This window comes from Myodes glareolus, chromosome 6 (assembly GCF_982192425.1).
Source record: "Myodes glareolus chromosome 6, mMyoGla1.1, whole genome shotgun sequence".
Classification (NCBI taxonomy): domain Eukaryota; kingdom Metazoa; phylum Chordata; class Mammalia; order Rodentia; family Cricetidae; genus Myodes; species Myodes glareolus.
In genome coordinates, this window is record NC_142031.1 from 55,769,846 (window position 1) to 56,027,183 (window position 257,338).

At 49.1% G+C, this 257,338-nt stretch overlaps 1 protein-coding gene and 5 long non-coding RNA genes across 13 annotated transcripts; 2 read left to right on the plus strand and 4 right to left on the minus strand.

Moving 5' to 3' along the window:
* Nucleotides 1-40,691: 40,691 nt before the first annotated feature.
* Nucleotides 40,692-77,091, minus strand: LOC125404084 (uncharacterized). 2 transcript variants are annotated; one of them, XR_007233176.3, is made up of 2 exons: nucleotides 76,899-77,091; nucleotides 40,692-41,844 (listed from the first exon to the last, which is right to left on the minus strand). It is a non-coding gene; the product is annotated as an uncharacterized LOC125404084 (long non-coding RNA). The 2 variants fall into 2 exon arrangements; XR_015737992.1 differs by lacking the exon at nucleotides 76,899-77,091 and adding an exon at nucleotides 56,234-56,358.
* Nucleotides 77,092-87,189: 10,098 nt separating this feature from the next.
* Nucleotides 87,190-94,981, minus strand: LOC148121830 (uncharacterized). Of its 2 annotated transcripts, none has more exons than XR_015738115.1 (4): nucleotides 91,254-94,981; nucleotides 90,720-90,851; nucleotides 89,535-89,602; nucleotides 87,190-87,754 (listed from the first exon to the last, which is right to left on the minus strand). It is a non-coding gene; the product is annotated as an uncharacterized LOC148121830 (long non-coding RNA). The 2 variants fall into 2 exon arrangements; XR_015738116.1 differs by having other exon boundaries at nucleotides 91,900-94,980.
* A 1,284-nt stretch (nucleotides 94,982-96,265) lies between these two features.
* LOC125404083 (uncharacterized) lies at nucleotides 96,266-233,846 on the minus strand. 2 transcript variants are annotated; one of them, XR_015738114.1, is made up of 5 exons: nucleotides 233,655-233,846; nucleotides 213,923-214,024; nucleotides 139,079-139,168; nucleotides 101,660-101,782; nucleotides 96,266-97,329 (listed from the first exon to the last, which is right to left on the minus strand). It is a non-coding gene; the product is annotated as an uncharacterized LOC125404083 (long non-coding RNA). The 2 variants fall into 2 exon arrangements; XR_015738113.1 differs by lacking the exon at nucleotides 96,266-97,329 and having other exon boundaries at nucleotides 101,128-101,782.
* Nucleotides 197,200-200,328, plus strand: LOC125403964 (uncharacterized). 3 transcript variants are annotated; one of them, XR_007233137.3, is made up of 3 exons: nucleotides 197,200-197,491; nucleotides 199,551-199,713; nucleotides 199,988-200,328. It is a non-coding gene; the product is annotated as an uncharacterized LOC125403964 (long non-coding RNA). The 3 variants fall into 3 exon arrangements; XR_007233138.3 differs by having other exon boundaries at nucleotides 199,663-199,713; XR_015002317.2 differs by having other exon boundaries at nucleotides 197,200-199,713.
* Nucleotides 233,847-235,375: 1,529 nt separating the features above from the next.
* On the minus strand, nucleotides 235,376-237,098 carry LOC146894260 (uncharacterized). The gene is made up of 2 exons (XR_015002319.2): nucleotides 236,405-237,098; nucleotides 235,376-235,551 (listed from the first exon to the last, which is right to left on the minus strand). It is a non-coding gene; the product is annotated as an uncharacterized LOC146894260 (long non-coding RNA).
* A 209-nt stretch (nucleotides 237,099-237,307) lies between these two features.
* Nucleotides 237,308-239,673, plus strand: Id2 (inhibitor of DNA binding 2). Of its 3 annotated transcripts, none has more exons than XM_048439806.3 (3): nucleotides 237,309-237,750; nucleotides 238,079-238,143; nucleotides 238,880-239,673. In XM_048439806.3, the coding sequence occupies exons 1-2, from the start codon at nucleotides 237,403-237,405 to the stop codon at nucleotides 238,133-238,135; spliced, it is 405 nt and encodes a 134-aa protein (XP_048295763.1). In that variant the 5' UTR covers nucleotides 237,309-237,402; the 3' UTR covers nucleotides 238,136-238,143; nucleotides 238,880-239,673. The 3 variants fall into 3 exon arrangements, with proteins under 3 accessions (XP_085546957.1, XP_048295763.1, XP_048295762.1); XM_048439805.3 differs by having other exon boundaries at nucleotides 239,000-239,673; XM_085690831.2 differs by lacking the exon at nucleotides 238,079-238,143 and having other exon boundaries at nucleotides 237,308-237,750; nucleotides 239,000-239,673.
* The last annotated feature ends 17,665 nt before the right edge of the window (nucleotides 239,674-257,338 follow it).

Consider the following 257,338-nt stretch of genomic DNA (forward strand, 5'->3'; position numbering starts at 1 on the left):
ACCGCTGAACCATCTCTCCAGCCCCTGAGGTACTTATCTAAAATCTCAGACATCCTCATATACACTGAATATAAACCAATTTCTTAAAAATGTCATAGGAAAACTCATACGTGTAAGTCTGAATGTGGTCCCAGAAAGGGTGACTGTAATTATGCCTACCTCTGAAGGGAAACCGTTCTTTCTCACGATAAACTCTATTTCCCCATGTCCGTACGTGCCCTGGCTTTCCTTCCACTGCCAAGAACCCCACAGCTGGATGAGATGGGAAAGCCATGATGACAATTATCACCCTCATTTTTATTTTACTACCTACTTCCTTCTTTATTCCCAGAAGCTTCTCTTTCTGTCTCGTCTTTACTAGAGTTAGCAACAGCGATTGTTGGGGCTGGCTTGTTGTTTTTCTACTTGTGTGTATCTCACCTACCTGGCTACCTGTTAGTGGTCAGGTTCATTACGGTTAACGACTATGTAATGAATTGCAATGTTCCAAATAGAATTTCTTTTTGCCTGAGCATGTGTTGAGGGGGGGGGGAGTAATGAATGTATTCCTCATAGAGAGTGGTGTAGAAAGACCTCCTTTAAACCCTGATGGTCACCCTGCCCTCTGGTTAAAGTCCTGTAGCTACCGAGTAGCTGCATCCACCCAAAGGAAGAAGGCAGAAGCAGCATTGAGAGAGGACACAATCTCCTTTGTATGAGGAAAATATATTTTTTGTAAAAGAAAAAAAGTGGGGGGAGTGGATATAGGGAAAGAGGAAAACCTTGATTGAGAGAAAACACTTACATAACAGATAAAAATGGCACACATCCCTGAGCTAACTCTTGGATTCAGTGACAACTCATCCACCCAGTGTTCGAGCCTCTCTCCCACCCATGCTACAGATCAGTTGTAAATAGGCCCTTCCCTGAGAATCTCGTGCCTGGATACTCAGAGTGGACATCTCTTGCCGCTGTCCTTTGCTAGGGTGGGGAAGCCATTAGCTTCAGCTGCCCTGCTCCTCCCTGGGAGAGCAAGCTGTTCTTCAGGCAAGATCAGAGAGGAACTTAAAACACTATTCCCAGGATTCCTGTCACTGGCACCTCACACACACCGCTTTTTACAGGTCAGGGGACTGGGAGGAGGAGTTCATGGGCTCCCAACACCCAGCCAAGGCTCTCCCTGCTGGGTCCACCTCCTCAGCTCACCTGTTCAGAACCTGAGGTGACAGAGGGCTGTTTTTCAGAGTAACTCCATGAAGATGTTGCCACGATCTTCGGGGAGTCTCCTGGCTCCCCCATCTCTCCCTTCACCCTAAATTTGTGGGGTGTGAAGAATCTATATGTTACCAACCTGTCAAAACCACCACAGCCGAGCCCGAGTTCTGCTCCTGAGAAGTTGGCCGCACTAATGAAGCTGTCTTCTTCGGCTGTGTTCCAAGGAAGACATCTCTTGCTCCTTCACCAAGAGAAAACAGAGATGTGGGGAACTCTGTGCTCACCTCGCCCTCTGTCTTAAAGAAAGCTTGCAATTTCTTGGCAAAACTGACAACTAAATGCTCCATTTTAAACTCCAAAAAAGATGAAAATGGGGAAGGAGCAGAGATGAGTTACCCCGGGTCCTCTTCTGCCTTAGACAGAGCAGCCTTGGGCTTGACTCACATTGCAGGAGGAGTCTTGGTGCGAGCCCTGGGACTTAGTCAAGCCTAATGGTGCAGACGGCTACAGGCTGAGGCCCAAGCATCACAAGTTCAAGGTTTACATGGGCTGCAGACTGAGCTCGGAGCCAACCTGAATAAACTTAACACAACACTGTCCCAAAATAAAATAAAGGTGTGGGAGCAGAGGAGATGGCTCAGAAGGTAAGGTACTCCTCACAAGGCAAGCTTGATGACTTGGGCTCAGATCCCCAGCTTCTGCGGAAAGTCCAGGTGGATGAGGTACCCCACCTGCAACTCTAACACTTGGGAGGCAGAGATGGGATCTGAAGAGCTGACTAGCTAGCCAGACAAGCCCAAGCTGTCGATTCAAGCGAGAGACACCCTAGCGTCCAGGGTAAGCTGGAGGGTCTGAGCATGGCTCAGTCCTCCCATGTACTCTCACACACAAGCAAATGTGCACACACACATACACACCATACAGTCGCAGACACGAGCAAAACACACCACTTTTTTTTTTAATGTAAAAGTCGATTAAGGGGCTAGGGTTCCAACAGTGGTAGAATGTTTATGTGGTGTGCACAAGGTCCTGGGTACAATCCTAAATAAAACAACTAAAAACTGAACAAGACGACTTGACTTCCAGGAATCACAGAATACATGCTTCCACTTGCACCACTGTGGACACATAGCATGTTCTCTCTCTGCTGGATGCCAACTCCTCCTCCTTCCTGTCTCTGCCAATTAGAAAAAGAATGCCTCACGAACTGCCTGGCCTACCTGCTCCCAAGCCAGTCACATGGAATTACCATGTCTTCTCGGGCATAAATATACATCAGATGCCTGCTATACCATTATTAGCATAATGAATATTCTAACATTAAAGCTGGCGGCAAACATTAATCCTTGGGGAATACTAATTGCCAAGAATATGATTATCAATCTGTAAGGGGCAGAAGGGATTGAACTTATGAAACCAAAGAACCACAGTACTTTTCAAGACACCCAGTCTGTCACAACATGGCATCTAGCCGTGTGTGTGTGTGTGTGTGTGTGTGTGTACCCACCCACTGTCCCTTCCCTAGCTGAATCCTTACTAACCCTCTTTACGTCTATTTTTATCATGTTACTGTAGTAATAGAATTTAAATATAATTTAATCATGTCACTGAGGGAGGATTTCGAAGAGTCAGGAGCAGTCTGAGAGCTTCCTTCTCTACTAATTTAAGTGTGTGTGTGTGTGTGTGTGTGTGTGTGTGTGTGTGTGTGTGTTCATCACATCTGGGACATATAGGAAGGTTAAGCTGAGTAATTGTAACTAAAATAAGATCTAAGTTCCAAGTCTTTTTTATTGTGGTGCTGTGTGAGGGATGAGCCTGTAGCTCACTATGTACTTAGACCAGCCTTAAACTTATGGCAATCCTCCTGTCTCAATCTCCTGAGAGCTGTGATCACACTATGCCCAACTAAGAACTAACTTTTGAGTGTTTTTTTTTCCCACCTACTATGTTATGAGGGTGATTTGCATGGATACAGTTATCACTGCCTAGTTAGACACGTGAATGTGAACACTTAGTGGAGTCATGGAGCTAATCGCTGAGGTGAGCCAAGAGCTGTGTGGAGCTTATCTGCAAAGATAAGCAAGATATAAAGTAGAGAGGACCCATGCAGGGCTCCAGAAGAGAGTCACCCCTGGCCTTTTGGGAGAAAGCCTTGGAAACTAACTCAATGCAGATGTAGGTGATTAGAAGTCGCAGGTCCTCCTCCTGCCCCTCCCCAAAGCAACCAGTGCCAGGCAGCTTCAGAGGCCAGCGCGGTCCAGGTCTCCAATGCTTTGCAGGAACAAATACAGAAGGCTTCGAGATCAAAACCATCCTAGCGGCCCTTTGTCAGCTACCCCCTCCTCTGCAATGACTTTCTAAAGAGGCTCAGAAGGAAGCTCAGGGTATGGAGAGAAGCTAGAAGCAGGTCCTGGGTGAAAACCCAGGAAAGATGTCACCCTGACAGGTTTGGGGTTTAGTGGACTCTTACGGGCTCGAGCGTGGAAAATGGATGGGAGGCAAGAAAACAGAAGACAGAAAAGACAAAGTAGGCAATTTGGCTAGGAAACCCAAGCAAGAGGCAATTCAAGAGACCCGAAGGATGTGAAATTGATTAGACTTGCTGATGGATTAGGACTTGAAGGAAAGACAGCCATGAGGGAAATTCCCAGGTATTGGCTTGGCAGCTGAGTAATAGAAAAATTCTATAGAGATCAATCTGAGACGCTGACGCGTGATTACGAGAGTCCTCTTACACAAACTTCTTAGCCTGTGTGCTTGATGTCAAGATGATAAATTGGTGACTCAGACCTTAATTCAATACTCCATGGTGACATGTGTGAAACAGGGGCTTGCCACTCAAGATCCAGAGAGAAGAAAGGAAAGCGGAGGCGGGAGCTGGAGAGGAGGGTGTGTGTGCACATGGCCAGTTCCTCAAACAGGTTATTGCCATGAGTCTTTGTCCCAAATAATGACAAGACTTATTATTAATTATGAAAGCTTGACCTTAGCTTTAGGCTTGTCCCACTAGTTCTTATAACTTAAACTAATCCATTTATATTAATCTACATTTTGACTCTTGACTTTTTACCCCGCTTTCATTCTGTATGTCTGAGTCCCTCCATATCTTATTGGCATCTCCTCCCATGCCTAGATTCCTCTCTCTGCCCGGAAGTCACACCTATCTCTGCTGCCTAGCTATTGGCCATTGGCTCTTTATTAAACCAATCACAACAATATATCTTCACATAGAGTACAAACACCCCACAACAGGTCATAGCACACATCTGCGGTCAGCCAGAGGAGGCTGCCTGTCACATGGACATATCCTACCCAGCTTGGTGGAAATGGTAGCCAGGATGGGACAGGTCACACCCCTTGTAATATAATGTCTTCTATTCTGAGCCAGAAGAGAAGTGCATATAATGGTAAGGGTGCCATTGAAGGGTGAGAGCCACAGTGCCACCAGGGATGAAGAGAACCATCAGCCAGAGTCTGGGAACCAAGCCCTTGAAGCAACACAACTGAATCAACACAGCTTTAATGTCCTGTGTGCTGCACCCCCAACTGCTCGATGTTAACACATGGTGATTTACATCTGAACCATCTCATAGGGACTCTGGTCAGGCTTTTTCCCACCTCCAAGGTTAATAGCTCTGCCTCTTGATATCCCCAATCATCCTCTGCAGTACACCTGAGCCCACTCCTGGCCTGAGACATGCAAGAAAAAGAGAGATCCAGAAGCTTAAGCTATAGTGGATGCTGCACTGGCCTAGGTAAATAATTAACACACAGGGCCAAGTCTGGGATTCACTGCCAGATGGTAAGTGTGTCAGCACAGGAGGCCATGTGGGCAGTGTATCCGTGGACTGATGTTTTGCCTTCCCTGGATGTCAAACGAGAGGATTTTAGATCCACAGAAGCCAAAAGTGTATTCGTCTCCCCAGGTCTTACCTGCCTCAAAATCCAAATTGGTCCTTGTAGCCACCCACTGGTCCCTCATTTATTCACACTTCAATCATTCTCTCAGTGTGCATCCTTAACCCCATGCCCAGGATGGGTCCGTAACCCAGATCGACAAAGAGCCTGGTGGTCCGTGAGGGGTGAGGCGAGCTAGACACAAGCAGAAGTGTCTGTGGTCATTCAAAGGAGCCATCTGGAAAGAGACCCTTGCTTCCCACCATAGCCAAGAGGATGCAAGCCCAGAGTTGCCGTGGTGACAGGGAGTTGCCCAAGAATGATGGATAATCTGGGAGAGCAGAGGCGCTGAGAAGAGTAAGCTGAGAAAAGATTCTATTGCTGAGATGAGACAATTTGGATAAGAATGGCCCCTGTAATAAACCAAGCTCATGAGTTTGGTTGCTTGCTCATCAGGAAATGAAACTAGCTGAGAAGGATTAGGAGGTGTGGCCTTGTTGGAGTAGATATGTATGACCTTGTTGTGTGTCCCTGGGGGTGGGTTTGGGATTTCTAGAGACCAAGCTAGACCCAGCGTATCTCTCTCTCTCTCTCTCTCTCTCTCTCTCTCTCTCTCTCTCTCTCTCTCCTCCCCCCCCTCCGGTAGATATGGATGCAACGCTCTCAGCTGCTTTTCCAGTATCATGTCTGCCTGCAGGCTGCCACGCTTCCTGACAAGATGATAATGGACTGACCCGACTGAAGCTCTGAAACCGTAAGCCAGCCCCAATTAAACGTTTTCCTTTATAAAAGTTGCTGTGGTCATGGTGTCTCTTCACAACACTAGATCACAGACTGAGACAATGTCTAAGGAGCACTAATAAAAGAAAATATTTAACAGAGGACTTTCTTATTCTGTGAGATGGTTAGTTCACGACCGTCATGACGGGAAGCAGACAGGAACAGTGCTGGAGCAGTTACTGAGAGCTTAACATCATGATCTGAAGGCAGCAGGTAAAGAAAGTGAGACTGGGACCAGCCTGGGCTTTTAAAACCTCAATTCTCATCCCTAGTAACCCACGTCCCACAAGGCAACACCTCCTAATCATTCCCAAACACTTTCAGTACTTAGGGACAAAGCATTCAAACATATGAGCCTATGGTGGCCATTCTCATTGACACCACCGTACCAGGTCTCAGTGACACCGTGCCAACACTGCCTTCCTGCCAAAGCACCCTGGTGACTTCCAGTAAGCGGCTAGCGCACAGCTCCTCTCCCTTCCTCTCTTCATCCTAAACCTGCTTGGACTGGGCCACTTGTCAGGGTTTCCAGAAAAATCTTCCCTGTTAATTCAACTTCCAAGTCACAGTTCATGACCCTGGAAAACCCCTTGCCATGGTTCGGATGTTTCCACCAGCAGCCCCGAGCCACTGGCCTTACTATACAACCTTGCAATGACATGAATCAGCCAATTCCCTGCTTTCAGTTAAGCCATCAGAAAAATATCTCTGCCATGTATAATCAAAGACCTGCATGAAGCATATGCAAAATTCACTCAACTCTGGGTTGACACACATGGGTGAAAAGCCATGAATCTTTCCCTGTGTCCTATAGTGGCCAACTCTCAGTGCTCCTGGAGGGACAAACTCAATGAGGATGAAGCCCTCAGAGTGTGGCTGTGGGGTAACCCACACGGGTTTCTAAGTCCTCCCTCAGAGGGTTCTCCATGGCAATGAGCAATGCCATGGACCTGGTCCTCAGCCTGGAGGCGTCTCCCAGGTGAGAGCAGGCTCCCCGAAACTAAAAGGATCAGATGAAACTCCCAGCGGGGAGGATTGAAGCAGATGGCAATGTGCTAATAACCGCACCAGCTGCCAGTCTTTGGAGAGTTACCACGACGCTGGCTCCAAGTAACACGGTAAAACATCTTATTTCTGTTGCCCTGTTTGAAGCTTGGGAAAGAATCCCTACAGCCCTTATAGCTTGTCTGTCAAGGGGGTGGTCGCGAAAGCCATGGGTTACCTTGTGAGAAATTGCCATTAGTGTATACAGATTAATCAGCAAGGACCCCCAGTTAGAAGGTTCCTTCTGCGGTCCTGCCTGTGCAGGACCTTATTTAGTGTCCTTCTCCCCAGTGATAGTTATAATGATGGGGGCGGGGGAGTCTTCAGCCTGCAGTACTGGCTCTACATGGCCTATCCCTGCATCATTCTGCCCTGATTGAGCATCCAGACCCTGTCACTGACCTTAAGTGAAGACTATGACCAAGTAACCATTTTGGATGAGCTGTGGATTTGGGGCAATCATGGTTCAATCTAAATGATAAGCCTCCAGCAGCAATGGGTAGGGTTGGAGATGTTCAGTTGACCTGCTGAGGACCACACGTAAAGAGATCCACAAGCCTCCATGTTCCACAGTCATTGCTGGGGACCAGATCTGACCACACTGGAGGCGGCAGGGGCAGGCTGCACAGGTGCCACCCTAGGGAAGGGGGGCTGTAGCTGAAAGTCCTTCGCGAAATACCACCAATGCCTGGTGAAGCTCCATCCGCTTGGCCAGAAGAGAAAGCTAATTGCTACTACAGCGCTCACAAGAAAATAACGTTGTAAAACTATGTCATGAAGAGGCAATCTCAGGGGCTGGGGAGATGACTCTGCAGGTAAAGAGCTTTCTGCGCAAGCACAAGGACCAGAGTTCAGATCCCTGGTACCCATGTAAATGCTGCATGGGTTAAGTCCCAGGATGTGAGAGGCAGAGAGGCAGAAATGGGGGAGCTCCAGGGCAAGCTGACTAGCCAGGCTGAGTGAATCTGAGAGCTTTGGTGTTGGTAAGAGATCATCTCAGTATATAAGATAGACAGCATGAAGGAAAACACCTAATATCAACCTCAGGCCTATGCACGCAGATTCATGTACCCACACACATGAACACACACACACACACACACACACACACACACACTGGAATATACTTCTGTGTTGGTGAGTAAACACCCCCTGATAGATAAACCAGTCCTGAGGACAATGACCCTCTTCCAATCTGGACCCACTTCTGGGCTTCTGGTGACAGCACTGGCTCTGTGGTTGGGATGGCTAGTTTTAATTGCCAACCTGACACAATGTGGAGCCTCAAGGAGAGACTGACTAGGTCAGGTCAGCCTGTGGGCATGTTAGGAGGGAGCGCGTGGTTGCCTTAATTCGTATGAAAGTGGGTGGCACCGCCCCCAGGTCTGGATATAAAAGAGTAGTGAAAGCTAACCCTGTACCAAGCAAGCGTTCCCTCCCTGCCCTTGACTCTGGGTGTTATGTGACTGGATGCTTCAAGCTCCTCCCGCTGTGACTTGCCCGCAGTGACAGTCTATCCTCTGAAACTGTAAACTGAAATAAACGCTTTCTCCCTTAGGTTGCTTTTTTTCTCGAGATGCTTTCCCACAGGAACGCCAATGAAGGACAATGGACTCCCACCGAAAGGACAAGGAGAGGGAACCTTTCTAAGCAGCTCCTTGTCCATCTCTAGTCCAGCCAGGGTGTCACTTTCTGGTTTCTGCCGAGAGTCAACTGGTGTGTCCTTCTACTACCCCAGTCTAACCCTGCCCATTCTCCACACTCACATTTCCACCACCATCCCTGCGGCCTTCAAGTCCAGACCCTCTGGCCCTGTCCAGGTCCCCTGGGCCACCCCCACTCTGGGGCAGGAACATTAGAGGTCAGTGTTCTGCCTGTCAGTCCCTCTCTAACTTGCCTGAGGAACCCTTACCCCACATTCCTCCAGTCTCATCCTGGCTTTCCTCTGTAGCCAAGCTGAGCCCCGATCCTTCTCCTTGATTCTTGGTCTGGGTTTCTTCTCAGACCACACAGAATCTGAACCTCACTCAGTCACTCCATCGCTTGCTTCAGAAGCAATTCCCAAAACACTGATGCAAAAGAAAGCCCAAAACTCAGTCTAACTAGTACTGAGTTTGTTGGTGTCAGTCTAACTAGTACCAGGTTGGTTGATGAGCCATCTGAGAGAAAGGTAACCACATACCGTGGGAGGACCCCCACCCCCGCCAGCTATTGACCTGTTGTAAAATTCTACAGCACAGAGGAACAGAACCATTTGTGCAAGGGGCAAGCAGTTGCCCAGGGTGTGGTTCAAAAGATGCCAGGAAGTCACTGTGCTACCTTTCCCCTAAGGGTGATGCAGCACACTGGAGCAAGCAAAAAACTCCATTGCTGAATCACAGAGTCGGGATAGACTCAGAGTCCCCATCTCTGGGCTTCCCTGGAGCAGGCATGCACCAAACCCAAATACCATTAGAGGTGTCATCGTGTCACACATCATAGAGAGGAGTGCTGGGTCTCAGTGGACCTTGGTCCTTCCCCTGCTCCCCCTTTCCTCCCCTCCCCATGCCCAGGAATCATTCCACACAGCACTGAAGGCAGCCTATACCCTTCCTCTGCTTCCACCGACAGTGGTTCATTGAGGGTCAGGGTACGGTGATGTGCCAGGTTTCTCAGAAGGCTAGTGAGCTGGAGAGGGAGGGAGACCTGCTTGTCCAGGCCTAGAGGATGGAGACACGAGAGTTACCAGCAACCAGAGGCAGGGGTGGCTCAGGGTGTGGGAATTAGAAGAGGAGAAAGGAATGGTTTGTAAGCCATTCTGTATGAAGGGCAGGACTGAGCGTCATGGTTCACACCTAAGCTTTTCCCAACAACTCCTGCAGGACTCAGTCTAACACTTTATTACGACTTCCAACATTCACCATGTGAACTTGTGACCCCACCACAAGGACTGCTAAACCACAAGGTTATGGAAGCCTTTTAACAAATGAATAGACACCGATTTAAAAGGAGATAATGAAAACTCAGCAAGTGTTTGCAGCCAGCTATACTGTCATTTTGGAGTACGCTAAATGAGTGTTTACAGGAGAAAAATCCTCTCCAGAAATATGCTATTGAATAAATGTGAACACTCCTTGGGGATTTACAAATCAAGAGTGTGTGCCCTCTCGTCCCCTCCCCCTACTAAAGAAATTTAATAATTATGTTGCCGCTAAAATCAAACTCTTTGGTGGACCGTCTGGCCACTGAAATTCAATCAAGACCCACGCAGAGTCACCTGCTCCCCTTCGGAAGGTCTATTACATTTCTCCCTCTGTAATGAGCAGAAGTGTAAATGCAAGAGGAAAAAAAATTGTCGTTATGCGAAGCTCCTCATCTGGCATCCTCAGGTAAGCAGATTAAAGGGACCGCCTTTCGTTCAAGGGTCGAGATTAATGAGATGAGCCCGACTTGAACCGGAAACGGAGACATCGGAGATGCTCACAAGAGGGAGACAAAGAAAGCCACCCCACCCTTCCCAACGTGCAAGAGAGCGCTATGATGCTGAAGGCAGGCTCTATGCATCTGTGTGATGCAGAACCTGAATCTCCTGCACAGCCCTGTACAGTTCTGCAGGCTCACTCTGCCTATGGTAGTCTTCTTCTTCTGCTGGCGTTTCACAGAGCTCTACAGTGTGTATAGTTACAAGAGACTCTTATTACTTTCCAATGATGCTATTTTAAGATTTGGGGTTTAATTTTTTAACTATGTGTATGCGCATAGGCCCATGCATGTCCGTGCAGGCGCCAGCAGAGGCCAGAGGTGAGGGACCCTCCCAGAGCTGGAATCACAGGCAGTTGTGAGTTACTTGACACGGGTACCAGGAACAGAACTAGGGTCCTCTGCAAGAGTAGTATGTGTTCTGAACGCCTGGGCTATCTCTCCAGCCCATAATGCTATTTTTAATTCTTGTTAATTAATCATCTCAACCACATCAAAGTTCCTAATTCCACTATGTATAACAGGGAGAGCATTCTTGAAATTTTTATCATAAAAAATGACGGCATACTTAGCACCACCTCATGGTACAGTGAGAGATGAGAATGAGCCCCGATATTTGAATCCTAGAAAAGAAACAACAGAATTTTTTTTAATCACTGTAATTGTGTACAGAAAAAGTCATACTGGGAATTTCAGAGAGAACCATTGATTTTTTTATCCCTGAAATTTTCAAACAGATTTTCATGTAAATCAACCAAAACTACTTAGATAGAAAATAAAACCTAATTACCTGAGTTTAAGAACTCAGAGATTACGGCCCTGCAAGATGGCTCGATGGATACAGACAGATGGCTCAGGAGGTAAAGGTGCTTGCTGCCAAGCTGGAGGACCTCAGTTCCATCCTGTGCGGTAGAAGGGAACAGTCAGCTCCTGCAAGCTGGCCTTTGACCCACACATACATGCAATAAGTAAATAAATTAAAAAACATAAAATTGTTAGGAAATTCACAAGTCACATATTTTCTTTATAACAAAATGCCTTCTTTGACTTGATAACCTAAGGAACAAATAACTGATAAGCCATATGTGATTTATATAATTAACAAAAATCTTGAATTGTGAAGTAACATATGCCAAGAGAATATGTAAACACTACACATACTCTTTGGTGCCAGAATTCTTCCCTAAACTTGAACTTTTCTATATTTGAAATGCGTGCATTGTAGAGGACGATGAGAATTCGGGATACAGTTCAGCAACAGAGCACTTTGCCTGGTGTATGAAGCGCAAGAAAAACAAAGTCCCTAAAAATAAAATAAAGATAAAAGACATAGTGAACAGTTTAAGTTTGAACACGGAAAAGTGAAGGAGAGATACCAGTCACCTCATAAAGCCACCTTAAAGTTTCAGGGATCCTCAGAGGCGAGGCACTGACAGCCTCACAGGACAGCGAGCCTAGCACAGTGCTATTGAAGGAGGAGACGGCTGTGGCCGAGGACCTCGAGCAGGTGAAAAGGCCAAGAGCCCACAGGGGCTGATATCCTGAGGGCCAGCCGGATTCCCTCGCTGGGGCACAGGTAAAGAGCGGACGGAAAGGCCCAGCTTGTACCAGCCGAGGCGTACAAAAGGAGGCAGAAAAGCCGCGAGAGGCATACGCCATAAGCAGACCGTGATGAGACAGGAGCAGGGGGGAGACCTTAGGCTTTGGGCTAGAGCAACATCTGAGCATCTCAACAGACTTTTGAAGTCAGGGATGGACGGAACATTCCCAGTAAAGGCCTGTAGCACAGGAAGAAATCCTGCTGGCTCATTCACAGCCTTCCCACTATTGGGTCACTTTACACCAAACTAGAGCAGAAAAATTCACCTTGGTCACAAATCAAGGTAGCTGTCATATGAGTCAATAAACTACACTGCAGAATAAAGAGCTTAAGCTTGAGAAAAAATTTAAAAATTGCTATCACAGAAAAAAACACAATATCAGAGCTGGAGAGATGGCTCAGCAGTTGGGAGCACTGACTGCTCTTCCAGAGGACCCAGGTTCAATTTCTAACCCATATGGCAGCTTACAACCATCTGTAACTCTGATTCCAGGGGAACCCTCACACAGACACACATTCAAGTCAAACAACCAAAGAACACAGAATAATAAATCTTTTTTTAAGAAAAAGAAAAGGAAAAAGTCATGAAATTGTCTTTAAGACAACATTGTGTGGTTGCAAGAATTCAGATATTGATATGACAGGATCTCAAAGCGGAACGGGCTCAGGAAGCAGTGGCCCAGCAACCATAGTTGGCAGACAAGCGTGGCAGTTAGAAAAGACATGAAGAGGAAAGCAGGACCATCCAAAGAGGAGGACCACAGAGACCAGGTCTCAGGATACAGATGGCCTGCAGGATGTGGCAGAGGACATAGTGATGGGGAGTGAGAAGCACAAAGAAAATGACGTATGCAGTGGGTCATGGAGGCATACAGAGAAGTCAGAGAGACTGACACGCGAGTCAGCCTGGGCCCTGCTGGTGTGCCCATGTTGATTGATACTCAGAGCACAGAGATGGATAAAAACAGTGAGACACACAGGGAGAGGTGGAGAGACAGACAGAGAGGCAGAGAGATAGACAGAGAGGCAGTGGGAGACACACACACAGCAGAAGATGGAAAGAGAGGGCTAAGGAGAGAGAGACAAGGAGTCAGAGATAGGGAGATGAACACAGAAGTACAGAGACAAGGAGATGCAGAGTAACAGAGAGACAGAGAAAGATGGAGACAGAATGATAGATGAAGACTAAGACCCACAGAAACAGACATAGAACGTCAGGAAAACTTTTAGAAATGAAAGGATTTAATTTACAGAAGCAAAATATAAGCCCCGGGGTAATTTGACAGAATAGGATTAGAAATTGATAAGGAAGGTAAAAGACAATGACGATTACTAAAATCCTACCCAGGCGAAACTTAAAGGCTCTTCCTCAATTCATAGCCAGATGAGAAATCCAAGCTGGAATTGTATTGCAAATAGGAAATATCAATAACTAAAAGGTTCCGTGGTGGAACTAATTGATTGTTCATATTTATAGCTTAGATCAGAGAAGAAGTGAATAGCCAATAAGCATATGCATTAATAACTGGAAAATATGTGAATAGCTCATCAAAAGATGACATAAGATGGATGGAATAAGACAAAGAGTGATTGAATTGGCTCAAATCAACATGAAATATGAAATTAATCATTTAGAAATTTAGAAAATTGGAAAGAATCACCACGATAAATCAAAAAGCTATGAATAAATAGATGTATAAATATAGAGAACAAATATTATCTAATTTTTAGAAATACAAAACCACCCATAAACACCGTAAGGAACGTGGAGAGGGACATTTGGTGAATCATGAGGCCACATTCCTGAGCTTCCTGCAGTGGTGAGAATCTAAGCAGAGGGGACTGGTTCCTGACAAACAGGAATCATCAAAACTCCCATAAGAATGGGAGTTCAGTGCTGATCAATTGCTGTTCAAGAAAGAGAGGACACTGTTAAAATGTGAACGAAAAGCAACACCTCCCCCGGAATCAGTGTGTTTCCCTGATTTGATAGAATACTACCAAATCTTCACAAAGTCCGTGTCTCCTGTGTTCCTGCAAGCCACTGTAGCTTGTGAGAAGGCTCTCGATTGTCAGAGCATGAAAAAGGAAACACTATGCATGGTAAGAGTGCAAAGCTCTTAATGAAATAATGAAGAGAACACTACATCATCAGTTCTACTATCACAGACCTACAACCCCAGCTACTCATGGGACTGAGGCCAGAGGACACAAGTTCAAGGCCAGCCTGGGCTACAAGGTGAGTTCAGTGCAAGACCACAGATTTAATAAGACTTTGTTTTAAAAATTCTTAAATTGTATGTTGATTACTATAATACATTATACTATGTTATAGTATTACAATATATAATACATTACATATATTATAGTAATCTCAAAATACAAGCAAGGTTAAATATCATTAAACCTATTGACATAGAGCATTATACAGATATGTTATCATTAGAAATTAAATGATAATTTCCATATATGATGCAGCCATTTTACATATCAGTAACAATTTTAATTTTAAAAATCCCTAATATGGGCATAGATAGATGATTTAGAAGTATAACATGCACAAAACTGGAGCAAGCTATGGCCTGACTAAGTCCCAGCATGGAGCAGGGAAGGTGGGCACACAGTCCCGCCGCTCTGAGGACCTATTGGCATTTGTTAGCCATTGGGAGAGAAAAGATCAGTTTTCTTTAATTATGTGTGCCTGGTAGGCTGACCACATACTACGGCGGACTCGTCTACTCTCGAGATTAGCTAGGTATCTGAAACAGACAAGGAAGGAAAGAAGCAAAGAGGAGGAGGAGCAAAAGGAGGAGGAAGAAGAAGAGGAGAAGGAGAGGGAGGAAAGGGAAAGGAAAAGAAGGGAGAGTGGGAGGAAGAGTTGTTGGGAAGGGATAGTGGCTTGCGTCTATGGCGTACAGGCAGGACGGGGCAATGGTTAGAACACAACCCTTGTCGGCAGTGACCAGACTCCCAGGAGGCCATGCTCAGCTGACACCGACTACCAAATGCATTAACCTCCTCCTGTTGTCTGGTCCTCACTCGGAACAGCAGGCCATCGTCACCCACGATGAGTCTGTGGGGAGGAGGAATGAGCAGAGCCATTCTTACAGAACACCGGGAGACACTCCCAGATAAGTGAGGAAAAGTAGAACTGCCAATATTCTTCTAGTGTAGAAGGTCTCACTGCGTCAAAAGGGGGGAAATCAAATTATAATCTTTATATATCATGGCAAGGTACTTCATATGTCAATATTCATTTTTTAATACTGTCTGAGACAGGCAGGCTTTGATTAGCTATATAGCCAAGGATGACCTTAGACTCCTGATCTTCCTGCCTCCCTTGCCCAATGCTGGGATTTCAAGCCCATTTCACAGTTTCTGTGGTGTGGGACATTCAATCCAGGGCTCCATGCATCCGAGGCAATCAACACTCTATCGACTGAGTTTTGAGACCAATCCCACATCTTCTTGGACACGGGACCAGCTGTGTGATCCCTCAGTGCAGCCTGAAATATAAGCTCTATTTGCGTGAGCTAAGCATGTGTGCCCGTGTTCACCATGCACTTCATCTTAGCTGGGTACACTGCCTCTGCCTGACTGTGGCCACCCTGAGTCCCCACAAAGTAAGAGAAGAGAAAGGCAAAACACCGGTGTCTATGTCCGAGCGTAGCGCAATGGAATCCTCGCAGCTTCGGGCTCGTATCCAAGGTCCTCACTCGATACAGGAACTGCAGCTGCTTTCCCTTGAGTCCGCAGAGCAGCGGCCATCACTTGATAAAAAGCAGTCGCAGCGGAAGGAATCCCAGGGGCCTGTGCACACAATGCAGACAGCGAACGTTCTTGGTGGCACCGTTGGCGTTGTTGGATAGTTACACAAATCTGTACAATGAAACTTGGTCACTTTGGCCTCTGTTCCTCTCTTATCCCCCTTCCCTTGTCCAAGTTCAGTCATCCAATTACAAACCTGTCACATTCCCTTCTAATCTTATCCACGGCTCGCTGTTCAGAGGGTTGACCCCTCTGAAGAAAAGCCTGGGGTCCGAGGATTCTTCCCCAAACACAAAGTTAGCTTCCTCTCTGTGCCAGGTGATGGTGCTCACGATGAAGTAACACAGAAAAGGGGGTCAGAGCTCACTCCTCCACACAACTCACAGCCCAGAGCCTCCCCTAGGGTGCCACTAATTGACTTTTGAAGTCAGTAAATCAAACAGGTTAATTTGCATCCTATTTACATTTTAAAAAGTGCGCCTCACTCAGACATCTTCTTTAGAATCGATCTACGCAGGGCTAACGTGTACCCTGCTTCCCTGACTAAAGGACAAGTCAGTCTAAAGCAGGCCATGCTCTTTCCTCAGAGCCTCCCCACGCTGTTCCCTGATGAGCCAGCACAGGGCCCAGCCCTGGAGGGTCCTCTCCACCGCCGAACACAGTCTGGAGAGGTTCTCTGCCATGAGGGTACCCCCGGCCACTGAGGGTGCCGCTGCATGGCCCTGTCACAACCGGCACTTCTAAGAGCCCAGTGAAGACGTGTTTGAGCAGCTCCAGAAGTTTCTGTCGTTCCCTGGATGCAGCGCAGGCTCTGTCTCCTCTGGGAGGTATAGTGTTCAGCATCCCCAACAGCACCTGGCGTCATCTGTGGTCTAGTAGTCTAGGTTCTGTCAGCAGAAGCCTGAAGACCTAGCATGTGTTACCAATTGGCAGGTATCCGAGGTCCCAGGTTGCTCCATGATTCTACTAGAATCAGAGCATCTGCATTCATCTGAAGGACCACTGGGGGAAAGAGGTGGAAATTTCCCCAAACACCCAAATCTACAGCAATGAATGCAGATGGCTTCCCTAGTCAGCTTGCCCTTTGGAATCCCCTTCTGTCCTTTCTAGGGTGGACTCTTAAACTTAACATGAAACCCTGATGTGTGCGGCTGAGAAGCGACGTATGCAAATGGCAGAGGTGAGCCCTCACCCTGGGTAAACCCCAGAAGAAGCTGCTGTGGTTGGTTGAAGCTGCAGGGCGATTGGTAAAGAAAAGTCCCCAGACTATCTTGATACAAAATATACAGCTTTAATAAACAGAAGTAAGACTTACAACAGCTTACACCAGAATCCAACCGATCCGTCCAGATGCAGGAGCCAGGCAAAAAGAGAGCTAGCGGAGCACGCTTGCTAGGTTTATAGGCAGGCTTTTGCCTGAGGGCGGCATGCCCCGAAAACAGAATATGATTGGCTGAACTCCCCTATCAGTTGGTAGACTCTGAGCCTGCTTTCAGGAGAAGGAGGCATCTGTCCAGGCATGATCCTAGAATGCCACCCTTGGCCCCTGGCTTGAAGCCCTTTGTCCCTTCCTTCTGCCCTGTGCTAAGCACACTCCCACAGTCCTCACCCTTTCAGTGCTGGAGGCAAGAAATCTCAGCACTAGCTTTCTACTCTTTTATTCTAGCGGTATTTTTAATAAAAGTTTTGAGGGAAAAGAAAGAATTGGCTGACATTCCCCATCGGTGTGATTAAGATGCCTACCAAAGCAACTGAAAATGAAGCAAGGGCTTGTTTGACCTCACAGTTCCAGGGTACATCCCTCCCAGAAGGGAAGTCATGGTGTCAGAAGCTTGAGGCATCCACAGGCAGGAAGCAGAGAGGCGCTGCTGCTCAACTCACTTTTCCTTTATATTTAGTCCAGGATTCCAGCCCGTGGAATATATCTCAGTTAGGGTTGCTATTGCTGAGAAGAGACACGATGACCACAGCAACTCTGGAGAAGGAAGACATTTCACTGGGTGGCTTACGGTTTCAGAGGGGAAGGAGGAGGATGAGAGAGGGGAGGAAGGAAGAGGAGGAGAATGGGGATAAGAAGAGGGGGAAGGGAAGAAGGAGGGAAGGAAGGAAGGAAGGAAGGAAGGGAGGGAGGGAGGGAGGGAGGGAAGCGAGAGGAGTCACAGTGTTAGATTGTTACAGTGACACCAACCAACAGTGGTGTTTAGTTTCATTAAACTAATGGTTTGGTCCATTCTCTTCATGGTGGGACATGGTGGCATGCAGGCAGACAGGGTGCTGGAGAAGGAGCAGAGAGTTGATACATCTTGATCCACAGGCAACCAGAAGTGAACTGACTCGCTGAGTGTAGCCTGAGCATAGGAGACCTCAAAGCCACCCCGCCAGTGTCACACTTCCTCCAACAAGGCCACACCTCTTAATAGTGTCACTCCCTTTGAGAACCATGCTCTTTCAAACCACCACAGGATGGTACCACCTACCTTTAGAGTGGGTCTCCCCACCTCAGCGAACTTAGTCTAGATGACTAGGGGTTTGCTTTCCACCAAGCCTAAAGCCCATCAAGTTGACAAGATGAATAACCACACAACTAAACTCAATCACTGAGAAAAGGGCTTTGGGGAAACCCATTGTTTTGCGTATCCCTTCCACGGATCCCCCTGTTCCCTGGTACACAATGACAAGCACATTCTGAGACTCTGTTTGTTACCAAACAAAGTGCCAGGAGTCAAGAAGAAAAACAAGAGATTTCAACTCTGTGCATAGAAGGTCGTCAACCTCTTGACCTACACAGGTTGACATGCATGAAATGACTGGGAGTGACTGAGACAGACATCATCAAGTGAGCAACGACAGCAAATGCTAGAAACTCCAGTATCCTCAGTGTATCTGAGTCAGAATTTCTCTCACACCCAGCCTCTTGCCTTCCTTCCATATGTGTTAACACTGAGGGCCCAACACTCCAAAGACCAAATATGGTAAAAACAACAATAACCAACAAAGATTTTTTTGCTCAGCTCTGGGCATCTAGTCACAATGGCATTGTTAATTCCTTGATTCCCAGCTATGAAGCCCTTCATCCGGGGTCTTTCAGTCGGCCTTCTCGTTGACCTCAAGATCTAGCCACCCACTTTTGTTTCTGCCTCCCACAAAGGGCTCCACACAAGGGCCCTCAGCATGCAGTAGTGTGCAAACTGCCAGTAAAAACCCTTTGTTCAAATGTGAAATCTAATTCTGTGATATTGCGTGCATTACGATACACTGCAATTTTTCCTAATTTCAGTTGCATGTAAATTAATCTACTGCATGGAAACTACTCCTTAAGACAAAGGAGACTGATTTCCAGCCAGACTCGTCACTATCAATTATCCTGCTGCATGGCACTACAGCTTCGTGGCCTGTGGCAGCACTCACCTTTCACAAATGACCTAAGGTGACCCCCTGCCATACAGAAGGTAGCAAAGTCATCCTCCACAATTCTTTCTGGCCATTCCTGTGGGGACTTCCTTGCAAGCATGGCAGTTGTGTGTCTGGCTTGTTTTTATTTTGTAAATTAAGAAAGTGTCAAAATTTAAGTCTTGAGCTCCTCTCCCTATCAGACTTTGCTCCCTCTGGGAATATAGATGTGTCTGTTACCTGTGACCATCCCTTACACCAGTAAGTAACCTACCCGAGTCATGCGTGAAATCAGAAGGGCCTGAGGCACAGAATAGCAGCAGACTCTGCACTGTCTCGGAGAGGCTGGCTAATAGCCAAGGTTCTTCCTGGGAAGTGCTCAGTAGGGAATTCTGGGAGAGAAGCTCAAGGTCACTCATTTCCCACGTTATCTGCGTAGGCCATCAGAAAACAGGCAGAGGGTATCTAGAAGTAACAGCCTGTGTCCACGAGGGCCAAGATGCAGGTCAACCCCCAAAGGCCACATCCTTTCCTAAGGGAAGAGGCCTTCAAAAGAAAGGACAATGCCATGTACTCGAAGCCTAAGTTAGTGGCAGCGTGTCCCTGAACGCAGGCTTGAAGATTCATCCTCTTTCCAAAGGGCCAACGGTTTGTGATGCAGCCTACCATTCACCTTACACACCACAAAGGAGAGCTTTTACCTCCTAACGTGTACCAGCAGCACACAACACCTGTCGTTAATGGTGAATGTTATCTTGGGAGCGGTTTTAGTAAAATCTGCTCACAAGTTCAATTTAAGAGCTAAACTCAATAAAAATAAGAGTTAGGAATCAGGCCACACGTAGAACAAGAACAATAGATAAGACACTCAGCTCAGTGACTTAGGCAAGCCGTATCTAGAGGCTGGAAACCTGCACAGGAAAGAGAGGGTGATTTGGAGGGGGCTTGATTGGCCCAAGCTCTGGACTGACCTTAGTGTAAAGCATTATCCCAAGGGTTGACTACCGTGATTGACAGAAGCCCAGCTGTTGTGATTGGATGAGATCTGGCTACATTCTTCAAAAGTGCACTGGGGGCATACTTCCTGCCAGTTTAGTTTTGATGCTGTTCATTGCATAGAAGCTCAAAGTCAAGCCAAGTGGATGGTGTAGGCAAGTCATCTAAAAGGACTTGCCTAACTTACAATGCTCAAGACTCTGAAAGTAAGACAAAAAGGGAGGGGAAAAAGGAAGGAGAAGGAAGGAGGGAGGGAGAGAGGGAGGGAGGGAGGGAGGGAGGAAGGGAGGGAGGGAGGGAGGGAGGGAGGGAGGGAGAGAAGGAAGAAGGGAAGAAGAGGTCTATATCCCTATAGAGTTGTGCCCTCTGAGACAAGGCACCCTGAGTCTTTAAGAAGTGCCTTATGTGGGACTGGAAAGGTGGCTCAGTGGTTAAGAACACTGACTGCTCTTCCAGAGAACTGGGTTCAATTCCCAGCACCCACAAGGCACCTCACAGCTGTCTGTTCCAAGGGATCCAACACCCATGGCAAAACACCAAGGAACACAATATAAAAAATAAGTAAATTTTTAAAAAGAAGTACTTTCCAGCTCTAGGACAAAGGGGCCATGGTTTACTTCCCTTCTAGCCCTGCAAATAGGTTCTTCTGAGAGTTACGTAGTCTGATGCTGGTATCCATTAGGGAACGCCTTTCTCCATAAAGCCACTTCCCTCTTTTGAGTCAGACATGGCGGGTGGGGGTTGTCTGCTAGGTAAGACTGGAACTCTCAGAGCTTTTGCAAGATTTCTTGTTTGAATATTTTTAAGGTTTGAGCTTACAAAGATTCAGTGTGCTCCGAGTAAGCAAATGACACCGATGTAAATTAAACAAACATGAGCAATCCGCCATTCCCTGCACCCTAGGTCCGCACGAGGTAGCCGACCTGAATCTGGTGATTCTGCATCCTCCCGCCCTTCAGTGCACTGTGGTCCTTTAGGGATGGGGCTGGGAAGGGAAGTTTGTTTTCCACAAATGGTTTAATTATAACATCCTCATTCACAGAGCATCCCACAGGCCCTCCTCTTGTGGGAATGCGCTTCTGGCTGACACTCTCAGGGAAATCTGGAAGCGAGGTAGAAGATGGCTTGAGGTAGAACTGGATTATTTTACCAACTCGGCAAGAAATCCACACAGAGCCTGTTGAGCCACCAGGTCACATGATCTACTCCCTTTGAATAACATTTGGAAGAATTTATAAATCGCCTTCATGCCATAAAACAGACCCTACCCAAAAGAAGTACTCCGAACAGGCACCAGAAGCTGGTCCTGTCAAGAGCCGCTCTCCACCTGGGCATCCTCAGGGTATCCATGCAACAGGGATGGAAGATGGAACAACTCAAAAGCATGCCTGCCATTCACAAAAAGGCTGGCATAGGATATCACTTCCGTCTTTATAATCCTAACTGGAGAAGCCCCTGGTTACTGGTAGGCTCCAGTTAATTGTCTAATGAATAAGTGCAGCATTTGCTAAGAAAATGAGAAAACAGAAAGTAATATAAGACCATCACATGCATCTGCCACCAGTCAGACCCTCTGCCTTCCACCTCATTTGTGCCAAGCATGCCTTGTGCGTTATCTAATATAATCCATGTGAAAGCCCACTCCACATTCTTTGGGATTATCGCCTTTGGCTGAGGCTTCCAAACTGCATGAGCAAGACTACAAAACCTTGGCTCTGTGGACTTTGATTGACAGGCAGGTGGCCCCTTACTACCCGGTCACTGTCTCTACACTTCTCTCCTGCAAATTTAAGACTGGTCCTGTGGATCTGAGAGGGACCGGGGAACACAGGAGTGACCAGATGCAGAGAGCACACCCCTGAGGGCCAATCCAGACTGGAGGGTAACTATGTGATCTTTGGCCTAAATCATGGCCAATGGTTTGGGCTTCAGCAGGTTCTCAAATGGCACAGCTGTTGTGATTTTACCTCCCCACCCCCACCCGCCCTCCACCTCCGGTGTATTCTTAAGAGGAAATCCATCTGCTACAGAAACCATCTTGGCCTCTCTCATTGTTTGAGGACTCAGTCCACACCAGTGAAGAAGCTATATCAGGAATCTGAAGCTGGCCACTGCCTATCCACAGAGACGGAAGCCCAGCAGGACAGGAAGTGAGCTCAGCTATGAACCTCAAGACCCACCTCTCAGAGAGCCACTTCCTCCGACTAGGCTCCACTTCCCACAGGCTCCATAACCAGCCCAAACAGTCGCTGCTGGGAATCAAGCTAAACACTGGAACCCATGGGGGACAATTCACAGCTAAAGCATGACGCCCCGCAGTGGAAACTAAGCCCGGAGCTTGTGTCATTCGGGTAGGGGTGACTTTCCCATCCACCTTCCTTAATCGCCCATTTTCCTTTTCTGTCACCTGGATCCAGGGCACTGTTCATGGTGAGAACGGAACATTTTAAGCACAAAGTTCTCCCAAAGACAAACTAGTCCGTGAACTTTTTAATGACTTCTATATTTAGCCCACCTGGTTTTCCTAATCACTTAATGATTCTAAAATTAATATGGATCACGACGGGCTGTTTTATCTTCCTAGGGGAGAAGATAAAAAGCTATAGAAGAAAACATGTCAGCGTGGATACGAACAAAGGGAAGTAGGCCACATGGAAGAACTCTTGAACTACATTACAGCTCGTTCCTAGAGACACAGCTATCCTGTTTCTCTAACTGCAGAGGAGATCAGCAGTTGGGTTTCTTGATTTAAGGGTGAAAACAGAGTTTGTATCTAGTGCACTAAAAGGGTTTCTGCACCCTTGTCCTTCTCCTGGGAACCATGGGCTTGTGGATGCATGCAGCCAGAGCTGTGAGCATATTGACATAGGTTCCCCTTGGCTGGACGTCTGTGTCTTTATAGAGATAAATAGATCTATAAATAAGTTTGCCCCTTGCCTTTGGAATCAAGGGTGGGCATATACGATCATCTCAGTAAAAGGCGCGAGCAGTGGGCAGGCCCAGATGGATGGATGTGTGGTGTGGTCTGCTAACCTAGAAGGAAAGAAAACAGGAAAAGCAGCTATGAGACCATGGGCAGAGAAGAGAAAGGGCTAAGGTGTGGGAAATAAACAAAAGAGACGCTTTGGAGATGGTGACATAAAGCGTGGTTTAAAAGGTCGAAGGCCGTGACATAAAGGAGGATAAACTCCTACAGAGGTCAAGGCAGGCCTCTGAAAAGGTGACCTTTGACTTGAACTGTGACTCTCCAGAAAGAACACTCTGACTGGGGGTACAAGCCCAGTGTCTCCACAGTAGGCGTGAGCATGGTCTCTTCAGAAACAGACAAGCCAAAGGGGTTGGGGTGGCACAGCGGGCAGCAAGCTGGCGGGTACAGAGTTAGGGAAGCCGCTCACACACATCACACAGCCATTTCAGGGCACAGGGAGATACTGAGATTTTTATTATTGCAATGCAAACTCACTGAAGATTTTGAGTCAAAGGATAGTATACTCTGACATGCATTTTTTTCCCCCAAAGGTCACTGGAGATTTCTGAAGAAAGTTTGGAGGCCAAGACTGGATCCCGGAAGATGGACTGAACACAGGAGACACAGGGAGCAAAGTCAAGGAAGAGCTGCGGCGGTGTGGCCCAGGGTAGTGACACTGGAAACTCTGCGGATGCTGAGCGGGGCAGCCATGCTGGACGTGAAGCTGTGGTTATAGCTGGTGTGGAGGATAAGGGCAATCCTGAGGCTTGGGCCTCTGGGTGAAGGCTCCAGATAGATGGTGGAGCCAGGATATGCCTGAGTGCGGTGGAGCGAGCATTTCAGAGGAACAGGATCGGGTCCTGGTAACTCTGAAGTGGAAGACGGAATTTGCAGACCCGGAGCCTCCTGGCAATCAGGAGCGATTTCCTTTAACCCATGCTGCAGAGACTTGCTGCCGGCCATAACAGGCGGCCTGCATTTTCAGGGAGAGCTGAAGTTGACACGGGAGGCGCTCTGCAAAAGCTTCCTAAGTCAGTCGCACACTGAGAACTCAGCCTGTTCTTAGATCGGGGCTCTTTCTGCCACTCTGTACCAAAAATGAGGAACAGAGCACACATAAGACGCTCCTAAGAATGACAAATGTCTCTGATTCTCTGCGTGTGTGTCTATGTGTGTGTTGGATTCTTTTTTGAATTGGTTGCCACCTCTTACTGGTTCTTTGATTAACCAGCTGAACTAAGACTTCGCTTTTATTTATAGGCATTCTTTTGTATTTATATGGATCATGACTTTATAATCTTTTCAAAAACTGTCCTTTAACCTAAATATGTCAGCCTTTAATTATTAAATTTCAAATATAATTTTAAAATATTCCTTCAAGTTTTGGATCATTTTGGAAAGGAATGACTTCACCCCCAGAGACCAACTTTGGAGTTTTAGAGATGTAAGTCAACTTGCCAGCAAATGAAGACTGAGCAGCTTTGGCCTTGAATGGCATGCAGAAAGAGCAAGACCAATGTGGCATGCAAATCTCAATCTATCGGGCGCTGAATTTCCCAGAACTGAATGCCTAACAGTGTTTGCCACCTATCCCCCTATCTGCAGGCACAGCCATACACTTTGTCAGGGCAGAGGCACCCCATCCTGTCAAACACCCCTTCTTTGTTAGGGGAAGAGTCCCTAGAGGGTCCTCCCAGACCCAAGGAACATTTTGCATTGAACGTAAGCAAACTGCCTCTCCCCGTGGTGAGAAAGTGGTCATTGAAAGAGAGCGTCATACATCATAAGAGAAGCTGGGGGAAGATGGATGCAGACATGGAGAATGAGGGTCCGTCAGAAGGGCTAGAGCCCAGTTAGCAAGTCACCAGGCGCTCACTGAGGGTCATGTGTTGACTCTGATTCAATCCAAAGCCTGATTCTGACCGAGGCAGCACCCACACATTCCTGGGTTGGACTGCTACAGGCATAGTTTACCCAGGTACCTCCTTTGAGAGGAAGTCCATCTGTGGGATCTGAGAGAACCATATCTTTGAGTAGTCACCATGGGCATCTGTCTCTGCAGGGACAGAGAACATGAGACCTCAACCGCTAGTGCCCGGGCCACCATGGAGTTCTGCAGGACAGTCTGTCTCTAAGAGTGACACTCGGAAGGAGCAAAGTACAACCGTAACAGAGGGGCACTGAGCTACTTCCATGTTATGGCTGAATCTTAAAAATGGCTGGACCTTTGTGCTGAGTGACCAACGCCCCTGCCCGAGTGTGCATTCACATTATAGAAGACCTTCAAGAGGGTGCTCTTGTAAGGGCAGACGTGAGGGGAATGCATTTATTAGAAACATAAAAGTAATATTACCACATTTTTATCTCAAGTGGCTGAACCGGTTACACTAGTTTTCCTCTAATCAAATTTTGTATTACATTCTCACTGTACCTCAGGCAAGAAAAGTCAGAAAGCCAGAAATAGAAGCCACATTAAATATTCCAATCACCTTCCAGCTGCTTTAGCTGTAGCTTTGCCCTTCCTGAAGGACAGAGGAGACAAAAGGGGGCAGTAATTAATTACCAGGGAACACTGAGAAGGAGGGAAGATTTGGTCCAGGAGCGGATCCTATCAGGTCAGAACTCCTAGTCTCTGCAACTCTCAGGAGCCCGAGACTCAGGCCACACCCAGGCAGTAAGTCAGGACTCAGTGACATTCCAACTGCAACCCTAAGACAGGAAGCAGCATATGAGTTCAGGATAGCAATGCTCAGTTGTCCAGGTTCCCAGTGTCCCCAGAGCTTCTGGGTCCAAATGGCAAGAAATGTGAAGAAACCTTTGCCAATTTCTATAAAGGTAGAAAGGAAACCGCATCAAGCCAGCTCTTCAGATAGGTGAGAGAGGAACTCAGGCGGAACCCCCAAAATAGACGTGGGTGGCACCCAGGGCAGCTTTCACTTCCACTAGACCTGGAGTTGCAGTTCCAGGTGGGCCCGGTGGTTATTGGAAGGGGCCACCGTGGTGGCCTGAAGCTCAAGCTTCTCGGTCCATTCTGGGACCACCTGTGACCGCAGTCAGGTTCGTAGAGGAAGTTCCAGAGCAGCCAGCAGCCAGAGTGAAACTGGCTGAAAGCAACGGGTTCTTCCCCACGCGGTCACCTGGTTCACGCAGACTCCGGGGCTGAGTTCCTTCTGTTTTCTCAGGAGCCTACCCAAGGGCTAGCTGGCCTCCAGCTCTCTACAACAGAAGAGAGTCAAGGACTCACCGGTTCAATCAGGAGGCTCACATCTTCTTTACTTTCAAAGAATTTAGGGGCAGGTGAGATGGCTTTGTGAGAAAAGGTGATTGCGGCCAAACCTGACGGACCTGAGTTCCATCCCCCAAGAATCACATAGTGGAAGAAAAGTAAAAATTTCTGCAAACTATCTTCTCATGTCCATACATGCACTGTGGCACATGTGTGCCAACACACACACACACACACACACACACACACATACATGTAAATAAATGTAATTTGTTTAAAAGAACTTTGGCTTATTGGCATATGCCTATAATTCCAGCAGTCAGATGGGAAGCTAAAACAGGAGGATCATGAGCTCAAATCCAGTCTGGACTATTCTGGGAGACCCTGTCTCATAAACAAGAGGACCCGAGTTTTTTGAGGTCCGTAGAAAGAAAAGAAAGAGTCACGCAGCAATGACAACACCTCTAAATACGCTAAAATTTAAATTTTTCCCTTAAGTCCTTGTCTAGAGTAAAGATTTTTAGGTCTTTATCTGTCCAAAATCTATCCAAACAGATGTTCTGTGAAGATGTCCTTATAATTGCTTGCCAGCGAGAAAAACCCTTCACAGAATTATCAGTAGAGATGGACAGGAGATAAAAGAGAAAAAAGGTCTCGGGGAGACAGCAGGGCAGCAGAAGGAAGGAACTGCTTCCCCTAGGTGGATGGAGACATTAGTGATGTTCCACCCTCATCTAGGGAAGGAGAGGCACCACTGTGTTATAGACAGAAGTGGGGTGTTCCAAAGACATGTAACTTGATCCCTTGCTACCCTCACAGCTGCCCAAGGATCAACAGCCTAACCTTTTCAAAGTCTCAGGAAAAAGGAGGATCTGAGATACAATCCTCTACGTAAACTTACATTTTCCCTTGTACAACTGCTAAGATGAGAAGACATAGGACTTTGGGAGGGGGGGGGGGGCTGTTCCAAAGGGGCAAAAATTGATGAGGAAGGAAGGACATCATTGCAACTTGACCCCTTTACCTGACTCAATTGGTCCACTGTCCTAGAATGGGGCAATGAGGTTGGGCATGAGGGAGTCTCAAGTAGGCAGAGGCCCCAGATTCTGTTCAGACTCCAGGATGGTAGAGCCCCAGGTGCATCCCTGTCCTTAGCCCCACGGCCACAAAAGAGTGACTGTCATGAGTTCTGCTTGTGCCCCAGTAGCTGATGCTTGGATCCCTGCTGCCGAGCTTAGCTTTTCTAGTCCCCACCCCTTTCACAGGTGAGAAGGCCAAGGCCAGCGGCAGACCTCAGAGCGATTCCAGATTTAGAGCCACGCCTCGGGAGACAGCAATTCTAAGGAGTGGGGAGGGTGGGTGCAGCCTGGAGGCGGGGTCATTTAAAGCCCTGCCTATTGGTTCCTCTCCCCTTCCCTTGTCTTGGAGGATGTGCTTTCATGGCCCAGGGCATAATCGACTCTGGAGCTGGGACATTAAAGTAGGCTATAAGGTATCTTTGGGGAAGACAACAGTTGAAATTTTTAGGTAGAGAAAACAGCACTCTGCTGATTTGAAGGAGAAAATATAGAAGAGAAAAAGTTCTCCACGAAGTAGGTCTGGGATTGGGAGTCCCCGTTGTTGCTATACATCTTGACATTGACTTTGCAGCCAATAATAGAATGGAGTATGTTAGACCCCGAAGAGGTCCGGTGACACATGACTGGTGTGTACGGAGGGCTCTCTTGGAGTGTGCCCTCTCCCAGGGTGACCCTACACAGAAAAGGGCTGCAAGGCAGACATGGCTCAAAGCACAAGGCTGGGACTTGTCACGGGTAAGCAAGGCATCGTGCTGTGCCCAGGGCCTCAGTTTCCTCACTGATCCAAATCGCATTTTGTGGGGCTGTGAACATGATGTAAATTACAGCGTCTACGGGTCTCACATGACATGGGTATTATTCCAAACTGGCACACATTAACTCTCTTAATCCACACACAGCATGGGTAAACCCTACCATAGACCCCATTTAACGGATCTAAGGTTCCCGTTACCTCCTGGGAGGAAGAATCTTGTGCACTGACTTTCACAGGGGTTGCTGCTTAGATTTTCTTCTAAAGTAGAAATTCATGACAATAAGACTACATCTCACCTACAGTTGATCGGCAGCCTGTAGTAGATGCCCAAAAAGGATTTGTTGAATTAGTATAGCAATTTGAAATCCTGAAGAACCGAGAAGGAACCCAACAAGTTGATCATTTCTCTATAAGAAATCTATACTCACCAAACAGAATCATTGAGTTGGCTCATAACCAAAACGAGAAAATTTGGAAATGCCAAGTAAATGCTTCCGTTGCAAAAGCCTTGTATGTGCTGTAGTGACAGCCTCAAGGCCATGGTGAGCTTGTGTGATGGTCTTGCTGTTCTGGGTGACACAACCCTCAAGAGCGCCTTTCCTCTGAAGGACCAGCAGATATCTCAGGAGTCTCTCAGAAGCTGAAGACAGGAAGCCACCTTCAGAAGCAATGGTGCCTCAGAATCTACAAGTGCCTCAAACTACCAAGCAAAGGCTTGTAAACACCAGCCCTCTCCCTCCACCCCTTCCTCCATACCCCTCCTTTCTCCCTCCTTCCATGCCTCCTCCCCCAGTCTGCAGAATCCTATAGCACATTCTCCAAGACCCCAATATAAAAAGAAGCCACCCCACTGGTCACATGTTGAGACCAAAACCACCAAACTGAGCCGGGAGACACTACTAGTTCATGTACCCAAGGGACAGACTTCTTCACGCTGCTCTGGAAAAGGGAGACGAGAAGGCAGCCTCGGCAGCAACTCGGAATCTCAGGAGCCCAATGTCCCAGCTGCCAAAACCCAAATGCTCCAGTTCCATCTCAGTGTGAACAGCTTCCCCAAGAAAGGAACCCAACTTTGCAATCTTGGACCACACACTCCCATTTCCAAAACAGCCCATCAGCTCCCTTCCATCGGCACGACTCTTGTTAGAGTTCTTTCAGGGTAAGAATGGCCCATTAAACACATGTCCCTCCACAGCTTTGCAATAGGACAGGAAATTGAAATGACCCGTGCTCTAGCTCAGAGGAGCACTGAGCCAAAGGAGCCCCCAATTTTAAGCTCCCCTCATCCCCAACTGCTACTTAGGCTGGCGTTACTGCGTTAATGTTCAGCGGGATGTGTGCGGTGCTAGCCTCCACAGGATTTTTATTGTCTGTCTTCCTAATTCTGTCCCGCTATCGCAAAACGGAGTGCGGCATCCCTGCGAAACCATTTAGTTTTAAGCTGTGAAATTTGTTTGCTGAAGTCAGCACCACAGCATCAAGAATTCCAATAGTGCAGGGTGTCCGAGATAAACAGTGCCGCCAGCCTGTAGCATTGGATAAGATTTATTTTGCAAACTCTGCCAACCCCCAAACAGAGATTATGCCTGGGTAGCTGCAGCTCCACTCTGTTAACGATGCCCATTTAGATTTTTTTTCTGACACTGAAGGGGCCTTACATCTTCTTCATAAATATTAACAAAAGGTTGTTGAGGAGCATAAACCCCAAAGCAGGAGGCAGCCGATGGACTGAGCCCAGCAGAAGAGCAGACTGTGATGCCCAGAGAGAGAGGCTCCTCTCTCCTTGCTGTATACTTTGTATCCATTTGCTAGAACATTTCAAGTTAGCTCTCCCGGAACCAGAGTTTTGTTTTTAATAGTAACTATTTGGTGGCAGCTGATGCCTTTCAGACCCTAAATCAGTGATGTTCCTGCTGACTGGAGATCATGGTTACAGAATACTACACAGGCCTTTACAGAAGTTTATTTAAAAACAACGAGAAATGTGATCACACATCTGTAATCATCACAGGCCTATGTTCCCTTCAGGACACTTGGATCCCATTAGCTAATATCTCCCACTAAGGCCCGCCTTTTAGAGGTCCCACCTCCTATTTATCTATCCCACTAAACCTGCCTTTTAATGGTTCCACCACCTCCCCACAGCACCAAGCCTTTGTCATGTGAGTCCTTGGAGGGAATTCTGCAGATCCAAGCTACAGCAGGCTCTGGGGTGTTAGCATGGGCTTGTCCTGCTAGATCTTATTAAAATGGGATAAGAGAAAGTCACCTAAAAACAAAACAAAACAAAAAAGAAGTCTTCTGATGTGGGATTCCCCTTTGTATGCTGTGAATATGATTTATTACCATTGGCTAGTGAATAAAGCTATTTTGGCCCATGGCAGGGCAGAATAGAGCAAGGCGGGAATTCCAAGCAGAGACAGAGGAGAGAGTAGGGGGAGTCAAAGAGATGCCATGTAACTGCCGAAGGAGACAGACACCCTGGAACCTTGCTCACAAATCACAAGTCTCGTAGTAAAACACAGACTAAAAAAATGGGTTAATTTAAGATGTAAGAGCTAGCTGGAAATATGATTAAGCTAATGATCAAGCAGTGCTTTAATTAATATAATTTCTGTGTGATTATTTCGGGTTTGGGAGCCCAGGAAACAAACACGCAGTTGCCGTCTACAGTCTACAACACGTAAGCTGATTTCACATTGAGCAGTGCTTTCTCCTTTTGAAGAAAATGAGATGATTGAAAATGAGCCCAGAGAGAGAATCAGTATCAAGGCAGACTGAAGACAAAACACTTTAAAGACACAGTCATGAGAAAGTGAGGTCGTTCTGACTCAACTGTTTGCCAGTTTCAGCTCCATGGAAGTCCCCTAGCCAAGTCACAGTCCATGTGACCTCCTCTCCTATGAACCAGCCAGCCACACCCCCGCCCTGCAGTGGCCAGCGTCACTCAGGTGAGGCCACCATGCAGAGCAGAAAGTGTAACCTTCTGAGTTTGATGATGTACATCACCGTGACCTCGGGTGAGTTGGAGATGCCACCACACAGAGCCTTCTGATCTCAGTGATGTGCCTTGCTGCAACCTCACTAGAGTAACCGGAAGTCATCGCAGAAAGGAGGAAAAGGAACAGCGCTTGGCTCTTAGCAAATGTTAGGCGACAGGTGCCATGACTTCAGTAACAATGACATGGGGGATGCGTGAGTTTTCTTTTCTACCTTTTCTTTCTGCTCTGAAAACCCAAACACTAACCTGAGAAGGGATCAGAAAGTAAGACTCATAGTGACCAGGATGTGAAACTTACTTCACAGGCAGCTCGCCTGCTGCCTTGACGTTAAATGAAAGGACAAAAAGCCCAACAACTTAAAAATTCTTCAAGGTTTCTCGCACAGTCTCCGAGGTCCTGGGATTGCAGTGCACAGATGCTGTGGCAGTGACAGGAAGCACAGTCTGTACCTGCAGCTTGGTGATCTCTGATGCAGTAGGGGCTCTTTGGAGAGCGTTAGAATTTCCACAGCAGCTGGAGTCTCCAGTCCTGGTGGCACAGGGGGAAACACTTGTCAAAGCCATATCTGGAGCCAAAATTGCCCGTGTGCAAACAATTTTTTCCCTCTATTGTTAAGTGAAAATTCCATAAGAGAAAAAAAAATTTCTTGCATTGTGTCCAGGAGAAATGCATCTTTCCACTGAAAATATTGCCCTCGTGAGCTTGCTGGTCATATTTACACTGAAAATGAGTAACAAAAACATGCGGTCTCCCCCATCCCCCAGTTCTCATTTTACAGACTCATCTTCCACCTTTTATTAAGAATGGGAATACGCTGGAGGGCTATCAGCGGTAGCAGATGCCACTTTGCCTCTATGGATGACGGGGAGCCCATCAGAGAGCACCCCACATCTGAGCCACCACAGCCTTCTCCTCCATGACATGGCACTCGTTAATGCATGGCTAAGAAGGCTCTGCCGCCGAACGGTGGCACGGGCTTCTGGCTCCACACATTTGCAGGATCTGGCCCAAATAGCTGAAAGAAGGTTGCTAATTTATCCTCTGGTTCAGGTCTCAGCTGCAGCTCCCGGCTTTGATCATAGCCAAAGCCCATATCGTCCTAAACGTCATGTGTGATCCTGAGGGTCTGGATCAGGGGAGGCTGGGAGGACCAAGAGGGGACAAGGAGGACGGTGGGGCCACCTGCTCCCCTCATTAGCAGGAGATGAAATGGCACAGCTGATTGGCCCAGGGAGAAATGGGGGTGTGGTGGGGACAGGGAAAGGAGGCTAGAGGTGTTCCCAAGGGGGCTCAAACTGCACCCCACCTGCTGCCTCTCATTAGCCTTGACTATGTACCAGGCACTGTACTCTCTTCACTTCACTCTCAGAGGTGAAGCCCAGCACCCAAGGACTTGGGGTCCAGTGGGAGGCACAGACACGGGGAGCTAGCTATTTCACATCATGTCCGGCAGACAGATGTGACGGTGAGATTGAGGAGGAGAGAAAGAACCACAGGAGCGCAGAGACAGGCTGCAGAGAGCCTGGCTCCCTTGGAAATGAACCTCTGAAGGGAAGATTGGAAGACAAAGGTATCGACAACCTTATTTTCCTTATTTGGATCCAAGTAGATTCATGTAATTTGCCCCGTCTAGAACTCCGAGGTACAGGGGAAAATGTATATCTATGCATCCCACAATAGGAGATGTTTCAAGGTGAGCAAGGACTTCAACGTCCCAAGATAGGAGGGGGCTCCTGACAGAAGCCTTGGGAGCTGGACAAGGCAGCCCAGGCAGGTGCCAGGCTTTCTGCCTTTGGCAGCGAGCCTGAAGGAGGGGGGGGGGCTTGCAGCTTGCGGGCAGCACATCTGGGGCAGCATTTAGGGCTCCCTTAGGACAGATGGGTCACCTTGAGATGCAGTGCCCTCGCTCTGCAGGTGTAGCCACTTGGCAGGAAGGAAGCTCCTCATGGAGAAATACATGTGCCTTTTGCCATCAGACTACTGAAATCTTCATCCCCGCCAGAAACTGGATTTCCTTAGAAGTTTCACACTGGGGAAGGAAAGGAGTCTATGCTCAGTCCCAGCCAGAGGAGGAGCCTGTCTCTGAGAAAGAGATTCCATTCCATCCTGACAGCTCGTCACACCGCCCTGTAAGAGAGACTGAAGCGGAGGCGCTGATGGTAGGTGGAAACACGCCAAGACCAGGACTGCTCGGTGACATACACCTAACTCTTGTTCCATTTAAGCAGGAACCTCATTTGAGGACCCCAGAGATGGACCAAAGTCCGGGGGGAGTCAACTGGACTTCTTTGCTCTTCTTTTCAAAGCAGCCACATTAAATAAATCCCATCTCTGCTTCTCACTGTGACTTGACTGAGGGGAGCATTTCTTGCCGTTCTTCCTGTGAACGCCAGGGTCCGCTGAGGCCAGCGATGGCTTCCTACTTGTCCCAGAGACTCCCGCTGATGTCAGTATCTGTTAACCATGAATTAACCTGTGAAAGGATGGGCTAAGTGCCAATCGTGAAGTATAAACAATGCCCACAGCAATGGGACATCACACTGTCTCCTTCTTCCCTTTTGTTTCCACAGGGCTTCCCAGCACATGCCACCTGCTGGCTTATAAGGAGTAACTAGGCCTTGCTTTCTGGTTTCCCCTCATTTTTCCACTGGACTAACTTCGTTCTCAGGCTCATGAAGAGGCCTTTGGAAGGTTCCCTTTCATTTCAATTTCTCCTGGTGATTCAGGACCATAATTGCCACCGAACAGTCTGGTTTAGCACAGAGAAAGGCAACCAATATTCTACTAAGAGTATTTCAGTGCTGGCAGGGAGAATAGCCAAAGTAAGTTCATTTAGCGCTGAGAAGTGAAAAGAACAGGGGACACAGACACTGAACACCCCGGGCACTACCAGAGTGGTATGGAATGAGACCTTCCTGTCGGGGTCTGGGGAAATCACATCATCAAACTGCAGCAGACAACAATCTAAAGCAGCAAGCCCACAGTCACTTCACAGTGGTACAGGCACGTGACCATGAGGGTCAGTCATGTTCCAGGGCCCCTGAGAGATTGGTGGACTTGGCCTTTGCCCATCCCTCCAAAGGTCACTACATCCCAATGCCCGCATCAGAGCCGGTGACGCGTGGGAGACCCTGGGACAACTGTAGTGAAGTCCCCGGCTTCAGGAGGTCCAGGGATAATCCCTGTGCGGGAGATTTTCCCACATGGTAGACAGGCCTGGTCCATCTCAAAGGCACAGAGGGGTGCCCATGGTGCCTGAGGAGGTCTTGGGAGCCCAGAAACCAAGGAGAGAGCTGGTTAGACCAGGCATGAGGGCAAGCTAACAGGCCTTTGGAATACATCCTAACCCAGAGCGCTGCTAAACCACTCGACCCACGCTTTAGAAAAACCATGTTTAGACACTAGCACTAGCATTTTACCTTTTATCCCAGCACCTAAGAGGCAAAGACAGGCACATTTCTGCATTCAAGGCCAGTTCAAGCTACACAGTGAGACCATATTTTAAAATGAAACATACAAAAATGAAACAAAACATTTTTGGGGGGACAAACTATGAAGTTGAGAAAGTATACTTCCTACTCTAAGTTTGCAACCAAAAATCGAGAGGAAACAGAAAACGTATGAGTGTGCATACTCACGTGTATACATACATGTATAATCATGAATACACGCACACGCACACACACACACACACACACACACACATTAGGGGTCTCTATTGGAACAAAACTGGTAGTATGAATAGACATACTTTACATGGAGGTTGCAGATTGACTTACACGATGTGGTCTTGGCTGTAACAGTAGCTGTCTGCATACTGGACAAGAAGCTGAGAACTCAGTAGCCGCTCGGCCCACAAACTGGATGACTCGGTTGTCCCAACCTGTGCTGAAGGCCTGGGAGATTCCTGGAGAGCCCTGGTTTTCAGCGCACATGAGAATGCAATAGATTTAGTTCTGACATCAGTGAAGAGATGTCACTGCTGCCACAGCAGTGGCAACAGTGGCAGCGATGGGGTAGATGAACTCACCAGCAAGATAGTATGGCAATGAGGCCAAAACCAGAACGTTTTCCAGAGGAACTCTCTTTCTCTAGGCTGGCAATGAGAGGCCGCCCATACTTAGGGTGGGCCATCCTCTTCAAAGAGCATGATCAGAAAAGTCCTTGCAGGCTGTCTAGCAGTGTGTCTCTTAGCTGACTACCATGGCTACACATGCGTACGTATATGTGTGTATATATGTGTGTGTACATCTACGTGTATGCATATATTGTGTACATGTATATATGTAAAAGTGTATACATAAATGTGTATGTAAATATGTATTGTGCATGTATGTGCATGTAAATGTGTATTACACATCTCTGCATATGTATGTGTGCAAATATACAACTATGAGTATGTACATAAATGTGTATATGTACATCCATGTGTATATATGTGTGCACATCTATGTGCCTGTATATGTGTATATGTACATGTATGTGCATACAAATGTTTATTCATATGTATATGTGTGCATGTGTACATGTATATGCATGTGATTGTGTATGTGTGTATACATATGCATATGTGCATTTGCATGTATAAATATGCATGTGTATGTGTGTGTGTGTGTGTGTGTGTGTGTGTACATTTATGAGCCATGGGTTAAAGCCTTGGTTGCTCTACCACAAATGACTTTGGAGTTAATAGGATGCTTCCTCTCCCAGGGCCAGCAGTAACAAGCAACCACTGTGTACAGAGCGTGGGAGAAAGCTCCAGCTTTTCAGAACAACTCTGAGCAAAGGCATCAGCGGTGGGCCCTATGTAGATGACCACATAAGGTCTGGTCCAATCCAGCCATATGGTTAGAAACAAGTTGTTATTAATAATATCTGGACAGCTCAGTGCAGATCACACTGTCAGGCTCTAGGTAAGGGAGGCACCTTGTGGGGAAAAGCAGATTATGTGGGAAGAGTCTAGAAGTTATAAATACCAAGACTTTATCAGACATCGCCCTCCCCACATTAGTTCTTAGACTTTTCCCAGTCCTAGTCACGGAGACTCCCTTGTTTGCTGGCTTGTTAGCTTGATATAGGGTCTCATGTGGTCCTGACTGGCCTCAAGCTGTAGCTGGGGCTGGCCTTGAACTCCCAACGGTCAGGTTACAAGCACGCACCACCACACCCAGTTCCTCATGCGGGTGTTTGTTATCAGTCAGAGCAGGCGATGGCCAGGGGAAGAGACCGTCAGAGGAGTGGGCCAGAGCACTTGTGAAACTCTTTCAACACACCAGCATGCTCTGCAAACAGGAAACTTTCAGCGAGCAGCATGCTCGCTGCCTGTGGGTGCAGCTAGGCTACTCAAAAGCACCTCCCACATCAGACTTGCTGTGCCCCATTTTCCACCCTTGAAACAGGGGCCAGGAAAGTGAAGCCCAGAGGTTACTGTGTGACAAAAGTCATATAGGTCCTGCTGGGGTGGTTTCTGAAGGAGCGACCAGAAAGAGAACAAAATGCATCCACTCTGCTGAGAAATGCAACAGGGTCTACAGAACTTCTCTGGTGTGGTGGCCACCTCAAGGGCAGGCCACCGAGAGGGGCTGCTTCGGACAAAACCTCCCTGAGGAATCAGAAGTCAGTGTGGCCAACATTTAAAAACAAACAGATTCAATAAATAGCACCAGAGAAAAACAAACTAAGAGGTTTCTTGGAACAACTTCTCTTCTGGGACCAAATTTTCCCTCCTCCTGTATCCTTCATCCAAAGGGAATATACATACATACATGCATACATATATACATACATACATAAATGTATGTATGTAAAAGAGGAAGATGATGAAGTCAGGCAGATGGCTCTGTGGGTAAAGGTTTGTCATACAAGCGTGGGGTTCTGAATTCAATCCCCAATACCCACACAAAACTAGGCACGCCTATAGTCCCAGCACTGGGGAAGTAGAGACAAGGAAATCCCTGGTCCAGCTGAATCAATGGACTTAGACAGAGACACCAAGCAAAGAGCAGGTTGCTGGAAGCAGCCAGGCCCGTCCACTTTCAAAATGTGCGCCTAGATGTATGGCCAGCAAAGAAGACAGGAGTTCCCTAATTCCATTTCCACTCACTGTCCCCAAGAAGTCCGTTAGTCCCTAAAAGATTTCCTTCCCCATACACAGTTCACATTTGACAGAGAGACCCTGTTAGAGGGAAGGATCGCAACATTGTATCAATCTTGAAAAACACTGCTTTGGAATATTTCACACTAGGCTGACTTTTACCCAGCAAACCTTCCCCTGATGCAGCAATTGAAACTGACCACAGACAGCATCAGTGGGAGTCCCAGTTCAGTCTCGGTTGTGATAGGCAATTGTGGCCAAACAAAGCTTAGGAAGGAAAGGGTTTATTTCAGTTTACAGTTTCTAATTCGTCGTTAAGAGAAGTCGAGGCAGGAGCCTAGGAGCCAGAACTGTAGCAGGGACCTGCTTGCTGGCTTGCTCACTATGGCTCCCTCATCCACCTTTCTTATATAAGCCAGAATCACCTGCCCAGGCATGGCATCGCCCATGGTAGGCTAAGCCTTTCTGTATTAATACTTAATTAAGGAAATGCCCCCAGGGCATGTCCAAAGACCCACCTGATGGAGGCAATTTCCAGATGCTAGATTGTATCAAGTAGACAAAATCAGCCAGGATAGTGGGGGAGCATTCAGGCACATCCGACATCACTTGGACACAACCCTGGCACTCACTCCCAGATTATTACAGGAAATAGCCATTGTTGACTACGTAGTAACTATAGCTCCCTATAGACACCATTTCTCACATGCTTGTGTCCCTCGTGGCTCAATTATGGTCTAATATTCACTTAGGAGATGAGTGGTTCCCTGGGTTATCGCAAATGAAAGTCACCTCGTTCTATCTGCAGCTGGCAAAGCCCCCTGTTTAGTAAACATTAATAACTGAATTTTAAGCTGTTTTCTGTGAACCCTCAAGAAGGAGGGCGGCTGGAACTACTTCAGGAACTAAACGGCTTCCAGTCATGTTTCCTCCATGTCCCATTCATGCTCTACGGCGTGGAGGAGCTTCAAGAGGGAGGAAGGGAGGCAAGGACCACCACACAGAATGACTGTTTCCTAACTCCAGAGTCTGCTGTGCTCTGTGTGTGCCCCTAGGGCTCATGTGTTAGTGACCTAACCTTCAATGTCACGGGCCGGTTGGATGTGAGAGGTCGGTTGGGATCTCCAAAAAAATGATTAGGTGAAAGGTCTCTGTCCCAGTAAGCAACAGAATGCAAGTAAACCAGTTTGTTAGTGTGTGAGTAGGACCCTAACAGAACAGCAATGTGGACTCCCTCCTGTCCCCCCACCATCTGCCCAGGCACGAGCAAACCTCAGCAGATGTGGTCCCTCTCTTGGACTTCACAGCCTCCAGAATGGCAATTCAAATACACTGCTGTGTGTGAGAAGTGTCCCGTTCTCCAGGCTACTTTTAGAGCAGCATAGAATCCAAGTGAACAAAAGCTCGGAGGCAAGAAAAGCCCAGTAGAACCTGAGCTCCGCAGATTGCTGCAGACCCAGCCCCCTCCCAGGACTCTGAGGACGTGGTTTCACTGGACCAGATGGCCCTGCCTGCCTCCCTCCCTCAGCTTCCTGCGGCCTCCTCAGTCGCTTTTTCATATTCCAACATAGCATCAGCACCCCTGCCCACCTACCTGTTCATGGTTCCCCTGTGCCATGACACAGGACTCTTTGCACAATGCTAATGCTCCTAAACTGTACACATCTTGAGGGCAGATGCCCAGCCTATACTTCTGGAAGCTGCCAGCAGCTTGCAAGGAACCAGGCACAAAATAAGCTCTCGACAGAGCTATGAGGAATGAATGGATGTGTGAATGAATGAATGAATGAATGAATGAATGAATGAGGGAGCAAATGGACAGACAGAGTCCCGTATTCATTCCGATATTAATTCCTTCCTCTTTATGAAGCCTGCCCAGCTTTCAAATAACCAGTCAATTCTATCTCTGAGTGTGTAACCTCGGTGAGTGTGGGCATCACTGCCAGATACCAGCATCACCCAGAGGCTCCCAAGTGCTTCCGTTTTCCCAAAGCGGCAGGTTCGTCCCTGAATGAATGAGAAAGCATTTGGTTCTGGGATGCCATGGACAAGCTCTCTGTCACAGAGTAGCACACAGAAGTGCATCCTGTGTTCTCAACCAGCACCTTGTCTTTCAGCCATCTACCTGGACTCTCTATGGCTGTGTTTCCTATGGGATCTACTGGTTTGTGACACTACATTTGTCTTCTGAAAGGAAAATTCTTAATTTTGTCAATAACAAGGGCAGAAGAGATCACTGGTGTTGCTGTTGTTCTTGGGGTGAGCATCCATCACAACCCTTCGAGATACTGCATGAATTTTTAGCCACTCCAAATGAGTGAGGCAGGAACATCCAAGGAAGCACTCTCTTCTTCTTCTTCTTCTTCTTCTTCTTCTTCTTCTTCTTCTTCTTCTTCTTCTTCTTCTTCTTCTTCTTCTTCTTCTTCTTCTTCTTCTTCCTCCTCCCTCTCCCTCCTCCTCCTCCTCCTCCTCCTCCTTCTTCTTCTTCTTCTTCTTCTTCTCTCTCTCTCTCTCTCTCTCTCTCTCTCTCTCTCTCTCTCTCCCCCCCCCCTCTGTTTTCCCTTGTCTGACCCACTTCATTGGCTGGACCTCCTTCTTCTCTGACATTAGTTTCTTTATTGTTACTCTCACTGATCCATCTGTACACCAATTTGAAAATCTTAGTTTATTGATGAATGAGTCGACTTTTAACCTCTACAGCTTCCTGTGCCATTTCATTTCCAAGGTTTGGTCCGCTTCTTAATCTTGGATAAATCCTAACTTCCCATATTCTGACTCAAGTTGGTTCTGATCTATGTGACAAGAAAACATGTTCTTGAAAACTCACCAGCATGCACTCTGGATTTGATGAGCAGGAAGTGGGACCAGGCTCTGTCCATGATATGTGGTGCTGCTGCCACCAAGAGATGACCGGTCTCACTCTCCCACCACCTGCGCCCCTCCCCAGAGCCCCAAAAACAAAAAAGACCTGAATGCCAACTGAAACGAAGAGGCTCTGATGGCCACCAAGTGTCCGTGGTGACCACTGTCTCTCTAACAGGCCCTTGATCAAATCCAAATCCTGGACTCACTTTAGAAATGAGAAAGCTGAGCAGGGAAATGGGGAAAGACAAGGTACCTGTGTCTGGGAAGAGGCACTGGGTTCATGACATCAAACGTGACTTTGAATTCTGGATTTCCTAACTGCTGGTCATGGGACTTGGGAGAGGGAGTGCCAACCAACAACAGTCTCGGTTATTCAGATGTAAAAAAGCAATAATAACAATAACAACAGCAAACATCTACCCCACAGGAATGTGTGTATGCGAAGATGAAGATCTCACGAAGAGTCTCCAGGGCCTAGCACACAACACACTATGTAGATAAGCTATATTATCTCTTCTTATCTAGCTATATCTTTAACCAATTATCAGTTCTGGGAAGTAGATACCACTCCTAAATCATTACCCATCCGAGAGAGGATTTATTGAGTGCTGGCGAATCCCTGTTGTTAAATTCATACTTGGATCCAACTTGCTGTCATCTCAAAGGGATTCTGATGAATGCAAGACATTGATGGGCAAAGATATGAACTTTTCATTTTCTTTTCGTACCAAGAATTCTGGGGTTGTTTTGAAACCTCCATACAGCTGCTTACTTCTTACAAAAACAATTGCAGTCAAACGCAGGAAGGGGTTTGGAGACCAGATTGGAGGATTGTCGTAATGCATGTGTGACAGGGTGTACAAGAAAGCTATGGGACCAGAGACAGGCAAGGGCAGTGGGTTGCCAAGGTAACCATTGGCTGACAGTCAGGGTCTCTCCTAGGGCTTCACACTTAAACACCACACTATACCCGGCAAGACTGGTAACCTGTTGCCTGGGCAGCGTAGAGGTAGAGTGTGGCTACATACGCACACAGGTTCAAAACCCAGTTCTGCTTTAAAACAGGAGGCAGTTAGAGTCCAAGTGAAATCTTTCATTTGGAAAGGCTGGGAAATCCAAGTGCTCCCCTACATCCGTGTGGGAAAGTATTGCTGAAGCATCTAATGGAGAAGACATAGCAAGGCCACCCTCTTCCGACGGTCCCAACAATAAACTAAGATGCAATTGCACCAGTTTATTCTGGGGAACCAATGATATTATTAGGCTACTTATAGAGCAATGGACGAGGGGCTACAGGCAGGAGAAAAGATGGCCTTAAAGCAACCATACTGTAAAGTGTGACTATATAAAGTTATGACTATATAGGTGATTATGACTTTATACATTAAGACTGGATAGATGAAGCCCCATCCCCTACTCCTTTCCAAACTATGTACTATATACTCTATATACAGACTATATACTCTAGATCTTCCCAGAGACCAAGTGAAATCAGGGCAGAATTTCACACAATTAGTAGAGAGCGGTAGCTGGATACTGAGGTAAAGGTCCCATGGCCCTCGCTAGCCCCTCCTTCCAGGACGGAATGCTAACAAGGCCAGCTATGGTGATCATCTGCAGCAACTCCAACTGAACTCCAGAAGGGCGTGTCTTGGAGGATAGTCTTCTTCAACACAAAGAAACACAATGCAGGCGTCTTCCACATCAAAGGCATTTTCTGCAAAGTACCTGAGTGTGGGAGAAGGCATATAAAGTGTCACACAAAAAATACAGGTGTCGAGACAGCCATGTCTTACTCGGCAGAGGAGAGGCATCAATGCCAGACGGGTATGAAGTGAGCCAGGCATGAGCCAGGCAAGCTATGATAGACGCTTCTACAGTGTGGGCAGAAATCAGAGAGAGATGGCAAATTAAAGTCTGTTGACGAGCCCTACAAATGGGGCGGGAGCAATGAAGGGCTCTACCTAGCTACTGTGCTTATGAGAATCACAACAAGGACCAGCATGGTCCGATAATCCTAAAGGGAACCAGAGTAGCAAACAAACTTAGGCAGTAACCAACAGTTCTCTAATTAGGGCCACTCATGGAGAAGGAAATCTTGCCTGGTACTAGACATGTAGACAACCATCTGGGGCTAGCAAAGCATTGGATCCTGGAGAAGATCCTACAGTAGCCGCTTTACTAACCCAGCATAATCTCTGACTGCATCCTAATTATTTATTCTTGTGCCTGTTAAGTTGGAAGTGTAGCCCCCAGGCCTGGGAGTTGTATTGGTCTGGACTCCAAATCCCAGCATGCCAAGTCCTGACCACTCCCACGGGGTATCCCAAAGGAGAAACATGTGGTCTCGTCCCCCCACCCCCCACCCTCCACCCCCATCACACCCCCACCACACCCCCATGGTCGTGTTAGTGGCCTCCCAGTTCTCCCTCAGGGCCACCCTAGAGGGCAGTAATCCCATTAAACCTGGATATTTTTTAATTTGGCTTGTGATTTGACTTGATTGGGATTTTTACATCGGCAGAGAGCTCGCGCGTTAGGAAAAATTCCTAACAGTGCCCATCTCATCAAGAAATCTTCTCTTTGCAACAGACAGAAAACATCACGGAAAACTACAACCTATCAAAATTGTAAAGCAGTGGAGCCCAGTCTCACTGATACATCTACGAAACAACTTCCACACCTCAGGCTGAGGGACCATAGCGGGAGAGGGCTCAGAGTCAGAGAAACGGGGAGTTTACTGTAAAAATTATGTCTCCTAGAAAGGTCAGAAACCATACCCATGAAGTCTCACCAAAATGGCTGCCTAAACACAACCCAAACATGTTTGACACCAATAGGCGTGCTGGCACGGAAAGGAAAAACCTCAGGAGACCTCCAACTCGACACAAAGAACTACGGGCAGCTAAGGAAGGCTGAGAGTAAGAGGAGCAGTTTCCCCAGGGAAGAGCGCACCAGTTGGTTATCTGATAACAAATGATCAGCCCTGAAATCAGGCACGGAATGAGTAACATTAAACGGACTGAGCAGACCGTGTGTGTGTGCATATGCATGTAACAGCAATTAAAGCAAAAGTGGCTGTGAATTTGAAAAGGAGTAAAGGGGGGTACATGTGATGATTTGGAGAAAGGAAGTGGAAAATGATGTGATTATATTGTACCTCAAAAATACTTTTAAAATACTTGAAAATTTTAAAAAGGAAGAGATCAAATAAAACTTCAAACTTGGGAAAGCAAAATGAGATGGCTCACCCCGTGAAAGCATTCACCTGGCCACCTGAGTTTGACTCCCGGAATCCCATGGAGGTGGCAGGAGAGAACTGACCCCACAAAGTTGTCCTCTGACCGCCACGCATGCACCATGGTACATATGCCCACACCCCACAACATTCCTGCACACTCACAGGTCACTAACACTAACCTTCTTACATTCAAGTTTATTCAAAATCACACTTGGCAAATGTTGGTTCTTCAAATTTGGGAACATTGAATAGGGGAAATGTTTATGAAAACCAGGTTTTCCCTCCCGAGAAGAGGAAAACTGCCAAAGGGTAGGTTCCCCGTGTGACCGTGACTCCCTGCACACACCGCTTCGGTCACCTTTGTGACCCCTTCTAAATACACCTTGTTGGCACCCGCTGCTGAGAAAACAGAGACTACGGAATTTGAAATTTTGATTGAAGAATACCAAGCCTGAAAAATGAAACAGCCCAATTACAACCTACACACGGGCTAGGGAGACAACTAAGGGGTAAGCCCTAGCTGAGCAAGCATGAAGAAGGGAGTTTGGCTATCCAGCACTCACATAAATGTTGAGTGTGTGATGACCCACCTGTCATTCCGGTCTCAGAAGGAGATCACCAGAGCAAGCTCACTAAGACTAGCCAGCAGGTAAGCTGGGTTTGATTGGGTGACCTTGCCTAAGGGAAAAGGTGGGGGAAATATGAAAGATGGGTTCCAACATCAACCTTGGGCTTCCACATGTATGTGCACACATGCACATACACACAACACACACACACACGTACTGACACACGCACATGCCAACACACATAAAGAGACACACACAAGTGAAAATAGGAGAAAACCATATACTTTCTGACACCAGAGTCCCCACCCATCTTCGGCTTGGCATCTTCTCGAATAAGTTCACTTCTAACTGCACAATTATTTCTGTTATTCACAATGCCCCACCTATGTCTGAGAAAACCTGAAACAGCCACACACACAAACACGCAGACACCAGCTGCCCAGAGAGAGCTTCCAGAGACAGTGAGGGTGCTGTGATTCTTACCAAGTCCAAGAAAGACACAAAGACCCAACCCCTATAGCAGGACCGTCTCCACCCACCAGACAGCTCAGGACTAGGAATGGTGATGCCAGCAAGATAAACTTAAGGAGGAACCCACACTATCAGTAATCAAGAAAAATGACGTTTTAAAAATAAAACATAATGCAAAAAAATCCAGGGGGAAGAAGCTATCGATTTCCATAGAGACTAACACAGACTGCTGTTGACTTCTTTGGTAACCCAGAGTTATGACCCAGGGTTTCAGTCAGTGTGGTTCCCATGGCCCTGTGGCCTTGGTGTGCATTCTAGATGTCTTTGCAGCCGGGACAGTGATGACAGTGGACAGTGCTGGACTTCATAGCTACTTTATTACAGAATTTCTGTTCTTTTTCTCCATTTTGAGCCAAACTATGAGGAGCATTTCAACAAGCACACATGAAGTATGTGGTTCTTCCTTTGATCTTGGACCCCAGCATGCAGCTCCAACCTCTACCTGGTATCACTTTGCTATTGTAGAAAGGAGACCTGAAGCTGAACTCGGAGAACATTAGAGGGCATTAGCAAATTCACTGCTTCCTGTGGGTTAACCCCTTCCACACTTCCTCGGCAAGTTGCTCTTAGCTACAGCACACTTTGCAAACGGGAGACACTGTGAGTTTTAAATGACCTTAACAATGTCGAAATGACCTTGTGACCCGCATGTAGCAGTGAACTGCCCAGACGTGAAAGTGAAACTTGTTCTTTATTAACGGGGACACTGATAATTACTTTGACAACAGTAGCGAGAGGCTGGAAGGCTAGAGGCCCAGTACAGGAGGATGTAACCAGACTAGAGTCATTTGCATTTAAAAGGTTGCAAGAGCAATTAGCACCTCATTAATATGACATGAATGCAAATTTACAGAGCTCCCTTACAGTGACCTCTGACTCTTTCTGCCCAGCCAAGGAATGCAGTCTATTAGGAAACACCACTAGGAGATGCCCATGCAGCCAGAGAGGGAGCAGTTCCCCTGCCCAGCCTGTTTGAAGAGGTCCAGATAAGAGACTTCACTCAGGGCTTGAGTGGCCACTTAACAGAGACCCGGGCCGCCCTGTCAGATGAAAGAGGCTGTGGGAACTCTACAGCCACTGTAGGCTGTGTTCAGTGAGGAGCTTGGCTGTCTGCTGTGCGTGACAGGAAGGTGACAGAATGCAGCCGCACCGAGGTGGCCCTCAGAAGAGCTGCTTCCATGCTGAGAAGGCAGAGGCGGGCAGGGGACTGCACAGTTGAGGGTTTTTTTTTTTCCATCAAAACCCCACAGCTGATGATCAAAGCAATCACCTTAAATAATTGATTTCCTTACATCAATACTGAAAAAGGGGGAGAAAGGAAGAAAGAAACCCCTTCTGAGGGTTATGAATAGTGGGAGATATAATCACACCACCAGACATGAGAGGTGCTTTGGAGAGATGAGGTCTGAATGCCCGAGGGTGTGATTAGGGCATCTTACATCAAAGGACTGTGTCCTAAAATAACTCGCCCTGAAATACATTGTAAATAGCACCACAGATTAGACTATCCCCCAACCCTAAGAACATCTTTCTTCCCCTCACATTTATCACTAGCCTGACAAGTCAGGAGGGGAAGAGAAGAAAATATCAGAAGGAAAAGGGGATAATTGGAGACAATTACTTCCTGTAGGTACAATGTCCACTGCTACTGCAACCTCTGAAACCAACACACACACACACACACACACACACACACAAATACACTCACAAACATAAGCTAACACACACACAATACATGCACAAACACATATACAAACACACAAATATGTTTGCAAACCAACACACAAATACTTTCATGCATATTTAAGAATCTACCAAATATAATAAAAATCACACAAGCATGCAGAGAACTACATACAAAATATGCTCACATGTATACAAGTTCACAAACACATACTCTCACATGCAAACACATACCAACATACAAACACACAGAACCTGTGCCAGGATATGCCTCCACCCACAGTGATGGGTATTCCCTATCATGTCGGTGTGGTTACGGTTTTATGGCAGTCAGTCCAGAGACATGGAGGCAACAGCCCCTGAGCCCAGATCCTATGTGGTATCTCTCCAATTGCATGGTGACCCATGATGGAAATCAAACAGTTTTGAAGGGAATGTTGGGCTGTGTGTGTTCAAACAGTGCCAGGCACCATGGGTGGTTGTGAACAAGCATCCTCTAGGAGAGATGCTACATGGGGAATGAGACAGACAGCTCCCAGCAGGCTTTCACAGCCGTCGCCAGATAGAAAGAACTAAGCGGAGCGCTGGTGCCTCCAAAGGGTGAGCACATTTCAGCAGCACCAAGGGGAACAAGAGGCAGCCTACCCTGGAAGGAGAAACCAGTGTGAACAGGAACACAAAGCTGCAGCCAGAACACAGTTCAGAGGCCACGGTGAGAGGTGTCCGTATGGAGCAAAGTGACAAAGGAAGTGGAACATGGCCAGGAGCACGAGTCACAGCTGGAGCTTGGTGGTCACTAAGATGGGCCCCAGGATGTCTCCAATGGAGGTGAGTCTGAGAACCCCACGATCACTTGCTTCCTCTGTGAGGACCCTGTTACTCATGTCCTAAAGACCTGGCCACTTTCACCACTCTGTCCTGCGGTGGGATAACCCTTTTGTTTGCTGTGAATGTGTTTTATTACCATTGGTTAATAAAGAAACTGCTTTGATAGCAAGGCAGGATAGAGTCAGGTGGGAAATCCAGGCAGAGAAACAGGGAGAAGGGCGGAGCCAGGAGAGATGCCAGAGAGCCACCTGGAGCCGTAAGATATGGTAGAAAACGGGTAACGTCATGAAGTAATGTGGCAAAATATAGATTAATAGAAATGGGTCAACTTAAATTGAAAAAGCTAGTTAGTAATAAGCCTGAACAACAGGCCAAACAGTTTGTAATTAATATTAAGCCTCTGAGTTATTATTTTAAAAGTGGCTGTGGCACCGGGTGGGACAAAAAAAAAAACTTCCTTTTACACTGTCCCCTGTGTCTGCCTCACTGGGTCCGCATAGTTCTGTCTTCATAGGCACTGAACTGGAAAAGAACCAGGGTAATGCCATGTATTGGTGAGCCAGAAGAATGGCCAGGTATATCACAGAATACCCCATGACTGAAGAAGAGCTCCATAAAACCTCAACAGAGAGAAGATCCTGCTGGAGAGCAGAGTCACCCAACTCACGAGAGCCAAATTCCTCAAGGAACATCACAAAATGTGTGGTTTTCAGTCTGCTGAGTACTTTATTAGGAAAAAGTTTGCTTTTCCCTAAATATATATATACTCAGAACTACATGAATAAAAAGGTAAATTCCCTAATGTGTGTTTGTGTGAACAGGATTTTCATACATCACCTGGCCTGAGTGTCTTGGATGTGGATATTCGATAGGAGAGAGTGCGCTCAGGCACCTGAGAAGAGGTCACATTAGAACTCGTGAAACACACAGTCAAGGTTAACAAGGTGACCAGGGCAACCAACCTCTGTTTAACCACAGTGGCTTCCAACAGCATTCCTCATACCACTCTCCCCATTCAAGTAGCTAGATGTCGAGGCCAACAAGTCTCCCAGCAGGACTAGCACTTCAGGCAGGCAGAGAGGAAGAAAGGAGCAAGATTTTGTGTTCTTTACGTGAAAATGCACTTTGGTATCTTGTGGAACGGAGGATAGTTTAAACGCAAAAGTATGCGGGGATAGACAAAGACTTCACAGACTCCATAAGTAAAAAGAAACTGGGAAGGGAGACAAGAGAATCAGGAGAACTTCGAGCTGGAGAACCCTAAGGACCTTCGTGGAGAGAGTCCCAACAGTTAGAGAAGCTCAGAGGACTGATAGGAAGCTCCCAGAAGGATGGATACTAAAACAACCTGAGGAAAATGTTGACGCAAAGCTAAGAGTTCCCAGAATGGGACTAGCCTTCAATCCTTCCAACTTTCTGAAGCCCCGGAAGTGTTAAAGAAGACAGAACAGCTAGCATAACCCATGGTCCAAAGATGTGGAAAGCAGTTAGAGAGAGAGAGAGAGAGAGAGAGAGAGAGAGAGAGAGAGAGACCCCCAGAGACAGGCTGCATGCAAGACCAGCCATCAACAGATGGCAGTGGGGCAGACAACCTTCCGATTTCTATCTGTCACCCAAGCCCAGGTCTGCAGCAGTGGATTTCACCAGTGCTTCTCTTCCCACAGACACAGCAAGGAGGATCCCTGCCCACGACCCTGATTTAGGGTCAATATCTACCAGAAGAAAAGCATTAACTCTAATAAGGACCATAAACACCTCATCACTCTTGATTGGCAGCCAAGACCAACAGGACAAGTAATTTTCAGTAGTGGGAATAATGCCCCACCCCCAAAATGAATCTACATCCAATTCCCAGACCCTACAAGTATCACCGTCGATGGGACCTGGCAGGAGTGACTAAGGATCCTGACAATAGGCAGTCATTCTGGGTTATCCGTCGAGGCCCTAAATGCTTCCTTGGGTGTCCATCTGAAAGGGCGTAGGGGAGACCAAGGAGAAATAGTGTGGTTGTAGGGGAAGCCACAAGCTAAGGAATGACAGCGGCCACCAGAAGGCAGTAGAGTCTGGGAAGGCGTCCCATCAAGAGTTCCCTGAGAGAATGAAGCTCTAGATACCCTGACTTCAGGTCTCCTGGTCCTTGCTCCAGACCTTTGATGTTTAGAACTGAGACAGAATAACCATTGGACACCAAGATGGGTGGTTTATCAAGACAGCAATGGGAACTTAACAAGTCTTTAGACGGGGTCTCATGTAACCAACCCAGGCTGGCCTCAAAGTCTCTAAGTAGTGGAGGATGAGTTCGTGGGCATCCTCCAGCCTCTCTCCTTCCCGGTTGCTGCCATCACCATAATGTACCACTACACCCAGTTTTGGGGGTGCTTAACTTTGACTCTAGGACAGTGGTTCTCAACCTGTGGGCAACGACCCCTTTGGGAGTAAAAGGGCCCTTTCGCAGGGGTCACCTAAGACCACTGGAAAACACAGACATTTACAGTATGATTCATAACAGTTATGAAGTAAATGAAAATAACTTTATGGCTGGGGGTCACCGCAGCATGAGGAACAGTATTAAAGGTTCGCAGCGTTAGGAAGGCTGAGAACCGCCTCTCTAGGACTTTCTGCGTGTTAGGGAACCGTTCTACTGACCAAGCTACATGCCATCTTTAACAAACTATCGGTAAGTGTCAGCTCCCATGACCAACTGGGCCGATGGCATTGACACCAAAGCAGACTGCGTCCTCAGACAAGGAAAGACTGTAGTGTCCTTATGAGGGAATCAGTCAGATCTGTATAAAATCCCAGCCCAAAGGATGAGAGTTAGAAAAAGATTCCCATCGTGCCTCAGTGCTGGAGCGGGAGAAGTCAAGTACACCTGTTTTCACTCATCCTCTCTTTTCATTGCCTGTCCTTTTTGTTTGGGCTGTTTGTTGCTGTTGTCGCTGCTGCTGTTGCTGTTGTTTTGAGTTTGCAACAGAGAGCCCCAAAAGTGCACTGGCCATCAGACACTAAGGTGTAAACCTACCACCCCTTCCATGACTCACACACTATGGGTAGACTTGGCTTGGCTTGGGGCATCACTTTCCCAAGGACGGAAATCAAGCTTGTCTGTTTCTCAGAGTGGGCAAATGTAATTAAATGAATATGCTCCAAGGGAAATCTGCAGGAGACACACGGGAGAGAAGAAAGCTTCAGACATTGCCCCGCCTCATTGCAAGCCATAGGGCCAGATAGCTACTCCCAGGGGAGGCCCTTTCGCTGCCGCTTCTGTTGCTGCTGTTTGTCGTTGTCATTTTAAAAATCTGGCCCTAAAGGGCTGTTTACATGTGTCAATCCTGACCTTCGGCATCCTGAAGGACCTGTGGTGACCCTGGAGTGTCTAGATACAGGACTGAGGTGAAGGGAAGGCAAAGACTGAGACCCAGGCCCCACCACGGTGAGGCCGAAATGGGTGGAAACACGGATTCCACTTCCAGGGAGCACTTTTCAAAGAAGGGGCCAGCCAGACTGCCTCCCAAACTTGCATGTGAGCTGTCTAACTCACTATGGTGGCGCTACCACTCAGTGACGAAAGATCGGGAGTGTGGATGTGAAAATTAAACACCGGGAATGCGCAAGTTTCCGGCAAACAAAAGATTAATTACTATATGCATTGACTTCTGCATAGAAACAGATCTCAGGCCTGCCTGCTTCTCTGTGATTTCCCGTCAAAGGGCTAAAGCTAAAAGCATGAGTTTTCCATGGTGAAGTTTTTTGTTTTTTTTTTAATGTGAAGAAACACATGCAGTTGGCAACATTTCCTATCCATGATGCCTCAGTGGGCAGCATGCTGGAAACCACCTCTATACAGGACTCTGTATCAGAATCTAAATTCCTAACTGGATCATTTACACTCTACTTGTTCAACAGCACACTTAAAATACTAACGAGTGTTCTTAAAAATTGATGTAAATGGGTGTGTCATGCATGACACAAGGGCATCTTAATGATAGATCACACTCCCCCAAGGTGGGCCCATGAGAGTAGACCATTTATGACCTCAGAGGGCAGTGGTTCTCAACCTTCCTAATGCTGAGACCCTTTAATACAGTTCCTTATGTGACCCCCAAACATAAAATTATTCTCATTAGTACTTCATAACTGTAATTTTGCTACTTGAATTAATCCTAATGAACCCCTGCAAAAAGGTCATTCAAACCCCCAAAGAGGTCATGACCCACTGGTTGAGAACCATGGTCATGGGGTCTTAGTTTACAAGCGTGTACTCTGTGATGCTTTCAATGTAACAAAAGATGGTCAGGCTCTGGTTCTGAGATGTGCGTCTTCCACACCTGCAGGCAGACCCTGAAGAAACCTGGAGGTACAGAGAGACTGAGTCACAGGGCACACCTGGAAATCCCAGCCTCCGCAAGGCAACCCCACACTGAAGAGATTAAACAGAACCTTCCCATTTGTGCTTCCCAAACTAAAGCCTGCTGTGGGGGTAGGGATGAACAAATACTGAAGAAAAGAAGAGAAAAAGAGAAGGAGGGAGGGAGGGAGGAGAGAAGGAAGAAGGGAGGAAGGAAGGAAAAGAAAAGTTGGGAAGGAAAGAAGAGGAGAAAGTGAGAGGGTAAGGGAAGAAGAAAGGGAGGGGGGAAGGGAGGAATGGGTAAAATGACTGATACAGGGTGAGGCAGAGCATAGCTTATTCTGTTAGAATATGAAGACATTGCCGTACAGCCCAGCGGTTAGAAACATGGCTTTATTTATTCCTTAATTTGTTGGTGAGAAATAAAGGATTGTATAATTTCTAAAAATCTCGTCGGGAAGAAACGTCAGCGTCTATGAAACAAGGATGCTACATCACTTAGCAGATTCTTCCGATTGCGTCTTCATCTCCACTCAACTGCTTAGCCGCTTTCGTCCTTTCAAATGGTGAGTTTGAATCTTAGGAACCCAGCTCCCAGGAAGACCCTTTCTCCTGGCCCCCTACTCTCCAAGCCTCTTCTCTCCACAGCTGCTGCAACCCAGGCCAGTCCCCGCTTCAGCAGGACAAGCAAGTGACATCCCCGCCCCTCCACAGACACATGCGGGGTTCACAGCGGTGTTGGAGAGCAAAATGCCCACGTGCCGTGCACTCCTCATCAGAACAGGTATGAGCAGGGATCTCTTTTCCACCACCCTAAGATATCCATCCCTGCTGTCTCAGGTGGAGTTTCTATTGCTGTGAGGAGACACCATGACCATGGCAACTCTCATAAAGGAAAACATTTAACTGAGGTGGCTCGCTTACAGCTTACAGTTCAGAGGTTCAATCCATTATCATCATGGCGGGAAGCATGGTGGTGTGCAGGCAGACATGGTACTGGGGAAGTAGCTGAGAGTCCAACATCTTTCTTCAGGCAACAGGAAGTGAAGTGAGACACTGGGTAGTATCCTGAGCATATATGAGACCTCAAACTCGACCTCTAGAATAACACACCTACTCCAACAAGGCCACACCTCCTAATAGTGTCACTTCCTATGAGCTTGTTGTAGGGGGAGCAATTACATTCAAACTATCATACCTGCTCCTTAGAGGACAACCAGAAATTGCCATTTTGGTGGCGTTGCATGTAGGGCAAGGCCAGAAGAGGACCCAGAACTGGAATAGGTGCTATGCCGGAAGCCCTCATCAGATTACAGAGGGCAGCTGCTAGCTCTCCCTATGGTGGAACAAGCAGAGCTCAGAGACAGAAACACACACACTGTTGAGAACCAGACCCTGGGACACCGGTGAGTGCTAGGAAGAGGTCCTTCTAAAGACAAGGGAATTAAAAGGTTGCTGAGTGGGCCATCTCCTAGGAAAAGATAAAGAAAGACCAAGAGTTCCTCACCACCAAATTGGGCTGAACACATGTCGACTCTGTTTCTCTGAGAGAGAGAAACAGAGCAAGCTAAGAAAGACCAAGAGTTCCTAACCACCAAATTAGGGTGAACACATGTCGACTCTGGACCCCCTGCAAGGAGAGAGAGAGACACAGAGCAAGCTTCAAGGCCCAAGAAGACGAGCAGCATACAGAACAGATCAGGTCTCTGAAGACATCGGTTCAAGACGGGACAATTACAGCGCTGAAACAGAGAGATTCATTAACGCACACCTCCTCTCCATGACACTGGGCGTTTAATTCTGACAGAGAACTGGAGCTGTGCTGAAGGCAATGATGCCCAGTGCGCAAGGTGGAAAACCAGGATGTCATCCAGACAGTGAAGAGGCGGGAAACTCCTGGGCTCACCATACTCCAGAGCAGACGGTCATGTTAGGTGGAAACTGTGGGTCAACTGCAGGTCAGGAGACCAAGTGTGTTCTTTGTGTATGGGGATAGGGTGCCTACATGTGTGTGTTTGGAGGGGTATGGACACATGTGTGGAAGCCAGAGTTTGACCTCAGATGTCTTCCTTGATCACTCTCCACCTTATTTTTTGAGTTCAGGTTTCTCACTGAACCTGGAGCTCAATGACTTGGTTACACCAGCCGGCCATCAAATTCCAAGGATTCCCCCCCCCCCTTCCTGTCTTAGCTTATCAGCATGAGAATCACAGACAAATGCTACTTACCCAGCACTGACATATTGCATATCACATTCCGGTCCATTTTCCCAGACATCAAGAGCATCCTTCAATATTAGCCCCAAACCACTTCACTTGTGAAGTTGATGAAGAAGCCATTGTTCAAAGGAACACAGCTGAATGGACCAGTGGTGGCCATACTGAATTATAGAACAGGACTCCCTAATGGAAGCCAGTGTCATTTTTACTTAGAAGTGAGGTAGGTACCATAACAATGAGCAGGGAGCCTGGGGTGGTAGCCAGAAAACCCTCCAAGGAAGGACTCTACAGCAAACACACCCAGGAATGTGATCTGGGAAGCCCGAGAAGGCAAAGCTACATACCCCCAAAATACTTTTTTTTTCCCCAAGGGGGAAAAATGATCAAGAAGCTGAAAGAATCTTCCCAATAAAATGTCAGCTCTGGAGCTGCTGTCTAAGCCAGGCAGTTTTCGAAGCAAGAATCCGCTGACTAGGGAGGAGTGACCAGAGGACTGGTCCCATAGACTACAGTCAGGGTACTATCAATGGTTTCCATAGTTCTTCCATAGAGACCCACAGTCCTGACGTCAGGAGATGGCTTACTGAAGAATGTGATGGTGTAGACACTCTGAGACGACACAGAGAGCTGGAGATCTGAGGCACTGAGGGACGTCACTGGTGACTGAGTCCTCTGGTAAGGGGGCCAGTGTGTGGAGAATGGTTTAATGAAAGTAGCTAAGTCTGGGTCAGAGTGACTCCCCTTGGTCTACAGACCCGCAGCGGACATTCCCTCAGCCCCAAATGTATGACTCAACGGGACTTGGGGATGTGTCAGAATGGAAGCACTGAAGCCCTGGAGCAAGTGATCAGAAGGGGCCAAGTGGAAAAGATCAAGCCTCTGAAAAGCTCCACCCAACCCGCACAGCCCCATGGCTCCACCCCCACTGGCCTCTAATACCCCATAGCTCTGCCCCTATGGCTCTCTCAACGCCCCTCCCACCCCAATGGCTTCACCCCCACCGCCCCCATGGCTCTGCCCCATGGCTCCCTCAACACCCCTCCCACACCCCAATAGTTCCACCCCCACTGGCCCCTAATACCCCCTTACCAACCCCATGGCTCCACGATGAATCTAGGATCACCTTGTCTCTGAGGGAGCTTCTAACTTGGATTAATTGAGGTGGGAGAAGCCACCTTAAATGTGAGATCTCAGACTGAGTATAAAGGAGGAAGTGAGCGAGCACCGGCATCCATCCCTCCCTGCTTCCCGTCTTGCATGCCATATGCCCAGCTGCCTCATGCTCCTGTTGCCACGCCCTCCCCACCAGGAAGGACTGTCTCTCAAAGTAAACCCAAGCCCAAGTCATTTCAGAAGGGTATTTTTGTCACAGCAATGAGACAAACGTGCATCAAGATAGGAAATCAAAACACCAGCATATCCCAGAAGAGAATATCAGACACCTAGAGCCTTGATGGACATTGAATCTAACAGAATCGGTGAGCTCCAGGTTCAGGGAGAGAACAGCCTCTTTCTAAGGTTGCTCTCACTGTGAGCTGAGCATGAGGCTGATCATAGAGATCTGAGGCCGCCGGCTTTGCAGAGAGTCAAAGCTGAGGGCTGCCGAAAAATGTCTCCAAGACAGAAACATGTACTGTATGACTGAGAGCCTGGAAAGTCTAGAACAGCAGCTTTCCAACAACACTTTCACAGGGGTCACCTAAGACCATCAGAAAACACAGATTTACAGTACAATTCATAACAGTAGCAAAATTACAGTTAGTAAATGGCAATGGAAACAATTTTATGGTTGGGCGTCACCACAACATGAGGAACTGTATTAAAGGGGTCACGGCCTTAGGAAGGCTGAGAATCACTGACCTAAAACTAAAAATGCATTATCTCTTCTATAAATGGTGTGTCAGTCAGGGTTTCTATTGCTGTGGTGAAACACCATAACCAAACGCAACTTGGGGAGAAGAATGTTTAATTGACTCACAGCAGATTTTAAATCACTTGATCAAAAAAAAAATTACTTAAATACGTAAGGCTACAAATGAATTTTTAAAATCTATGATCAGCAATAATCACCACATGCGAAAGGGGGAATAAGACAGGTAGACACTTATGTTTTGTTCCTCAGGACAGGGTTTCTCTGTGCAGTCCTGACTACCCTGGAACTCTCTCTGTCGACCATGCTGGCCTGGGACGCAGAGATCCGCCTGCCAATGCCTCTCCCATGCTAGGATTAAAGGTGTGCGCCACGACGCCCACATCAGATGCTAGATTCTTCACTTTTCCCAAAGAAGAATTCAAACACAGCAAGACTGCAAACCAAGAATAATTTTAGGTGAAGTGATGATGTCCCCTGGGAGACTCTAAAGCTAAGGTGCTTATCTCTGTGGACACTGAGGACGGGATGCCCGCTTGCTTTTATTTGGTACCCTTCTCTTTTTAAAGCATATTATTTTAAAGAAAAAATTTTAAATCAGCGTCAATTTTCCTGTTAGGAAAGAAACAACTGAAGGATGGTGTGTGTGGAAAATGTTCTAGAAGCTTATTAATAGACGTCAGTAACAAAGCGTGGCGCTGGAAACAATGAACATTTTAAATTCTGAAAAGCCTCGAAGTTTCCTCAATTTGCAAACCTCCCTTGAAAGTGTTCCTCCAAGTCCGACTTCTCAGACGCACTACTAACTTCAAATTATAAAAATCTTACCTGTAATTGGAGCCAGCTGCAACCTTTTTGACAAGGACTAATTGCCGATAATGATTTAAGTGCCGTGAATTCGCCTGCCACAATTGTTTTAAATAGGGAACCCTCTTCACGGCTTTCTCCGAACAGAAGCGCTAATCTTTGCTGCTGACTTATCAAATCCTCCAGTCAGCTGTTTGCCATCATTTTTCACGAGCTGATAACGAGTTTATTAGAGTCATAATGTGCAGGTGGGAGAATAAAGGTCTCGTTTGATGGCACTGGAATTTCATCGAACATTTCTACATGGGAAAAGTTGGCACGAGCCTTAGCCCGGGCTAAGTAGAGGAAGACAACAGAGGTATTTTTTTTTTTTGAGTGTTCTCTCCGTCTCCTCCGCCCCCCCCCCCACCTCCAGGGTAATGGAAGGTAAGCATTTGTCTAACGAGACTAACTCTGAGTTTTACAGCACAGCCAACCCAGAGCCTATGAGGTTGTCCTTTCTGCCTGCTACATACATATCGGAACCTCACGGCCTGGGGACCTGCTCAGGACTGGCTGGCACTTCAGGAATGGAGTCATTCTTCATGACCTGGCTTCTGATACCTACCCAACTCCCCACCCATACCGCTCCCAACATATCCATCTGATTCTCTTCTTCTATGTGACTTCACTTCTGTTTAACTACACCGACACTCCTGTCCTGGCCTCTGGTTGCCAGAAGAGTGGTTTGGCAGCGTAGATACCAAAGTTAGTGGGGTCCTTGACATTATGATTCTGCCTCTAAGGATTTAATCCTGCAAAAGCAAGAACGGAGCTTGTGCAAACTTTTAGTGCGGATTCTAAACTGAGACCGTTCTGGAGTGGGGACCGTCACAGGTCGCAGTGGGATCCCTGGACATCTGGGTTCACTGCAGGGACAATGGCATTCAAGAGTGTACTCTCCAGCCGTTCATCTAAGTGTTTTCAGCTTCTGACTTCACGTTTGAACACGGGAATCCCAGGACCTACCTCATCTGTTCTGCCAGGATTTAAAGAGCTCCACTCGAAACTACCTGGCCCAGCGCCCAGCAATTTGTAAATACTTGATAAATGATACGTGGCAATAATAGTAATAACAATAATGACCACGGTCATTACTCTAAACCATAAAATTCAGGCTGAAGAGGAAGATGGACTTTTTGGAAAAACTACATAATCTACGGGAATTAGATGAGAAACAAAACAGAAGCTATCCCTGCTCTGTCTGGGGACTGCAAGCACAAGAGAAATTTAATTACCGAAGTTCAACATTAATGATGATTACTCCAAACGGTAGAACGATGATGCTTTCCTTTCCCTTCTTTTTATAAAGATTTCTAAAATACAAAGGGTATTTCTGAAAGCCAGCTTGCTGTTTTAGATTAGCCCAATTCCTACAACTCTCAAAACGTGAAATATCACCTACCCCAGCATTGCCACTCCACCAATAAAGAGCAAATAACAGACCCCCAAAAAGGAGAGCTGACCCCCTAACCCTAAAGCCTTCTCCCCATACTCTTGCCCTCCCCCATGGCTTGCGGAAAATGAGCATCAGAAACCTGGTTTCCTGAGACTCATGGTGCAATGGTACCTGGGCATCCCATAGAATGAGATCTGCCTTGGCTCTCATCTATTCCAGATGCATGGCACTGTGCCTAGAACATGGTAAGAACTTGAATAGTCGTCGATTGAATGCATGTAAGCATATCAGGCCTCTACACACCAGAGCGATTGCCATCTGCTCCCACAAGAGCCAGGAGAGCCGCCATGATGGTCGAGTCCTAGAGAAGTGACCCACAGAACTGAATATGACTTGGGAGAGAGGCTGGGTCATTTTTTGGCAAAGTCAAGAGTCTAAATGATATGACAGGAGAATTGAGGAAGAAGTAAACCACAAAGATACCCACTCTTCCACTGACGTGCAGGTCAGTGCAGGAGACCAGCTATGGGGACACGGTTTAAGATAAATGGTTGAGAGCTGCCCATGGCTTAATGGGTCTCTCTTTTTGGGTGACATTTGCATTTCTGTCCCTGGGGCCTCCACCTGTGCCCCTCAGTTCTAGGGGAGCAGCAGGCAATCCAGGTTGGTCATCAGGCGGGGTTCTGGGTCAGGGAGTGCCTCTAGGGCCACCATAAATCACCTCCCCTGACAGCACACTTCCTGACGACCCACATTTCACGTTTAGCCAGGGAGACTGTAAAAGCCAACCTGCACTTCACCCCCCAACTATGCGAGCCCCAGCCTCACCCTCCAGCCCACAGCTGATGGGCTCTGAGGAACATTTTTACAATAGATTTTTTTAAAAAAAAATCAATCACATCCTTTTCATCTGTTCGTCTGTACCTCTCACACCTTAAGAGAAGCTCGAAGGGAAAAAAATACTGTCACTGATTTCCCAAGACTCAATTCTTCACCACCAGTCTTGATCGTAAGCGCTTAAGACGTGACACTTTGTACCGTGGGAGCCCATTATGTCCCTGGGAGATTCGATGTCTGTTTTGATAGGAGCCATTTATCACCCCGGTGAAATCATACTGCCGTTCTGAAGGCTGGGCCAGGATTTATGAATCCCTGTTCACACAGAATGAATTTAATTCCCAGGAGTGGAAATGGTATTAAAAGATTTGGCCTGCCACACCTGTGGCATCTGACATGGTTTCGGAGTGAGTGGTACACCCACCTCCACAGCGCCTGCTGTAAAATTCATTGCCCTCCGGAGCACAGAAGCAGCTCCAGCAGGGCGTGAAATCCAGCGGAGTAGGGTACAAAACACTGGGTTTCCTTAGCAATGGGCAACAATAAGCTGGTCCTGAAGAACTTTCTCTCCTGCCCCACCCCCAGATGTGTGTGTCTGAGTGTGTGTGCGTGTGTGTCTCTGTGTGTGTATGTGTGTCTGAGTGTGTGTGCGTGTGTGTCTGTGTGGGGGAGAGAGTACGTGTAAGAGAGGATGTGTGTGAATAAATGTATAAAGAGTGTGTGTGTTGAATGTGTATGTATTAGTGTGTGTAAGCACTATGTGTGGGTCAGAATGTGTATGAGTGTGTATGAATGCATGTGTGTGAGAAAGAATGTATGTGTAAGAGAGAGAGCCTGTGTGAGAGAGAGAATGTATGTGTGTGTAAGAGAGAGAGCCTGTATGTGAGAGAATGTATGTGAATGAGTGTGTGGGGTTGTGTGTTGAATGTGTGTGTTAGTGTGTGTATGAGTGCTGTGTGTGAATCAGAATGTGTGGGGGGGGGGGTAGACATGAGGTCAGAGACCCACCTCAGATGTTGTTTCTCAGACACCATCCACCTGACTTTGTAAGATTCTCTCTCTCTCTCTCTCTCTCTCTCTCTCTCTCTCTCTCTCTCTCTCTCTCTCTCTCTGACTAGGACTCCTCAATTCGTGGTTTTAATCCAGCCTGTGGGTCATGACCACTTGAAGACTATCAGAAAACACAGATATTTACATTATGGTTCATAAGAGTAGCAAATTTACAGGTACAAAGTAGCAACGGCGTAATTGTATGGTCGGGGTCAGCAGAGCCTGAGGAACTGTATGGCAGGAGCACAGCATTCAGGAGGCTGAGAACCACTGGATTACACACGTAAACCACCATGGCCTGCTTTTCAATTCTTTTAATGTGGGTGCCAGGGATCAGACCCAGGTCCTCACCCTTGCCCAACAAACGGTTTGCCGAGTGACCCGCCTCCCTGGCTCACATTCTTCCCTCTATTCTTCATGTAAATGAGTTTTAAAATTATGATTGATGGCTTTTTAAAAAATATCTTTTTATAAAGTGCTGAGCTAAGTTCTTGTTACATAGGGGTTGGGGTAGAGTGAAGTGGGGGTCAATTCCTTCTTGTGGCTTAGTACCAGTTCTCATGTTTCCAAGCAAGGCAAGATGCCACCGATAAATGCTGGCGTCTCCTGTGGCCTCACTGGAACCAATGAGAGGGGGTTTCTTCCCTGAGGGAGATGCTATTTGAAGCTCAGTCCGAGCAACGGGAAGGTTTTAAGTCTCCCAGATGATTCTAGCATATAGCCATGCTTGGGAACCTCTGCTCTACAATATTAGACACCTTTCTTACAACCTAGCCTCTGTTTTCAGTGAACCAAACCCGACATCACTGGTTATACCACTGACCTCTTTTTGTGGATAGAAACCGCCCTCCACTTTCACAGATAATGTGGGCCCCCATTATGAATTCCATTTATGGTCTTCAGCTTGTGTGCAAGTCAATAATTCTACACACTGGCAGTCCTTCCTCATTTTTAAGATTACTGGTGTATGTGTTCGTGTGGATGTGTGTGTGCACACGGGTACATTCTTGTGTGTGCACCTGTGCATGTGCATGTATGTGTGTATCCAGGGGCACATGTGCAATGGTTAACATGTGGACTGCGGAGGCCAGCTTTCTGGAGTTGGTTCTTTCCTTCCACATTCTCGTTGGCTCCAAGGACAGAAGTTAGGACACCAGGCTCGCTTGGTGAGCTCATTCCCTGTAAAGCCATACTGCCTGCCCCTCTTACCAGTTCTTTTGCTCCACAAATGGCTTCCAGCTACTCCCTGAGCATCTTCCTTGCATCACTGATAATGCCTGTTGTGGCATGCTAGTTCCCTGAGTCAGAAAGTGGCCTCTCGTTTTCTGCTGTGCGACTCCATGGCTGCCACGTAGACACCAAAAGTCAGGATGGCTTCCTTGACACCGGGGAGGTTTCAGTAGGAACCCTCCTTGACTCTCCAAACAAGGGTACCGTGTGAAGACAGAGCCCCGGACACCCTCAGACCTCTCTCTGATTCTCTGGGTTTGTTTAATCCCAATGTAACCTTGAGCGCAGCCCACTTCAGACCCAACTACTCTCCAGGCCTAAAGCCGAGCCTCTGCATTGCTGTGTTTATTACACTTCCCCACCCCATCCTCAACCTCACAGCCATAAAATGGGACAGGGCAAGCATAATTCAATCTTACCAAGATCAAGAAAATCCCTCTGTGAGCCTGTACCTGTCTTCCTTTACTGTGGTATGTTCCATGATCACCCTCAGCCCCAGACTAACTCAAATGCAAATTTCACAGGGACATCACGGCAAGCAAGGGACATGGAGGAATTAGAGGATTACCCATCATGCATAGAACACCAGCCACAAATGTCTGACCTGATGGAGCAGGCCTATAATTCCAGAACTTGGGAGTTAGAGACAGAAGAATCAGGATTTCGAGGTCATCCTTAAACAACCTATAGAGTGCCAGGCCAGCCTGTGATCAACTGAGTCTGGGTTTCAAAAACGGAATAGTAACAAGAACAAGAGCGAAACAGCCCGAGTCATAGGTCAGTATTTGCCTCCACTCTTGACCTGCAGCGCAATGACCTTCTCCCCTCTCTTCGTGGGTTTTTCTCTACATGGGGCAGCATAGCAGGTGTTCTAACAGGTTGCTATGATGTTGGCAGATAAGACGAGGAAACCCTTCCAGGGAACCCGGTCTAATTGTCATGACACAAATGGTGACCACCCTTTGAACCTGCCCCCTTTGTCTCACTGTCAAATGCCCCTGAAGAATTGCTAGGCGCCACTGACCTTCCGAGGTTGCCAGCTCTCATGCTTTCAGTGTCAGAGGGAGACTTGAGTCAAGGCGGTGATGGCCACATGGGTTTGGTGGAGAACGAAGGGCTAAGAAAGGCTTGTTGGGGACAATTATTTTAAGGTGTGTGACTTTTGTTTATGCTGCATCTGTTTAACTCTGTGAAGCTGCGATTCTTTGCCTGTCTAAAACACCTGATGGTCCCAATGAAGAGCTGAATGGCCAATAGCAAGGCAGGAGCAAGGGTAGGCGGGGCTGGCAGGCAGAGAGGATAAAGAGGAGGAGGAACTCTGGGGACTGAAGGAGGGGGGAGCAAGATAGAACAAGGAGAGAAGGACAGAAGAATCTAGCTACACAGCAAGCCACGAGAAAGAAGAAAGGTCTACAGAAAAAGAGAAAGATAAAAACCTAGAGGCAAAAGATAGATGGGATAATTTGAGATAAGAAAAGTTGGCTATAAACAAGGAAAGGAAAGGCCAGGCATTCATAAGAAAGAATAAGCCCCCGTGTGTGATTTATTTGGGAGCTGGGTGGCAGGGCCCCCCAAAGAGAAAGAGCAAAGAGCAAAAAACCAAAACACGGCAAAGCCTGGCCCTTATAAAAGTGTCTAGGAACTACAAATGGCTGCTAACCAAAGCCACCTGGTAAGAGTTTGAGAAACACCCAGACCACGTCACCTCACCTGGACCTGCCTGGAGCCCAGTTGTGAGTTGTAGCTGGAGACAGAAGCTCCAGAGACCAGAACTTTGTACAGCCCCCTCCAGTCACTACACAGAGCCAGAACACAGTCCCAAGCCCACTCCCTAGAATCCTCCATTCAAAAGAGTAATCAGGGGGCTTCAGGGGGTGGGAAGATGAGGAATTCCAGATAGACTCTGACCTGAAATGCCTTCAACCGCAGGAGGCGGTCCAAGGGTGAGCAGGTGCAGCCTCGCGGGGCTGCTCGCGTATTTCCTGCTGGCTGCATCCCAGGCTGACTTGCCAGCCAGCACCCATGTTGGTCAGAGCCTTCCACAAACCTGTGTGCAGCCCTGGCTTAGCTCTCTATCCCAGAGGTTTCCCTTTGAGTCGGGCCACTTTCAGATACTCAGACTGAGCAGACAAACAGACCTAACTCTTGTTTTATTATTTTTCAATATTCCTGTGTGCTCAGGGGGTAGTTCGTCCGAATCTGAAAGTGCATTTTATATAAAACTGAAGCAAGACGTGGTGACTAAGCTCCATCCCATGCCCTCCGTGGGGCTCATGCCAGGGTAAAACTTGACAACAGTCCCGTGCCAATCCAGTTGCCTCCAGACTTCAGTCTCACCACGCCACACTGTCTGAAAGCAGCTGGTCACTCCAGCGTGGATCTAGCTAAGGACCTGGGAACCCTGGAGCCCATATTAGCCAATGACCTCCCTTTGGTTTAGCAGTGAGGTAGATTCATTATATTTTCCTCTCCACCGCCTCTCTCCACTGTCCCTCTCCCTCTCTTTCTCCCTCTTCCCATCTCTGTAAAAGAAAGAAAACTCTTATAGTCACATTCATTGCTAGATTAGGACCAGGGGATCAACCAAACACTGCAAGCGTATGAGCAGCCAGGAGCCCCACTTCCACCCCGAATGCTTCCAGGCTCTATGCTGAAGAGATTGGCTGATTCATATCTTTTCTCACACTGATTCTATGTAGCTGCTACTCTTCTTCACCCTACTTTGCAAAGGAGGGAAACTGAGGCACAAGAAGATTGAAATCACACAGAACTGCAGTCCTTGAAGTTTGTGACCTGGTCTTTCCTCCATTCAATACGGCACTGTGTCGGGGACATGCAGTGAGCGACATGGGGTTCACTCTGGAGATGCCCCAAGATTGAAATATGTCTTCATTCAGAGCTGCTGGGGCTACAGTGCACTTCCTTTATGGAAACCACAGGAGTTAATGGCTCTTATGTCCCCGAGGGACATTCCCAATGAAGGGTCCCCTAGATCCCAGTGTCCTTTTGTAAGAATTCCAGGATGAAGCCTGCTGAGCCCAACATCCTGTGGGTAGCAGAGGTGCATCTCCAGGCCAGTACCTAAAGGCAACTGGCTAAAGTCTGGGCATGCCTTGCTGTGAGCCATTACCAGCGAGAGAGAAGCATGTCCCTCCCATCCAGTGCCTCATTCCTACCAACCTGGACAAACTAGACATCCCCAGCCACCACCTCCTGTCTGAAAACACACAAAGAGGGGTTACCAAGACAGAAAAGGGGTTGTTTTTGGAAGATTTGTCCACTAAGAGCAGTCAAGGAGATTTCAGAAGGTTGATGGGAAAACCCACCCTACTCTCCCACCATCCCAGCCACCAGTTTAACCCAAATGCAGGATGGATTGCCACAGTAGTCCTCCCAACAGGGACTACCAGGGCAAGTGCTCAGCTCTAGCAATCCCTGCTAGGGACAGCACTTGGGCTGGTGCCTGTGTGCTGGGGACAGCTGGGGCTTGGCTTCCTGGCTCCTGAACAATACAGACATCCAAGTCAAAAACACAGTGACGTCAGAGGCCATTCTGGACTTGAGTCTCTCTCTCCATCCCCCATCACTGGATCTCCTTGGGGGAGCATACCGATCTTCTGTGGTTTGGGTCAGAGTAACCCGAGGGCGTCTAAAAGCGCGCCTTCCTAGAGCTCCGTGCACCTGCTGCCGGGACAAAGAACCGTGATTCAAAGATTTCTGAGCAGGAAATGTCGAAGAATGAGGTATCTTGATAAAGGCAACCGAGAGAATGAAAGCAAGCGAAGCACGCGCACACAGGGGCTCCAGGCCCACGCTCCTCCAACCGGTTCAGCCCCAAGTCCTTCAAAGGCTTGGCCAAAGGCTTGGCGGAGCCCTATGAAGGCGCCCCAGCAAGTGGATGGCGTCCTCTTGGCTCTGCCTTTCTTTCAGACAATCCATCACCCACCAGACACCCAGAAAAAAGGGAGAGTGTTGCGGGCAGGCAGTTGTGAGATAGAAGCGCCTCCGAGACAGTGGCTGAAGTAGCTAAATTTCAACTTCAAGCTCAAACTCCGGCCCAGTTCCCTTGCTTACTTGAGAGATCTGGCTAGGAGGTGAACATTGCACAAGTTGCCTGCCACAGCCAAAGAGGGCATGAAGGAGCTCAAAAAATCCTACGTGCTAAGATGCCTTGTGGACACTGTCCAGCAGGACTGAAGATGGTGTCCAGCCAAGGACACCTGTTACTCCAGGATGTATTTGCCAGGCGCTGCCTGCAGCAGCGTGGCCCACTGTGTGATTGCGCCATTCAGCATCGCGGGCTTCCCATCTGTCCAGAGCTTAAAGGCCAGCACTAATGAAGCCCTAGAATGTGGGCTCTGAATTGACAAGACTCTTAGAGCTGGTCACCTGTATCAACAGCGCTTGGCGCAGCGCTGGCGTCGTGGGGGAGTGGAAGGGTCCACCCAGCTCTTGTCCAGGCGCAGCCCTGGCACACACTTCAGGAGTGGAAGCCGCTCCTGGGGAGGTGGCTGAGGCTCAGTGACAGAGGGAAGGGAATAGGGACCTGGGGTGAAGGGGCCTCGGTGGGACATGAAAGGCTGTCTTCTGGCTACACCCACGCCTCTGGTGACAGCAGCACCTGCCTTGCAGCTGGGCGCCCTCCCCTCCCCCCCACCCTTCCCTCAGACACCCTGCGTCCTGCCAGCAGCGCCTGGCTCCCGCCTACACCCATCTGTGCAGCGGTGGGACCTAGGACAGGACTGCTCCTGCCGGATGCGGAGGTGGGGACTGGTGGGTTGGGGGATGGGGGGGGGGCAGGGAGAGGCTGAGCACCGAGCACAATCCTATGCAGTCACCAAACATTCTGAAGACAACAAAGAGTACACAGAAATATACCTGCCTTACAGGTGTGCGAGGAAGTCAGACGCTCTTTTATTTTCAGAGTATATTTGTTTGTTTGTTTAATTAGCTAACAAGTATCAGGCTCCCTGACGGTATTTGCAAACATTTTTTTTTTTTTTGCACTTGATTCTCATCCCCCTCCCTCCCATTTCCGTGTCCCTCGCTCCAGTGCCCCCCTACCCTCTGGCCCCCAAGACCGTCATTCCCACCACTTCCTTTAAAGCTCCCTCCCCCAACTTCCATCCCAAGGATCCCTTTCCAGCTTCCTGGCCTTTCTCCACATTTACTCCGGCCCAGATTCACATTTAGCAACGAGAACGGAGGGCCCAGGATGGGCACAAAAGAGAGAGCACAGGTATTTGTGGTTCTGTGCCTGGCTTAGCTCTCTGGAGTTCAGTCCTCTGGGAAAGCAAGACGGTGGGTTGAGAAAGGAGCGAGGTCGCAGGGGTATCTCTCAGTGTCGCAGGGGTATCTCTCAGTGTCACAAGTGACAGAAAAGCTACCCCGTGTGTGCACCCATAGCTCGGGTTTGAGCAGCCTCTAGAGATTACCAGAAAGTAAAATAGAGGTTGCAAAGCTGAGTGAAGGGGCCCCATATAAGTGAGTTCAGAGCCTGCCCACAGAACTGCTGGCTCCCACAGAAATGCGGGCTCCTGGCTGGAGGTGTGTATAAACAGGAACCTGCTATTACATTCTTCGGAGGTTAGCTAAGAGAGAGGCGCAGGTGCAGCCTACCTGGCGCTTATCTTCTTGACTTTTACCCGCTAGGAATATTTCTCCTTCAGTGCCTACTGTATTGCCTACTCTGTGCAGGAGCCTACTGAGTCTCTGGCCCTTTCCGTTGGTTAGGTTAATTTTGTTTGTTTGTTTGTTCTTCCTTATGACCTTCTTGATCTAAGGCAGCATTTGAAAAACCCTTTAAAGACTGTGAACCATCCTGACACCCCCCCCCCAATCCCACATCTGCCCTCTGAACAGGTCAAATCAACTTCCCAGGTGTTAAATAACATGGACTAATAATTGTGTAATCAGCATAAAAGGTAAGCGCTGTGATCCAAGGCAGGGAAAGTGCCTTGGGTCCGCTGCCACCTTCTGTAACGCTTCCTTGAACTCGGAGACCCTGTCCCTCCGCTATAGCCCTTGCCACATCAGGTTTTGGAGTATTTACTTGAGAAATCTCAATTTCCAACTGAGGGCAGGAATGCATTTTAAATGTGCTGTGTGAGCGGTTTGAAGAACCCACAGGGCAAACTTTCTCCGCCTTGCATTTATTTCTCAGGGTAGGGAGGGCAGATGCTCTAATGGGGTCACGTTGCAGGCTAACTGGCCATTTATTTGCCTGTCTGATTCCCTGGTCTCCCAGGTTCTTTTTGTGTGTGCACGGAGTATTTCATACTAAAATAGGGCTGATTGCCTTATTCACGCCATTACAGCACACACCCTGGTGTGGGGGGCAGGACCTGAGTCTGCAGGACTCCTGTGCTTTCGGGTGTCAAGAATAGGGCCCGCAGAAAGCCAGCCCTAGCTTCCCACCTACACCAGCCCTTCTGCTTGGCGACAGGCCTACTTGTAACCAGCTTGGCCTCTGTAAGCTGGCATAACGGAGCCCTGGCTGAAACAGTGTCAAGATTCAAACCCAAGCCTCCAGGCAAGAGCTGCTGGTTACGAAATCCCACCTACCTCAGCCCCAAGCCCAGGTTGCAAACCCCACGGATAGAGCCAGGCAGCACTTTGAGGCACAGACCATAGCCATTCCTACAGATGGACTTCTCAAAGGCCACAGCAAGTCCCAGGCTTTCCTCTGGCTCTCCCAAGGGCATGTGCCCCATCTCTGTTAGAAATGTTGCTGCCTTCTGGGTACAGACACCTTGCCACACCTGCAGGTACACAGGCATCTGGCACACCAAATTCACCGGTGAGTCCCTGCAGCTCTTAGAAATAAGGAGCCATGACTTCGGGCCGCTTCTCAATGTCATTTGGCCCTTGTTTTGGTGAAATAGTGTCTTCCCTTAGTCACTTGGGTTTTGTCTATCCACAGTACACGGCTCATGTTTGGAGTTCAGCCGCCATGCCTCTGACCACAGGTGCAAACAGACTTTACTCCAATTCTCCCTACAGCTCCTCAGTGTGGAGGTCCCAAGCTAGGAAGTTGGCTTGGGTTTCCGGTTCTCTCGTGCCCCACACCTTTGCTTATCCTGGAGAAGTTCCATGTATGAGGACAGGCCTCTGACAGACAGAAAAGCAAATCCCTGAGGACACCAGAGGGCACTGACCCAGAGTCCTCGGACCAGCGCAGGGGCTCTAAGAATAGCTGGGCTCACTCTTCAGGGCCTCAAAATCTGTCCTGGCCCAGACTGAGTAAGAAGCACACGTTCCAGGGCCCAGAAGTATTGTGTGGATGAAGAAGCTAAGTATAAAGCAAAGAATCAACGGGGAGATTGTCAATTGCCCCCTTTCCTGGCTGTACATTTTTTTCCCCTGTGTTCCTAGGCCAGTTATTGGGGGCTTTCAAACTTTGTGGGTTACTTGATTTTTTTTTAAGTCACATAAATTCTACTGTCTTAGGGCTTCTCTTGCTGTGATGAAACACCATAACCAAAACACAAGTTAGGGAGGAAAAGGCTTATTTAACTTACACTCCTGTATAGCTGTTCATCACTGAAGGAAGTCAGAACAGGAACTCAAGCAGGGCAGGAACCTGGAGGCAGGAGCTGATGCAGAGGCCATGGAGAGGTGCTGTTTACTGGCTTGCACCCCATGGCTTCCTCAGTCTGCTTTCTTATAGAACCCAGGACCAGGAATCCAGGGATGGCTCCACCTACTCCTCCCCATCAGTCACTAATTGAGAAAACGCCTTACAGCACGATTTTATGGAGGCGTTCTCTCGCTTGAGGTTCCCTCCTCTCAGATGACTCTAGTTTGTGTGTCAAGTTGACCGAAGACTAGCCAGAACATCTATCTTTAATTTTTAGCAAGGGAAGCTACATTTGAGCATCTGTCATTGTTATCATACCAAAAGATAAGAGGTGCTGCAGGGGCGGGATACATTTGAGGGGAAATACCTGTTTATGACCTTTCTTCTTTCAGAGGGACCCCTGAGAACTCTTTCAAGCATTGATACAAGTGCAGTGCCCACAGGGACAGAGCCCATTGGGTCACGACAGCTGCTGTGGCCTTGCTTCTCGCCCTGTGCTGTTCCCCATGCCTTCCCTGGCTGTCGATTTCTTTGTCAACAATAGCCTTCTCTCTTCTCTCACCCTATCTGGCTCCTCTGCTTGAAGCCCAGGAAAAAAAAAAGCCCCTCATCCAACAACCTAGACTTGCTACCTGCCTGAGGCTTCCTGCCACACAGGCAGAATCAAGAGGACTCCAAGCCCACCCATGTCTGTTTCTCAACAGTGACTCTTCATTCCTTCCCCTCCATAGTCCTGTCCCCAGTAGGAGGCCAACGAGCCATCATGTTATTGACTTGCAGAACCTTTTCCATTAAATACACAACACACACACACACACACACACACACACACACACACACACACGCAGGCAAACGCACATCCACACAAAAAGAAGCAAAAGAAAAACAAAGCCAAACCTTCAACCTAATTGCTAATCCAAAGATTTCTGGTAACCGCTGTTACCAGTTTTGGAGTCTCAGTAAATATCTAGTCCCTTTTTGGCAGCAGAGAAGCTTACCTACCATGCCATCACAGGCCCCAACACCACAGTGTCACAGTGAAGCTCTTGGAAAAGAGGCAGGCACTGTGGGAGTGACATTCCTCTGGCCTACAGTGCCCTGCCTTCCTCTAACTCCTGCCCCTCTTTCAAATTTTCCATCAGGTGCCACCTTCTCCAAAGAGCCTTCATCTCCTCTCCCAGTCTTCTCCAATTTCTTCCACTTTGGATTCCAGCCTCACTTCTAGGCCTTCAAATTAGCCTTTAATTATTAGCCTGTCTTGTCTGTTCCCCCACAGTGCACATGGGTTATTCTGGTCTCCCTAAGTGGATGGTAGTGGGCAGGGCCAATGTCTTCATGTCTTTCCAGGGTCCTGCCCAAGGGGACCAGGTGTAGTGCGAGGCACTCGGAGGAGTGCTAAGTCCTCACCAGTCGGTGGCTTAGCTCTTCCCAACCACGGTCAACCTCTCTGGCATCCCCTTTGTGAGCAGAGAGGGGAAGCTGCAGAAAAGTGAGACACTGTCACTAGCCGACAGAGATTTACCCTGCCCTCCTTTGCAGCAGTGTGGTGAGGAGTACCACTTTCCCACGGGACACTTGTTGGAAAGTTCAAGGAGAGATGAAGTAGGCAAAGCTGTGTCACAGCGTCTTATACCATCTCCCTAAATACATTGGTACAGGGTGTCGGACACAGCGCTGAAAAGAAACCCAGCGCCTAAGGGTGCAGAGGAAAAGAAAATGCTCTCTCAAAGTAGCCCTAGGCAGCATCCCCAGGGGAGGGCTAAAGAATAGACTCAGTTGGGCTGGATGGATAACATGAGTATCCCCAACATCCTCCAACAGCAGAACATTAGCGCTGGTACCCTCCATAACTCAAGGCGCCATATAGGTCATGGGTATCACCAAGGACATTTTACATCATTAGCTGTTCTCAGTAGGTGATGTGAACCCTACCAGAAGCCTGAGGCTGGGATTCCGCATTTTTGATGCTTTCTGTGTTGTTCTCTATGCACTATAGATCAGTGCATGGGGTTCTAGATGGTGCTAGCTCTAGCCCAGCCACCATCGTGCCTTTGATATTTAAAGCCTTCCATTCTCTATTGAGGAATGACCCTTGCCCTTGGGATTCACCCACCAACTGTTCCGTATTGGACCCAAGCTAGCGGTTCATTCATGCCATCTCCTAGACCAGAAGAGCTGGTCTACGGGTGGCCTTAGGACCCAGGTCAGGCCAACTAGGCAAAGCCCAGTAGGTTCAATCACCCTGGAAAGTTGGTTTTGTTTTGTTCATGGTGAAAGTGAAAGAGGATGTTGGGGCGGGGACTGCTGCGTGCCACCCCACACAGAAACCATGACTACTGTATGGCATCTTAGAGAAGATACTGGTGTTATCAGCACTGTGTGCCATCCTACAGAAGATGCCAGAATTACAGTCACTACCAAGTATCAGCTCCCAGGGTGACAGGGTGTGATTCACAGTGAATAAAATACCATGGTTACCTGGTATCTGAAATTGAGCTCAATAAGAACAACAATGGAGATGCCTCTTGCCATGACCTTAAGTCTGGATAGCGGAGTGAGTCTAAGTCTGGATAGTGGAGGGAGCCTAAGTCTGGATAGTGGAGTAAGTCTAAACAAACTATTGCATTACATATGACTAAACTCTCTTCAAATTCTGACACCTTGCTTGGGTGACTTGCCAATTAATTGAGCTCTCGTGACCGTAAGGTTCAATGCTCTGCTCTGAGTCACAGGAGGTGCTGGGTATGGAGAGTGGCTATCACTAAGACCAAGGCTTATGCTATGCCCTGGAGTGATGGCGATGCCCCCCAAAGCTGCCCTTTAAAGTCTGAGAAGACTTCCGGGAGCTCCAGTTTAGTGATGGATGAGGCTGGCCATGCTGACCCATCTTTGACTCATCTGAAAGGAACAGCACCTTGAGGACCATTTTCTCACAGAAAATAAAACTGCAGAGATGAAAACTGAGGGCGGGAAGGCTCTGAGTAGCAGACTAGAGAGAGGCACACACTCACATGACATAATCCTGACATAGCATAACGTAAGTTCAGTCTGTTCTCTCAAGGGAGAAATATCCTTTCCTCTGCCAATGAATCCTAAAAGCTTTGAAAGATGGAGAGCACCCAACCCAAGGGGGTTTAGCACCTGCAAAGGGCCAAACATGGATCAGTCTTGTTCTTCCCTTTATTCTCTGAAGCAAGCCTCTCTACACAAAACATGAGTTCTCTGCTATTGCTTCAAACCCTCTATCACCATGGATTCATCTCTGCATCAATGCACACCTGCTATAGGCAGTCACAGATAGACCTACCCTAACATCAGTGCACACCCTCCATAGGCAGTCACAGATAGACCTACCCTAACATCAGTGCACACTCGCCATAGGCAGTCACAGATAGACCTACCCTAACATCAGTGCACACCCGCCATAGGCAGTCACAGATAGACCTACCCTAACATCAGTGCACACCCGCCATAGGCAGTCACAGATAGACCTACCCTAACATCAGTGCACACCCGCCATAGGCAGTCACAGATAGACCTACCCTAACATCAGTGCACACCCACCATAGGCAGTCACATTAGACCTACCCGTCCATCAGTGCACACCCATCATAGGCGGTAACAGATAGGCCCACCCCTCCATCAGTGCACACTCGCCTCAGGTAGTCACACTAGACACACTCATCCATTTATGTATATCTGAGCCCAGGCAGTCACAGCCAGATCTGCCCCTCTCTCCCTGTAAGTCTACCATGTGCATATGCAAAGGTCAGAGGACACCATCAACATGCCCAACTCTATCACCTGATATGGGAGTCCCCTCTGTATGCTATGAATATGCTTTACTACCAGTGGTTAATAAAAGATGCTGCTTTAGGCCGGGTGGTGGTGGCGCACGCCTTTAATCCCAGCACTCTGGAGGCAGAGGTAGGCTGATCTCTGTGAGTTTGAGGCCAGCCTAGTCTACAAGGACAGGCTCCAAAGCTACAGAGAAACCCTGTCTCAAAAAACCAGAAAATGAAGAAGAAGAAGAAGAAGAAGAAGAAGAAGAAGAAGAAGAAGAAGAAGAAGAAGAAGAAGAAGAAAAAGAAAAAGAAGAAGCTGCTTTCAGCCAATGGTTTAACAGAATATAGTGGCCAGACTGGAATATATATATATATATATATATATATATATATATATATATATATATATATATATATGAGAGAGAGAGAGTAGGTAGAGTCAGGGAAGTCTTGTAGTTGCCTCAGGACACAGACACCGGACAGAACCTTACCAGTAGGCCACAACCACGTGGCGATACACAGATTAATAGAAATGGATTGATTTAAGATATAAAAGCTAGATAGGAATACGCTAGTGACTGGCCAAGCAGTGTTGCAATTAATATAGTTTCTGTGTGATTATTTCAGGTTCGGGCGGCCCGAAGACAAACAAGCAGCCTCTGCCTGCAGTGTCTCTCACCTTTCTCCTTTGAGACAGAGTCTGTCTCCCGCCTGAGCTGTGCTGGAGCTAACAAGCCCCAGCAATCCTCCAGTCTCGGAAGTTCCTCAGCACTGGGGTCACAGGCACATGGTTGGCCATACCCAGCTTTTTATATGAATGTCAGAATTGTAGAGAACTCAGGTTTTCAGGCTTGCCCAGCAAGACTTGAAGACTGAAGTGCAGTCTGCTCAGGGCCCCATTCCTAACACTCCAGACTACGACTTCTGTAGTCTCAATGGTTTTTCAAAGACTCTACAACTGTTATTTTCCCAACAGTCTTTACTTCAGGAGGAATTTTCTAGATACCTATGCTACATGGTTAGTATATATTCTCATTTAAATTCAGAGTGAACATTAGGGATTAGCCAGGATCATAGACATTATGGAGAAGAGGCTCAACTTTCAGTGAACAAAAAAGCAAAAGTTGCTTATGTATCCTTGACATTCCATCTTATTATTCGCTCCCCCATTCTCATTACTCTATAAGTAATATATATTGCATGTAATATGTGCTCAATAAATGTACATGGCCTTCCACTAGCCATAGTTAGTCAGATAAGAAAGCTTATGCAACAAATCCATGTTAACACATTATTCTTCTCTTTCATGCTAAACTCACTATTTTCACACTTCTGCACTGCATTGTATCTGTTCTCCGATGTCACTTGAGGAGCAAGGACACACATCTGCTAAACTGACACCCTCCATCTTCTGTCCACATCTCAACTGCAGAGCTAGACTCACCATTGCCTGCCTCCATAGTGGAATTAGGAGCAAGCGATGGGGCTGAAGGTGGCTGCAGGCTTCAGCCTGGGCCTCCTGGGCTCTCAAGACCAGATATGCCAGGCCATTAGTGGGTCCACTACATCTTACAGCACACGTATAACAAAACTACAACCCACACACACATACTTACATATGTATGTGTACTTATAGAACGTCCTCCAAAAATCGATCCCATCCCTCATTTCCATTAGCAATGGCCTACCCCTTGCCCGCGAGAAAAGTATTTCGTCAGCAAGAGGAAAACAGAATTTTTCTTTCTCTCTAGCACTTGCAGTTAAGGACTGTCATGCGGCTCAGCCTGGCAGGAAATCCACTCTTGTCCACTTCAGTCCGGGTTGCAGGGTTTCTAGGAGAGGGGGGTTGATTGGGGTCATATAGTCTTTCATATGAGTATGGCTTCAGATCCCACAGTTGCCCTAAAGAGGTTGCCAGTCATATGGGGTCAAGAAGCACCTTCCTGGTGAGTAGGTAACCCTGCTAATGTGACCCTGAAGCAGGTTGGTTTACACTGTAGTCTGCACTACTGGACAGAGGCTTTAGGCAGCGGAGTAGCTTTGGATTCCTGCACGCAGAGTGTACTGAGCATTTCAAGGTTTCCCTCCCAACCTCAATCGGTCTTCTGCCTTGTGGCCAGTGCTGCCCATGTTCATGCCATGTCCACATTTTGGAGTGGACACCCTTCATTGTCACCCTTCATCTCTTTCCCAAAATGAAACACTTACCCAGCTAAGCACTAACTTCCCGTTCCTCCTAGCCCCTGCCTGTGAAGGAGCAAGCCTTCTTTACCAGGCACTGGGTTGGAAAGATCTGTCCACATGAACGCGGACCACATGTAGGACGTTTTAACTGCTGCATAGTAACCTACTTAGCAGCATGAGAATTCGTGTATGTCTCAACCTAGCACTGGGCTTTTAGGGGGGGCTTCAAACTTTCCTCTAAAGGGACAGAGGTACAGCCGCAATTCTGGCCGTAATTTCCCCACAGGTGTGAGAAATTCCCTAGGGTATGTCCCTGGAAGGGGGCACTGACACAGAGGTGTGCCGCTCTCCACATGCCAGATGTTGCCAAATTGTCCTCCAAAGACTCTGTAGGGAGTTGTTTCTTCACACATCACCCGTGACATGTGACAGATCTTATTGCTTCACTCCGATCTGCAGGCATTAGGAGACCTGGGTTTTTGCAATCTGATAGGTGTGAGATAGGATCTCATTGTTGCTTGGCTGCGTATCTGTCTCCCTGGGGTGAACATGCTCTCCCATTTGACTGGTCTTTCGGGTTTTCCTCTCCACGAACTGTGCCAGAAGTAGATTCTCGTACGACGTTTCTTCTCGTGACTTCGTGTCCTCATGGAGCAGTGTCTTCAAGGTTCACTCGTGTTGGAGCATGGGGCAGAATGCCCCTGTGCCAGAAGGCTGACTCATGAACCATTGTGTGTCCATGCTCCGTTCTGCCTGCTCGTTCATCTGGGTTGTTTTCACTGTTTGGTTCTCATGAATAACACTGCTGTGAGCTCTGGCATTAAAAAAAAAAAAATCAACCCAAGCTTCTGCTTCCTGTCTTTTAGGTGTGTTCCCAGAGAAATTGTATCATAGACTGAATGTCTAACTTTGGGATTTGTTGGCATTCTGAATGCTTGTCCTTCGATTTCGTATTTGCTATAAATATCCCCCCATAACATATCCGTGTTCGTGTTTATGACACAAGGATTGGAATGCTAGCTCAAGGTCCAGTAGCTTGGTACATCTTGCTTAGGTTACTTCCCTCTCCCAGTGTTGGAAGATACGCTCCTCTGTTTTTCCTTGCTTTATTTCTTCATCTACATTGACTTTGTGTGTGTGCTGTACAGTGGGGATCTGATGTAATCATTTCTTCTGATATGATACACAGACAACTGGAGAACAAATCCCTACATTCCCAGTGGTTCACAATCGCACCCATCCGGGGCCAGCTGCCCTAGCGAGCCGGGGTCTCAGCCCCCATCCCTGTGATTGATCCAGTGGTTCACAATCGCACCCATCCGGGGCCAGCTGCCCTAGCGAGCCGGGGTCTCAGCCCCCATCCCTGTGATTGATCCATTCGCGTTCCTGGCCCAGCGTCACTGTCTTCCCTGCCACGGCTTTTCCATACATTTCATTCCTCGCAGAACAAATCCCATGCCATGCATTTCCTTTCAACGTTTCTGTCTGACCCTTCGCTCCTGCATGCAAACTCAAGTTCCATGAGCTCAGATTAACAGTTTACACTGAAAGCAGTGCTCCCATACCTTCCCTTCCATGACGTCAAGGTCTCCCCACTACCGCCTTCATTTTCTGATTGCACGTGGCATGCCGCTGACCACGACAAATACGAGTTAGTTCCAGGCCTAGAGCCGCCAGGATGGTACCCTTCTACCAGCTTCACAGACCCGAGCCTCACCCTGGTAACTTCTGTTTCCTCCCTTTGAATGGCCAGGTATTCACTCTTTCAGTGGGTATTAACCAAGGCCAGTGGTTCCTTGGTTCTGGTTGTAGCTATATTTCCTTCTTCTAGGACAGAGCGTTGGGGTCTGAAGGCTTGGCTGACGATCACTGGATGCTCTCGCAAAGGATTGGGGTTCAGTTCCCAGCATCCCACCTAACTCCAGTTCCAGGTGATCTGATAACCCTCTTCTTGACAGAGAGCATGCGGGTGAAGGCCTGGCTGACTCCAGCTAAACAGCCCAACAGAGAACAAAGCGCAGAAGCCAGACAGACCGTCAATTTAACCAGTGGCTACCAAGACCAAACACAACAGCCAAGTCCATTTCCAATGGCCAAACAGCCTCTCTGTGAAGGCAAACTGCGGATTAGCCATGAAACTGAGGTATAGTCAGCTTTTGCTGGGTGACCTCAGAGAGCAGAGAGGCTGTTTGAGCTAAATGCGTCCTGATACCAGGTGTCCTTAGATGCTAACAGAGCTTTGTGGACAGCTGGAGGGGACCTATCCCGGGCCAGGAAACCTTCCCTTTCAGGGTTCAAACCATGAGTCCACACCCTGATCGCCTTCCTGCTGCTTGCAAGACAGCCCCTTCTCCTCCCATATCCATTGCAAGGCAGGTTGTAGTGTGACCGAGAAGAGGAGGAGTCAAGAGTTAAGTGGCTGAGTTTGGCATCTAACCACACAGGTCTGTGAGGTGAAGAGCCCTGAAAAGGAGACACCGGCTCCTGCTCCTTGAACGTCCACTGTGCCTGCCTAGTCTGTCATAATGTGCCCGGGGTTGGGGTGAGGGGGTTATTCCACAGGACATGAAGATCCCCGTTTACCTTCTCTGTCAAGTTGCCTCCAGGTCCACGCAGCATCCCTTTCTGGTACTAGAGTTGCTCTCTGCCTCCAGGGCCCCGCTTCCTGCATTCTAGTTCCGCTTTCTTCTGAGACTCCGTCCCCTGCCTGCCCCATGAAGCGCCCATCAGAGTCCAAGGCTGATGCCTCCATTTCCTTCCCTGCTGCCATGATAAAAAAAAAAAAAACGAAACACCCTAACAAAACACCCTAACTAAACAAAACACACTAACAAAAGAGGCTAAAGGGAGATAGGGTTTAGTCCAACTCACAGCTCAGGGGTACAGAGCCACCAAATGGCGGGAGCTTGAAGCAGCTGGCCACATGGCTTCCACAGCCAGAAAGCAGAGACAGAGAGATGAATGTGTGCTGTTTCCCTTCCTCCATTCACAGAGCCCAGCATTCCACGGGGAATGGTGCCACCCACAGTAGGTGAATCTTCTCATTTCTGTTGTCTTAACTAAGATAACCCCCTACAGTCATGCCCAGAGGCCCATCTCCCAAGTTACTCTTGATCCTGTCAAATTGACAACACTGACCATCACAGTGGTTGATGACCCTTTATTTCTGGTCCATCCCCAGAGGCAGATCCACCCAACCTATGGTCTCGAACCAGAGTCCTTTACTTTCACTGGTTAAGTATCCCTTCCTGCCAAGCCTAGTGTCTCTATGCTATCAAAGCCTCCATCCCTGCCCACGAGGAAAAGATGTCCCGCCTTGCAGGGCCTGAGAGCACAGGGGAAAATGTGTGACGTCTACTTAACACTTATTTCTTGAGTCCTCGTGGGGCAGATACGTCCCTGTGAACTGAGTGCTAGAAAAAAAATCAAGACACCAACCCTACCATGCACTGAACAGACAACCTTGAGTCTGTTGGGGTAACTTCACCCTGATCCCATTTCCCTATCTGTAATTAGGGGGTTATATGGCCTCTGGATCCCCTTTCAGCACTGATAGCCTATGGTTCTCTAGACAAGAACATTTTTAAGTACTGTCGGAGCACAGGATAAAATCATTAACAAACTTAGCAGAAACATAGGGAAAATCTTAATCCAATGAGATACAAACTATCTTAAGGTTGCTATGATACTGTGCAGAGGTTCTAAGTAGCTCCATGGAAGTCATCCCTCTGTAGTTGTGAGGCTCTGTTTCCATCACTGCCTTGATTAGAAGCCATTAGGGAGACATATCACAAGTTACATTTCTCCTCGGGAATAGTCTCTGTGCAGATACCCTGAGAGCTGTCTGAGAAACTCCATAGCCAATGGCTAATCTCCAGACTCCAGCACTTTCCACAGGAATCCCTCACTAGAAGGAAGATGGCGGCCGCATTCACCCTAGACCTCCACTCTGCTGCCGCCCTGCCTACCTTTGCCAACAAAGCCACTTCCTTGTCCTCAGAGCCACCTCAAGGTCCCACTTCTTCTCCCTTTTCAACTTTCATTTCTCAGACCTGGTCTTGAGCCGCGTCCTTTATGGCAGAAACAGTTCCCACTTCCTGTGGGCCCAGCATCTTCTGAGTACTTCCCCTACATACAGGGCTAGCTGCAGGTTTGACCCTTGCATCTCGGGGAGCTTTCTGAACACTGCTGTCTACGCTGACTGAAAAACTAGCAAAGTCAGTGGGTTCTCTATAAAACATGCAGTGTACTGGGGACATAGGACCTGTCTTGTGCCCCTCTCTCCCCCCCACCTGGTGCAGTATGAGATGGACTGTACAGACCCTTGGTTCCTACCTCAAGAGAACAGACTCTCAAGTCGGGGAGAGCCCTAAACTAGCACCTGACACTATTTTTCCCATTTTTCTGGGATAAAGGGACACGGGTCACTGTTTGGAACCCAGCTAATTGTCGTCAGCTCTTGACCTCTGTCAGCCTCAATTTCATAGTCAAATGAGAGCCTTCTCTTTTACAAGGTGGGTCATAGATTCTGTGGCCAGACAGGCAAAGTACTTCAGAGACAGAGAGACAGGACTACTTCCTGGGTGAGGAAGGAAACACCAAAGCAGAGCCCACCCAGTTGCCAGGAGCTCAGGGGGCCCTGGGGCGGTAGATGGAATGGGGGTTACAGCAGCCAGAAAGCAGCCGCAGTGATGCCAGTGGGGTTTCTGCTCTGTGGGGATGGTAGGAGGCATCCTGATCTTTATTCCGGGAATATGGGCCTCTCGCTCTCCTCTTGGCAGACATAAAGAATGAGGCCAGGCTCTCAGACCTCAGTAGAGAGGTTACTTTGTGCAGTAGACAGAGGTTAGTGCAGAAACTCAAAAGTAGTCAAACTACAGGGAGTTCCATTTATGGAGTCTCTCTCTGTCTCTGTCTCTCTCTCTCTCTCTCTCTCTCTCTCTCTCTCTCTCTCTCTCACACACACACACACACACACACACACATACAACACTATGGCTCGGGACCTTTGTGGAAGAGGGAGCAGAAATATTCTAAGAGCCAGAGGTCAGAGAGGACCATCTGGCTTCTGGTCATGACGAACTGCTGCAGTCAAGAGCTCACAGCGGCCATGGGTGCCTGCAGGAGACCCGCACAAGACCAAGGCAGCTGCCATTCCAGCATGGGTCACAGGTGTAAGACATTCTGCAGCGCTCAGGAGCCCCCGCCTGTAGCTAAAGAACTATTGGCAGTTGGCGAAAGGGTGTGGCTCCCCGGTAAACCAAACTGAGTCCAGTAGAATACATCCATGAGTACATGGGTAGGAAAAATTCGACACTGTTGTGGGGGGCAGTCATGAAGTTGGGACATGTATAAAATTCTCAAAGACTTCATAAAAGTAATACATTTTCTTTCTTTCCTTCCTTCCCCTTTTCTTTTTCTGCAAGGACTAAGGCTGGGGTGTAAATGCTTCCCATCCCTACTCTGGGAGAGCCAGGGCTGTCTGGCACACTGCCATCCCACAGCCCTCTCCTGACGTGTCCTTTGTGACTCTGGAAGAGAGAGCATGTTTTCTCAGGACTCCTTTGCCAAAGCCCACGGGTATTGCAGAGAGGCCCCGGCTCTGCCTCCTTCTGTCATGTAACAATTCTCAGAAGTACGACTGCCTCTCAACCTGTCAGTGGGCCTTCCCTTCAGGACAAAGGAATCTAAGTTCAGTTGGCAGTGACCATGGCGGCCAGCATCTTATTCCCAGGGCTGTGGATGCTGCTCCCAAATGCGCTGAAATGGCAGCGCCTGCCTCCCCATATTCGAAATCTCCAGCATCCTGAGAAGCAACCCGAGTGCCAGCCTTCTCCATTGTAAGACAGTCTAGAGCCAGGGCCCAGCAGTCCAGGCCAGCTCTTCCCCAAACCCCAGGCTCAGTTGGCTACAGGGCCTCATGGTCCAGGCCAGCTTTTCCCCATCCCCAGGCTCAGTTGGCTAATCACATGGACTTGGCCCTTGGCAGTGCCCAGGTGGCCAACACCTGAGCTTCCTGACCAGGTGTTTCTAGGTGAAACGGGCCTGGCTGGTCCCTTTAAGGAAGTGGAAATGCAGCAAAAGACAAAAGCCACAGAGAACTGGAACAAGGAGTGGACCAGGTCAGCCCCAAGGAACCATGGGAGCTGCTGCAGAAACAAAACCAAATGCCCACCCAGGGGGAAAAGCGAGGGGGGAGGCCCTTGGCACACCTCTGAGCAAGCGCTGTGACAGAGAGGGAAAGATGGCTGATGCTCTGATCTTTGCAAACGCTCTGACCTTAAACTTCTGGTCTCCCTTCTGGAAAAGGAGATTGACAATGCCAGGCTCCTAAAGGTCCCCTAACTCAGGAGACAGTACAGGTGAAGCTTTTCATGATCATACTGGTTCCTTCTCTCAGGGTTGTACCAAACTGCCTGACAGAAGCAGGTTAAAGAAGACCAGGTTTCTTCCGGCTCACGGCTTGAGGCAGAGAAAGCCCCGCAGGAAGGGCATGACCACACGGCATCTGCCGTTGCGAAGAGAAATGCATGCTGGTGTCCAGCTCAGCCTTCTTCAGCCCCAGGACCCCAGCCTATGGGATGGTACCAGCCACATTTGGGGTGTACAGCCTCTCAAATTGATAACCAATATTGATCATCACAGCCATTAACAATGGAGAGCTAGCATGAGCCTCATCATGGCACAGTCCCCTGACCGGAGTGAGCGACTAGAAATTCCGAGGGCAGGATTCTCAGGGCAAGTTGGTAGTTGGGCTCCACAGACTCATATGGCAAGAGGCACCTTCCCCTTCCTGGACACACACAAAAATCACCCTTGGGTTCTGTGGGCCCCGGAAGAATTGCGAGAGAACCCAGAAACCTGAATTCGGTACATTTCCTAAGAGAAGACACAGTGCTTAGCTTCCCTTTTGTTCCCAGAATCCAGTGCCCAAGTAGCCACCAACAAAGACTAGGGACAGCCAGGTTCCGGGCTATGTACACCAGGTGCCAAGACATTGGTAAAAGGCAGATGACTTGTTCCAGGATTTCTCACCTCCCAACCCTCCCAGCAGGTTTCCTCAGATGATTGATAATCTCCATGGCAACCTGGAAGTCCTGATCACCTGAACTCCCCACCACCACCTACCCAGCCAGCTCCTAGGATAGTCCCCACTGCACTGCACTCCATCGGTCGCCAGAGCTCCCTGAGCAAAGGTGATTTTGCAATGGCTTGCAGAGCTGCTAGCAAGAACTTTGTTCCTGAAACCAGGTGCCGAGATGACAAACGCTTACTTCCCCTTAACGGTCGGTCGGGGTTTTATCAAGCAGGGAATCAGGTCTGATGAACTCTAGAATGATCAACCAGATTGAAGCAAGGACATTAACAGGCCAGAATAGCAGGGCATGGGCTGTGGGTAGTTTCCAGAACACTGTGAACCAAAAGGGCCGCTGCTTTCAGCCTTTCTGCAATAGCTCGACCTGAGAACACAGCCGCATCTCATGGAGGCTTAAAAAGAAAAAATAAAAGAACTACAGGCATCACCTGCTAGTTGTTGGGCCACATGAAAAGGTTTTTCCATATGCGCGGTGGTCACTCGAAGTGCATTTAGGCAGGGAAACCAACGGAAGAAGCCATCAACTCGCCCTGGATATGGGGAGTCGGGGTGGGGGAGCACCAGGTTTCCCAACCCTGCCGAACAAAGAACAAAGGCAGAAATTGAAACTTAAGGACAAAGACACAAGCCCTTTTCATTTAGCTTCAAGGGCAAGTTCTTCGGGTTGGCCAGCAATGTCTGCCAACCCCTCACCTAGGCTTCTCCCCAGGGGAAGGGGAGACGTCTCCAGCCTCTCTGAAGAACCCATCAAGCGCCTTTTGAAGTCGAACTGGCTTTTCACAGGTTGAGAAATCTGGCTTCGTCTTCAGGAGGAAGGAGAATGGCAGGCAGGACCCAAGGCTGGAAATGTGATACCAGGACCGACAAACTAAATAAATAGCTTCCCCCAAAGACCCGGTCTGTTCTGCATTTATCCGTGAGGATTTATTAAATAAAATCTCCCTCCTTGGGACTATGGGAACGTCAAGGCATTAACACGTGTGACTCTGGTCTGCATTTTTGGGGAGCAGTTGCAGGGAAAGAGGAACACCAGCAGATAGATGATTATAACTTGGACTAGCTCCCCGGCAGAGGTGGAACAAGGGGAAGGGAGCCCATGGCTACGCTGGGAAGTCAAGACCACGGTCAGGGGATTTCACGATATGGAAAAGGGGAGAAACAGGATTAGGGAAGGAGATGACAGAAATGCAGCAGTGGGAATTCTAGCCACTCGTGTTGCTGGGCCTCACCAGAGTGCCTGCCACTGAAGTCAGAGTGACGGCTCCATGAATAGAGCGCTTACCTGTAACATGTAACATGTAACATGTATGAGGACCTGATTCAGAGACCCCAGGGTCCACTCAATGTGAGCATGGTGGCCTATGCCTATCCCCACATCCTTCTAAGGTGAGAAAAGGGGAGGAAGCTCCCCAGAAGCTCTCGGGCACTCACAGACATCACACACACACATACACACCACATGCATATCACACATACCATGCCACACACATACATACACATTACGCACAAGCACATATCACATACATGTATATATCTCAGACCATACGCACACATCATATATGCATATCACACATACCACACCACACACATTATACACATGCACATATCACATACACCTATATATCTCACACCATACACACACACATACATACATCTCACACCACACATACACACTATACCACACATGTACAACACACACACACACACACACACACACACACACACCAACTCACAGATTAGAATGTCTGTTGTCCAATAATATGGAACCAAAGGTGATGGCCAGGAGAAGGAACACTCATTCATTGTGAGAATTTTTTTGTTTTGTTTTTTGTTTTTGTTTTGTTTTTTGAGACAGGGTTTCTCTGTGGCTTTAGAGCCTGTCCTGCAACAAGCTCTTGTAGACCAGGCTGGCCTCGAACTCACAGAGATCTGCCTGCCTCTGCCTCCCGAGTGCTGGGATTAAAGGCGTGTGCCACCACTGCCCGGCTTTCACTGCGAGAATATTCAAGAAAAATAGCTAAGGCCGTTACTTTTGCAGGGCATTTCATTTTAACTCTCTCCGCTTTTGACCTGAACCAACATGTCTTTATCTAGGGCCGTTTCTGTTGCAGACTAAAATCGATGGCTACTTTGTAAAAACAATAAATAACCAAAGTACCTATTTCCTTCAAGATCTTCAGATTGATTTCCATGTTGTAATCAGTTAAGGAGTATTTACTGAGCTCCTCCCAAGTGTCATATCCTGTTTGATATCTGTAAATAAATCAGTAGAAACTCAGCTAAGGAGGAGATGGTGGTTAGCATTGCTGCCTGTCTTTCCTTCTCCTTTCTGAATTCCTGTCACACTGGAGCCCAGGAAACAAATTCCTCAGGAAAAGATTTAGCCAGCCACAACTTCTCTGGAGTTTTATTTTCTATGCAAAGAGGCTTACTTGTGGGAGAAATTAGGGCAACAGTATTTGACAAGAGCAGCATATGGTTCCAATGGGGTCTAGGTTTTCTCCATCCCTGGCAAGTGGGGCACACTTAGAAACTAGGGTGGTAAATTCCACATAGAAAGTTTCCCCAATCATGAAAGATTTGAGAGGACCGGTTGGTGAATGGAACCAATAAGAACTGGACAATCTGCCCAAAACCACTCAAACTCAGCCACCCAACAGGACATGTCCTGGGGCTCTCTGTTTGGAGTGACTGAGCCTCCTTGGGAGCGAAGACCAGGGACTGTGTTCTGTCTCCCAGCTTTCCCTAGCTCTGTATGTACTCTTCCTTTAAGGGGACAAAAGGGTAAGCATGCCAAGACTACTAGTGCATTGAATGGTTGAGAAATGTTGGCCACTGAAAGCTCTTTCACTTCCTGCCCGATGCCTCAAAGCAGCTCTCTAATTAAGTTAGCCTTTGCTGTTGCTAACGCCACTGTGTGGCTGCCTCATTCTGCCCAATTTTCATTTTCAGAACTGGGTTATGATAAAGGGACACTTGGTTTCTATTGCTTACAATTATACTTCAAGGCAGTCCAGCTAGGGGCAAGAGTCAGCGATGTCCGGAGGAGGACCGAGTGAGTGGGACAGAACGAGAGGGCCAGCCCCTGGGGACAGAGCCAGCAGGCAGCAGCAATCTTTCACCCTGCTCGGCAAAGGCCTGGCTTTCACGGACTGACCTTGGTCTATGGGAAACTGAGTCCTTAGACCTTCCATCGATGGGGCAGTTAGCAGCCGCCCCAAGAACAAGGATCAACTCATTTGACTTGTGTCTTTGCTCACTAGGCCCTAGGGTCAGCAAATGACTTCCCCCAGTGACAGACACCAAAAGAAGCACCCAGGAGAGCTACGTGTTCTCCAAACACTGCCAGAGTCCTGTGACTGGGAGCTGCTAGGGGCTGAATGATCCTGTTCCTACTAAAACCCGAGTCTTCCTGATTGCTCGTAAGGGTCTAGCTTAAAATACAGACAGCTGCTGTATCTTTCAAGGGAGCTTTTTTGCCAGGTACACGATATATGATGTACACCTGCTCCTTTAATCTTCCCATGACATACTGAGAAAAGGTAGACACAAAGTGGCAGGGGACATGACCCGGGTCAGCTGCCAATATGACTCTACCTGAGGGATATGTGAATATAAGCCTGGGTTCCTGGGTCCCAGCATGCCATTCCAGGGCGTTCTGGCTTCCTGCTGCCTTTCTGTTGAAGAAGACCCCTTGCCAGCTGTGTGGATGCATTTGTTCATCAGTGAACAGTTCGTGAAGGGTCTCCCACACTTGGAGAAGAAGAGGTGAATGACATAGAGTCTCCTCCTCCAGATGAGACCAGGTACTGCCGAGATAGCATGCATGATCTGACTTTATTTGTATCAGAAAGGAGTCCAGGTTCGTATCCCCTCTCTTTGAGCCTCCGGGAGAGATTCAAAATCCTACCTGCCTACCTGTTACAAACCACTCCCTCATCCCACACTATTTGCAAACCTGGCATGCATCATTTGTCTACCTGATGACCTCTGCTCCCTTGCTCCTTGCTAGAAGAATCCTCTTTGGACAAGAGCAGCCATGGACCAAGCCACAAGTGCTGGGCACAGCCTCCCTGGAAGCCAGCAGAAGAACATCACCCAACTTCGACCAAGAAACCAAAGATCTGGGGTTGAGTGTATAGAAAACTTCGTTTTCTGGACAAAATGAGATCGAGTGGGTCTCAGAATGTCTCCCCTTGCTCCCCCATGACCTTCATTCTACTTTTGACTGCTAGGGCTGCAATAGCCATGAACAGGCCTTGAGAATGCACAGGCCGACACTGAAGCAGATCCCCAGACAGAGAGGTTCCTGGTAAACGACATGATGTCTCCTTTTCTCACCCCCACCGTAGCCACGCCCCATACCACCTGTTTTCCTACAGCATCCTACATCCTACATGGTTCCCTGAAGTCAGGAGCCACATCACAGCCCCAAGCACACGTGCGCACTTTGAATGACTAGAGGGCTCACAGAACCGAATCAATTCCAAGGGTTCAGAGTGACAATTTCACAAGGGAAGGAGAGCCTGCAGATTGCAGGTTTGATGTGGCTTCGACAAAAAGCAACTCAAAGCAGTTGAGCCAATCAGGCTCGATCTGTGGCCTGCTCTCCTTGACAGTATCTCTTAAAAGCACAGCTTAACGACTCCACGGACAGTTGTGCTTTCATTGGCTACGCAGAGAAAAAGTGCACGAAATAACTCTCTGCTGAAATGGAGAATTCTTTGGCAGCACCTGAACCAAGCTCATTTGTGCATTTTAAAACAATTTGCACTTGGCCTTGTGCGGTGCCGCGCTTGCCCACATTGCCCCAATGGTGCCAGTGCAGGATTACTGTGCAATGGCACATCCACTCCTTGCCAGAACGGGGCCATCACCCATATGCCCTTCTTCCTGGCCAAGTCACCTAACAGCAACGGCAGTGGTCTCTTGAAAGGGGCCCTGCAAGGTGAGGACTTGAGAGCTTCCAAGGACTTTAGAGTGCAAAAGCAAGAGCCATGGTAAAGGGAAGATGTGAACCACACCAAGTTGGAACTTCAAGGGAACCTACTGACTGTCACCTGATCATTATGTTTTGATGGTGGTAATGATGTTTAGTGACACTGGAGATACTGCTGGTGATGCTGGTGATGGCTGTAACGGTGATGTTGGTGGCGTTATTTTCCTCAAGGTCGTGTGTCTCTTACTGGGAGCAGTGAAATTATTTTTGTAATTGTTTACTTCCTTTCTGCTGATCAAATGGACTTAGGCTGAAGTCCATGGAATCTACTGAAAGTAGATTTGGGCCTGAGAAGACGGTTCGGTGGGTAAAGTGTTTGCCAGACAAATATGAGAACCTATGCTTGAATCCCCAGAACCCACAGGAAGCTAGACATGGTAGCATTCATCTATAATCCCATCACGTCTACATTGAGATGAGGGAAGGAAGTAGGGGGATAGTGGAAGCTTCTGGGCCCCTGAGCATGGCATGCAATGCAACAAACAGTAACAGCCCCTGTCTCATGTGAAGTAGCGGGCAAGGAACAATCGACCCTGGGGTTGTCCTCTGCCCTCCACAGGTTGCACTGTGGCAGACAGCCACACATGAGCCAGAGGAGAAAGTGAATTCAGAGAACACTGAAGACTGTCCAGCAGCCTCTTCCATGTCTTCTGTGAAGAGGGAGAGCAGATGCAGTCCTGTCCACACAGAACCAAGGGACTTTATAACCCTCTCCTGGTTCATGGTGAGCAGGTTGTAAAATATAACCCATAGATTCCTCCGAGGCTTTCACAAGTGCATGCCAAAACCCATCTTGGATGCTTTATCAGATGAGAGACCACACAATCCACACAGACATGCAGGAATGCATGCACACACCAATCCAGGCTGGTTGCTATACGGGTGCAGTCCTAAACTCTTACCCCACCTCTCATTTAGGATTCTAGGAATGGAATTAGTCACAAATTTATGGATGGGGCAAAGTCTTCAGAGGTAAAGAGGCTATGTAACGGTGATGGGATGCCAGGCCAGACTCGGCTAGATCCACAGTGTAGTCTTCTCTCTTCCTGATGCCCTCTGGACCTATGACTGGTCCAGGAAAGGAGGCAGAGGCTAAGATGTGGCCACATCTTCATTCTGGTCCCAGGTGTCAGGCAACGGTGGCCTGGAGGCCCACCTCTGCTCTGTGCCAAAGTCAGCATCACCAGGGCGAGGGACCCAGCTCCTGAGGTCTCTGTGAAGGAGATCTGGAACGACACAGGCTTCATTCTCCATGGCTGAGTCATCTCTGTTAGCTGAATCATTTTGAAATAGTTTCTAGGTCAGACATGATCATTACAGAAAATTCAAGGTAAGCAGATAACTCTGGGAAAGGAAAAGGAAATGGTTTGTAATTGTCTCTTGGCTAGGAAGAACCATTCTTCATGTCTTGGTGTATCCTTATACACATATGCCCACAGGTGTGCACACACACATACACACAGACACGCATATGCTGATGATAGAGACTTGTCCTAAGAAATGCACTTTACAGAATTTTGTCTTTGTGTAAACTCCCCCAGACTCTGCAGGCCTTGGCTGCAAGGCACAGCCTGTTTCTCCTAGGTTGTGCACCCATACAGCATCCTGCCCCACTGGATACTGGAAGCAGTTGGAGTGCAATGTCAAGTATTCATACATGCAGCCAAGTGTGTGATGACACATGCATAAATCATGCTAAGCAGTGGGTTGAACTACAGAGAATGCGACCGTGCTACTGGCTGATGGGTATTTTCCAGCTCCATATTAACCCTATTGACCCAGTGGTCACTAGCCAAAAACTTTATAAGAGAGTGTCTCTCTTTCCCTCCCTCCCCATCTCTTCCCTTCATAAATACATATCCATGCCATATCTACACACTTATTTGTTTTTGCAGGTCTCATTAGATTTAATAGTTTAAATCTAACATTATAACATTAACATCTTCCTGTATTATTAGCTACTCTTTAAACTGATTCAGCTTTTTTGTGTGCTTGTGTGCACATGCATAACACACACATGCAGGTATGCAGGTATGTATGGAGGTCAGAGGTCAATATCACACATCTTCCTCTATCAGGGTGCTCACGGTGGATTTCTGTTCACTGATTGGCTAGACTGGCTGTCCATCAAGCTCTAGTGATCCGTCCGTTTCTGACCCTGACTCACACCATGCTAAACTTATACATTTATGCTGGGGAGTTCAAATGCAGGTCTTCAAGCTTGCATTCAAGTCTATATTTACCAGGTGAGTGATGCCCCATGCCCCTAAACGAGTTTTAATGGCCTTAAAATAGTCCATATATGTTTATAGCAGAATTTATTAATGATGCCTCTCTTCTAGATATATAAAATGTTCATTCCCTACATATTTAAGGATGGAAATCAGTGCCACAGACCTGGCCTGCTCTTAACACAAATGTCTGGGAGTGAAAGTTATGGACTAGGAACATTTTTAAGCCTCCATCAACACTGTTGTCTTGCTCTTTGGGAAGACATTATGAAGTCATGTTGTCTTTGTCCCTTGTTAGATGGGACAGAGTTGCTGTAGAGTTCACATAGGGAACAGGGTTTCGGCTGGATCTGAGGTCCAGATGGCCACACCCTTCCCAAGAGAGTCAATATTTGGAACAAAGATGCTGGGGGGGCCTATTTAGTACAGTAGCCAGGAGACAGAGAGGTGACCAGTGGTGTCTTCACTCCTTAGCCTTTGGGGAAGAACAGGCACAGACTTGCTAATTAGAGCAAGGGGCTCTGGGCAGAAGGCCTGCTTCATCACTAGGGTATTATGACAAGGCCATCATCTGCAGGAAGCCAAGCCCCTTCCCGGTAAGGTGGGAAGGTAGCCCATAGGGTGACATCTGTCACAGAAGTTAGGGTGGACAAGGGCAACTTGTTCGTTTGTCATCAACAGTCTTGAACAAGGAAGCACATGACTTGGTATGGGGGTAATCCAGGCTAGAGACAAGTGGCAACCCCAGGGTTGGGCCATACTGTCCCTTAGATGGCAGTTCAGACCCAAGAGTTTTGAGCTATGGACAACAAGATCCATTTTCCTAGGTTTCTCCAAAGCTTTTAAAGATTTCATTGTTTTTGTAGATGGGCCTGACATCCATCCAGCCTTACCTGTAACTGGCAGCCATGTGGACAGTGTTTCCCTTACTCATGGGCCTCAGTGGGGGACAAAGGTGAGGCTGCAAAGATATCAGCTGTCAGATCTCAAACTCCCTCCTCACTCACTGCCCCAGATCCCAAACTCTCCTGCATCTGCAGGTAGGAACTGCAGTGTCCCAAACACTGAGCGGGGAGTGTTAGCTCCGTGAGGTTGAGGAAGGGGCCTCAGTTTACACTTCTTAAACATGTCATTGTTAAAAAAAAGATTTGGCCTTGTTACCTGAAATTAGCAAATGAAAATGTATATTGAGTTTTTAAGTGAAATGGAAATACGTAAATCTACTTTTCCATAAGAGAGACAGCATCTCATCAATACATAGATTTATGATGGTCAGAGAGGAAAACACGGGACTGAAAGAGTGAGTTAGAGTTTGGAGAGATGATTCAGCGGATAAAGCACTTTCAACACAAGCCCAGAGATCTGAGTTCGAAACCCCAGAATGCTCATAAAAGATGTCTGCCACAGCCCATCTGTGACTCCAGCAGTCCCACAGAGACACGAAGCAGAGACAGGAGTGTGTCAACTAGCACGTGCAACAGAAAAAATAACAAAGAGACCCTGTCTCAAACAAGCTGGAAGGTGAGGGACTAAATCCTGACCTTGAGATGGGTCACACGACATGAGAGGGGGCAATCTGATCTTTAAAAGCAGTGAATTTAGAAGTACAAATAACCCCAACTCATGCATCGTCACCTGGCTGAATATTCCTCTTTAAGCTCCTCTCCAGCCACCGATGAGCACACATAGCTACCAGCTATCAAATGCACCATATCCTTGGCACGCTGTTTTAGAATGTGCACGCTCTGTGATGTGGGTAATATTATTTTTCCCATGCAGATGACGTTTTTTAATTGTGGTAAGAACTCTCGATATGAGATTGTCCGTACTAACAGACATGGAAGCGTTCAAGAAATTACTGTTAACTGTAGGTCCAATGTCTGTAGTTTGTCCATCCTGCTTCGGGGAAACGTCTTGCCCTCTCCCTTCTCTCCCCACTTCCTGGTAAGCAGCTACCATCCCACTCTTTGAGTCCATGAATGTGGTTATTTTCCAAACGCTGCAAGTACCTGAAACAATGCAGTTTTTGTTTTCTGTGGCGAGCTCATTTTACTTAGTACAATGTCCCCAAGGCTTACCCATGCTACCATCTGCTGTAGAATTTCCTTCTTCTTGAGGGCCGAATAATATTCCATTGTTTGTAGATGCCACGCCGCCTTTATGCATCATTCTGCCAACGGATGTTTATTTGGGCTGTTTCCACAGCTTTCCTATGTGACCATTATGGTGAAATTCATTTAATGAAAGAGTTGATTGAGGGCCAAAGAAGTCAAGAAACCCTCAAGTTCATATAATCTAGTCAGACCAGGTCTTTACCAGCTCTCCACCTCACCTCCACGCCCTGTGGACCTCAGCATTTGCAGCCACACCTGTGTGAGAAGCTGCCAGAGTCCCCTTTCTCTGCATGCTTCCCATGCAGCCCGCAGACGCTGCCACATTGGCCTGCAGGCAGTAAATGCAGAGGGAGGCGAGCCAGGCTAAGCCATCTCCTCTAATGGCCTGTTTCTATTCTACATTGTCCTCCTCCAACTGACCACTAAAACTCTCAAGGGGTGGGTCTGTCCTAAATTCTGGTTCCTGCAGGGTGGGCTGTAGCCTGACATCTTTTGTACCTATGGGATCAGGATCCACAGGTCCTCTGCCTTCCTTGGGCTGACAGTGCTCAGTAGGTTGCTGACTTCCAGGGATGTCCTCACAAGAGAGAATGGAGTCGGTGAGAGAGAAACCACAGCCAATTATGAAGGGTTTTACGGACAGGGGTCCTAGGAGGGAAATCTGGGTCATCCCTGTGGAGCAGGGCTGGAGTTGCCCTGGGAAAGAGGGACACAGGAGAAGGTGCTCTTGTGGAGTGAAGACGGGACAGGAGAAAGAAAGAAGAAACCAGTGGCTGGGCCGGGCGTCTCTGCATCTCTCTGAGGCTGGGTGAGCTGGAGAGGTGTGAGAGTGGTGCCCACCTCGATGGTCCACCCGCAGTTCCTCCTGCCAGGGATACTGAGATGGTAGGAAGCACTTGCACCGACCCAGATGCCCCAACTAGCTGCTGACCTCATGGGGACCCCGTTCAATGAAACTCAGAGTCTGATTTTCACCGCCACTCTAACACACACAATGAGTACTTGGGTGAGGAACCCTTTGGGATTTTTTTTTTCTTTCTAATTGGGACATACACCCAAGAAGGTTGGGGCGGGGGCTGAATGAAGAATCGCTTAGGTGAATGTGACGAGGCGACCTTTGCTGCCCCCTTCCTTAGGAACTTACCAGATCAGCAGGAAGTCCCCTGCACCCAGACCACTTCCCAGCATCAGAAAGAGCAGAACATCCTGTCCCCACTGCTCTGCAAGGTCAAATCAATCAGTGGCATCTCCGTCCCCTTTTCTCATCAGAGGCCAGCATGGTCTCCCTCATCAGCATTCTGTCGGCTGGGCGTTGAGGCTACAGGAACTGAGAAGTAGGTCACCCCGCAGACTGGGAAGGCTGCTGTGTGGTTTCAGCTAACTAGGTTGCTGGAAAGCCCCCCTGCCCACAGTTATCCCCTGAGTCACCACCCCTCCATGAGGCAGCAGACTGCCTCTGTCGGCAGCTAGCTTTGGTAAAGAAAGCTGTGCTGTGTGGGGTTTAGAGAAGGGGTGGATGTTGCCTCTGACACCAAATCCAGCAGCCTCGCCCCCATTCACTGGAGACCTTCTAGTGCCTTCCAGAAACCAGCCTTGGTGGGTGAGCACCCGGGAGCACGGCTGAGGAGGAATTAGCCCCTGTCCAAGAGTCCTGATGCTCTCACAGAGACAAGCACCAGAGCAACGGGAACAAGAAGCAGAGGTAGCCCAATGGCCTGGTAGGCTACCAGTGGCACGGTGGGGGTGTACAGAGGGGCCAGCCTGGGACCAGATGACATCAGGGTAAGAGTCACCCATATCTAGATCCCCAAGTGGAACTGGGGCAAGGGAAGAGGACAGCACAATACTGACCCTCTTTGGGCCCTTGTGTTTTGTTTAGGAGCTTGCATTTTTACCCCGAAGATGCTGGGAACAGTCTGGGTATTTCCTGATAGAAACATGATCAGAATTTTTTCAGAAAGATGCCTCTGGGGCTGGGGAGTCTGTTCATTCAGGAAAGCACTTGTAAGACCTGAATTTAATCTTCAGAGCCCACGACAAAGAAAAGCCACCTGTTAACTCACGTTCATAATCCCCACTCTGGGTAGACAGAGGCAGGCAGATCCTTGGGGCTTACTGGTCAACCAAGCTAGCCTACTTGGAGAGTTCCAAGGCAGTGAGAAACCCTCCTTCAAGAAGTGGATAGCATCTGAGAGATGGAGTTCAAGTTTTTTCACTGCTGGGAACAAATATCTGTAAGTGCCAACACACACAAACACAGACATACACATACACACCTCTGAACACAAGGATGCGGGGGCAGTGAGACAAGGAGCCAGAGGAGAGGCTTCAGGGTCACACTGGGGACCCGTTAGGCCTGGGGGAGAGCGACTCAGGACAGAGATTGCTTGGAGGGATACAAACTCACCCAGCAGGTGACAGTGTGAAGGAAGAGGAACGGGCAGAACTTCTGATGTGTCCCTGGGTACGTGACCTGCATCATCTTGCCTAATCTCCATGGTTCCCTGATACGGGAACTGGGCTTGTCCACATTTTAAAACAAAAACAAAGCCTGAGATCCAAAAGGCATCAGAGTGCAGAGCTTGGGATTGTTGTTTGAGGGTACCTACCCCCAGAATCTCTTGTTAACCCCAGTCTGCCACACCCAGTTTCAGGTGTGAACTAGAAGATCTGGGTGGGTGGCATAGATAGACACAGGCAAGGAGGATGTCAGAAAAAAAAGTAGACATACCCAGAGAACATTCGTTGCCCTGTAAACTTTTCTGTAATATGTTCTAGAACGTTCCCTCCTTCTGTGCTGTCTAAGATAATATCCAAATACAGTTACTGTTGCCATGGGTGCTTGAACCACTGGGAATTTTCACTTTTATTTTCTTCTCACTATCTTAACCTTGAGCTACTCCATGATGGGGCCGATGGCTAGGATGGTCAAAGGAAGATCAGGCACGAGGCCAACATGAATCGTGCTTGAAGCACAGTAAGCTCTGTCTGGGCTAGAGCCACACGACCAGTGATTTCTACTTAACAGGTCTAAACCTACATGACTAGCTCTTCTCACCATTTCTTGGGATAGCAAAGACTTACAAAAGTGAGGGTAGGACCCACCTTCATGTGCAGAAAACCAGAGCACTGGCCTGGGCAGATGACTCAGTGGGTAAGGTTCTTGCCTCGCAAGCACAAGAATCTGAGTTGGAACCTCGAAACTCACGTAAAAATCTTGCTGGCTCACACTTGTATGCACAGCACTGGGGAGAAACCAAGATGGGAAGAGCCATGGGGCCAGTCAGTCCAGCCAAACCAGAAGCTCTAGATTCGGTGGAAAGCCCTGTCTCCAAAAATCAGGGTGGAGAGCTCCCCAGGGACAGCCTCTGCTCACACCACCACATGGACACGCACACATGCACATGCACATACACACCCAAAGGAAAACGGAGCACAGCACTTGGTTATGAAGCCTGGGTACTTAGCAACCCCCATCTCCCTCCCAAGTCCCCCACAGAGTGGGATGAGCATGCCAGCCTCAGAGTCTGGGACCACGGGTCATAGATGGATTCACAGCCTGTAAGAGATTTCCTTGGGGTGTGTTAGAGTTGGAGGAAAGGGAATCAATGGTTCCTAAAGGTGGATAGATATTTGGGGGACAATGAGAGGATAAAGGGACTCTCGAGAAATTCAAAGGAAAGATCTAGAAAACTAGGAGGAAATTACTTCATTTATTTTTCCCAACCACCACTTCCTTCACGTATTCATTTCAAACCAAAGGAGAAGAAATTCCCTGGTCATCAGGAAGTCCATCAATACTGAGAGCCACCATGGATGACAGTGACCGCCCCAGGCAGTGACCAATCAGGCCCAGACAAGGGCAGAAAGGTGAAGGCATCCCTATGACTCTGGTCCAGGAGAGTCTCAGGGGATGAGAGCAGCTGCTGTCCTGCACACAAGAGAACTCCTCTGGAGTGGACTTCCCCTTTGAGTGACCTCAGTGGGCTCCAAGTGGAGAAAGGTCCCCAGGTTGTTTTGGCAAGTTGGGGGAGTAACCCTGGAAATGCAAACAGGCCTGGGGAGGTAGCTCAGCATGAGAACCTGAATTCAATCCCCAGAATCCATGTATAAAAAGCTAGATGTGGTGGTGCAGGCTCATAACCCCAATATGAGGCTCCCTGGCCAAACAGCCTAGAGCCAAGTTGACACACTCCAAACTGACACTCTCCAAGCCATGAGAGAGATTCTGACTTGAGAAAACAAAAGCAGCAAAGCACCTGCGAGGACTCTTGAGGTTGACCTTTGACTTTCACACAAAACGTATACTCCTGTACATTTATGGGCACGTGTGCATTCATGCACACACACTCAGGTGTGTGCGCGCGCACACACACATACAAAGAAAAGTACACCTAAATGGTTCCCACAAGTTCCTATGGAATCCTAAAAGAGCAAGGTGCCCCATTGTTCTTTCTAATGGAGGATAGCTCAAGATGTGAGCTGGGAGCATGCAGAGGAGTTCCTTCGCCAGCTCCCTTCACCGCCGCCTGCCAGGGGTAAGCACATCTGTAATTACCTTCAGGGTTTATGGCATGCCACGTGTCAGCTGCTAAGCCAAGCCCCTTCTAGTCCAGTCTGCTTCTCAGCTGTGAATTGAGCCTTTTCAGAACAGCCAAAGGAAGTGAAAAAAAAAAAAGTTTCCAAAAAAAAAAAGAAAAGAGAGACTGGGACTCACAGATAAATAGTATCATTGCCCCAAACTCATTGTTTCAAACACAAGATTTTATTTGGAGGGGGAAAAAAGTGTAATTATGTTGGGGTGGATTGTTAAATTCTTTGACTTCAAACTCAATACTTTCTGCAAGATTTCACCTGTGAAATCTGCAGCCTTTAATTACTGCCTTGCGTGTTAAAAAAGAGATGCCTTCTTTCTGAATGGCTAATAACTTTATTAGAAGACGTAATTATAGATCTGACAGTGGTGGTCAAAACCACAGAAGTGCATGGACAGGAACATTCTGGTTTTTGAACCTTGGACGTGGTGCAGTGGGAGACACTTTCTCCTCCAGCATTCATCTGTCTGTCTGTTTGTCTGTGTGAATTTGTTGGGTTTTCTTATCTCCCTCCCACCCCCGCCACAACACCACATCTTTCTAAGGGGTGGAAAGAAAAAACATTTAGAAATCGGTCCATTCCTGGATGGATTTCTTCCCTTCCCAGAAAGTGGTGGGGGGACCACTCTTCTGTAATTGGACAGTTTGATTGGAGGCAGGTGGTGCTGAGCCGAGGCAAGCAGAGCCACAAAGCCAGTTTTGGCTTCAAGCGCTCCTCCCCGGCTCTGAGTTCCAACAGTACAAGACAGAAATTGGCTCCCCCAAACACCAACAATAAATTTAGTCCCCATTTCTCTAACAAGCGCCCTATCAGTGAGGACAGTTCTCAGCAAATTGGACAGCGGGCAGGCACAGAGCTGGCCTGGGATACCCTCACCCCCCACCACCACCCCCTCCCCGTCTTAATTTCCCAAGGCATGTTCTCGCTGCCACGAAACCGGGGCTTATGCATGATGCTGGAAGCAATCACGCGCTATCGTTGGAAAACACAGCGAGATTTCCTTTTTCCGGGTAAACTGGCCTCTGCATTGCTCATGTTGTATTATCTTGAGCTAATGTTTGCTTGCAATGTTTTTAAAAAGCAAGCCAAGTCAGCGTGGCATTGCAGATTACAAACGTCCGTCCCGAGAAGGGGCCAGAAAGAATGGCCGAGGGAGTAAGTAGAAGCTGTATCCTCTTCGTCTCTTGCCTTTAGGTGAAGTCCCTGAGACCTTTATTTCTTTTCTCAAGGGCTAACACATTCACTTTTGCTCAGACCCTACACATTGGTCAACAACAGTATTCCTCTTTTTGTGAAAAAAAAAAAAAGATGGAGCGCCTGAACCCCAAGAGGGTAATTGCTTTGACCAATGTCAAAAAGCTGCAGAGAAGCCACAGACCCAGGCACTGACTCCAGCTGTTTGTCTGTCAGGTTCCTCTTTGCAGCAAAGACGTACTTTGAAACCACCATTTATAGGGATTTTAGAAGTAAAGGACAGTGGGCCTGTAGCTCAGTTCATAGGATGCTTGCCCAATCGACGTGAAGTCTTGGCCTTGAGACCCAGCCTTGCAGGAACGAGGCACATTGCCACAGGCAGCCCCAGCACTCGGGTGGAGGCAGGGGAATCACAGTCTAAGGTTACCCTCAGCCTCAGCAACATAGTGAGCTGCAGGCATGCATGGGGAAGACAGCATTAACAGCTCTGTGGAGTTGTTGACCTTCATCCACTGTGACAACTCAGTCCCTTCATTCATCTCCCCAATGACAGGTACAACTTGCCAGACCCCCTTATAGGAAGAGACGGAAGCCCAAACAGGGATGGGCCAATGGCAGTGGAACAACACCTGGGTAGGACTGCTTAGCTACATTGTCCCTTACCTTCTATTCGAGCTTTATCCTCATTGGAGGATCTGAAAGATGGACTTGGTGAAGCAGAAGCCATTGGTCTCTCTGTCCCTCTTCTCAATTTGGCCACAATGAATAGGTCTTCTTCTACTTTCTAATAATTATAACATATAATATATTATAATAAACATTATTATTATCAATTCATCCCATATTTGACATGCTCTCTTATTCAGTTCATCCATGCTCAGATTTTTCTAAACACACTCTAGATTAGTTTTGAGCTTCTCATTCATTTGCAGCACTTGAAAATAACCTTCTCTGATCTCAAACGGATGCAGGCAGAAACAATCATGTACCTCCCCTCAGTGTGTCTCTTAACAGTTGGATAACTGTATCAAATTATTCTGGGAAAACCAGTTAGAGAGTTTGTTCAGAGCCTCTGAATTGCAACACTCTTGTTTGCCCTTCCCAACCTGTGGCTCACAATCTTGACCTCGCTCGTTGGGGGGGGGGGGGGGGTGGTCTCAGAGACTGAGACTCTGGGGAAGACGCCGGGTAGTGACTGGCCAGGCAATAGTCTTCTCCAAATCTTCAAATCTCACTGGCAGGCAATAGTCCCTGGAGGCTGGCTAACTAGTGTGGGGCATCAAAGACGAGTTTCTCCTGGAAGAACTCCTCTACCCTAAATGAACAACTTCGTGGGGCTGCCACCCCAGTGACTGATGGTGACAGGCAAGCCCCGAGGAGGGGTCTAGCAGGACCAGGGACACTTTCTCACTGACTACACCTGTCTGAAGCAGACTGCATTGGCACAAGGACTGCTGGCTGGGAGATAACTCAGAAATCTTGGCAATACTACAGGACCAATATTTTTACAGAGGTGACACCATTTTAAACAATGTCCCCAGTGTGCAGGCTACAAGCGGCCCTCTATCCACAGCCAGGAAGGGTGACTGTCCTTCCCACCTCTTCTGGGCAAGAAGGCTCAGGGGAGGGGGGCCAGGAAATAGAGGTAGAGAGTGACCATGTTAGAGACACAGAAATGGGAAAGCCATTTCGGGGCTCTCCTGTAATGAAACCACCTCTGTCAACCTGCCCCAAAGCTGGATTCCCAACGCAGAAACAGACGGAAGTGATGCCATCTCAGCGCCAGACAGTCTTCTCTATTTGTTTTTCTGAGCCTGTGTGGAAACAGCCGGGCACAAAGGCCACAGCCCTCTTCAGTTCCTCCTCCTGCGTCCTGCTGTCCCGGCACCTCACAGACAGGTGGACATGGCCCGTAGGACAAGGCCTCCTCCCACTCTGGCCTGAGCTCTTTTTCTGGAGAATCGCCACCTGTCCCTCACTCTGTCAACAGCAACCTCCCGTTTCCTAGAATTATTATTCCTTCCCAAAGCCTGTATCATTTCCCAGCAGAAAAGAAAAGAAAAGAACCCCAGCACCTGCCAAGCCAATCCACAGGGTTGTCTACGCTGGGCGGCCCAGCTGGGGCAAGATGGAAGTGTCCCACACCCTCCTGATATGCAAACCCCAGGTGGGCAGAGAGTTGGAAAGTGGCCCAGGCTGTATCGCAGGGTCCTCGGCTGAAGCTGAAGGCCACGCACGACATGCACGAGACATGCCCAGGGGACAGTGTTATCGGGACATCCATCCACTGAATTTGTTTGCTGAGCCATGAATGGGGTGATCAGCACAACAGACATGAACTCCGATCGTTCTGGAGGCTGGGGTCGGTAATCAAGGTGTGCCGTGAGTTCTCCCTGGAGACATGCTGGGGACCCTCATCCACCTCACCATAAGATTAACCTGACTTTTTTTCTTCTCCAGTGAGGTACTATGAGCCATAGTTTGACAAATTGTCTGACGTACCTTCTCTTTCCACAGGTAGTTAACATATGTTCTAGAATAGATGTTATTCTTCCAGCAGGTCCCAGATCTTCCTTCGCCAGCAGTGTGCCAAGTTGGTTAATACCCTGACGTTGATGATCTCGCCAGTAAGATGGTGTGCTATGTTGGCCAATTCTCCTGAGACTAAGCCAGCGCCTGTTGCGCGGTTAGCACTCGGGGTGCTATAGTTCTTGATAACCTCTGTGCATATACATTTTTGCAAAGCATCAGATGTAGGTCCAAAACCACAGGAGAAGTCAAAACCAACTGTGTCCCCATGACAGAGAGTAGGGATCCCAACCAGGCACTCCCTCTCATTATTCTTGATGGCGGAGTCCTCGGGTGAGATCACACACTTACTTGGGAAAGCAATGTGTCTGTCACATGTGTCAGACACGGTGGGGAAAGGATGCATTTGAGCAGCAAGGCAGCTGCTTTCTAGAGATTAAACCATGCCAACTTTCTCAGCACAACCACCGGAAGCCTGGATGTCCTTGAGGTCTATAAGCTGGAATAGAGGTCGCCCTGAAGCCTCAGACTGGCTTCAGCCTCAAAGAGGGCAGCTTGGTGCTGCAGGACCTGCCCTGGGACCAGGCAGCATCCTGCTTCCCTCGGCCCTCCTCTCCTTCTCTCCTCTTCTTCTCCTCTCCTCCTCTCCTCCTTTCCTCCTAGAACCTGCCTGCCTCCGCACAGTAGCCTCAGGAGCCAGATCCTGTCTCCTCCACTTTCAGCCCTGTGCAAAGGTGCTCCAAAGGACAGCCACACTGCTGCCTTCGCCCCTCAGGTCCCTGGGAGGAAATCTGTGTGTTTCCTACCGCCCGTCAGCTACCGTCCACCCACCACCCAACTGCACTGCCATGGCACCGATGTTAGTGCACCCCTATGCATGGATGCCCTGAGAACTGAGAACACACAGAATATATGTTCTTAGCAAAAAACAGAAGTTGGGGAAATTAACCAAACTATCGAGACAAGAAGGGCAAGGAGGGAAGGAAGCAGGTGAGAATGAAGCTCCCTGGTGATACAGCAGCCCTAACCCTTCGGCCTCTGGATGCCTCACCACCCACACCTAGATCAGCCCTTAGGATTCTTTGTTTTCCCCTGCAAATATCGGTTGGGATGGTTTGGACTGCGGTATGTCTGTTAGAGACTTGGCCTTACTATGGACCGTAAGCTGGCCTCAGCCTCCCAAACGCCAGGAGAAAAGGCCTGGACACCTAGGCCCGGTTCCTGAGTTCTCCTCGGCTCTCTCATTTGGCAATGTGTGGTAGGCCATGAGCACCGAAGCAATGCAGCCTTGTGGTCAGGCTGGAGCACAGGCTTAGGATGGAGTCATTGGAACCGCAGCTCTAGAGGGGCCAAGGCTTCAGTTTTACTGGGTTGAGGAGGTGGGCAGAGCAGCCTGTGGGTGCTGCGTACCTGTGTTCCTGGGTGTCACACACCTATCCCAGGTACCAGACACCTGTGTCCCTGGGCAATGCATGCCTCTGTTCCCAAATCTCACACACCTGTCCCAGAAACCGCACACCTGTGTCCCTTAGTGTTGCACACCTGTATTCCTGAGTCCCACACATCTGCCCCACATGTTTTGTGTGTGTGTGTGTGTGTGTGTGTGTGTGTCCCTGAAGCACTGCAGTACTGTGGGCTTGGCGTTGGCCTGCCAGTCAATCCCTTGATGAGCGAATACAGACACACTCTCTGTGAAGCCCCGTTGCCAACCCCACCAATTCGACTCTTACCAAAATTCTAGACGCTATGGCCATCTTACCCATTTTCATCTGAGGAAAGAGAGGCCCGTGGAAATTAAGTCACTCGCCCAAGATCACTGATGAGGGAGGTGGCAAAGCCAGTTCCAGGCCAGGCCTTGGTTATATAGGCATCACATTCTGCCTGCCGGAGCCACTTACCCTCCTGGCAGAAGAGGTCACCGCATGCCTGGGAGAAATGTCTGTAGTCATGCTGCACCGAAGCATTCGAAGTGACTACATCCTACCCTTGGACAAATTAAGTACCTTCTGGGAAGCCACCCAAGGGAAACAGCCCAGAATAGGAGAAAAGCCACTTTGCGTGAAGATGTCCATTGCTTTATTGTTTATTGAGCATACAGGACATCCTGAAGTCCTGGGAGACCTATAAATCTCCGTACGCAGACAGACAGTTCAGCTCGTAAGGATTTAGCTATGTGCTCACTTGAAGGATGTTAGGCAAAGGGAGTGAGAACGTGGAGCAGAATATGAGGATTCTACAAGGGGACAGGCGCACACAATGCCTGGGTGTTCTGTTTTCTCCTACCCGTCCCCCATGGGGGCAGCTGCATGGGGACTGGACGGGTCATCAGGAAGAAAATGGATAATGAGAACAACCAAGGTTTTGTCTGCTGAGCCCACAATCACCGGATAATTACAACTGCTCAGGAAAACTGATGCATAGGGGAAACAGAACAAAACAGAAGGCATTGGTAAGTACCAGAAGCCAGCTGCCGGAGGAGGTCGAGATAACTCACTGCCTTCCTCCTGGTCTCAAACCTTTTGCATTTTGAGTTTTTCAGTGATGAGCGTTGTAAGGTTGGTTTGGTTTGTTAATAAAACACATACTTCGGTTTCTGGAGACAGCGTTCCTCTCTGGCTTCCCATCAGTTCCATGCATCCATGGTTCTGAAGAACATTCTATGTCAGTCTGTTGGAACCTCTTAAAGTCTCTATCACACAGCCCGGGACCTGCAGGCCATAAAAATACGTAAATATCCCTGTAACAGAGGCACCATGGTTATATAAGATCTCAGATCCAGAAACAGACATGACTGTGGACCCCAGCTCAGCTCCTTTCTGGCTGGGTGACCCTAGGGCACACCAGTCCCTAAGCCCTATACACATGCCACAGACAGTAGATACCCAATCACTGACGGTAATTGTGCAGCTAGATACTGAACCTTTGTTACTTGGAGCAGCTGTGAAGTTTTTTGTCACCTTCTCTACTTCCGTTCAGCAAGTGTCACCAAGTCCGTCCCCCATCCTGTAAGAGCAGCTCTGCACATCTGATGGATGATAGGATGCTGCGGAAGAGCTTATCGAGAGACAACATATCAACCGCTGCGTCTCTCCCAGAGGACGACCCAGGAGAGGGCTTCACCGGCAGGACCCGGAAGGGAAGATGCCGTGATGGGAGAGCCCTGGCTGATGCTCTCAGCTCGGGGAGCCAGTGCCGCGCCTGGCCGGGCTGAACATCCTGGGGAAGACAGGCATGCTCTATCCTGCTTCCAGTTTGCTTTCAAAGAGAAAGCCAGGAGTGAACAACGCAAGTAGGGAGGACGCTATCAAATGGTTGCGGTTACGTGTGCAATTCCCCCTGACCCTCACAATGATTGTCACATGCTAGGTGGTGGCTGCAATTAACTGTCATGAATGGTACCTCAGACAGTGACATCTGAAGCCCCAACTCACAGCTGCCAGAGCAATGGAGGAGATTTTGCCTCATGTTAGATGCATCAGAATGTGAAGAGAGTCTGGTCCTTGTGTATCCCCCAAATGAGACTGACCTCTTGGACAAATAACAAAAAGCTAGGGAACTAGCCCCAGATCCTCCTGGGGCAGGGGCCTTGTGCTTCTCCAGCCTCATGTCCATCTGGCCTAGATGACCCTCACGATCCCACCATCGCGTGTCAGACTGGGGATGACGCTCATTCCCACTCTGTCCTGCCAGCTTTTTCCCTGCCCCTCCAGCACACCTGATAAGCTACAGCACCTTCCATCCTGCCGAGTTTACCTGCCCATCAGACAGAACCTGCCAGAATAGGCAGAAATGAAAAGCCGCCGCCTCCAGAAGGCAGGCGAGAGGAGAGTGTGGTTGTGAGGACAAAAAGGACCAGGGTGTATCTCTCAAGTGGGCAAAAGTCAACTCCAAGATCCAACATCGTCTGTTTGGCTTATAGCCAACTGTGAGCTACGGGGAGACCACAAGACCTCATTGGCCAACAGCAGGGGCTGTGCTCACCAGTGATTCGTGTTGGTAGAATCCCCATGATGGAATTATCTCATCTCTATTAGTCTGCTGGGACTTCCATAATGAAGACCTACGTCAGAGGTTTACGCAACTGGTAAATCCAAAAGCAAGCTTCCTCCCAGAGCCTCTCTCCGTGACTGTCCCCCTTTCCTCGTGAGCTTACACCTTCCCGTGTGCCTCTATCCTAATCTCTTCACAGTGGGACCACAATCAGACCCAGTGAGGGCAACCCCAATGACCTCATTTCAACAGAGTTTCTTTAAGGCCCTAGTAGGTCTTGTACATCTAAACGCAGTCACATTCTAGGGTTAGAACCCCAGCCTGCAGTTTGAAGGGGAGGACACTGCTCAGGTTCCTTAAATGACCAAGGGAAACCAAAGGTCAGGGACCTCTCCTGGGTTTTAGATAGCTTGGTGTCAGAAGCAACAGTAGGGCACTAAGTTGCTGACCCACAGCCTCTGCCTCTCCTATGACCTTGGAAACCGCACATAGTTCTCAGCAACACGTGAGCACTGTTCTTCCTGGGGAAAGCAAGGCTGGCTGCCGTGCAGGAGAGCATTGCATTTAAAGCAAGCAGTTCTAGGCGTGGCACGTTGGCCATCTCTGTGGCTTCTGGCAGCTTGTTTTAAGTTCTCAGAGCCCAACTCTTAGCATCTGTGAAGTAGAAGAGATAATCCCAAACTCACGAAGTGTCACCTTGGATATCCATACTGGGATGTACCAAGGATTAAGGTCGGGACGGCAGGACCCATCACATAAATCAGTAACAAGAACCCAACCGACCTGGACCCCAGATGAACCACACTTGCCGCGAGCTGTGGAAGCTTACTGTATCATGGTACAGCAACTTCCCCTTGTGTGCCCTCATCACTCTCCCGGATGTCAGAGAGGTGATGGCTCACTCTAGTCTGGGTCAGTGAGGTAGAGAAGGAAGAACATGGTCTAGGGGACACTGGGACAGGAGTAGGACCTCTGCATTCTAACCAGTGGCTGGGGACAAGCGCTGTAACTATCCCGATCATGAGCTCCGTGGTTGACAATGGATGATCCTATGGTAACTATCACCACAGTGAAACTGCTGAGTTCAGTACGAGACGGGCATCGAGCTGGCTAGAGCGAGTGTCGACCAAGTGTTAGGTGAAACCTAGGGAGCAGGTCTGTCCAAGCGTGAGCCTGTAGCTCATGTGTGTCTCACAGTGTCCCCTGTCTGTCCTATCAGGTGAGATACCCAGGCCAGGCCTTCTCAGCTTTGGCAGATGCTCCTTCAGTGTACACTTAGGATATGTATCATGGCCACAGCATCCTGGACACGCCCATTGTCCTCTGAGAGGGCACTCAGCATTCTATAGGCGATGAGCAAGTGTGCCTGGTTAGTCCCTTGTCTCGGCCAACACCTCGTCTCGTTTAATACTCGACAGGCAGAAGTGAAGCGAACTGGTTTGATATCTTTGCCCCTTATCTTCTGAGTCCAGATCTGGGTCGCTTTTGATAGCAAGCAGAAACTCTTGCTTTTCCCTTGCGTGATATACGGTGGCCTGCACTACCGGGAGCTGCAATGGCCTTCTAGGCCCTCAGAGAGCTCGCCACTGGCACTGACCTTCAGGTGACGTGGTGACTGCTTGGCTGGCTGGTCTGCCCCGTTTCCTTAGATGCTGACATTCTACCACAGTGCTCACTCCCTGCTCTTACGCTAAGTGAAGGGAGGGGAGAAGAGATGGATGAAGGTGCTGTGCTTTGAAATATGCAGAGAGGTATATAAGACACATCACAGTGTGACTTACGTGATAATGGGGAAATAGGAATAACAGAAAATATTGATACCTTGATATCTTATTCTTTAAAAATTATTACAGGCCAGGCATGGGTGCACACCTTTAATCCCAGCACTCAAGAGGCAAAGACAGGTAGATCCCTATGTGTTCAAGGCCATCCTGGTCCACAGAGTGAGTTCCAGGAGAGCCAGGGCTATGTAGAGAGACCCTGTCTCGAAAACAAAACTTCTTACGTTGACTTATAATGTATGTTGGAGAAAAGTTCATGCACATGGCACAGTGAGAGGAAGACAGGGCAGAGGACAACCTATGGAATCAGCTCTGTCTGTCTACCGACCACACAGCCAGAGTGACTGAACTCAGGTCAAAAGGCTTAGGGGTCTTCTTGTGAGAACCCATTAATTCTTTTATCTACAAACAGCCAAAATAAAATCTAGCTGCCCCCAACGTTTTCATCACCCTTTCCTACTGGGGATGAGGAGTTACCAGGGTAGGATCGTGCCCCGGATGGCGGGAGCTGGCTGCAGGCCTTCCTGGCTGGCATTCTACAGTGTAAGCCAGGCTAGGTGAGCTGTAGTCCTCTCCCGGCCCTGTAACATGCAAGGCACACAATGTATATGTGGCCTTTTCCTCGCTGTGGAAAGTCTTTGACCACATGGATTTGAGCTCAAATGGGTGCTATCCCCTGCTTCATTCGCTTCCTCTTGGGATGCTGGGATCTCAGAGCATCCTACACAATGCCAGCTCTGCCCCAGCCTACGGAAACTCAGCAACTTGGCTCCATCGGGGTGTGCTCCAAAGTTCAACACTTACATTTCAGGGACTAAATTCAGTAATAACACCACAATTTCACCCAAAAGCATTATAGTGATTATTGAGTTATATCAGGAGCTTGTTTAAGATAACATCTTATTTGTACAATGCAGCTCAAATAGCTAGTTAGTACAGCCCGTGCAATTGTTAGACTCCTTCTGTGCATTAGCATAACCGCCGCCCTGGAAGCGCCTTGATGCTTTTTAAACATGCGAGCAGCTAAAACCGAAAGCATAAATACATGTCTTCTAAGGTGGTGGCGGAAAAAGAATGAGAGGGTTTAGGTTTTCATGTAAACAGGAATTTACTTGTCTCTGGCGTAGTACAGTGGGATGTGGAAATCCCTCAAAGTTGGTTCCCTTAAGGAAGTTAGAGCTGCTACCTGAGTCACTAACTTTCTGTTTCTCTGGGAGCTGTGCACCTTCGCCATGCTATGCACCTGACCTACATGTCTCTGTGCGTGAGAGGACCTAGTGGACCCTGAAGAAAGAACTTGTCTGGGGTCGCATGGCTTGTAACAATTCACATTTGCAAAACTCCAAGGTCAGATGTAATCACCAGTGTGGAGGAGGAGATTCCACGGCATTCCAAGCAAGCTTCAAACCAGGAGGGCAATCGGGGTCAGCGCTCCAAGAGAATCGCTCTCTACGGGACAGACGGGAGAGTCTCCTGCCAAGGGACATGCACTGTCCCTTCCTGGGCTTTGTGTCCACACCTCCCTGCCTCCCTCTTCTGGTGACTGACAGGGTTCTCAGCACTAGTGGGACATGGAGGAGTCTCCTAATATCAGCAGTCTTCAACTCACCATCACCCACAAGACTCCTGTTCTGCAAATCCAGGCCGCCCTTCACTGCTAACAGCCATCCTTGCCTCCCGACCCGGCAGCTGGCTTTCTATGGTGGAATTTTCATCCTTGCCAAGCAATGTGGCTCTCTCCATGAGCAAATGCTCAATCCGAGAGACCTGAGCCATTCTGGAGGAGCACCCTATCCAGATCTCAGGGGCGAGCATCCAAACCTTCCAGGCCACACAGCTGGTCACACCAGTGTGAACTATCTCAGTGCCAAGGCTTAGTTGAACCTCCTCCCAATAACAGCTGCTTCCTCCTCATCCCTGGACTTGGGAGATATGCTAACCAGTAGCCAGTGTGACATGGACCCTGACCACCAGGGCTCTAGAATACCATAGCTCTAGAAATTAAGCCAGACACCAGTAGCACATATTCTGTTTCATCCATTCTGGGAATTCATATGATAAAGCACCCTGAAATTCTACCACATAGGACCAGTAAATTGACTCAGGATCCTTCAAATTCTTTCAGTGCACTGAACATTCCATAGCGAAGACACCATGACCTCTTCAGGGATGCTGCCAAGGGGTCACCAACTGACCCCTATGATGCACATGGAGGACATAGCTCTGTGGGCACATACAGGATGAGATGGGCAACAAGCCAGTCAGTACCGCAGCTGGATAGCATAGATGTAGGAGCACACTGTTCCCCAGTGCCTGGGGAAGGGGAAGCCTGGGCTACCTGAGCTGGGGAGATGTCCTTTAGGAGTCCCATTCCTTCTTTGAGGAATCAAACTGAGCCCTTCCCAAAGCTGATACACAGTATCGCACCTCCACTAGCTTCTAGTACGGCCTTATTTGGGAAGAGGAATGATGTCTGATGTCCTTTTTAAAGGGGGAAATGTAGCCAGCACTCGGGAGGCAGAGGCAGGCGGATCTCTGTGAGTTCGCGAGGCCAGCCTGGTCTACAAGAACTAGTTCCAAGACAGGCTCCAAAGCTACAGAGAAACCCTGTCTCGAAAAACCCAAATAAGTAAATAAATAAATAAGGGGGTGGATGTGAGGCTGGGTTGACGGTTCAGACAGCAGAGCACTTGCAGGCATGGGGACATGAGTTCAATGCCCCACCCAGAACCCACTTTTTGAAAGCCAAGTGTGGTGGTGCATGCCTGTTATCTCCTCACTGGGGAAGTAGAGACGGTCAGATCCCCGAGGTTCACGAGTTGGCCAGCTAGCTTATGTGGGGAAATCCAGACAGTTGAGATACCCTATCTCAAAAATATAAGATGATGGCTCCTGAGGAACAGCCAGGACATCTGGCCTCCATGTGCAGATACATATGATGCACACACACACACAAACACAGAAAGAAAAGAGAGAGACATTTAGACTCAGAGAAGGACCCTTAGAGAGAAGATGACACAGAGAGACTGTCGGAGATGCCATGTGAAGGGTGTGTTGAAAGGTCCATTTGCCAAGTTAAGAATAGTCCAAGCTGCCAGCATGGAGGCACTGGAGCCCGTCCTTCCTGAAAGAGCCACCTGCCCACGCCCAGCTTCAGACTCCTAGGGTCCTAGCGGTACCTGCTTCACAGCAGCCCAGACACAAGAGGCCCCAGGCACGCTCACCTCCTCTGAGCATCTCTTCCTCCTGGTATCATCTCCCCAGGGCATTTCACAAAAATCTCTGTGTCTGCTTCTGGGGGAACCCAAACCTAAGCCATATGAAAAAAAATCCAGATATCGGCTCTGTGTGAGCTTAGAGTCGCACTCAGGACTGGGACTTGTCTGCGTAGCTGTCCTCGTAGCTTCAGGTTGAGTGCCAGGCCTCATCCCACACCACGGACTTGGCAGGGTGGCAAATGGTGGAAAATGAGCAAGTGAGTCACAGTCTTTGAGGACAAGAAAGTGACCTTAGCTGGGGACCCTCCTCTGTCACTCCCTGTGGTCCTGAGCCGCAGGAGGACAGAACCCAGTCTTCAAGACAGCCCTGTCTCATGAGCCCCGTTCCCTACAGAGGTTCTTTCTCTAGTGATCTTTCCACCTTTTCCCTCCCTGAGGAAATGAATTCCTAGAAACTCCTCTCTCTTCAACTGACCTTGCATCACAGGGACAGAGGTGACCCTGAACATGCTAGAGATGGAAAAGTTCCCGACAAAGCTGGGTTTCCTACCTGCTCCACTGGGATCCCTGACATCAGGCCAATTTCCCCTTTAACCAAATGGTGAAAAACCAGAAAACCCCAAGCATCCCACCAATTTATTCAGGAAATGACCAAGACCTTGAAAATGCCCACAGATGGAGGATACCTCCACAAAGCAGTTTTTCTTCTCCAGGGCACATTCCCTTGCCAGGGTGTGATTGGTGTGTCAGCCAGGAGAAAGTCTGAATTGCCACAGCCTAGGAAATGGGCATCCAGCAAGAGACAACTGACCACACAGCCTGTTCTGCTCCATGTCCCCTTTTCCTTCCCACAAGCCTCCAAGGCTGAACTCAAAGGCAGTGTGTTGTGGAATATTTAATGATGTAAAGATATGTTACGTTTGTATATGCTGCGGAATATTGCTTGAACTGTGTAAAGGAGTGTTACCTTTGTTTCTGCCACCTATGTTAGCGATAGAAAGAAAGATGTCCTACATTTGTCTTAAGACACCCGATTAGTCTAATAAAAAGCTGAACGGCAGCAGCTAGGCAGAAGAGGGGCAGGTGGGGCTGGAGGGCAGAGAGAATAAACAGGAAGAGGAATCTAGAGAGAAGTGAGAAGAAGAAAGAAGAGAAAGAGAGGGGCATGCCCAGGGCTGGAAGCCAGGCAGCTACCAGCCATCCATGAAGCCAGCAGGAAAGTAAGATATACAAAAAGAAGGGAGGGAGAGAGAGAGAAGAAGGAGGGAGGGAGGGGAGGAAGGGAGGGAGGGAAAGGGGGAGAGAGAGAGAGAGAAAGAGAGAGAAGAAAAAGCCCTGAGACAAGACATCGATAAAGAAAAGCAAGTTAAGTTATAAGAGCTATCAAGAAACAAGCATAAGATAAGGCCAAGCATTCACAACTAATATTAAGTCTCCGTGTTATGATTTGGGAGCTGGTTGGTAGCTAAAATGAAAAAGCCTGGTACAGCAAGGCGGGACTGTAACCTTCCAGCTGTGCCCTCCATCTAGATACCTAATAGCCTTCTCCTTTATATTGGGGAAGGCAAAAACAGGCCCTAAGACTTTACCAAGCATGGGACACTAGCTCCGCTGACTGCTAGGGACCACAGGAGATGCAGGAGGTTTGCCACCAAGGCAGTAGCTGTCATAGAGGCCACAGGGCCCATTGCCTCTCGTTGCTGTCAGAAATGCACATGATCCCCAAGGACAGCAGGAAATTCCAGCTTTCTCCCCAAGCAGGTGCAGCCATAAGAGTCCTCCGGAGAGAAAATGTCAGCAGCAAGTTGGCCCATGTGTCTGCCAGTGGCCCTGTCCCAGAAGGGGGCTGTTTTCAGATGTCTGTCTTGGTGGACTCACTGGGAAGCAACCACAACTGCTGAACACGAAAAGTCGCCTCTGTCCACCTGGGCAGGTTATTGTCAAGAGGGACGGATTCAGGAAGGATCTAGATAACTCGGAGTGACAGGTGACCTTTAGCTCTGTGTACCCAACTCAAATGCAACCTGGAGCCTACTTATCTCCTCATCAACCACTGACCGAGTCGGCCTAGCCCAACACTGCAAACCGGGGTGTCAAATGAGCCACATTTATTGCTTGTTGATTGGAGGCTGATGATATGTGGTGAGAATGTGCGCCCTGACTTAGGGACACCCCCACCTTCTCAGCAAGCCCACAGCGCCTGTGTGTGTCGAGGAGCAAGGAGCAGGAGCACTCAACTCTCTTCTCAGAGAGCCATGGTTTCTGCTGGACTCCGGCAGCCCCTTTACCACCTCTCTATGGTTTAATCACGTCCTTGGGGGTCCAAATACAGTCTCGCTGGGTGTTAGGATTTCAACATGGGAATCCGGGGAGGGGAGGGGATTTTGGGCAAACCTCAGGTGTGGTCTGGATCACGTTGACCTTCGAAAGCAGGTGAAGCACAACCTGAACCTCAAATCAGAGCCTGGGTTCTCACAAAGGCAAAGCGTCCTCTGCCCCCACTTTCCCTGCTTTTATGCCCTGAGGACCCAGTCACCAGTTTGCAAAGCACCAGTTCCAGGTCAGACTGCCAACGGCCCTCAGATGCACCTGCTTGCCTAGTCACAGCGACTCCAGGGGCTGGATGGATGAGTCTCACTTTCTACAGTAAAAAAGGAGGCAGTAAGGGGTGGCAGCAGTGCCTGGCTGCTAAGTGGCAGGATCAGGACTTGATCTGAAGAGATGTCGTTTTCTCATCCCAACAACACACTTCCAGTGTGAAATGTGTGATAGACAGAGGCGAAGTAAAGACAGAATGAGCTCCGCTGGCTAGGGAATCTCAGCTCAGAGAGAGGCTCAAAGAAGGAGGGAAGTGAAGTGGGCAGGGGAGGGGGGAACTGTCATGGGGTTTGGGAAGGAAGCATCCTAGGGGATACATCAGGACTTGAAATAAGCAGGAGTTGGCTGGGCAAAACAGGAGGAGACGGGACAGGGTGTATGCGAATGACAGGGAGGTAAGATCTGGCCCCAGTTTGAGCAGTGACCCATGAAGAGCCCTGCAGTTCTGGAGCCCAAAGCAAAAGTACAGGTTTTTTTTCCAGAGAGGCAGGCAGGGCCTTCTGTGTGTTTTGTCCTGAAAACACCACAGAAGCATCGCCAACAGACGCAGAGCATGGGTGTTAAAGGGCACTGATCAGAACACTTCTGAGATGATCAGGAGAGAAAGGACAAGACCTGGACCAATAAGGGGCAGTGGGCAGATCAAGCTGCAGGATTGAGAAGGGGCCTTGGAAGAGGAGAGATGGCTGAGACTCAAGTTTGCAGGGATGTGGTCACAGAGAGACCAAAGAACTTAGGGTGTTCCCTTGCTGCTGGTATAAGCCCTAGGGGTTTCCCCAGAGCGGGAACAGCAGATGCCAGCGAGGCAGGGCCAACTTCAGGCCACGCGGATTCTGCTCTGACCCTAGGCCTAACTGCAAAGCCTTGGGCAACATTTCAGCCCCATCTCTATGCTAGAGACAGAATTGTGCAGAAGCCCCAAGGAGAGATTGCATAAAGCTGCATGTACAATGTCTGGCACTCAGTGGTGCTGAGGTGACAGACGCCGCTATTTATATCAGACGCATAGACGTGTTTCTTCCTTGGGATGTACCACCTTCTTCAGGGCCCATCCTGAGGGAATGTCCCCACCCTGAGCCCTACCTATAGACATGCCTGATCCTTCTAACTCTGTCACATGTTAGGGGACCTCTTAGCTTTCCATAGCAGACTGCTGGTTCACAGACCATCTCCGAACTTCCCTGGGTGAGTCAGGAGCCCCATCCCCGTCCCCAACTACCGCTCCACTTGGGACCACTCCGCCTTATGCCTCTTCAGGACAGAGGTCCTCCAACCAAGCAGCATGGCCACTCCCTCGCTAGTTGCCTCAGCAGGGCTAGCATGGAGAGCTTGGCAAGTGTGTATTCCCTAAGCACAAGTTGCCAACTTTGCCCGGGGCTGATGACTTAAGTACAAGCTTCAGTCTATTCCTCCAGTAGCCGACCAAAGGTGGATTTTTAAACACACAAACACACCTGTCTTTAGCACCGAAGGGGAATTTGCCCAACTCCCTAGCACTGCTGGTCCTACAACAGTAGGCAGAATGGGCGAGAGAACCGGTATTAACTTCTCCTAGGGAGCAGATTCTGCTCCTGGGGAAGGCACACTGTCCCATTCAGCCCTTCGCCCCAGGAGGTCGGTGATATTAGCCCCATTTTATAGCTGGGCAAACTGACACTCCATAAGTCCATTCTGCCGGAACGCCTATCTTCCTTTGAGCCCAGGAAATCGATGGATGCTTATCCTTAGGAACTGGGAAGATTAGTGTGACAGACACTTAAAAACAGACCTGTGCATGTTTCCTCTCTTAAAACAGGTAGAATGAAGCAGGTACACAACAGGAAGAGGAGGAGGAGGAGGAGGAGGAGAAGGAGGAAGAGGAGGAGGAGGAGGAGGAGGAGGAGGAGGAGAAAACAGCATGGTGTTTCAGTTCCTAGCAAAATGTCGTTTCGCCCCTTCACCCTGACAACACCAGCAAAGCCCACAGAGGGCAAAGACAGACAGAAACAGAGAGAGATAAAGGGAGAGGAGAAGTCTGGAGACAGAGAAGGAGGGGAGACCCTGTACCAGACTGAGTTCCTCCCTGCACGGGCTGCAGCCCTGGTGGATTTGGGGATGCGGAAGGGCCTGCTGTAAAATCGGGGCAAGCTGGGGAGCTGCTTCCTGCTCATATTCTGATAGTATCTCATCCTCTGTATCATGCTGCAGAAGAGGGCCACCAGAGAAGAGCCAAACCTCTGCTGGAGCCCTACCCAGGACTGAGTAAGGCTATTGCCCCCCTCCCACATACACATGTTTCCCCCAGCTCTTCCCCTCACTCTCCTGGGGCCCTTGCCAACGTTTTCCTCCTCCTCTTCAACCCCCTATTCTCTTCTTCCTTCCCTTCCTCCAGGGCACCCCCAAACCCCCGGGAGGTGGGAGTGTCCAGCAAAGCGGGTCTCTGTGAAATGTTATCAAAGGAAACACTTGAGAAGTAGCAGCAAACAGGAGCCACCCCACACCTGCTGCCACCCTGCTTCCTGGACCCCCAACCTCCATCCAGGTGTCCCCATGGGAAGAAAGGACCTATTCAGGACTGCGGCTGGTATTTCTTCCGTCAAGTTCTTCAGATATGGCCAAAAGGAAGGACAGACAGGAGGAGGGAGCAGCGCTCGGCCAGGTGCCTCGGGCATAGAGCAGGCCACCTACTGTCCCTTATGGTGGCCCTCATGAAGCAGGGTGCCCTGCAGCTTATTGGACCACATGAGCCCTGGGTCACTGACACTAGAACTGCCTCCCAGGACTTCCTGAAGACAGCGTGAGCTGTTGCCTTGAGTCACGGGCATAGTGTATGGTTCTGTAGAGCAAGAGAAAGCTCATGAACCCGCTATGCCCGGTAAGTTCTTTCACTCCACTGGTGTTCTGCTGCTGTGGCACCCTCCCCCTCATCACCCCAGCACACACAGAGAGTATTCCAGACGACCCTGATCCAGCAGGCTTCTTCACGTCTCTCTCCCTGGGACATCAGCCGAACACCTGTCCGCCCACACGCAGGCGCCGCACCTGGCCACCTGGCCTGCAGAAAGCCTCTGGGGCCTTTTCCCACGGTGTCTGACCAACTTCTGCCCCCACACTGCCCTGCCTCGTCACGCTTGGCCACCATTCTTTCGTGGTCATCTTCCCCCCAAAAGACTTCAAGTTCTCTCAGGCCCACAGCCTGGTGTTTTGTGCTTGCTACATCGGCGAATTCTTACACCTGAGCAAGAACCCAGGACAAAGTGGGTGCTTGATCAAAGCTTGCCGAGCAAACACCCTAAGATACAGCCCATCCCACTCCTACAGATGGGCGCCAAGGGTAGGAGGGGAAGCCGCCTTCGAGATGGCTAGAGTTTGTATTTGGAATTCCAAGTTCACTTGAGTTCTGACTCCCCACCACAATCTTCTGCCAGGTAGTGAATGCACCTTGGGGACAGCCAGGTCAGCAACTGCTCGAGGGTGCAGTGGACCACAGAGCTCACAAGCAGGAATCTGGAACGGCCTACGGTAAAAGGACCCACCGGTGCTGTGATGTGCTTACCCCCGTGTCCTTCCACCCGCACAGGATTCACGTGGGACACGTGACAGGGAGACAGGCTGGGAAGCACAGCGGAAACCACCATAGAACACTGGAGGAAGCTGGGTGTCCAGAGTCCACTGAGAGCATGCGCTCATCAGCTTCTGAACTCGTCAGGGTCTGTTCCCAGCACACATGGCTGAAAGAAGAGCAGGAGTATAGAGATGGGGTTGGTCACAGTTGTAAGACCCTACACAAGACTCAAGTCCCCGGGACTGCGTGGCAAGCCCTTAGTGACCCCTGGTAACATAGGCATGAAGCCATGTGGACATAATCACCTACCCAGGGGGCAATGACCTGTCTCCACAGTGCAGGCCCCTTGCCCAGGCCCTGGGGCCAGTCAGAGTACAACAGTGGCAGGCTGGAACCCGCCCTCTCTGTACCACTAAGGCCCAGTGTGAGCAGACCTGTCACTCAAGACCCTCAGGAGGAGCTGCGAGCAGCATGGGAGAATATTCTCAGCACAGAAAGGAGAAATGCTGACAAGCTTAGCTCTTTATTTTGGGGGCAGCAGTGGTATCAGTAGTTAACCATTCACCACATTCCATGGCAGCCATGGGTAGCCAGGCAGAACCATCCCAACCTCCACTTGTCCTTCCTCTCCCTTCCCTCCTCTTAGCACCAGGAAGTCCTGGGAGGGACCTGGAGAGCCCCAGGTAGACATGGCCTAGTGACCACTGCAGGGTCACAGCACTGGATCCTGTTTGTCCCTAGGTCTCTGAGCAGCGTTCCTAAACTTGTCACACCTACTGATCTTCTTCTTAGTGTCTGTGTGTGTCCCTGTGTGTGTGAGTGTGTGTATATGTATGTGTGAGCACATGTGTGTATATGTGTGTGTAAGTGTGTGTGTGTATATGTATGAATGTATGTGTATGGGTAAGTGTGAGTGATGTGTGTGGGTGTAGGTGCATGTGTGTCTGTGTGTATGTATGTGTATGAAGGTATGTGTGTATGTGTATCTATGAGTGTGTATGTATATGTTTCTGTGTGTATATAGGTGTTACAGGTGTTTCTGTATGTGTATCTGTGTGTATGTATGTATGTGTATGGGTGTGTATGTATGTGTGTCTGTGTGTGTGAGTGTATATGTACGTGCGAGTATGGTTGTTTGTATATGTGTATGGGCATGTATGTATGCGTGACTGGACTGTATAGGTGTGTATCTATGTATTTCTGTGTACATGCTGTGTACAGATGTGTCTGTGTGTGTCTGTGTAGGCTGGGGGCTTTCCAGACATCTTCCTCCATGGTGTCCACCTTATCTTTCAAGACACAGTCTGTCACCAAACCAGTAGCTCACCAACTGGCCAGAGTGACTACCCACCTGCCCCAAGAATCCTCCTGCCTCTCTGCCTCCCTGATGCTGGAATTACAAAGCCACACTCCTGGTCTTTATGGGAGCTCTGGGGATCTGAACTGTGGTCCTGATGCTTGTTTGACAGACGCTTCACTAACTGAACTATCTTCCCGGCCTCTGTCTATTATCTTGCATTTAAACAAGGGCCCAGTATGGAGAAGGCAGCTCCACAGCTGCTCACTGAGCAAACACCCTCAGCTGCACCTCATCCTGCCACTACAGACAGGACACCAAAGCTGGGAGGGTCCGAAGCCTGGGAGATGTCACACAGCTTTTAAGTGGCAGGTAGCCAGTAGAAGCCGGATGGTATTTCAGTGAATGTCCAGATTCTACTCTCCTAGGTGTCCCTTGAAAGGCAATGGTCATACCTGGGAGTAATCAAGGCAATAGAAAGTCTGGGTCTCAGGGCCCCACATTAATAGAAACAGCTGTCTCAGAGCTTTGGGTTAGGAACGCGGCACACACCAGACACAGCTGTTTGGGCAACACCTCCCCCCCCCTTACCCTTGTACACACCAAGCTTCCCCTGTGTTTTCCTTCCTCCTAACTCCCTTTGATCCTTAGGAGCTCTCAGAGAAATTGCCCAAGTGAAGGGTGCTTGAGGCCTGGCAAATCCAGGAACAAAGAGCTAGTCCTCCAGAGAAGTGCTTCTGAGACCTTCCTGGCTACATCCAAGCATGAAATGTTGCCCCGGAGCCAGAGAGCCCCCTCTGGCTTATCACACATCCTTATCCCACAGTTGGACAACTGGGACTCTTTAAAGACCACTTATCTGAGGGCTACAGGGTTGAGGCTAAAGCTTCCAGTGTCAAATGGAAACTGGAGGCTACAGTCACTTCCCATCGTGGGTCCACCCAAAGGAGGATGCATCCCTGGACCAAACTTCTCTTGAAGAACACCCATCCACTTTAACCTTTGGCCACCTGCTGTCCCATGCTCTGGGTTCCCTGGAAGAGCCCGCTTGCCTTTGTCCTCATTGGATAGAAAGATTGAAAGGCGTTACCCCAAACTTCCTTCTGGAAAAGGTTTGCAATAAAAATTAGCTTTCACAAAATAGATGTCTAAGGAACACAGTGATCAGGTGGGTGCCCTCTATCCAGAATGCCTAACAATGGCTCCCAAACCATCCTCTGGACCTGGATGGCTGTGCCAGTAGCAGTTGGCTGGAGACAGGACTCGATGCAGCTTCTTCCCCCGGCCCTTCCCCAGACACAGCCTTGGGTAATAAGCAGTTCCCCAATGACCAGACTTAGAGCCTCCTTGGTACAGCAGTTCCCAAGGCCTGGGCTAGAGCATGATCCTTCAATCCCTTCATGGATTTTGTAAATAAATTCCCTACAGTGAAGAATTCCCAACAAACATGCCTGGCGGGCTTTCTTTTTTCCCCCACAATGAGCTCTGACTGCTACATCTATTCTTGGGTTATTGGATCTAGACAATTTGCTTCATGGAAAACCTATGTGTCTCTTTATTCAAATTCCTTCCTAGACTCCACAGTCAGCTCAGCTCTGGTGCTCCCTCCTGCATTGGCTTCTCCTCGTGGTTGAGCACCACAAGCCAGGCTGTGCTGGTATGCCTCTTATACACAGTAGATTAACCAAATTCACACTGCGACAGTTTGATCCTCTGTGGAGAACCATCTTAGGGCCAGCTAACTAGCATATATCCCAGGGCCATTCCCCCTCTACAAAATCATGTGATCTAACTTCACAACTGGACAAAGGCCAGAGACTTCTGTCCCTGATCAATAGAGCAAGTCCCTGAGTCTAACTCTGACGTTTCCCTCCTACAAGGTCATTACAAGTCACTTGGCCTAGGAAAGATGTAGAAACGGTGCTGACCAGGGCAAGAAAAGACCCAGGACCTCTTTGAATGACGCTAACCATGTGTGCATGAGTGCACACACCTCCCCACCTTGGCCTACCACACATGCTGAGATCACCCTCAGGGAAAACACACTCCTCACACACACACAATTACACATTCCTCTGCTCTTGTGAGTTCATCCTGTCATCTGACTCAGGGGCTAATTTCAGATCATCTTCCCATTTCTGCCTCATGCTGTGTCGTCAGAGACACATGTCTGGTCAGCCGGCAGAATTAAAAGCGTATGTCACTACATCCGTCTCAGCTGCGGAACACATGGGGTTTTCCTGAAGACCTCATTTCAACACTGCTTTCTAGATGAGGCAGCTGAAAGTGACAGCCGCTCAGGCAGCAAAGGTTTAAGAGATACCTCCCTCCCCTCACAGCAGCACAGCACCGGACTCCCCGGTTTTCGGCTCCACCCATCTCCGCTCCCCAGGATGGCTTCCACAAGCCACATCCACATGCTCAGCCCTGCCACGGACTCTAGGACATACCCAGAGAGCAAGGAAGAGGTCCCCTCAACACCAGTACCAACCCCAGAACTATCCTGGTTTGCAGTCCACGCACCACAAGCTTGGCCACGAGGCCTCCTAAATAACCTTGCTCCCCGGACACACATGGGATGCTGGGGCCTCCCTAGAGACCCCTTCTCCTGAGCCTGTCCAGTATATGCCACACGTCCCTCATCTTGCCATGCTGAAGTCTGTCCGTCTTTAACTTTTCTTTTTCATTGAATCAGATAACTACAGTCACCAAAACATCAGCACACAGAGGTTATGTAATAAAAACACAAGCCACTGTCCCTTCTCAGAGCCCCACATCCAATCAACTGTTACCCAGAGTCCCCAGGTCCCCTCCCAACAAATCCTCTACATATGCAAGCTATGACTGACTGAACCACTTTTTACAAGTAGCTCTCTCTCTCTCTCTCTCTCTCTCTCTCTCTCTCTCTCTCTCTCTGTGTGTGTGTGTGTGTGTGTGTGTGTGTATGTGAGAGAGAGAGAGAGAGAGAGAGAGTGTATGTGTGTGTGCTGTGCGTGTGTATATGTGTATGTGTGGGAGGACTGGCCAGGCTTGTCTCTTTCCTTATACTTGGGTATGATATGTGTGATTTTTGTGACTACAGCAGCCATTTTAGGAGGGGAAAATAAAACAAGGAAAAAAATTTTTTTCGTGGGGGTATGGCAGAAGAGCCCAAATCTTTGAAGAGTGCCCTGACCACCTACCTCCAGACTGGATTGCATGTGGAAGAACTAACCTTCATGCTTCCTGCCCATCCATGTTTATCGGGCTTCTCTTAGCCTGCAGGATGACCTCAGTGCTTGAGGGAGACTGTCTCCCATAGGCTCATGAATTTGAACACTGGGTCCGCAGCTGGTGGTGCTATGCCACTTTGAGGCCACTTTGAGGTCACTTTGAGGTCACTCTCTCTGCTTCCCGCCTCGGCTGCCGTGCCTGCTATGCCCCTGTCGTGATGCATTCTTGTCCCGCTGGAACCTTATGCCCAAGTGAACCCTTCCTTCCCTAAGCTTCCGCGGTCACAGTGCTTTAGCACAGCAATAGAAAAGCAGCTAAGACAGTGAGCCCCCCGCTAAGCGAGACAGTATACAACACAACATACCTGTATGGCTTCCCCATTCTTTATGGTTATCAGGGTGACCTCACAATGCTTTCTACACAAACCGACCCAGCTCAGCCTCCCTACATCATCAGAGTATCCCACTGTGCAGATACCCATCCGAAAGCAAACAGCAAGTCATTGCCACTGGTGGCTTGCAGTATCATCCTCCCACAGGGCAGCAGACTTCCTGGTAGCCCCCCCTCCTTGCTTCTGCACACTGCCTAGAGCAGAGCGAGGCCAGGACCGCATCCTTTTGTCTGTCCATACCCTGGACTTACTGTTGCTGAACATGCTGACCCCTTCCTGACTGTCCTGGGAGGAACATGAGGGCTCTTATCTCTGTCCCCTTTTCCTCTATTCGCGTCCTTGCCTGTCTGACTGAGACAGTCTGCTTCCGCAAGAGCTGTGGGATTTCCTAATCTGGAGTCCAGTTGGGCTGAGTGGCTCTTAACTTCTTTCTCCAGGACACAAATCCAAGCTTGCTCTATCCTGGCCTCTGTGACCCTGCCCCATCTCAGCACCCAGGTATGTCCCCTGCCATGCGCCACCACACCATTTCCAGAACCTGCTCCTTCCTGCTCTGGAGGAATAGACTCCTGTCAGGTTGAGGGGGATCAGGACTATGACAACTCCCACAGGACAGTCTGCACTGCCTGCCACACCCCCTATCAGTCAGGCTCTGGCCTCTGGTTTCGGTACCTGTAACCAAGCTGGAAAATGCACAATAGAAAACCAGCTTCACACCCTAATCAAAATCCCAGTTGCTGACAGAAGCTGACATACATTGCTGCTGGGAGGAGAGGAGCTTGTGAGAGACAGATATCTAATAGCAATGGGGCATTTGCCTGCCCACAAAGGCAAGAGAGTCAGCGTACCATCAGATCAGCCTGGCTTCCCGCCACCGCCGCCACTGGCCTGTGCTCAGTCAGCCTGGTTATGCAAAGAGCCCAAGAACCCAGCAAAGGGCTTTGTCTCCAAAAGGCAGGGTTTCAGGGTATAGTCCTCTCTCCTAGGGAAAATGGACACGTTTTTAACTTGCAGAATTACAAAGCTGATTCTGTCCTGTGGCCCCTCCCCAACCGCCTCTGTTCTTCACCTACTCCTCCCTGCTCCAGGTAACCTGCAGGGAACATCAGGAAAAAGGGACATTTCAAAGCCCATCGGGTACAATCTAGGTCATGAAAGAGCAAAAGGTCACCCGGTCACCTAGGTGGATCCCGAGAGCTCTCTGGGCAGCTGGCCTAGCCCACTGGATGCGTTTCAGACTACGGCAGGCAAACCTGTTTGAAAGATGGCGCCTGAGAAATGACACTGAGGGCTGACCTCTGACCTCCACACACACACAGCAGTGTCTGAGGAACCTGTTCCCAGATGCACAGCTGGAGAGGGACAATAGTAGAGTACAAACTTGGCTACTTGCCTCCCCGCCTCGGGTGTCCCATGAAGCCACTGTTAGGCCAAGAGGGAAGGTTGTGGGTCTGAGAGGAAGAGAGGGGTGTTTGGGGAAGGGATGGGTAATACTGAAAATGCAAATAAAAGGCCCAAGCAGGTGTTCAGCAAAAGTGCCTTTCCCTTGAGCGAGCAAGTGCTCAGAAAGAGAAAGGGACTGTGTCACCAGCAGGACCCGAAGTTGAGACAATTAGAGACTAGATTAGGGTAATGACTGGGTGCTAGCCCCGATATAAAACAAACACCTCTGAACCCCTGCCCACAGGTATAAACTGTTGAGTGAGTAGAGAATGGGGAGCAGAGACTCTCTGAGTGTCCAGAGGAGACAGTCTTCCCTCCAACGGGTAGAGATGGGCCACCCTTTCCCTGGGTTTGGCATTATTTGACTTCTGAAGAACAGGTGGAAGAAAAATCTGCCCTACAAGGGAGTTCTTGACTGTGAAGGAACCCAGTGCACGCACTCTCACAAGGACACAGAGGTCAGCATCCACGGCAACAGGTCACAGTGACACTGTGTACTCTCGGGATCCAGGGTAAACAGCACTTCACTCCTCCCACTCAGACTGTCGGAAAAATGCCCCAACAGTGCTCCCCCAAATGGTCGCAGTCATCCCAGACAAGGAGAGTCTGAGAAACTATCACCAGCCAGAGGACAGGTGATGATCCAGCCCTTCAAGGGGATCCTGGGACAGAAGAAACACTAATGGAGAAATTAGAAAAGTTGAAATCAACTGTAAGATGTAGTTGTGGGTTCCTGGTGCCAAACTCTCTTCAGTGACAGGGCTGGAGGAGAGAGGGTTCTTGCCATTGTCCGTACACTCATTCTGTAACTATGTAGCTATTTTGAGAAAGGTTTGTAGTAAATAAACATTCAGAATAACCATGTCTCACTCTCACCAGGGGGGGCGGTTGTCTAGTTCCTTGGACTGGAGGCCCTGGGCCTGGGGCTGAGTAGGGGCCGCTTCAAGAATCCTGAACAAGTCGGTGTACACCTAGGGTTGAGGCCAGGAGCCTGAGTGAGTACATCTGTGGACTCAAAGGGAATCCAGAAGAACTCTCAAGTCTCAGGAGGAAGCCAGAGAGCTGACCTGAACAGCCACTGACTCGCTGGTCACTATCCTCCTAAGAAGCCTTCATTGTTAGGTCCCGGGGGCAGCTCCATCTACTCACTGATGTAAGCAGGTGGACCAGGGGTTCAAATTTCCTCAGGGTGTAAAAATGCAAAATGACCTGGGTCAGCAGGTGTCCTCTTTCATCCAGCTGGGGTCACTGTCCCCTCCGAGGCCCCAGGCAGGCCCTCCCGGTCTCAGAAAGCCTGTAAACCGCAAGCTCCTAGAGACCTGAATGCATTCCAAGAGGCTGACCCAATAGCCCCAGAGCTCAGCTGAGGGGCTGACAGTCCCAGCGCTACATTGCTGGGCAGAGGACATGAGGCATTTCCGAGGCAGCTTGGCCTCCTGCCAGTGGGTCCCCAGATGCCATGCGCGACACACCTGACCGAGGTAAGAGAATAGGTGTGTGTAAACAGTGCTTGAAAAAGAAAATAGCTGTACAAACACAGCGCCTGTGAACACAGGTGTTTACAGGCGGAATTATTTTTCCCGGGCTGCTATCTCTCCCCAGCCGCTTTGTGTGGCTCGGCACACCTGCAGCGACTTTCTCAGACAGGGAAGGAAGAAACAAGGGGGAAGTGGCTGGTCCGGATCGATTCCTACCTCACAGGAGGTCAGTGATCAGCCTTGGGCCGGCTGAGCTAGTGAGCAGCTTCACTGGCAGAACTTTCTTTTTCTCTGCCACCCCCCTCCCGCCACCCCTCAGCGTGCTGGAACAGGGTCCAGCCTGTTCACCACTTCCTGCTCGGCCAACGCAGCTGCTCTGTCAGCCCCAGGGCAGTGGCAGTAAGAGGCCCATTTCCGGGGAGTGGGGGGGAGCCAGCCACTCTCCAGGCATGATGACAGTCCCAGAGGGGAAAGGAGTGATTTGCATGTTATAGACAGAAACTAAAGACATGCACCCCCAAATCACAGAAACACGAGTAAGTGAAGAATACCGGAAGCACATTGGAGAGAGTTGTGAAGTGGGACTCCCAGAAATGTAGATGCATTTGACGTGAAGCAGGCAGAAGGAAGCACCTTGGGGGAGATGAAGCATTAAAACTATGGAAGAGAAGCATAAAGTCACAGTCCATGTGTTAACAAATGGTTATGATGGCGAGTTTCGTTATGTGTATTTTATCACTATTTTAATTCTCATTCTTTTTAAAAAAAACGCATAGAAGAGAGGCTGGGCGTGCACAGAAGCCAGCTAGGTCCACGTGAGGAGGTCTAGGCTATGCCAGGGCTACGCAGGGAGATCCTGGAGAGAGTGAAGCTGAAACCCCAAACTGAGCGCATGCTAGTCTATATATGGAGGCAACACAGAGCTGATGGTTTCTGCCATAATTAGGTGGTTGTGGTCAACACCCCAGCTGAGGCATCTGAGGCAGTGAAGTCTTCAGGGAGGACTGCGGGGCAGGGCGGGGGCAGCGTCCCGGTTCCCCCTCTGTATGGGGCAGCCTGAAGGTGAAATGCCCCAAACACAGGTTCGCTCTCAATGTGTTAAGTTTCTAATTCAAGTCTATAGGCAAAAAATAAAAAATAAAAATAAGAGAAAGAGAGGAGGAGAGAGAGAGAGAGGGGTGGGCAGGGGAGAAAGCACGCCCCTGACTGCAGCAAGAAATAGCCCCACCCCACCCCCACCCAATCCCAGGGCTCTCCGCGGAGAGCATCAAGGGACCAGGACTGAGGAGCTTCAAGAAGAGGCAGGCTAGCTTGCTCTCACGCCTCAGTAAAGCCACGGAACCCAGCAACTTGAGATGCAAAGGGGATTCTGTCCTACTTGGGGAAAACTAGCCAGAAAGAACAAAGAGAACACAGGCCATGACTGGGAGCCCTCAGAGAAGTCCAAGAGGGCTAGTGTCCTGCAGGAGCCCAGGGCAAGTGAAGAAATACCCTAACTGTTGACAACTTTGAAGTCACTGCACCTACACACCAGGAGAAAAGACCGCTTCCCAATTTGGGCAGAAAGCTGTTTTGTACAAGATGAGGAACAATAAGCCTTCCTGGAAACTTCCTCTGAGAAACTTCGCTCTAGCACAGCCTGACAGACCAGCATGGCACGTTCCAACTCCATATTATGCATGTTGGAAAGACAGATTTCTCTCCCCAGCCTGTGACTGTCACTTAGAGGCCATGCTGAGTTTTAATACGGGCACACTGGCTTCTGGCGTAGCTTTTCCCTCCTCTATGACACTATCAGAAAAAGAAGGGTCACTTTTTTTTCTGAAAGGAAGGGCCTGGCTACCCTCCAAGTTCCTCCTGTCTCTTCCAGGAGGCCTCCACACCTCCACTTCTCCTCTATGAAACAAGGGACTCCAAGACCTACCAGCATGGGACAGAAGTGAGGGAGGGGAGGAGGGAAGAGGAGAGGAACCAAGTGAGAACAAGATCTGAAGGTACACCAGTGAGAAGCTAAAAAGGTTTTGTTAGAACTCTGACAAGTCTCTAAAAGAAGGGACAGGGTCTAATCAGATGCGCTCACACCTGATGTAGGAGGGTCTTCTTTCTATGTGTTGCTTTCATTTGTCAATTAATAAAGAAATGGCTTGGCCTGATAGTTCAGAACATAGGTAGGCGGGATAGACAGAACAGAATGCTGGGAGAAAGAAAGCAGAGTCAGGCAGACACCATGATTCCCCTTCCCGAGACAGACGCTGGCTAGACTCATGCTGGTAAGCCACAACCTCGTGGTAGCATACAGATTATTAGATATGGGTTAATCAAGATATGAAAGTTAGCCAATAAGAGGCTAGAACTAATGGGCCAGGCAGTGCTTAAATGAATACAGTTTCCGTGTAATTATTTCGGGTCCAAACGAGCCGGGAACCGGGATCCCGGTGGGAACACAGCCCTCTGTTGCTCCTTTTGCAACACACACTATTCTAACGAAGATACCCTCACAGCCTAATTGCAGATTCGCACCTTTCCTTGGACTTGATTAGACTCTGCTCTGTGGCTGTTAGTTTGGAAGTTCTAGGCTCCTCGATGACTCCATCCCCTTCCCTGGCCCTCCAGTCCACTGGTCCCCTGAAGTGAGGGTGCCATGCAGAGTTAAGACAGAGCAGGGAGAAACCAGATCCACACGTATCCTTAGCAGGCATCTTTTCCCCAAGTGCTCCATCCCTTTGACTTCCCATGGGATTAAGAGAGCGCCAGTGCTTTGCAGGCTCAATATAAATGCTTACTCCCCAGTTAGGAGCAAATGAGGAAGTGTATAGAAAGCCTTCTGTGAGGTAGGGTCGAGCTGATAGAAGTAGGTCACAGGGTTGAGGGCACAGGTGTTTAAGTCCAGACTCCATGTACCCTATCCATCACCACATGAACTCACCATGCCTTTCCCGCCATGATGGACCATATCCCCTGATATTGTGAGCCAACTTAAAACCCTTTCTCCTTAAGTCATTTCTATCAGGTATTTTGTCAGGGAGGTGGGAAAAAAATAATAAAAGCAACATTGTGCATAATGTCTCCCCTAGATTAATATCCACATGTATACACACACACACATGCATGCATGTGTACACACACACACAGGGCAGTTCAATGACAAGACTCCTGTGTCAAGAGGTTTTTTTTTGGGGGGGGAGGCGAATATGGTGTTACATATATGCATGCATGATAGACATGTACTGGTGTATATGTGCCTGATGTAGAGGACAGAAGTTTGCATCTGGTGCCTTCCTCCCTCGTTCTCCACTGTATTTACTGGGGCAGAGTCTCTTGCTGAACCTGAAGCTTGGCAATTTGACTTAGTCTGTAGCTCTCTTATCCCAGGAACCTCTTGCCTCCACTTCCCATGTTCTGGGACTATAGGCGAACCTCCATGTTTGCATGTGGGTATTGGGGAATCACTGTACCTACATTCACAACCCCTCCTGTGCTCAGTTTTAAATACCCGCACCTACAGAAAATTATTAGGCCTGGGTTTCTCACCCATACTTCTCTCTCCAGTGTAGTGTATCACCTGACAGAGCCTAGATCCATATGTGTGTATATGTGTGTATACATATATGTATATACATATGTAAGTGTGTGTGCATATATATGTGTGTGTGTATCCGTATATATGTATATGTGTGTATGTGTGTATAGACATATATATGTGTGTGTATATATGTATATATGTATGTGTGTGTGTGTGTGTGTGTGTGTGTGTGTGTGTGTATACAACTGTCAAAAACTGAAACACAGGATAGCAGAGTGTGTGACCAAAGAGCCGGCAACCCTCATTCCGATGATGTGACCTTTGCCTGAGTGCTCAGGCTAAATGATCTATGCCTCATCCTCTGTCCTGCAGTTTCACCTGAGTTGGCTGCAAACGCATTGGCTGCAGCTAAGCAGTCGACCCATAGCAAACAGACCCCAACTCTCAGGCACTGCCTGGTGGGGGCCCAGCAGGTCTCCCGCTTGGTGCTGTCTGAATCTCCCAGCTCTGAAGTCTCACTCAGGAACAATATGAGTGACCCACAGATAATCATGAACTAGAGGGAGATGACTGGTATTTAGCTCTGCCGGAGGGAAGCACTGAGGGGAAGCCAGCTTTCAGTCCAGGGACTCGTTAGCTGGAGGCAGGCTGAATTAGCAGTTAGTGACAAGAGCTGAGGAACGGCTTGTCAGTTCCAAAGTTCCTTCCGCCGATCACACAGATGCTGAGCCCTGAAGACCATGCTGAGACCCGAGGACCATGCTGAGCACCAAGGACAATTCTGAGCGCCAAGGACCATGCTCAGCCCCAAGGACCATGCTCAGCCTGCTCAGAGGGACACTGTCACTGCCCGCTCAAGTTTTGGTTGGGCACTCTGAGGACTTGTGTTTGGTCAAGTTCAGAACCAAGAGGTTCCAGGCCCTTCCTGTTTCTCTCTCCTTTCTCTGAATTCAGGGTTACATTAAGACCGTGGTTCTATTAGCTGGATAGGGCCATGTGATCAGTGCTCTAAACGCTCCTACGAAGACACCACCGCACTGGGGTTACAGCCCTGCTCTAGCGATGGGCGCTCACTTCTATACCTTTAGCCCCAGGAAAGTAGAAAGGGTAAAACATTAGAACCCCAAGGTTTTCATTAAAAATCCCTTTGTCCTCACACCCAACCCTCACCTCTAACCTGTGACCTGCTCCCAAGGGGAAGGTCTCAGGGCACACAAGCATCCTACCTAGAAGCCAGACCCCTCCCCATGCTCACCCTCACAGTTAGTCTTCCATCACCCTCATAGTCACCTGCTACCCCCGACACTGATGAACTTCTTCTGGCTTTCTGCCAAGGCCCACCTCCCTGTGCTCTGCCCTCACTACACTTCCCTCCTCTGCCTCCAGATCCAAACGGCTCTCCACAAGCACATCTGACCACATGCTTCGCACAGAAAGCTCCCAGCATCTCGTGGGCAACTACACATTGCCACACGCCCCATTGGCCTTGCCGGACAATGGCCAGGAGCCTTCACACGAAGCCCCTGTGTGCCATCGTTGGCCCAGAACCAGCTCCTTTAGCACGTGCCCACTTGCCACTCAGCACTAGCTTCATACACGTGGGCTGAGAGAGAGGGGGCAAGAGGGAGATCTGTTCTTGCCTTTCTGTCTGCTGCCCATTGCTCTGCTCCGCAAACAGCTGTATCTCTACCCTGCAGCCAGGGAACGGGACTGGCGGCACCACTTCTGAGACAAGCCGCTGCCCGTCCTGGAAGTCTGTTGGCTTCTAGGGGAGCACCTACTGACACACTTTCCAGTACTGAGGCATCCCAGATTGATACCCAAAGGAAAAGGCTTTCTCTAGTGGGAAGGCTCCTGGTTCATCTTTCTTTACCCATAGGGAATCATTGGGCCTATGCCTCTTCCACCACTGGAAATGCAATGTTGTCCTTTCCAAACCACATGGAGCTGTCCCTCTTCTAGGGACCCAGGCACTGGGGAAGAAGAGTAGGAACAGGGAGTGGAAGAGTAAGGAAAGGCCAGGGTCAGAAAGATAGAAGTGGAGGGAGAGAACACAAGAGGAACTGAGTAGCAAAGAAACAGACCGAGACTAAATAATGGGCTAGAGACCTAGATAGACAGACAGAGAGAAAGAGGGATGAATAGAGACCTAGATAGATGGACAGAGAGAAAGAAAGAGGGATGAATAGAAGTAGTGCTGGCTCTTCTCTACTGCATGCATGGAACAAAAGCAATTGCAGGTTAAACCTCACTTACTGAAGAAGTAGGCACTGACACCAAACAGCACTGATGGTCACTCCGTTCCCTTCCCTGGCACAAACACCAGGGTCCCTCACTCCAGTGTCCCACCAGTGGCATGCAGACTGTCCTTAATGAAAGAGAAAAGTATCAATTTCATTCTTGATTACATTTTAATAGTCTGTGTTAGAAAATGGGAAAGGCATCTGGGCCTTTCTGTTATTCTCTGACGTGAGAAGTTACCTGAGAAAAAGCAACCACTTGAGTTACCAGCTAAACTAGCTGTTTTCAATCCCACTCCAGACCATTTTTGCTCAGTATCTTACAACCTATGGCTCTTCAGACTTAGGTATTTGCCAGAAATCCTCTCAAAAATGAACAAGACGAGCTCATGAGTTGAAGGAAAACAACTTGTCAATGGAAAAAAAAAATCTGTAATTTAAGATAAAAAAATCTGAGTTTTGGAAAAGTTCTACCTATCACCATGTGCTTGCCGGAGTGCTTTCTGGGGCTTTTCTGATGAGATTGATGGTGATGTTAATAAACATGGCTCCTGGGTGCTGTACAGTAAAATGTGTCAACATTTGGAAGCGCTGCAGAGCTCGGTAAATTAATATTTGCCAAATGATAATTTAAAATCACGCATAACTAAAAGATCCTCAGAACCAAGAGGCCTTAGATCAAGAGACATCAAGGAGACTTTCTCATTGTGAAGGTTGGATTTCCCTCTGGAAGTAAGAACAGCATGTTTCACCAAAAAAAAAAAAAAAAAAAAAAGTGCCCACAACTGTCCTACAATGCAGAGGAAGTCTGTTAAGATTGCGTAGATAGTGAATACACTGGGGGCCTTTATTTCAACGCACACCCTTGTCCAGACACACTACCCTACATCCTCTCTACCCTGTTTGGATTACTACAGGAGCCCATTTCAGAGTAAGATTTCAATAGCTCATGGCCGACTGTCTAATGATCTTCCCTCACGATTGAGTAAGCCACCAACGTTTAACTCAGCAGCGGTGCCATGTCAAGGACTGACGCACATGCCCAAATACTTACATTACCCGAGTGCCTTTGTGACATTTGAGGAGTCGGGGCCATGTGTGTACCTGACTACAAAGACCCAAGCTGGATTTTCAGACCCACTTTGTTAGTAATTTTAAAATTCTCAATGACTTGTTACTTATTATAGCTGTCATTCTGGACAGAAAATAAGTGTATGAATGAGATAATGGGTTGTTAATGAGCTTGAGCTAATCATTCTATAATCTAACTGTACCTCAAAATGTCACATGGCACCCCCATAAATATGTGCAACTATGATTTGCCTATTTAAAATACTTTTTTTAATGTAGAAAACTTGGCAGAGTACAGCAGCCTGCACTACTTACTCTTCTCATAAGGGATATTGAGAAATGACCTCAATGTCTTTCTCAAGGTTGCCTTCCTCATGAGCACCCCAGTCTGACCCAAATTAAGGAACAGCCCTTACTTGACTCAGCTAAAGAGACCAAGAGTTTGTCTACCCCTTCCTCCAGGCTCTCTGTAGTCTGGAAAATAGATACACAGCCACAAGACATGTTTCTGTCTTAACGGAGGCCTCAGCCTTGGGTGGAATCGGTAACTTCATAACACCCTGATCCCCCAAAGCAGGGATGTCTGGACAGAGACCAGGATAGTGCTTCTGCCCTTGACAGAACACCAGAGATGACCACGCCAGGGCAGGAGGTACAGTCTCCCTCATAGACACACACCGATGATCCTCTGACCTCAGCTGTTAGCACCCAGAGCTACAAGGCAATAGATTCCAGGGTTGAAACCACTCTGCCCTGCTTCCGCAGCAGGCCCTGGAAAATGCCATAACTGCTAGGACCTACGACACCCTCTCGCAGGCGAGCAGACTGGAGTTCCAGGGAGCCCAAGGTCACGTGGCTAAAGCTGCTGCACACTGGAGTTGGAGAGGGCACCGCACTCAACAGCTCCTGTCTGTGCCACCTCCCCCTCCATCACATGAGTTGACGAGCCGTGATTTAACCTCCACGGTAGCATCTCTAGTCTCTCTGAGCACTCTGCCTCATCATTGGCAAACCCCAGGATTCTCGCAAAGGAGGGAGCACCCCACCTTTGCCGTTTAGGATCTTCACAGACAAGCGTGCAACGCCGAGTCCTGAATCTGTGTCCTGGATCTGCTCCTTTCCCGTGGTGGGGCTTCCACCAAGTGTTTGGACTTCTCTGTGCTCCAGTGTCCTCACCTGTCAAATGAGGCTGCTGACAGTTGTGCTGAAGGTGACAGGAGACTGTGTTACAGTCAGGTCCCATAAGTGACACTGAGGATGTTTTTACTGTTCATTTTCTCTACGGTATCAAATGTATTTATAATAAAGTTGTGCTCAACCAGGCCTGCAGCTCAGGCCTGTAATATCAGCCACTGGGGAGGCTAGGGCAGGAAGATCAAAAGTTCAAGGCCAGCCTGGACTAATAGGTTCAATGGCGGACTGAGTAATTTAGTGAGTCTCTGTCTCAAGATGAAAAAGAGGGCTGGAGCCGAGCCGGTGGTGGTGCACGCCTTTAATCCCAGCACTCGGGAGGCAGAGGCAGGCAGATCTCTGTGAGGTCGAGGCCATCCTGGTCTACAAGAGCTAGTTCCAGGACAGGCTCCAAAGCTACAGAGAAACCCTGTCTCCAAAAAAACACAAACAAACAAACAAAAAAGAGGGCTAGGGATGTAGTTCAGGTGTAGAGTACTTGCCTAGGATGCTCGAAGCCCCAAATTCAAGTTTATACTAGTTATGCGCAAAGCCCTGACCAGCTCCAGGTTCCCAGAAACTACAGAGGACTTTCAGGATAATGAGGGTGGTAAGGCAGTCCTTCCGAGAGGACTTAAGGATAGGGCCTAGAAACTAGCTTGTCTCCCTGTCCACTGAGGGGCCCTTCCTTCTTGGCATTCCCTATCTGAAAATATGACCGTGTTTTGTAAACTCAAAGCTCTGGTAATTGTGGCCAAGCTGGAGGAATAAGTGGACCATTCAAAGGGACCCAGAATGAATTCCTGAGGCCAGGAGAGTGAAGCCCTGGGCCCAAGTCTGCATGCAAGGAATGAAGAAGAGACACAAAGAGAGGCCTCCTTCACTTGGGGTTGGAGTTTCCGCAATGACCTTCAAGAGCTTCCTGAGAATATCCGCAGAGGGACAAGCCTCCTGGGGAAGCCACTTCTGTCCCCAGGGAAAGCTCCTTGTTGCCTTTGCCCACCAATGATGGGCTCTAAGCACCATGGAGCATTGATAGCCCTTCCCAGATGGAACTGTCCTTATCCACTCCAAGCCCCTTACAGAGAGCAAAGCTCCAGGTTAAGCTACCATCATATCGCTGGTCACAGACTCAGACAGGTCCATTTGTCACTCCAAGGGCTTGACCTCCAAAAGCCTTGCTCTCTAAATAGGAAGCAGTCAATGCAGCAGGGGAAAGCAATTGACCCCTGATCACACTCAGCAGGCAGTCACCCCCAGCAGCAAGCTCACACGCTGTAGAAGGAGCTGAGTCAGCAGGGGGGTGGGGTGGGGGCGACTAGAGGGAAAACCTACAGCTCTCTAAAAGGAGTGGAAGGGGAGCCAGAGCCAAAAGCCCTCAGGCACCATTTCAGCAACAACAAGGAGAGAATTGGGAACTAGAGCCCCAGCTGGGAGACTTCTTCAACTTCCCCTTCTTCCCCTCTCTATCTGTGCCACCACCCTTCCACCCTGCAGGGCAGCTGATTAACCCTTCCGCTAAGTGGCAAGGTGGCCTACTGGGTCAGCCAAGACACCAGCTAGGGGAAAGCCCTCCCTAAGCAACACCATCTCCAGAGAGACCAAGCCAGAGGACCCCATGGGGAAGGCTCCAGAGACTCCTGGACCCTAAGCGCCCTCTAAGCTGGCCCCTGACCGAGGAATACTGCGCAGTCAGTGGGAAAGGAAAAGGGGTGTGGCTTTGGACCACGACTTCTGCTTTGCTGAGTCATGCTCTGCCTTTTCCGTAAAAGCCCTGGCTTTGCCTCCTTCCTCCATGTCCAAGTGAGCATGAGAAAGATGGGGAGACCAGGGCTAATGGGGAGCCACCCGCCTGGCTTCTACTACGCTGTGGGAACCGTCAAGGAGAGGTGGTGGGCTCCAGGAGGAGTGTGTTGCTCCTGAGGGCTCTGTAAGGCTTCTGCAGGATCAGAACACCATGCCCCATATGCATGGGGAGGTGTGTATTTGAACGGAAAGCACACATTTCTGTTTTGTTTGCATACATCATTCTCTCTGATGAAGTACTAGTTATGTGTCTATAAGCAGAGAGAGAAACTGAGGCTTGGACTGGCTCAAGACCTAGACATGATGCCTGCAGGGATCCTAGGATCTCCTCCAGACATCATGTGTCCTGCAACTTCAGACCTCCTGAAGGTCGGGGATGACACAAAGAATTGGGGATCTCCTAGAGATTAGGGATCACACAGGAGTCTGAGATTACACAGGGAGATCTGGGATGACACAAGGGCCTGGAGTCTCCCACAGAGATCACAGATACTGTGGGGAATGCCCAGAGAGGTCAGGCTTTGATCTAGACTTTGTCCCTGGTGGTGACCCGTGACAGTCTTCTGACCTAGTGGGTTTCTGTTTTCTTTTCTGGGAGAATGCGGCAGTGGCACATGCCGTCCCAGAGGAATCTTGAGTGGGCGCAAATGGGAACATTTGTATATTGCGTCTTGAATGTTTTCCTTATCTCTGTCTTGGGCAGTTTTGGCTGGAACGTACCTGAAGGGCCTCTCTGGAAGAGGAGAGCAGGAAGGGTGGAGGTAGCCAGGGACTCCCATGTCTGAGCAGTCCCTGGGGTCAGGGATTGATTCTGTGGGTAGTCATTCTTTCTATAGTCTGATAAACAGGCCAAGAGAAAGTGAATCACAGCCCAAGAGCCCAACCCTGGTGCCCCCTCATGCGGGATCTTTTTTGTAGGTGACCCGACATGTTTCCACTTGGAGTTCCAGGACTGGGAGAACCTGCCTCTACCCACCTGAGCCTAGATATCCTTGGGCATCGTCTTGGACCACTGACTTCTGACCTGGTTGCCCCGGCTGCTTGCTGCATGGGGTGAGTGCTGGGAGGTGACCCTGGCAGAACCTCCTGCATGGCACCCAGTCCCCCTGTGCTGACTTCCCCCCCCCAACTTGTTCCACTTTCAAAAATAGCTAATGAGGAAATTAATTTGGTCACCCAGATGAATGCGATAAAAGCTTGTCAGGGAAAGACAATTAACCTCTGCGCTGATAAATCGTGCCCAAATTAATGAAATTCATTTGTAGATGCTGAGAGATTCTGTTGAGGTGAGGACCACTAAACCCAAGCTTCCTCCAGGCTGTGAGGAGAGGTTGGAAATAGAAATAGAAAGGGGAGGAAAGAAGTGGGGTGAGGGAAGGGAATGGGAAGGAGAAAGACACACACCTTGGCTTTGATATTTACAATGTCCAGGATATTCTCTAATAAACCAAATAAATGAAACCAGAGAATAAACATTAGATTACTTTAAAAACATGGGTTTTTCAGTCTTAACCTTGATTAAGTTGCCTTCAAGCTGAATCCTTCTGGATTCCTTTTTCCTGGGATCTCCAGGCAAAAGGAGTTGCCTAGAGACCAACCAGGAAGATGGCTTCATGCAAGCGTGAGGATCTGAGTTCAATCCCCGGCACCTGCATACTGACGGCAGAGGTGACTGTCTATAGTTTTTGCTGAAAGAACTGAAGTCAGGAGAGTGACTGGGGACTGCTGCTTAGCCAGTCTGGTTGAATCAATGAACACAATTCTCAAAGACTAAGGTGGAGGCTGAGGAAGACACACAGTCTAGACCTCTGGCCTCCACACACGCTCTCACACATTGCCACATGTTCTCTCCACCCCACCCTCCCAACATGTGCGCAGGCACACACGGGTCACCTGACCTCTGTGCAAACTGGGCTGGAAGCAGCCATCCTTATCTCTCCCTAAAGTTACCAGTTCCAGGAAGCAGATCAGGGTGCATGTGGCAGGGTGGATTCTGTTTTCATACTCACTGGACAGCTTGGAGGCAACAAGGAAATAGGGGGAAAGGCTCCGCAGCCACCTAGGGTTTCTCTCCAGAAAACAGGATACTGACAATAGCTAGCAAGATGGGGAAAAACAGGAGCTGGGCCCTTCAAGAGCTAAGATAGAGGGAGCTAAGCCTGGGCCACCATACTGTCAACTTGCCTGGCGGAAGTGCGTGTGGAAGAGTCGATGGAAAGGGCTGGAACATGCCAGTCATTTGTCTCACAGACACTGCTCACACTTTGTGAGCACGGACAAGGGGGGAGGAGATATTAGGCATCTGGAGTCTGCTGACCATGCTCTCACTATCTAATCTTCATAGACAGAGTGGCAAGGGTGCAGACTGGAGGCATTGATAGATATCACCTATCTCGAGATCCGTTAGGCCATTGTTCACGCTTCATGAGAAACCTCCCCCACCCTCAAGCCAGAAAATGGAAGAGATTTGTCCAAGTCTGGCCTAGACAAGCATTTCAAGTGCCACCCAAATAGGAGGACCTCAGAGTGGCATCTTGGAGCTCAGGCTAATTGATGGGGATCAGAGGATGGGGGGACATCAGGCTTTCCCAAGACAACCAGAGCGGCGGGCAGAGAGCTCAGCAAAGATAGAGGGTCGGGGTCCATAATGCCCAAGGAGTCCATAGAAGGGACGGGAGACGGAACCCAATGAGGGGCCCAGGACATAGCGATAGCGGCTAGAGGGCTTGTCTTCCTTCCTTCCTTCCTTCCTTCCTTCCTTCCTTCCTTCCTTCCTTCCTTCCTTCCTACCTTCTACCTGGCATTAAATTGGGTTGTAGATAAGCTCATCCCATCCACCAAAGGAGGAGGAGGTTGGACTGGTAGGGTTTGGGCAAACATAAACCCAAAGACAAACTCAACAGCAGCACTGAGATCTCTGCCCACCACATTCTGCCTACTCCCCAGGCTGTAATCCCAGGGACAATGAGGCTGAAAAACTTGGAGGACAGAGGAGAGGTTAGGGGAGGTGAAGTGAGAATGGGCTTAGGTCTGAATGCTTTCTTGGGTTGGGGCTTTTCCCGACCCGCGTTTCCTGGCTGCCTTTCTCTGGGCTCTGAACGAAGACTAGGCAGGTGGCTCAGTCCGCAACCCGAAGCCTCCAAAGTCAGAGAGCAAAAGATTTGGGCATTGAAGGTGTGGGTTAAGCCTGCCAACTAGCTACCTGGTGAGTACTGCTATCCCCGACCTTCTGAGAAACCCAGACTCCTTGCCATCACGGAGCTTCTAGAGAAAGAACCCAAAGCCTTGTGCCCAACTTGACATTCTGGGAGATCCCAGTTCCCCTGCTAGAAGCACCAGACCCCCTGAGTGACGCCAGTTCAGTGTGGCTTTCCCTGCTCCTCTAGAGTGGCCTCCCAGACCCTCCCTTCCCCAGCACCCTGCACACGCAGGAACGCCAGGCTTCCATTTAAAGGGAACTGTGCTGAGCGCTTTCTACCAAGCCTTCTCACTCAGCCCTCGTCTGCTTTAAGCCTCCAAAGGGCATCTTCACGGTCCCAGGCTCCGTAACAATGCCACTGCTATCAGCCTCCTGCGTGGTCCCTGGGACAGAAACTCCAAGTTCTGTGTAGATCCTACACTGTAGAGAGATGGGGTTGGCAGTGATATGGGACCAAGGACCAAGTAGTTCCTGCTCCCCCAGAGCGGGAAACACCCTGCTTGCCTGCCCACTGTGACCAGAAATGAGCCTCACGGCCACACCACACCTTGAAACAGCCTATGGATGAAAAGAAATAGCCCACACTATGAGACCAAAGGGAGCTAAGGGAAGTCTTCCTGGAGGCACCATCGTGAAGCTGGGTTCAGGAAGAGAAGTCTGCCATCCAATCTAAGAGGCAGAGTGTGGCAAGGATCAGGATTCCCAGTCGCCCTGGTACTGGTCCCTCCCCTGCTCCCCATAACCCTTTGGGCATCTGAAATGGGAGGCTGATGAAGGAAGTACCCTTGGGTACAAGGAGGTAGCAGAATCCATCTCAGCGAGAGGCAACAACAGATGAGGTTGTACTGTGACGTCTGTATGCACACAAGTACACACACACTCTCCCACGTGTGCCCACACAAGTACACACACACACACACACACACACACACAAGACAATGATTTGCAGAGAAACTGGCAGGCACTGGCAGGTGATAGATAACCTGAACAGCCTCAGAGAGAAAATTAGAAAATATATCTGGAACCTGGTAGGCTTATGACATCCTGGCCAGTGACGTGACCCAAGAGATTTTTGTGGAACCAGAAAAGATAGTTATCAGCCCACGGCAAAGATGATGAGTCCAGGCGGAGGCAAGCCTTGTATCACAGGGAACTGGCGCTCACACCAGGCAGAGGCAAGCCTTGTATCACAGGGAACTGGCGCTCACACCAGGCGGAGGCAAGCCTTGTGACACAGGGAACTGGCGCTCACACCAGGCAGAGTCTAACTACCCAGACCTTGCAGCTGGACCACACCATCTGATGTGGGGGACAGCTCCACAGGTATATCCGGACAGGCACCAAGCGGCCTATGTTAACTCCATACAAGGGCTTCTGTGAGCTTCCAGCTGACCTGACACACTGCCCTTCCAAAGTCAGCAGAGAAAAAACTGCTCAGTAAGAAAACCGGTTGTGTAAAACCTGGGGCCTAGAAAGAAGCCTGCTACATAGCCCTGGGACTTGGGACAACCCTGTCTAACTCTATAAAACTAAGGTCTGGGAATGTAGATTCCAGTCCACAATCCACTGTATATTATTTCTCATTTAAGACTCCTTTACCAGATACTAGGCTGTGTCGAATTGACAGTTAGAACTAACCAGTCCACACAGAGTCTTTGTGTTAGTCTTTCCCCCTCTTCCAACCCCCGCCCACCATCTCACCAAGCTGATGAGCCCAGCGTGGCCACCTTCCTCCATCAGACCCCACCGGGGCAGACAGGCATGGGGCACTTTACCTCTTTACTCCATCTGCCTGCCGTAAGCTAAGAGACCCGGATACAAAGGACTTGGCTGGACACCACGTGTCAGGAAGTCCTTGGCTAGGTCTTGTCCAGAGTTTGGTAAAACCAAGAAGAGGCAGTAAATGTGTAGATTCCACTGCGCAATTAACTTTTATTCTTCACAATTCTCACCTACTAACCGATTAATAAAATCTACTAATGATGTAATATGGAAGGCCGGCTGAGAGGTAGTAGAAGCCAGATGGCTGGCCCAATCCCCCAGGTCCTGGGCCTGAGACCAGGAGCCAGACCTGGCACCCTACTTCTCATTTACACAATGGTTCCCAGGTGACTGCCCCCTCTAGTCCCTGTTTCACCTCCTGGGGACTCTGCTGTCCACCCAGGGCGCCACCCCTGCAGAGAAGTCTCCGGATAGAGGGCTATCCTTGGGTGGTGACCGCCAGCATGCGGGCAACTCCAAAGCCCTGATTCACAGAACAAGATGAGAATAATGAGTTCATGAGTTCAGAGTGTTCAGTCCGGAGGAGTAATTTGCCCCAGTGAGGGAATTTCCTTCTCTTCAGGTTTTGGAAATGCCAAAAAACAAAAATTTGTGTGTGATCAGATAGCCTAATCAGAGCGTGGCACGCTCACCCATGAACACCTCAGAGAGAAAGCTTAGGGTTCCCCTTGAAAGGAGCCATGCTCAGACTTCTCAAAAGACCATTTATTTTGGCTTCAGTTTAAAAAAAAAAATCCCTTATGCCACACATATATAAGCACCAGCTTTTGGCTCACAATGAGTGTGTGCCCCGCGTGGTCTTCTCTGTGTTACTCACAGAGGTCCAGGGGACAGACCCAGGCTGAGGGACGGTGCCCCTCTCTGCCCTCCACAGGGTATGCCCCAGTCTCCACATCCCGCCTGCCTGCCACAGCTGGTGAATCACTCGGACGGACGGTAGTCTGTGCACTTTCCCCATTACCCTAGCCCTGGGAGCTGACTGAGAAACCAGTAGCAGCTGGCAGGAAATGGGTGCGAAAAACTGACCACAGATAAACTGCAAGGCTCTACAGGAGCAGCAGATAGAGTCCAGAGCAGGAAGTTAGGCCAGCAGGACTCCAGGCCGGGCCCCAACGGGACTCCAGGACCCATGGCGGGGACTGCTGCCCTGACTGCACAGCGAGGCCAGGCTCCACCCGACACAAACTCACCCAGGCACAGCCATATCCACTGGAGGAGAAGGGGACCTCGGAAAAATACCCAGCCCAGTCTGGCCTCTGGGGCTCCCAGGTTCCCAGTCACAGACAGAGGCAAAAGCTACGATAATTTGCAAGTGATGGACCAGCCAGGCCAGGGCAGTCACTCATGGAATCAAATTAACCATAACCCGTGAACTCTCTAATGAGGGTCCCAGCAGAGGAAAAAAAGAAATGACCTGTTGTAAGGCAAGGAAGGACCAAGGTTCAAGTCCATGAGGATGGCGATAAATTCAGAGGCTCCAACCCCCAGCTCCCTACAGCTTCTCAGCAGACTCAGCACCGTCGCAATTCAGAATTATACAAACCGTGATCATTGGGCAGCAGAACAGACCCTTCCCATCTGTGGTCCTCATTAACACTCATAAGCATCCTAGGAGATGGGTCAGGTTATCCTGTACGTACAGAAGAGCAAATAGAGACCAAGGACTCTGGTAGCTGGAGCTCTGCACAGCATGACCTGTAAGTCAGGTGTGTGAGCAGTGTCCTCCCTGGGCCCTGGATGCCAACGGCCTCTCTTCACAATGAGCCATCAGTTGCTAAGGAAGAGCAGCCGGCTGGGGAACTACGGCTTATGCCTGGATCTATAGCTGGATGGCACCCAGAGGCACTAATATTTCAAAGCATCTTCTCAGGGGCCCAAGTAGACACTGCCGCTGGCAGCCCCTTTTCTGATGGCATCCACCCTTTCGGCACCCAGAGTAGATCCAGTAGCTCTTCCAAGAGCCTCCACAGCAGGAAGTGACCAAGTCCTGAGCCACCAGCTTCACTGTGACCCTGTTTGTGACAAGCTGCCATAGCAAGGAGCAACAGCTGCAGCTGCGCTTGAACTCAGGACTGGCTGCAGTCCCTTGGAAAGGGAAGGGGCACACCTGGAAGGGTGGACCTGAACGCCCATGAGGCTCAGGGTGAGATCCCTTTGCTGTGCGGAGAGCACCTGCCCCCGTGAGCAGGTGGCCCCCTGTGCTGGGCCCCTGGGCTACTGCTTGGGTTGACAAGACAGGCTTCAGCTGGGTCTGACTCACTCTCCTTCCTGGAACTGTCTGAAGGCGGGAGAGGATGCTGTGGGTAGGCTCCAACTGTATCATCTGGGCTGGGGCCGGTAGCAGATGGTCCTAAAAAAAAAAAAAATACTTCCATGTGGGCTTAAAATAGCACAGTGTTCACCAACAGCTGAATGGGGAAATGTATGAGTTTGTTGGCGTGGGCATCGTGGGCTTCGATGAAGGAATAAGGGACCTAGGCATCAGCTGTGGCCAGGAGGAACTTTGGTGCCCACCCCATGCTTGGCCTCACTTTGTTAGGTGGCTCACAGACATAGCAAATCCAAGGCCTCGGGACCTTTCCAATTGCTGCAGTGTGCCTCGGAGAAGCCGGGGACCGATACACAACTGAGAAGTTAGACCTGAGGACAGCAATGAGAGTCAGAGTCAGGAAGGTGTAGACACCCACAAGGGGTCCGAACGTTACTGTGCCGGTCCGGAGTCTATCTCTGTCCTCGAGCCTGGAAGAATGTGGAAACCAGACCCAGGTTCTACCCCCACCTCTCCCCACCCTGCCACACCGAGAGAAGCTCTCGTATCCTCCCTTCACAGTGTACGTCTGGGTCAAGTTACTTCCTCTTTGCACCCCAGTTTCCTTATCAGATGGAGCAAACACGGGGACCTGCCCTGGGAGAACCCCGGCATATGCAGGTGCTCTACAGAGAGAACGCGGCATGGCCTATCTGTCTCTGGGGGACCGGAGGGGCCTCTGCCTCCCCTGTCACTTTAAGCGATGTCTCTGTCCATCCTTAATTCGCACTATGTGCTGGCAAGCAGAAATGTCAACTCTGAGAGGCTGGTGCCCTCGGCGGCTGCTGTGTGGATGTGGAGGGAAAGAACCAGAGGTCGCTACAGCTTACTCCACACTCAGAAAGGGTGTGGGAAGCAGCCCTGATGCCCCCCTGCTGCAGACCCCAAGAGCCCAGGAAACAGGAGTCTGGGCCACCACAGCCTTTGAGAAACAGAAGACTTTCAGACCCATGGCAAAAATGAGAAGACTTCAAGGTTGCCAGATGCCTCCTGGCATTCAATCCAGACAGGGGGCTTGTCTGAGGTGGCGGTTTCCACTGAGCAAGCCTCGGTGTTCCTAGGTCTTAGGGATGTGGCGTAGATGTGCAACAGTCAGTTCCAGGGAGTAGGGGAGTTAAAAGTAGCTCTGGCTGTAGCTTGTGCCAATTTATATGGCGTAAACCCTCCTGCCTCGGCCAATTTCATCACTAAAGGCAAATTTAGGACTAGCAAAGCAGAGTCAACTGCCCCGAGCACCCAAGCCTCACGCTCAGAGCATATTAGAAGACAGCTCTTCCTACTTACAGACTTCCTACCTTCTCAGTGGACCCAGAAGAGGCAGTGACCGGTCTCATCTAGAGGCAAGAGGACTAGAGGGTTGTTGAGTGTTACAGGTTGGATATGAGAAGTCTCCCCTCCCCCAGGCTCCTGTGTTAGAATGCTTGGTCACCAGCTGGGGGTGTTATCTGTTAAGTTTCTGGAACATTTAAGAGGCAAGGCTGTGAAGGCTTGAATAAGGATGACCCCCCTGGGCTCCTCTAATGAATGCTTGATCCACAGCTGGTGGAATAGTTTGGGAAGGATTAGGAGGTGTGCCCTTAATAGAGGAGGTGTGCCACAGAGGGTGTGCTCTGAGGTTTCAAAAGGCTCCCAGCGTTCTTTCTCCATCTCACGGTTGTGGATCAAAATGTGAGCTCTCAGCTCTTTCTTCTCTCCAGTGTCACAGATTCTAGACTCAGAAACCGAAAGCCAGAATAAATGCTTTCTTCTCTAGTCGCTTTGGTCATGGGTTTTTATCACAGCTATTATATAACTAAGACGGGGGGGGGCTCTGGAGGAAGTGGATCACTGGGGATGCAGGCCTTGAGCGTTAAAGTCCTACCCAAGTTCCTGTCCCCTCTCAGATTCCTGGTCCACAGATAAATGAGCAAAGAGTCACATGTTCCTGCCACCATGCTTTTTCTACCATGACTAACTATACTTTCAAATTGATCAGCCCAAATACATCCTTTCTTCCTTGACTTCTGGTCAAGTATTGGTCATGATAGCCAGAAAACTATGAAAACCAGATAACTATGACCTGGGAATGAATAAGAGGTTAAGGCATGGACTCCCGGGTTGGGCACCAGTTAGCTGTGCCTAGGTAGATCTCCAGTCTGTGGACCTGTATGGCTTTGGGTCCTAAGCCACTCTCAGCCTTTCTACAAAAATAGAGAGGACACATCATTTTACTGTGGATAAAAATGATGGTTGGTCATGGCTATCAATTAAATAGGTTGAGAAATGCCTGGGAAAGTACACTTCTGGATGTGTCTCTGAGAGCATTTCCAGAATCTCCAGAGAGGATTCACTGTGACTAGAAAGCTTGCCCTGAGTGTGGAGAGCATCATTCTCCAGGCCCAGCTGGCATCAAAGGGAAGGAGTCCAGCATTGTCCTGCTGATTTCCTGAGCTTCCTTCACAGTCCTGGTACCATGTGACACTCATTTGTGTAGCAAATTAACACCTGACTCTCCCACTGGGCTAGGAGTTCCCAAAGACATAGTTTTGAACACGGTCACTCTTTGCCATGAGACACTGTGAACTATAGGACAGCCTCAGCTTTCACCCGCTAATTGCTAGGAACACTCCAAGTCATTGAGCCAAGAATCCATGTCCTTGGTCAATTCCATTCATTCTAGGATCTGGGACTACCTATACCGAGATCCATCTTCCTAGATACTCGGAGCCATGAGCTCAGGCACTCTGACTTGGTTTGTTCAGCCCTTTGCCATCCTGTAGCAGCTCAGAACAAAGTAGATGCTCAGGAAAGGCATGCTGGGAGATGGATCTCTAGCTCCTACTCACAGGCTGCTAAGTGGGCAATTCTGATGGCGGCCTGGGTGCTACAAGGAATTTGACAACTGAGGTCTTAGGAGCCCAAGACCCCAAAAATGTTGTTATCTCCCCAGGGCTCAACTGGGCAGGACCCAAGCCAGCCTTCCTGTCAGTTCACTTTCCCCAGCACCCCAAACCTTTGGAGATGACACAACTGCTTCCTCTGCCTGTGGCAGGAGGTGGAGCTGCGGATGTCTGTCTCTGGCAGCCAAGATGCTTGTTCTCCCTGCCTGCTGCCAATCTTCTTGAAGGCCTTCCCAGTGAGCTACCGCCCAGTGAGAAGCAAGCTGGAAAGCAGAGTCACGCACAGACAAGCAGTGAACCCAGCTGTGGGAACGCGGATGCCGCTAGATGTTCCAGGGCAGGGCACAAATTCTTGATTCGAAACCCTTTCCTCTGGTTTCCAGCTCTCTCTGTCCATCACATTGTTGCGTTTCGGTCCCATCATCCAAATGCCAACCAGCCACTTCAGGGGTCCACAAAGAGCGTCTGGCTCTGTGTTCCACTCAGCCAACAAGCACATAACCAACCCTCACACATGCCATGCTGTTCACTCCAGAACTGAGATCCATCCTCCTGCCATTGGCCTCCCTGGATCCCTGTCTGGTTATCCATCCAACTTGACAAGATGGCTTTGCACTCGACAGTGCCGGGCCCCGGTCCCACAGTATCCAACAGGTCCTCCATCTCCAGCACTGATCCAGACGGGATCAAAGCAGATGCTGTCTCTTGCCATGAGCTTGTTTTATTTAGCTGAACCCCTTAGCCCATGTTGCATGTTCTGCAGAGTCTTGTAGCCATCCTACAGAGTCAAAACGTCCATGCATCGGAGACCTACCAAGAACAAGTTAGTGTTCTGCTTTGAGAACATGAGTGTGGAGTGAGGAGGGGAGACCAAGGAAGACAGAAGTCCAAAAGAGACATGAGACTGTGTCAGATGTAGTGATGTTAGCAATGGCAAAGTCTTCTCAGGGCTACAGTATCCAAGACAATTCATAGGGACTATCTCATAGGATCGACACAATGACCCCATGGTACAGTCGCTACGCTTGGTGCCATTTTACAGAGGAAAGGACTGAGACACACAGAATTTAACCTACTGAGACCATGTGACTTGCAAATGGCAAAGGCAACATTTGAACCCCTGCACTCCAACTTCAAGGTCAATGCATTGAAATAGGAAGGACAACTCAGGCGCATCAGTTATACGTAGCTATACAACAAATATCCCAAACGCCACAGCCAGATACAAGCAGTACGTATGATTTCCTTGTTCCAGGAATCTGGAAGTAGCCCGCCGGTATCCCTCGCATAGGATGTTCAGGAACTGTGGTCAAGACAGCCTGAGGTCATCTCAGAACCGATGAGGGAACATTCGGCTCATTCGCACGGCTCTTGACTAGAAATCTGAGTTCCTCACCACATAGACACAGCACAGCTCACAACATAGCAGCGAACTTAAGACGCCCGGACAAGTGAGCCAAACATACATCACAGCCATTCCACGGCCTCATCATAGAGGCCGGGTACTGCTGCCTTCACCGTGGTCTGTTCGTGAGAGGGGAACCTGAGTCTAGCCCTAGCCAGAGGAAGGGAACGCAGGATGAGCAGCAAATGTGCTATCCCTGAGAGGGGACCACGAGACACTGCCCACCTCAGGTCTGAAACAAAGACAGAAGTCCACGGAAGTCCACAGAGAACAGGGAGAAACTGAGTCTTTAGTTTGAGGCTCTATTATCCACCCCAGGAATCCCAGCCCTCACCCACCTCTGTGTGTGTGTGTGCATACATATACATGTGTGTGCATACTTGTGTGTGTTCATATATGTGTGCGTGTTTGTGTACACATGTGTGCACATATGTGAGTGTTTGTGTGTGTACATGAACACATATTCATGTGTGCATAAGTGTGAATCTGCATGTGAAGGCCAGAAGTCAACCTCACATATGCTATATCAGGAGCTGTTCACCTTGTTTCTTGAGAGAAGCTTCCTCACTGGGACTTGAGGCTCACTGATTAGGGTAGTCTGGCTGGTGAGTGAACCCCAGGGGATTTCCCTGTCTCCGCCTCTCCTCCAAGCACTGGAATTACAAGCATATACCACCACACTTGAGTTTTTATGCTTGTGCTAGTGGCTGAATTCAGCTTCTACGGTGTCGGTGTCCGTGGTGAGCCTCAGTCTTCTTTGGAAAGGGTAGCAGCCTCCAGGCAAACTAAATTCAGACAACTCCTCCCCGCCCCTGCCCTTCCCACAAGCTAAGTGCTGAAGACTCAGGCTCCTTTTTTTGGTTTCTCTGTTTTTTGTTGTTGTTTCATTAGATTGCGTTTGAGGGGTTTTGTCTTGTTTTGATACAGGATCTTGCTACGTACCTGACCTCACACCATGCTCCTCCCGCCTCGGCCTCCTTTGTGCTGAGGTTACAGGTGTGCAACACCAACACTGTGCCTGGATTTTGTCTTTAAGACACATACTTCCTCGAGGCCATCTACACTCTAGGCTGTGTCCAAAACAAATCAAAAATGTTTATGTTGTTCCAACATCAGCCCGGAGACTTGGCACCATATCTATTCCTCCATTCATTCCCCTGGCAATCTGGTCTGCCCCCCCCCCCCACTTCTCCAAACAGACGCCTGCTGTCTGTCTTGAAGACATGCCTAAGGGCTCCCAAGCTATGGGTCGTGATTTCAGTGCAAGTTGGGACCTCGGCAGGTGAGACTGCGGAGAAAGACCTTTGCAGTGGGTGGGTCCAAAGCGTGGCTGGTGGCAAATATGACGTACAGACAGTTTGAGTGTGGAGTTTATTGAGAAGAGGGTAGAAGGGAGAGAAGGGGGAAGTGGGGACAAAGGCTGGTTTGCCTCTTCAGAAGAGCAGCTGGGAAAGAGAAATCAGGAGTGGGTCGAACTTGTCTCTTAAAGGCACCTTTTGTACCTGTGTACAGATTAGGACCCTGGGCTGGCCAGGGTACTGTCTGGGTACATCCTACCTACCAGATGACAGGACAAGCCAGCATAATACCTGAATCCTAACACTATGGTTTTCCATCACTCTCAGAGCCTCCTGTGAGTCAGAGCTCAGACAGCCAAGTCACTTGCTCAGAGCCTAGCCATGGCTCCCATTGGCCAAAAATCAGGATCCCAACTGGAAACTGGTGTTCAAGATCACCGACCCTGTAGTCAAGTCGCACCCTAAAACACATTAAGCTGATCTGCATGCTTCCCAACCTCCCGTTTCCATGCCGTCACCCCACTGTTCCCTAGCTTCCAGTACCTCACCTGACCCTCTTTTCTCTCGTTTCCTGGTCTTCCCTGAATGTCAACTTCATGCCCCATCTTCCCTGAGTCTCTACCCAACACTGGACTTCACAGGACCCAAGGTGTGCTCAACTGTGTCATTTGAGCCTCCGCACTGCAAGCAGGCACAGAAGGGGCTGTGTGGGTGTCCTTCCCTATACCTGTGTCGCCTTGACCTGTCTGTCCATCTGAGGCACCTGCACTTGGACCCCCAGTTCTTCCTTCCTCAAGTGGCTCTCAGTGTCCTTCTCTGTGAACACCTGCTCCTCTGTACCCTAGTCCTTCTCCCCAGACTTGTTCTCCCCTGTCACTTACTCCAGGCACAAAGGCATCTTTCCATTTGCCAACCACGACTATAGGTCCAAGGGTGTTCGTGGCATCTCTAGAGAACCGTACTGAGCCGTTGAGAGAGCACTGGAGGGCAAGGTCATGGAGGGCAGATGAGTCCCTGGTGTGGGAGGTCTTTCTGTCTATGTGTTGCTTTTATTGGTTAATGAACAAAGGAACTGCTTTGGGCCTATAGCAGAGCTATAGGGGAACAGAGATAGGTGGGGAAAACTAAACAAAATGCTGGGAGGAAGAAGGGCGGAGTCAGAGAGATGCCATGGCGCTGGAGATAGCGTGCTGAAAATTTGCTGGTAGGCCACGACCTCGTGGTGATGCACAGATTACTAGAAATGGGTTAAATTAAGATGTAAGAGTTAGCCAACAAGAAGTTAGAGCTAATGGGCCAAGCAGTGATTTCATTAATATACTTTCTGTGTGATTATTTCAGGTCTAAGCTAGCTGGGCGGCTGGAAACCAACAAGCAGCCCCTCTGTCAACAAGTCTCTTGCCTCATGCTGAGGAGAGTCTGCTCTGTCTCTGGGGCAGGTGCAGGTAAGCAGGGTAAGGGCTGAGCAGATCCACGGTGGCCCTGTCAACACAGTCACAGCCCCTTCCTGTCCCCAGCCTCCTGAGCCTCCTGTCCACCAGTGTTCCTCACTGCCAGGATGCTTTGAACCTCACATCCACACCCTGTTCAGCCCTAAACTGGTACCCATGTTACATTTAATTTTGTGTATTTTGCCAAGGAGAAGGCAGGTCCAGTGGTCCTGAGTCAAATCCCACCAGACCGAGGCAGTTTTCAGAAAAGGCAGAAGTTGGGCCTGGGAAAGCTCACCGCTTGCAGCAGATGGGGCGTGCTTTGGCTCCTGGAAAGTCCTCAGTGGCCAGGTGCCTTTCTGGAAGTCCCCTAAGTGTTCAAACTGAGGCCGGCAGCTTCTCCCACATGGTTTTGGTCTCAGGGCTGCTTGATAAAGCTCTTTAAAGTATGGGGCAGCCTGAAGGGTTTTTGTTTATATGGGATGTTTGTTGAGAAAAAAATAAATAAATAAATAAATATATATATATATATAAATTTGGGTCGAAATAAAATAATCAGAAGGGCTGGGGTGTGGCTCAGTTGGTAGAATGCTTGCCTAGAATGTATGAAGCCCTGGGTTGTGTCCAGTACTGTATTTGCTAGGTATATTGGTGCGTGGCTATAATTTCAGCATACAGGAAGTCAACCCAAAGGTTCAGAAATTCAAAACTATCACCACCTACAAGTTCCAAGCTGGCCCGGGATACATGAAACCCTGATTCGAAATATAATAACACTACTACTACTACTACTACTACTACTACTACAACTAGAGCTGGGCCTGATGGCACAGGCCTGTAATCCAAGACACTTAGGAGCTTAACACAGTGGAATCACAATTTCCCAAGTTCAAGGACAGCCTAAGAAACTTACCTGACCTCAAATTAACAGGCGCTTGGTTTGGTTTGGTTTTTTAATGAGCTCTGGGAGAAGGGATGTAGCCAAGCGGTAGCATGCTCATCTAGCATGTACAAGACCCTGGGCTCAATCTCCAGCACCCCCCAAGATGATTGATCATGACCATGATTAAATCCATTACACATTTAAGTGAATTTTGTATTCCAAGAGTAACCATTCTCCACAGTGCTGGTGAGAATTGTTCTTGTGCTCATGTTCGCCCAGAACTTCTAAACATATGACTCATGAGCAAACCCCTGGTCCTAACTCAGTTCAGGCTGCAGAATTCTGCTATGTGGCTGCAGTGCAGGAAGAAAACTGAGCCCCAAACAACAGAGTTGGGAAAAGACAGCAGGCTTCTTAGGTACCTGTAGATTACTTCTTTATTGTTGCTCTAATACTGGCAAGGTGGCATCTCTTACAGGTGAATTCTTTCCAGAATTCTTTCACTTGTCCCCAATGTTAAAACAGGGCCTCACATAGCCCAGACTGGCCTTGAACTCACTTTCCTGCTAAAGATAACCCTGAACTTCTGATCTTCCAGCCTCTACTTCTCACTCAGGTGCCAAGATTACAGACATGCAAAACCACACCCGGTTTTACGCAGCATTAGGGGGACCCGACTCGGGGCCTCCTGCATACCAGGCTGAGTCACAACCCAGCCCTGATATTTTCATACACGGTGACATTAAAATCCATTAGCCATTATGCACTGTGAATAGGCTGGTTTTATCCATTCATGATTCTGCCACATTGTGAGTTAGTCATTGGGCAAATATTGATTCACTGAGTTATGCAGAGCGAGGGGAGTGTTGACACATTCCACTACTCAGTCACAGCACCCACAAACACAACCACTGGTGTACTGGGGGAAGTCTCTGCCTGCTAGAAATGTCTTCCCCTCGCCGGGTAAGGAGGGGCTTTCTAAAAGTCAGGTCTCAACCTGAAACCTTCGCGTCTCTGATTGACAGCAGGTGCTGTTAGTGATTTCTCTTGAATCAGCAGGCTCAGTTTCTTTTCAAAAGAATGCCAGAGCCAGGCCTAGTGATGTAGACTTGAATTCCAGCTACCTGGAAAGCTGTGGTGGGAGAACAACCTAGGCAACCTGGTGAAACCCTATAGCAATGTTTAAGGTGGGGGCTAGAGAGAGAGTTCAGTGGTTAAGAGGATATACTGCTCTTGCAGAAAACCCAACACCTACAACAGATAGCTAACAACTCAGTATAACTCCAGATCCAGGGGAATCTGACGCCCTCTTCTGGCCTCTGTGAGGAACTGCACTTGCATGCACATACCTCAACATGGATACACACAAACAGATACACAGACACACTTTTTAAAATTAAGTCTAAAATAGCATTTTTAAAAGGCTATGGATCTAGACCCATGATAATGTACTTGCCTAATATACCCAATGCCCTGGGAAAGGAGGAGAGAGATAAGAAGAGAAGGAAGGGGAGAGGAAGGAGAGGAAAAGGAAAGGAAGAAGAAGAAGAAGAAGAAGAAGAAGAAGAAGAAGAAGAAGAAGAAGAAGAAGAAGAAGAAGAAGAAGAAGAAGAAAGAGAAAGAAGTTGGGTGGTGGTGGTGCACAACTTTAATCCCAGCCCTCAGGAGGCAGAGGCAGGTGAATCTCTGTGAGTTTGAGGCCAGACTGGTCTACAAGAGCTAGTTCTAGGACAGCTAGGTCTGTTACACAAAGAAATCCTGGAGAGAGACAGAGAGAGAGAGAGACAGAGAGAGACAGAGACAGAGAGAGACAGAGAGAGAGAGAGAGAGAGAGAGAGAGAGAAGAACAAAAGGAGAACATGGGATTTGGATAGTCTAGCTTGATTTTATTTGTTGTTTTAGTGTTTGGGTTTTTTAAGATTTATTTTCATTTCATGAATATAGGTATTTTGCATGCATGTATGTATGTGTCCACCACATATATGTAGTGCATCAGGAAGCCAGAACAAAGTTCTGGATCTCCTGAGAATGGAGTGACACACAGTTGTGAGCTGTCATGTGAGTGCTGAGTTTCGAACCTGGGTCCTTGGGAAGAGCAGACAATGCTCTTAACCACTGAATTGTCTCCACCCACCCTTCCCCCCACCTTTCTGAGTAAAAACAGTATCCTATGAAAGGGCCACTCACTTGGTCATGGCTAAAGATCCCACCACTGGAGATGCTGGAAAGTACCCCCAAGACCTCTGTCTCCAAGACACACAGATTAATCTTGGGGTGGAGACCTAGAACAATTGTCTGAAGTTTCTGTCCCACCCAGTCCTGTAGCCGTTAAGTTCCAAAGAATCACCCAAAGGTCTACATTAATTATAGACTAATTGGCTCATTAGCTCAGGCTTCTTATTAACTAATTCTTATAACTTACATTAACCCATAATTCTTGTCTGTGTTAGCCATGTGGCTTGGTACCTTTTTTGGTGAGACAGTCACATCTTGCTTGCTCTGTATCTGGCTTCCTCTGCAGCTGGGTGACAACTGCAGACTGACTCTTTCTTCCTCCCAGAATTCTCCTGTTCTCCTTGCTCTACCTCTATTTTCTGCCTGGTTGCCCCACTTTTACTTCCTGCCTGGCTACTGGTCAATCAGCGTTTACTTAAAATACAAGTGACAGGGTACAGAATATTGTCCCACAGCACTTCCCCCCTTATTTTTTTAAAATAAGAACTCTGAATCGAATCACCTTTGTTAACTCATCATGTCTGCGAGGTCACAAAGTGAGCTTCCATGATGAGTGTGGGAACAGCCCTGGGTTCTCGGCCTAGGCACCTACTGTCTACCTGCCATGTCTTATTATACCAGGACCAAACAGCACCTTAAGCAGGACACATCCTGTGCTTGTATTTTTACAATGGCTCTACCTCTGGGCTCCCTGATGGCACACTGGGGAGCCTCAGATGCCCACCAGACAGTCCTTGAAAACATTTCTATAAAATGAAGGAATCTACTGAGCTGGCAAGGTCATCTCAACTCTACAGAGATTGTTCTCTTATAGAAAGTCCCCAGAGCCTAACTGTCAGAGCAAGGCAGTGGGCAGGTCTCCATGGAGGAGTCCTTCCAATCGCGCCTAGGGAATCACAGTTCTCCTGCACAACCCTCATAGCAACAGGGACAGGCAAAGACAGTGGGCAGCTCATAAATACCAGAACAGTCACCACAAGCAGCAGGACACAGGATGGGATGAAGAGATGGAAGCTGGGGTAGCTTTCATGGCCACAAACCACACTCAGCCCTGAGCCCCAGCTTCAACACTGCATGGAAAAAACAGTCTAGATACAGGAACCCTGTTCTTTGGAGATCTGGTCAGGTGAGATTAAATTCATGCCTCTGGAGCTGTTCCTTTTCCTCTTGAAAACCATGGAAAACCATGGGAAGCCAGATTCTATACGATGTCCAGGTACTGATGTTAACGCAACCACTCATTGGTTGTGGTTTCAAAAGAACTATCTCAGCCTTTGGGGGGAATCCAGAGCAGAAGAAACAAAACAAACAAACAAACAAAACATTTTTATCATTCTTCCTCTTCACTTAGTGACATCCAAAAAGCAAACTGAAAGTGTCTTCCTTCCTTCCTTCCTTCCTTCCTTCCTTCCTTCCTTCCTTCCTTCCTTCCTTCCTTCCTTTCTTCCTTCTTTTCTTTCTTTGTAACCCAGACTGAACTCAAACTCTTGGCAATCCTTCTGCCTCAACCTCCTGTGTACAGAGATTAGGTGTATGCACCAGCGCACATGATTTACACAGTACTGGGGCTAGAACTCGGAGTTTCATGCATGCTAGACAAGCACTCTACCAACTAAGCTACATTCCAGGCCAGCCCTTGTTATCTGTGTTTGGTGAACTCCCAAACAACACCGTGTATAAAGTCAGATCCCACAGCCGACAGAGTTCAGGTGCTGGATTTCTCACCTCTTAGCTGCTCTGTACCCCAATTTCCTCAATTATGAACAAAACAAAAATATCGCCTTACAGTCAGTGTTAGGACCAAGCTGGCAAAGAAGCACTAACAAGTGGGTCTCGTTACAACCACTTCCCAATGCGGTCACCTCTGCAGGAGGTTGTCACCCACAGTCTCATACGCCGTCAGTGACTGTCTGGACCTTCAGCCACCGACATTATTTGACTCCTGCCTCAGAGGATACCATGCCCACAGATACAGAAAAACTTAAACAAGCAACTCCTCCTGGCTGCAGCTCCCTGAGTGCAGATGGACCAAGAGCAGGAGAGACCACTGCAGTAGACTTACAGGCTCCAAGAACGTGGGGATGGTGCAGTCTCTGAGTACCTGTGTTTCCCCTGTAGCTTCCCCAGATGGTCAACAGCTGTCAGCTTCAGCACTACCACGGGTGCTGGGCAAGGCACAGAGGCTGCAATCACAGAGTCTCAGCCACAGTTCAGCTGGGCTCGCAGCCCAGACACTCCCCATTTGTGGGTGCTGTGGGCCAGCTCACACCACAGGCACCATGGTGTCTGCGACAGAGAGCGGGGCTCCTGCAGGCTGCCAGCCAGGGCCACACCAGCATGTCCCACCGTGGGGGCTCTGAGGCCCCTTGTGGAGAGCTTGGAAGGGACGCTCCCCAGGTGGAAAGATACAGGCAGGGCACACCCTGAACCGGAGACAGTGGACTTCAGAGATAGGCATCACAAGAAAGGGGCAGCTGGGAGAAATGCCAGCTGTTTCGACCTTAGCCTCTCAGAAGAACTTCGACAAAGAGTGACAGAGTTGATGCAGGTGACTCACACGGAAGTGTGAGCAAAAACCGGGCAGTGTCTTCCAGAGCCTGAGCATATACCATGTAAGCCAAGGAAAGGTGAGTGGCCAGCCAGCCACACCGTCTCTCCAGTAAGGGCCTTTCCAGCAGAGAGCTCTATTTAGGTTTCTTCAAATGGGTTCTGTCCAACCCTCACTTCAGCATCGATGACACTGGTCATTTTCAAGTTATAATGACCCTGGCTCCGTCCCGGGCCTCTTTGACATCTTATGACCTGTGTTGACATTGCTCAACCTTATTTCCAAGGTTGGGAGCCAAGGAGGTGAGCGTAGGTGAATCGGGAATAAGGACACATTTATCAAAGGTGAAAGAGGAAGAGAGAAAGCAGTTCAGAGCCAAGAAGGGAAGGGCAGGAGAAAGCAGAGGACATGGTCCTGATGGCACGGAATTCAGCATGTGCCAGGAACTGTATACACACCATCTTGTGTTATCCCAAGAAACCCGAAACCAGAGGGAGCCCCTCTCCTTTCACAGACGGGTTCACCGAGGGATTTGTGCAGTCACAGGAGCAGGTGGTGTGAGGCTCTAGCGGCCTTCCTCTTCTCTCTGCACAAAGCTCCCTGATGAGATTAAGGAACAGGAAGGTCGATAAGAAACTTCTGGACGAAGACACTGGGGGAACTGTGTCCACTCAATAGTACATTGTCTGTGTTATAGGCACAGGCAACCAAGGCATTTGCCAACCACTACCAATGACCATTGTTAGTGAACAGAATGTAGCAGAGGATGTGTGACCGAGAGTCCAGCCCCACAGCATAGGCAAGCATGCAGGGGTCAAGAGGTCTGAGTCTCAGGGCCAGTCCTGCCTCCAGCACGGTAGGACCCACGGTCAAGCCATGCCTGTCTTTCCTGAGTTTCTTTGCCGTATAATATCATGAGAGGAGGGTATAGCTTCTAAACTCCCCTAAGTGCAGATATAATGAGACATTAGTTTCTGTGTGTTCACCTCAAAACTCTTCAATTCCAGTGAATGCACACACACGCACAGGCAAAACAACAGCCCTATAGACACATGAATATGCACACACAATAAAAGCCTTTTTTATAAAGCTTTTAAAAGAGAGAAATACTGTCATTACTTGTCACAATGCTGAAGGGCGCTATGGTCTTATTTCCTTGCTTTCCCCTCCCGCCATGATGGACAATAACCTCAAACTGTAAGTCAATATAAGCTTTCCTTCCTCAAGGGACTCTCAGGCATTCTTGTCACAGCAGTGAGACAAGTAGTTAACTCACTATTAACATATAACATTATATTATCATATTTTGATATAAAGGCATCTACTGTCAAGCTACCCTATTAGTCAAACTTTAAGTATGCAATAGGATTCTGATCATTACAGGCACCATGTGCAGGGAACATCTAGAACTTATTCATCGTTTATTGCTAAAATTTGACAAGCAACAACCCTCATCACAACTCACCCACCTCTCCAACCCCCTCCCCCTTTCCCACCATCCACCACCCACCAGGCCCCGACCCCTCCCACCCACCACACTCCTCCCCACCTGCCACGCCCCTCCCTCCCACCACAACCCTCCCCCACACCGACTCTCCCTCTTCTCCGCCCCAGGCAACCAGGGCTCCACTCTGCTTCTCTGAGCTGGATCACTTCATCCATTTTCCCAGCTTTGCTAATACTCCCTGAGACAAATAACAAAAAACTTTGCTCTGCTCAACTCCAACGTGGCCACTGTCCTCCTTTGCTTTCTGTGGCTGTGAGAAAGATCATGACCAAAAGCAACTTGAAGAGGAAAGTTTTTACTTGTCATACTTTTCTCTATTGTAATTCATCGTTGATGAAAGTCATGGCAGATGCTCAAGCAGGAATCTGGAGGCAGGAGCTGATACAGAGGCCATGGGGGAACCCTGCTTCCAGGCTCGCTCCCCATGACCTGCTCAGCCTGTTTTATTACACAACCCAGGACCACCACTCCAGGGAGGGCGCCACCTACATCAGGCGCTCATCAAGGAAATAGCCCACAGACCGTTCCTCTTCCCAGACGGCTCTGGCTTGTGTCAAGACAGCGGAGGAATAAAGCAAACAAAGTAACAAACAACAACAATAGCCAGTACAATTACTGAATTCATGGCACTCACCCAGTTTTGCTACATTTTTCTGTACCAGCCCTGGAAACAGCAAGCCAAAAAGACTGGTCAGTAGTCTAGCAGGCAGCACGGACTAGACTTGAGAGGTTATGAAAGGTTAAAAACATAGACACAAGAAGGGGATGGATTGGCGGGAGGTGTCAAGGGGATAGGATGGGGAAACTGGGGTAGATATTGTTGTAATGGTCTGTCCTGTCCCTTTAAGAGACAAGCCCTGCCCACTCCCTCCCTGGTCCACCATTAAGGCAGGCAGATCTTCCTTCTGCTTCTAGTTGGAGCTCCTTCCCTTTCTCTCTCTCTCTCTCTCTCTCTCTCTCTCTCTCTCTCTCTCTCTCTCTCCCTCTCTCTCTCTCTCTCTCTCTCTCTCTTTCTCTCTCTCTTTCCCTTTCTCTCTCTTTCTTGAACAGGCAACTTTTGCCTCTCTCCCTTCTTTCCACTTCTCCCCTTCCCTGCTTTCCCATTCCCCTCCATAACCCACTAAATAAATACACATTTACTCTGCATGGTGTGCCTATCTCTCTTAGTCTCTCACCAGGCACGCACCTCCCTACTAAGATCCATTGACCCTTATGGCCCACGGGCCACTTGGGAACTCCTTGCCTGGGACTGGCTACCTTTGTGGCCCGCCATGGTCTCATGGCCTGCTGCCTACTACCACCACCCGGGGACCTGCAGAGTTTTGTTTTTACCATAAAATCGGTGCCTAAGACTCAGGAGGCTCTCCCACCCCTCTCCTGGGATTGGGATCCAGAATCAGGTATTTTTTTCCACAACAATCACATGTTCCCTATGCCTGGATGCTGACCTCTACACACGCCAACAGCTTCGGTGGTAAGTTTTCCCCTTCCAGCCTTCAACCACAGCCTTCATGACTACAGTTTAGCCCTTCACTGCTTTCCATAGCTAAAATTGTGACTCATGACTGTACTGCCTGGGGTCAGTCCTCCCTTCCTCCCTTGCTAGCACTGAACACGCTATTTTTCTCCTCCTTTCTTTTTCTTTTTCTTTTTCTTTTTCTTTTCTTTTGGACTATTCGTCAGTGGTCCCCACCATGAGAGACTCCTCAGAGTGACCTCCAGCCTATCTGAAGCCTGGACCAAAGCCAACCAGACTTTAACACCTCACCTGTAGCGAGAGGACACTCTTCTGCATGCCCTGTGGTATTCCCTGTCATGTGTGTTTTTGCAGGTTTTCACATTTTTCAGCTGTGGTATAAACCCTTAAACTATGCTCTGCCAGTGTCCCTCCAGCTCCACTTCTCCTCAAACTGTCCCTCCCACCGTTACCGCTGTCGACAAGATTGGTCGGATCCATGAGGCAGCTGTTTTCAAGTCCAGCCTTTGCTTTCCTTTGGGGCTTGTGGCATGGCAGCTCAGCAACAGGGCGGATCACACCTCTAGGTCTCTCTTCCATACAATATGTGACTGCCTCCATTTTGACTGAGGTCAGGTGACCTTACCACCATCTTAACTGAGGTCAGGTGACTTCACCACCATCTTAACTGAGAGCCAGGTCAGGTGACCAAGTCCTGCCATCTTTACTTAGGTATTCCCTGCCTGGTTCCCTGGTGTTGACTCTGTTACATGTCTGTTTTGCGCAGTGGCACGCCTTTGGTAGGGTCCACCAAGAGCATCCACTTCACCCAATTCCTGTTCACTCTGTGTATATGTGTGCATACATGTAACTTAAAAACACGTACGTTTATTGTTAAATGTTATAATTGTTCATTGTATCTCAATTGAGACTACAAAAACAATAAGTCTCATATTTTAAACTGGTATGTACTTTTAAGTCTCTTACAAAAAATACTATATATGTAATCTAACCCTGCTTTAAAAATATATCAAGCTGTTCTCTGCTATTGTCAATTCTGCAGTTAACCTTCTATTGCAAGCAGTTTTTTTTTCTTCTTTCTGTCTTTTTACGAGTGTAAATCTTACCTGTTGAGAGTACAGTCAAGCTCAGACCCAGCTCTCCAGGCACATTCTATACTGTAGTTATAACTCATCTATACCCAGTAATCAGCCCTCAGCTGCTCAGAGATCTGGAGAAAATGGCATTTAAATGCTTAATTATTAAAAAAAAAACTTTTTATAACAACACAGACAGGTTGGTTTCTAGCAGCAGCCAGCATTCTATTTCCTCCAAAAAAAGACAAAAGAAAAAATGGGCTCAGAACAACGCCCATCCACAATTTGCTTTAACTTCCAAGCACTGACAACTGGGCAAAACTGCCTTTCATCTAAACTGAAGATCTCCAGACAGTGGACAGAATCGCTGGAATCGACAGCCTAGCTGCTCAGGCCAAGGTAGACTTGTCTTCCTGCAGATTTCTTAGCCCACAGGATCTTCTGGAGCCTGGAAGGTCCTGCGCTAAACAGCAAAAGGCAAATATGACCCTCAGTGACCATGGAGGACCATGAAGAATAGCTCTAGTTGCCAACCAAGTAAGTTTTCTGTCTTTTTAAATCAATAACTCAAGTAAAATTTTATCCTTCTCAAAGATGCCTGATGCAGTTTGAAAGCTGAGAGATTTTGTCAGTTTAAAAGAACAACCTCACCAAACAAATTTCAACAAGATACAAATACAAGTTATTAAGTCGTGTACCTGCAAGTTATAAAAGTGTGAGGACAAGTGCACACTACTGGTGTGGGAGAATCGTCTATATTCTGTCAATCATATTTTAAATAAATGCTGATTGGCCAGGCAGGAAGTATAGGTGGGAAAACCAGACAGGAAGTAGAGGTGGAGCAAAGAGAACGGGAATATTCTGGGAAGCAGGAAGCTCCCTCCGCCATTCCTGCCCAGATCACCGAAGAAGCAACATGTGAGCTGACAGCTGAAAAAGGTATCAAGCCATATGGCTAACGTAGATAAAGATAATGGGGTAATATATGTTATAAGAGCTAATAAGTAGCCAGAGCTAAGGGCCAATCAGTTTATAATCTTGTAGAGTCCTGTGTGTGATTTTCTTTGGGGTATGCCGGCAGTGGGGTACTGGGCGGGACAGATACCCCAACAAGCCAGCCATCATGTTCCACACTACCAAGATTCTCTCTCATCCTGCCTTCCATAGTCTTAAAACTACTTTTCACTGTGCAAAAAATATCTGTCACAATCATTCTGATATAAACTTATGTTTTCACAAACCCACAAAATTCTTGTGAGTTCCAGGGAGCCAAACTGAAGAATCCACCTTAAACAGGTCAGATAAACCCTTCTCAATTCCCTGGTCCTAAAACTTTTCCTAAATTTAACTTTGTCCTCTGTTCTGTCAATACCTTAACCAGGTGTAAGAGACACCACACATTTCCATACCACAAACACTGGACAGGAGCAAAGAGACCAGCTATGACAGGATGTAACCAGCACCCAGCCTTCTCAGATTCCCCTCCCCAAAGATGATGCCCACATAAGCAGGGAGCAGTCTTGAGAATCGGCTGTCCCAATTCCTTTAATTTGTTGTGCCTAACCTCCCACCTTTTTATTATAAAAAAGAGATGGGAATGTAAAGGTCTGTCCTGTCCCTTTAAGAGACAAGCCCCGCCCACTCCCTCCCCATCCACGCTGAGGCAGCCGGGTACTTCCTTTCAGTCTCTCTCCAAAAGAGGTAGCTGCTGCCAAGGCTCCACTCCTCTCCCACTTCTTTCTCTCTCTCTCTCTCTCTCTCTCTCTCTCTCTCTCTTTCTCTCTCTCTCTCTCTCTCTCTCTCTCTCTCTCTCTCTCTCCCCTCTTCTTTCATCTCGCCTTTTTTCTTACCCATCCATAGCCTAGTAAATAAATACCCACTTTCTCTGTATGATGTGCCTATCCATCTGTCTCTCCTCGTTAGACTAGCTGCCCCGCTGAGGTCTCTTGCCTGCCACGCAGCTCTCTGCATGGGATCTGCTGGCCCTCATGGCCCATGGACCACTTAGGGGCTCCCTGCCTGGGCCTGGCTGCCTTCATGGCTCGCCGTGCTCTCAGGACCTGCTGCCCACTGCAGCCACTCAGGGAACAGCACCGTTTTTATTTTTACCATAACAATGGTCAAGAAACATTATATACAATTTCACAGATCAATACTTCTCATCATACATGTCAAATTGCATATGTTAAGCATGCACAGCCTTGACATCTCAATATGCCTCAGCCATAAAGAAAAATAACAAGAATCACTGTTACGGTAATAATAATAAACAGTCATCTGAGATACACACACACACACACACACATACACACCAGCACTGTAAATATGGTTGGTTACTGGGAACCTTTCCTCTACTAAGCCTACACAGCAGGTGTAAGCCACTGAACGCTAAGATTTGTCTTTCTGGCCACGGGTAGACTGTGGTGTGACTTTTCACGGCACTGCCATCCAAACCAAGTATGTCCAGGCAGAGTGGTGTGCTTTGTGACCCGTTGAGTCCAGATCTGCGAGTTAGAAACAGATGCTGCAACCTTACCCAGACCATAATGACTTGAACGCATCCCAACCTTCCTGTGTTGCAAACTCGATTCCCAGACCAACTGTGTTGAGAGGTCAAGAGCATGGGCGGGAGGGTTCAGTGAGTCAACGCTGTCAGGGTTCCCTGTATCCATCTATTTCTGTCTACCCACCCATCCATCCACCTATCTATGTCTCTCTCTACCCCCAACTCCACCCACCCTTCACTCTTGCTCTTTTCCAAACACAATGTCCGGTGATCCTCTGCCATGTAATGATAGCACAAGCCTTTCCACAAACCCCTGACTTGAACTTTCCAGGCAGGTGAGCTTCTGTTTGTTATAAATGGCTCACTTTCTGTCCTCCTGCCGGGCAAGGGCCAGCTGGCAAGGATACGACTACAGAGTAACAGGCAGCCCGACTCTATGGTGAACCTCCAACTGTTAGTAAAGGTCCGGGTGCTGAGGCCAAAGCCCAAGTCCTAACAGGTTCTCCGGAGCTGCCAGCTCTATCTAAGGCATCAGATTGCTCCTTCCCATTCTACAGCAAGCGTAACTCTGTCACTAGGGAGTAGAGTTTCTTCAGGGAAGGCCTCCAGTGTAGACCTTTACATCTATACCCAGGAACTCAGTGACCAGGAGAAAACGCCCAACTCTGCCCTGGGACCAGCACAAGAGCAGACTCATCCTGCATGCTGTCGTGATGGAGCAGAAAACACAGCTCAGATGAGACCAGGCTGGTATCGGAGAAGAAAGTCCATGTCCTGGTTAGACTTTTAACAACTTGTTACAAGCTAGAATCATTTGAAAAGAGGGTTGAGAAAAATGCCCTTGCTTCATTGATCTGTGGACAAGCATGTGGAGCATTCTCTCCATTATCTGATGATGGATAAAGAAGGGACAAACCTACCAGAGGCAGTTGCCGCTCCTGGAACCCACGGTCATGAATGGTATAAAAGACAGGCTGAGGGAGCCATAGGAGCAAGCCACTAATCAGCACTCTTCCGTGACCCTCTGTTTCAAGTCCTGCCTTTGGTTCCCGCCCTGACTTCCCTGGATGGTGGCGTGTGAGCAATGGGATGAAATAAACGCTCTCCTCCCAGGTGGCTTTTAGTCACAACATCTGATCGCATCAGCAGAAAAGCAAACTAAAACAATCTACCAGGCAGCAGCAGGGCCTATTAAAAAAAATAATAATAATCACGAGTACCTATGGGCATCCAGAAGGGAGACCTGGGAACACATTTCTTCTTTCAGATGGACTCCAGCCCCATCCACAGGGTTCTTCATAATGACCCCATTGAGAAGGCAGGGCTCTCAGAACATTGACCACAACGGTGCTGCTGGGGTTTGCAAAGTGTGGCAGAAACCTGCCAAGCACCGGGGAGCAGGCCGCTGTGCAGTGTATGGAGGAAGGAAGGGACTGGTGTGCACAGTGTAGGTGTGCAAGGATGGAGTCGCAGGAGCTGTAAACGATGCTGGATCAGAATTTGAGCTAACGGGAAACACACCTGTAAGATACTGCTAAATGAGGAAAGAATAGGATCCAATGCTGGCCGAAGGAAATAGCAATCACAGATGGATGCATAGACTCAGAGAAAAGAACAATGGTTTATGCTACAAAATAAGAGCCACGGAGCTGGGGAGGTGGCGCGGTCTAAGGGGCTTGCCTTGCAGGCAGGAGGACATAAGTTCATTCTCCTAGACCCCATGGGGATAGCTGGGTGTGGCAGCATGCAACTATAATCCCCATGAGCGTGACAGACACAGCCAAATTAGTGAGCTCTAAGTTCAGTGAGAGATCTGTCCCCGAGAACAAGGTCAAGGGCTGGGGAGATGGCCCAGCGATTCTGTTCCCAGTACCCACATTGAACGGTTCACAACAGCTTCTAACTGCAGCTCCAGGGATCTGAAGCCTTCTTCCAGCCTGTGTGTGCATCTGCATATATGTACTCAAACACACCACAAACATGCTCACAGACTTAAAAACAATAATAATAAGGTTGAAAGTGACTGAATACGGCACTTGGTGAAGACCTCTGACCTCTATGCTAGCCCATGTACACACCTATACATGCACACCTTCACATACACAAACACATAAACACACACAAATAAAGAAACAAAATTTACACCCAGGTGGTGCCGAAGCAGATTAGTGTTCTCCCATCCCCAGCCCTTTCTCCCACATTCATGCTATAAACACTTATCCATCTTAGCTTCTAGGGGAAAAAAAATCACATTTTGGTTTTATCTTTCAGATCCCAGGGAATTGAGTCACAAGTATAGTTGGCAATGCCTTCTGTGATTAGTTATCCTGAGTGGGCCCTGGTTTTTTGTGTAGGATCTTGTGGTAGTTTGAATGTAATTGGTCACCATAAGCTTATAGGGTGGGGCCTTATTAGGAGGTGTGGCTTTGTTGGAGTAGGTGTGGTCTTGTTGGAGGAAGTGTGTCACTGTGGGGGCGGGCTTCGAGGTCTCATATGCTAGAAATACCTTCCAGTGTCTCAGTCCACTTCCTGTTCCATGAGCAAGATATAGACGAGGCAGCCAAGGACAGGCGTAGGGAAAGAGAAACGGAGGTAAGAAAGGTTTGGCAGGGGTGGGGGATGAGAAAGGGGAGGGGAGGCTCTCCAGTCTTCTGGGAAACACTACCTGACCCATGCACTTGCTGTACACCCCCAAGCAGGCTCCCTGAAGTGGCTGCTTTAACCCATAGAGTTAAAGCAGAGGAGTCAACAACTGGAATGTCGGACCAGTGCACTCTGGCTCCCGCTTCCACATTGCTGCTCTCGTGACTCTTACCACCAGCCCAGCCCCAGCTCTCACCCTGCCTGCTGTCATCTCTGCTCTGGCCAAGGTTCTGGGTGCACGGAAGAGCTCAAGAAACATCTCCGCCTCTGTTCCCTAGCCTTCTAAAGTCTTTCCGAGTGCTGCACACCATGGCCTACGACCTTCCTGAAGATGTGAGACAGTCAGCCCTGTGCCGCACTCTGCCTGGATGCGCAAGGCAAGAGGGAACGCTTTGGATGCAACACTGGGCCGAGAGTCTGTGGTGCCTTTGCTCCTCCTAGGGATCAGGAGGGGGACAAGATGAGATCAGTTGGCATCTTCCTGGATGGAAGACGAGAAGGGAGAGATGGCGCTGCAGAATGTGCCCAGTGAAAACTACCCTCTGGCCAGGCAAGTGTCAGTAGAGAGAGTCCATTCTTCTGGAAACTGGCTCTTCTTGGGTTCTTTGAAGAGATCAGAGCCTAGCCCTTGGCCACCCCGACTGCAGGCAGTCAACAAGGCAGCTACTTGCCAAGAGAGTCCTAGGAGACTCCTTACCATTTAGGGAATGCCATGACGAAAATAAACAAATAAAAGCAAGCCCCCAGATGCTGCATTTTAATATTTCCCAAGGAAATTTAAAACCAGACAAGAAAAATTCCAGAATGAGAGCCAATGCAATCTTCTGCAAACTGACTTAAATGACCACAAATCTCATGACCAGCTTCCTCAGCATCACTCCCGGAGAGACATTCGCAACAGAGTGGAGCCCAGGGCACCCGGCAGACTGGGCTCAGTGTGTTTTCCATTCGTGAGGAAGATCTGAGGGCTAAGGTCCATTCACTCTTAAGCTGCTCATTCTAGCAGGAAGACACACTGCTCTAGTGTGGCATGCAGGGTGGAGGAGAGAGGATTGCATGCAGGAATGAATGACGTGCGTGTGTGCATGCGTGTGTGCGTGTGGCAGTGAGCACGGACCTGACCTGCAGGTGGAGGAGAGCAAGGCCACACATGCAGGAATGAATGACTGCTGTGTGGAGAACAGCGCTGCATGCAGGCCTGACCTGGGGTTGGGGTAAAGTGTAGACAGCCACAAGAATTGCCCAGCAAAGGCCTAGTCTGTGCCGTAGACAGCCACAAGAATTGCCCAGCAAAGGCCTAGTCGTGCCATGTTTTGAGTCCACTCCATAGTCCTAGCACAGTCGTCTTTCTCTCTCGTCAACACCCCCAGAGCAGATCAGTCACTTCTTCACCTCACACCCTGACAGCTGGCTACATGGGAGTCCTTGCGAGAACCCTGAGCCTACCCCAGCCATGTAAGAGCTAGGACATGGTAGCCTACAGGGCTTGGGAACTCTGGGTCAGGCACGAAGGTCAAATTGCCCCATTGCCCCGCAGCCAACTGCCAACTGCGGGACACTCAGGTCTGATTCCTCTTGCCACTGTGATAGCCTGCATACAGAGCCATGGATATTCATTGCCAGCAGGCACACCAGGAGATTGATTAAAAAACAAACAAAAACAAAAAAAAACTTCTCATCCCCAGTGACCTGCTCAGAAACACATTTTTCTTGTCTTGTTTTCTTTTCTTATCTTTCTGTTTTTTTATTTGTTTTTGTTGAGACAGGATCTCCTAAAGCCCAGGCTACAGAGCCAAGGATGACCTTGAACTCCTGATCCTCCTGCCTCTAACTCCCAAGCACAAGAATTGCAAGCATTTATCACCTCAGCTTGTTTACTCACAGGGCTGGAGATGGAATTCAGGGCTAGATGCAGTCCACCCACGGAGCCATGTCTCCAGCCCCAAAGTGCATGTCACTAAGCAACAGAAGCCCTGCATTGGTGGTTCTCAAGTCGGGCAGACCTGAAGGGCCTTTGCTGGCAGCTGAGACCTGCATGCTCATATGTCCACAGGGCAACCATAATTGACAAGCTTGAACGAAGCGGCAGTCAAGGAAAAGTGTTCCTAATCTCCCCTTTTGTGTCTCCTTAATACCTTTCACCCCACATTTAATTCATGAGAACTCATATATTTTTATACCTATGTAACCCATCTCACCAGGGATGGTGATGCCCAGCTCTGTGAGTTCAAGGACAGCCTGGCCTACACAGTGAGTTCCAGGTCAGCAGGACTATACAGTGAGACCCCTGTCTCAAAACTAGTAACAGTAGCAACGTGATTGCTCTGAGTTTCTTTCTCCAACAAGCAGGATATGACAAAATTGAAACTAAACAACAGGACAAAAAGTAAGAACTGTCAATCATCCCTTAGAGAGGGGGGAACCAGGGTCTGTGGGGGTGGGGGGGTTTACATATCTCTAAAGTGTTTCTCGTGGCTTCACACAGGACTGGGAGAAAATGAGCAGGGTAGGAACACACCCCTTGGTGCCACTTCTGCCACCTTGGCATGGACTTTGAGGGGTTTGCAACTTCAGTGCTTAGAACTACTTCTAGAAAACCTATAGGAGCATGGCCTAGGAACTTCAAACTGCCCCATAAAATTAAAGGGCCCCTGTCAAGACCCCAACTAAGGCTAGTTCTGTATGGATGAGCCTCAGAAACCATGCACTTCCTTGGGAACCTCAGCCGGTGCAGAAGTCATGAGTGCAAATGGAGGCTGGCCCATCTGTCCTGTGACAGCAGCTGTCCCATGACAGACTCTCACATCCCCAGGGCCGCTTCCCCCACCGCGTCCGTGCACGGTCTCCCTCATCTCCCCAGGCAGCATCTGTGCCACCTGGAGCCTCAGCTGCCTGACACCGACCCTGACATCTGCCTCATGCCGCATGCAGCTCCTCCCTGCCCTACGCCCCAGCGTACTGCCAAAGTCTTTCCATTCCTAGCCCGAGGCCCACTGTGTTAGCTGTGCAGCACCCTCCGTGGCCTCATAGTGGCCTTCATGGAGCTACAAACAGGACGGACACAAGGAAAGTAAATGTTTGGTGAACAAACATACCATCTTGGTTTCGTTCCTCTAAAGCCCTCAGCGCACCCAAGCACACAGCCTCAGACAAAGCAAAGCCCCCAGGACTCTGGCCAGCTTGCCAATTGGCACCCATCTACCTCTGGTTAGGTATGTCAGGTCTCTCGTCCTGCCTCTCACCAGGCCCTCCTCCCACCTAATCCAAACAGAACCCATGCTGTGAATCTCAGCGTCCATGTCCCTTCCTCTAGGCAGCCTGTATGGATAATCTCCTCATTCAGAACATGTATCCCGAGAGTCCGCCACAGCTCTGGTATTTAATGGACCAGGCGCAAGCAGAGAACAAAATGGACATGGTTGTCATTTGTGTTCTTACCACAGCCAGGGTGTCCGGTTCCCGATGTCTCTGGCTCCTCATCAATGAAAAGAATGATAAGAATTCTGTGTTGTGAGAATTCTGTGCTCATTGAGTGGACTGCCTTGAAGCCTATTTGAGCTATGTTACTAATGATTCTGTTCTCATTGGTCTGCTCCTCTTTTTCTTTAATTATGACAGTTGCACACACACACACACACACACACACACACACGTATACAATGTGTTGTGGTTATGTTCACCCGTATTACCATCTGGCATCTCCCTTTCTTTCCCTCGGAACCCTTTCTTCTTCTCTCATTCCCCAGTGACTACACCCTTAGAGATAAAGACCACCCCCTCCAGTGATCATTAGTAGTCACCACCATCTCCTTGGGTAGGAATGGAGCCCCCTGGACACATCCTTTATCCACGGTACCTCTATGAAGGTAACCATAGCTACTGTACGTCTAGGGTCGCTGTTTCATGGCCATCATCTCCATCCTCCAGCTCTTCGATCCTAGCTCCCCCCTCTCAGTGAGGTTTCCTGAACCTCTACACAGCGGAAGTGGTACAGATGCCCCATTTAATTCATAACTGTAGCATAGCAAGCACCAGCCCAGCCAGGCCCTTCGTCCTCCCTGCTTGTTTGGTCACTACACTCAGACTTTGGGAAAGCAATGTCTGCCCTTGTGTTCAGAAGACACAAAGGAGGTAGCTTGACTTTCCCCAGCCCGCTCTGCTTATGACTGGCTTTAGACCCAGGATTTCTGACCCCGCCACTGTCACATGGCTCTGTCCTTGTAGGTTAGTTTTTGGGGATCCCATGTCTCATGCATAAGCTGGGCAGTCTATCTTTGGTATGTAGCAGGCCTGCCACCAACATGTTACACCAACATGGAACAAGAGGGCACCCCTAGAAAGAGCCTTGGTCCACTAGGTTTGGGAATGGCACCCTCCTTAGAGAGGTGGGGGAAGGGTAGGCTGGACAGAAAAGCCCCAGGTAATGTACGCGGAAATTCTAACTGGACAGCCTGCACCTGGTGTTTTTGTGTCTCCTAAGACAGCTGAAGGGAATTGTACAGCACTTTGCCAGCACTGGCTCCCCAGCCACTGTCACGGGTGACCTGGAGGAGACTCCTGTCTCGGAGGTCTTCAGTGATAGCACTATTTAAATACCTTCCTAGAATACCTTGGAAAGTCCCTGGGGTCATCCTTGACCTCAGTTCAGAGCCCTGCTGGCTGCCTATTCCCCCAGGGACTTCCTTGTATCCTACAGCTCCTGTCAAAGTCAGGGTCCTGTCCCTGTGGTTCCTGGGACCTAAAGGGAGACTTGCTGCTACTTGTCCAGGTTGAGGGCCACAAGGTCATCACCCATAGGCTCTTCTTCAGAGATCCCTGTTCATCCTGAGCATCTGGTTCATCCTGTGGCAAACACTCAAGGAGTACAGCCCCAGACACAGACACCACAACTTCTGAAGGTATGACTCAAAAATTCCAGGGCCTAGTGCAAGGTCACAGGGAACCAGAAGAACAGGACTCAGGGTTGTCCCAACTCGGAGCCACCACACTCTGCTCAAGCCTTAGTAGAACTGCAGCTGCGGAGAAAGCATTCTGACCACGTGACCAGGTACTGGCTGGCCTCTAGGGCAGGGCACAAGCCTGAGCCCTGGGGAAATCCCACTTCTACAGAAGGCAAGGTCCTTGGCCTTGAATTACAGGCGGCGAGGCAGAGCCAACGAAACTGTGTGGAAATGACCCCGGTCACACCCTCATCTCGGTAGAGCTGGCCCCTGCTGCATAGACAGAATATCAAGGACCCAAACTGATGCCAGCATAAACTGGCAGGAGGTGACCTGTGTCCACGTGCAACAAGTGTTATATGGTAACCAATCTGGCCCACACACAAAGAGGTTCCAGAACCCACCAGGAATGGTGCCTGGAGCCTGCTCACCTGACTTGGGCACATTTTGGAAGCTATACACCCCCAAGCAGTCTGAATAAAGCCTGTGTCTGTCTAGAGGAAGGTACCTGAGGCATTCTCCAGTGAATGGGCCTGTGGTCTGCAGGGCCTGGGTGCCAACACATCCCTAACACCAGGAAAGGCAGAGCCATTCTCTGAAACACTTCTCCATACAGGTGTGTGGTTCCCATACCTACAGTAGGTTCGCCTAGACGGACATCTTACCCACCTGGATGTTGAGTCCTCCTTGAGTGACACCTTAGTGAATGAGTCACCAACTCTGCAGGACCTGTGACTGATAAGAACCAACATTCAACTGGACTCCAGGGCAAGCTCGGGCAAGCATCAGAGCCCATTCCCCACCTTTCCCCTTCCCCTTGTGGTCTTGGGAGACCTCCACCGTGAGCATCCTGCCTCTGCAGTCCTGGTTCAAGTTATCCTGGGATGACAAGGACACAGCTCCCCACAACCAGTGACACTGCACCCAGAGGGCTGGTCCCACCAGGACGCTGACACCGCCCTACATTCTCGGGCAGACGGCCAAGAGCTTCACCCACAGAGGAAGTGGCACGGAACGCAGCAGCCAGGGCCAAACCAAAGCAGCAGGCTATTTTTATCTTCCCAGGGATCCGCAGCTGGGACCCCGGCAACTACAGGGCATCCTGAGCTCTGAACTCATTTCTCTTCAGTCCCCACCAGAGCTCTGTCATCCCCTGACCTCCCCCGAGCCCTCCCCAGGGAACTGGAAAAGTAGATCAGGTCAAATCGACACATTCTTCATCCTGCCATCTCCACTGGGCAAGCTAATTACTCACCAAATATTCCAAACGGGTAATTGCTACCTGCATTAATAAGGACAAACAACCAGCAAGAAAACAGAAGTGGACCGTTTCTGGGAGCACACACACCCCCCAGCAGGAATTTCTGGATGTATATGAGGTGAGGGGCAGGTCTCCCACTGGTGGCCCGTGAAACCGAGAAGCAGGACAACCTGGAGCTTCCCCATGCCTGGGTCAAACCCTTCTGTCACACAGCCACCTTCTGTCTCCTTCTGCACACAAGTATATACACATGCACAAACATGTATACAAACCTGTGCATAGTCATGCATACCACATGCCAATGCATCTGTGTGCATAGATGTGTGCACACAACACACAGGTAAGTATGTGTATACTACACATGTACATCACACGTGCACGGTCAACCACCTAATTCATTTACATAGGTATGTCTCTCACACATACACCACATACACATACACCACACATACCACACACACACATCTTACACACACACCACACACACACATCTTACACACATACCACACATACACAAACACCACACATACCACACATATAACACACACTCACACATTACACACATCTCAAAAACACATATACCACACACATAACATACACACACCACACACACCACACATACACAAACACTACACATAACACACATACTCACACATCACTCACATACACACTCACACATTACACACACACATCTCAAACAAAACACCGCATGCGTAGCACACACACCACACAGGTTCCATGGAGAACAATGCTCACCCAGGATTTCCACAAGCCACTAGAGCCCCTAGCTTACTAGGTGTTAGTAATTATCAGAACATTGTAAGCTGTAGGGAGAAAGGGTGGGAAAGAGAACAAAATGAAAAGGGGGGAAGAGGGGCATAGGAAGACTAGGAAAGATGCCCAACCTCTACCCTAACCATCTTGAAGCACAAGGACCTCAAAGTGTCCCCAGAAAGGCCCTAAGCCCCAGCCCAGTCACTTACTTGCTGTGTGACCTGAGACAAGTCACTTTGCTTCTCTGAGCCTGACATGGGCAAACATAAACAAGTAGGTTGCTCAATGTGCCCTTTCAAGCAATTCTGAGGCATTGTCCTTCAAGAGGTTTCACTTTGAACCTCGGGCCACTGCCACCACATTCCCTAGCTAGCCCTGCCTTCTCTCCTTCCAACACACTCACTTATTTGAATTAATGCCAATGACTTCTTTGAAGAAGGACACCAACACCCCCACCCCACAGGGCGGCCTGAGTCACCTCCCCTGGTCTTAGCTCTCTGGAGGCATCCAAGGTTATCAGCAGCTTGGCCCAGAAAAATTCAACTACTGAAGTTACCGTCAACCCCACACAGGAAACCCCGGGGGCTGCGTCCAGATGTGCCTGTCTCTGCCATGACTGACACAGAATGGGCTTCCCCACCCTGTGCAGAGGGCCGCTTTGTGCTTTCGCCACCACAGAGGAGTGATTTCCCCAGATATCTATATTCTAGTGTGCCACACTGAAGCACCGGGAGGGCTACGTCTTGTGTGCCTTGTCTTGGCTTTTGCAGATACGACTGGTAGGAGGTGCCAAGCCGTGTGCATGCCGTGTAACCGATGCTGTGTGCATCAATACTGAGATGCAGCATTTAAGGATCCTATCTGCATCCAAACAAAATCTGCTAGGTGCCAGCTACTGACAGGGTGACCTCTGAGGGGTGGCTAGAGAAAAAAAAAAAACTTTCCGTGATCCAGTATTGCTCTGGAGTGTTTGAAAAGAGGTAGAGAAGAGGGGGAACACACAAGATGACCCCTCAGGGCCTCCTGCGGGTGACTCTGAGAGCAGATGACTCTGAGAGCCGGTGACAGGGTTGGAGATGTAGGTGGCTGCAACCTGCAGCAAGGTCAAGAGCTCTTCCCTCAGGGCCAGCTCCCCTAGGAGAAGAGGTGACTGTGTACGTATCCCCCACTGCTAGGTGTCTCCTCCCCAAGAGCTGAGACCTTCACATGTCAGGTGAGAGGGGCGGGGCACTGGGGCCTGTGGCACTGGCCACAAAAGCAGGTGAGTTAGGCATGGGGAGTTACACAAGGGCCATTGTCCACATTCTGGCCCCTTTTTCTCGTAGGTGGGACAGAACACTTCCTCTCAGAAGTAACATGGAATTGGGTCCTCACCCTTCCCCACCTCCCCATGCCGGTCCTTCAGGGCATGCAGCCAGAGTAGGGGCTGGCTGGCCTCACACCTTTGTCACCAAAGAAGCTTCTGATGACTCCATGGCATCTGCCAGTGACCTCTGAACATGACTGATAATTACAAGAACAGCTCGAAAAACCCAAAATTTGGAGATAGCTTCCTTGGGATGATCTTCCATGACCCCCTGTGGCGTTTACAAAATCGAGAGATTAGCCTCTTTGCTTAAGGAATTAGAGAGCTCAGATGGTCAAAGGGGGGGGGGGCTCCAAAGGGCTCAAGGAAGCACAGGGCAGTGGGCCTCATATATCTGACTTTAGTGATGACCAAACACTAACCGCTGCACACAGCCCTGGGACCGCCACAGTTGAATCCCACAGGTTCAGCCACATTTGACACAGTGTCCTCTGTTGCAGGAAGCGGCTCCTTTCCCATGGCTGTGGGGATGGGGAGCAGGGAGGGCCAAGGGCAGTCAGAGATCCAGCTGTGAAAGGCTGGAGAGAGAGGCAGGGGCTCTTCACCCACTGCCGCAGGTCTCAGGGGGACGTCCCTAAGGTCAGAATGAGCTCCTGTGTATGGAATGGCTCGTCAACTATGTAAACCTGCACGGGACATGTTATGTAAGGCTGAACAGCGCCCGTGTCTCTCTAGGGACTCCACGTCTCACCTGGGAGCCAGCCAGTCCTATGACCCTGACCAACCAGAATCCCCAAACTGGAAAAGAAAGCCTTCAGAACCACAATGGACTCCTTAAATCCTCACGCTTGCCCTTGTCCTCCAGGCCTCTTAGTCAGCCCCCACCTGCCCTCTCCTTCCCTATCTGGGAACACCCTCGGCCTCCCCCAGGCTGTACTTTGAAATTTCAGGTGTCCTGTTCCTGACACAGCAAAGATGACCTTTGCCCCGCTCCCTTAACCTGGTGACCTGCGGAAGTCCAGGGTCTGCAGAACACACTCCATGAAGCTGGCTTTCATCAGAGTCTGACAGGCTCTCCAGTCCCACGCCCCGTGTTGACTTCTCAGGCAGGTGCAATGGCTCTGCCAGGACAGGCAGGTGGCAGCTGAGAACGATGGCCTAAACGCTTGCCCCTTTCCCTCTGGACCAGCCCCGCACCTCCAGTCGCAGCCCGTGTGATGACAGGTTAACAGGTTAACCGCTTTAATTTTAGAAGCAACCTCAAACAATGGCGTCGCAGACGCTGGCTGTGTGTCTCACGACTCACATTCTCTACACACAGGGACGGCAATATTTTTAGGCCCTATTCAAGTAACCCGCCCCGCCTGCAGATGAAATATTAATTAAAGGTTACATTTTCAGCCCTCAGAAAATGATTACACAAGATAGCAATTATATTTTCTGTATATTAAAACTGCACCTTGCTGTGCACGGGATTTAATAACTGCAAACCCAGTTGTTACAGTGGCACCATCAAAGTTGGAAGGAGGCGTGCCCGAGAGGGGAGAACAGACCCACAAAGAAAGTGGGTGACTTCAAAGAGCAGAATCCCACATTCAGAGCTGGGGGTTTCTTCTCAAGGTCATTAACGATTCAGGATGTCTGACAGAGTGGCCCCGTTACAGAGAACACGGAGGAACAGAATTTAGAGTAGGGTGCAGCTACTGCCTAGATTCTGGTAGCTTTGCTGGCTGCAGCCTGGCATCCCAGGGGGGCAGCGGAGCTGTTCTCTGAGCCTTTTCCAGGAAATTTAAGACTCGAGATAACCAGTGATTAGAAGCTTGGAAGGCCAGCAACCTAAAGACAGCAGATACAAAGAAAATAAGAAAATAGCAACGATGGCAGCTGCCTTAATCAAATGCCTACCAATCCTCCTCCGTGAAGCAGGAATTCCTTTTTATTCTTTTTTCTTTTCTTTTTTTTTGGTTTTTCAAGACAAGGTTTCTCTGTGTAATAGTTCTGGCTGGAACTCACTTTATAGACGAGGCAAGCCTCGAACTCACTACAAGATCCACCTGCCTCTGACTCCCAAGTGCCAGGGTTAAATGTGTGGGCCACCACCTCCTGGCAAAGCAGGGATTCCTATCTTTCTTTGTAAATAAAAGCTAAGACCCAGAAGCTTTAAATGGCTTGTCCACCATGATACAGGAAATGGCAGAACTGGGATCTGAACTGACTGTCCCACAAACCCATAGGTGCCAGGAAGCTAAGTCTGCTCAGGACCACATCCCCACAAGCTTCCTAGCGTCACGACCAGCACAGAATAGTGTGTGAATGAATGAATGAACCCCTGAGTCAATCTTCCATGCCTGGGAGGTCAAACTCCACAAACCAACAAAATAGACTTTTTTTTGTCTTAATTGCTCTGACTTTTGTTGAGTCTGGTGTTCCAGGCAGTAGGGTAGAAGGAAGGGGAGGGGCAGCTGGTGGTGGGGAGGAGCAGGCATGCCTTTTGCATATATCAGGCAGGCCTCAGCACCACTCTGAACTCATGGCCTCATTTTTTCCCTTAGAGACCTTGTCAAACATTTTCCACAAGACAAAATATGACACTGGAGACATGTCTCACGAAACAATTATGGTTTACTTGATTCTGTGACAATGGGAAAATCAGATCGCTTCTGCAAAGCTCCCTGGAGAAGCCCTCAGTGACCATGTCAAATCTCACCCTGATCATGAGTGGAGGCTCCATGACTCTCTCTGTCCTTCAAGGCTGAGAGCCCCTATATCCCTTTGGGGAAGACAAGCTTGCAGGTCACAAAGGGGGTGGATCCATGGCTCTGCTGGTGTCTCCAAACACCGTGACCTGGAGGGCTGGCCAAACGCAAGGGACAATTTGCCTCCTAGAGATGGAAAGAGTGGGGCTCTTCTAATGTCACCCCACTAGGTAGAAAACAATACCCACCCCTGCCCCCAAGCCCAAGCCAGCTTCTAGAAAGACAGAGACAGCCTAGATGAATGGATTCTTCTGGGAATTCTGGTGAATGATTCAACAGCTGGGGCCATGTTCCGTGACCTGGAAGCCAAGAGGGCTGGGAGGAGGCTGTTGAGAACCACTCAGGGAATCCAGTAGCTCCTAAGCAAAGGGTGCCATTCAGACCTAGTTCCTGGACCCAGCCCGGCAGAGTACCAGAGCCATTGCCCTCACCACTCATGCTGATGAGGTGACGGGGAGCAGCCATCTGCCTCCCCAGCATCCAGCACAGATCTAGGGGCTGGACACAGACATGACAATGTTGCAAGCTGAAACAATGCCATATCAGAGTTCCAGTTACCTGTGAGTCTAAGACCCAAGAATCCCTTGAGTCCAGAAACCCAAAGTGAATCCAAATTAAAAGCACACAGACTTCGCCCTAGAGGGCCATACAACTTATGGGGAGAAAGAACCCGCGAATAGCAGCTTCAGAGTCTACCGTGCAGAAACCCCATGTGTGTAACAAAACCCAGTCTTCTTTCCCCTCATCCCTTACCAGTGGCCTCCTCAGAGAGAATGTCCCTGAGGCACCTTCCCATCCAGCCCTACAAAACTGTTTTGATCAGATTGCCCTCTGTGCTGAGGACAGCCTGACAGGAAGCTCGGATAACACCAAGGCCATGGGCACCGTGGGAAGAAGGGACACTGGAGGGAGGAAAGGACAAGAGTACCTTGGCAGCCAGAACTAGGCCACAGCACTTTGCTCTGGGGCTGGTTCAAGCCAGTTGCAGAGATGCTGAATAAGAGAGCGATGTGGAGCGGCAGGGGGTCCTTGCGTTGCATCCCGTGGCCCCAACCCCTCAGGTATTTTGCAACAGATCTGTGTCCGGTTGAAGCCCTTTCCCCATTGCAGTCATCACAAGACTAGAACTCCACAGAAGGTTCCAGACCCAGTGAGGTGGCCTCGAGGGCATCTTTGAGTTTCCCAGAAATTAAAGCCTCTCACGTCTCACGCTGGTCTATAGAGGGGACCAACATGGCAGGTCTATCCTTCCATGATTCTGTAATGTTATGTTGGTTTCTCTAAGCATTTCATTCCTTGCTTTTGAGTGGGGACACCAAACTACCCAGATCAAGGCCCCTGTGGCTCTCAAGTCCCACCTCCTTCAGCAAAGGAGCCCCATAGCCTCTTATCTTTCTGATTTCACATTCATTTACTTGACTCAACCTCCTCGGGCACGCAAACCTCAGGACCCAGTGAGCAAGCAGCTACGCTAAATGCCAAGGCCTATTTCCCTCAGTCCTAACATCCGGCTGCCTCCCTGTTAAGCTACGGCTACTTCTGGGAGGTGGCAAGGCCTATGGCATGGCAGCATGGGTGGAGGAGGAACAGGCAAGGTCAGAGACAACCACAGGCAGCTACGAGAAGCTAGCCCAGGCCACAGCAACCCAGCAATTCCACTTTTAGCCTCAACAAAAGCGCCACTCCAGAGTTCCTCAGAAAGCCCTCCCAGAGTCTCTACACGGAGCCTTTGCGACTTGCTTTAGGGTCAACTCTGAGTGTTGGAAGGGTAGAGTAGAGACTGGTGAGCGCCAGCTAAGAGACTCAAGCCAGAGCAGGATTCCTGGCATGATGCCTTCCTGTCCCTGCGACCGGCTTCCTGCAGAGAGCATTGCAGGCATTCAGCTGGGAACAGGTAATTCTGGTGCAGTCCAGGCCTCGCCCAGGGCCACAGGGGCTCAGACGGGGAGCAGCTTGCAGGCTTCCAGAATAAAATTGAGTGTACTGCATTCTATGAGCCAGGTCCTCCTTCCTGTCTCCAGCAAACTGAGGCCACTTCCCAAGACACTGAGGATGTGGGAGACTGAGTAAGGGCCGGCTGTTCCTCACAGTGGCCATCACAGATTTCAATGGTCTCCATGGCCCTGATCCAAGGACAAGGACAGGCACATGGGCACAGATCCTCAGAGACCTTGGCCAGAGCTGTTTGTACTCAGAGGACGGTGCCCTGGGCTTCCTGAGGGACAGCAGACAGCAAGAGTAAACAGAGTCTGAGGTCACATCCAGCCCTGAGCGCACACAAAGGTCACCGTCACTGAGGCATGAGCATTTTGCAGTCCAAGATCTAAAAGAAGGAAGCCACTAGCCCCTCCTCCCCAAGCTGGGAGTGGATACCCTCTTCTTAACAGGAGAGAAGCCGCAGGCAGCCTAGCCAGGAGGGGTCAGGCTCTGCCTATCGCTCTGAGAAAGGGACATGTACACTTGATTGTTACACTTGATTTCCCAAACACCGAGCCCTCTAAGCCCCTGGAGTGTGGTCACAGGAGCTCACAGGTGACAAGTGAAGAGACTCTGTCACTGTCGGCTGCAATGAGGGTCGTCTCCAGTCCAGGCTAGGACCCAGAGACATGCTTTCCTGCACCCCCCGAGGAAGGCACAGTGGAGCCTGGCAGCAGCCTGAGAGGCACAGACGCAGGTCTAAAGGGAGAAAAGATGGGGGAGGGAGTGGCCATTTGCAGATCCCCACGCAGTCAGGTACAGGAGGTCCCAGGTGTGAATGTGTCACCCTGCCATGGGTGTCCTTGTGGAAGCAGACACCCGGCTTACACAGGCAGCCCTCCTTAAGCATCTGTATGAGGAAGCTGAGGTCAGAGCTCCAGACGGAAGTCCTTCTTGCTGAATTCCCCTTCTAGACATTGTAGGCAAAGAGGAACCCTTATTCACGGGCCACCTGCACCAGCACTTCCTGGCTGGGCCGCAGAAACAGGTTGCCCTAGTTTGCCAGCACAGAACCTTACTCAGGGTTTCTCTTCTGGGCCTCTGCATGAATCCTCGGGGAGGGTGCGGGGGCTCCCTTCCTACAGGATGGACTTCAGGATACGCCCCCACATTGATCTTGTTAATACCTCTGCTGCGTTCTCCACCTTCCCCAGCCCCTCCATATTTAGGTCCCACTCAGAAACCTCTCCCGCATCCCTAACTTACCTTTCCTGCTGTCTGCCCACACCCTTCCACCCCACCCCCAGCTCTCCTCACATAAAAACCTGTCCTCTGTTGAGCAGCCACACCACTTTCCCTCTTGTTTTGGTTCTCAGGATGGAACACTGGAATTGGGGGCATGCTGGGAAAATATATGACCAATGAGCTACACCTCTAAACCCAAACCACTCCTTTTTGCTTAAGTCTACATCATTGCTTAAGGTCTGTCCTCTTGCTTGGGCCTGGATAGAATCTGTCTCTCTTCCTAGCACTACCCAACCCCCGGACGCTAGCCCCCACCCTCACTCTGTGGCCACCTCTAATCCCACTAAAGAGATATTTCAACAGAGCCTTCTAGTACACCAATAACGAGGTAGCCCACCAAGAGATGGTGGGCTGTACACGTTGCATGAATAAACTATGAATGGCTCTCACTAAACTGCTTTTTGTGTTTTGTTTTGGGCACGGTTTCATTTAGTCTGTGTTGGCCTCTAATTTGACATCATTGGGGGGCCTTGGGTTGTCTAACCCAGTTGGTTATGCCTCCCAAGTGCTAAGATAGGCATGCCTGTGCTATACCACTCCTGGTTTAGGTGGTACTAGATGGAGCCCAGAAATTCATACATGCTAAGCAAGCATCCAACCAGCTGAGCTCTGTCCCCAGCCCTGAGAATTTTCTTAATGGAGACAATGGGAAGGCCTGGTTGCTGGACTATAAGGAGGCAGTGTGTCCTCTGAAGGGCTGTGAAGAGCTTACTGCATCCAGACGTGACACATGGCTGTGTTTGCCCTTTATAAGAACCCTGCCAGGTTAAATATACACATATGTATCTTTGTTCATTTCATAAGAAGCGGGGTGATCAGAAAAGCAAAGTCACTTTTTCACAGATACTTTTGCAAAGGCAGAAGCCAAACCCTAAATGGTATGACAGATACTGTGAACTCATTGAGGGGACCCAAGCTATACAAACAAACTAAGGAACACCAGAACTGAAGAAGGCTGTGTATCAACCATTGATGTGGGAAGTCCTTCTGTATATGTGTTGGTTTTATTGGTTAATGAATAAAGAAACTGCTTTGAGCCTATAGCAGGGCAGAACATAGCAAGGTGGAGAAAACTAAACTGAATGCTGGGAGAAAGAAGGTGGAGTCAAGAGAAGCCATGGAGCCCTGACAGAGACAGATGCTGAAACTTTAGCAGGTAAGCCACAGCCACGTGGCAATACACAGATTAACAGAAATGGGTTAAATTAAGATGTGAGAGTTAGACAATAAGAAGCTAGAGCTAATAGACTAAGCAGTGATTTAATTGATACAAATTCTGTGTGGTTATCTCAGGGCTAAGCAACCAGGAACAAACAAGTGGTCTCCTACAACAAACCGTGACTTTTGCAATGGGAGACAACTACAGCCATATCTTCAGGCAGGGGCCAGGCCTGTGGTTGGCAGAGGAGTTTCTAAGTAGCCTTGGGAATTATAACTTCCCTGATCTATCTGAAACCAGAGAGACTGACAGGGTATTGGCGCCTTGCTCCCTTCAAAGGCAGAACACTAAAGCTGTCTCATCTGTAGCAGAAGCAGGAGCAGGCTGGGAGGAAGGGGAAGTGTGGTGGGATTGCAGACCTGTGAAAACTTGGGTTTTCTGGGGCCTTTCACAGTTTCTGTTAGGATCCTTTTTTAATATCATTATTCAAACCACTAGCAACATGTGAACTTTCCACCCCGAAGTTGCCTGTAAGCCACCTCACGGTAATGTTGCTACGAGTGAATTAGAGTTCTTGACATTTGAGAAGCCATCCTGTTCTGACTCTGAAGAAAAGGTCACTGTGTGAACCATCAGCAGCCCGGCTCCTGAGTGTGCACGGACTAACACTCACAGTGATGCCCACTGTCATCTGTGACAGCCACAACCCTCCTTTAGCACAGTCTCGGGCATCCCCAGCACGAAGCCTCACTTTCAGCTCACCAGAGGGAGAGGGCCCTGCTCAGTTAAGCTCCACCATCTCTTCCTAAGAATGAGCTCACACCTGACCTTGAACAGTGGGAGACTGGGGTCCATGACACTAAAGAGCCACACATGCACATCTAGGGATGGGGCTCAGACCTGGAGCCAGAAACCAGAGCCTGGGCACACAACAAAGAAGCCAGTTGGTTCCTCTGCAGTCTCACAGCTGCCAGATGGAATGGGGGCTGTGGAGACCTGCTGTGGGGTGATGCTCTCGTTCGCTGTAAAGATTTGTCACTTGTATTTGTTTAATAAAACGTTGATTGGTCAGTAGCCAGGCGGGAAGTATAGGCGGGGTGACCAGACTAGGAGAAGTCTGGGAAGAGGAAAGGCAGAGATGCAGTCGTCACCCAGATGCAGAGGAAGCAGGATGAGTACACCTCACTGAGAAAAGGTCCTAAACCATGTGGCTAACCATAGACAAGAATTATTGGTTAATTTAAGTTATAAGAACTAATTAGTAATAAACTTAAGCTAAGATGCCAAACAGTTTATAATTAATATAAGCCTTTGCATGTTTCTTTGGGACTGAACGGCTGCAGGACCAGGTGGGACAGAAACTTCCATCTACAGAGGCCATGGTGGAGAAGGCACAGAAGGACCTGTTACCCAACAGGACTCTGCTTGAGTGGAGGAGTTAGGAAGAGCAAATGTCACACTCTGAACAAAAAGAAGAGGGGCTGGGAGAACGCAGCTGGGAGGTCAGGGTGCATTCATATGCCAGAAGCCAGACAGTGTAGACTAATCCAGGTACAGGCAAGGCATGAATTCAAACCATGAGGCATCCATCCCTAGGTGGGACAGGCTTTGTTACTGAATCCAAAAACTGGAGTTCCGAGACTCAGAAACCTTCCACATCTACCCAGGAAAAATGAGATTTGGGAGTAAATCCTGAGTTTAGGACTAGCTGTGCCAACTTCATGAGGCTAAGGGAAGACTTTGCACTGGAGTCTGAAGGTCCTTTGCCTCCCCAGGACTGGTGTTCCCACAACACAGTCACCTCCCCAGCCAAGAGGGCAGAACTGTGCAGGGAACCTTGCTCTCTGTGCATCTTCCTAAGAATCAGACACTGTGCAAACTACAGTCATCAAAGAGTGCCAGCATTCTACCCCAAGTCCTGGAGGTCCGGCCATGCTGTCACCTCCCTCTCAGATGTGTGTTCCTTAAGGCACCTGAAGAGGCCTCCTGACTGCACCGCCCAGGCCTTTGACTATAAGGGCCACAGCTCTATGCCCAGTCCCTCTGGGACTAGGGACAGCCAGGTAGAGCCCCTAGGCTCTCTGTTCCCTTCTAGACAAGGTGTCCATCCTGAGCCATGGTTTCTCTTTCCTGTCTCTTCTCTATAATATTGACCCCCATCCGTAAATTAATCACCCCGATAACAAATACTGATTAAATGGTGAGAGGGGTAAGCAGTGTATGATATTGGCAGGTGTGCGAACGTCAAAAAGAAACCCATTATTTTGTACGCTAAACTATAAAGGAATTACAACTAAAAGTAAATAAGAAGATAAATATGGGCCAAATGCTCTGCACTGAATGCCCTGTGCCCCCTCCCTGCAGTACCCAACATGGTGTGGCAAGCCACAAAGTCAGATCCCGCAGATTTAGAAGCTAGGCCTGGCTGTGGTGGTGGGGTGTGTGAGGGGTGGGGGTCTCAGCAGGACACAGTTAGTGAATAAGGAGCAAAGTCCAACCAGGGAGTAAGTCTGCCTGACAAGGTTTTGCCCTGGAAGCCCACCCTAAGCAGCCCACGCAGCCCTCCTCTGCTCAACCACTACAGAGAACTGGCAGCCCCACTTCTGCAGGAGAACTCCAAGCAAGGAAATCCTGCAACCAAGTACCACTCCAGAAGAGGCCTGGAAGTTGCTGTCAGGCTCCCTGGATCCCTTTCTCTAAAAGCCAGGTCCCTGGTTCTTTTACTGACCAACCTGCGGTTCTGGGCTCTGGCTGTCTAGGGTGACCTGCAGGGCTGCTTCTTTATGGTCCCTTTCCACTGGACAAATGAAGGTACAGAGGCCACGTGAGCTATCATTAGCACTAAGGAGAGACGTTGGGATCTGAGCCCAGGTCACATATGTTAAGGTCTGCCCCACCACAGCATTTGCCACCCTGGTTCAGCAGATCTCAGTCACCGTCTGGATCCCCACAGACCCTACTTCCCCTCCTCCAGCTGCACTGCACTGGGCCATGCTGCCTCTGGGAGCTCCAGGCAAAAGAAGACAGCAACGGGGGCGTGGTGCGGCAACAGCCTCACCTCTTTCTTCCTTAAAGAACAGTCAGTTAAGGCAGGGATGAACTCACCACCTCCTGAATCATATGCTCTGAGCAGTGACTTTGAAATACAGCCCTGTCATGGCCTCCTAGGTCATCAGGACCCACGACCCAGAAAGAAGCCAGTGATCAAGAGAACAGAAGAGACATCTCGACTGCTATGCTCCCTCCCACTGATGCCAGCGTATGCCTGGGCCTCAGAGGACAATCCGGGAGCTGGCAGCAGGAAGGTGCTGGGCGCTAAGAGCAGACTCCATAAATGGAATATCCAGATCTTGCCCATAAGTCCCAGCCACGGGAAAATCAAAGGATTAAAGTCTTGTAACTGAGCATTGAGGAAGAGCAGGTGTCCTCTAGGAGGCCCTGCGATAGCGTTTGGTATTTGCATCCCCTCCTCCCCTCCCTCCTTCTCTGCCCTGTCTTGTGACAATTATAACAATCTATCCTAAGTCTCCAGCTGTCGTCACACCACCTTTCTGGAAGGTTCCGGAAGGGGTTGCAGAGTGTGCTTCGTAAGATGGTGAGCATGGGACTTTACCTTAATAAAGCAACCGTGGCTGTTCACTTACAATGAGTCTCGCTGTTTGAGAGTGTCCTTTCTTGCAGATGGAGGCTAATTCTCACAAATATTTTTGGTTAATTAGCCGTCCTCTCTGAATAAACACTTTCTACTCCGTTTTCATGGTGGCTAACAGTTTGTGGAACCGTTTTTACATCCATTCGCTGACGGTTGGAATACAATGGTAGTGATGAACAAAATGGACCGAATTGAGCTGTCCACCTGTTTAGCCCAATGGCCAATAAGGGGCTGGGTTTTCATTGGTGCTGGGAGTGGCTGGATGAGCAGAACAAGGTTGCCTTTTAGCACTGAAGTTTCAAATGTCCTTTGAGACCGAGTTTAGTCACAAGCGTTTGTATGATTTCAAATTCTTTACCTGTGCCTTCGCCCCTCCATACACCCTCTGTCCACAGCTCCCTGCTGTCTGTCCTAAAATCTCCTGTCTACACAGATAAAGACAAATATCTCCCAGCAAACCCCACTGTGAGTCATCACGATGAGTCTTGGCCTTTTGGTTTTAACTTGGTGACATACCTTGGCATTTCCAAACCAACCCTGCTTCATCCATGTAAAGGGCAGCGTGAGATTCCATGTGTAGATGTTGGGATCCATCTGCTAGCCTTTGAGGCCAAGGCGATGACAAACCTTGCTGGAGGGAGGCTCATCATTGCCTTACTGTTGGCTGCACCTTCATAGCACATCCGAAGGGCGAATTCCTAGAAGGTTTGGCAGCCTCAACAAGCATGCTCTTGTGTTGCGAGTAACACAGGCTCCAGACTGGAGCAGAGTGCCTGTCTCAGTGCTCGAGAACACTATTCCTTCCTGCCACCGCATCACAGCAGACAACCCAGGGATGGTAGAAACATGGTGCCCTGTTCTGTTTGATGCTTATGAAGCTGAGACATTGACAAGGCGTCCCATTCTGTCTGATGCTCATGAAGCCAAGATGTTAAGCGCCTTCTCATGGATCCAGTGTGATGACTGACCTTGGGTGTCAGCTTGACTACATCTGGGACCATCTAACACTCAAGCTCCTTGGCAGGTCTTTGAGTTTCTTGATCAGATGATCTGAGGCGGAAAGACCCATCCTAAATCTGGGCTACACTTTCTAGTGTCAGCCCACATAAATGGAGATGGGTAGATGCTTTTGCTTTGACCTGCTTGCCCTCACTCTTCGAGAAGTCTGTGGATCTTGTTGCTGAAGCATTCCTTTGCCCGTATGAGAATCGATTTCTCGGGGATTCCGATATAGACTGAAGAGCGGGAGTTCTCCAGAAATCCGCCAGGATGCCAGCACCAGATTAGGGCTGTTAGGGCATCTGGTCTGGAGAACTGAGTAGCCTTCCAGTCATGAGACAGCCATCATTGGACTAACCAGACCTCAGTCTGTAAGCCGAACTAGAAAATAAATCTGGGGGGGGGGGGGGGGCAGGTGTCATTTATATGGCATTATTATGTGGTCTATGTAGACTTGTTCACATGTACATGCACATACGTGAATGTGTGTATAGAGGCCAGCGCTAGGATCAGATACATGCCAAAGCTTCCAGCTTTTCTCAGTGTTCTGGAGATCCAAGCTGAGGCCCTGTCATTGCAAACACTAACAAATGAGCCGTTTTGCCTTCCACGCCCGGGTTCCACACATTCCCCTGCTCGTAGCTGCTGCTCCGTCTCCTCCCGGGGAAGCTTTTCCTTAGGCTACTGTAGCGCTGCCCAGAATTTCCAGGTGTGAATTCAAAGCAGAAAATAGACATTCTTTTCCCCTTTCGATAAAAGATGGTGCAGGGACGTGTTAAAAGCATCTCTGCACCCAAATAGTTCCTTGAGCAGCATTAACCTCGGTCTCCAGGGTGAGTGAGCATTTCAGATAAGTCCCTCATAGGCTCACATAGTTGAATATCTGACCCCCGTTGGTGGTGTTTAGAGAGATGGTGGTGCCTCGCTAGAGGAAGCACCTCACTGGGAGTGGCCTTTGAGGATCCGTAGCCTCTCACCCTACTTAAAGTTTTCTCTCCCTGGCCCTGCTCCTGTATCTGCTGCTTGTCATCCCCTCCCTTTGCTGTCATGGACTCTACCTCCAGAATCACAGATCCTGATGAACTCTTTCTTCTGTATGCTGCCTCGGTCCTGGCGTTTCATCACAGCAACAGAGAAGTTGCTGATTTGCTGATATTCTGTGGTAGTTGAGCAGGGCTGGAGCTGGCTGGGAACAGTCCCGAGCTGGCCGAGGTTCTTTCCTCAAAGAGACACCTCAGCTTCTGCCTTAGTTAGGCTGACTACGGCTGAGCTGACATGCCATGACCAAAGCAACGTAGGGAGGGAAGAAAGGGTTTATTTTATGTGTCGTTCCATCTAACAGTTCATCGTCAAAAGGTGAGGGCAGGAACTCAAACAGGCAGGAACCTGGAGGCAGGAACTGATGCAGAGACCATGGAGGGTGCTGCTTACTGGCTTGCCTAGGGCTTGCTCAGGTAGCTTTCTTATAGAACCCAGGACCACCAGTCCAGGGATGGCACCACCCACAATAGGCTGGGGCCTCCACCATCAATCTCTAAGTAAGAAAATGACCTACAGGCTTGCCTACAGCCCTCCCAAGAACACAGGGCCCAATCCTTGCCCCTTGCAGTTCTTGGTCTGCCAGCCTTTGGAGATTCCTTGGGTGTACAGTATACAGAGAGAGGGCTGTACTGTAACATGAGGGGCCTGGTTTGTTGGGCCTTCCGTCCTGCCCAGTTCCCACAGCTGGTAAGCCCCATAGAAAATCACCCAGAGAGTGATTAATTATACACTGATTGGCCCATTAGCTCAGGCTTCTTCCTAACTCTTGTAGCTTATATTAACCCATTGTTCTTATCTATGTTAGCCACATGACTCAGTATCTTTTTCAGCGGGGCAGGTCACATCCTGCTTCTTCGGTGATCTGGGCAGGACTGCGAAAGAGCTTCCTTCTTCCCAGAATACTCCTGTTCTCATTTCCCCGCCTCAACTTCCTGTCTGGTTGTCCCACCTATACATCCTGCCTGACTAATGGCCAATCAGCGCTTATTTAAAACATAATTGACAGAATATAGAATTGTCCTACACCAATTGTACCCCTCCTGCCCTCTATGCTCCCCCATTGTGATACAGAATCCCAGCATACCGTAGGCTCCCAAGCCAAATTCCTGCCCAGGACTTTGCACAAATATCAGATCCTCTCAAACCCACATCCCAGTTATGTGGCCACACATCTGTGACTCTTCCCTTGACCAAATCTCCCACTGGCTTGACTTGTTATCTATGAGATGCTACTGCCTGGGCTCCTCTGGGGAGGAAGAGAAAAGATGATTCCCTAAGGATATACCCACGGCCAATTTCATCAATCCAGACATGAGGGATAAGCTATGTGGAAAGTTAGATGGTCACCCAGTGATCCTCTGCATGTTCCAGAATATTTAGTAACTGCTCACTAACTGCCCTGAAAATCTTTCCTTTAATTCAGAATAATGCTGTACATGGCTAACTCTGCAACTGCTCACCTAGCATGCCACCCCTCCGTGAGTACACACACCATAGTTTCACATCAGCTGACTTATCTACGGGAAGCAAGCTCACATGATCTGTGTAGATTACTATAGCAAAAGTCATCTCCTTGTCTCCCTGCCCTTCCTTTTTTTTCCCCACACGCAACTTCATTGAGTCACATATGACTGTATGTACAGATGTTGAGATACCCAGGAAACGTATAGAAACTTAATGTTTGACCTTGCAGACAAAATAGAGGGTGTGGGGCCACTGCTGGTACAGGAGACTCCAGGTGCTATTGCACCTGCTTGGCCTGGCCCAGTCCTATGCCACCACCAGCACTACCCATATGTGACCCACACTCTTGTCTTTTTTTTTTTTTTTCTGTCTTACTCAAAGGACATAGTTATCAATCTACAGAGAACTTGTTCAGATTATCCATAGATACAACCAGCATCTACTAATAGGGGATCATGGCAGAGGATCAAGGACTATCTGGACACCTGGGTGATCGAGGCTAACTTCGGAGCCTGTTGTGGGATCCCAACTTTCTGGGTCAGTTTGTGACCAGGACACAAGTGTGAATCATGTTCATATGTGTGGACGTGTTTGTGTATATCTTAGAGATATAATATGAATATCCGGTCTATAGTTGATATGTGTAGTGTAGCCTATAGTATATATGTGGTATGTGTGGGAGGTATGTGTGTGCTGTGTGTTGTGTGATGTGAGAGTACACGTGTGTATACTGCATAGTGTGTCTTCATGAGCATGCTCTCCCTGCATGGTTCCTTGTGTGTAAATCTGTACTCAATGTATACAAGCCTGCATGTGCAAAACTAAGCACGTATGCAAATTATGTGCTGGAGAAAGGCTGCAGAGAAAAACATTTGACTGCAGATCCCCAAATAGAAGTCAGTCAGTGTATGGGAGGACACTCATAATTGGAGAAAACAGGCACAAGGTGCCACAATAGGGCCCTGATGGGAGTGAATGTGTGATAAGTATGTAACACACACTATGCAATACACAATGGCTACAAACAGACAGGAAACACATGATATACAGCAAGCAATGTCTTATGTTGAGGACGAGGGCTAGATCCTGAGGGTCTAGCATCAGTCCCAGGTGCTCCCAAACTGACATGAGAAGCCAGAATTCCTATCTACCAGGAGTTATGGGGAGAGGTCCGTGGACATGGACACTTCTAACCAACACACACAGCTGCAAAGTGCCACTGAGGAAAAGAGTAGATGAATACGAAAGCCACAGATGTGGTGAAGAGCAGAGTCCCACGTTGATGTGGCCTTTTCCATTAAAAATGGTAATAAAGTCGGGGCAAACTTCACCCTCCTTCACTCAGTCACCAACCCCCTGAAGTCACCACTGAAACAGTTCAAGTGTCTGTGACAGAGGAGGCAGGGCTTGGACCCTGGACCCTCATGTCCCACCTATGGGAATGCTGCAGCTTAGACAGACACTTTCCAGGACAATCTATCCGCTGGACCCAGAAATCCCCTCACCAGGACCCTGCCCTAAGGAAACCATTTAGAGGAGCCAGAATGCCAGTGTGCACAGGCGCCGTTTCTACCGCGGTAGTGGTCTTACTGAGAGCGCAGCATCAGTCTTCAACATCTGGACAGCATAAGGAAGCTGTGTCACATGACATGCTGATCCCTAAGAAATAACTGAACACTAAGCAAGACAGAGAAGGCATCCTCCCAGACGATGGTTGTTCCTAACTCGTTCACTGACCTGACTCTTTAAATCGTCTTAAAGATTCTCGGGGAAACACTGTGCACTTGGATTGTTTCAGTGATGATTTCCGGGGGCTGGTGACTGAGTGGGATGCTGGACGTGGGGGCTGTGTGCTGAGAATTTGTTCTAAGAAAGTGCTACATGCTGGCTGCTTTGCTCTTTCCATTTTTCGCGGGAACAACGGAGGTGCCCAATAACGAGGGATGTGTCGGATCAGCAGACAGTCACCTAGCAAATGTGCTGCCAAATTAAAGTCATGTTGCAGATTATGACACATAACCCAAAACTGTGACATGCTGTCCACTGGCTTAGAGGAATGGCCTGAAACACTGAATGAAGAAAACGATTTGCTAAATTCATTTTAAAGTTTCATTTTCCTTAATTTTTCATATATAATAAAAAAATTATTTGAACACACAAAATAAAAGTGTTCCTAGAGGTAAGCCTGATAATTTAATGATAAAGACATCCAAGGGTTAAATGCTAAAACTAAAAACCTCTTAAAAGGAAACACCTGTAAACCTTCAGACCCTAGACTGCATACTAAACCTATAGGTGTCCAAGAGCCTGGGTCAGGTAACAGTCCAAAAACATGACATCAGATGCACAATGAACAGTGTGGGTGGGGGCAGCAAGCAAACTGAACTTCATCCAAATTAAAGAAACTGAAAGAAGCCTAGGAAATGGGGAGAAAACTTCAAATCATTAGGTTTAGGATCCAGAATTTATTTTTTAAATCATTATATTATAAATAAATATATTATTTATGCAATATTATAAATATATTTTAATAATGGATGATATATACTAATATATTATAATTTTATATAAATAATGTTTACTAATATAATAAATATTATTAAGAATATTATCTTAAAAGGAGGAAAAGAAGAAAAGGAAAAAGATGAGGAAGAGGGAGAATAAGAGGAAGAATAGGAAAATGAAGAGGAGGAAGAAGGAGAGAAGTCCAATGCCAAGGAGTGTATGAGTAGAGGGACCCTTAGCCCTGGGACACCACCACTGGGACAGGCAGCTGTCAGTCAGGGGCAGCAGGGACACTGTGTCTGTGTCTCTGATTTCAGCCACAGGTCTGAGCTCTCTGTTCTAAAGCACCAGAAAAGCCCACCTGAAGCTCATCCAGGTGACAGTCAGGCAGCCCAGACACAGGACGCTGCCACCAGATCCAACCTTCAGTTCCATTACCTGTAAGATGAGGAAACCAGGACATAGAGACAGAATGATACCAAACTATCCTGAGTCTGCACTCAGACGAGTCATTGAGGTCACCCACCAAATACCGAATGCTAGTTCTTGAAACTGCCCAAGAAACACAGAGAATGTCTCTCATCTTATTTTCAGAGAAACCCCTACATGTCTGTGCAGAGATTTTTTTGCCTTCATTAGGACAAAAGAGAGTGGAATTTGTCTCTGGGTTTCTCCATCCTCAAAGATACTAAAGACAGGGTTCCTCCTTGCTTGGTCTGCCCACACGTTTTCTTAGAGAGGACCAACCACCTCATACCTACCAGCCATTGCACCTACATCAGAGGCGTTTGCGAAGTCACAGACAAATGGAGCAGGAGTTCTGAACCTACCCCAGACACCATGGGCAGTAACAGCAGGTAAGTCCCTCTGCCTTGTGTCACAGGAAAGGACCACAGCTCTGTGAGGCTTTGTGACGCCTGTACCAAGGGACGGTTCGCGAGTCAGGCAAGGGGCTGGAGATTGAAACACACGCACACATACACACACACACACACACACACACACACACACACACACACACACACAGGGGGGGGGTCATTCTTGAACAAGAATGTCCCTTTTATTGTGTTCCAGGGCAGCTCATTTAGGGTTTTCCTTGACTAATGGCCACGCCCCAGCTCTCGGGATTTTTCAGCTGCAGGTCCACCAGAAACCACTCCCCTGCCATCAGGAACTCATGAGGGTCTCTTACCCAGAGCAGCTGCAAGCACAGGAAAACAAGTTGGCAAGGGGTCACTGAAAATTCAGGGTCTGAGGGTCTGCAGTCCCCAACAACCCTTGGGTTTTCTCTGCCCCCACCTCAGCCACTATTTGCCTGTTTCTCCACTATGCCTGGGAAGCGCTAGAGGTATCAACGTGTGAGCAATCATGACGTTCTGGGAACAGGGTCTGGCAGAGCCAAAGCCTGCTTAGTCACTAGGAGTCTCTAGCCCAACGCATGGGGCGCTCAAGGGCTTTGCCGATTTAACAAGATAATCTATTCTTTTATTTTTCATAGAGAAAGAAAAATGCCATCATAAGTTAAATGTGCTGGCCAAATCTCACTCCTTGAGGAACTAACTACTCTTTGAGAGTATAAAGCAACGGTTCTCAACCTGTGGATCTTGACCCCCCTACCAGATACCTTGCCTATCAGATATTTACATTATGATTCACAAAAGCAGCAAAATTACAGTTAGGAAATAGCAGCGAAAATAATGTTATGTTTGGGAGGCTCACAACATGAGGAACTGTATTAAAGGGTCACAGCGTTAGGAAGGTTGAGAACCACTGCTCTAAATATATAGAACTTTGTAGGCGAGAAGGGCACAGTAGATGACGGAGAAGCCCCTCGTCCCTGTCATATGTGATGTCATGTGGCAGTGGAGCTGGGGTCTGGGGTTGGGGTGAGGGCCCGGGATCTAGGATTGCCTTATAGCCACAGCTCAGACCTGCAGCCCCCAAGACAAATCTACCATGGTGAGTGCCATACAGAAGGATGAAGGCTGCTAGCCGGAGCACAGGGGTCCCAGCCCCAAAGCTCTACCCCGCCTTGACCTGAAGGAACCTGAAGCCACTTAGTACTGACTGAAGCCAACCATGTCATTCCAGAGGCCTCTGCCCACAAGCCTGATGCAGAGTTCTCTTTGGGGACAGTAGAGATGGGATCCTGTGTCCAAAGGCCTGGCAGAGTTACAGGAGAAAACATGCAAGTGAGCCCCCATGGGCCAGGCCCTCAGGGGCAGCTTCTGAGACCCTGTGAGCCTAGTGTCTGCAGGCAGGCAGAGATGGCAAAAATAGTGGGTGGACAAGCTCCCAAGTGGGGCTAGTGCCTGGAGGCGTACATTTGCCAGTGGTGCAGGTAACAGACAGCCTGCAGGAGTAGCTTATCTGGTCATACACAGAGAGACCTCACCTCCTACCCCTGGATGGACCCACAGGGCCAAGCTGCAGTGGAAAGCTAGAGAAGGCCCAAAGGTGGAAAACACTGAGCGAGTTCCTGGTACAGGCAGCGTGTGTGAGACGGCAGCATCTTGCTGCAGTTTAGGCTCCCAAATCTTCACCCCACTCCTATCCTCAGAGCTCCCAGAGATAACCTCCAGGCTCAATGGCTATTTTAGTCTATGTTTTATTCTGCATGTTTTGAAGACTGGATCTCAGGTAGCCCAGGCTCGTCTCAAACTCATCTTATAGCCGAGGATGACTAGGAACTTCTGATCTTCCCTGCCTTCTCCTCCTAGGCGGCGGGGTTACAGCTGTGTGCCACATGACCTGTTTAACCCCTGCTGGGGAGGATTGAACTTAAGGTTTCCTGCAAGCTAGGTAAGTAAGTGCTCTACCAAGTGAGTTGTATCCCTGGTCCTCTGAGGCCTTTTAGATTTCACACAAACACAACAGCACATCAGTCTCAGAGAACCCCTACAAGGTCGGGATGATCACCCCCACTTCCAGATGAAGAAACTGAGGCTGAGGCAGGTGGATCAACATGTGTCCAGCCTGCCCAGTAAGCTGGCGGCCAAAGAGAAGCTCCCAGCTCTGTGGGCTTCCAAAGGGGCTCTCACGCCCCTCCCCCCCCCTTGTCCATGTGGGCTGGAAGAAGTTGATCCAATCACTGCAAACAATACCCAGGACAAAGATGACAGACACATCCTCACTCTTAGAGATCTGTTCTTAAGCTCATTCAGGGCAAGTGTAGCAAGGCTAGGGCTGGGTCTCCATGGGGGCAGCCATCCCTGACCTCAGGACCTTCCTCATAGCCCAAGAACTTACTTATACACATGCTCCACACTACTGTGTGTGTGTGTGTGTGTGTGTGTGTGTGTCTGTGCGCTCCCTCCTTCCTTGTGACCTCATTTAAGCTCATTGCCATCCACAACCCCATTTCTGAACACCGCTACATGTTAATTAGGGTCCAGACTTGAACACAGCAATGAAGAGATACATTTTGGTCGCTTACTGTTTCTAGGCTTCAGAACTACCATGTCAGAACCCAAAGCCGATCTTCTGTGCTGTCTTCAGCAGCTTCCCTCTGTGGCTTTACAAGGTGTTAGCTAGAGAAACCTCCAGAAGTATCTAAGGGACATTCTTAGTCTCCCCACCATGAACTAAATGCCACCGCCAGCTCTTGGGAGGGTGCCAACATTTCAGGATTGGCAGACACTGCCATCCCAGCCCCGGCCTACTGATGAGGTTACTGTCCGGCTAGTTTTGTTGTCTCTGCCCCCAGCTGGTGCCAAGCAAGAAGTTGAAACTATCTCAAGGCTGCAGGAGCCTTTGTTGTTTCTGTTCAGCTGCCCTTTGACCTAGGCAGATGGACATCTCTGCAGGAAAGATCAAGGTAAAACATCCCCTTGAGGGCCTCTCCTAGAGGCAAAACCACCCTGAATTCCCTACTAAAAGGACAACTTTGGTATGCAATTGCAGAGAGAAAGCCTGCTGCAGGAGGAGCTGCTCCCTCCCTGATCCTGGGCCACGCAGAAGTCATAAAGAGGGCAGGTGCTGACCTGAGGTTAAGGGAATTCCAGAGGAAAAGTGCGAGTTAGCCTCAATGGCTGTCCCTGCCTTAACTCTACACAGATCAGGACTCTGTGCCTTGTGGAATTCCAGTCATAGGTATCCTCAGAAGGTGGCCTGGGTCCCATGACCAGCAGTCACTGATCCTTGAAAACACTTAACAATAAACACGTCAGGGAGTTTGTCTTCCTTGGGCTATCACCGATCTCAACCTTGAGTGCATGTTTAAGGAGATTATACACGAATGGCTTTATAAAGTGGAGGAGCGGGCCCCTTGGTAAAGACAAGCAGTCGCACCAACCAGATCTGCTTGCACAGAGATCGTAAACCCGCACACTCAGATAAACTCACCCAGTGGGCTTCTGGGTGGGTGGGTGGGGGCTGTGAAAGGTGCCAGCACACCACAGGACATCTAGTGGGAGGAGCAGAGGCCTTCAGCTGACAACTAAAAAACAAAACACTTAGCCGTGTGACGACACACGCCTTTAATCCCAGCACTCACGAGGCGGAGGCAGGTGGATCTCTGTGAGTTCTGGGTCACGAGTCCAGGACAGCCAGGGATGAGGAGAGACCCTGCTGAGGAAAACAAAACACTGCAGTCTGGACTCGTCCCAGAAGATTTTATTATTCTCTTACATCCTGAATGACATTGAATAGGGAATCCACAGAGGCCCCGTCTCCGCTGTATGAATAAGAGAAATTTGGTGCGGATCTCATAACGTAAGGAAGCGCACGAGAGGAGAGGATGCCTGTTCCGGTACTTCCAAATGCAGTAAGTAAACAGGATGGAATCCCAGAGTTCTCCAGCACAATCAGCAACTGGGTTTGCAACGACTCGCTACGCACTGCCTAAAGACCCAGAACAGAAAATGGAAGGTTCCCAATACAAAGAAATGATAGCTGTTCGGGACCCAGAAGTGCTAATTTTTCCACAGTTCCACGTTGAACTGCCACACCGTATCCTGTAAGTGTGTGTGATGATGATATGTCAACTACAAATTTTTAAGTTTCTTAAGAACCTGGAAAAAATAATCACGCAGCTCTCAGAAATAGTTAAACATAACATTCACAACAGGAAAACCGCCTCCAGCAGCCTGGCATTGCCAATCCAACCCAAATCAATGGATGCTCCAATGCTCCGGCAAGGCAAATAGCATAGGAGGGTCCTGACGCTGAGCACCCTGGGAACTGCCGAGACCTTCCAGTCCCTATCTGCCCCTTTGGTGACACTTTTACTGTTTTCTAGGGAAGAATATAGACTGAGAACCCGCGCAGTCAGATACCTGAACAAATACACAGTAATAGGTTTGAAGATCCACTTGAAGCAGTGAATATGACCGTCCTCCCTGGAGCACAGGGCTGGGCGGTGGCGGGGGGAAGGGGCTTGGGTCCTGCTGAGACCCCAATGCCTGGTTCTCATTGCCCTGTTGGAGGAAGCCTTTCCCAATGGGCACCATGCAGAAGCAGGTGAGCTTGGCTCTCCTGTTGAAGAGTTTGACTCAGACTGAGGATAGAGCCCATGGCAGTTTCCACCCTCCCTCACACTGCTCCTAAAGCAAGGGAGTAGCAACTACCCTGGGGCTTGTTTTATTTTTGTTTTTGTTTTAGACCTGGCTGGCCATTGCAACCCTAGGGATCCCGAAGTCCCACGTGGCCTTCATGCCAGCCAAAGCCATGCTGTCGTCAGACCAGCTTCCTTTATTCCTAGGCCACAGGAGGGGTTTTGGGTCCTTGCTGACGCTCCTCTCCCCCTAGTTGGTTTGTTTTGGCTTTGATCATGAACAGTATCTGGATCTAGAATTACCCAGAACAGAAAATGCCTTTGTATCTCTCAAAAAGAAAAACTCCAGACACCTTCCTGGAGTGTGAGAGCTGTGAGCTTGGGAGGAAATGCTGGGGTAGATGGGACTCTGTTCATTCCCTGCGCTTCCAGCGGGGCCTGCATCCTGCTGCATCAACCCTCAAGCTGGATCCCATATACAGGCCTGTCATCCAAAGTAGTCAGGAATCTGAGGCAGAGAGATCCCAAGTTCAGTGCCAGCCTGAGTGCCAGGCCAGCCAGGGCATCTTAGTAAGACTCTATCTAAAAGGAAAAGGTGAAGAAAGAACACAGCTGGGGACACAGCTGGGTACGCTCTGGACGAGCACATGGGCCCCAGACACAATGTCCAACTCCTTCGGTTGATGTTCTCAGATCTTCCACGGCAAGGAGAAAAGGAACTGATCCGCCAGGCCACAGTTGGTCACATCAGGCGGCAGAGTTGGTCAGAGAGACGTGCTCTGGAGACAGCCATGGGAAGGAAGATCTGTCCTCAAACCATGTACACTGACTCCAGGGAAAGATTACAGAGAGGGGACTGTCCTTAGGCTCTCCCGTGTGTCCACTGGCTTCCTTGGGACAACAGTTAGCCCCAAAGCCGAACTCTCTAATCATACTCAGAATAAGCCAACAGCCCACTGGAAACAGGTTCCCTTCCACAGTGAGGAGAGGGTGGTTCTCCTCACCCCATGAGCCTGGTAGAATATCACGAAATTTTGCCCATCAAGGGTCTCAAAGAGCTTGCAAATGCCGGTTTCCATGGAGGCCTGAAATAAAAGCCCCAAACAAGGTAATGTTTCTGCAATGGACACTTCCCCATTCTACAGGAAGCCTGCTTCAAACCTTCAGGTTGCGATGCAGAAGCAACCCCTAAACCTAATCCTGCGGACTGCTTGCTTCCTGGACGCAGCAGACCTACAAAGCCTGCCAGGTCAACCCTCCATCCTGCCACCACGGCTCCAGCCATGACTCAGCTCCTGGGTGTTTCTCAGAGCAAAGCCTGGCTCCCTACTATTTAGGACAGAGCTGGTCCGCTAAGAAGTGTCTTTTCTAAGGTGTGATGGAGGTGGTGCACCTCTCCAGCTAGCCACTTCGCAGACATATGGCCCGCTATCCCACCAGTTAGGAAGTGATTATTGGAACGGCACAAACAGATTTTTTTTTTTTTTGTCAAAGTAGAGGTGTGATTCTCTCAGGTTCTGTGAGAACAAACACACATATTTTTACCAACTCAATCTGTTTTACAGCAGCTGATGGCTGCAGGGCCTGGGAGCCAACTGAGACGATGGGCGAGTCACACAGGTGAACGCCAGGGACTGTGAGGTACCTGGAGGGAGACGGAGCCCAAAGCCCACCTGTCCTTAGGGACCATTAGCCGCCCATTCCCTCACCTGTGACAGGACTGAACATCACAAACGTTCCTTGCCTGGGGCTGGGCTTATGAGCCAACTCCTGATTGCTAGTTAAGTTCTAGAATCCCTCTGAAATCAAAGGCGAGGCATGCTGGAGACAGCAATAAAGGGGCAGTGCATTCCTCTCCTGCCCAGGGAGGACAGAAGAATGCTCTTGTTTTTCAAGGTAGATCTATGGGATCTGATAAGGTGGTCACCAGCACTGCAGGGACCCACTTACCTTTTTTTTTAATGGAAACTGCAAATTCAAGATCATAGTTCCAGTGGCTACAGAGGGGCAACTCTGCCATCTCAGAGAGTCCTACTGGACAGAAGCGGTACAGAGGGAGCCTCCAGGGATTTTTGAGGAGGGCAGAGGCAAAATGCTGGGAGCAATTGAGTTTTTCTGAGCTACCACCAGGCTGAGGCCAGGTGTGAACACCTGCCCTGTGTTACTGCAACAGGAGGTGTGCACCAGCCTCAGACATTCTATCGGTCTATCTATCTATCTATCTATCTATCTATCTATCTATCTATCTATCTATCTATCTATCATCTACCTATCAATCTATCTATCTACCTATCTATCTCTATTTTTCTCTGTGTGTATATGTGTGTGTGTCTCTCTCTCCTCACTCACTCCCCCAGTCCCGTCCCTCCTCCCCCAGCCCCTAAACAACAGAAAACACCTTGATTACACCCAGGGAGACTATGTCATATTCCTGAATATAAATATACTTGACTCTCTGACTGGATTGGGAAAGAAGTTTGGACTAGGGCAAAGGGCACGATCTGAAATTTCTAGAGTCAAAATAGGACAAGCAGCCACCTCACCCAAAAGCTCCAAGCCCTGATGAGCAAGCCATGCAACTTCCCCTGAGCCTCAGGTTCCCGGTCTCTAATGTGAGGGGAGTGAGGGTGTTAACTCCACAGGTAAGCTGGGAACAAGACAGAGAGGTCGGGACACTCGTGACTTCTGCATGGCAGGGTTGCCTTCGTCATCACTTCTGTTGGCAAAACGGTCATTTCCCCTCGCCCCAGAACGCCAAAATCTGACTGAGCCGTCTCCTGCTCACGGATCTGACTCTGCGTGTTTCAGCAGGCCAGCCACAGTCCCAACAGCCACACTTTTTTTTCCCTTCCTTACAGGAGGAAGGAAAAGCAATGTCTCTGTCCTCAGGAGCCAGACTGAGGGCTCAGGTATTTCCTCATTTATCCACTACACACTTTTGAGGACCCACATTCTAGATGGGGAGACAGACAATCGACGAGAGGCTTGGTACATAAATAAGTTACATAGTAGGTTAAAGATCACACAGAGAAGAGGCATGAGGGAAGTAGAAACGGGCGGAGAGCGCCGGAGGCAGGTTGAACATTAAATGGATTGTCAATATGAGCCTCGCTGAGGGATGGGAGCTAGAAAGGATGACTTGAGGCAAGCCCACCCCAGGGGAAGAGACGACTGGGCGTATGCCTAGAAGGTCTGCAGGTGTCTCTGTCACCCAGACTTCATCCTTGCGTCTTAGTCTCAGATTCTGACCTGGGCATTTAATGGCACCCAGCATGGGTCCAAATCCCTTCCCAAGCTCTCCAGACACTATCTACAAATCCATCCTTCAGAGACACTTGGGCTTTTTAGGGAGACACCACCCCCCAAGCCAATTCTACTCTGGGAGCTCTGTTTATACCACTGCCCAGCTCGGCTCACTTCCCAATCAACCTGCAGGATCAACTTCCTCCAGGAATAGGGTCCTTCCCCGTCATTCCCAGACCATCACTGGCCCAAGTCCACAGCTGCCTCCTCCTTGGGTGCTGTAGGGCCAGGCCGTGCAGTTAATCACGCACAGTCCTTCACTCTCCACCGCTCGCCTTGCAGCCCCTGTTCTTAACCATTCCCCACTATTCCTCAGGCCACTGTGTTTTCTGACACTACCAGGAGCAAGCAGTGGGATTGCAGGCAGCCCTAGGAAATGGGCAGCAGCATAATCTGGTGGTCAGACAAGAACTGGGAATGGACTGCTTAGTGGGCAACTAAGCAATACATGCCAGGGGAGCAATAGCATCCCTTACACACACACACACACACACACACACACACACCTCTCTCTTTCTCTCTCTCTCTCTTTCAAGAGGACCACACTCTCCCTTAGCACTGTCTCCCACCCTCCTTACTCACAAACCTCCATGCTCCAACCCTGCTTATACACAGCCTCACCTGCCTCCCCCACCACTCAAGTACGACTGTGGGAGCCAACTGCAGATACCCGGGGAGCCTTAACCCTGTGCCGGGTCGACCGTACTTTCCAACCATTGCCAATTATCAAAATTAGGTCCTTATGTAAACTCTCGTGAAGAGTTGCAGGAAACAAAACAGAGCAGTGGAGCCAGACTGCCTGAAGAGAACACAGAGCCCACTGGGATACACCAGCTTTCACCCCTCCCGCCCAGTGCAGCCCGCGGCTGTCTCTTAGCCGGAGCCAGATGGACCCACCAGGCACTGTACCAGGAGCAGGGAGGGTACAATGCTGCTGGGTCTGGGGCCTCTACCATGGAGGGTGACAACAAGGCCCTTGAAGGAAGTTAGTAGAACCAGAGTTGATGAACTAATGTGTTCGCCTGACTATCATCTGTCTGTCTGTGAGAGAGGCACACGTACGTGTAAGACAGAAATGCCGGATGCTGTGCAATTTAACTCCACAAGGCCATGGCCATAGTCATTTCACCAAGTGGCCATAAAACTAAAAGATAAAAAGGATAGCCCCAAATGACAAGGATTTTTCTGAGCAGGGAGTGGCGATAAGAGCTTTGGTTGTGACCTGAGTCGGGCTCACAGCAACCCAGGCAGGTGGGCAAACAGAGAGCAGACCCTGTGCCCCTCAGCTGCCCCATAAAATCAGGTCCTCAAGGCTCAGGTCAGGGCCGGGTCCCCATGACCAGCCCTGATCTCTATGGCAGGGAGTGGCCCTCAGCTCATGGTGGAGGGTTTCCTACCACAATAGGAGGATTTCACCCTCAGTCCCAGTAACTAGAGAAGATGATCCCAGGCTTCAGTTACCCGGAGAGCCTCCAGACTTTGGGGATCTGCCTCACAGACAAGCAGAGGGAGAAGAGTTTGGATGGCTTCCTGGGCGACCCAGCATGGAATGTGGAAACCATAAACTGAATTCCAGGTCTCACTGTAGGGCCATGCTGACTTGGCCTCACTCCACTTCAACAGATTCGGTGATACCAGAGTCGCCAAAGGCCACTCTCGCAGCAATTTCATTATCAAGCCCAGAAAGAAAAAAAAATGCCCTTGACATCCTCAATTGCCTTGTTAGCAAAGAAAGATCAGTCTCAGGCACGGGGCCATCACAATGGCCAAGCCTGAGAGCTAAGCCACATCTGCGAGGGTCAGTCAGAACATTGGGCAGCTTTTCAATGGGTGTAAGCAATGGGGAAGAACAGCACAATCCCCCCCCAACCACGATATCTGCTTTCCAAAGACCGTTCAGAGGTTCACTGCGCTCTTCTGGGTAGGTGAGCCACACAGCCTGGCATCTTTTCAACCTCAGGCAACACCCATTCCCGGCTGGGAGTACCGGGGATCCCACTAAACTAGTAGCTACCGTCATAGAGCCAAACACAGGACGTTTTCTTCTTCCCATTTTTACTGACAGGAAGCCTCAGACTCCAGGGAGTATTAAGAGCTACTGGCGTGTATGTGCTCCTAGCAATGCCAGAACCAAAGACTTCACCCTGGCCCAACCAGGCACCCCTAACCCAGATGACCCAAAGGTCTCTTGAGGGCACCCAAGTCACGGAATGTGGCCGTGTCATTGGGGGATCCAATAGTTTCATCCAAAGAATTCTCCCTCTTAGTGTCCAGAGCTAGCCCATTGTGACCTGGGAGCTGGGGCGGGTATAGAAGTGGTCAAAATCAAGCAGAGTTGTGAAGAACCCTTAGGTACAACAGAGTATGCAGCCGAGAGACAGCTCAGACAGTCACCCTGTCTAGCTTGTCAATAGCAGGAAAGATGGTAAGAGGGCCAGCCAGAGCGTGAGTGACAAGTGACACGCTCTTAAGCTCCTGCATTTGTTCTCTCAAGGTCAGGCCTGTGAGCGGTGGCTGGCACCTTCTCAAGAGCCTGCTGATGTACAATCATCTTACCTGCTTCACAGACGAAGAAACTGCGGTTCAGAGAGGACCCTCACAGGTGCCCTTGCCCTGCTGACAAAGGCCAAAGGGCGGTTGAGACCACTGTGAGAGAGGGAGGCAGGAATCATGGGACCAGCTGGGGACAGGGAAGTCCTGGAGAGAAACCCAGCACTGTGTCCCTGCATAGCACGACAGGGCCACCCCTGGGACTTCTTTACTAGTCTCCCTCGGAGAGAACACATCAGAGCAGCAGCCAAAGCTGTCTGAGATCACAGCCTAGGTGGGGCCAAGAGTTAACCAGGGCAGTGGCTCTCAACCTTCGTAATGCTGTGACCCTTTAACACAGTTCCTCATGTTGTGGTCACCCCCAACCATAAACTTATTTTCACTGCTACTTCCTAACTGTATCTTTGCTACTATTACTAATCATAATGTAAATATCTGATAAGCAGGATATCTGAGAGGCGACCCACTGTGTAAAAGGGTCATTAGGACCCCAAAAGGAGTCGCGACCCACAGGTTGAAAACCGCTGTCCCAGAGGTTCCTGCCCCAGCTTCACGGGTCCTGGCAGCCTGCGGTGTCATGGCTGCTTTGCTTTGGTAACACTCTACCCACCAGAGGACTAGGGTTACCCGCTTTTCCTGCTTTAATTTTGCAAACATGAGCCTGTAATTAAATCTTGCTCCAATATAGGAATTTCCCACAATTCCACTAACTCAAGTGCATCTCAGAAAGGTACAGAGAGTGAAGCCAGAGCACCAACCATGGATGGTCATCAGCAGCATGGGGAGAGGGAGAACGGGCCATGCTGGAGCGGGATGTCTGAGGGGATGTCCAGCTGCTAGGAATGAAGGAACTTTGCGCTCTGAAGGAGCGGCATCAAGTCCCAGCTAGATGACAGAGTCACCGCTGCCTCTTGTGAGGGCCTCGTCCACGATTCCAGGTTACAGTTCATCACATTGGAGACATCAGGGCAGACACTCGAGTGACTCTTGCATCCCACCCATGGTTGGAAGCAAAAAGAGAATCAAGGTCCTGGCTTGCATGGTGCTTAAGCCCACCTAGGCTTCTTCCCTCTTTACTCAGGGCCGAACCCATGAAACGGTGCCACCCAAATTTCAGCGCAATCAGCCCAGACGTACCCACAGACCAACCTGATGTCGACAACCCCTCATAGAGTGTCCTTCTCTCCTGATTTTAGACTGTGTGGGGTTGATACTTAAAGCTGGCCATTGCACTGCCACATTCATATCTTCATAAACCAGGAACCATATCCTAGGGACAGGTCTTATCAAACCCATCTGTGTCTGAGCCAGCTCAGCCTCAGCCTGTGGCTAGTGTGGCTGGGAGGTAAAAGCCCGGGGAGGCTCACTGGGGCTAGCATCTGTAGCATGGGAGGTCGCTTGCTGGTTCCCGGCTGCTCAACCCCGAAATAATCACACAGAAACTGTATTAATTAAATCACAGCTTGACCCTTTAGCTCTAGCTTCTTATTGGCTAACTCTTAACCCATTTCTATTAATCTGTATATCACCACGAGGTCGTGGCCTACCAGCAAAGTTTCAGTAAGTCTATCTCCAGTGGCAGATCCCTGACTCTGCCCTTCTTTTTCCCAGCATTCAGTCTAGCTTTCCCTGCCTACCTAAATTCTGCCTTGCTATAGGTCCAAAGCAGTTTCTTTATTCATTAATGGTAACCACAGCACACAGAGGGGACTCCCACGTCAAGCATCCTTTATACTTGGGGCTCCAAAATCACCAGGGTAGCGCCTCTGCTTAGGTGTGCGCCTCAGCTCCGTGTCCTTCTGGACCACGGATGACATAGAGGGGGACAGTGATAATGCCAATAGCCACGCGGGCAGAAGGAGCTGGCCCACCCCACCTGCAGCTGTTATCTCTGAAGAATAGATGTTTGGGGTAAAAATAAGGTACCAGCCCTTCTTTCTAAAACTCTAGGTTTGGGACTCATTTCTTGACATCTGAGGAGGAGCTCTCCAGGAGACTCCTACATAAAGCAAGACTTGGAACCCAGGCTCTTGTCCCTTTAAGACGCTTCCCTAGTGGGTGTGCATCAGGAGGCTACAAAGTGTTGCCTGTCACCTCTGGGTTTTTTTTAGGTGTGTGAACATCCAGAAGTCAGCATGGTTCTAATTTCTACCTGGCGGTTGGTATGAAGAATTTTAAACTGAGAAACGTGTCAGCTCCGGGTCTCTCTCCCTTTCTCCCCAGTGTCATGGCTTCTGGAGGTCTGCTCTCTCTGGGGGTGTGAAACCTCGGCAGGTACCGTCCATGATCCCTGTTTCAGTCAGAGGACCCTATGCCTGTAGCTCATGCCCATGTCAAGGAGCCGAGCCATTGATATTTCTAGAAGACCTGTTCTAATAACCCCCAAGCAAATCTCTACCTCCTAAGGCTCCCCCCCACCCCGCACTGCCCAGGGAGAACCTGGCTAGTGGCTGATGTGGCCCTCCTCACTGCCCAGGGGCACCTTCACTGCGTTGTACCTCCTGGCCACCCATTATGAGTGGGAAAACCATTCCTCTCTACCTTCCAGACAGCAGAAGAACCCAACCACATGGACAGTCTGACTCTAGCTTTTGGCCTCATCATCCACTTCATGACTTCTAACCAACTGCCCATTTTTACATGCCTTCCTGTCTGTGAATGAAGAGTTATTACAGGAACCTCCAAATGAAATAGAAGTCAGCAAGTGAACGCTTGTTGAATCCTGGCTGACCTCAAACTCACAGAGATCCACCTACCTCTGCCTCCCTTGCACCGGGATTAAAGTGTGCACCACTGTGTCTGGCTCAGACTTACACCTTGAGGGGCTCAGAAAACAGAATTTTTGTGTAAAATAACAGAAAACATTCAAATAAATGGGATTTGCTTGTAGTTCTACCAATTTCAAAATTGAGACCCCAATTTTGTTTTTTCGAAAACACTTAATCTAAGTGCACCTATTCTGGACAAGCCCACGTGAATAAGGTGTTCTAGCCCTTTCCAGTGCCCACAAGTCCAGACTAAGGTCCCCAAAAAGACAGAGAAGGACCTCACAGCTGGAGCAGAGAGGCACTTGGGAGAGGCCTTGGGACCGGGATCATTTGACCTGGAAGTGGGAAGGTAGAGATTTTTCCCAGGTAGCCTTTGCCCTCCGCCTTGGACACTGACGTTGTGCCCTGTGGTTTCCCTGAGACTTCCCAGAACACTCACTAACTAACTGTGATGACTCACAGGCATCTTGGTGGAGGGGGGGTGTCACACATCCTCTTCCTGAGCCCCATGAATCCTTCACTCATGCTAGTTGTGGAGAGGTGACAAGCCACCTGGATTCTCCGAGGCTCAGCAAGCCAAGTTACCCAGGACCCCGACTATCTCTCAGAGGCTAAGGGGTGAAGACCACAAACGTGTCAGCATGGCAGACCCCACCTCATGGCCATGGTTTTCTGGAAGAAAAGAACAAGACTCACATCTCAACACAGCTCATGGTCCAGAAGACCAAGACTTTCTTATCAGGACCACCGTCCTGCAAATAATGACACGGAGACTTCTTATTAATTATGAAACCTTGACCTTTAGCTTAGGCTTACCCCCAACTAGGTCTTATAACTTAAATTAATCTGCTTCTATTGATCTACAGTCTACTATGTGGCTTGTTCATCTCTTCTTTATTTCTGGACGACCAACTTGTTCCGCATCTCCTGCCATCTCTCCGCCTGTCTTCTTCCCAGAGTTCTCTCTCTCTCCCCAGAAATCCCACCTAATCTCTCCTGCCTTGCTATTGGCCGTTCAACTCCTTAGTAAACCAATCATAGTGACACATCTTCACACCGTGTAAAGAAACAGTCCACATCAGGCAATGCTCTCCCAGACACCAGCAATCCTTGGAAGCTATCATTTCTTCCACGGCATATGTCACAGGCGGAAAGTGGGCTAGGAGAGTTAGGACACAGCCCCCTACCCAGATCCCATGGGAAAGGGCACTAAATTTCCCTGCAACCCAGACCACAAGGATATCCTGAGGACTCCATTGAGGTGGCTGGAAGCAGGACTAAGAGTGTGGCCAGGAGTTCTGAGGGGTGCCCAAGGACCTCCAAGTACATGCACCTCGGATGGAAGTGGCATCCCTTAGGCATAGACACAGAGCGAGGATGACAGACACTTGTGTGAAGATACAAAATGGTTAGGAAGCCTGAGACCAGGACAGGGACTCTGCCGTCTCAGGGTATGTGGGGAAGGGATAGGATTGGAGAATGGTGCCCTTTGCCCCCTGCCTCACAGAGAAATGAAAGCCATTCATTGAAGGAGTGGGCCCTGGGGACACTGCAGCTCAGCATCTCACAGGGAGGGACTTCTACCCCAGAGCCCAGCTGCTCCCATCATAAAGGCCTTTAAGAATGGCTTCAAATCACAGAAGGTCACCCTCAAACAGAGGACAGCTCCTTAAAAGTCCTCAGCTGTCACTACCTGTAGGGAAAGGACCATCAGTTGACATTTTAAACAGAAACCACAAGCTGTCAAACAGGTACTGGTAGTCACCTGAATTCAGAAAATTCCCTGAGACAGAGACAGGGCCAATATGGGAGCCACCCTGCACTTCCTATCCAGAACCCTGCATCTTCCTCACAGCTTCTGGGGGCTCCAAAAGTCAGGGCAGCTGTGGGGGTTCACACACGAATGGGAGGCACAGGCAAACTTCATGATGTAGCTACTCTTTCCCGCTGTCCAACCTCTGTGAGCCGTCGTTTTCCCACTAGAGAAGCACAAATCTTCCCCGCCTCACCAGAGACTGGTTCCCTCCCCTCAGCTCACGCCCTCATTTAAAATGAAGCCAAATGCTTTTCCTAACCAGCCTCACTAGTTTCCTGTCCTGGCAGCTGCCAAAACTCAGGCCGTGTGGGACTTCCTGTCACTTTTCTTGTGGGCCACATACCAACGGGGTAGGCACAGAGTCAGGTCAACTCCAGGGACCCCGCACCAGTCCGGGCCAGCCACGGTAGCACAAATAGTTTAATTATTAATTCTTTCCCCATGGCAGCCAGACTCCCACACAGACTCGTGAGATCCTAACCCCTTCATCTCATTCAACATAACTCGGCCGCCCACAGGGTGAGTGGACCAGCGTGCTTGGGTTCTGAATCACAACTTCATGTACTTTTTCGATCCTTCTGGGCCTTCCTTGTCAGGAAAATCATGCTTGCTTTGTCTGTCGATGATTCCCTTTGGAGGCCATGTTCATACTTCAATGTCTCTGATCGCTCTTCCTCCTCCAGCCCCCTCCTCCCTCTGTCACCCTTGAGTCACTGGGGCCTCCTCTGTATCGTGACCCTGAACAGCAGTGTTGAGCTCCCAACCCCTGAACGTCTCTAAAACACTCGCCTCCCTTGAGTGCTTAAGGAAACTGATGATTCTCCCCACTCCTCTGGGTACCACTGTGTTGCAGGAATGACCATGTCCTTCATCCTCACGTGTCCCTTGATGAGCAAACACCTTAAACCCCTCCTGTACCTTTGCTGTTTTATTCCCTATCATGCAAGTGACATCAAAGTTCAAGTCTCTCGTTGTCTTTAACACCAGTGGCCTCTGGCTCCAGTATCTGCCCCATTCTGGTCGTTCTGAAGGTCCCAGCAAGTAGAAGGTGCGTTACCCCTACCCCCACCTCCCTGATCTGCCAAGCCCACTTTTCCGGCTCAGCCTTAGCTGTGAGAGCCACCCCTCCCTCCTGAAGATCCCCCTTGGCCCCATGATCTCCTTCCAAGCCCAGAGAGTCTACTACATTCCCTACATGGCCCTTCAGCTGGATGGACACAGCATCTTCCCGTCGTCTGCAGCATTCCTTACACAGGAAAGGCAAGCCTGGGCCTCTGTGGGTCTGTTCCCTTGGCTGCCGTAAGTGGGGCTGAAACAACAGGAACCGTTAGACTTCTTCACGTCTCTGAGCTCAAACTGCGAGGCTGGGATGTCCTGGGGCTGTGCTTGCTCTGAAAGCTCAGGAGAGGGCCCTTCCTTACCCTTTCTCATCTCTAAGTGGGCCAGCACTCCTTGGCTTGTCGATACGACATTTCAAACTCTGTAACCATCTTTGTGTGGTATGATCTGTGTGTGTCCATGTCCCTCCTTCCTATAACGATACTAGTCACTAGATTATGGCCCAGGCATACGATCTCATCCTATCTTGATTATATATATATCCCTCTGTATCTGAATAAAGCCATGTTTTCAAAGACAGAAGATTAAGACTTGAGTGTGGCCACTGGAGGAATATGATTGCACCATGTCTCCAGCTGTGCGCCTTGGTTTAGGTTCTCAGCAGCTGTGCGCCTTGGACACACAGCTGGATCCACCAGGTCTAGGTTCTCAGCAGCTGTGCGCCTTGGACACACAGCTGGATCCACCAGGTCTAGGTTCTCAGCAGCTGTGCGCCTTGGACACACAGCTGGATCCACCAGGTCTAGGTTCTCAGCAGCTGTGCGCCTTGGACACACAGCTGGATCCACCAGGTCTAGGTTCTCAGCAGCTGTGCGCCTTGGACACACAGCTGGATCCACCAGGTCTAGGTTCTCAGCAGCTGTGCACCTTGGACACACAGCTGGATCCGTCAGGTCTAGGTTCTCAGCAGCTGTGCGCCTTGGACACACAGCTGGATCCACCAGGTCTAGGTTCTCAGCAGCTGTGCGCCTTGGACACACAGCTGGATCCACCAGGTCTAGGTTCTCTAACCTGAACACGGAGGCTCTGAAGAGGCAGTAGAAGCAGCCAGTGGGAACTGGGACAGCGCCCAGGACCGACTTCTTCCCCGTGATGTACTCTTGCTGATGGAACACGAAAAGTAGCTGCTGCTTCCTTCCCTCCCTTCCATCTCTCCCCTCCCTTCCATTCTCTCCCCTTTCTCCCTACCTCTCTCTCTCTCCCTCTCTTTCCCCCTCTCACCTTTCCTTCCCCCTTCCACTGCCCCAATCCTGAAAACATACCACACTGAGGTAATGACATGAGGCCAAATCCTGTCCTATGCTGACTTCTAGTTTTCCTCTGGGAAGGTGTGGACAGAGGCAAACGTTTGGTGGCTTCCTATAGCACTTCCCACCTTGCTTTTTGAGACCGGGGCGGTCTGTTCAGGAACCAGGAGCTCACTGACTGACGACTGACCAGAAGCCTGTCTCTGCCTCCCTCGTGCTGGGACCACAAGTGTGCACCGGACTTGGGCCCTCATGCTAGTCCAGCCAACACTTCACGCATTGAGCCCCCTGCCCAGGTCCTAAGGAATCACCGCATGTGTGCTACTTTGTAACATACACCGATTCTCATGGACCTTATCAATTGTTCTAAAGCAATGAAACCTCTGTGGGAAGTTTTTGTGGAGCCCGGGACAACAGAGTACTCCAGTCCTGAGGCCTGGGTACCAAGCCCAATCACGGCAACCCCCTGCAATCATGCCACCTCTACAGCCCAGAGTCTCCTCTACGAGGGAAGAACACAGCTCTGGGGGTAAACCTCTAGAGAAAGGCTACAGCAGACTCAGGGCTTTTGTGTGTTCAGTCCCATCAAGTTTCCTAACTTCCCCTGTTCCAGGCAATGTAAACAGAAGTAATAGAGGCAATTTAAGCCCAACTTGTTTACATTGTTCAAAACTGAAGACCCACAGAATCCTCATGGCAGGAGATGTCAAGGCCAGAAGCGTTCCCTTCTGGGCTGGGGGTTTGGTTCAGTCAACAAGGAATTGTTTGCTTAGTGTTATCGGAGACCTCCAAGGCTCCATAAAGCCTGGAGTTCAGCTCTCCACCCTGAGAAGGCAGAGATCAAGGGTCTCTTTGAGGATCAATTGCTCAGAACACAGAGGGGCTCATAGAGGCAGTGTGGAATTAAACAGAAAACACAGCCAGTGCCTGCCATCCTGTCCCCGACCCCAGACTCCCCCACACTCAATTCCAATGAGTCCTCCTCAGACCTGACAGCAAACGCATGACTGGCTAATATGAGGTAACAGAGCTGGGAAAATGCCAGCAGAGGCCACAGCTTTGAAGGGCACTCTCTTAAAGACTAGGATGGGTTCTAAGGAAGGAACAATGGTAGAGATGGCCAGAGTGTCCCTTCAGCCAGCCGATGTCCCCTGATTCTCCCTGATAAGGATAGGGGAAATGTCATCATTTTATACCATGTACATATTAATAATATGTTGTACAGTATACCCTCTGTATACAGACGCAATATAATATGACACACTGTATATATAATGATCTTTAAGATTTATTTTTTATTTAAGTGTATGTGTGTATATGCGCACGTACGTGCATGCACACATGTGCAAGCACGCATGCATGCAGGTGGTCACAGAGGCCAGAAGAGGCCTGGAGCTGGAGATAATAGGCCACTGTGAAGGCAGGGAAAGGATACTGAGAAGCAAACTCTGATCCTCTGACAGATCAGCAAGTGCTCTTCATCACTGAGCCATCTCTCTAGCCCTTGTGTGTGTGGAATTTATGGGTGTGAGTGTGTAATCTATGTGTATGTGTATGTAATCTATGGGTATGGGAGTATACTCTATGTGTGAGTAATGTATGGTTGTGTACGTGTAATCAATGGGTGTGTATGTGTGTGTGTAATCTGTGTGTATGTAATCTATGGGTGTATATGTGTAATCTATGGGTACATGTGTGTAATCTATGGGTGTGGGTATGGGTGTATAATCTATGTGTGTGTGTATAATCTATGTGTGTGTATAATCTATGTGTGTGTAATCTATATGTGTATGTGTGTGTGTGATCTATGGGTATGTATGTGTAATCTATGGGTGTATATGTGCAATCTATGGGTATATATGTGTGTGTAATCTGTGTATGTGTAATCTATGGGTGTGGAATGTGTAATCTGTGTGTGTGTGTGTGTATGTGTGTGTGTGTGTGTGTGTAATCTATGGGTATATGTGAAAGAGTTCCTATCAGCAAAATATTACATATGGACAAAGCATTTTTTAAGTTGTGTTTGGGCACAAACATGTCACAGCAATACTGAGTCCCTTGTGATGAGGTAGAATTGCCTGTACTACCTCAGAAGAGCAATCCACATGACATCACATAACTCCCCAGAAGGGAGCCCCAGAAATCAACTCTTGAGGCCCCCAGCAAGGTGCCAAAAGAGCCTATTAAAGCTGCAGGGAGCAAAAGGGGCTCAGCTCTCCTGGTAAGATACTCAATGTTGGTTCAAATGCAAAGACTTCCAAAGCTTTCCTGTTGGCTGTGAACTCCACTGCCCGAGTTAGCCTGGGGTCCCCACATCGCCTTAGCATCTCCTCTCTTACCTGTCTTTAAGGTGTCCTTTTTGATGTGCCAAGTTCAGTTTCAATAGATGAGAGCTCAGTCTGGGAGAAGATGCTGCAGAGTCCCACACTTTGCCAGGCTGTTTTCTAAAGGCCTGGGAGTGAACCCAATTACTTTAAGTCGGATTCTTTTTAGCACTTAGGGTGAGGGGAGATCAATGGGTAGGGAGCCTTTGTGCACTGGATAGGCCATTACCCAAGGCCACAGTACAAGACTGGGAAGGGAATAGGGATGGGTACTGTGCTCCCGAAGGTTACTGCAAAGTTAAATGACTCTCCTGCAAAAGGCTCCTGTCTCTCTGAAGCAGTATTTATACCACCCTGTGGGTCCCAGGCTAGACCACAAGATCAGTCCCAAGAGCTGCTAATCTCTCACACTAATAACTGGGGTCAGTTCCAAGAGGAAGAGGAGCCAGACAGGAACATCCCCTTCACCCCCGCTGCTTTCCCCACAACATACATGGCCGTCAGAATGCAGAGGAGGTGACCTTCATCTTCAGAGAATGCCCTTCCCTACCATTTCTGTGTCCCTGTTCCTTGGTTACCAGATCCTTAGCGCCACTTCCCAAACCCCCATGTTACAGCACCCTAACCCCAAAGGGCACCCCGTAGAACTGTGTAACCAAACGACCGTGAATACCAGAGGAGACAGACAACGCTGGTGCCGCTGCTGATCTGCACTTCATGGAACTCTAGACCTCTGCATCCCCTTACCGAGAGGCATAAGAGCCAGAGGGATGATGGCCCAGTGGTTAACATCCTTGGCACAAAGCATAATGACCGGAGTTCGGAGCCCTAGAACCCATGTAGACGCTGGGCAGGAGTGGTAGCCTAACTGTAATGCCAGCCTCAGAAGGCAGACAGGAGCCACCCAGAACAAACCGGTGAGCCAGATTAGCCACACGGGCAAGCTCTGTATTTGCTTGAGCATCCTTGGCCCAATGGATAAAGCAGGACAGTTGAGACTGATTCCCTAAACCAACCTCACTCAGATCTCCACAAGCACGAACACGTATACGCAGCTCCTTGTACGTGTATCTCCACACACACGCACACACAGACTTGCAAGAACAGATACACACACATGGGAAAAGAAAAAAAAAGATAAATGCACATCAAACAAGACTTAAAGGTTGGGCTGATTAGTGTCCATGTTTCGAGGGGCGGGGTCTGTTTTCATTGCTTCCTCCCCTTGACACAAAATCTCCTTCTGTTCTTGCAGAGTTTAAATTAGGGCAATTTGTGGTGTGAGTATGTATGTTTAAAACCAAACAGGAGTTTCCTTTTCCTCAACACAAAATAAGACTGAAGTATATAACAGGACCCATGATGCCTCAAGACCAAGCCTCTTAGCCAGGCACAATGCCCCGCAAAGACAACACAACAGTCAGCTTTTCTCCCTTAGAAGCGGCTCACTGGCGTGCTTTTAACCGGTGTTCCCCAAACCTGCTTCTGAAAGCCACGGGAAAACGAAACAGTATTTTGAAAGTATAAGATCCAGGAAACCTAGCCTTGATGCTTTAACTATGGGAGCTGGGGAGGTCCAAGAAAGCAGGGGACCCGGAGAAACATCGCTGCATTTCTGCACACTGGTCTCCTAGCCATGGCTCGCTCAGTTCCAGCCCTTTGCTGCTCCAGTGGATCAGATTTTCTTGATTAATAACAAAAGGTTTGGTTGGGATCAGGGCTGTTTCCCACCATCTCTATGCAAGCCCGGCAGCACTCACCGGGTGATTAACATTTCAAGGCGCCTCTTCTTAAGGGTGGCCAGAAAGGCCCCTCTCAGTGGGCAAAATCGACTTCGCCCCCCTTGTGACATCTGTTCTAACTTTTAAAGCAGAAAAAAAAAATCCCTAAATAATGCCGGGGTGCCCTTTGATTTACACTCCTGGTCCTTCAGGACACAGCCCACAGCCCACACCTGTAAGGTTTTCTTCCTTTCTAAACATGGAGCCAATTCGAAAATTCCATAGAACTTAAGAAGCGACTCTGACCGTGTCATTAAGATTTTAGTTGTCTTTCTCGTGATTTCTTAATGACGTTTTCAATTGCGGCTAGACCTCACAAAACTAGGTCTTCTAGACCTCAACAACAACAAATTTTTAACTTTTGTGACATCTAATGCTATTGCACTTCTCGTTCTCACACTCCCCACAATGCACGTGCGTGTGCGCGCGCGCACACACACACACACACACACACACACACACACACACACACACATATACACCACATCCAAGCTGATCTTGCTTTCTTTCGTGAACGAGGAAATCAAAGCAATTCGGTTAGGCCGCTGAAATACGTGTACAGACACAGAAGAAACGGGGCGAGTGGCAGAACAGAAAAGAAAAGAGCAGACTGGTGGATGTCAGGGCCCCTCCCACCATCTGTGCCCAGGCTGGGGGCTCCGTACATTGGTCATCCCCAAACAAAGCTGAAGGCAGATTCCAGCCGGTCCCCTTTCACTATTCATTGAGGGGCCCATCCACTCCATATGCAATTCAGCCCACTGCTGTGTTAAATCAGCGGCTTCTTGGGGATTGACATGGTAATGAAGCCATGGTCAGCTGAAAAGCCCCCCAGAGGTATGCCCCTTCCTGACAAACCCACCCTTTCACCCCCACTGAGGCCTGGAAATTATCTCATAACATGGCAACATCTGTGCACAGGATCCCCAACCCTGGAGCCTACCCTGCTTAAACTCGGGCTGTGCCTCCCACACCAGCTCACGTGGAATGAGGCCAGGCCTCAGCACTCCTGGCGATGTAGCTCACTAGTCCCTGTTCCTCTTGCTCCTTCCCATATCCTTTGTGTCCTCCCCTTGAGATCCTTGCCCTGAGCGCCAATGCTTGGATGCTACATCGGGACCTTTCCCCTACTCGGTTGCAGATGTTAAAGGTGCAAGAGGCAGAGTTAACTTACTTCCTATACACTTGATAACAGAAAATCAAATAATTACTGCAGCAAGGAAAGACAAGACAAGCCAAGGGAAAAAAGAAAGAAAAGAAAAGAAAAGAAAAGAAAGGAAGAAAGAAAGAAAGAAAGAAAGAAAGGAAAGAAAAGAAAAGAAAAGAAAAGAAAAGAAAAGAAAAGAAAAGAAAGGTGGGGGAGTAGCTAACGAATTTTGCTCAGACTCAAGCAAATAGCATTTGCCCAACCAATAAGTAAGTGTATTTGAACTTAATTTAACTGGCCCAGGTCAATAAAATGCTTCTTGGGAAAGCGGTGGGACGGGCAGGGCCTCTGGGCTAGCATGATCTACAAGTTGTCTGTGGGCTCTGTCCGATACAACGATTTCATTTAATTTAGTTTGACATTTACAAACTCTTGGTGGAGGAAAGTTAGAGATTTCTGGGTTTCATCTGCCGTGCCATCCCCTGATTCTGCACGTGGGAAGGAGGGAGGATGAATGTCACATTGGGGTATAAACAACTGTGGGTCCTCCTACAGAGAGGGCTGCTTTGGGTGGGGAGGCTTGAGCTGGGCTCCTGCACAGGGCATTCCAGGGCATACCTGAGATAGGGGGTGCACAAAACAAGTTCTGTTCTGTTTTGATAGCGTTTTAAAATTGCATTTATTTATTTATTTATTTATTTATTTATGCATGGACGGAGATGGCACACATGCCACAGGTCAGAGGGCAAACTTACAGTCATCAGTCCTTGCCTATCCTGAAACCCACGGGCTGAACTCCGTGATCAGCAGGCTTGCAAGCCCCCGAACCGTGTTGCTGCCATGCCCCCTTTGTTGCCTTTCCTTATGATGGTTTGTATAAAATGTGCTTGCCTGGCATTCTCAGCGGGCAGCAGAATGTATACAGGGTTTCTTCCCAAGGGGTCCAAGAAGCTGGTATGGTTTGAACGTGAGATGCTCCCAGAGGAGCCTATGTTTGAATACTTGGTCCCTAGCTTCTGAAACTACTAGGGGAATTTAAAGATTTCTTAAGAAGTAGATACTCCCCGAAGGAAGCAAGACATTCAGGATGGGTCTTGGGTATAGCCTGGCCCTGATTCTGGCCAATCTCTCTCCACTTCCTTGACAATAAGCTGCCTTATGGTCCTTTCTATGGCGAGCGCCCCCACCACCACACCGGCCCCAAAAGTATTCCCTTAAACTATGAGCCAAAATACGCCCTTACTCCCTTAAGTTGCTTCTTTAAGGTATCTCCTTAAGAAATAGAAAATACAGAAGTGATGGAAGAGGTTTAACTGTCTATGTGTTACTTTCATTGGTTAATAAAGAAACTGTCTTGGCCTTTTTGATAGGCCAGCCCTTAGGTGGGTGGAATAGACAGAACAGAATTGTGGGAGAAAGAAAGCAGAGGCAGGCAGTCGCCATGACTCTTATCTCCAAGACAGCCGCAGGTTAGAATCCTCCCAGTAAGCCACCACCTTGTGGTGCTACACAGATTATTAGACGTGGGTTAATCAAGATGTGAGAGCTAGCCAATAAGAGGCTGAAACTAATGGGCCAAGCAGTGTTGAAAAGAATACAGTTTCCGTGTAATTATTTCAGGTAAAGCTGGCTGGGTGGGTGGTGGGAAGTGGCCTGCCGCTCCTTCTACACAGAAGTCATGCCTGCACTGCGGGGGAATAGGGACAAGGCCATGGTGATGTCATCTTTGCTGGAGACTCCCTTTCCTCGCTCAGAATGACTCCAGAGACTTCCTGGTGTACCACAGCCACACTTGTGCTCACTTCCCCTACTCCATCAGGACGGACAGGCCACCAACACCCTGAGTTTCTCTCTGTCCACTCCTGTCTACACAACCTGGGATCCCAGACTCTGAGGTCTCATGGCCTCACCCCTGCGCTATCTGCCTGAGTCCTCCTCCATGGAGCTGTGGGTCAGGTATGAATCAAGCAATTTCGTTCTCTTAATTGAAGTCCCAACCCCCAGTAGCTCAGAGTATAACCTGATTTGAAGATAGCATTTACACAGGGGCAGTCAAGTTAAAGTGAGGTCCCCAGAGTGGCCCCAATCCACCTGACCTATATCCTTGTCAGAAGGGGAAATCTTGTCACAGATATGCTAAGGGGATAAAGCTGTGTGGGAAGACAGCCATCTACCTACCAAAAAGAGAGGCCTGAACCAGTTCTTCCTCATGTTCCTGGTGCAGCAACCATAAACACACTTGGTCTCCCTCTTCTGCCTCCAGAACCGCTGTGCAATACTCTCCTGTTATCTAACAACACAGTCTGAGGTATTTTTCAGCAGCAACTCCAAAAGGCTAATATAAATGTGATGTCTGTAGGGCAAAGGGATCTCTCCACCTGGCCTGGGCCCCAACATCTCAGCCCCACCACAGTGCCATAGCAGCTAAGACCGGCCTGTTCAAAGACATGGTCGCACCTCCAGGGTCTGAGCTGCCTTCCTTCTTGGTGCAAACAGACAGGTGATAACCCCACCGCTATGCACACCTGGGACCCAGGATGTCACTGTGTGGGGAAATGACAGCGAGGACCGAGTCTCACAGGCCACCCACAGGACTTGGAGATGGCAGATAGTCCAGAGGTAGGAACAGGAAGGAGTGAATATCAGAAGTGGGACCCCCTCACGTCCCGCACCCCAAGGATAATTGAAAGCAGTGTGTCTGGAATAGTATCTTCATTCCTCAGTTTCCCCAACAATCTGTCTCCCCCAGGCTTGTCACTTTATGAAAACCTGTCTCTTCTCACCTCATCCCACCCTCCACCAAGAACGTTCCCAAAGCCAAGGTTTCCTTCTCCTCATGTGAGGAACGCCCATCACCTCTCCTGAAGCCCAGCTTGCAATAGCTAATCCGGGCACCACTGTCATGTCCAGAAAGCTATTTACCCTTCAACAGATGACGAGAGAAAACTGAGTGTTCACAAGTCCCTTGGCAGTGGCTCCCACTAGCCTCGTCACAGCATTTGACTGGTAAATTTTAATTTTTTACATTTATGTTGAAGTGTGTGTGTGTGTGTGTGTGTTTGTGAGAGAGAGAGAGAGAGAGTCTATGTGTCTATGTTTATGCGTAATGTATGTATACCTGTGTGTGCACTGTACATATATGTGTCTGTGTGTCCACAGCATCATCTTCTCTTTCTCCTTTGGTGTCTACTCTAACCCCAGCACTCAGGGTCTCCACCTGCCTCCTTATGCCTCCGACATCCCCACCTCAGGACCTTTAGACCCTCCCACTGGCCTCCTCTCCAACCCTATGAGGACAGGTGTTTCACAGCAAACCCACTGATCTCTTATTCATCCAGAGGGCCCAGATGGCTAGCAAATCTTTGGTGGAGGAACTGGGCAGTAGGGTGTCTTAGTTTGCCTGAAACCCTCTCCCTCCCTCCCCTACAGCCTCTGCTGTCCTGCCTTGCCCTTCCTCGATCTTCCAAACTTCCTGTTGGGGTAGCCACCTTTACACTCTTCCCTGGCCTACAAGGCCAATAGAGACCTGACCCATAATCCTTAATACCACAGAAGGACCTATGGAAGTCCCCAGGACATACAAGAACAAAGGGCATGATACTCCTATGGTCAGGGACTATTTTTTAGATCCACAATTCATTAATACCATCAAAACCATCTTAGCACCTAATAATTCCAACTTTCTCGGGTTCCCCCCCCCCTTTTTTGGTTTTTTTTTTTTTTTTGGTTTGTTCTGTTTTGTGGTGCTGGGAATCAAATGCGAAGTTTCACACACACACACGAGGCAAATGTTGTGATACTGAACTCTAGCCCAGACTAATAACTCCGCTTACTACATGGATGACTTCTGATCATATCCATATCCTAAGAAAACCAGGCAAAGCATAGTAGAGTTTGCCTTGAAGTAAGGACTGTACAAGGTCAGGCATGGGGCTAGGGTCAAGGTGAGCTCAGTGGGAAGGAAGATGGTGCGTGTCCTGGTGACATACATTTGAGTATGGTCTTGAAGGGGGAGTTCTTCCCTACAGAGAGTGAGAAGGTATAAGCCCAGGAGATAGTCAACAAAGCCATGCAGAAAGCTGGCTGAGCCAGTGAGCGCACCTTCTAAAGGAGTCTGACCTTTTCATGCCAACACTGGCAGCTCCATGCAGAACCAGGGTGAGCTTTGAGGGTGCCAAGGCCTTGAATGCAGACTCTAAGGTGCCATCTAAAGTGATTAAGATAAACCACATTTTAATGAAATAGTGTAAGAGATCAGAACCAAAGCACGCTGAACAATACCTTTACTGTTCCGTGTATGGGTGTTTCGGCCGCCTGTATGTCTGTGCACTGTATTCACGCAGTACCCACTGAAGTCAGAAGAGGGCGTTGGATTCCTTGGACCTGGAGTTAGAGATGGTCATGAGCTGCCAAGTGGATGCTAGGAACTGAACCAGAGTCCTCTGGAAGGGTAACCCGTGCTCTTAACCACCGAGCCATCTCTAGCCCTGTGCATACAGTTTTTAAAGATAGAAACAACATTCACAGATTTGGCTTTCTGGTTTACTTTCCCCTGACAAATGCAGCCTTTGAGTGTTTCGAGGTCTGAGTTTTGGCATATTTGCTTGTTGCCGCCTTTGCTGTTCTGTTCATGGATTTATTTCTGGGAGAAATGAGAGAAAAGCAATATTCATGACCCAGTAGGCATAGCTCCCTCATTTCTGTCTCTGTTCTCCCATGGATTTACTTTCCTCACCTCCCTTAAAATGAAAACATCTCAGCCTAACCCTCCAACTCGGGAGCTGGAAGCTCTCTCACGTGGAATCCTGCTCAATGACGCCCTTTTCCTCTGTTACCCCAGGCCCAGCCCAAAGCCAGGCCACCGACTGAGCGCCAGCCTGGAAGGAGCCAGAGGATGCCCCTGCACCCTGACAGGAAGCTGCAGCGCTCTCTGCAGGAAGCGGCCATGGTGAAGGGGTCAGGCTGTAGCGAAGCTGGACCTTACTGGCCTGAGTAACCCAGGCTGTGAGAGGAAGGGTATGTGCAGATGAGTCTGGTCATTAGTGGCATTATTGTGGGTTTCTAAGGAAAGGGAGGGGGTAACTTGAATACTCTAGGGATTTAATTAAGCGGACAGGCTGAGTAGACCCTGGGCCAGTGCCAGCAGCGGGGCAATCATACAAACACGCTGTCCTCAGTCCTCCCTCCTGAACTCCCAACACCCCTGGGTCAACATCAAGGTATCTTCTTGGTCATTTTTAATAAAGTTTCTTCAGTCTCATCGAAGAAACTGTAAACTTATTGTCAGGGTTGAAGGCAGGTTTCCAAACATCCGCTAATCTTCAACGTGACTTCCAAAGTTCTTATAAAGTGAGCTAGCTCGGTCTGGCAGGCCTCAGGCAATCCTGCGACATAAGAGGAAGAATTTCTGTGAGGTGAGAGAAGGTCCTGGTCTGCCATTTGCCATGTTATCTGGGACCCAACAGCAACCACTGTGGCTGGCCACACATACAGGCTGATTAGCTTTCAGTCACTGACGAACCCAAGCAAGCCAGGAACCCCAGGACAGCCATTCAAAACTCACAGATGCCCACTGAAGCAGAACAGAAGATAAAGGCTCAGAGAAAAGGGAGCCTTCCTTCCCTGACCCCGAAATGGATCCAATGGTGATCCAGGGGGCTACAGTGAAAGACGCAGACAAACATCAGAGGTTGAGATAAATGTTTTTACAGTATAGTAGAAAGCCAGCTAACTTGTAACAAATTGACAAGGGAAGGCTAGAGCCTGTTTGCCATCTTCCTAAAGTCTGGTAGGACCCCAGAGTCTCCCCTGAAACACAGGTTGGAGCTAACAGGGTGCCCTGACCTGACCCTCCTGTCTCCCACACACTGTCATGCTGGGGTCCCTAGCTACTGTTTTTCTTTGCTCCCTCTGAGGCGCTCTATCCATAGGCTCTAGGGAGCTCTCCAAAGAAGGAGCCACAGTGAAGGAGCCACGCTGTCACCCACCTGCCACAAACCAGCCACTGAACAGCTATGGGAAACACCCCTACCAGAGGGCAGGGTGGGAGCACGGTTCCAGTCCCTTAGGAAGCCCCTCGTCTGAAGCCCCCTATGCAAACAGTTAGGTTCAGAGGTGGGACTTGCCACAACCTTATAGGCTCACCCTCAATCTCTGTCCACTTGAACTGCCACTTGACACCCAAACAGGCAGGCAACAGTGCCAACCTCCAAAGGTCATTGTGAGGAAAATGCATAGGGGACACACTGTCATAGTGCCTAGCACACTCAACCACCATGACCGTAAATGCCCCCTGGCACTAGCTCCTGAGACCTTTAGTTTCTGGTCCCTACTCTGGCCTTCCTGTCTCTTGAGATTCACCCCACGTGACAATGCACTTTTCTGTCATCTGCCTCCCTGATAAAGGCTCCTATGCTGCTGTCTGAGCAGTTAGCACGGCACTAACGTTCAAACCGAACAATGATTGCGGTGAGTGATGTATGGATATGCCCATCCCATGGTGCATGCTCGGCTGTTTGTTAGCAAGCCTCTTCATTTTTTTAAGAGATTTTTTTATTTTTATTTTTAAGGATGTGGAAGGGTGTGTGAGTGTGAAAGAGAGTGAGAGACTATGTGTGTGAGAGAAAGAGAGATACTGTATATGTGGGTGTGAGAAAGAGACAGACTGTGGGGGGGCGGGTGTTTATGTCTGTGAGTCTGTGTGTGTCTTTGTGTATCTCTGTGTGTGCATGTATGGGTTTGTGTGTGTCTATGTGTATCTGTGTGTGTAAGTCTCTATATGTGTCTGTGCATGTGCGTGCACTCATCTGTGTGTGTCTCTGTGTGTGTGTGTATGTCTCTGGGTGTGCCTGTGCATGTGTGTGCGCTCATCTGTGTGTGTGTGTGCTGTATGTGTCTGTGTGCCTGTGTTTGTGTGTGTCGGTATGTGTGCATGGGTATGTCTGTGGCGGACATGTGCATCTCAGCAGAGGCCAGAGGAGCACCCTGGGACCCCTGGAACTGCTCTCACGGACGGTTGAGTTCCTCAACACAGGTGCTGGAACCAAACTCGATCTTAGAGAAGTACAGGCTCCTAGAGGCTGGGCCATCTCTCCCACCCACAAAGACTCTTCGTGAAGTGGTGACATTAACTCTAGTCTCGTGGCCTGTCCTCCAGGCTCAGGGTCCTCTACATCGGGTATCACTGGTGTCCACCTGTGCCCGCTCTTCCTTTCTCTACTTTCAACCAAAAGTAAATCAAAGCTGAAGGGATCGCCGTCCCCTCTACTCTTCCACACAGATGCCAGGATGCTCTGCCCACCCAGGACATCAGTTGTTTCTCTATACTGTGGTCAGAACCAATGTAACAAGCTTGCACAGAAAACAGGAGGATTTGATATTCTCCATAAAAAAATGTCCTGCGCCTACACAGTTCCAAAAAGAAACTAGGGTCAAAACTCTCCCACCAGGGTTCAACATCTTTTTCCACTTCTTTTGGTCTATTAGGAACAGCAATTGCGGTGGCGGGGGAGGGAGGCCGCACAGAGGGGGACGGGGCAAGCTGTCTTATAACTCTCTGCCATTTCTCACTCCTAGTTTTGTTTGTTTGTTTGCTTGTCAGAGACAGGGTTTCTCTGTAGCTCTGGCTGTCTTAGAACTTTGTAAACCAGGCTGGCCTTGAACTCACAGAGATTCACCTTCCTCTGCCTCCTATGGGCTGGGCTTACAGGCATGCACCACTGCAGCTTGGTGCCTCACTCCTAAGTTTAAAGAGGCACTGAGTAACCTATGTCAAGAGGACAGGCAGAGCTAAGCCCTGTCCTAAAGTCCCGTAAGACTTCTTGACAGTGATGTGATGTCCGTCTAACGCTCTGACCCTTTCCTTGCGTAAATAACTTGTTTCCTCGGTTCCTTCAAAGGACTTGGCAACTCAGTGGAGAGAGGTCGAATGCAGCCTGGAGAAGACATGGGCTGGAGGGGTCACATCTCCCTCCAAAGCAAAGAGGGCTGCAGGCTTTCCGGTGTGGCTACTCGCGGGTGGGAAGAAGAGTCACCCTGGGAGATTTCTACATTGTTATATCTTGCAGCTAATACCTCCCAGCTAGGGCCAAGTCTCTACCTCCTGTCCTGCTCTGGAAAATGTAGATCTCTGTTAAGGAGAGACCGGAAGCTTTAGATCATCACACAGTGTTCAATGGGAGTAGGCATCTCAAGAAATGACATTAAAACCTACCGCGAAAGGCGTGGGGCTGGCTACCACCTCAGGGGATAAAGCACTTGCTGCAGAAGCCTGAAGCCCAGAGCTCAGAACCTAAACACCAAGTGTGGAGTTGAAGTGTAATTGAAGTGTGTCCCTAGTGGGAAAGGAGAGGCAGAGATGGGAGAAACCCCCACCCCCAGAAGTTAGAAGGAGCAGCTATCTCCTTTAGGCAACCACAAACAATGAGAAAGACCTTCTCAAACAAGGTGGAAGTGAGAATTGATACCCAAGATTGTCCTCTGACAAATTTATCCATCACAGAGAGAGAGAGAGAGAGAGAGAGAGAAGAAACAATGTAAAAGGCAATGTGCCCCCTTCTCTTGAACAGTGTAGCACCTTTGGGGGACAGTTGAAGCTCCACTGAGCAGTTTGCAGCTCCAGCAATTCCAGGGCCCACGCCCTGCCCTACTGCACTTGCCGCACCTAGGGAGATAAGGGAGTGGAGAGCTGGAACGTAAGGTAGACCGCTCCATCCCGCAGTCCGTGGGCGTCAGCCAACTGAAGCAGCAAGACACGAACTTCCATCTTTGCCCATTCCTCTGTGCTCTCCGAGGCTTCACAGATTCAATTTAATAGCTGTGTGCTTCACCTTACTCAGGCCTGTTTCCTGTCCAAAGACACAGTTCACCAGCAAACCTGAAGGCTACATTCTGGCCTCCTTAGGCCCTGGAGTCCCTCAGGTGGAAAACTGTCAAATCCATCTACCAACAGGTGACACAGCTTCAGGGGAAGAGGCATCTACACGCTTGTCTGTTGGGTCTTACCCACAGACTGACTGCATGTCTGCTCAGAATATTACTTAGAAAGATGCTGGGAACTGACCAGGAAGGGGAGACACCATTGGCAGACACCCTAAGAAGTTTAGTGTATAGTAGGGAGACAGACATAATCAGCAAACAAGTATCAGATACTCCCCAGGAACATTCCTATACCTTTCTGGAAATCCTCACAGTGCAGGGCCACCGATTCGTAAGGGAGAAACAGGCCTGCCCTAACCAAAGGGCTGGACCACAGAAGGCTCTGGGGTTAGCTCAGCAGGATAATACATTTGTGTAACCCAAGCTCTCCACAGACAAAGACAGGGCAATCACCATCAGCTGATGACCTTGGCCTATAAAGTGAGAAAAAACTTCTAGGCTAGAGGGGTAGGGGCCCTGCACTTAGAACTGTTCTAAGGGATGAGCCCATGGACATTATGGCAGGGAACATGGCGGCAGATAGGCAGGCATGATGCTGGAGCAGTAACTGAGAGCTCATATCTTGATCCACAAACACAAGGCAGAGAGAAAGGCGGCTGGGAACCTAGGAGCAACTTGGAGTTTTGAAACCTCGAAGTCTGCCCCTTGTGATATGCTTCCTCCAACAAGGCCACACCTCCTAATCCTTCCCAAACAGCTCTACTAACTGGGGACCAAGCGTTCAAACACATGAGCCTATGGGGTCATTCACAGCCTAACAACCACAGACCAAGAAAACAACAAGAACCTGATATCCTAGAAGAAAATCACTCTGGCCTCTGGTGGATCCCAGACCTCAGAATCATGCCAAGAACCACATGCACGCTTGGTGCTCAGTGAGGCCAGAAGAGGGTATTGGATCTCCTGGAACTGGAATTACAAATGGTTGGGAACCATCATGCGAGTCCTGGGAAACAAACCCAAGTTATCTGCAAGAGCAACCCATGTTCTTAACCACTGAATCATCTCTCCAGTCCCCATTTTTACATTATGTGTATGAGTGTTTCACCTGCTTGCATGTATGTATATCACATGTTTGCCTGGTGTCCAAGGAGGCCAGAGGAGGGTACCAGATCTGAGTTACTGGGTACCAGATCATGATGGCTGTGAGCAGACATGTGGGTCCTGGGAACCAAAACTAGGTCCTCTGGAAGAGCAGCCAATGCCCTTAACCACTGAACCATCTCTCCTGGTCCCATGGTGCCCTTCTTCACCCTCACAAATGTCCTGCTTTGGAGAATACCTTGGTTTTTGTGATTCTTGTACCATCATCTGTACCGGGGGGGGGGGAATCCTTTGCTCCCTCCTTTACCCCCAGGGGTACACATCTCACCTGGGGACAGAGTGTCTGAGGTACAGGAGAAGGGCAGAGACAGCCAACCGACAACCACATTCTCCAAACCTGGAGCCACCCCATGGCAGAGTGCCACCATTACCAACAGCATGTGACCTCAATCTAACCTTTCATCACTCCAGACTGTGGTTTCTCAACTGACTTTAGAAAGAACACAAAATGACCTTAGGGCTCTATTTTTGGGCAATATTTTATGCTTATGGACATGACAAATTAAAGTCTGGTCTGATTAAAAACCAATGCCACCTTCAAACTACAAGTTACTTCTCCACTTGGGTTCCGGACTTCTACCTGCTCACTGCTAGTACCAGTAAGGTCTCCTGGTATCTCCCAATCCCACCTGGCACCAACTCCAGGCCTCAGGCTCAAGGCTCCCTCTCCCACAGGCTGACCAAAGCCTTGTCCTCTGTAGGTTTATTGACTTTGTTTTAAGCCAGCCTGACAACCTTTTCCTCCTCTGAGTATGCTTTTGGACACAAGGTCACACCCAGAATACAGGGTGAATGTGAAGTAGGAAGCTGATGGTGTAGCAGAAAGGCACGTTTTGTCTTTGTCTCCCCACCACACCATTCCTGTCCCCACAGGGCCCAGCAGCTGCCAATTGGTGTCGCTGGATCTCATTAGGCAAGTTCAATGGCAGTGACTCTGCAGCCAGATGGGCCCTGAGAATGGGCATTTCTGAGGAGCCCTTGGTTCTAGGCCACAGAGAATTAACGACTGTCCACCTGCATCCAGAAGAGTACAGAAAACTGGTCTTCTGGCCCCAGATCCTGCTCTACCTGCCAAATATATGCCAGAAGGCCACTGACCTGGGCCACAAGTCTCCCTGTAGAAGGAGCACAAATTATACTCTACACAGTAGCCAGGACTGCACAGGCTGGCTCTGCAGCTGGAGGTAGGAAGTAGATCCATGGCAGAGGACCAGAGGTGTGGTCAAAGGGACCAGCCTATGAGACACGAGAGGTGAGGAAGCGTCAGCCACACAGTGAAGTGGAGCGTGAAGGGCAAGCAAGGAAGGGGCATGATGGGTCTTCACAGACACCCACTGTCAGTTCCTGTCTTAGTGTTCTGCAGATATGCCAGGACCAAGGCGACCACTAAAGAGCAAAGCATTTCACTGGGGCCTGACTTTCAGTTTCAGAGGTTTGGTTCATGATCTTCATAGCAGGGAGCATGGTGGGCATGCAGAGACGCTGGAGCAGCAACTGAGAGCTATAACCTGATCTGTAGAGAGAGAGAGAGCGCGCGAGAGCAAGAGAGGGAGGGAGGGAGGGAGGGAGGGAGGGAGGGAGGGAGGGAGGGAGGAAGAGTCTGGGCTTGTGGCATGGGCTTTTGAAACCTTAAAGCCGACCCCCAGTAACACACTTCCTCCAACTAGGTCACACCTCTTAATCCTTCTAATTCTCTCCACTAGTGCCACTCCCTGGTGCCTAAGCGTTCAAACGTGTGAGCCTATGGGACATTCTTACTCCAACCACCACAGTTCCTTCGAAAACAACAGCATTATGGACACACAGAGGAAGAATCAGGGAGAACCTTCAGCTAGCCAAGTCTGGCCATCATACACATAAGTCAAGAGTCTTGGGTGTCCACCATCAGCCGTAGGAACTGACAGGGGTGACATCTGTCAGAACAGAAGTGATGGCCCCAGGGAAAAGGCTGTGGTCAGGATCAGGGATGACTCTAATGTCTTTAGTCTTAAAGCCGGGGACACAATTAAATGAAAAGAAACTGTGACCGTGAGGACTTAACCAGCCTTTCTGGAACGGGGCACAGGTCAGTGGCAGATAGCTTGCCTAGCATACACAAGGATCTGGCGTAGATGCCCAGTACTACAAAATGAAGCAAAGAAACCTCAGTGGCTAATTTTCTACTGACCCTGTAGGTCGTCTATTGAGACTCAGTGGCGTATATGTGACTCTGATGTCTACTGCTTCTGCATGGGTCCCATCCACATCCTTCAGCTTTCTAGACTTGGGGCTCTGTGCATGACCATGCTGTAACACACAGACATGCGCAGTGCTGTAGCAACACTTCCTTGTCAGGATTACCAGCTCACAGATAAAAACACGGAGACTTATTGCGAGTTATGAGTGCTCGGCCTTAGCTTAGGCTCGTTCCTAACTACTACTTCTCACTTAAATTAACCCATATTTTTAAATCCACATTCTGACACTAGGCCCGTTACCTCATCTCCATTCTGCCCATCCCGATTCCTGCACATCTGGCTGGTATCTCCGCCTTTCTTCCTCCCAGAGTTCTCTCCCTGCCCAGAAGTCCCACCCCGCCTAGCTCTTAGCCATTCAGCTTTTTATTACACCAATCACAACAATACATCTTCATACACTGTACAAACACATCCCACAACACGGTGCACCATGTGTGCCCATGTGGGGACACTACACGGCTTATTTTAAAAACAATAGTCCAAGGAGCCAGTGGGTAAAGTAGTAGAGATTGAGTTTCCCAAACTCATTTTCACTGTTCAGCACTCGTTCCCCTATATACTCCATGCCAGACTCTCCGGGAAATTCAAAGCTAGGGCAAAACTCACTGAAGCCTTGGTGTCAAACCCTGAATCCAAAGTTAGAATCCTCAAACAAGCTTATCTTCAAACCTAGACTTCTTACCCTTGAAACCCTGCTCTTAAAACATTAAACACAGGCTGGGTGGTGGTGCACTCCTTTAATCCCAGCACTTGGGAGGCAGAGGCAGGAGGATCTCTGTGAGTTAGAGGCCAGCCTGGTCTACAGAGTGAGTTCCAGGACAGGCTCCAAAGCTACTGAAAAACCCTGTCTTGAAAAACCAAAGTGAACCAAACAAAAACAAAAAAACTAAAACATTAAACATAGGCTCCAAAACAGTTCAAAATGAAATACAAAAGCTAAGGGCGTAGTGCAGGGATAGAGAGTGTGCGTGCCTATGATGTACAAGGCCCTGAGTTCAGACCCTAGCATTACAAATAAATAAAAACAAAATAACAAGAAAGCCCTTCCAAACTCTCTTACCTATTGGCAGACCTAAGCACCAAGATCTTCCTAAAACACAAGTCAGTCTCGCTAAAGAAAACTCCCTGTTTTGAAAGGAAGGAATCCAGCAAACGGGCTTGGGTGATCATGTGAGCTCTGCAAAGCAAGATCCCTGGGAGGCAGGAGGTCAGCTCAAACAGAGCGGAAGGCCCTGAAAACCAAAGAGGAGTGTTGCAATCAGCTAACCTCCAAGAGGAAGGTGTCAGGAAGGCCCTGGCCCCAGCCACCTTGGGAGTCACAGCACGAAAACCCCAACTTCAAAGCTAGCCAAGTGCCAATGTTTGCACAATCTAGTCAAGAGGCCATTCGTCCACGCAGTTTACAAAGAAAAGAAGTCAACACATGACATCAGCTTTGAGTTTGGAAGAAAACCTACCTCTCCTGGCAAAGAAAGAAAAGCCCACAGCAGCAAACCCCAGACTGGACCTCCTGATGCCTGTCTGTCTATCCTAGAACGTGTCCCTGGAGTGGGAAGCCAGCCCGGTGGCTTCCTTTCTCTTGTGATTAAATCAGATCTTCCAAACAGCGTCAGCTTTTATCCTGTACTTGATATACGGCAAATTATCTTGGCCGCCATAGAAAGCTAGGTTGTTAAGTCACGCTGAGTCACTGGGTTTCCAGGGCCCTGGGGAGGTCACCAGCAGGTTGGGGCAGGCTGGGGCTGGCTGTGTCCTCTTTGCCCTCCATGCCACTGGAGGCAGAGCTTGGAGTAAGTCCAAGAAAGGGTGCACACGGGCCGATGCACAGCAGGTCTCTCTCGCAGGACTGGAGGTGGCCCAGGTGAGCTCCCAGGACACGCTGCCAAGAGAACTCATGGAGATGAGGCCAGCGGACAGGACGAGGAGACTCATAGGGAGAAATGTTCCCTCCAGTAACAAAAAGTGGGCTCTTCAGCACCAAAACAGAAAAATGTCTTTAATTTAGTGTTTTGTTGGCATTTATCCGTGAGAGGTCTCACATGGCCAGGCTGGCCTTGAACTTTGACTACCCTTCCTTCACCTAATAATATTGGGATTATGGGAAGGTACAAGCAGAACTGACCCAAATTAGCTTTGTTTTTTTTTTTTTAACTGTCAACTGGAGGTAGGGTGGGCAATGATGTGGCTCAGCAAATAAATGAACTTGCCGTGAAAGTGGACTATCTGGGTTCTGTATCCACACGACAGAAGCAGAGAACTGGTTCCTTGCAAGTAAGTTGTCCTATGACCTCCTTGAGTTTGTGCATGCATAACACACACACACACACACACACATACACACAACAACAATATATGTGATTTTTTTAAAAAAAAACAAAACCTGTAGACTGGTCCGGTAAGGCAAGATTATAATCCAGTTACCCAGAGGGCAGAGCCAAGAGTATTGCTTAAGCCTGGGAAACATAGCAATACTTCATGTCAAATAAATGAACTACACCATTCCTTCTGATGCTAAGTCATCTACAAAAAGTTGAAACAAGCAAACAAACAAACAAAATAATGGGTGTGATGGTGCATACCTTTAATCCCAGCACTCGGGAGACAGAGGCAGATGGATCTCTGAGTTCGAGTCCAACTTGGTCTACAAAGCAAGTTCCAGGACAGCCAGGGCTAAACAGAGGAACCTTGTCTCAGAAAAATAAATAAATAAATAAATAAATAAATAAATAAATAAATAAATAAATAAATAAATTGCTCGGTCCCATTGATCAATATTTTTAGTAGTATGAGGTTAATTGCTATAGTTCCTCTGGCGTTCCCACAGAACCCCCATGTTGTTCTCCAGCGGCCATGATGTTCCAGCATCATTGACCATGGTGTCCCATGCCTGCTAATTGTAGAGAAGCCATGTGACTTTCTTAGCCTCTTACCGGGAGATGACATGCACATGCCGCAGAGGGCAGCGGGTGTTCTGGTCTCCACAGAGCCAATCGAGCAGTCCTGACTGCCTGAACAGGGCGTCTAGAAGGCTTCTGAGGAGGCAGGTATATCCTGTAGAGTAGCAGCTGATGCTCTGTTTGCCATCTCGTCTTGTCAAGACTTCTGAATTTCGGGGTATGAGCCCAGAAGTTAAAAGGACCTATTGCTGATTGAAGATCTGGATTGCGCCCACACTCCACACTCAGCTTAGGAGGAACCCCAGATCGACCACAGAAGGGCAAAAATGGTAGGGCTGTACTCACATATGAGGTAGTTAGAATTTTGGTCAGATCCATGGAAACCAAGAGGGGCAGGGACCACCAAGACCAGGGTGGGAAAAACATGATGTTTGTCTGCTGAATTCAGAGTTTCATGTGGAGAAGACAGAGCGCTTTGAGAGGTGGTTGTGGTGATGGCGGTATAGGGATATGACTACACATAAAAGCATTGAAATACATGCTTTAAATAGTTAAAATGAAGTTGGGCATGGCCGGACAAAGCTGTGATTTCAGCACACAGGAAGCTGAGGCAGAAGGATCACACATTCTACTTCCATTCCTCTGCACTTTGAGAATTATGTTTAAAATAAACAGTGCTTAGAATAAATGATACTTAAGCCCCCCTAGGACCCACTATACCCCTGACACACTGGCCACCTCCATACCTCCATATCCCACGAGTGCCTGGGCCCAAACACCTTGGACCTTCTACACGGGCTGTTCTCCCTCCCAGATGCTATTCCCAGACCGTGTCCTGTTTATCACTTTGCTTTCTTCAAACCTCTGCTCAAATGTCATCTTCTCAGTGTCGTCTCCCAGGGCCACTTTATCCCAAACTGCTCCAGACGCTTTTCCTTCCCGGTCCTACATTGTCACAAGCCCATCCATCTCACCATAAACCGTTAATTGATTCTCTCACCTCGCGGGAGTGGAAGGTCATGATGGTGATGATTTAAAAAAAAAAATTAGTACCCAGAGGGACAGCTGTGAATGCTGGGAACCAGGTGACAGATTTTTCCAGCTCTGTTCACCAATATTTTATAAGCTGGAATTTCCTGATGTGCAGTAGGTATTCGGTGGTTACTGAATATGTGGGTGGATGGGTGGATGGGTGGATGGATGGATGGGTGGGTGGATGGGTGGGTGGAAGGATGGATGGATGGGTGGGTGGAAGGATGGGTGGATGGATGGCTGGATGGGTGGGTGGAAGGATGGATGGATGGATGGCTGGATGGGTGGGTGGAAGGATGGATGGGTGGATGGGTGGATGGATGGCTGGATGGAAGGATGGATGGGTGGGTGGATGGGTAGAAGGATGGATGGATGGATGAGTGGGTGGATGGGTGGGTGGAAGGATGGATGGATGAGTGGATGGGTGGGTGGATGGATGGGTGGATGGATGGATGGGTGGGTGGATGGGTGGGTGGAAGGATGGATGGATGGGTGGATGGGTGGGTGGATGGATGGGTGGATGGGTGGGTGGATGGGTGGGTGGATGGATGGATAGGTGGATGGGTGGGTGGAAGGATGGATGGGAGGTTGAGAGATGGAGGGAGAACATAGGAGAGAGGAACACACAGATGGATGTGTGAACGTATAGATGAGGTGAATGGGTACGTGGATAAATGATTGAATAGGTGGCTGGATGAATGGATGGACGGGGATGTCGGGAGAGGGATGGAGAGAAGGCTGGGGCAGATGGGTAGATGGATGGGTAAATGGGTTGATAGGTTGGCGGGTGACTTCTTTGCACCCCATTTCCCTGATGCTAGCAGTCACACTGGCTGCAATTACGATGTTCAGAAACCCTGTCCTCTTCTCAGCCCGTGGCGGGCTGGGACTCCTCTGAAGCCCCCTCACCTCCACCTCCGTGCCCCACTGGGTTGTTCTACTGCTGACGTGTCCCCAACAGATCTGTTTGCACAGCCATCAGCTCCTGTAAACGTTCATAAAAGGAGATGACAGTGGCTCCTGACACGTTTCCTCTTGCCTTCACCCGGGACTAACTACACATCACCCAAGAGGCCGCTGATGCCAACAGGGTTAGCCTTTGATTGTGCATCCAAGTGACAGCTCCCCTCTGGGAACACACCCACACGGCACGTGTTTACCTTTCCCATTCTCTCCAGCACGGCTGGGCTCTCTGCGTGACTCGAGGGTCCTCAAGGAAGACAAAGACGTAAAAGCCCCTCCCTTGGCACTGTCACGACCTTAGCCGTTCCCAGCCAGGCTGGAAGAAGAGCAGTATCCTCACCTTCCAAGGGGCTGTACGTTCAAAAGTGGATTTTAAACAGGGCTGTCTGCCTCCTCCTTTGGTGCATCCCCACTATTTATCACTCATGAACATGAGATGCCACAGAACAGGACTGGGGTTTCTCTACCCTGGTCACTGTACCGAGATCTAATATCCCATCCTTCACACTCTCATCATATCCTCTCCTTCTCTCTCTCTCTCTCTCTCTCTCTCTCTCTCTCATCTCATCTCATCTCAAGAAATGACCCTGGAACAAGCATTGGCAACCCAACAGCAGCAGCAGAATCAGTAATCCAAAGGTCCCTGTGAGCGAGACTGGCCAGCAGTCCCTAAAGCAGTTTTTCTTGTCTCCTAGGGTACCAGAGCCAAGATTTCCCAGCCTCCATTGCAATAGAGTGTGGCCATAAGACTGAGTTCTGGTTGTCACCAACACTAATGGCTTCTAGTCACATGGGGAGACATGGTTGCCACACTGGAAGAAGGGAGAGTTTTGTTTTTGTTTTTGTTTTTGTTTTTTTGAACCTAGCGAGGAGAGGCCAGGGGACCTGACCATCCGGCAGGAAAGAACTGACTGGCTCGGGGTTAACCAGATCCAAGATCAGGAGCCTTCTTATAAATAACAGAGTAGAGGCTTATCCGTTTCATATCCCCAGTGTGGGTCACCAAGCCCTGTTTTGTCTGCAGTCTGATCAAATCAGGTGTAACACCTCAGGAGTCATAGAGAATATGGCAGATAACATTATAAAACAAGGCTGTTTTATAAGTCATGGCTCCCATGTGGCTACACGCCACTCAGTAACACTCATCTTAGGGAGACTTTCTGGTATGTGGGGAGTTCTGGGTTGGCTCAGTACAGCAGCTGGCATTACCTTAGCTAACTCAGTTGCTGATACTTTCTCTCTCTCTCTCTCTCTCTCTCTCTCTCTCTCTCTCTCTCTCTCTCTCTCTCTCTCTCTCTCTGTGGTTTCTTGAGACAGGGTTTCTCTGTATAGCCCTAATTGTCCTGGAACTCACCTTGAAGATCAGACTGGTCTCGAACTCACAGAGCTCTGCCTGCCTCTGCCTCCCGAGTACTGGGAAGAAAGGCATGCGCCACCAACACCCAACTATTTCATTCCCTTGTAACAGATTTTCCCATATGTTCAGCAACGCCTGAGCCAGCCACACACATCAGTAGCCATCACCTGGGAGCATCTGGAGTTCCCTGTTCCAAATGAAATAGGAACCTCTGTGGAGGAGCATCCAGCAACCAACTTCTAATAGTTGATAATAGTGAGCCAGTTTAGGCAAAGGCAATGTGAACACTGCGGGTAAGTCTATAAAGGGTTTGGGAATTCAGGACTTTATTTCTTCTTCAGGAGTGCATTTCTGTCTGTTTTGGTCTTACAGAACTCCAAAGCAGAATTTCTATTCACAGGTCAGACCTATTTAAAACAACTGCAAGCTCTCTCACAGACTTCTTTTTAAAGGAGAGAAAGAGAGAGTGTGTATGTGCACGCACGCACATGCATGTGCATGTGTGTGTACATGTGTATACAGTGCTCAAGGAAGCCAGGAGGGGATTCTGAAAGAATCGGAAGTGTTCTTGAGGGCTGAGCCATCCCTCCAACTCCTGTAAGAACACGATTTCAACCGTAAGATCAGGCCCTGAGCTCACGCGATATAACAGGTAAGTGTGGACATGGCCTTACTCTAAAGACAACTACTGTGTGTCCATCCAAAACCTAAGCTCACGGTGGGTGTCCCGTGCAGCTGCGCAATTCTCTCTCTCAGGCATTGTGTACGAAGTGTGTGGAACGCTCAAAATAAGATCGCAGAGAGGGTCACATCCCTCTGTCACGGTGAAGCCCTTCAGTGGCTAGACTGCAGACACTAAAAGTCTGGGCTCCTCTCTCTGTTGCCAAGGTTCAGGGTATAGCAAGCCATCGTTCCTCTAGACCCAGAGACAGCCTGGCCGTTCCTCCCCCGTGGGCAGTGGTTCTCAACCACCCTAGTGCTCCAAGTCTATAACAGAGTTCCTCCTGTTGTGACCCTCCACCATAACATTATTTCATTGCCATTTCAGAACTGTAACTTTGCTTCTGTTATGAATCATAATGCAAATATCTGATATGCAAGATATCTGATAAGCAATTCTGTGAAAGGGTTGTTAACACCCCCGCCCCCACCAAGGGGCTTCAACTCACAGGTTAAGAATCACTGCCCAATAGCTGGGCGGTGGTAGTGCATGCCTTGAATCCCAGCATTCAGGAGGGAGGGGCAGGTGGATCTCTGTGAGTTCCAGGACAGCCAGGGCGCTTACACAGAGAAACCAGGTCTCAAAACACAAAAAGCAAGAAAAGAAAAGAAGGGTCACTGCCCAAGGGCAATCACCAGGACGCAGTATTAACTCCTAAAGACACCATGAGGGTGGTTAAGCATGTGGCATTTCTGAGGGATCGTAATGTATCTGTGGTAAACATGTCCTTTGTTAAAGCTAGTATTTCTCCCAAAGAATTAAATAGATGTGGGGCATTTCTAGAAAGTTTTGAGTCACTCAGTAGAAAGGCTTGGTTCACATTCTTGAAAGTCCAAAAGACACGAACTAGGATTGGGGTTCTGCCCTCGTGCCTGGGACAGGTGACCTGGAATTGGCCCTTGGCCATACCATGAGCAGGAGGGTTCAGTGGGCAACACGTGGAGAGGCCTGGCACTCTACAGAGAGAGCCCCGTGATGCACCACGTTTATACTGCAACAGCGCATGTGCGAGCAGAGTAAAGACATGCAGGGCCAAACAGGGAGAGATGGGTATACCCACAGTCCAAGCTGCTCAGGAGGCTGTGGCAGGGGGATTGCCTAGGGCCTTGGAACCTATTGAGACCTCAAGCGAAGGAAAGAAGGAGCGAGAAAGAGAAGGAAAGAAAAGAGAGAAGTGTGAACTGGGGGAGGCGCAGGCTGCAGCCTCGGCTAGGTCTCTCTTCCCGGGCTGTGCACACCATGAAAGCTCAGAGAGCCAGCCGTGCTTCCCTGTGAGGGGTTTGCCCTGCTGCAAAGCTGCAACTCCTGATTGTTTCCTCAGGGGCAGCCTGGTCTTAGCACCGAAGACGTCCTGTGGCAGCTGCCAACAGCTACAACCTAAGGGCTCCTGTACCCACTCTCCAGGAACTCAGGGCTCTTGGGTTCACACCCATCAGTCATCTGGTCTCCCTCTAGGAGGTCATGGGATTATTGTAAATGCTTATGTAAATATATATTTACACACACATATATGTATAATACAATATGCATAGAGATGCATGTGTTCATGTTTTAATAAAGTTACATCACATGGGGTGATGTTGTCCCCCAAGAACCAAACACTATCTAATGAAACCCAGTGCCAGGCAGAAGAATACAGAGGTCCAGTCTCCTAAAGCAATATGGGTTATTGCCATTGCCCTTGGCTTCCTCCCAGGTGAGACTATTGCTGAAGACAGCACACAGTTTGGACACAGAACTTGAAGGAATTGAGCCGGAACTGACCCAGAAGCCTTCTTCATGAGGATTGGCTCTTACGGAATTGGAAGGTGCTACGCATATCACCAAAGGAGAGAAGCAGTGGATGGTCCTACCCCACCTTAAAGCCTAGGAACTACAGCATTGATTGGGCCAACAATATCTCCCCTACAGCGAAATAATGGCACTTTTATCATAGGGGTAACCAACAGCTATCTAATTAGACTTAATGTCTGTTCAAAAGGAGGAACTTCATATCTGGTACTGACAACCTAGTCAAATACCCATGGCTGGAGAGATCACAGACCCTAGAGGATCTATGGGTAAGTGTAGCTCTTACTGCATCAAAAGCTGCTTTTTGTAACAGATGGAAACTGTTGTTGAGACCCACAACTGGTCCAAATGCAGAGAATGAATGGCCGGGGGGCGCCTAACCCCCCTATCCATCTCTGCAATGCAACCCTATACCGGAGGCGCCTATAGATCACAGAAGAGCAGATAGAATTTAACAGGCATCCTGGGCCGGGGTGGCTAAACACTGTCCCCTAGGCATGGCATTGGAAATGCATCCACGAAATATCAACAATATGGTTTCCCAGATAAGACTGGCGTGAAGACACCGCCACAGGCCACGTGGACAGAGGAAATTCTACATGGTCCCATGCCTCGAAGAGAAGCTACAGGGTTGTCAATGGCTGCTAGGAGAGAATAAATTAGTTTCTCAAGGGACGAGCTCCCACATGGGGTATCCAGTTCCATATGGTCAACTGTGAGTCCATGCTCATATGAGCAAAGCTGCACAGACTCAGTAGGCTGTGTGTGTGTGTGTGTGTGTGTGTGTGTGTGTGTGTGTTACACACACTAATTAACGAAGAGACCATGTATTTGGAGAGTTTGAGCAGGACGGGAGGGGTGAGAGAAACGCAGAAGCCCTCCACTGAAGGAGTTCTCAAATGAAAATTAAAATATAAAATAAAAATAAAAATGAACGTATGGCCTAATTCACACGCCTTTCCTCCAGGTTTCTGCTGAAGGGCGATGCCCGCATCTCAACAGGCCACGCCCAGTGCCACGGTACCAAGAAGATGACTTAGGGACGCCAACAAGTTGACCAGACCAACCCAAATGTCTGGGTCCAGCTCACAAGCCCTGAGGGGTCCTCCTTTCTCAGCACACTGCAGTCACCTCCTGAGGATGTGGCCCAGGTCCTGCCCTTTCTCGCAGAACAAGGCGCAAAACAAATGCGCAAGGGGAGGGGGCAGCAATGACTGGCACGTGCCGGGGGTGGGGTGGAGGCTGCAAGACCGGCAAGAGTGTTTTTCCCTTTAACTTCAGAGAAGTCTGTGAGTTACCATGGTGGGGAGGGGGTAAATCTCTGGAAAGAATGCCTAAGAATTGAGGGAAGTTGGGGAGAGGGCGTCAAACTATTTTTGAAAACAAGTTTTCCCACCTGGATTCGAGCCACCAGTGCCTGGAGCGATGATGAGCCCAGTGGCCATCAGAGCTGCAGGCAGGCGCGCCCACGGAGCTCTAGCGGCCCCACCCCGTCGGGGGCGCGGCAGGGGTGCCCCAGGCGCACGTGGTGCGGGCTGCTGTGGCTCGGGTAGACTGCAGTCGTGGACTTGGCTGACTGCTGCTCGGCCGGCGCGCAAATGAGGCTGGAGCCAACTGAGGCGGGGGCAGCGCGCACAATGTGTTTCTTGTTAGGGACTCCCAGGCCGGGCTAGGTTTTGCTTTTGGTGCGGCATTATAATATTAAGAAGCAGTTTGATTCCGGACAAGCCCGCCCTTGTTGCAGGCTGCTTGCGGGTTCCCACGGACGCCAGTGGGCAGACGCGGGTGGCCTGGCCGCTGCGCTCGCTCAGTGAGGCGGACTGGGGGGGAGGCGCCCAGCGGGCTGCGGCCTGGGGTCCCCTTGGTGACCCCAGCTCCCGTGGTGGCCCGACCTGCGGCTCGCGCCTCCCGGTGGCGCAGACTTAGCGACGCCAGCCCCCGCTCGCGCCAGTTCGCAGGCGTCCAGAGATTGTTTTCCAAGACCGTATCACTCCGTCCAGTTGATTTTCTTTTTTTAATTTGGTGACCGGAATAAAAGTCCCAGGAAAATCCTTTGTGAATGCCAAATGTGACCGCAAATCGGAGCACTTCACTGTATTGGTAACAAAATATTTGTGGCGCTCGCTCTGTAGTTAAATCGAAACCTTCCGCCAAACTTCCCAAGCTTTCTTTTGAACCTGGCTGGCAAACAACTGGATTTGGCAAAACTTTTTTTTAAGTTAAAAAAAAAAAAAACTGGGGCTCGAGATACTCAGGTAAACACAGGACGGTGCTGGAATCCTAGAAGGAGTTACGGATAGAATTGTGGCAGGGCTCAGGCGGACCGATCTAAGGCTAAGCCATTGTAGTAGCAGCGGCGCTTCACTAATGCCATTTATTAGCTCTATGTGACACGAAGTGTAAGAGGTTAGGCAAGTCTTCAAAAAAAAAATTACCCCAAAGAGAAAAATAAACATCCTCTTGTTTGCTTTTCGTGGCTTTGCTCGTTTTCCTTCAGTCCTAGCGCCCCTCATCTAAGGCCTTTTTAAACCCAAATTAGGTTTATCTGGTTGCAGGATAAGGGCTCCCTCTTGCCAAGGTATTAAATAAACACGTAAAGCAAAAACTCGAATCCTTATGCAACCCAGATGCTGTTTCCTCGAAAACCACTACAAACCCGGATAAGCCAGATAACAGTCCCGGCTGGTTGTGCGCCTCAAACCCCTCCCGCAGGACTTCCCCCACCCCCCGCCCCGCACACACACACCTCACCCTTGGGTTTTAGGGCCAGCAGAAGATGATTGTATTGGGGAGCTTTTCTGCAAGACATGGGATGAATAACTGCCGCTAACACTCTCAGCCGTGGATGAGCACCCTTGGGGGATCCGGGTGCCATAAACTATCCGGAAATGTTGGCATCTGGTTCCTAAAAGGAAGCTTTCCCTGAAGATAAACCCGGGACAGAGGAGGTGTCTGCGTCTGCAGGCGGACTTACAAGTTTCTGGACTCTTGGTGATGTCAGGCGAAAACTCAGAGCTACGAAGGGGCTCTCCTCACCCGCCCCCCCCCACCGCAGCTTTTGTAGCGGAAATGAGCAGCACGCAGATGCGGGAGCTGCACGCTAAGGCTCAGAGGACCGCAGGCAGCAAGGCATCATCCTTCCTTCTCTCGGGTTGGGGGTGGGGCTGTTCTGGATAAGTCTATTGCTCTTTGCATAACCACTAAGAATTCCTACAAGAATGTCTGTAGAGCGAGGTGACGGGGGTGGGGGTGGGGTTAGGGGAGAGTCGTGTGTTGCGGAAAGGAGTCCTTCACAGAATTTTTTTTTTTTGAGTCAAAGCCATCTAGGCAAGGACCAAGAAGATTCAGAGTAATAAATAAATCTTGCCCTGCGATGAGACAGTGACCTCCTTCGCCTCCACTTCTCCCCTCCCGCCAGCTCCATGTCTCTGTTGCAAAAACAAATGAAATAAAGCAAAACCTTTTGCTTTGGCAACGTCTAAGCCACATTAACGCCCCCTCTTGCGACGGAAGATTTCTTTCTTCTCTATCCTGGCTCCCCCCGCCCCATCTCCTACTCCCCTGCCCCCTTTCTCCTGTTCTTTTCTTCGCGGTCCTCCTTCCTTTTCCCCAAATCACTCGAAACTTAAGACGTGCAGAGACTGCAGGTGCGCGCAGGCTGAAGGCCCGGTCAGGGCGAGCCTGGGACCGCCGGGGCCTTGCAGGCATTGATCAGCTGGGCGCGCGCGCTGAGTGACGGCGCGGTTGCCATGGCAGCCGCCTGAGCGGCGCCGCGAGGACAAGGCTGCAGGGCGGCGTGAATGGGCGGCGTCACGCGCCTGGCGCCAGAGAGTCTGCTCCGAGGCTCCGGCTCCGGCCCCGCCGCGGCCTGGCCCGCACGCCGCCGCCGCCGCCGCTGCTGCCAATTCATCACCTGTCAGGGATCACTCGGGGGGTCACGGGCGGAATGGACACAGCTGTGAGAACAAAACCGAGGGGAAGAAAGGCGAGAGCTCCCAATTGCGCCAGATGTGCGGAGAGGACCTTGAGACTCGCCCCCGCCGCGCCGGCTCCTCCCGCTCCTTCCCCCAACACCCCCGTGGCATCACGCGGGGATTGTAGCCAAGGGGGCCGGGCCCGGACCTGCTTCTGATTACCGCGCGTGGCCTGGACACCGTGGGGGATCTGGGGGCCTGATAGCAAGGCTCGGGGAACTCCAGAGCGGGTCTGTTGCTTTAGTGGGGGGCGTCCCAGTGACTAGCTGGGACGACCAATATTTCCACCACTAGCACCCCCCCCCCCGCGCGCGCCGGAAGCCCTTCACACCTTCCCACCACCCACGGATCCCGCCCTTACTGCAGCTGGGCACGTCCTGCAGCTGGGACTATTTGAACTTTAGGGCTCTCAGATGAAAACCCACATCCACACCAATTGGCAGATTTTTATGTGCCATTATAAGTCGTCCCGAAAAAGGCTCCCACCCCATCCCGGGCCCCCAAAACATAATTTCAAGAAATGTCAGCCCAGGCTTGCTGTGAAAGACTTGCTAGTAACTCCGGCCTTTGCTCAGTCACTGACTTATACAGTTTCACAATCCCCTTAAAATGATCTTTAAGTGAATGCAAAAACTGGGTACAATGCCAACAGAATCGGATTCAGCGAAGCCCGGCAGACTGGACTCTGGCATGACAGCCAGAGAAAGAAACGCCAGAGAACTTTCACCATATTTAGCAATTTTACTATATCAGGGTACAAGAATGGTCTTGGGAGAAGGCGCTCATGCGTTGTAGCTGCCGGAGTGTGGAGCGAAGCTGCACAGCGCTCATTATCATCCAGCCCAGGGCCTTTCTGTTGGGATAATGAGGCTGGCACGGGTGCTAACATACGGTGTCCTTGGAAAAAGAGAAGAATGCGTCAGTACCGCAGAGATGCAATGTCCAAGAATCATAAGTAATAATTTGAGAATCCCAGAGATGTTTGTTTACATTGGCTATTATTGTAAAATACTCAGAGTATAACATCATGAACCAAAAGTGTCAAAACAAAATCTGTTCCGCTGTGGCACGTATGTGACAGAAACACACGCACACAAAAAAGTACACCAAAGGCTCGAACTGTGGGGGGACTCAGAGAGTAAATCACTTCCAGGCTTAATAACAGAGGCGAGTCGTCGATCGGAACGCTGTCGCCGAGTGGCAGGCGGCACTGCAGGGCTTGCGCAGATATCTTCCTGCAGGGCAGCGTCCCTCAGCAGCCTCCACACTTAGGTGGCCGGATTTTACCACTTCTGCGCCACCGGACTCTGCCTCCCTAGAGAGAAGTCCTGGGGCACATGGCTGTCACGTGGAGGTCAGAGAGTGCCTGGCCCACCAGCTGAGGAATTAATCATTAATTGAAGGGAAAATAGTGTTCTCCCCCCACACACTACAGAGCTTTGCCCGGATTCTGCCTTCTTCCTCTTTCTTACAGTCAGACCACACCAAAAAAAAAAAAAAAAAAAAAAAGTCAACATGTTACTACCAGTTTACCCTTTCTGTTTTTGTTTTGTTTTAGAGAAATATTTTTCCTCTAATATACGGTAGTCTTCTGCAGAGCGAGAATGAAAGTACCGGAGTCAAGAGCTCCAAACTTTCTAAAATGTAGCTGCATCTAGAAAGAGGTGCTGAAGGATTCCTAACCTCATACGTAACAGAATTTTCTCTAAAAACAGCGATAAGCTGTCAGTCAATAGCTAGGACCACCTACCTGACAAAGAGCTTCCCCAGAGCTCTAAGCGCTGGAATGTGACACCAGAAATCGCGATTTGTGCATAATTAATCGCATCACACCGCCACCTACACTGAAGGGCACAGACCAAGGGCAGTGTATGTAAATGGAGTGCCCGTGTGCAAACCCTACTAATGACCTCCGATTAATGGAGTCATTATACCAACCCTGCCTCATTTTGGGGGGAACGAAAGGGGGTGGGGAGAATCCTGAACGTGCCGGGTCCCTGGGGCTCCTCTGCGGTCTGAGGAAGACCGCACAGTATTCGCTACAACTCCTGTCACTCAGTTTCCCAGAAGGCCTCCCGCGTTGCTCCAAGTTGCAAAACCTCAAGCTAAACCGGTCCTGAATGTGTACGTGGGTAGTTTTTTTTTCTCACCCTCTTAAACCCAGCTTTTCTTTATCTCAAAAGAAGGAACTCACTCTACAAACGTGCCTCCCTAAAGGCGCGCTTCTTTTCCCATCAGCAAAGGTTGCTGTCTTTCCCTGACGCTAGCGACCTAGGACTTCCCCTCTGGGAGCGGAGACCTTAGGGCTGCTGGCAGCCCTGGGTCTGAGGTGACTTGCACCGGGCACACCCCCAGGGCGGATTCGGGGGTCGGGTGTCCTACGGCTCTGAGGATGGGAATCAGGCGGGCACGTTTGCACACCCGGGCCCCCTGGGCTCGCAGCGCGTACTGTACTCAATTTACCACCCCAGCTGGGCTCGCGCCCGCTCCTCCCACCCCACGGGCATTGGCTGCAAACGCGGAAGGACCGAGCGCTCTCGCTCACCAATGGGAGAACTCGCTCGGCATGATGGACGTTACCCCTTCCACCAATGGCTGCTGAGGGATGCCCGATCGAGTGGCCCGGGAGAGTGCACATAAAAGCCGCCCCGCCCGGCTCGCGCTTCATTCTGAGCAGAGCCAGGTGCCGCACAGCCAGCTCGGCCCCCCTGCGGCGGCTCCCTCCCGGCCTCTCCTCCTACGAGCAGCATGAAAGCCTTCAGTCCGGTGAGGTCCGTTAGGAAAAACAGCCTGTCGGACCACGGCTTGGGCATCTCCCGGAGCAAAACCCCGGTGGACGACCCGATGAGCCTTCTCTACAACATGAACGACTGCTACTCCAAGCTCAAGGAACTGGTGCCCAGCATCCCGCAGAACAAGAAGGTGACCAAGATGGAAATCCTGCAGCACGTCATCGACTACATCTTGGACCTGCAGATCGCCCTGGACTCGCACCCCACGATCGTCAGCCTGCACCATCAGAGACCTGCACAGAACCAGGCGTCCAGGACGCCGCTGACCACCCTGAACACGGACATCAGTATTCTGTCTTTGCAGGTGAGACTCGCTCAGCAAGTACCCCGCGGTCCGTAAAACCCCCGGTAGCCCGGCCTGTCACCCTTAAAGTCTATTGTAGAGACAAGCTCATTAACTTTATTTTTTTAAGAAAACTGTACATCGAGCCTGGTGTAAAATCGCTACTTAAGTTCTGTGTTGGGTTGCCTCTGGATCTGAATTGTAGCGTGAACCTGTTTTTTTTGTTTTGTTTTGTTTTGTTTTGTTTTGTTTTTAAATGGGACTTGTTGGCACTTTCGTAAAGAGGAGGGGAGGCTATCTTTTAGGATTGTCTAATATCCTGCCTTTTATCCTCTCTCTCTCTCTCCAGGCGTCTGAATTCCCTTCTGAGCTTATGTCGAATGATAGCAAAGTACTCTGTGGCTGAATAAATTGGTGAGTGTTTGCGGGTGCCTCCTCCTGTATGCGCGCTTTGGCAATGTGCTTGTGTGTGCATCTGTAAGATGTTTGATTTGGAAAATGCATGCTTACTTCGCTATGTTAGCGGGTGCCTCTTGTCTTAGCAGATAGGCATGAAGGCTTGTAGCTGTGGGTACCTGGGATTACAGAACATTTGCCTTAAAAAAGAAAAAGAATGTAAGAAAGAAAGAAAAAAGAAATGCCAGTAACTTATTGCAGGACAAACTATCATTATTACTGGTTTTGTGAGCCCATCGGTGGTCCTGTGAGGTACGAACCTCGGCTGTAATTAATCTTAACGCCACAAATTCCATAGGGGTTCTCCTTCCCCCAAACTGCGGTCATCTGAGATTTCTCTAGCTAGCTGAGGATTGCTACCCTGAGCCTTACCCCTTGTGTTCTGGGATCCAGATTTCCCTATCTGTTAACCAAAGGGCTGTTTTCAATCAAATAATTGTTACAAGAAGCACCCTGGCGCCTGTGAGCAGGCTGTTAGAGATCCAAATAGGAGACTGCGTTTGGGAAGTTTTCCCCTCGTGTCTCTGCTATTTTCATGTTTAATTTGTGCTGTCGAGGCCGGGTATGTGTGCCGCATCTGGACGCCAGGGTTTGGTTTAAATGCTCAAACTGTGGCTTCCCCGGCGCCTGGCTGCCTGCCTCTGCCCTTAGGTTACTCTCTCCTAAGCTGCTTTTCTCTCCCAATCTTTTGCAGGCGTCTGGGGACTTTTTTTTTTTTTTTTACTTTCTCTTTTTCTTTTGCACAACAAGAAGTCTACAGGATCTTTTAAGACGCTGAACTTTTTGTTTTGTTTGTTTTTAACCATTTCACCAGGAGAACAAGTTGAATGGACCTTTTTAAAAAGAAAAAGAAAATGGAAGGAAAACTGAGTGATCATCTTCTTCCCAGGAGTTCTCCAACCTGGACTGTGATACCGTTATTTATGAGAGACTTTCAAAGCCCTTTCTACAGTTGGAAGGTTTTCTTTATATACTATTCCCACCATGGGGAGCGAAAAACGTTACAAATCACAAGGAATTGCCCAATCTAAGCAGACTTTGCCTTTTTTCAAAGGTGGAGCGTGAGCACCCGAAGGATCCAGTATTCGGTTACTTAAATGAAGTCTTTGGTCAGAAATGGCCTTTTTGACGTTGAGCCTACTGAATGCTGTGTATATATTTATATATAAATATATATATATATATATATTGAGTGAAACCTTGTGAACTCTAAGTTTTCTTGTATAGTGGCAGAAATACCTATTTCTGCATAAAAATGTAATGACGTACTTATGCTAAACTTTTTATAAAAGTTTAGTTGTAAACTTAACCCTTTTATACAGAATAAATCAAGTGTGTTTATTGAATGTTGATTGCTTGCTTTATTTCAGACAACCAGTGCTTTGATTTTTTTTAATGACGCTGTTATAACTGAACCCAAATAAATAAATACCAGTTCAAATTTATGTAGACTGTATTAAGATTATAATAAAATGTGTCTGACATCAATACCTGGATTCTGAATGATTTCTGAGAGGTCTTGTGCTTGCTTGGGCCGCATCCTTCTGTTCACAGTTCTCTCTTTATCACTCATGTGTTCCACAACAGCCCAGCAAACCGAAACATTGTTGCTGATAGGAGAGATGGGGACTGAGAACTGCTCACTTCGCAGACTTCTGTGCCTGTGCTTTGGGGCAGGGTTTAGAATGGGATTTGTGGGAGGTGACTCCCTTGAGTTAGGTCATTGACAGTCTAGAAAGTGTACAGTCTGGAAAGACTAGTGTCTGGGTGTGTGGAAAGACACTTAGAGCAAGATCCAGATTCAGAAGAAAAAGGGCTTTGACTGTCACTGTTTGCCCCTGGGAATTAAGCTGTCAAGCCTGGCCAGGAACTCCAGCACACTCCTCCACCTGTGGCTCACACAAGCCTGTCTGAGCCAGTTGCTTTCCCTGTCCGTCCCATGGTTATTAAGTGCCCTTCTCCCTCCCTGGTCTGATATCTGAACTGCAGCAAGGAACAGTGGGAAGGTACGAGAAAAGCCCCTCCACGCACCAAAAGTGGGGGGGGGGTATCCACCAATATTTCCACCTAGCTCTCAGATCCTTGAGGACCCTGGGTCGCTAATTTAGATATCTATTTTATATGTAAGAGTCTGTTCCCCAAGTCGGAAGTGACTTGAGGTGGGGTGGTTCTGGAAGGTGGTTCTAGGAGAACAGGCAGAATCTTCAGAAAGGATGGGACAAGGGACACGGGTATACAGACTCACCTGGTGCCACTTTCTAGGCCAAGCAGGTGTTTGGGTGGCGCCTGCTAGTCTGCTTTGGCTGAGGTGTTTTCCTGGCCCCTGACACCGAATCCATCATGGTGAGTGGAGGAGTGGCAGCTTCGGTTCCGGTGGTCCCCGCCTCTTTCCTGCGGGGCGGGGTTCGTCCTTAATGATTACATCAGGGGATGCATGATTTGGCCTTTACTCCTGGGCTGGAGACTGCCCCGGGGGCCAAGACAGTCGCCCGAACACTCGTCACCTGGTGCCTACTATAGCCCCTGTTTGCACACCCACCGGACCAACCCAGCATGCACTGTACCCCCATCCCAAAAGCGGGAGGAAAGTACCAGGATGAGTTGCTGCCCCACCCCTATCTTCAGCCTGGTGACGGCCGCTTCTTATCCTCTGCTCAGGTGGCAGTGGGGATCTAACCCGGAAGTGCAATCGTGCTATCTAAACGACAGGGATCTTCGGAGGACCTGTGGGGTCGCTGGACAGCTAACACTGCTTGCAACACTTGACTGCTAACCCGCGCGACAGTCCTGGAAAAGTGGAACCTTTTGGGGGGGAGGGGGGCGGGCTTGTAACTACAGCTCGCGCCATGGAGGCCGAGCGCCACCTGCTGGCAAACGTGAGGATCGCTGCTGGCCTACGGTTCGGCTGTGCCCGGAGCAAGGGTGCTGCTGGGGAGCAGGTGACTTGGTCTGCAGCCATTATCCTGACCAAGATCTGCCCATGTAACCTTCTAAAAATGATTGATGTCATCCCTAAAGACTCTGCTTCTAGCGCGTGTATGTAAAATCGTTCCTCCTCAGAAGGCTTTAGCGGCACGCTTCCCCTTCTCTGTCTCTAATTTTGCCTTTCACATTTATTTCTCCTGAATTGCTTAGTAGCATTTAACCAGAATGGTACCTTATCAGAATAGGATGAGAGTGAGCAGCGTTTTCTTACTCCAGATCTTACTGCCATTTTCCCTCCGCCGCGGAAGATGTAGGTGCAGATGGTCCTTGTACATCTTATCAGTTTTTGAAAAATTCCTTCAGCTTCTAAATTTGGGTAATTTTGAGAATTTTAAATCATAACACAGTGGCAAATTTAGCATACTTCTTGCTGGTTTTTTTTCATTATATAAGTTTTAAATCTCCTTCCACTGATTTATTTTATTTGTAATGCTGGGGATCAAACCCAAGGCCTTCGTAACTCAAGGCCAGCACCCTGCCACCCGCTACCCCCTCAGCATTTGATGCTATTTTTCTCAGAAAACTTTCTCTTCTTTAGCAAGCTGTGGTTTCTAAAATAACCCCGACTCCAACGTGATGTGGGATTTGTTGTTTTGCTCTTTTGTTTGGTGGTTTATGTCCATCGCAGATTCTGTAAACCCAGTATTTTATGTGTAATTGTGAGAAATTAAGGGCTGGTTTTTTTCTTGGACTATCCTGCGTTTGGTTTTGGAACAACAGGCACACTAATTTCAAAGGGTGAGCTTAGTCAGTTTGCTCTCGAGGTCCAATGCTGGAGTTAACTCCTTAAGAGACAGGCTTGTGCATTCCTCTCATGGTATAGAAACTATTCCCGGGTGTGCCACACACAGCCAGTCTGTGGACGAGCCAATTCGGTCTGTCATTGCTTCCTGTCAGTAGAGGGACTTCCGGGTTGAGCAAATCCAGCAGTAATGAGTTTAGTATTCTTGTCTGTCAAAAACTGCTATTGAAATTCTTAAACTCAGTGATCTCCTGCCCTGAACGCTGCAAATCCTCCACCTTTTGGAGTTCTCAGCACTTGCCCTTAGAAGGGGGACTCCAGGCTGTGGGTGTCTCTGTGGTATGGACCCAGGCTTTGGGTGTCTCTGTAGTATGGACCCACCTGAACTTTGTCTTTTTTTTTTTTTTTTTTTTTTTTTTGTCTCATGGTGGAGCACAACACAGCTATTCCCTGGGAGCTGGCCGAGCCCACGCAATGGGAACAACCTATAGAGGATCTTGACCCGAAGTGCAATAAGCAGAACAATCCAGCTGATAGCTAGGTCTATGGTAATAAGAGTGAGCCTGGGAATTGTCCTACTGGGAAGGAGGAGGAACCAGAAAACCCTGACCTGAGAATCCTGCCAATCCTCCCTCCTGCCACCAGGGACTTCCAAGTACTCTAACCCCTGCCTGTGAATTACCCATGATCCTATAAGTAGGCAAACAACTGCTTTAAACCCATTGGTCCACTTTATGTACTCCTTCCTCTAATGCGTGAGTGCCTGCTCTAGCCACGAGCATAGACGTTTCTTTATGTCTCCGCAAGAACAGCACACAGCGCATATTAGACTCTTTGGCAATGGCAGCAAGATGACCAAGAAGCCTAGAGATCAGTCTTCTATTTAGTGAAGCAGGCACCATGAGGAGCTTTTCTAAGGGCACACACAAGGTAGAACAGAGTGCTGGCGAGCTCTGTGCACGTTCCTGGTGTTATTCCTTTTTAAAGATATAGTAGTGGCGGACTGGTCCCACGAGGGGTAGTGGTGGGTACCCAAGACCTTGGCAAGTCCCCTGAGGCCTTAGTAGGTCACCTTGGTGAGTGAGAGACAGACAGATACATCATGCAGAGAGAGAGTTTGGGTGTAGAGTTTATTTAGTGAGTTATAGAAGGAAAAGGGAAAAGGTGGAAGCAGAGAAGGGGAAAAAAGAGAGAGAGGCAGAGAAAGAGGGGGAGAGAGAGCAGAAGTTACCTCTTCAGGGAGAGAGCACAGGCTGGAGGAGGTGGGATATCTGTTTCCCTCTGCAGAAGGGGAGGGGTTGGGAGAGGGCGGGACTTGTCTCTTAAAGGGACAGGATACCCAAGTGATAGACCAGTCCAGCAAATCGTAATACCTGGGGCAGCCCCAGTAGAGGGGGACCTCTCTAAACAAGCTGGGACTTTGGCCAACACAATTGGAAACAAGATGTGGCAAACTGGGGAAGCTGACTGTATAAAACCAGAAAGCATTAGCACCAGTCTGAGACAAGCCACTAAAACAGCCTAGCTCTGTGGCAGGGCCCCTCCGGTGGATAATTTGGGGTCAGGCATTTCCGGGTAGGAGAGATTAACAAGGCAGCAGGCTGCGGGCGACTGAGTGAGCTCTGTGAGTGTGAATGTGACTGTCCTTGAAGTCACGTGACAGGGGAAAATCCCTATTTATCATCCCTTGATGTCTGCATGGATGGGTCCTACATAAGCTGAAAATCAAGGATATATGAACAGACCATCCCAAGTTATGTAACAACTCATCAGTCAATCGGGTTAGGATCAACCCCATTCCTGACCCTTCCGATCATCTCCTCCTTCTACCTAAACTCATTAAAAATGCAAAATCAAAGGGAAAAAAAACAGAGTTCCTGAGCTACATGTTTTCTTGGGGCTAGTTTCCATTCTGCACAGAGTATTCTACGCTAACCTCTGACTCTTAGTAACTACATACGCGGACATGGTCACCGTGTTTTGACCAGGCTGTTGTTTTAGACACCAAGAACCTGGAGTTTCTGTCAAGGCACACACACACACACACACACACACTGGCCCATCTTAGCATGGGAAGCCAAGCTCCTTTTCAAATTCACAACCACAGGTTGTTCTGCTCTGGAGGTGACACGAGAAGAGTTAAGATTCTGGCGGGTGACACCCTGAGGCTCGGACTGACAAGGTGAAGGGTTTTGTTTTGTTTTTTAATAGAGAAAACACACAGAATTCTCACATCTAGCGGCGAGGTGAAAGGCGCTCATAAACCCAACCCTGGAAGCAGCGTACTGCATAGGATAAGCCACAGTACAGTAAAGAGGAAGAACTGCAGACGGCCTACACTATGAAGGGCAGAGCGATTGGGGGAAAAATATTAATTGAAAAAATTAACTAATGAAAACAAGTAATTAATGTGGATAATTATTAATAAAAATAATTAGTTGAAAAAATAGTTGAGGTGTTAGGTCTCAAGCCCGGGGACGACTGGCTGAGATGTCTATTTAACATATCAAAGTGGAGCTGGCTGCCCAGTTCTCCCAGCATCCCTCAGTCACCACCTGCTGCAGGGTGTGGCTGGCATACCCCACTCTCTACCCTGCCCCCAGCTCTCCAGCCGGGGGACTGGGCTGCCCTTCCCCAAAGGCTCTTCCCTGTCCACCCTGGACGCTTTGGTTGCCCTCCCAGATGCTGTTCCCCTCTCCCCGTCCCCTCTCCTCACACGGCTCAGAGTCCTGTGCACTCTGGACTGCCACAGGCGTCCCTGCCTCTGGCTGTGTTCTCTCCTTTTTATCAACAATAAACTTTCCCCTCCACCACACCAAGGAACAGAGTCATCTTCCTTTTTGTTTCTTTTTTTTTTTCATTCAATAAGAAAAACACAAAATGCTATATAAAAACAGGAAGATTTCAAAATGAATAAAATAGAAGTCATATAGTCACTGAAACTCAAACCACTTTGCACATGTTAGAATTTGGGCTAGAAACTATTAAAGAAAGAATCGATAAACTGGAAGCTAGGCCTGAGGAACTTGTGCGCAGGAGAGAGACAACGCAATGTGAGAGGCACAAGGAGATGAGGCGGTGAAGAGAGAAGAACCAGGTGGTGGTGGCGCACACCTTTAAACCCAGCACTGGGGAGGCAGAGGCAGGCTGATCTCTGCGAGTTCAAGGTTAGCCTGGTCTACAGAGCAAGTTCCAGGACAGTCAGAACTGTTTCACAGAGAAACTATGCTGAGACAGAGAGACAGAGAGACAGAGAGAGAGAGAGAGAGAGAGAGAGAGAGAGAGAGAGGAGGGTCACATGGGGATGGCCTGACCGACAGTGCAGCTCAGAAGAGGTTCATCACTGCCAGCAACTGAATATCAGTCGTGCTGGTTCTTAATCAAGGTAATATTCTACACATCCAACTGCACAGAATAAAAAACCTCTTAGAAAACAAACACAACTTGTCTCATAAGCTAAGAACGCCCCACTTCACACCTGCTGCTGCCCTTGGTGGACCCCACCACCCTGGCATCTCCAATATGTTAGGATTCCTCCTGCAACCAAGCAGCCTCTTCACCAATGGGCATCTCCCTCTCTTCAGGGACTCTGATGTTCCCTGGTACCAAGGCTCGACTTCTCTCCGTGGCCCCTTCAGTCCCCCAGCTTTCTTCAGTGCTGTCAAGACCGCTGCCACGTGGGCAAGCCCACACATTACAGGCTGTCAGCCTGTGCCAATCTGGACCACAGCTCTGCATGCTGACCCTATGGAAGCTCTTTCTTCCCCAAAGATCTTTACTTCACGATGCTTATCTAACTGCGGCTGGGTCTTCAGCTCCAGCTAACAAACACTGATTGTTCCAGCAAAGCAAAGGTTTCATTTTCATAGATTTTTAACCCCAAACACCACCCCAAAAGTCCTGACGAAGTCTTTACCCCCCACTCCGAAACTCCAAGAGCCAGGCCTCCGTGCCTGCATCTCTCAGCAATCCTAATTCATTAAACTCTGAGTCTACAACAGTCTTTTCTAGCCAGAAAAAAAAAAAGAAGGAAAGCTCCAAATCCTCCCACAAACCTCCCCTAAAAACACAGCATGATCAGCTCCAGCAAAGCAATATCCAACTCTAGATTTTGCAGTTCATTGTGGGAACCAAAGGCAGGAACCTGAAGGCAGGAACTCAAGCAGAGGTGCTACTTACTGGCTTGCTTTCCATGATTTATTCAATTTATTTTTCTTTTCTTCTTTTTTTTTTTAACTTTTTTTGTGACAGGGCTTGCTTTGTGGCTTTAGCTGGTCCTGAACTCATAGAGCTCTCGCCGCCTCTGCCTACTGGAGTACAGACTACTGGATGTGCACCACCAACTTGTTTGCTTGCTTTTTTTGTTGTTTTGTTTTGTTTTGTTTTGTTTTGCGAGACAGGGTTTCTCTGTGTAAACAGCCCTAGCTGTCCTGGAACTCACTCTGTAGATCAGGCTGGCTTTGAACTCACAAAGATCTGCCTGACTCTCCCAAGTGCTGAGATTAAAGCATGCACCAGCATCATCCAGTTCAACTTGCTTTCTTTGCTTTAGGTCTAGAAGCCACTTATGAGTGAGTAGATATTATATTTGTCTTTCTGGGTCTGGGTTACCTCAATCAATATGTTTTTTTTTTCCTAGCTCCACCCATTTGCCTGCAAATTTCAAGATGTCATTGTTTTTTTACCGCTGTGTAGTACTCCATCGTGTAAATGTACCACACTTTCTTTATCCATTCTTTGGTTGAGGGGCATTCAGGTTGTTTCCAGGTTCTGGCTATGACAAACAATGCTGCTATGAGCATAGTTGAGCACATGTCCTTGTGGTATAATTGAGCATCTTTTGGGTATATGCCCAACAGCAGTATTGCTGGGTCTTGAGGTAGATTGTTTCCTAATTTTCTGATAAATTACCATGCTGATTTCCACAGTGGCTGTACAAGTTTTCAACTTGCCTTATTATACATCCTAGAACCCCTGCCCTAGGAGCTGACCCTAACCTCGAAATCTGCCCAGAAGTTACCCTCACCCAACTGTGGATTAATACTGCGTCAGGTTAATGGATGGAGCTTCTTTCCCCTCCTTCCTATTTTCTTCTCTTGATTTTTTTTTTGGGGGGGGCATGGAGTCTCACTACGAAGCTCTGACTAGCCTGAAATTCATTATGTAAACCAAGCTGGACTTGAACTCACAGAGATCCAACTGTCTCTGCCTCCTATGTGCTGGGGTTAAAGGTGCATGTCACCACGGCCCGGCAAAGGGCTTAGTGTCTCAATTACATCTCATCTTCCAACAGTGCAGATCCAGCCTGTATCCCAAGACACATGCTCTAGAACAAAGGAGAGCCAAGAAATCAGACTTCATGTAGTTGCCATAACGTTAGCAATGGTGGTAGAATCATTGTGTGTCTATTATAAGAAAAAAGATGTGGTTGATGTTACTAGGGCCCAAGACTTTCCTCATAAGAGAAATGAGGACATTTCTCATATGTCATTCTCATAAGGACAATTTCAAGTCTAGCCATTGAACTGAAAGTGCAAATCAGTTTAGATTTGTGTTTTGGTTTTCCTGGAAAGTAGGCGTGTCTAACTTGCCGCTGGAAATGCTTAGGAGAACTGGCTGCAGAGCCAGGACTGTCTGAAGCCTTTCGCCGTGGAGAAAGCAGGCTGCCTGAGAATCGCCTGAGCTGCTGAGGGCTGAAACGCTCAAGTGGGATCAAGAGGAGGGGAAAAGGAGAGAGTACTCTTTGGGTATCCATGGGGGTTAAAGCCACCGAGAAGTTGTTGTTGCTATTTATAGGTGTGTCTGTCTACATGTGTATAACCGGGGGGGATAGGCAGGTGCAATGGCTGAAGCTATCTTTAAGTTTCAGTCACTGTGCTTACATCTATGAAACAAAAACACCTCTCAGCTGTAAGCCCCACTTCCCCAAGGACAGACAACGTTCTGGAATGTTTGTATAAGATGACAGCCGAATGTTTTTACTTCTGTAAACAAGCTTGGTTGCACCATGTATGCTGGATCACCCAGAAGCAGGAGGTGCGGAGGCAGAAGAACAGAAGGATGTATGCTTGCCCCTGATTGGACAAAGGTAGGAACTGTGTAGCTTTGTGGATTTTGCCTTTGTAAGTCCCTGACTAAAGTAATTTGGCACCATACTCTGGGGATCCCAGGGATGGACCTGGCCAGTATTTAATGAAGCTTGCTTCAAATGTAGCTCAAAAAGTGTGGTAGTTGTCGGGTCGTGGTGGCACAGGCCTTTAAACCCAGCACTTGGGAGGTAGAGGTAGGCGGATCTCTGTGAGTTCAAGGCCAGCCTGCTCTCCAGAGCTACACAGAGAAACCCAGTCTCGAAAAATAAAACAACAGCAACAAAAACCTGTGGGAGTGGTCTTATTTTCATCCAGTGGGACTAACACATATACACATGCGTAGAGGTAGGAGACAATTCTGTGGGGTCGGGTCTCCTCTACCACTTTTACAGGGTACAGGGGGTCCAGGAATAGAACTTGGGTCTCTAGGCTTTCGTAGCAAGGGCTTTACCTGTTGAGTCATCTTGCTGACCCCCAACTTCTTCTAAAGCTGGATGACTAGAGGGGATCGTGAATGCCCCTCCCTGGGGTGAGCTGTTGGGATCATGACGGTGATACACATGATAACAGAGTAAATCAGATTCGGGAGGCCAAACAGTGTGTGCTTGCATGCATTTTTTTTGGGGGGGGGTGACTTTTCAAGACAGGGTTTCTCTGTGTAGCTCTGGAGCCTGTCCTGGAACTCACTCTGTAGCTTCCATGTGTGGAAAGATGAACGATAGCAAAGGTAATAATAAAACAATAATGATGATGATGGTGGTGGTGATGGTGGTGATGGTGGTGGTGATGATGGTGATGGTGGTGGTGGTGATGGTGGTGGTGATGATGATGGTGGTGGTGGTGATGATGGTGATGGTGGTGGTGATGATGATGGTGATGGTGGTGGTGGTGATGGTGGTGGTGGTGGTGATGGTGGTGGTGGTGATGATGGTGGTGATGATGAAGTTAATGACTTGTGAGTAGTAGAAAGATGAGGAGAGAAGGGTTGGGGGCGGGGGGAGAGAGAAGAGGTGGACAGAGGGTGAAAGGTACAAACCAAACCAGCTCTGTGTGTCTCATCTCCTCCTCCCCTTAAGCATGGGCACTAGCTGGTTCCCTTTAGCAAGGCTCTGGCTGCTGACCAGTGGCTGACTACAGGACAGACTGACCTTGACTTTCAGGGCCCTTGACCCCTTGTCTCTGAGCTTTCTTCAATACCTGACAAGAGGCTGTGTAGCTATGACAGGAGCCTATTGTGGGTCCCACCAAAGGATAGCAATAAGCAAAAGTGGTCCAGACCTAGAGAAGTCCTCCCGCCCCACCCCACCCCACCCCACCCCGCCATGGCCATTTTCAGGAGAATGCACATGGGTACAGCCTGTCAGAGAGGCCCTGGTTTGACAGAGTGAAACTTTGTTTCACACATAAAATCTTCTTTTGTAAAATGTATTTTTAAAATATATTTTATCCACACTCCCACTGTCCCCCTCTTGCTGATCCCCATCCCCCATGTTTTGATGCTACATACATGTATTCTGTTGCTCTTGTGCCCTCCCCTCCTTGTGCACACACACACACGTCTATACTGAGCCCTCGTGTGAGGGAAAACAGCTGACTCTTCCGTCTAGTTTGCCATAGAGATGGCTTCAAAGTAGGCGTTCAAAATTAGCGTTCAGCAGCCTCATGGTTCTGGAGGAAAGTTCATCAAAACTCAAACATCTCTTCAAACTCTGGCTCAAAACTCCCACAGAAGCAAAGCCAGGCACAGAAGGGAAAGGCCGTTCTTCATGTTCTGATTTTATCAGAGCTTCCTGAAGCCCTTCAGTTAAAAAAAAAAAATGCACACATTAAAAATGTCAACCAAAATTGTAACTCCCTAGAGTAAAACATTTTCCTAAAAGTAAAAGATCTCTTGTTTGAATGTAATCCAAACTGATTGAGCTGATTTGAAAGGCCCGCACTAGGAACTAATTTCCACTCTCTCCACAGCCCCGCGTCAGTGCCTGACGGTTTCTGAGAGTCCTCTCGAGGCAGATATGTAATCTATGCTTGCAAACATCGACTGATAGGAAGTAATTCCAACCACACGGGCAGGACTGCGCACAGACAGTGTCCCCAGAGACACCCCAGGCAGACGGAGAAGTGCAGTAAAGAAACAGCAGCGGATGGAGGGAACCAATTGAAAGCCCTGGAGCTGAAAAGTCAGTAGGCCAGAATGAAAAATTCACCATTCCTCCAGAGTGCCACTTCATGTGGTTGGTGCCCCTAGGTCAGCTGTGGTCCGAAGACAGTAAGCGGAAAATTCCAGAAGTCATTCATGGCCCCAAATAGCTTGTCGCACCGTATGTTCTGATTGTCTTAACGCATGCACGCTGTGTTTCCCTGAGGGGATTTTACCACACGTATGTCTGTGGTGGAAAACGCAACACACCTAGGGTTCCACTCCAAGTTTCTGGGACCCATCTAGGATCCTTAGCCACATCCTCAGAGGACAACGAGGCAGATGGCAGCGGGGCTCTTCCCCATCCTGCTCACCTCCCAGGCCCTCCACAGCCTCCCTCCACACCTGCGGCACCCCCTCCAACAGAACGCTCCCCCCAAATCAATTAAAAACAAAACACACACACAAAAGTCACCTCGCTCCTCTGTCTTTCCAACAAGCCCTTTCTTTGTTCACCCTAGCGGCACGGGGTGTCAGGCAGTGTACCCCTTTAGTCCAATTGGCCACACCCGCAAAAACCTTCATTGCGATGTGTCATTGGTCTGCTTCAAGGCCTCTAGCTCGGCATCATCACTGTGCCCTCACCGAAACTCCTCTCGGATGTCCCGCTCTTGCCCCAAGTCACGGGCGATCCTGCGGTTATTGTTCCACAGGACCAGTCCCTTCCATCAGTCCAATCATAGATGTGGCCTATGTTAGGGTGGGCCAACCCAAGGCCCAGGATGTGGAGCTGTCTGCTACCTGAGTTCATGAATCTGGGTCACTGGGACCCCTCCCCACCCAGGGCCATGCCTTTGGAGCCAGCTCTCCCACGCCCTTGACACATCTTTGAGTCGGGGAGACTGTCTTGCCCCGAATGCAGGGGCCAGCTCACATCGAACAGGGTGGAGCCAGCTCTCTGGCAGCAGGCGCTTCAAGCTCCTTATTTATTTTGAGATTTGTCGTCTACAGGAAGAAAATGTCAACCCCAGCTGAGCAAGCCTGGCTCCCGTGGCTGTGCTCTCCTCCCTTCTTTGCTCCACACACAGCAACTCTCACTGATCGACATTCTCTCATCGGCATCCCCTGCGCCCCCTAAACACTTGTGCAGGACTCCCTGCCCCGTGGGGATGACATTCCTCCAGTGGAAGGGCACATGATCACAAGTCATGCCAAAAGTCCCGGTGATAACGGCTGCAGAGGACAAATGAGAGCCACCGAAGGAGAGACACGAACTCAAGACCAGTTAAGTTACGGTCGCGCTGCTCCGAAAACCGTCGTCCGGTCCTGTACTTTGAGGTGCTTGAACTCTGAGGGTCTCAGCCAGTTGGGACTGCAGGGACCATCAGCTTTGCCTCCTGAGGCTTTTGGGCCGGCTGCAGTTCCCAGAAGCCACGCCCCACACTTCCTCATCCTCTCCCGCCGGTGGCACCCACTTCAGAGGGCAGAGCAACCTTTCTAAGACTGGAAAAGTCAGTGGCTGTCCCTCCCCCAGCCAGGAGCGAGCCTGCTGAATGCTCCCTTCCTGAGGTAGCTAGTCCAAGGGCTGGGGATACTCCCTGCAGCGTTTTTCTTGCTACCTGTTAATAGTCCATTAATTGAAAATTGTGTCCTCTCGCCAGGTACGAGGCAGTGGGGGCTCAGCAGGTGCAAAGGTCCTAAGACAGTAATCCTGGAAAGTGTGACACCGTGCCGAGGAGCAGGGCCCAGCAGCACAGGAACGGGACAGAGAAGCTGGCTGGCAGCCCTCCCTGTTCGCTTGCTTAAGGGCAGGGCTCCTGGAGAGTTCAGCAGAAACAGAACAGAAGCAAACACCTTTCCGGGTTTCTCACTCACAGTACACACCAGCTCGTATCCTCGGCTTAATGAAAGAATCAAAGATAAAGTTGTCGGAATGGCAACACTCAAACTTCGTATCCCAACTTTTGATTCCACGACAGTTTTGTGATACTTGAAGCTAATATGATAATCAAAGGAGTGGATAAAATAGTCCGCCCCCAAGGTGGCCCTGCAAAGCTGGGTCGCATGCTGCGCAGACAGACGGGTTACTCTGCCGGTGGTGCCGTGGCTACTCAGTGTGTGGGGGTGCGCATGCGTGAGAACCGTGCGTGTGCTTAGCTCTACGTGTGTCTGGCTGGCTGGTTTTTAAAGCAGGTTCTCTTGTAGCCTTTGCTGTCTGGGAAGTTGTAACCGGGATGATCTTGAACTCCGGATTTTTCTGCCTACCCCTCTCAAGTTCTAGGACTACAGCCATGAGCTGACCATGCCCAGCAGTCCTCCTGCCTCTGCCACCCCACTTCTGGGATCATAGGTGTGGACAACCACATCTAACTTTGTCTTTACTTTGTTCGGGGTCTCTGGATCAAAAGAACCGAGTGGTCAGGGGATAAAGCATGATGGAGCCTGACTAATAAAAACTCAGAGACAGATGTTGGGGTTCAATCTGAAAGATCAGAGAAGCAAAGCAGCCAACCACTAGAGAGCTCTTACCTCTATGACATCTTCAAACTGGAAAGAGAGCGAGCTCTCGTCTCATCCCACCTTATATTCCATATTCCGTTCTAGCGCTGGGATTAAAGGTGTGCACCACCACTGCCTGGCCTCTGTGGCTGACTAGTGGTGCGAGAGAATTTTCTGTATTCTGTCAATCATGTATTTTAATAAAACACTGATTGGCCAGGCAGGAAGTATAGGCGGATCAACCAGACAGGAAGTAGAGGCGGGGGCAATGAGAACAGGAAAAGGCTAGGGAGGAGAAAGCTCTCTGGCCACTCCTGCGCAGACAACCGAAGAGGCAGCATGTAACTTGCTCAGCTGCGAAAGGTACGGAGCCATGTGCTAACATAGATAACGATAATGGATTGATATAAGTTACAAGGACTAATAAGGAGCCTGACCTAAAGGGCCAATCAGTTTATAACCTTATGGAGTCCTGTGTGTGATTTTCCTTGGGAGTTGCCGGCTGTGGGGTACTGGGCAGGACAGAAACCCCAACAAGCTGACCCTCATGTTACAGACTAGTGTGGCTAGCTTGGCACTCTGATCTTCAGGCCAGCTTTATTTGTTAGATCATAAACAGAATATCACCATTACATGGCTTGCAAACATGAGGACCAGAATTCAGATCCACAGAATTGATGTCAAAGCACCCCGGTCTGTCACTCCAGTCTTCAGTAGGCAGACTCAGAGAATGTCCAAAACAAGGGACTAGCTAGACTAGGCCCTGAGCAAGCTCTGAGTTTAACTGAGAGACCCCACCCCAATAAATAAGATGGGGAATGGTCAAAGACAACACCTGACGTCACCTTCAAATCTTCACACATGTGACCACACACATGCAAACGCACGTACATGCATGCATGCATACCCAACATGCATCATCATCACCACCCCCAGAAAGGAAGAGCCAGGTGAAGTGAAGACACATCCAAGAAGCTTAGTAAGCAAGTGTTTAGGTGATTGATGTCTGAGATCAAACAGGACAATGTCTTGCTTACCAGCTTTGACACACTGTCTGCAAAATGGACCAGTTATTAACCTGGAGGTAGATCTTGTTTGCAAGAACTCAGCACATTAAGCTAATTTTTTTTCTTTTTTTTTTAATTAATTTATTTATTTATTATGTATACAACATTCCTTCCATGTATGCTTGCATGCCAGAAGAGGGCACCAGATCTCATTATAGATGACTGTGAGCCACCATGTTCAATTGCTGGGAATTGAACTCAGGACCTCCGGAAGAACAGTCGGTGCTCTTAACCTCTGAGCCATCTCTCCAGCCCGCTAATTTTTTTTCTATATTTGCTGTGGATTGTTTCCTGTCAGGATCTTCATAACTGTGATTATTGTATTGCAACAAATGCTGAAGTTGAATGCCTCATTTGAAATGTATTTCTATTGCTATCCCGGGGTTCAAAAGAATCTATCAAAACCTCTCCCCTTTCCAAAACACACATTTTCAATTTTAAAATTTCCTGCAGTAATACTTTCTTATAAACTCTTGCACCTTTTATCCTCCTATTGAGCTGTGAAATAGCATGAGTCTGGTTTTGCTAAAATAAATATGTGCATGAGAAGCTGGAGAGAGAGCCCAGCGATTAAGAACTCTCCCAGCTCTTCCAGAGGTCCTGAGTTCGGTTCCCAGCATCCAGCTCACTGCTTAACTGCAACTCCAGGAGATCTGACAGGCCCTCTTCTGGCCAAAGCGCACCCCACACTCATGGCACATGGTATCCCACACATGCACACACACACACCTGGCTCTGTCCCCTGTTCTCATATCCTGTCATCTGTACTTCGGGTTTATGCACTGTTGGGAAATGAACCCAGGACCTCATGCATGCTGGGCAAATACTCTACCAACTGAGCCACATCTCCTGCTTCATCTTCTTTCGCCCTAGCATCAGGTTTTAAGTTTCTGATGACACCTGTCCTGACAAACTCCAGAGAAGCACAAAAGACGTGGACTGGATACTCAGGGCCAGGAGTCAGTCCTGGGTCCAGTCATTGTTTGGATGTCACTTTATTAGCCCGTCATTTAGGGATTATGGCTAACTGTGACTTTAAAAGTATTACCTGATTATAAAATGTAGGGGTTGGAAAGGTGCTGCTGTGCAGTGGGTCGGAGTGCTCGTTGTAAAAGAAGGAGCAGCTGAGTCAAATCCTCAACAGCCACGTGAAAAGTCAGATATGGTTGGACGTGTGGCCTTCTTGTAGGAAGTGTGGCCTTCCTGTAGGAAGTGTGGCCTTCTTGTAGGAAGTGTGGCCTTGTCAGAGGAAGTGTGGCCTTCTTGTAGGAAGTGTGGCCTTGTCGGAGGAAGTGTGGCCTTGTTAGAGAAAGTGTGGCCTTGTGGGGGTAGTCTTTGAGGTCCCAGAATTTTCCCAACAGGGAAAAGTGGAAAAAGACCAAAGCTGAAGGTGAGCATTAAAAACGACAATTTTGACTCTTAACAAAGCCCCACACCCATGTTTTAACACCATGGATCACAGCTGTCAAAGGGCCCTAACAGCCAGCCCCTTGGTTGTATTTACAGAATAATGTCATATTTGGCCTCCACATCTATTTTGCAGACATTTAAACTGATACAAAAATTTTAGATGGCAAGGAAAAAAAATGTGTGAAAATATACGTATTTTCACATGATGTTAAGGGGTTTTCATGAAGGAAAATGTTTAGGGATTATAATTCTAAAACGTTTGATCTCTTTCTGTTTCAGACTGTGTTCGAGATATCAGCTATCACGTTAGAACCTATGCCAGATGGGACACTGTAAGTTAGCCCTGACGCGCTGTATTGCCAGGGTTCTGTCTTGTAGTTAGTTGTACAGGGTTTGGGTGGGAGAGAGCTGATCTCAATTGGACGTTATTTTATCTGTATTTTACTGATGACGGATGAGTGTGTAGTATATGTAATAGGTCCCACCAACCCCCCTCCCCCAGAATAACCTCGTCTGCTGACACAGTAGGCCAGATCAAGCTGAATTAAAAAAGTGTAACACCAGATTTATTTGAGGAAAGCAACTCCTGGACAAGTTCTCCAGTCCCAGAGATGGGGTCTGGAAAAGCTGTATCCCATACTAAACCAGGAAGATTTTATAGGTTGTCGGCAAGGGGTAGTGATGGATCTGGTATGGTCAAAAACTAAGCAGTTAGGCGGGGACTTGGGCTGCCGGCGGCATCAGGATACACTAGTTGCCAAGACTAGTTTTTTGGTTTTTTGGTTTTTTTTGTTTTTTTTTTTTTGTGGTTTCTTATTAAGAGACTCTCTGAGCCGGGCGGGGTTTGGAGAGAGGAAGAGAGAAATGGGGCTCTGTAGATCAAGCAGGGCTGAGTTGGAGCTTCCAGCCAAACAGTATGCATACCTGTGGGGGGGCTTCCTGTGGCCTTCTCTGTCCTCTTCCTCCCAGGGTCTCTCACTGGATCTGGAGTGAGGTTGGCAGCCAGCAAGTCTCCACAATCCCCCTGTCTCCACCTCCACAGTTCTGGGGTTATGGGTGCATTCAGGTTTTTATATGAGTCCTGGATCTGAACTCGGGTCCTCATCCCATGCACCAAGCACCCTCTCTCACTCAGTGAGCCACTTCTCCAGTCCCAACAGGATGTTCTTGCATAAGGTACGTCATAAAGTTGTGGTCGATGGTGAGACAGTGGCTGGGGTACCAGGGCTGTCCTCATACATAATTTTTATTTTAATTTTGAGACAGGGCCTTACTGTGTAGCTCCGGATGGCCTGGTATTCACTCTATAGACCAGGCTGACTTCAAACTCACAGAGAACTGCCTGCCTCTAACTCCTGGAGGCTGGCATTAAAGTTGGGCACCACCTTCAATGGCTGTCAGTGGCAGTTCCGATATAACTGCTTTTTCCTGCCTGGACTTCCTGACAAAATGGCAGTTACAGATGGAGCGTGGAGGTCTTGAGAAACAATCATGGAACCATGCTTTTTTTTCATGAGCTAGTCTTGAAAGTCATGGGGCCTCACTGTCCTTGGCTCTCGCTGGAGGAAATCATGAAGAAATCTCAGGTTCAAGGGAAGGGAGGCAGGAACAGCACCCCACCTTATGCTGAGATGGAACACTAGAAATGTGTGAGCAGCCACAAAAGGTTTTGTAGCCAGCTTTGGAAACTACAAACAGATGTGGGTCACTACAGGATGAAGAGGGACAAATTCACGCCCACAAAGAAACTGAATGGGAAAATCTCTGTGCTCCTTAAAGGGTGCTCCCAGCCTACTTGCGAAACTCTGATCTTCTCAGGGCAGACCACACGGTGAGGTTGAAAGGTTTTCCTTCCGGGGAGATGGAAACCCAGCCAGGCCACACACACCCTCACACTTGTTAGGGAAGCAGGGCAAGCACTCTTTGGCTATCCTACCTTTGAGGTCCTTTGTGTTCCTAGAGCGCCTGTGGGGTTAATGGATCCTTGGGAACCAAGTGGCCTTCTCCCTTTAATACCCTTGGGGATGTGTTCTGGCATCTGATTGCCCCTCCCCCAATGTTCTTTTTGTGGTTGGAAAATGTCAGTGAAAATTCACACCCGTAGAACGCAGCGATGTGGCGATTAGAAGCGGCTCTCTGTTGCGGTGCTATCACTGTACCGCTCTTGCATATGGCTTCCAGGAAGAATGTTGGGTTGTTTTCTTTTTTCCCCCTCTTCCAT

Bases quoted from the DNA above. Each gene is read 5' to 3' on its own strand.
- Id2 (XM_048439806.3), top strand. From the start codon at position 237,403: ATGAAAGCCTTCAGTCCGGTGAGGTCCGTTAGGAAAAACAGCCTGTCG. The intron at 237,751-238,078 runs GTGAGACTCGCT...CTCTCTCTCCAG, and splicing joins TCAGTATTCTGTCTTTGCAG to GCGTCTGAATTCCCTTCTGA.